The sequence below is a fragment of the Protopterus annectens genome, chromosome 9.part0 (genome assembly GCF_019279795.1).
Source record: "Protopterus annectens isolate FY-2018-M chromosome 9.part0, PAN1.0, whole genome shotgun sequence".
Lineage (NCBI taxonomy): Eukaryota > Metazoa > Chordata > Ceratodontiformes > Protopteridae > Protopterus > Protopterus annectens.
Genome location: NC_056743.1, coordinates 318,375,902 through 318,664,259, shown reverse-complemented (window position 1 = coordinate 318,664,259; position 288,358 = coordinate 318,375,902). Strand labels below are relative to the sequence as shown.

At 38.6% G+C, this 288,358-nt stretch overlaps 2 protein-coding genes across 3 annotated transcripts in view; one reads left to right on the top strand and one right to left on the bottom strand.

Annotated features, from left to right (window-relative positions):
* The first annotated feature begins 67,168 nt into the window (after positions 1-67,168).
* Positions 67,169-177,488, top strand: LOC122811213 (neuferricin). Of its 2 annotated transcripts, XM_044082901.1 has the most exons (4): positions 67,172-67,792; positions 113,220-113,360; positions 149,259-149,445; positions 174,517-177,488. In XM_044082901.1, exons 1-4 carry the CDS (start codon positions 67,498-67,500, stop codon positions 174,734-174,736), a joined length of 843 nt encoding a protein of 280 aa, XP_043938836.1. In that variant the 5' UTR covers positions 67,172-67,497; the 3' UTR covers positions 174,737-177,488. The 2 variants fall into 2 exon arrangements, with proteins under 2 accessions (XP_043938837.1, XP_043938836.1); XM_044082902.1 differs by lacking the exon at positions 113,220-113,360 and having other exon boundaries at positions 67,169-67,792.
* A 103,450-nt stretch (positions 177,489-280,938) lies between these two features.
* The window catches only part of ANKFY1 (ankyrin repeat and FYVE domain containing 1), a 1,799,901-nt gene continuing 1,792,481 nt past the window's right edge, over positions 280,939-288,358 (bottom strand). The window contains exon 28 of the mRNA XM_044082101.1: positions 280,939-283,379. Coding sequence (XP_043938036.1) covers positions 283,247-283,379 — 133 coding nt within the window. The 3' untranslated portion in view covers positions 280,939-283,246. The remainder of the gene's footprint in view (positions 283,380-288,358) is intronic.

Here is a 288,358-nt window from a genome sequence, read left to right as displayed (position 1 = left end):
TTCAGCTAGACCATATTTTTCACGTAGACAAGGTGCTTGCAGTAGGAAAAAGTATAAGGAGGTAAATTTCATTAGACCTGTTATCACATTCACCAGTGATGTGAAGAAGGGTCTATATTAGATAACAGAAAGTTTTTTTAAGTGAACACTCACATGAGCATAAACGCTGGAAATCGAACTTCGTATTGTGGGGGGCTGCACCCCCCACACCCACACCCCCGCTAACTATATATTCCAACTCCGAGATTGTACTACAGTGAGGAAAGGGCAAATATCCCACTCCTCACTGTACCACGACCCCACAAACACCCTTTCAATTCCCAACATTTTCTAATATAGACCCAAATAATATATGTGATGTGATTTGGAAGAACTAACCAATACTTACCTCTGATGATTTTTGCTTTAAAAGTGGTATGTCTTTAAAAAGACAGCTTTGCTATGGTAGGAAGAAAGATGTTGTATCTTTATCTAATAGGAAAGGTACTTTTACTTGCAGAAATTGTGCAGCATGTCAGTTTATTTCTACCTCTAAGGAATTTCATCATCCTGTCACTAGTTTTGTATTTAAGCCTATATTTTATGCAGATTGCTCCACTAGAAATCTGGTTTATCTTGCTTTATGTAATAAATGTACCAGTTTCTATGTGGGGAAAAGTTGTAGAACTTTAAGAGAGTGTCTACTTGAACACTTGGGCTATATTAGACATAGAGATCCCAAAAGTGCCTTATTTAAACATGTTCATTATAATGTTGATCATTCTTTTAGTTTTTTAGTTTTACAACATTTTAATGGTAATGATAGAGGAGGGAATCTGAATAATATTGTTGAGAGAGCAGAGAATAAATGGACAGTGCTATTGCAAGCACATAAGTGCCCTGGGTTAAATGGGTATGTTCCTTTAAAGCCTTTGCTTAGGGAACGTAAATTGCTTCATTGAATAATTGATTGCATTATAGAAATCTGTTGTGGATTTTTTGTACTTTGTCTGAAGAAGTGCCTAGTATTTGGGCATGAAAGCGCTAACCTTCTACTCTTATTAAAATTTGTGGATTTTAACGCTGTGTTTGTTCCAGGGTCATCTGTTTTTCTTCTTTGGATTGATTTTGAACACTGGAACTTAACTGTTCCTGATACTTTGTTTATTGTTATTGATTAGGGGTATAATATATATCAGCCCCGGAGGAGTTGGTTGACAGTCCTAACTGCTTTGCCAGAGATGGCTGCATCTATCCCCCTACAGCTTTTGTATATTATCAAAAACCTTATCCAACCATACAGTATTGTTTTTAGGCAATATCAGTATTTAAAAGCTTCCAACAAAATATATTTCTTTTAACATTAAAGTGTTATTGTGGAATGCAAGAAGTCTTAAAAAAAACATTCACTCCCTAAGTCCTAACCCTGGAATGCATCGACATTTGGTTTGAGACTGTTGACAGCATCTCATCTGTTTACAGCTTCCACCCCTACCATGAATTCAGGCCCATCACTCTAGAAAAAAGCACTAAAGATGGCAGTATCTGTATTTATAAAACAGAGTTTCTTTTCCAGACTTGTTAGTAGGATTATGACCTGTAACTCCTCCACATCCAGCTTACCATTAACAAAACCCCATATCACAGCATAGCTACTGGTAGGACCCCCTCTATGCACCCGGCCCATATCTCCTACCTGACTGGTATGGAATTTGTAAGCATTCAACCAAGCACCATTCTACTATGGGATTTCAACTACCCCTCCATCAACTGGGAGACTTATACATCCTCCAACACGTGTGCCCAGAGATTTCTGGACTTCATAAGTATAAACCTCATGGACCTGTTAATCCATACCACAACTAGGGAAGTGAAAATCCTGGACTTGGTTCTCACTAGCAGGTTCCTTACTAGTTGAAACCTCTTCCACTGTCATATTGGACCATAAATCAGTCACATTCACTATAAGACTGAAGCTGGAAGCATCCTCCAATAACTCAGTATGCAGAAACCATGCTAAAGCTAATCTACTATAACTGAATGAAGACATGACTAAATTCAACATTCTCTTCCACATTGATGACCCCTTTGCAAATGCAGAATTCTTCACCTCCAAGTTCTATACACATGTAAATACCTGCATAGATGCATCTATCCCCATTCAAAAGTAGATCCAATGACAAATTCAAAAATGAACCCCTATTGTAGAACCCAAATATAAACAGTCTCTACAATAAAAAGAAAAAAAAATGTTCATTGCCTATAAACAAAAATATAACTCTACAAATGCTAAAAATGTTCCAGTCCCTGATCAACTCAACCAAAGCCAGATATGAGATAAGAACAGACCCCAAGGGAAAACACAATCATATAGCATTCTTCAACTATGTTAGAAACTTCAGAAACAATGCTCAAAACTGTACAGAGCTAATAGTAAATAATATCACATAATCTGGCTCAGATAACATAGCCAGTCTACTACCAGATAAATTTAGCTCTAACTTCACCTCCCATCTTCCCCCAGCAACAGTTTCAAAACCCAAACACACCCTCCCCTCAAATCTCCTTGGAACAAATCCTCAAAGAACTTTCCAAGGCCAAGGACACTACTTTTATGGGGTCAGACTACATAACAAGCTACTTATTGGTCAGCACTTTGAGAAAGTTACTGAACCAAAGGATGAGGGAAGATTTGTACAAGCCACATATAAAGACCTTGCAAAAAATGTTCAGTACCATCCCACACTCTGGTAAAGTTGATAAACTCACCTAGCTAAATGCAAATCTCTATGTAACTCATTGGATAGCAAACTGTCTCACAAACAGAACCCTTAAAATTAGAGTGGGGGACTCTGCTTCCTTCAAAGCATATGTCACTAGCCTCTGGGTTTAGTCCTTGGGTCACTCATCTTTGGGATTTACTTCTCAGAGGTAAATGCTAGTGTTAAGGGCTTATGGTTGATCAAGAATGCAGATGACTACAAACTTGGTACCTCCGTAAACTCTACAGAAGATACCAAGATCTTTCAGAAGGTCCTTTCCCAAACAAATAGTTGGTGTCAAAACCATGGCTTAAAACTAAACACCAAAAATGTATAATAGTTTCCCTCTGCTACCATAACATCTGCAACAATCATATCAACAACACAGCCTGAAAGTTGACCCACTAGTTAGGGACCTGGGAATCCATGTAGACAATGAGCTGTCCTTCGATCACTATGTTTTCATTACTGTAAAGTATTGTTTCATTGCACAGGGTATTTTCTTCAAGTCAAGAGATGTGATCATTCCACTGGATTCTGCACTTAATAGGCTACTCATTGAGTATATTGTCTCCTTTCGTATGTACCTGTCCAAACACCTGACACAGCTTGAATGACCACAATGCCTTCTCACCAAGAAAATAAATGACCTATATCACAAAAACCACGAAGACATTCTCAAAACCTTGTATATCTTCTCAGTATTGTACAAACTACAGAGGGGTGATCTGTATCTCACTTACAGTGCCTCTACCAACCTCATCCATTCAGATCTACTGCACATTCACAAGTTCAATACAGGTAGAAACACCTGCTCAAGAGATTTTAAGCACTTCAGCAACTTAAATAGAACATGCTGGATGAATATATACATTTCACAGCAAATACCACTTCTCTGAAATAATTTTTCTCTCTAGAATGGATAGGAAACCATAAGTTCACGCCTGGTTAAGCACCCTTGTCCCTTATGGATAGGGGTAACATGTAAATGTCTGCCCAGCTCTGTTTTTTTTATATTTCAAATTCAAAGGGTTCTGGGTTAATAACACTTAAAATGCTAGAACTAATAAACGTATTGGGAATGCATGTCTAGGCTTCTGAAGATCCTCATGGATCAATAGCCCTATGAACTTATTATTACATTAAATTCTCTTTTTTCCCCCTAAGTTTTTCCAGTAATGAATGTGTGGAATATTGTGGAAAATAATGTCTTTGAGCACAGCTTCACAATTCTGTTAAGCATATCATTTGTAAGAATAAGTCTGTTTCAAAATTCTGTACATAGTGAGTGATGAAGGCCTTTACAAAGGGGGCGATAAGTTGTCCTAGTGACATCCAGGTGACCTCAGATACTGGAATAGAATTAGATTATATTGAAAAAGAACTGTGCGAACTGGATCCAAGAAAAGCACAGGGAGGAGACGAAATTAGTAGTAATGACATGAGAACTCTTCGGTAAGAACTTACAGTACCATTATATCTATTATTTACTAGGTCAATAAATATGGGGAGATTCCTCAAGATTGGAGACATCACTTATTAAACCTGTTTTTAAGGGAAAGGGGAGTAGGACAAACCCAGAGTTTTATAGACACTTAAGTCTAATTTCATGTTGTAGAAAAATAATGGAGTTGGCACATTTTGAAAATAGATCTATTACACATGATGTTCTATAACAATATAATCATATCAGTGAATGAAAATTTGTGCTGTGATGTAATTTATATAGATTTAACTTCAGCATTTGACAGGTCATGCACAAAACACTGACCAATAAATAAGAACAACTAGGTATCGATATACTCTTACAGATATCCCCCCAAACCCATCTAACTCCCCCTGATTGTAAAAAACTCTCTCCAAAAAACACAGCATCCATGGGACCTGATCTGTGCCGCCTCGGTGTGCTCCAAATTAAACATAAAACCCAGGACTAGATGCCAAACCCATACTCTCACCTCCTCTAGATGGAGCACCTCACCCAGGGTGTGCGACCAAGACTCAGGAGTGGTCCCACTAGTGCAGTGCAGTGACCGACAGTGAAATTGGAAATTACCGCCCATTAGCTTGACAAGAAAAACCATGGAGGATCATAAAGAGGATCATAAAGATCTCATATAGGGATGCAGACTTTGGAATTTGCAGTTGATCCAACAAGTTTTTCTTTTTGAGCTTTTTAAACTGGCTTTTTTTTAACTGGTTGACTTTTTACAAAACAGTCACCAAAGCAGTCCATACACAATAAGTCAAGAGCTGGAAAGAGGATAAGCAGCCATATAACACCCATACAATACCCAAAAATAATCTCTTTTAACCTATTAAAAAAATCATCACAAGATGGGCTGTAAACTGCTGGCTGCACTAGTTGACAGAACCCACAGGCTGGCTCAGCCATTGTCAACTCCGGTCAGAGGACAAAAGTGTCACAAGTGGTGTTGTCTCAGGTATTCAGTCCTGGCTGGCTCTTGTTTCACTACTTCTCCACAAGCAAACACAGGACAGGACAAAGTGACAAGTTTGCAGATGAAAACAACTGCTCAAGCCGGACCGTGACACACAACACACTTCAGAATCCTCTCACCACAGAAAATGGAAAATGGATACTGGTGCCAGCCATGTAAAAAAGTTAAATGCCAATGCATAGTCATACGCCCTTCGAAAAAACAAGGTTACCCTACCTACTCATAGGGTGGCAATCCACTGAGCAAGAAGAAGTTATTAGGGGGGGGGGGGACCCAGGTTGACAGCCTGTCATCATTCACACCCCATGTAGCTAAGTAGTTAGGAAGACCTTCTACATTGCCCACCTTATCATGATTCAGGGAGAGAGGAGTTACTCTGTACTATCTCATCTCTCATCAGACTGATGATTGACAATGCCTATCTATAAATGCCTGATCTGACGACACTTGCAGCAGCTAGAGAGAAGAGCCAGTTCCTCACCAAAAGTTAAAAGGGTCTCAAAATCTGTCCTATGCTGCTACTGAAAAAGAACTTCTCTATTCTATCTTTACACAGCTGCGCATGGCAAGGGTGACCCTGTGTGACCGACATACCATGTACAAAGCCCATTTGATGATCCAGATTTGATTCTCAATAAAGTAAGGTCAGATCCGTCAGGAAGGGAGGAGGCTAGAAACCTAAACCACATTTATTAATAGGCTGTGCTGGAGGGATAGATTCATCACCCAAAGACTATGCTGGCTTGAGAACAAAATCCCGGTATATGTGAGGGCAGAGCACTGCTGGTCTTTGTTCAAGAGAAATCTTGACCAATGGATGGGAGATCGCAGATATATCCAGGGATTACCCTCAGTGTCAGCAGTTCGACAGCAAAACAAAAAAAATAGTTCATAGTTCATACTAAAGGGGTGGAAGCCAAAAAAAAACTGGGGGCTAGGCTTGTAAATGCCCTCGGGCAGATAGCCTAGTATAAACCTATGAACCTATGAACCTATAAGATGGATAGGTTCATGGCTTACAAGTAGAACATGACAAGTATCATACAACAATTGGAAGGTGAAATTCTTGGTTACAGTCAGAGTGTCCCACAGGCTCTGTCCTAGGCCCTTATTTGTTTCTTTTATCTTTCAGACCTAACTTTTTTTTATCTGAGGCGTTCTACAATTTATATGCAGATGACCTGAAATTGGGTAAATTGATTATATGTGTTACAGATAAGGCATGTCTGCAAAATAGCTTGACTAAATTGACCATTTGGACGCAGGAGAATAATATGGTGATAAATACATGAAAAAACAAGCGTATGAGATTTGGGAGACATAAATTGAAAGGTGAATATGTAATACAGCACACAGTGATTTAAACTGTAGTTTCATTTAAGGACCTGTGCATATGGGTAGATCCAGCTTTGAGTTTTTCTGATTATATCAACCAATTGGTTAATAATAGTTATAGAACTATAGGTTGTATAAAAAGAGTTATAAAGTCTAGGAAATCAGAAATTATGACATCCTTGTTTGTTAGTTACAGTGGACCCAAACTTGAGTATGGAATAACACTATGGAAACCTTATAAGAAAACAAGCATGAGTAAACTGGAAAGAGTAGAGTGAAAATATACTAAGGGCATCCATGGATGTGAAAATTTAAGTTATTATGAAAGACTAAAATATCTGAACTTATACAGTGTCTCCTAGAGGATATCTTATTCTGGTATTCAGGGCATTTAGTGATAACTATCTCTGGGAATGTTCGGGGTTATCAAAAAGTGCTAGAGAGTCATCAGACAACCTATGTAGAAGATTCTGTAGGAATGTGAAGTGTACTAATTGGTTCTCTGAGAGAGAGCAGCTGATGCATGGAACAGACTACCACATTAAATTAATGCAAGTACTAGTGTAGATATTTTTAAGAACAGCCTGGACACTTATAGTAACAGGTGTTTTGGTATATTGGCAGGCTAGAAGAGCATTAATGCCTGTACTTGAAATATCTGTATGTATGTATTTACATTAGCCCAAGACAATACAAATAACTAATGAAGGTGTGAGTGAACGAAGCCCTGTAGTCTAAGTATGTGACAATGTTTTTGCTAGGCCTCATTTAAATGCCATCCTATAGCTTTCCTCCTTCCTCTCCTTTCCCTGTCCCACCAACTATGAACCCCACTTATGATTTACACTTTACTGCTGCCTCAAAACAGTGAATTAGATACACACACATCCTTACTACTGTAATGTGAGGTACATTTTCACAAGTCAAACTTGAAATGTCTTCCTTACAGCTCCCACCCATGTCCTTGTCTCTCCCTTTTATCTTTCAAGTTCACTTGTTAAACCCAAACAACAGACTTTGATTAGACTTTTCATTTTTGTGTTCTAATTCAGTCATACCCATATTTCTGAGCTTTTGATTATACTTCAGCCATGCCATACCCATCACTGTGGTCATAACTCTTCTATGTGCTTTTTATTAATTTCTCTTTGTTTGTATAGTCTTCTCCTGAACCATAAACAGTTCTCCAAATGTGGTCTAGACAGAACTATATACAGAAGAAAGGACATTCCACTCATCTATTTAACTACTTCTTGAATTGTGCACCTTAACATCTTAGTGGCTATTGCAAATTAATTTCATATTGCATTGCAGCAAGTTTCTGCTCGGGGTCAAATGGATCCCTTCAGACTGCACTATCTTGCATTTTTAAATATTTCAGCTGAAACACCTGGTACCCTTAACATCCAACACAGAGCTGTCTGAAGACTGAGTCAGTCTGTAACTATGGCACCCATCTTTGCATCTTCAACATACAAGATAATCTTGCTCTCCAAACCCAATTTGACTTGTAGCATAAATATCCCAGTACTGAAAACTTTAGCAGTCTGCTCCTTATTCAGTTTTATCCTAACAGATTCCATCTAACAATCATCTTCCTCTGATCAGACTTCTAGTTTCTGATCTACATCATTGTCATACTCTAATCTTCATGTTGCTGTTCTATTGAGGCAGAATATCCAGAGCCTTACTGAAGTTCAGATAAACCACATTCAGGGTTTCTGTTGTCCACTTCACTGGTGACCCATATTCACATAACTGAATTACAATGAACTGGCAAACTATCTGCTGACTGAAGCATTGCTAACTACTATTTGCCAGAAAATCGTGTTTGGGAATTTCACCACACTGTGATGCAGATTTTTTTTCCCTCATTAACTTTCTTGGAATGCTAATTAGATAAAATACCTGCAATTATCTGGATTCCTCCTAAGCCCAAATATATGAAAAGGAGCCCTTAGAGCTAACCAGCAGTACTGTGGCACTGCTTTGATTACTAAGGCAACACTATTATGTTTTCTCAGTGGCTCTGCTTTGATTACTAAGGCAACACTATTATGTTTTCTCAGTGACTCACGGAGTACAGGAGGCAACACCTTTAACAATTCAGGAGATAGCTCATCTATATCCTGTGTGTTAACTCCTAGAAAGTGCTCAGTCTCCTTCTCCATGTCTTCCCTAATCACCCTTCCATCTGACCCTTTGTACCTGTCTATACTTGCTCTGCTTTCCTAAGTTGACCATCTGTCTTGTTATTCCTGTATAAATAAATGAGTATTTCATTCAGTAATTCTGCCTTATGCACAGCATTTTCAAACTTGCATTCTTTTCATCCCAATAAAGTAATATGTAGAACCGTCATATATTCTGAAACATTTATTTTTCCCACCTCTCATCCCCCAGCCTGCCCCTCAATAAGGGCTGCCTTGGTCTGCTGAATGAACATTTTGTCTTACTAATATTATATCCTCCTAGTCCTTTTTATCAATCTGTTCCCCAGTTTTCATCCTTCTAAAGGCCTCCTTCTTGTCATTGATAACTTGCCTTACCTCTCCCACTACCTACATCCTTTTTTTCCAGATACATGATTTCATTAGACACATGATTTCATTAAATATATGATTTAATTAGTCTTTATTTTTTGTCTGCTTTCCTATGTGGAAATCTGTAGATATGTAGATCTTACTGCTGCTCCTTTGCTGTAAAAGTTATGATACACTAGACCAACTACTACCGTTTCTGGTCTTATTCAGTACTACTTTTTGGAAATTTACTGCAAAGGTTTTTTTCTCAGCTGCTGTTCTGAGACTGCTCTGTTTGTAAGCATTTCACCACTGTCGCTAACCTTTTTCAGCAGACTGTGCTAACTAAAGGCTAAGCTTGTATAGACAGGTGACATTGTGCTGTCTTATTTGTTGTTAATGCACTGCAAATGTTTTTTTCTCAATTGTTGTCTCTGTGACTGCCCTGTTTGAAAGCATTTTGCCACTGTCGCTAATTGTAATCTACTCAATGTACTAACTAAAGGCTTAGCGCCGTTTTCCAGGCTGTGTCTTTTGTATCTGCATTGTTTACCAAAACATAGTCGCTACTGTCCTACAAGTAAATTACAGCACACGACTTATGATTTGCAACTTTCCTTCTCTTCTACATCTTATCTGCCCCTTTTTTGCATTGTTTTATCTACTTTCATTTGACCCCCTTTGGGACCGTTGGCCTGCTATGCCTTGTCCCTGCCATACCTTGTTGCATATACTGAAATGCTTATGCTAAGCAGGAAAGGTTTTTACCACTGCTAGCTGAATACCCACTTTTTTTGACTTAAGGAAGCTGTACATTCATTATTTACAACTTAATTACACTAAATATACTATTTTTCTCCACTACTGTATGTGTTTTTTCTCCCTACATCTAGCATTTTGTCATTGTCACCAACCATTTTAGTATGTCTAATCTTTTAGTTACTTTAATTAGTTTCCACTACTGGCTGGATATTATGTATTTGCTTATTTTTAAGCCCTAACTCCCTGTCGCTAATGCTTAGCCAAGTGTTATCAGACCATGGCCTGGTCCCTGTAGTCATACCTTCAAGTAGTTGGTTATCGACCCTTGTTTTTTATGCTAGGAGTTTAATGACTCCCTTGTAGACCTTTTCGGTGCGTCGTTTTACCACGTGCTGGTCTGCCTCCCCCTGTCCCTCCCTCATAGTGTTTCTCTCACATTGACCAGTCCCTGCTATTCCTTTAGCTACCACCATTTTCTTTAATTTTTAACCACAAATCCTATCTTTAATTACTGCTTTATCTGCCCAATCTGAGCTGCATGCTCATTTGTTTACTAGAATATATTTAAACATATACATATGCACAATATTACTGTTCTGCAATATAAAGGTCGTTTTAGAGATATAATACCCGATGCTCTGGTGCATTACCTTGACTTAATATCTGCTGTCTGTGCTTTGACTACGTGCTACCCTAAATGTATTACTGTTACTCATGGCAAACCATCTGTTGTTTTAAATGAGGAATAACTGAATCTCTGTGACTTGGTCCATCTCCTGCAATGTTTTAACATATTCTGTTAGCTGCATATTTTGTCTCACTGCCTTTGTGTCCTCACTGCCCCTCCACACTAATTTCACACCTCTACCCCCTACCACCACTTCTACTGTCCCACTACTCAGTTACTCTTCTAATCCCTATTCCCACTGCCTCTTGCAACTCACTTGTCTTATTTTTATGTTTTTCAGGTTTACCTAATTGCTACCTGTGTTTTCCTGACTCTACTACAGGCCAAACTCACTGGAAAACCACCTTCTGCCAAACATCTGCTGTTTGTTCCTTCCTTAGCTGAATTTTACCTAAGTACGTACTGCTCACCTGAAGATTATATTTGATGCCTATAATCTCTGGCCTACCCTGTGTTGGCTGCAGTACACCTGCTGACTTCTCCCCTCTCATCTACCTCTTCCTCCAACTCTTACCTTAACATCCCTCAATCTTCCTACCACTCTCTCTGCCCTACTCCTCTCCACTGTTAATCCTTACCTCCTTTCTGAACTATTCATTTCTCCATACCCATTTCTCTTCTTATCTGCCTGCTCACTGTCCACTATAACTCATACCTCCTTTCTGAACTATTCTTTTGCTCTTTACCCTCTCCTCCTTTAACCTGCTTGTTCTCCTATCTACTACAGTAAGATATTCTAATAACTCCCTATACCTGTCCTACCCAGCTCTTCCTTATATCTCTAGACTTGTGCCTTGCTTCCTACCTCATGCTGTCCTAATCTCAGGCCCACTATCTCTGCTTTTGCTAGAACCCTACACACTTTCCTCTCCCTTTCTTTCTCATTTCACTGATTGTTTTTCCTTAAGACTTTCCTTTTGGGTGTAGCCCCACTCCGTTCACCCTCGCTACGCTCGGGCTTACTTCACTCCCCTACCCTACCCCCATTCCCACCCACCCCTATACAGTTTCTTTTATACTTAACCATCCCTCCCCTTCCTGCCCAGCCATCCATTACAAATTCACTTCCTGTCTAGTACCACTCCCACAATCCAACAACCAATCACACTTAACATAATCACCTATTCTTCCCTTCCCTTTCCTGCCCAGCCATCTACTACAAATCCACACCCTGTCTATTACCACTCCCACAATCCAACACCCAATCAAACTCAGCATACTCACCTACTTTATAGTATTTCTTACAATTACCCCCTTCCCTCCTTAACCAAACCTCTCATTATGCTGCATCTATTTAAATCTGCAACATTACTCACTATACTCTCTCTTACTACCTCCTATCACTCTTACATCTCAAATCCATTCTTTTGTTCCCCTACCTCGCACTCACACGACAACTTTCCAACTTCACTTTCTTTTTCCATCTCTTCAGACCTATTTAACTCTATCACCATAACTCTGCACAAAAGACACATACTTCAAATTCTCAAACCATCCAATAGGATTAAATACAGACCTCCCAAATACTATCTACTTTTTACATCAGGCACTTTTCTCTATAAACATTTACTCTCCTCTGGAGACATCGATCCCAACCCTGGCCCCTCTTCACCTTGCACCTCTCTCTCCCCCCTTCATCCACCTTAACTACCTCCTGCTCTCAACCCTCTTCCAACAACCAATCAGATATACAACCACGGTCCCAATACCCAAAACCTCACAAACACCTAACCTTTTATTCACTAAACATTCAAAGCCTAGCAAATAAAATTACTGATCTACACTCTTGGATAGCTTACAACACCCCTCATATCCTATCCCTATCAGAAACAAGGCTCAAGCCTCATATCTCAAACAGTGAAATACTCCCCCTTGGTTACAACATCTACTGCTCTGATAGAACATCAAAGAAAGGAGGTGGTGTAGCCATCCTCTACTCTAACAGCCTTAACCTTTCACCTTACCCCACACCTATTCCTAGCTTCCATCCTGCTGAACTCCTCATTCTTAACCTCCATCTAAATCCTCACAAAAAACTTTCTGTAGCTTCCATCTATATTCCTCCTGGCAACAATATACCCATTCTCGAAAACATACTTTCCTGGTTCTATCTCAATATACCTTATGAAACACTCATCCTTGGGGATGTCAATATAGACGGGTCTAAACTTTCTACTGACTTTCCTTCACTCAGTATTCACCTTCATGGTTTCCACAAAAACTCTACCTCTAGCTCCACTATAGACTGGATTCTTACTAACTCCCCTCAACATTACCACCAGCCAAAAACCCTACCAGACTCCCTCAGTGACCATCTCCCTACCTCTATCCTAAGATATGACCCTCACACTCCTAAACCCCACCTCTTTAAAGATTGTTGGAAACTATCCTCATTTAACTCTTCTCAATTTAACTCACTACTGCAAAACATTGACTGGTCCATCCTTAAACAACTTTCTCTGAATTATGCCGTTGACACTTTTAATAGCATCTTCCTAAATACCCTGGACTCCCTTGCTCCCTCTAGAATGATGAGAGTGAAATCTAATCATGCCTCCTGGCTTTCAAAACAAACTAAGACCATCATGAAACAAAGAGACAGCGCCTGGAAAGCCTGGATCAAAACTAAACAAATACCTCATCTTCTCAAATACAGACAACTACGTAATCTTGCCAAAAAACAGACAATGAAAGACAAAAAATCATTTTATAGCTCAGGCCAGCATAAACATAGATCTAACCCCCATAAATTCTGGTCTACACTAAATAGCATCCTTTACCCAGGCTCTCCCTCTAACCCTTCCCCCTACCCAAACTACTGCTCAAACTCAAACCCTGCTCTCTCTCTCTACTGATAAATTACCCCCCACCTTCCTCAAACTTGCAGCTGACTCTATTGCCTACCCTGTGACTATATTAATTAATAGATCCATGCTAGAATCTACTGTTCCTACTCTGGAAATCTTTCTACACCACCCCTCTCCATAAGGGAGGCAACTCTACTGATCCTACCAACTATCGACCTATTGTTATTCTATCCCCCCTATCTAAGATCCTAGAAAAATGTATCCATACTCAGCTTCTAAACCACCTTCTCAATCACAACTTACTCACCCCTACTCAACATGGTTTCCACCCCTATCATAGCACTACTACTGCTCTACTCTCCTTCACCCACACCATTGCAGAATCCCTGGACAATAATAAACCTACTTCCTGTCTTTTTCTAGACCTCTCCAAAGCTTTTGATACTGTATCCCATCCTTTACTTCTATCTAAACCTGCAAACTTTCACCTATCCTCCTCCACCCTCAGCTGGTTCACTAGCTATCTATCTGGACGCCAACAATCTGTCAAATGGCTCTCCTCATATTCTCCTTTCCTGCCTATCTCTACTGGGGTTCCACAAGGTTCCATCTTAGGCCCCCTTTTATTCAATATCTTCACTAATGACCTCTTCACCTCTTGCAATAATTCATCACTCATTCAATACGCTGATGACTCCACTATTATTTCTATAGCTGACAACATCTCTGACCTACACACTCTAACCAAAAAGCTCTACTCTCCACAGAACAATGGCTTTCAAAAAACATACTAATCCTAAATCCCAAAAAAAAAAAAAACTCTTGCTCTTCCTCCCCCATTCTCTTGCTCAACATAGACCTTCCTTTGTCATTAAATCTTGTGATCATACAGCCATTCATCCTGACACCCACACTAAACTCTTAGGAGTTATCATTGATGATGAACTAAAATTCAATCATCATATACAGCAATGCATAAAGAAAACCCATCAAAAACTTGGTCTCCTATATCGGAACAGAAAATACCTCACTCCTGAGTCTAGACTCACCCTTGGACAAGCACTTCTCCTCCCCTCTCTCCTCAATGCTGCCCCAGTTCTCAAAAATATTCAAACTACTACCCTGAACAAACTTCAACAAACCTACCACAAAATAGCCAGATTCATTACTAACAGCCCAAACAACACACACCACTGTATTGCCTTAAAGTCTCTACAATGCTTGGAACTCCCACAATTACTTCATCTCTACCAAATTCACATGCTGCACTCTATGCTGTTTAAACCCTCCTGCTGTCCTTCCCTATCTCTGCTTGTTTCCATCTATACCCCTTCTCGATCTCTCCGCACCTCAAATCAGCAATTGCTTGATGTCTACCACCCTAACAAGTCTGTTGGTAAGCAACTCTACAAGCACTCTGTGGCCCAAGCTTGGAATAAACTTTCCCTTGATATACGCTCTATCTCTCATACTCCACTATTTAAAAAAGAACTGAAGACACATTTACTCAATTCCAGAACCTGTCCCTGCTATGACCCTACTTATCTCTCCCCTCCTCCCACACTCATATCTCTCTCATTACATCCTACTATCATTCTTGACTTTCCCCATCTGTTTAGCAACTAAGAATTTAATTTTTTCAAAGAAACAAAAAATGTGTTTTTTTATTTCTACACAGGTAGATGTTTATTTCCATTGTTTGCTATTATTGTTTGTAATACTTGTTTTTTCTTGTTCTGTGATCATATATTGTATTGGCTTTTCTCCTCGGGTCTCCACTGAAAATGGGACAATAACCCAGATGAACTAACCCGGTTAACAAATGTCAATAAATAAAATAAATAAATAAATAAATTCATTTTCTTCCTCACCTCTTCCTTAATGCAGTCTGGCAGCTTCTCCATTATTCTCTCTTCCTTCTAAACTTCTGTATTAGTTACTTTTTTTGATTCTGAAATAATTGAAGATTACTTTTCAATTAGTTATTGCTTGTGTTGTTACGGTATCATTATCCCATAAATCATAAACTATAAAGTATCATGATCACAGCTGTTCTGTAGCTGTCTCATTTCAACCACTGACAACCTATCTGCATTTGTCAGGTCTGACTTAAGGACATTCCACTTCCTGACTGTGGTCCTCACCCTCTGCCTGAGACCATATTCCACCAAAGAATCCACTATTTCACTGTATTATTTCTCTGCTTCTCCTCACCTAAAGTGTGGATGCTTCACAGTTCAGTGCTGGAAAATTCAGTTACCCATAAATCTGGTCTTCTTCTGTTAGCCTAGCTGTTAATTATTCTTTTGAGGCTGTAATCATTCTTGTCTCTCCTTATACTGGTGATATATGCACAGTGTATCTACCCACCAGGACCCTGTCTCCTTCTCTCTCTAGCTTTAAAGCCATTATGCATATTTTCCCCTTCTTTTTCCAGAAGGAAGTCAGTTTTAAGATTCGGAAAAAGTTGACAGGAATGTCAAAGAACAGAAAACTGAAGAGGTATTTTGGGTAGTATAATTTTTAGTTCCGATGGTTTGGGTAGGGACCTTTTGCAATATTATGAGTGACCAAAATTTAGATAGGATAGTTAATGCATGTGCAGCACATTGGCAGTAACATTAAGACTGTAGGTGAAGATTTAATTTTTTTGGAAGGCTTTGGTGTTTGGCTCAAAGAATAACTTAAGTTAAACTACTATTGTATAGAACAAGGATTCACTGAAATGATTAGTGGATTTACAAATGAGTAGTCGATCCTGACAATATGATTGAAGTAGTCTGGAGGAGTGAAATGTTGCACAGTGTTTGTGACTGCGGGACATTGTGAGGTTTGTAAAGGATATTGTAAATAACCTTTAATTGATTAAAATAATATCATCTTGTTTTGTAATTCAAGCCAACCTGCTAGGGTGAGTGCCGCTCAGTGAGTTGGCAGCAACCTCTCTTTTGACCACCATGTTGCCACTGTGGTCAGAAAGTCCTTCTATGTGGCACATCTCATTACTAAGGGTTTTGCATCCAGGAAGAAAAAGGTCATTGTCTCCTTCTACTCTTCCCTCATTAGGCCAATCATTGAGTACAATGCCCCATTTGGCATGTACCTCAATAGACGCCTGCAACAACTGGAGAGGCCGCAAAAGTACCTCACAAAGAGGATCCTAGGCCTTAAACACTTGTCTTATATGGACAGACTCAAAAAACTCCAACTATTCTGTGTCTCATATCACCTACTTAGAGGCGATCTCTGCTTGACTTACAAAGCCATGTCTGACCCAGCTCTGTTAAAAATGCTACATCTAAAGAAATCACAATCCCTCCGCACCACACGCTCCAGAGAATTCAACCTCATTACCACAATCAACAGAACATGCTGGAGGGACAGGTTCATAACCCAGAGACTGCCCATGCTATGGAATAGACTTCCCATACATGTCAAGCAGAGCACCTCACTGGCCCTTCAAGAGAAATCTTGATGAGTGGATGGGAAATAGAAAATTCACCCCGGGGATCACTCCAGTGGCTCTACTCAACAGAGACACTAGGAACTAAGGTCAGGTGGCACGATGCCAGGGTAATCCTATGGGCTAGGCTTGTAAAGGCTCCAGGGTCATTAGCTTAGTACACACCTATGAACCTTTACAGTGGTGAGTATAAATGGGTTTTGTCAGCAGCAAATTTAGCAATTTTATTATAAATGGCTTCCAGTTTATTGAGTAGGTATGTTACTAAGAATAGAGGAGTGTTATTAAGATAGTTGGGAGTAGGAGTGTTTGAGCAGTAAAAACTAAGAACAAAAAACAGGGAAACAAAATATACTTGTAACTAAAAAGAAAGGATACAGGAATGAACTGGAAAAAACTAATTCTTCATTAATAAACTTTAGTGCTTTCATCCTGGTAGTAATTAAAATATTAATTTATCTACTAAGTTACAGTAAAATGTTATAAAAACACCCCAGCACAACATGAATTGCTTGCAATGGTTATAACTGAGTCCAAATAAAAATTAAACTTAAAAAACGTAGAACATCCAACAGGTAAACTAAGCATGTTACAGGAATAAGGATACTTTTAGATGAAGTATACTACTAATCGATACCATATGCAAACCTCAGTCATTAATGGAATTGGTTCTCAGTTGCCACCTGAGCTCCTTTTGCTTAAGTAAATCATCAGTTGGACCACATCTACTAAAACACTGTGATTTAACCCATCATCATAGTTGTTTGTGAAAAAGGGAGGGACATTCTTTGGTATAAATATTTACTTGTGGTGTATGTCTCAATTCATTCTGATGAAATCCAAGTACAACGATGGAAGCGCCATGGTTTATTAATATACAGTGAGGTTGTTTCCAGTTTGCTCCCACATCCTTTCTTTTTAGAGCTTTAGAAACTAATGACAAATCAGTAAGGTATTGGTTTGGCTTTGTAAAGCACACCTAGCTTCTTAGTATTTTGTAGTCTGCATAATTCACACCATGGTCAAATTTCAGGTGGTGCTCTATTATTATTCCAAGAAGTTTTGGTATGGGTTGCATATTTTATGGGTGTATTATAAGGTGATTTTAGAAATATTGTAGATTATGTATTCTGGCTATTAAGATAAAAAGGGTTAGTCAGCTTGTTTTAATAGCATTTAGTAGAAGATGGAATTATTTAGCCATTTTGTATTGAGCTGAAAGATTCCCATATGACTAGTGGCAGTGTGGCAGTGTCTGTGGAAGATATCAGAGTTGAGTTTTCAGCATGCTGTACTAATACAGAGTTGCCAATGTTTGGTACATGTCACTGACAAATATGTTGAGTAGAAGTGGACCTAGAATAGATGTCTGTGGTACACTTACTGTTATAGGTAGGTAAGTAGAGTAGGTATCCTGCCAATATACACATAATTATCGATGACATCGGTAGACTTTGTATGGTAGCTAGTGCAGAGGACTAAAGCTCTGACTTATTAATGAGTTGTTTTCTGTGTCAGGAGTACATGGCTTGAATATTTCCACCTTCATTTGTCTACTGTATGACCATAAGTCACAAGTCATAAGAGCTAGGCTGCTTAATTGTCTCCAAGAATACATGCCTAGTAACTACCTAAGAATCTATGAACCTTTTGAATGATTTAAGAGTTTCTGTACCCATGGGACATTTTGCTAATCTGTTGCCTAATACTGTTTGTAAGACATTACATTCTGGAAAGTGAAGTTAACTGGACCCAAGAATGCCTTTCTAATAAGGCTGCAGGAAATGATGGAATTCCAGTTGCATTGTTTAAAATCCTGCAAAGTGATGTTGTTATAGTGTTACTCATAATTTACCAAATAGAAACATAAAAGTGACTGTTGGATTGGAAAGTACAGTTTATATTCCAATCTCAAAGATGGACAGAGTAAAAGAGTATTCAAGTAATGAAATATTTGTTGTTGTTTCACATGTTAACAAAGTAATACTCAAGATTCAGTAAACCAGACTCCATCAATATACAGATAAAACGTGCCAAATATACAAGCTGGTTTTAGAAGGGAAGAAACATCAAATTGCTAACATCCACTGGATAATATAGAAAGTATCAGAGTTCCAGACAAAATATTTACTTCTGCCGTATCAAATACTTTCAAGCCTTTAACTAAGTGGACCATAACTGGTGATATATGCACAGTGTAAGTCTCCTATCTGACTCCTGAGGAATTCATATGAGACAAGGGAATATATTGTCAATCTGCTTATTTAATTTATATACTTAATATATTATGCAAAATGCTGGCTTTAAATCACTCAGATGATGGAAACAAAATTGCCAGGAGAAAAACTTAACCTCAGACATACAGATTGTGAATACATGTGGGAAGGAGCTGAGGAACCTGTTGATGAAGGTGAAAGTAGAAAGTACAAAAGCTGGCTTTTTGCTCCAGATCAGAAAAAATAAAGTTATGCTGTCTCCCATGCGTTTTTTTTTTTTTTAATTTCTTGGGCTCAAGAATCTCTGCAGATGGTGACCGGAGCTATGAAATTAAAAGGCACTTAATTCTTGGGAGGAAAGCTATGGCAAATCTGGATAAGATTTTAAAAAATAAAAGCATTTTGTTATCAACAAGGGTCAAAAAAGTTATATGGTATTCCCAGCAGTAACAAATGGCTATGAATCTGAATTATTGGTAAGCCTGTGCATTACAAAATCAATGGTTTGAACTGTTCTGTTGGATAAAATGGTTGAGAATGCTTTGGATTACAGTAACATCAAATCTATAATACGCAAGAAAATAAATACAGATTGTTGACTGGAAGGTCTGATTGTAACTCTGAGAAGATAGTAATACTGAGAAAGATCAAAGCACGATAAAAAAAGAGGTGGAAGAAACTAAGATGGCTAGCCAGCTTTTCTGATGTAATGAATATAAATTTTCAAGAGCTTAAAGAAGCATTTGTTGTCAGACAGGCCAAGCGGGCTAAAGATTGTGAGATCACAAAGAGTTGAACTTGACTAAATAATTAGACAGCAAAAATAACAACAACACGGTCCTGTGTATTGTTTCTTAATGTCATTTGTTACTTTTCCATCTTGGTCCTTCTCAGTTTCATACTTAAGTTTTGTATTCTGTGTTCAAAGAAACAGACTTCTTTTTTCTTTCTTTTTGTACCCCAACCACTTTGTTACTTTAAAGTCTACAAATTACTTTCAGAAGCACCTTTGTTTTACAATTAATGTAATTTCCCATTACACTCCTGTTAAAGTTGCAAGTGAAAAAAAAATGAAGATTGTAGTATGCTTTTTGATTTTTTTTTAAATCTCACTGTTTACTTATTTATTTGTCCATCACAACACCCACAAAGTGATATTAGTTATTCGCATACAGCTGGAAATGATTATGGGTACACAAACAGAATTTACTTCTTTTGGGGAGCAGCTTTGGTGCTCCAAAGAACTAACTGACTACTTGTCTTTCTAGGAATTAAGAAACTACTACTGATGCATTTTGCATGGAAATACAGTAGACCATACATTAATTTAAAATAATGAGGCATTGTAGGTTCAGTCTTTTATGATGTCACAGCAGGGATTTTCTGCTGTGAGAGAAAAATTCAGGGGGGGCATCTTATCAACTAAATAAAAGTGCAAAAACAATACACTTTCATCACAAAGTATATAATGTATTAATGTATATTGTAAGAAGATTATATCCAACTCCAAAGGTTTGTTACACTTGCTTCAAAACATGACTAATACACTTTAAATGTAAAAATACTTTCCTCAAAAGTCCTATTATGCCCCTGATATCTTATTACTCCTTCTGTTACTTGTATACTTTTTTTTACCTGTAAATATTGTGAACTCTAAATCCTCAATATCACTTACTTTCCTTGCATCCTTTTTAAATAATGCTGTTAAGTCAGCCTTAAAATGTTTGCGCTCTCTCTCTCTCTCTATATATATATATATATATATATATATATATATATATTATATATGTTTACTGTTATACAACTCCTATTTTGCCTTTCTGTTTCAAATAATTTTGACTACTTTTTCCCATGCTTCACTGGTTGCTGATATTTGACTGTTAAACTTCTAATAAGCTTTTCCCATTTTACTAACCCCATTTAACTTTACAATATCAATTACCAGCCTGTAGTCTCTCTTCTTAAATACCCTGGGTACTTTTACTTTTGTAATTGGAGTAGGAGAATTTCATTCAGTGCCTTCTGCTATGTGCACTTACATATCTGCAATTGACAAAAGCTTTCGCATTGTTATAAATAAGTCTTTCATTTCTGATGAATTTTCTAACATCATATCTTAAATCATTATGTGAAAATCCCTTTGAAAGCATTCTGTAAAGTTCTATTTTCTATATGAAATATTTTATTTCTAGCAACTTATTTACACTCAGCAAAAATCTGTGTAGGTTCCATCCATATAATACACAGTATAGTTCTCAGTACTTCCAGTGTGTTCTCACTGCCCACAATATATATATATATATATATATATATATATATATATATATATATAGATCTACTTTAGAATTTCGACACTTCAGAAGATCGACACTCAGAACGACGAGACCAGAACAACGACAGCTTACATAAACGAAACCTCACATAACCGACGTTTCAGAACAATGACAATAGACAAGGGAAAAGTCAGTGTAAAGTGTTCAAATGAGATACATATGTGCAACACCTCTACTTATAGTGTTAAACAGGGATTCTTGTGTGAACATGTTTTGTAATCGCTTAACATAACAAATGACTCTACACTTTAAGAAGTCTAGCCACGGCTTTCACAAATTCTACAGCCGTATAGTCATTTCTGTTAGTTAACACAGTCTGAAACTTGTTATGCCTCTCTGAGTTTCCTCTTTTTAGGGGAAGGGACATAACCAGTGGAATACCTGACACGTAGCTCATCTACTCAGTTTTGCTCGCGAGTAAGACAGAATAGTATTAAATACAAATTGGTACCTCTTTCCCCAACGAGACAGTTTAGTCTCCTATGCCACGCCTCAACTGTGTTCTGCATGTGCGGTAAGAACAATTCGTTTAGCTCACTAATGTTCCAGAATGTAATAGGGAACAATGGTGGGAAATGTAGTTTAGAGGAAGTCCTTGTATTAAATTTCCATGCCCTGCCATGAACATACCAATCTGAAAAGTATTTCAAGACATCTAGCCCTTCCTGTGGAAAACCCTGTTTCAATGCATCAAATGTTGACTCCACCTCATCCGCTTCCAAAAATGAGAGAGCTACTAGGCTCTTAACTGCCAGTTGGAATGCCTGTGATGTATTATACTGATGGGTCAAACCTAACCCTTGAATTATCCGCCAAACATTCTGGAAGAAGTGGAAGAGGCAGCCCTTAGATTTAGTGTTGGGGATATTTGCTCATATACTCTTAACAGCCGCTATTTCAAAATCACATAAAACAAATCGCACAGCCACTTCTAGGTTTTGTTCTGACAATAGATGAAACACACAGTGCCACAAATAATTGTAGCATTTTAAAGACTTCTTGGATAGGAATGCATATAGTAAAGGAATGGACTTACTGTGGCTGCCATATTTCACGAAACCGTGAATTGAGTACAGCTGTCTAATGTTTACACCTTTACCAAAGAATTTACCATCCATCATCCAGATAGTGGCACAGCTCAAGTCCCATAGATTAACTGTACTAAATACTATCACTTTAGTATCTGTACTGCTATCAGAAATTTCCTTATTAACAAATGAGCCTTCCTTTAATGGGAATTTGGAGAAATCAATGTTGTCTATGGTCAGTTCCTCGCCTCCATTATATGGAATCTGTTTACGGTGAACATGCCCAACCTATTCCAGCAGAGCTTTTCTAGGGGGAACATAACAAACTGTGTCTAGGGACATAGAATCTACAGCCTTCTCAAGAATTAGACACGGGGTATCCCGACTAAACTGTGCTTGTGTTTTCACCTCATGGCATGCCTTGTATCTATCTACTACTCCTGGCTTAGTGGTATGATTGTGAGGTACTGATTTCTGTAGAATATCACCAGTAGGCATTAATAAGGTTGTCACCCTGACTCTACAATCTTCGGTGATTTTATACCTACAACCCCAGTATCTTCTATTTTCCCTGCATCTTTCTAGGTAGTGTATGTAATGATCTACTACCAGTAACTCTTTTCCTTTCTGGGATGTAATAGTGTTATACGCACTACAAACTACTCCTGGAGCTTCCATGTGTACAGCTAGTCTAACTGAAATGGTGCATAGCACAGCGGTAGTATGCTTAGCTGCTTTATTTATACTTCATTATGGCGCGCTTGCGTCTTATTTTTAAAACTTTTTCACAATGATTGCAATGTGTACACGGGACATCAGAGTAATACTTAGGTGTGTTTATCAGCTATTTCACTTTATGATATTGTCTATTGTCATTCTGACTCGTCGGTTATGTGTAGTTTCATTTATGTAAGCTGTCGTTGTTCTGGTCTCGTTGTTCTGAGTGTCGATCTTCTGAAGTGTCGAAATTCTAAAGTAGATCTCTCTCTCTCTATATATATATATAAATATATATATATATATATAAATTTAACAATGTTACATGCATTCAGATGCTCAGTGTCTCCACATAAAAAGGTTTTCTGTTGACCTGCATAAAATAAATGATCTTTTGTTTTTGCCTGTAATAAATTTAGTTAGCAACTGTTGTGTGGTGCTCTTTTACTGCATCCAGTAGGTTTTTATCTAGTCATCCCCCAGATATCCAACTTTTCTCTTTCCTCCCTAGATGGCACCACTATCTCCCCTGCCTCACACACCAAGCTCCTTGGGGTAGTAATTGATGACCGACTAAAATTTGACTTGTACATACAACAGGCCATCAAAAAACCCCACCAAAAACTTGGACTACTTTACAGGAACAAAAAAAAAAGTCCTCACTACTGCCACTAAATGCACTCTTTCGCAGACATTTCTCTTACCTAGTCTTCTATATGCTTCCCCCATCCTTACCAATATCCAAACTACCTCAATGCAGAAACTGGAACAAACATACAACAAAATTGCCAGATTTATTCTAAACCAACCACTCTCATCGCATCACTGCCTCTCACTAAACAAAGTTCAGTGGCTGGAATTTCTGCACCTTCTCCTACAATCGCAACTCCACACTACCTTTTCCATACTCAATAACCCCTCTGCCTGCCCTGCTCTCGCTTCCCATGTTACTCTACCCCCCCCCCCCAGCCTCTCTGGAGTGCTGATCAGCATCTTCTCTCAGTTTATAAACCTAAAAGGAATATTGGCAAACTAATTTACAAACACTCTGTCTTACTAAATTGGAACACACTCCCTCTCCATATTAAATCCAACCTTTCCTTTCCCTGTTTTAAAAAAAGCTTAAATCGCACCTACTAAACTTGAAATTATGCCTTTGCCTTGACCACACATAGTCTTGGTCTGTCCTATTGTATAACCTGTTGCATCTCCTAACTTTCTTTATCTCTTAGTAACTTCTGAGTAAACGAATCTCCTAAACCCTCAGCTCTACTATTATAGTCCTGCTATAGTCTCCTCTTTTCTCTCCCCCCAAACTATTTATGTTTTCCCCCACTTCCTATCAATGTCTGTACATTTTCCTTCTTTTGAACAACGATTATCCTTTTGTTTTTACTCTTATATGTAGTAAATTTAGACCATTGCTATCAGTGCAACCCTTAATGTTCATATTTCTTTCTTTTGTTTTTCTCTCTATAATTAATTTCGTATTTGCATTATTTTTAATAGTTTTTGTCCTGCATGTTTATCTTTGCTTATGTTTGCTGGGGCTCTTTCCCCTTGGGTCTCCACTGAAAATGGATTGCTTTCTATCAGTACAATGCAAATATTTAATAACCTTTTTCTTCTTTACAATTATTTTGTATTGTGATTGTTATTTAATATTTGTATATTGTCATTTTATCTTTATTTATGTTTGATGGGGCTTTTCCCCTCGGGTTTCCACTGAAAATGGGTTTGTTTTCAAACTCAGTTGGACTAACCTGGTTAACATATGTGAAATAAAATAAATAAATAAATATCTTCTTAATCTGGAAAAAAGATTACAGGTCTTCCAACACTGTCTATTTATTTATTCTGTGGCAAAGTCATAATGCCTTTCTTTAACAGCTATGTTGAATAAAATGTCACAAATTATATCTTCAAAGTCTTTAAACAGCATATTTGATGATTTATATTTCACATAAAGTGTTCTTTTCTACCACATCAAACATTGTATCATGTTGTACCTGGAAAAGATTGCACATATCTCTAAAAAACAAAAACCTGCAGTGGAAGTACAACTACATCTGCAAATGGGTCTTTCTCAGGTGCTTTGCCTGTCCTGTTTTATAAATTTCAACATGTGATCCTGCCTGCTACTTGGTTCAGTCAGAAATAGTTAACTTTTATACTCTGTTTTCTTGAAGAAGGTCCAAAGGATATTCCAGGACTCATAGCTCTCATTAGCATTGACTTCCTCATTCACTGCAACATTAGACAAAGCTCCTTAGCATCATATACTTTTCCTCATTTTCCCTTTGTTTCACTTCTTCACCTAGTAAAAATAAACTATTTTGGAGTTTTCCCTATCAAAACAGTCCTCAGTGGACCAGATTCCCAGAAAATTGAAGCAGCATGGCAGAACCCATCCACTAAGATAATTTTGCTGTCCCAGACCTTGTTCCTAGCTATACCTGTGCCTTAGTCTGTATGAAGTGAGAGAAGACTCCAATTACATTGTAAAACAGCATCCTTGATCACTTCCAAATCCAGATCTGCTGCTGCTTCTGCTCGATAATAGGATGTCAAAACATTCTGTATTAATGACATATATTGGCTAAGCATGCTAGACAGCGAGGAGCAGTGAAAATGATCTGGAAGCATCCAAAAATACTCTTCGTTCATGAAAGTGGATAAGAATGCAAGAAGCTGGCAGTTGGAGGTATAGAAATGAATGCAATAGGATTTGCATCACTGTGGTAGCGTAGCAGGTAGTAGTCAGAACTGGATATGCCTTGTTTGTTCCTTGGGACATTATATATATGTGTTACAGACTACCTACTGCATTTCAGCAAATTACCAGTTACATAAATAATGATGTTCCTGAGGAGAGTGGCAAGATATATATTCAGTAAACCATTTCAAACTGTTGAGGATGGGGCAGACAGGGGATGGACCACACTAACATATGTAACTATATGCTGAAACATATGGACAATCAGGGTATGTTGTGCTGCATACAGACAAATAAAAATCTTTCAACATGAAGGGTTACCCACAGACATTTGTCTCTGTGCAGCATTTTGAACTGCAATGATTTTCATCTGGATTGCTATTCATTACACCGATATTCAGTTCCCAGGATTATATTCAAGTCTTGAGCTAAGGCTATATTCAAGCTATATGAGGCTACACTGAAGTCCTGAAATGAGGTGTTTGTAACAGAGCATGTTGTCTTGCCATGGTGTGCTACACCTATTTATAACTGTCCAGCAGATTGAAATAGTGAGGCAACGCTGCTTCTTAGAATTAGGCTTTTCTGCAGAACCAAACAAAATACTTTATGTACTTCTTCATTTGTATACTTCACCAATACTCCACAAACACATATTTTTCCAATAGCAAAAGTTTCCAAACTGGTTGCCTCAGTTTTCACAATATCTAATCCTTATCATATCAAATAAAAAAAATAATAGTATTAAACCCATTTTCACATATTTGAGCTCTGGTTGTGGCAAAAGTAAACATTTCACCAGTGCTATACCCAATTATTTTTTGCAAACCCAGTTCACTATGCTGTTTTGCTTTTCACAATGCTCCATCAATGTTTTATTCTACTTGTATTCCATAACTCCATAAAGTCTTATATTTCACTTCCTAGCCTGATTTATCATGAACCTTGCTGCCTTACAGACTCCATAGCTGCCTTTTGGTTGAAAAACAATTCCACTGTTTCCATGAAATTAACTTCATTTACACTTTATACATTCCACACAAGTTCTAAAACTCAGTCTGTATAACTCCCAGACTATTTTCAACTTTGGCCACATTAGTCTCAACATCTTTTTTAAGTTCTCTAATTGCAGGCCGCATAACATTGTGGCTACCCTTCTGTGTCTCTTGACTGACTTCTTGCTTGTAATACTCAAATCCCAGTACACAATTCACTTTTTTCACCCTCAGCAAAAGAAAAAAAAAAAAGTTAAGCATCTGTTTTAATGTATACAGAACGTGAGATTGAAATTTGAATTTTATTTCACTTTTTTAATAATTTTAATCTCTCGGCATATGGAGTGAGTCGAGAGGGAAAGTAAGTTCAGCATCACATATGTTTAACAGTTGCTCCTACCACCCTCTGTTACCTTTTTTGCTTCTGACCTTGTACTCTACCTTCTTCACCTCCCCACTCTGTCCTTTCTACCTCTTCTTTTCAAAACCTTTTGCCATAATTGCTAGTTCGGTGCAAGAGAGCTCACTAATTACCATATTATGACAACAATAAGAAGAGGTATGTATATAATAAAACAAGAAAGGAGGTGGATAAAGTAAGTACATATATTCATTCATACCATAACAGTCTCAAGATAACTATTTGAAATGTCAGGACCCAGTACAGCTTTTTCCGAAACACAGATTGAATGGCTGAAAAAACAAACTTACATGTACTAAGTCTGTGATGGTTATTTCCCAGAATATTCCCTTTTCTCTGAGGTATAGAAATATCAGAGTTAATATATGTAAGTTTGGGGGCAGGGGGCTTGCCCCTTTGCAAAAAAGAAGTTTAAAGGATAAGCGCCATGTTTGAGATTCACTCTTCACCTGGAGTCTTGACCTTTTTTTTTTTCAGGCTGTCGGCACTCACAAACTAAGTATCAAAGACACTGAACAGAGTCTTTAAATGGAAAAACAGAACAATAAAATCATATTAAACATAGAATATTAACCAATTAAAAACAGGCAGTGAAAAACAGAAATAAACACTATTTTAAAAAAGAAACCTCAAATTGCACACTATATATCTTAACTCCCTCTATGCCTAATCTTGGCTTTGATTTGATCCAAAACAAACACTAGTAAACAAACAATATCCCCCCTCATGAAAATGTCTGGGGCAGAGTCCTTTAGTAGAGAAATAAAATAATAAAATCTCATTAAATACATAATAAGAACACATTTTGTGATAATGCTGCTGTTAACAATTAACGATATCAATTGAATAACAATGAGTTGTGTGTCATCTTTGGACTAGAAATTTATTCCAGCCATTCTACTCAGTTGCACCAAATGAAAATTCTTTAATTTGTTTAGGAAGCTATACATTTATGTCATGTTCATGATTCTGATAATAAAACTGTCACTACTAATTATTTTAACAACAGTAATAGTTCTACGCATTATACAGAGTCCAGGGATACTTTTTTACTTCGTGTCTTGCTGATGATGATCCAACTAATATATATAGTTTACTGGACACAACATCTGAAAAAGTAGAATAATTTTATCTTCTCATTTCACAAAAAAATTGTGTTAAAAGCTTCCCTTGCATAACACATTTTAAATTAGATTTAATATTTAAGGAATAGATTAAGGAGAATAACAAGGTGAGTTTTAGTTTAACAAAGCATGAATGGTAAGTTTTGAATCAAATGGCTAACTGTAAGAAATTAATCCTTACAGTGACTGGTAAAGGGTAAAATATTGCTGTGTTAAATATTCCTCAGTATCTTAATATGTACTGTGAACATTTTATTGATGGCATAACATACATGAAAACTGACTTTAAAGTTTATGAAAAAACAAAATATGAATGTCTAAACTTATTAAGAAAGGGTAAACATGGAGGATGTTAGAATACTTAAACAACTGAAAAATAATGGTTAAGAAAAGACTGTAAAATTCCAACCTTCTGTTGTCTTTCTAAGGTACATAAAATTGTACCAATTACTCAAGGTCAAATATATCTAAAGGTAACAATTTCCTTTATAACATTGGTGTAGTTATTCATTATTGTTTGTTACTTCTTTATTAAACACGTTTCATATAGTAGGGCTTCTTCTCATTTTCTCCAGAAAATTGTTACATTAAGATGGGCTTATGAAATGTATTGCCATCTATTAGATACCAATTTGTATGCCACATTTAAACATAATCATGTTGCTGAGGCTTGTTGTCACCTTCTAGGTGACCCTTCTTAGATATCTGATTATATACCTTAATTAATGTTGTTCTGCTTGAAAAATATTTTTGTCTTCTTTTTGATCAGACCGTGTACAAACAAATTATACGTAGTGTCATGGATGCCCCATTTGCACCCTGTTGTGCCAAAGGGCTCATGTCTTTTTTTTTTTCAAAGAGGGCATACATATAGGGATTCAGAAATGCAGCATCTGTGACATGAGCCCAGAGGCTCATTATGAATACATACAGCCAGGCCAGTGTGCATGATGAACAGCACCTCATTGTGGCCATAGTGGGGACCCATTGAAAAATCATGTTAGACCAGCCCACGCCCAAAGTAAAATACAAGTAGCTGTTGTAAACATTGACCACCCATAAGCATCTAGTGTAGGTAGGGAGGAACCACACATATATGGTAATACAAAGGTGATGAATTATTGCTGTGCCTCAAGACAAAAGGTACGTAGAAAAATATCTTATGGACCGAAGTAAGACTATGATTACTAAGGGGTGAGTGTAGAGGTGGTAGTAGGGCAAAAAAAAAAGAAAAGAAATACAGAGAATGACAGAAGACTACAAAAGGAGTTGGTGAACAGAGGGATGTAATACACAATGGAGAAGAGGATATGACACATATTTATTTATTTTACATTTGTTAACCGGGCTAGTCCAGCTGGATATATTTCCATTTTCAGTGGAGGCCCGGAGAGAAAAGCCCCAGTAGTAACAACAGAGATAGTATAACACTTAAATATATCAAGTACAAATTATACAAAGAAAGGATGTTAAAAATACTTAGTAATGAGTATTACTGAGAGGAAAAACTGACATTAATGTCCTATAGTCATACAGAATAAGGTAGTCACTGTGCAGAAAGGATATCTGAGGTAAGCTACAGTACATTCAGAAGAATTACATTAATAACATAAGTAGTTTAATTTACTAGAGATAAATACTACTTCTGGAGGGGTGAAGTAATAATGAATGGTATGAGGAGGCAGTACAGAGATAGCAGTAGAGAGAGCAGAGGAATTAGTCAGGGTTGCAACAGGGACATAACCAGTGAGTTTTAAGATGTTTCTTGAGCCTTTGTTTAAAGAGCTGCAGGGAGGGTTGTAAAGTTAGATCTGGTGGCAGAAGATTCCAATTTTTTCCTGCAGTATTGCAGAACAAGGAGTCCCTTGCCAAGTTGTTAGGCTTGCTTGTGCTAGCAAGAAGTTTGCTAGAGGATCGTAAGGAGTTGAGATTCCTAAAGGGAGTAATAAGGTCGGAAAGTATAGGGGTGTTGTTTGGTTGGTAAAATATCTTATGAACAATGGTAAGTTGGGATAGTATCAAAATGTTGTTTAATTCTAACCAGTCTAGTTGCTGTAGGTTCTGACAATGGTGTGTTCTAAAAGGGTTTCCAGTGGCAAATCTGGCTATATTATTAAAGGAGTTAGCTAGTTTGACAAGATTACTTTTTTCAGGTTAGTATATATGGGTGAAGCATATAGAAGAGTTGAGATTAAATGGGAGTGGGCAATTGTAGTTCAGGATGCTGGAGTTAAGAAGGATTTTATTCTATACAAGGAGCCCATCTTTCTATTTACTGTTTTAATAGTGTTTTTAATATGGTTATCGAAGGTGAAGTTGTTATGAATTGCGATACCTAGCAGTTTGGTGGTAGAGTCTGGGGCTATAAGGGTGCCATTGTTGGATTTAATTGTAAAGTTTATGGGGGAGGACTTACTGGAAGGTGTAAAGAGTAAGAGTTTGGTCTTTTTGGCATTCCAAAGGAGACAACGTTTCAAGAACCAAGTCTCTACTGTGCTGAATACTTTTTGGGTTAGGGAATGTAGTTCAGATGTGGAGTTGGCAGAGCAGATGAGTGTAGAATCTTCTGCATATTGTATGCAGGTGACTTGAGGGATTGCTGAATGGAGGTCATTGATGAACAAAGAGAAAAGAAGAGGTCCTAGAATAGAGCCCTGAGGGACCCCAAGGGAGATGGGCAGGTGAGAAGATAGCTTATTTTCCCAGAGAACTGCTTGTTGCCTGTTGTTAAGGTAAGACTTGAATCAGCGGATAGCCTTGGTGTGTAGAGAGAGGGATTCAAGGGTCTTTATGAGTAAGGGGTGGTTTACTATGTCAAAAGCTTTTGATAGGTCAATAAAGAGTGTTGAAGTGAGGCAATTGTTATTACGGTTGCGGTTGATAGAGTTGGTGAACGAAAGGACAGCTGTGGTGGTACTATGAAATGGTCTAAAACCATGTTGGCAGTTAGCTAAAAATGTTGTGTTTGGTTAAGTGGTTTATTAGCCGATGGTGAAAGCATTTTTCCATAACCTTTGCTAAGGGAGATAAGAGAGCCATGGGCCTGTAATTTGAAAAATCATTAGAGTTACCACCTTTATGTAAGGGGATTATGTGGGAGATTTTCCAGATGTCTGGGATGGGTTGTAGTTGGAAGGTTGATAGAGTACCGGGTAAGGAGATAGGTAGACTAAAACTGTCTGTCGATAGTTGACGGGCTAGGGATTGTATGGTGTCAGTGAAGAAGGAATTGAGGACAGTGGCAATTTCCTGGGGAGTATTATTATCAGCTCCTTGTGGAGTTGGTGTGCTAGAGTGCCCAGAGTGAAGGAGTGTATTAATCTCTGACCAAAACATTTGAGGATTGTTATGGTGAGTTTGCTGGAGTTTACAATAGTAGTTATTTTTATCTGTGAGTATGGCTTTATTTGTGATATTTCTCAGCTTTCTAAAGTTTTCTTGCTCATGGATGGTCCTGGTAGCTTTCCATTTAGCCCAAGATTTGTTCCTAAGCAATATATTTTTCCTAGTGTCTTTTGACAGCCAGGGGGCTGTTTTAGACTTCATTCTAATAGACCGTTTGGGTGCATGTTCATCTAGGATTGTTAAGAATTTTGAGTTAAAATATTTAACAGCCTCTTCAAGTGGGAGAGAATTTAGAGGGTTCCAGTTACAGGCATTAAGTTCAGTTTGGAAGTGTTCAGAGTTAAAGTGTTTATTTGACCATGAGATCCTGTACCTGGGGGAGTTGGGAATGTCATTCTTTTGTCTTATAATGTAAGTTAAAGTATGGTCACTTACAGCATCAGGCAAAGTTCCTACTTTATAAGTTTGTTGTTGTCTGTTAATAAGTATCCAATCTAAGATACTCTCTTTTTTGTTAGGTTTGATAATTCTTGTAGTGGTGGTAATAGTTTGACTGAATCCATGAAGATTAATATGTGAGGAAGGGTTGTCAGTATTGACACACTTCCAGTCTGTACTGAAGTCACCTAGTATCATTGTTTCTTGTGGGAGATTAGTAGATACCCAGCTAAGAATATCCTCTGTTGTGGTGGTATTATTACCAGGAGGTAGGTAGATGCAGATGATGTTTAGGGATTTACTAGTATTGAGTTGAAGCCTAGAGATAAGGACTTCTGCTTTACTATCTTGAGGGGGGACAAAGGATAAAGAGGAAATCTGTAATCCAGTTTTAAATAGGAGGGCTACACCTCCACCCTTATGTTTTGTGCGGTCAAGTCTCAATATGTTATAACCTGGGGGAATTATTTCAATGTACTTAGTTCCCGGGTTTAACCAAGTTTCCATAAGACAGAAGATATCAAAGGAATGAATATCAAGAAGGGCATGGAGATGGGCAACTTTGTTGTTGATACTGCGGATATTAAGATGTCCTATTACTAAGGAGTTGGAGAGACATGTCAAGGTACGTAGGCTGCCAGGAGTGTTGCTGTGAGATGTTTCTGTGGAAACATTGGTTGGGCCTGGGTTGGGGTGGATGTCACCATCTTTTAAGGTTGGAGCTTTTAGCCTAAAAACTGGGTTATAAATATATCAAGTTGGGTACTTTAATTTCCTTACAATAGAGTTATGGAATTTGATATGTGTGAGGTGATGGTATTTGGATAGCAGGCAGCAGGGAGTAGAAGTGATATATAATTGAAAGTGTGAAAGGGTAGAAATATGAATAGCTGTTTGTTTTGGAGAGTAGTTGAAATGGAAGTATTTCATCTTTTCAAAGGAGGTGAGTAGATAGGCGGAAGTGAGGACTGGTAAAAGTGTAACTATGAGTAGTAACTTAGCTTGGATAGTTGTATTTGTTGTAGGCATATTGCTATGATTACTTGTACAGATGCAACAAGGTTTATATAGGGTGTTCTTAGAGCAGGAAGGGTGCACCCGAGGACGCAGGCTGCAACAAAAGTAGAGAAATACAAAAATCAGTTATTGCAGGACTGAATGATGGAGAAATAGCACAGAGGAAGAGTAGGGTAGAGAGTAAAGGGATAGGGGTTAAGGAGGCTGTTGCTCTAGGGTGAGCAGTAGGTAAAGGTAGGCTAGGGCAAATAGGAATGAAGCAGTGAAATGAGAGGGGGAGGGAGGAGGTAAGAGTGAAGCAAAGAGATAGGAAAAATACAGTAACATATAAAGAGAAAGATAAATGTGCTAGCTGGTATGGGGTATGGAGTATGCAGTAATAGCTAGCAATTGTTACAACACAGGCGAGAGCAGCTCATCAGTAACAAAGTCACCAAGTAGAAGCATGTATTATACTGTCCTAGATTCAGCTACAGTAGCAGACAATTCACTCTACACAACAGTTAGAATGTGTTATACAGAACTAGAATCATAAAAAGTAATAGTAGGTGCTAGAAAATGCTGTTACATATAAAAGTACCATAAAGCACGGAGACAACCTAGTGTGGCAGAATATATGATAAAATAACAAAGCTCACCAAGCTATATATAATTACAGCATGAGAATAATGCTATACAACATTTTAGGCAGTACATTAAATAACATTTTAACTAGTAGAATATGCTAAGCATAATGGCGGGAAACACTAAGAATAACGCTCACTTAGGTATTGATATATTGAGTGAAAAACAAATGCGAAATACAGCATTGTTGGCAATAACAAAAGGGATAAAAATGCTGAATGCTGTAACTAATAAAATATGGTAAGCAGTTTGGTAGAATATAGGCTTATATAGCGCTCGCTGCGTTATCAAGTTTTATAGTGTTCCATAAAGTAAAACAGCACAGAGGGCAATAGAACTATGCAACGCTTTAGCTTAAACTATATGCTTAATAGTTAAGTTAGCATTCCCACATCAAGGGGTTAAAAGCGCAATATAAAGGCAAAGCTTATATAGCTCACGCTGGGCTATCAAGTTTTATAGTGTACCATAAAGTAAAACAGCACTGTAGGCAGTAGAACAATGCAACTTTTAACGAGACTAAATGCTTCCTAGTTAAGATAACATCCCCACATCGTGAGGGAGAAAGCTCAATACAAAAGACTAAGTAGATATATTAAGAGCCGTGATTTAAACTGAATGCTGACAAAATACGCTTCATATGTTTAATAATGCAGCAATCACTGGGTCGTGGGGGTAAATGACACAAAACAAGAAGCAAGCAAAGAGTAAATAAATCATGCTAACAAATGCTAGAGCTACACAGATATCCATCTGAAATACCTGAATGAAGACAGTATGAAACCCAGACAGTATAGGAGGAGGCTGCAATAAAGAAACATAACTCCTGACATCATGACAGTTTTATTTTATTGGTGTACTTATACTACAATGTAACTGTAATGAAAAACAAAATATCATCCTGATGGGGTTTGAACCCCTTACTATGTTAATTGATATATTTTTTTAAACACAGAATATGAGCTATTGAAGGAGCCTTACTGAAGTGGTGAGGGAGACACATATCACAGGGATGTACAAGAACAGACTGGAAGCAGAATTCAAAAGACAGGCCTCAAGTTAAATGAACCCAAGACTTTCTTCAGTCATATACTCTTACATATAGAATTAACAAGCTGAGCCACTACAGAATTCATACTGAAGGAGTCAGGGAAACACATATCAGGGAATGTTACACAAGAACAAACTTGGGGCAGAAAACTAAAATAAAACATATAACCGTAAGAAGACTGGAACACCCCACTCTGCACATTGACAGTCTACAAAGCAGGCCATTAGCAAGTTGAACCACAACAGCAGCCAGAATAATTGCAATATGTTTTACTCAATTTCATATTGGATAGAAAGTGGGTAATGGTACTCAGCCCATTTGCATGATCAGTAGCAATATCTGCAGAACATGGCACCAATAGGGCTTTATTTTTGCTATACAACAAGAAGTGTCATTTCTCATTGTTACATATGAGCAATGAGTAGGCTCTCCTAAACCTGTCAAACACCATATTACCACAAAAGATAATTTTTTAATAAGCCCTTTTTGGGCATATGTGTGCATGGTCTGTTTATGTTTTTTTTTTGATCAGACTAAAGGTTGGAAATGGAAGTATATGATAAAAACATAAAGGGAAGCAAGCACAGGGTAGAACAGAAAGGGAGAAAAAAGGAATGAGCAGGGTGGAAGAGGGGTAGGAGGAATAAACTTTATTGTGGGACAAGTGACCTTTTATTTTTTTTTAAGAGAATGGAAGCTTAGGAAAGGAAAGCAAGTAAGAGGAAGATAAGAGGGGTAAGTTAGGTAGCAGGTAAAGAAGGACAAGGCTAAGGGGAAATGGGGTAACAGTGGAGGGCACAACGTTGAAATAGATATCAGACAAATGGAAGACAATGGTGAAGGGATGATTGTTAAAACTAACATGGGTGATTTGGGTACAAAAAGGAGGAAAATACTAGATTGGGGGACAGAAATGGGTATTTGCAAATGTAGTCCCTGGCAGCTAAGTCACAGTGAGAGATTACTGATCACCCTGGGTACTGTCACCACTAAGTCATGACTCAGAATGTGGAGCCAGTGATGGGCAGGGATGCAACTCAACAAGTCACCGAAGCATGAGGTCCATGTGGCCAATATGGGCATCCAAACTCCCATCAGTGATATCCTCCACAATGCCTGCCAGCTGTTGATGGGTGACAAAGGTGTCACTGCCATACCACTGTACCACCCTCCAGTGTAGAGCTATCTAGTGCAAACAGTGCAGGAAGCAGCTGTGGCAGGCTAGGACCACGATGTGCTGGAAGCTTCAGCTGGAGATAGTGGCGGTGGCGCTGCTGTTACCACCTGTTGGGGGCTGGTGGGCCTTGCCAGTGGACCAGTTGTAGGTTGCTGTGCTAATGTATATAACAGTAATCCACATAGAGACAAATAAAGCAAAAAATGTACATAAGAGAAAGGATAATGGTAAAGAAGATGGAGGAAAGAAATACAAACATAATGAAAGCTGCATTCTAACTATTGTAGATAATGATACAGTCACACTGTGTATACTTTGTAAAGCATTAAACAATCATGAATGTCAGAAGTCTATATATATATATATATATATATATATATATATATATACACACACACACACACACACACACACACACACACACACACACACACACACACACACACACACACACACACACGTGTGTATGTATTTGTACAATGGAAGCTTTTGGTTTGCTATTTACTCTAAGGCCTATAATGGATGTCAGTTTTCAGTACTTGTAAATGTGTTTTTTTCTTCTTCTTCTTTCAGCTTTTCCCATTTAGGGGTCACCACAGCGGATCACCTGTCAGCTCATGATTGGTAGTGAAGTTTTTATGGTGTCGAGTTGCCAGCTCGGTGCTCAACCTTCCACAGAAGAGACACACACACACACACACACACACACATACTCATGCCTAGGCCAATTTAGAGTATCCAGTCAACTTACAGCATGTCTCTGGGATGTGGGAGGAAACCCACGTGACCACAGGGAAGACATGCAAACTTCGCACAGAAGGCAATCCAGCTGAGGACAGAACCGGAGAACCTCTTGCTGTGAGGTGGCAATGCTAACCACTGCACAACCGTGGCTGCCCTTGTAAATGTGTGTTTTTGTTTTAAACACCTTTAATAAATTATAATTAAATTATAACTTAAGAAACAGGCACACTTATGTTAATAGAAAAGAAAACAAACCATATTAACATTTTCCCATTGATATACATTATATATTACATAAGTTTTCTTTCTTTCTAACAATTGTCTTTCAGTTCAACATTACATAAATTCCTTCATTTCTGCCTTCCCTTAAATATCACGGATTGTCCTGAACATTATTCTGCATGTATTGTTCCCAAAAAATTCCATGTCTTTCTATATAATTTGCTCCTTCCCTTTTCCAAAGATCCCTCTTCCAGTTCATTTAACTCTCTTAGAATAGTCAATAATTCAAATACAACAGGTTTAGATTTTAATTTCCATTTTTCTATTAATTGCATTTTTTGGCAACTAACAGAATTAAACTTAATAAGGCTTTACTATATATAGCCAATAATCATTTCATTAAAATCCAGTATTTCTGACAGAATACTCTGTAGTTTTTTTTTTAATCTGCCAACGTATTTATTTATTTAACATTTGTTAACTGGGAAAGTCCGACTTGGAACAAAGCCAATTTTCAGTGGAGGCCTAACAACAAACAATCCAGATGGATTTTTTTGTAATACACTTTCACAAAACATGTTCCCGTTTTCCTCTTTCTTCCCCATCACACCTCCAATATTTGCTATCTACCAGAGGAAATTTTTTTGAATTTTGCTTGGGATATAGAAATACCTAAGCAAATAATTCCAAGCAAAAATCCTAAACCTTATGGACTTTGTTGCATACATGGGAGCCATACATATGTCCTCCCATTGATGTTCATCGTGCATACAGCTGCAGTCATTACAGATGGGTTATCCTGCCGTCAGGCGGGTCCTCGGTCGGCCGAATTCCAAAGTCTAGGTCTGGCGTCGGTTGTTGTCGCTTCTTCCCTGATGTCAGTGCGGCAGGGGTATAAAAGAGGCAGCCGACGCCATCTTCTTCAGTCTTTCTTGCCGCGCGATGTCCGAAGCAGAAGCAGTTCGCAAGTGCCGGTCGGCCAGCTCCTGAGATTTACAAAAATATTTCAGCTGAAGTCTTCTTGAAAGCTAAGTACCCCGTTGGGGAAACTTTTCTTGCCTCAGACCGATGTCAGACAAAGGTAATAATTGCATTTCATGTGGGAAGCAAATACCGCATAAGGATTTCCACTCTTTCTGTATACCTTACTTAGACCCAGACCACAACGTCTCGGCCTGCCGTTTTTGTGCTAGATTCAACAAGAGCACTATTAAGCACTGGGCGGAGTTCGCCCTTCACTATTTTGGTAAAAAATTTAATTATATTATGTCGTCGGATACTCCGACTCCAGTTTTAAGTAAAAGACGCAAAGATAAGGACCGACATACAAGGTCCGCACCGACTACTGACACCACGCTAAGGCCGACTACCGGTTCTCCGGTTCTCAGCGAGGTGCCTACACAGCCCCTGAGTACCGATGACACAACATTACCGGTGTCTTCAGTACCCGAGGTCGCAGGCTCCTCGGTCCCCATTCCTACTACAGATACCGACGCCACTCTTGGCGGGGAAACTCAGAGTTTAGACAGGCCTGCCATTTCTCAAGGTGTCTTCAGGCCTTCCTCCTTCTCTATTAAAGCTTTCACTAAATCTAAAGCAGCCATGAAAACCAAAAAACAGGGACCTCAGACTCCCTCTCAAGGCCCCATGCCTAAAAAACAGATGCTCAAAATGGCCGAGGATTTGATTACTCTTATCAGGGGTTCTCAACCCCCCTCTGACAAAAGGCCCAGATTAGAGGAAGACTACCCTTCCTCAGATCAAGCGTATTACCTCTGAACATTCTGAGGACCAGGATTATGCCTACTCTCCTTTTGAAGACTCTGATGCAGAGGAGTCTATTCCCTCGGTCTCCCCCTCTGAGGACTACTCTTTTGGGGAAACCCTACATACATTGAGGGAACACTTTCACTGGGAAGGCCAAGATTACTCAGATTCCAAGAAAAGGCTCAGGGATTTTCTTTTGCTCCCCCAGCATAAGCCCCTGGCTATCCCTCCTGTTTTAGATATATTGGATGATGTGTACACAAAAGCCAGCCTAAATCCAGATTCTTTGCCTCCGGCTCCTGTTAAACCAGACAGGTATTACCGGGTTCCTGATTCACACCAGTTCCTATACAAAAGCCATACTGCTGACCCAGAAACTATTTCACAGGGTCCCAAGGGAATTAAGGCCTCTACTGCTAAAAACCCATTACCTTCAGAGAGAAATTACAGACCTTTAGAAAGGTGGGGGAAAAAGGTGTACACCTCAGCCACTTTAACCATGAGGGCATTAAACTGTCAGTTCCATATGTTAAAGTATCAACAGTTTTTGTTATCTCAGTTGAAAAGCAAAATGACACAACCAGAACAACCAGATTTAAAAGAGTTGCAGGATTTGTTGCATGGTGCAGAGCAAGTGGGCAAACATACCTTGCAGTGTGGTTTTGATGCTTTAGAGGCCTCATGTAGAGCTGCTGTTATGGGGTCTGTTGTACGTAGACATGCTTGGCTCAAAGAGCAAGCCTTACCAGATCATGTCAAAGCTAAATTATTAGATGCACCTCTTCAAAAAGATGTATTGTTTGGTGTTAAAGCTGAGGAGGTACTAAAGAAAATGGAGGAAAAAGCAAAATCAATGCAAACAGTGAAAGATTTCCTGCAGGTACAACCTCCGCGTTTCAGCAGAAACTGGCCTTCAAAAAATTGGTCCTTTCTAGCCATGGACAGACCTCAAAGGGGCAGATACAGACGCCCAAGGGGTAGAGGGCAACCTCAAGGATCTTTCAGAGCCAGGCAGTGGCAAGCACGAACCCCAAGAGGTGAAGAAGATAGATCACAGTCATTTAGAAAACAGACACAATGACTTCCCCCTTTACCTGCCAAGCAAAGCTTTAATGGCAGCACCTTTGGGCGGAAAACTGGCATTATTCTCAAAAAAATTGGCATATTGTTACAAAAGACAAATGGATTCTATACATTATAGACAGAGGCTACAGGTTCCACTTTCACACCCTTCCAAAAATGAGAGGCATGCCAAACCTGCCACAAAATCAAAGGGCAGAGGCACAAAAACAAATTTCAGCTCTCATGGACATGAAAGCAATTCAAGAGGTACCTGCAAAAGAACAAGGTCAAGGGTTTTATTCCAGACTATTCCTGGTACCAAGGAAAGACAAAGATTGGAGACCTATTTTAGACCTATCCATCCTAAATACATATTTACAGGTACCAAAATTCAAGATGCTCACATTACAGCAGCTTCTTCCCATGCTGGGCAAGGAGTCTTGGCTGGTAACATTGGACCTCAAGGAGGCATACCTGCATGTCCCTATCAGACAATATTGCAGAAGATACCTCAGATTTCTTGCAGGTTCAACCCATTATCAATTCTCTGCATTGCCCTTTGGCTTATCTACTGCCCCCAGAGTGTTTACGAAATGCCTGGCATCAGTAATCACCTTCTGCAGACTACAAGAAATACAAATCTACCCATAGCTGGACGACTGCCTGATCCAAGCGGACAGCAAGGACATACTTCTGAAACACCTGGCGTTTGTAATAAAACTGTTGAACTTTCTGGGATACACAGTCAAAAAAAGAAATCAAAACTAATACCCTCTCAACAAATAATTTTCCTGGGTGCCAGCTTAAATACAACCACCCAGATGGCCTACCTCACGCCAGACAAACAAGGGCAACTGTCTCAATACTTCAGCAAAATGGCAACCTTCACCAGGCTGACTGCAAGGAAAGCCTGCAGGCTCTGGGATTCATGGCATCTTGCATCCTACTAATCCCATGTGCAAAGCTGCATATGAGGAAACTTCAATGGCACCTAAAAAACTTATGGTCTCAACACAGCCACAGCCTGGAAACAATTATACCACTCATTCCATGCCTTCAAAAGGAATTTCTGTGGTGGGCTCAAGCATGCCAAAGAAACATAGGTCTCCCTTTCTGTGTACCTCAAGCAACTCAAATCATCACAACAGATGCCTCAAACTACGCCTGGGAGGCACACATGACAGATCAGTGCATTCAGGGAAAATGGTCCCAAAAAGAGAAGCACCTACACATCAACCAAAAGGAAATGCTATTTTGGCCTTCAAAGACCTACTGCATCCAGGCCAGCTATTGATAAGGACAGACAACACCACAGTGATGTGATACATAAACAAACAGGGGGGAACTCATTCATACCCCCTGTGCAGACAAGCCATGACCCTATGGAACACAGCACTGGAATTGCAAATTCAACTACAGGCACAATTCCTGCCAGGGAAGGAAAACACACTGGCAGACAGCCTAAGCAGAAATATGACAGATCCACATGAATGGAAGTTGCATCCTCAAGTTTTCACAAAGATAACTCAGGCATGGGGACAGCCAGACATAGATCTCTTTGCTACCCACAGAAATTACCAGTTGAAAAAATTTTGTTCAAGGACCTATCATCCACAGGCCTGGAAAGTGGACACACTTTCTTTCAATTGGACAACATTGACAGTCTATGCCTTTCCGCCTCTGCTGCCCAAAGTTCTATTAAAAGCCAGAGCAGAGAGGCCGAAAATGATTCTCATTGCTCCAGACTGGCCAAGACAACACTGGTATCAGCTCCTGAAGAGCCTGACAGATTCCCCACCATGGATCCTACCTCTAGTCCCTCTTCTGTTGTCCCAGCACAACTACAAGACTCTTCACAGCCAGCTCAAAACCCTAAATCTAGCTGCATGGAGAATTTCTTGATTTCCCAACAGACCCTCCTCTCCAAGGAGGTGCAGGATGTCATCTTGGAGGCCAGAAGACCTTCTACTAGAAAAGCCTATTCCGCCAAATGGAAACGATTTTGTGCCTGGAATCAAGAAAAGGGCCAGAATCATTGGGTAATAAATTTATCTCAAATTTTACAGTACCTAGCTGAGATGTTAAACAGTGGACTTTCCTTCTCCTCCATCAAAATCCACGCTTCAGCCATTTCTGCACAATACAACACAGATCCTCCTTTATTCTCTCATCCTCTCTTAAGACAGTTCCTCAGAGGGGCAAAGAATATAAAACCCCCAAGGAAACCACCAGTCCCTGCTTGGGACCTCAACTTCGTATTGGAAAAGCTGACCCTTCCTCCCTTCGAGCCAGCTGCTTCAACAGAACTACAATACTTGTCATGGAAAACAGCCTTCTTTCTTTCTATCACCTCAGCACGCAGGGTTTTGGAGCTACAGGCCCTCATGGCTGTGCAACCTTTCATCATTTTCCATCAGGACAGAGTTTCCTTATGAACCAACCCTACCTTTATGCCAAAGGTAGTATCCAGTGTAGCTTTAAATCAGACTATCCACTTACCTACCTTTTATCCAAATCCACAAAACAAGGGGGAAAGACTACTACATTCCTTGGACATTCACAGACAACTTCATTATTACTTGGACAGGACAAAGCCATTCAGGAAATCCAAGCAACTCTTTGTGTCCTATGCTACAGGTGCTCAAGGAAAGGCTATCTCCAAACAGACAATCTCAAAATGGATAGCCCACTGCATACGCTTTTGTTACTCATTTCATGGAAAAACTGTGCCTACAAGCATCAGATCCCACTCCACCAGGGCCACAGCTACCTCTGCAGCTTTCCTCAGGGGGGTTCCTACCAAGGACATTTTGGAAGCAGCCACTTGGAGTTCAGTGCACACTTTCTCCAAACACTATCACCTTCCACTATACTCTAAATCTAGAGCGGGATTTGCCACAGCAGTCTTGCAGGGCATCCTTGCTCCTCCTAGTTCCACTTAGTGCCTGTCACCCCTACTTAGCTTTGGGATTCTTCCCATCTGTAATGACTGCAGCTGTATGTACGATGAACATAGTACAGTTTTGTACCTACCATAAATGTAGATGTTCGAGTGCTCATACAGCTGAAGTTCAGGTTACCCCCCCTCCGTCCCCTCTTAGGACAGGCCTTATGACAAACACCTTCTCATACAACCTATTTGGGGTATTCTTTTATGGTTTATTTGCTTGCAACTACTGTTTTTTGATTATTCTATATTGCATGATTACATAAATTTATGTTTTGCCTTCCTTCTGGGGGCACCTGACATCTGGGGCAAGAAAAACTGAAGAAGATGGCGTCGGCTGCCTCTTTTATACCCCTGCCACACTGATGTCAGGGAAGAAGTGATGACAACCGACGCCAGACCTAGACTTTGGAATTCGGCCGACTGAGGACCTGCCTGACTGCAGGATAACCCATCTGTAATGACTGCAGCTGTATGAGCACTCAAACCTCTATATTTATGGTAGGTACAAAACTGTACTTTCCTTTGTAACTTGCTTTTCCATTCTCTTCTCCCAACCTTTTCTAATCTCTTCTGAATGGTTCTCATAGTTATCATGCAATATTTTACATTCCCTACTAATTATCCCCCTTTTAACAAGAGCTTCTGTTCTAGATTAGATTAAAAACTCTACCAGTGCTGGTCTTACACGTAAAATTCCCATATCTCTTTCTGTTTGCCTGTACTCTGATATTAATCCCTGATAGGGAAGTCAGTCTCTAACCTGCAGTCCAAACCTCTTCATGGCCTCATCCCACTTGAAAGTAGTGATAAGAGTGTAGTATACTGGATTTAACTGGAAACAACTGAAATAAGACTGGAATGAAAGTCTTTATTTGTTAATTACCCAAACCTGTGCTGAACAGGTGCCAGTCTCTTCTTTATGGGCCAAGTCTTTTCAGAGTGAATTCTGCAAACACTGTAGTTCAGTTAATAAGGCTTTATTAGATGTTAACAATATTCAAATATCCAAATACTGTTTTCAATGACAGTCTTTAGAAATTCTGTAATGCTGGTTAACAACAAAGGTGCTGATAAATATATCCAAAGTTTCTGCAGATATATTCTGATTCTCCTGAATAATATCAACTGAAACGATGTTTTCCTCCTGAATAGTATGAATATGCGACCTGATTTCTGTACTCAGGGTCAAGTGTTTGTACTGCAAAAGACCCTTTTGAATATCAGTCCAAAAGCTTACTTACTTTCTGAAATGCTGGATATTTAATCTTTTCAGTATGTCATTCCAAACTAATTGACTTCACTGACTGTGTCTGAAGCATATTTTCATAATACCAAAAACCCTGTAATGTTTTACATGCCTCTTTAGCCTTGGCTTAATAAGCCTTGCCCTGGATGTGCCTTATCTAGCATTCTATTGCAAGTGCATCTTTCCCTTGAGAAAGGAACATTCTGTATTTCTGCACATCTCATGCTTTATATTTCCTTTCTAATGAATTGCATTTCCCTGAAACTAAATGCATATATTAAAACACAAGTCTGACTCTATATTTTCAGGCCTATTATTCTACATTAATGTTGTTGTTCTTTCGGCTTTTCCCGGTTAGGGGTCACCACAGCGGAACTCTGGTCCACTAATGATTGGCAGTAGATTTTTATGGTGCCAAGGTGCCAGCTCGATGCCCAACCTTTAACAAAGGCATGTACATTTACGCATGTCTTTCGAATGCCACTTGACCATGGGGAGGACATGCAGACTCCGCACAGAAGGCACTCCAGCCGAGAATCGAACAAGAGAACCTCTTGCTGTGAGGTGAGAATGTTACCACTGCACCACTACGGCTTCTAATTATTCTACCTTAATGTACTATAGTGAATTCACTAAGAATACCCTCACTCTAAGACCACTCTATTTCCCTGTCTAGTTATTTCCTCTCAGTTCCTTGGTTCCTTTGTCAATTTTCTCCAGTAAATTCCAGCGCCCTCTTGCCTATTTTCTGCATGCTACTTGATATCATCCCTATTGGCAAAATCTTCTTTCTCTTTTCACGTGTTGGCTTAGTTCTTAGAATACTTTCTACAACTTTATGAATTTAATATTATGTATGGTAGTTATTATTTTCCTTAATGATCTGCTTCCAAAATCCCATTCTTTCCTTATTTTTTGAACTCAACCTGCTTCATCATCACCATCCCTTCCTACTTTGAATTATAACATTCTGCCTGCCTTATGTATATCAGTGTGATGACTCACCACAGGAATAGTAATCAAGGAGCCTCAGTCCTCACCACTGGCATCAGTGGGGGATGTACACTGGGAGGATGACAAGTGCACACAGTATTTCCTGATGCAGCTCTCTGCATCAAGTGCAATTTCCCTTGAGACCACATAGAGACCACAGTCAGTCTGGGGCTGGTTTCTCCCCCTTTCTCCAGATTCCCAGTAAGACTTCCCACTGGCACAACTATAGAGTTGACATCTCAGCTGAGTGGCCAAGCCAAGACCTCCAATACACTCTATGTCCAACCAGTGCTACATGTCCCTTCCCAAGTAGCTGACACACACACTCTTTGAGGTTTGATTTACACACACATAGGCACACCTGGGAAAGGCTGGCACAGGTTTACTAGCTATGCCCCCTTTTGCCCAAACTATAAGGTAGTTATCACTGCCACCAGCCAACTCCTTATCAGCTACGTTAAGGCCCTTAACAAAGGGTGTCCAATCTTACTGTGTAATATTAATATTAGTACAAATGGTAGTTTGACCAAGAGCAAGGCTATTAGGAGTGGTCCACACAGTGTCACCAAATAAATATGCAAGTACTCTCAAAACTTAAATATCTCTAGACAGATCAGCCACAATGAAAGGTTTAAATATATTTAATAATAAATAATAAAAGAACAAGAAACTATTCAGTATATAATCACTGTGACATCATAGTTCAAAATCACAGAAAATATTTAAAACAACATTGCAGGGCAGTCTCAAATAAATAAAGAAAATAGCTAAACTAAGCTTTGCTATATCCCCTGACTATATCTAAGAGAATTATACTATCACTAGAAACTTACATCATTAGAGCAAGGAGGATATGTGGTGAATGTTTCCTGTTGTTGTCAGATCCAAGACAGAATATAAAATGCACTGTCTCACTAAGAGACTCCTCAAATTCTCAAATATTACTGCTGGGATAGCTTGCAGAATGACATAATTTCTTGTCATATGACTCTGTTCCAGGTGAAACCCCCACTACTGGAATCTGACAGTATTTAGCATCTCCCTGTGAAAATACATAGACCTCAGATCTTTGGCAGATGATGGAAGTCATAAAACAATTGCATTCCTTCACATTTCCAAAGTAAAATATCCAAGAATCAAGTCGTATAGCAGTAACACAGTGAGAAAGCTTTATTAAAATGATAAAATAAATAAAAACAGGACAAGCACTTTTGGCTTTGGCCTTCTTCAGATACATATATACTCTTTCATCGTTTGATCTTAAATAAGAGGTGTTGCCAGTCAGAATTGCCTCCTAAGGTAACGTCTTCTCAAAATCAGCTTAAGGGGAAATACCTCACTTAATCCTGGTGTTTTAATGGCTCTCAAATCTGCTATCCACTTAGTCTCTTCATATTCAGTCAATTCTGGTAGATAACCTCTCCTGGAACTGGAATATATTATTTGTAGAACCATAAAATGGGAACTGTGATTGGTATTTTGTATTACATGTTTGCTCAAAACATTAGTTAAGACCTTATTTTTTATTTCCCTTAAGTGTGCTTGCATCCTGACTCTAAACTGGCAGTTGGTCTTGCCAACATAAAATGATGGACAGTATCTGCAGACTGCTACATAAACAATGTTCTTAGTTCCACAATCAGCAAACCCCTTTAGACTATAATTCCTGTGTGTTATTGGGTGTTGAAAATACCCATTCTGCAGTATATAAGGACAAGCAGTAAAATGACTACATTTAAATGTGCCACGTCTCTGTGTTTGTATAATCCTTTGTTCTGTAGATCTTTCTCTACACATTAACTGCTTTAAATTCTTTTTGTTTTTGTAGCAAATTCTTGGAGTATCTCCTACTATTTGTTTTATAGATTCATCAGCCATCAGAATCTTCCAATTTCTTTGCACTATATCACATATTTGTTTTGAATCCTGGCTATAAGTGAGGGCGCATCTCATACTTGTTTGTCCATATCTTCATGTATTTTCACTATTACCTTCATCTATCTTATGAAAATACAGCTGTCCTTTTTGTCTTCTCTATTGTTTGATTTCTTGTCCTATATCATTTACTTATTTCTCTTTATATAGCCTCTCACTTAGTTCATTCTTAATATTCAAAATGTCTCTCTCATATAGAATTTAAAGCAATTAATGTGTAGAGAAAGCTCTACAGAACAAAGGATTATACAAACACAGAGTTGTGGCACATTTAAATGTGGTCATTGTACTGTTTGTCCTTATATACTGCAGAATGGTTGTACACCCAGTAATACACAGGAATTATAGTCTAAAATGGTTTGCTGATTGTCGAACTAAGAATGCTGTTTATGTAGCAGTCTGCACAAGGTATCCATCATTTTATGTTGGCAAGACCAACTGCCAGTTTAGAGTCAGGATGCAAGCTCACTTTAGGACCATAAAAAATAAGGTCTTAACTAATGCTTTGAGCAAACATGTAATACAAAATACCAATCACAATTTCCATTTTATGGTTCTACAAATAATATATCCCAGTTCCAGGAGAGGTAATCTAAAAGAATTGATTGAATATGAAGAGAATAAATAGATAGCAGATTTAAGAGCCGATAAAACACCAGGATTAAATGAGGTACTTCCCCTTAAGCCGATTTTGAGAAGATGTCACCTTAGGAGGCAATTTTGATTGGCCACACCTCTTATTTAAGATCAAATGATGAAAGAGTATATATGTATCTGAAGAAGGCTGACGTGAAAGTGCTTGTCCTATTTTTATTTATTTTATCATTTTAATAAAGCTTTCCCACTGTCTTACTTCTTTCCAACTTGATTCTTGGATATTTTGGTTGGATTTGGAAAGCAGTTTTTCTGGTTTACTTGTCTTCATGTTAACATTTCAAAACTAGTAATTAGTTCACTCTGAAGTCAATACAGAAAGCTTTTCAGCACAGACTCTGTGTGTAGCTGCATTGAAAACTAAAATATACCATCCTTTTATTGTGTAGCCATGAAGTAATTTAATTTCAGCTATTTTTTCTGAAGTTAACCTCCTGTATTCCAGTTTCCACTGTTAAAATATATACATTTAAACAGTTACAATAATGCATGTACATTTCTGTTCTCTTCCAGTAGGGCACACTGTGGATCCATTTTAAACACAAGCTTTTTGCAAATACCCTTTTCAACACCCGTCTGTACAAGCAGTTTGATATACACATGACATACAGTTCTAATACATTTCTAACATAAGCATCTTACACAAATCATTATGATATTCATAAATAACATATAATTATTTCCAGATAGCTGTGCTGGCATTATCTCCTTTCGTTGCAATCAGTGTTAACTGTGTAACTGTGAAATATTCCTTCAAATCTCATTCTATTGGGAGGATTAACTTATCCCACTTAACTCTTGCCCTTTTTCCATTACTAATACATTTTTTCAACCCTTTATTAACTATTGTCCATAACTGGTTGATAAAAATGTCTCACTTGTACATAAAACTAAAAGGAATAAAAAAAAATTCTGGTTGTATCACACTACACAGATCCATAAATAAGAGTTTCCTGTTTCTCATTTTTTTACATTATCTCTTGTTTAACCTCTCTCCGCATATTCTTATAGGTTCATAGGTAAGTACTAGGCTATTTATACCCTTGTGGACCATTTAAGCCTAGCTAATTTCCCTTCCAAAAACAAGAATCAAACCCTGTAACTTATGTCTGTGAGGTAAACACCTTAACCATTATACCAGACTCCAACTTAGCTGCCCTAAAAGAAGCCTTTTTAATCTATACTCCTTAGGTACTTCATCTTATCACATCCACATAAATACGGGTATTGCTGAACCAAGTCAAATGTTGATATATACTTTATGACTATAGCCTTTGTTTTATCTTCATTAATTTTATATCCTGAAAAGACTTAAAACCATCTCAAAATGTTCTACAAGATGAGATGTCCTTTTCTGGATTTATAAAGTACAAAATAATATCATCTGCAAATAAAGCCAACTTTTCTTGATTACAATACAAATAATATCCTTGAATTTCAATGTCCTTTATTTTCTTTGTCAATGGCTCTAAATATAAAGCAAATAAAGGGGAAAGAGGATACCCCTTCCTGGTTTCTCCATTCAAACACCGTTCAGTGAGGAATCCTCCCAGTTTAATTCTTGTCTCAGAGCCTTCATATATTCTCCTAATTAACCTATTTATTGTATCAGGGAATGCAAATTATTCCTTTGCCCTACTCATAAAATCCCAGATTACTCTGTCAAATGGTTTCTCTGCATCAAGACACACCAACAGAATCAACATTTTCTTATATTCTGCTCCCCTCTGGATCATCATTGTTCTATTAATGTTGTTAAATGTTTGACTCCCTCCTATGAAATCACACTGATCTGTACCTAGCAATTTTGGCAACACCTTTACCTTTCTTTTATCTAGTATAGACATAAACACTTTATAATAATAGTTTAAAATTTAAATTAGTCTATATGAGGCTGGGTCATGTGGATCTTTGCCCTCTTTGGGTAATATAGCCACCACAGCTTTCTTCCATGATGGTGGTGCTTTCCCTTATTTTAAAATACTATTAAACAAAATCTTCCAGATCTTTGACACTTTCTGGGCTCTTAACTTCCAAACTTCTGCAGGAATACAGTCTGTTTCTGGTGACTCTCCTGCATATTAGTTATATATCACCATTTGTCTCATCCCCTCCTATCTTAACTACTACTTGTTGAGGCTCATCTTCCTCTAATCTTAGCCTTATTAACTCTTTATAAATATTTCCATTTGCGCTCTTTCCTGGTTTCAAAATTCCTCTACTATATATAAATTTTCATAACATTTCTGAAATATCTCTAACATCTGTATAGGATCTCTGGTTATTTTTTCTTGTCATAGGCTCCCTAAGGATAGCAACAACCCTTTATACTTTCTGTTGCCCAATTTGTTGTGATAAAAGTTTTTGTGCTGTGGAGATGGTATCAAAATAGATGCTTCAAAGCAATCTTTTTAAACTGTAGAAAAACAGATAACGAAGTAGGCAGCCAACAATACCACAGATCCAGATAAAAGGAAAACTCTTCTTTATACAATTAAGTGGTTCGTCAGACTCCACTGACTTCATCAGAATGCAAATACAAAGTGAAAAACACTGATTAAATAACCAATCCCAACCTACAACTTAGTTACATCATTTCCCCCAGGAAATTAACAATGAATGACATGACAAGGTAAAACACATTTTAAAGGAACCACAACACAAAACCACTCATTGTTAGTTGGTAATCACTCATAAAAAATACAAAGACTTCAGTTTCAGTAGAGCCATGATACTGACCCTGTCATTAAGCCCATTTTTTTTTACTGGCATTAAGTTTAATTTGCCACTTTAATTCAAGAAGTTCCAAAAACTCTTCCAACAGTCCACCCCTTGGACTGTTAATACTTTTCTCTTCTGCTACAGTTTTGTCAGGATCAATTCTTTCTGCTGGTATGATTGCATATTTACTAGAATAGGTCTTGGCTGCTTTCTCAAGGCCAGGTTTAGAGCTTACATACAGTGTAGTATTTATTTGTATGTAACTAACAAATCCTTCCATGGAATACCACTTCAGTTGCTTATTTGTGGTTTCATAAAATTAATACAGTCTGTTTAATAAAGTTTTTCCTAGTACAGCAGAGAATGTCAGTTTTTCTTCCCTTGCTATGTCTTCTAATGCTACATTTTTTAAATAGCTCTTTTTGAGAAGCCTCATACTCAGACATCCTTTTCTTCATGTTATCCTCTGATATTTGCAGTTTTATCAGTTCATTTGAATAACTAGTTAAAACTGTTTGTATTTTGAATTAATTTATTCCTTCAGAGTTTTATTTATTTTATCACCTCTGAGTACATTTGATTAATTTTCCCCCTAAATTACTGTAAGTCATATTTTGAACCAAAGCAGAAGTTTGAACTGCTTTTTGCTGAACAGATGTAGAATTCTCTCCAGACAGTGTTTTCTCATTGAAACATCTGTGATAGGGAATAAACACCTCAGGAATGGAAGCACATATGTTTGACCCCCCCCCCAGGCAGTCTACTAAAGCCAGGAAGTTCATAATTTTTGGATGGAAATGTCTCCATGGATATTTTTATACACTTGAAGGAATAAGGAAAATGTTTCCTATAAAAGATGGGAATGTAATATAGAGAAAGTTGTGTGTGACACGGGTACACATTTTTTTTGGGAATGTTCAGGTTGCAAGAGTTTGAACAAGGGCTACAAGAATGTATTAAACAACTAACGGGAGGAAGAACAATTAACTAAAGAAATTCTGTTATTAAATTGGTGAGACACTTTATTCATATTAGAGAGTTAGTATCTCTGTTAATGATCACAGCTAAGAAAGGGATAACTCAGAAGTGGAAAACCAAAGAAATACCCAGTGTGGCACAGATAAACTCAATAATGGGTCTAACAGAGTAAAATGAACTGAAGATGACACATCTTTATAAAGTTGGCAGAAAACTTAAAAATAAGTAGAATGCTTGGTCCAAAGTTAAGGAAGGTCAGAGGGAGGAACAGATGGAAATGGAGGTGGAAAGTGATCATATAATAACATCGCTTTGTGTCACACCAATGGAGAACTGCAGCAGTCACTCTACACAAGGGCAGGTCAACTACAGACACAGGTAATTAAAAACTCATAAATCAGACTAGTTTCATATGTGAAGTAATGGAAATTTTTTTTATGGAGATGATTAACAATGACACAGGAAATATTAATACACTGGAACCAACCCAGTTTGGTTTAATCAAGGGAAGATCATGCCTACTCAGCCTGATAGACTTTTTCAAGAAGGTCAACAAAGCAATGAATGAGGGCAAAATGGCACATACTGCTTACCTCGACCTGTCCAAAGCATTTGATACAAATCCCTACTCAGGCATTGTAGACAAACTTATGGAATGAGGTATAAATCTCTATATCACCCCCTGGATAGCTAGGTTGCTCTCAAATAGGACCCAATAAGTTAGGATAGGGGAGTCCACCTCCATAAAGAGGCCAGTTACTACTCGAGTCCCTCAGCACTCTCTACTAGGCCCACTCCTTTTTGCCATCCAATGATAAGGTCCTCTGGCTGACCAAGTTTGCAGATGACTGCAAATTAGGTGCAGTCATAGAATCCTCCCAAGACACTAGTATTTATTTATTTATTGCTTTTGTTTACCTGGAAAGGTATGACTGGGCCCAAGTTCCATTTTCACCTGAGGCCTGGGAAGAAATACTCCATTTTACATAATGAGTAAAAGGCAGTTATACAAGATTTACATAATAAATGCACATAAATATGTATACTAGTAATGATATGACAGTTAATCCAAAAGTAATAATAAATGTACATACATAGAATAGTAAATGAATATACATAGAACTGTAATGATATGACACTTAATGAAAGCATGACAGTTAAATGAAGAATACAGTAAATTATTAGCTAATATCACGCTATAAGAGTCTAGTTGCTTTCAAATTGAATCAGCTGAAAATAGATATTGAGCAGGAGACAGTGAAGTAATTATAGGATGGAGATGTTTATAAATTATGAAGTAGTATTGAGAAGGTAAAGGTAAAAGGTAGATAGAGGTAGTAGTGGAGAGGGTAGATGATAGCTTGTAAGAGATTGTGAAGAAGTATCTGTATTATGGCCAGTTACATAAAAGAGTGGTGACAGTTAGTAAGGGTTTGGAGATTGTCCAGGAACATCACATGCACAGAGATGGTAGCTGTGTAGGTAGGACTTTTAAATGATTTTAGGGAATATTCTTGTTGTATCATCCAAGAAGGGGTGACTTAGACAAATAACTGCTAGCAGAGCCACAATCTAAAACTCAATGGCAGGAAATATATAACATTATCCTTTGGGAAGTTGGTTAGCCATGGAAATTACCTTACTGACAATACACCCCTAAGAGAAGACTAAGTAGTTAGGGATTTGGTTGCACATGTAGTCAGTAACTTGGCCTTCAACCATCATATGGCTACAGGAGTAAGGAAAATAATTCCATGTTGTGCAACTTATAAGCATGCTGTGGCATTTAGGACCAAGGAAATCATCATTCCACTGTATTCGACCCTTATCAGAGCAGTCATTGAGTACAATGGTCCTTCTGATATGTATCTGACCAGGCACATGCAGCAACTGGAATGTCCCTAGAGGTTCCTCACTAAAAGAATACAGGTTGTAAACAACATGTACCATGTCCTATATAGGTTGATTCAAAGCCCTATACTTGTACTCAGACTCCTACAGACTGTTGAGGAGCAATCTATGCCTTGCACACAATGCATCCTTGGATTCTACTCTAAATGACCTTATGCATATCTGCAAAACAAATAAGCATCAAGTGTCCCATCCGTGGGAAGCAGAGTTCTTCCCTAACCCAATTCAAGTGTAACTTGGACCAGTGGATAGAGCATCAGAACTTCACCCTGGTCTGGCACCTATATAAGTATATCCCTAATGGATAGAGACAGCCTCTAAATGCTTGACCACCCAATCCATAGTCTACATGTACCCCTTATAATAATGATAAGGTTCATAAACTTGTGAGTTACATTTGGGATGGCTGGCTAGCCTTAAAAACTCCCCTGTGGTTGTTAGCCTAGTATACACCTACGAACCTATGGAAAAAAAAAAACAAAGTATAAGGATCATAGTTACAGTGTTTGGAATAATATACTGAAATTCGGATGGTTCTTCTGTATATAGTTTGAGGAGCACAGAGCCTGGGGAATAACTAGCTAAATGAGTTGAATGTTAGTATAAAGTGCTGTTACATTAAATATAGTGAAGTGATTTTGGGGGGTTAGGGGACAATATTAACCAAAAGATTAAACATAACCTGTGACACTGGGCTGGACTAAATACCTGAAGGTTTATAAGATGGGGTTCTTATTAAATGTCATGTATTATTAGACATAGCTTTCAAGATCCAAATAATGTGCAACCCATACAAGATCAGTAAAACATGGATATTTTGTTCATAAGTATTTCAAGATACTTTATACATATTATCTGGTCTGATTTCAAGAAGGATATCACAGCATGGTAAATTAATGCATAGACAATTCTTATCTTTTGAGTTCTAAACAAATGGCTGTAACCTTTAATTCTGGTCTGCTTCTTTTGTATAGTTTCTGAAATAAGTGATTATGAAATTGTGTACTAGAAATAAAAGAAATGGACCAGTCATCATGGAATTCCAAGAATGGGCCATCAGTGAAGTTTGCACAAGAATGTAATGTCATGAAGTTAATATTCTATAAATTAAACTATTTTTGAGATAAAAAACACCTGTTGCTGTCTTAACATTTTAAGTGAATTAGGACTGTATGGCACTTAATGCTCTGAACTGTTAATGTATTGCTTTCTGTAGTCAAAATTACAGTGCTTGAATCTTTTCACCTCTATTTGCCTATTGTTCAACTTTGACCGAGCCACTTAATCTGACAGTGATCCTGGGTTCCCACTGAAAAGGGACATTTTGTACAGGGGCTTACCTGGTTAATAAACAGATAAAAATAAAATCATCTTTAAAAATTTTCTCTCCATTATTTTTGGCTATGTCCAGAATTCCTGAACAAAAAAAATGAGATGTATTTCCGTCTGGTCCTTGTAAAATGTCTGTCTGTCTGACAAAATGTTTGCAATCAATAACTAATGATAGCCATATTAATTTCAGATTTTGCATCCTTCAGAAAATACTTGCCAATGCAAAGCTTGTTATTCTAGAAACTTTCTAAGTATATAAGAGAAACATTTAAAACCTGTTCCTGATTTTAGTTGTTTGTAAGTTATTCTTGAGCTATGAAATTAAAAGGGCAGAGGAGGGGAATTGCAATAGTTTTCACTGTATGGTTATGATAGCAGCTAGCTGAAATACATTTATAGACCATTATTTTTGAATTTATTGATTTATTTGATTTCAACAAGATATCTGAGGTGTACAGTCATAAAAGTGGCTGCAGTTAATGGTTTTGTGTGTGTGTGTACGTGTGTGCAGAGGGCATAGTTCTCAACTGTCACTAATATTGTTTCATATTTGTGGTGTGTGTATCTTTTAAAATTGTGGCATTCTGGTTAAGTATTGTGGATTGTAATATATGCAGTCATACAAGGGGCTGTTATTGATGTCGACATCTGTGAGTGAGTGTGTTTGTATGTGTGTGTGTGTGTGTGTGTGTGTGTGTGTGTGTGTGTGTGTAAATATTTTATGTCTGATTCTCCAGTATAGTTATGGTGTAAAGGAAGGAATTGATTATAGTAAACAGGAGCATCATTGTATAAGCCACATTCTTTTGGTAAGCTCATTGGTTTCCTTGTTTGTTGATTGTTGACAGTGTGTTTATTATTTGGCTGTGAATAAAACTGGACAGCAGGAAGACTACAAGTGTAATATTTTAATTATGAATACATATTTAATTTAGCTTGTTTTTTGCAAGCATGGGTGTGTAAAACAGTTTGTCTGGCATTTAGTGCAGATGAGTAAGGTTAAATGTTGTAAAAGAGCTTCTTCCTGTTGTGAATAATTTATTCCTTAAGCTTTTGTTTGTTTACTGTGTGACTGAGCAAATCACTTCAGGCTGCCCCTGAAAAGGGACATTTGTGTCTAGTAGTCTGTCTCATGCTGCTAGCAAATGGGTTACACATTTGTCTTTTGTATTCCTACGCCCTTCACAGAACAGCTAATTAGTGCTTTATTATATGTTATTTGACTATGAATTCCATCATAATTCTTACAGTCTAACGAATTGCCAGATGCATTTTTAATAAATGTGATTCTCAAGGGAAGAGAAGTTTACTGTTGTCCATACTAATCCTGTTTTTAATGTGAGAGTATCCTGTTTTGTTTAACAATGACCAGAGCTATAGTGGGCTCATCTGGTCCCTGATACTACTCCTTAATCTGGAGAGGAGCTCAAGGTTCATGTAATGTCCTCACATTTACATGAGGAGAAAAAAGAAAAAAAAAGTAGCGTCTCTTCTCCAATCTGGTGCTCATTCATAGCACAGAAGGCAGGAGTGCCATGTCTCTGTCATGGCCTCATGTTAGAAGAGGACCACCCAAATAAATAAATAAATAAAACGATTGCAAGTCATAACCCATAACCTTGCACAAAGGGCAGCTCCCCCCTTTGCTCTATCCTAACTACACTTCTGCAAACGACTTCGTGTTTTGATGCAAAATTTGAAATCAGTTTTTAAATTAAATCCAAATCTCTGTGATTATTGTAAAAATAAAGAAGAAAATAGAATGTATATTATTGGGGAGAAACAAACAAGTAATGGGATATTGGTATGGTTTGAGGGTCCAGTCCATTGCTTATCCTAGATCCTCATTTGACTCATGTGACCACTGACCTCTTCTGTAGACAGAGTGAAAGAGACATCAAAGAGCACATACCTTTCAACCTCCTTATCAAGAATTCTGGATAAAAACTAAATAATGGAGAGAATATTTTTAAATAATACTGTAATTCACTTAAAATTTAATAGAACAACAGCTTTTACATTAACATGCTTTTTCTGAACGATAACAATAATGAGAGCAATAGGAAGTATGAAGTTATAATATCTGGCTTGACTGACTGTAATCCATAGAGATGTACCAGAACATAAACATTTTTGAGGGATAGAGCAAAGATATGAGGCATAATAGGGGATCTTTCTGCAAAATCACAACAGAGAAGAAGCATGGGGGGTTGCAATGTCTTGTACTATACAAATTTGTTTAATTCATTTGATCACAATGATATATCTGAGGTGTATTTGGTCAAGAAAGTGGCTGCTATTTCTGGGCGTGTGTGTGTGTGTGTGTGTGTGTGTGTGTGTGTGTGTGTGTGTGTGTGTGTGATATGCTGTGTTAGTGTGTGCATTACATACTTACATAACTTGTATTTTTAATGTAAAATACTTACTCCAACAACAATTATATATACTCCAGCAACTTTGAAACATTAGGCTGAAAAACTATTTTACATCAAAAATAGAAAATGCATATACTAATAATAAAACAGATATGGAACACTTTAGTAGATAGCTCATTATCTAAGCACAATAATTCCCTTCAAGGTCTGCATTACAGTGGAAATAATGGCCCCTCAATGGGTGGAGAGACCTGATACCACACAACACCGCTGGTCTGTCTATTTCCCCAGCAAGACCCACCCTGTCAGGCAGTATAGCTTGCTATTTTTAGTTATTGCATTAAATGTTTATATTGCCCATCTTTTAACTCCTGCTTCTGTAATTTAGGAAAGTGTACTGCTGTATTTTTATAACAACACCTTATTAAACACATAGTGAAGGATGGCCTACATATGCATTTTTAAGTTATGATTTTTGCTATCTTACTATGTGTAGATATACTGTGCAAAATCCACAAAAAGGATGCTTATTGTTATAAAACAAGTCAAATATTGTCTTAGTGTAATTAATGGCACTATTTATGTGTTAAATGGATAGTGAAGAAAGTTAAGGGCCGGTCTTCAATTGTGTATGGGGACAGTGCAGAAAAAGTTAGATTATAAAGCTTTTGTTTTAAAAAAGTTAAACAGTATGTCAACCAAAGAGCAAAGTTCAATTTAATATTCATGACTGCAATACTGCAGTATGTCAAACAGCCTTGAAAAATTGTACCTGTCAGTGGTGAGGATTGAGGCTGCTTTATTACTGGCCTGGAATAGGGACTGTTACATATTGGTGGCAGAGGTGAGATATTAATTGAACTTTAGTAGCCTGTGGGCAGTTGTCACTGAAGGTGTGTGTACTCTTAGCAGTCACAAGGTACATATACAGAATTTCATTTTTACAACAGTTTTATTTATTTTAATAAGTTTAATTTAGTCAGGGAAAGCAGGCAAATATGTCAGCAGAGGATTATGGCAAGCCGGCAAAGAATCATTTGGCCAATGTGTAGGAAGCCAAAGGACTGATGCATGCCAACCTGCCAACCTGAATAAAGAGGAAATTATTTCAGTCTTAATTGCAGCAGTAGCAGCATGGACCAGCAACCAGGAAGACAACCTGGTGATGGGGATGTGCAGCCTTCAGAAACAGGACAGTTTACCTTTTCCTCAAATGACTTAAAAATCCATCTGAAGTTAAAGAGACTTGAACTGGAGGTCAACATTTGGAATTAGAATCAGCAGAGAGACTGCGGCATTTGTAGGTCAAAGAGAATGAAAATGCAGCATTTGGAGGCTGAAGACAAGGAGAAACAGCACCAACATCAGAGGGAGATGCTGACTTTTCTTCAGGGTCATGGAGGTAATGGGGAAGGGAATAATTGAACCCCAGAACCTATAAAGGTCAGTAAATTTCTTCCAGAGTTTTCAGAGGGTCATAATCTTGATAGTTTTATTCATATACTTGAGTATAATGTCAACCAAGGGCTCTGGGTACAGTTTCTGACCCCCTTACTCCATGGTAAAGCTGTAACTGGTGTTTCTAAATTGCCTGATACTGATTATTTAAACTATGATAAAGTTAAACAATGTTTATTGGAATATTTTAAGTTAACACCTGAAGCTTACAGAAAAAAAAGTTTTGTGGGCATAGACACAAGACAGATGAAAGTGTATGTGATTATATTGCTAAATTAAGCACTTATTTTCATAGATGGGTGAGTGGGTGTCGCGTCACCACTCTTTTGAAAGGCTGGCAGACCTATTGGTGAGGCAGCAAGCCCTAAGCACTTTGCCTGAGGACATGAGAATCTGGTTGGCAGACCAGGAGTGTAACTCTGCAGATAAGCTGGGGAGAAAAGGAGATCTCTACTTAGCAAGCAGGGCACCACTGCAAAAGAAGGGGATACCCAGTGCTGCACATGGATATAAGGGAACCCATGGTGGGCAGCCTAAACCACTCCAACAGAGTCCACCAGTAACAGGGGAAGCTATTAGTTCAGGTACATGGCCAGGATCAAGGGTTAGATGTTTTAAATGTAACCAGAGGGGGCCATAACATCCTATGAACCTATATAGCATACAAATGTCCACTGAAGCAAGGTGAGGAACAAAAAGTGACAGAGACAGCAAGTGGGAATAACAGCATACCAGTGGTAAGTTGTCTGGTGACACCAGAGTACCAAACTATCACTGGAGTTTGTATCCTATCTTAGTAGATGGAAGGCAGGCCACTGCTAAGAGAGAAACACAGGCTCTGACAAAACCATTGTGAAGCCTGCAGTGGTTAAAGAGGCACAGTACTTGCTTGGGCAGTTCACTCCAGTATGAGCTTTAGGAGGGACCTCATTCCAAATACCTTTGCCCAGGGTTCACCTTGGTTGGGAGGGTGGAAAAGGAAGCAAGCAGATAAGTGTGTTTTATGATATCCCTGCAGATGTCTTCATAGGCAATGATTATGATAATGCAGTACCTTGTGTACATGCAGTGACAAGCAGTCAGGCTTGGAGACAGGTATGCAGGTCTGGTAGCCTGGGGGTGACCCAGACAGACCCCACACATGATGCTGAGGCTGGTGATGTGGCTATTTCAGGGAGGGAGCTATCCTATAGCTGTACTCCAGTATGAGCTTTAGGAGGGACCCCATTCCAAATACCTTTGCCCAGGGTTCACCTTGGCTGGGAGGGTGGAAAAGGAAGCAAGTGGATAAGTGTGTTTTAGGATATCCCTGCAGATGTCTTCACAGACAATGATTTTGATAATGCAGTACCTTGTGTGCATTCAGTGACAAATAGTCAGGCTTGGAGACAGGTATGCAGATCTGGTAGCCTGGGAAAGACCCAGACAGACCCCACACCTGGTGCTGGTGATGTGGCTGTTTCAGGGAGGGAGCTACTCTGTAGCTGTGAGCCTGAAAGTGAGCCACAAATGCTGGTAGATACTGATGTTCCTGTGGACAGGGTGACTGCAAGGACACAGGTGAGTGGTAGTACCCAGGCTGACAGTGAGGCACCAATGTCAGGAGATACCAGGCTTCCTGTGGAAAGGGAGCTGAGAAGGATCACAAAGGTAGAGTTGAGCCAGGCTCAGCTTTTGGACCCTACCTTATGAGGCTTGAAGGAGGTAGCTGAGAAGGCACCTGATTCTCAAGGAAAAGAGGAGTTTATTTACTGGAGCAAAGGGTTTCTGTATAGAGAGTGGACCCCTGAGGGAGGGCTAGAAGGTGCAATAATAGAGCAGTTGGTATGCCCAGTGCCTACCATCTGGCACTTCTAGCCATAGTACATAACACTCTCTTCATATGGACATAAAGCACGCCAAGAAATGTATTATGTAGAGCTTTTATTGGCCTGGGATTGTAAGGGATGTAACAGGGTACTGCAGGACCTGTGAGCAGTGATAAAAGTTAGGCAAGGCAGGAGACAAGGTCAAAGCTCCTTTGATGCCTTTGCCTGTAACTGAAGAGCCATTTCAGAGGGTAGCTGTATATATTGTGGGGCCTCTGAGTACTCAAGTTCCACAGGAGAGAAGTATATCCTGGTGGTATTAGATTTTGCTACTAGATACACTAAAGCAGTGGCTCTGTCTTCCATTGAGGCAAAGAAAGTAGCAAATGCTGTTAGAGATTTTCAGCAGGGTAGGCTTCCCAAGGGAAATACTGACTGACAGAGGTGCCAATTTCATGTCAGACCTGCTGGCTTGTCTTTGGAAGTGCTGTGGGATGAAGCACATAAAGATCACCCCAAGCACCCACAGACTAATGGTCTTGTGGAGAGGTTAAATTCTACACTAAAGACCATGCTATGGGCATTTCAGACCAGTTTAAGAGAGACTAGGACAAATATTTCCCACATCTGCTGTTTGCATACAGAGAGGAACCCCAGGAATCCACAGTTTTTCACCCTTTGAGTTGCTGTATGGGCATAGAGTGAGGGGGCCTTTCAATTTGATTGATGATGAGTGGGAGGGTGAGTGTGAATCCCACAGGGAATGTGTTGTGCATATGTCCTAAACCTCAGGACAAGGCTTAGAGAGCTCATGGGCTTGGTGCAGGAAAACTTGTCAGGACCCCAACAGCAGACAAAGGTCTGGCATGACAGGAGTGCTCAAGCCCAAGAGTATGTTGTGGGAAAGCAGGTTATGGTGCTCATTCCTGTCCTGTCAGACACAATAAGCTGAAGGCATTTCAAAAGCTTAAAGGGGCTTTGGGAGGACCCTTCTTGTTAGCAAGTCCAGATTACAGCAAATAATTTGTTGTGCAGGTGGATGCTTCAACCATGAGGTGGGGGGCTGTACTCAGAGGGCGAAGAGCACCCAGTTGTATATCTCAGCCATAGACTACATCCCAGGGAGGAATGTTATGCAGCTGTAGAAAATGAATGTCTAGCCATAGTATGAGAACTGCAGAAACTTCATCCCTATCTATATGGAAGAAAATTCACTTTGGTTACAGACCACAATCCCTTAATATGGCTATGTCGTGCCAGCCAGCAAAATGCTAAGTTATTAAGGTGAAGCCTAGGGTTGCAGGCATATGACATGACAATGCAACACCATAGTGGGGTTAGCAATGCCAATGCAGATGAGCTCTCAAGAAAGGGTATAAGTTAACATGTCCCCAGACAGGCCCATTTCTCTCAAGCAACATTTTTTCAGGGTCACTTGAAAAACTAGTTTGAGTCTTGAAATGGGGGAAGAGATGTGATGACAGCAGGTAGTGCCATCTGTGCCAGGGAGAGTAGGGTAGTGCATGTGTAACATACCAGCATAGCTAACTGGAGTTTTGTAAAGAATTTTATCTCATTTGACTATCACACTGATTTAATCAAACACAAACGGGTGAACCAAAACAGCGCAACGGTAACTTGCAATAAAATAACTTTAATAAATCCTATATAAGCACTTTCACAGTTCTTTAACAACTGCTTCTTCAGAAAAAAAGTAATTGAACATATTCTAAGTTTCATAACATTACCAATTACTGGCTAACCAATCTCTCTTATTCATTATGCCTGAGCAATTAACTTATTAAAGCAGTTTAAAGTTACATGCATACTTATTTAAAATCAACATTTCTCAAAAACATATATACAATAGCTAGATAAAAAACATCTGTTTAGACAATGTCAATAAAATTATAACACATGACAAACACAAAGTACTAGAAAAAATCTCTAAAAAGCATAAACATAATACTATAAATATGTTTCATCTGCATAAATTCCTGGCTTTTAGAATGGGTTTCATAGGGACTTTATCATTTAGATCTATCCCTACAGCTGCCCTTAAACTAACTATCCATCTAGTTTCGGATATCTCCATTAAATTCTCTATATCACCGCACAATTCATTCAACCTAACTACTTATTTAACCAGGAATTTAAATCTATGTCTGTCACCATATTGCATCACGTTTAGCAAGTGCATTGCTGGATATCTCATTTTTAATATTATATAAATGCTCTCTAATCATATCCTTAAATTTCCTGTTCACTTTCCTGACATAATATGATGAGCATATAATAAAATATGCTAAGCAGATAATACCCAAAGTCTTGCAATCTGCTCTGACCCAAAATAAAAACTCTTTTCCTGTATCGGGATGTGAGAATCTTCCTGAGGTATCAATATATGTACAAAAATTACATTTCTTACAGGGAAACATCCCTATATCATTCTTTATCACAGTCTCATGTTCTACATTATTTGGGTAACACAGCAGTCTCTTAAGAGACTTCTTGTTTTTAAATAAAAACTTTGGCTTCTCTCTCACTATTTGTGCCATCTGCACAAACTTGCATAAAGGGGGTCCCTCAACCTATCCCAGGAACTATAAAACCATAAGCCTAACCACCCTTATCGGCAAGGTCATGGAGAGAATCATAATTGATCTCATCAACAAGGAAATAGGTGACCTTCAAACTCTTGACCTGACCCAGTTTGGCTTTGTTAAGGGCAGATCTTGCCTACTAAAGCTAGTGGACTTCTTTGAGAATGTCACCAAGGCTCTGGATGAAGGCAAAACAATTCACATTGCCTATCTCAGCCTAGCCAAGCCCTTTGACACAATCCCTCACTCAGGCATCATTGAGAAACTCAGCTAGCTGGGGATTAACCCTTATGTCACTAGATGGGTTGCCAACTGCCTCACAAACAGAATACATACAGTCAAAACTGGGGATGCCAACTCTACTAGCAGACCTGTTACCAGTGGTGTTCCACAGGGATCTGTGCTATGCTCCCTACTGTTTGGTATCTATTTTTCAGAAGTCCAGGTGAAAATAGATGGCTTATGGCTTACAAAGTTTGCAAATGACTGCAGACTGGGTGCAATCATCGAATCCCTCAAAGATGCCAACATACTACAAAATGGGCTTACACAGACAGATGATTGGTGTCAAAACCACAGACTTAAACTAAACATAAAAAATGCATCATCAACCCCTTCAGCAAAGGATAAACCCCTGCTAATTACAAGAGTAATAGTAGCCCCCTAAATTCAAATTCAGTGGTGAGAGATTTAGGAATGCAAGTTAATAGCAGGCTTAATTTTGATTATGAGGTGTCCACAGTAATAATCAAGGCCTTCTACATCGCACACCTCATAAGCAAAGGTATAGCATCCAAAGCTAAGGAGGTTATAAGTTTCCTGTACTCTGCTCTCATCAGACCAATAATAGAGTACAGTGCTCCCTTCTGTGTGTACCTTACCAGACATCTGCAGCAACTGGAGAAACCTCAGAGGTTTCTCACCGAGAATATTCAGGGCCTAGAAAACATGACCTACATGGACAGACTGAAGACCCTATCACTTTACTCAGTATTGTATAGACTGCTTAGAGGTGATTTGTGCCTGGCCTACAGAGCAGTCTCAGACCTTGCCTTGATGAAGCTGCTGCATATCTGCAAATCCAATGGGACAAGATTCACTTGCTGTAGGGATCTTAACCTAGCCTGCGATATTAACTGGATATATTGGAGAGACAGAGATGTCTCCCAGAGGTTGCCAGTCCTCTGGAACAAACTCCCAATTCATGTAAAACAGAGCTCCTCTATAACCCTATTTAGGTGTAATCTGGGCAATTGGATGGGAAACCATAAATTTATACCAGGGGTTTCACCTATGTTCCTCTTAGACAGGGGCAGCCAGTGCTGATCTTAGATACGTATGCAAACATAGACTATATATCTTGGTCCATAAGGGAACAAGGGTATAACATGGCTAGGCTTGTAGAGGCCTTATGGCCAATAGCCTACTAACCTCCTATGATTGATCTCTCTGTGTCATATACCCCACTATTATAGCACTCCCCCTTGTTTCATTATGATCCTTGTACCTGATTTCTGAACATCTACTACTATTATTCATGAACTACTACAGTATCTGCCATTACTGCATAGTGCAAATGCTATATTGTCAGTAATATGCTATTGTAATGTAAGTTTCTTGCTTCAAGTTCTGTGCACCACTATTATAAATGTGAAATTATATATTGTTACCACATGCTTATTATAATAATACATGTATTATGTAGTTCTGTAATGTATGCATTATGTACTTCTTGTATGGAGCTTATTTTTCTGGACCTTTGCTAAAAATAGGTCAAGCTCAGTAGGACAATCCCAGTTACCAAACCTACTAAATAAATAATAACTATGTTAGCAGTAAACAGCTGCACCAGAAGAACCTTCTACTGTGCTGCTCTTAGTGGAGAACTCAGCTTATTTTATGCAAGGCATGGTAAATCACACATATCACTAGCATACATCGAAAACTTATTCTTAAAGAGTTGAACTACTTTAGCTAAAATCTGATTAACCAGGTGCTTTAAGATTCAATATATTGCAAAATGATAATAAAGAGTAGACAAACTGCAGTTACTGGTAAACTTCCAACCTTGCTACACTTATGTGTGTACTCTTTGTCACTTGATCCTTTGTTTAGCTGTCAAAATCTTGTAGAACATTTTCATCTGTGACTGTACTCTGGCATGTTATTTACTGTCTGTCTGTTATGACTGTTAAACGCATACCTTGCAATGATGTCTGTGTACTGTAAAGGCTCATACCCAAAAATGCTGACAGATTGGCTAGTGTAGTTACCTGGTTAACATAAATGAATATGTACATGAAGTAAGGGCATAACTTTACTTATTGTTTTTTTAAATTTTACATGAATTGGTCTTTTCAGACCCAGCATAGACCACAAGGAGAATGGCAAGGGACATATGCATGGGTGGCTTAGCACAGTAGTCCGACCAGCATGTCTTTGAGAGAGAACAAAAGTCCCCAGAGGAAACCTACTGGGACCTGGGAAGAACCTACACATTCCACAAGGGCAATTACCAGAGGTTAGGCTCAAACCCTTGATGTAATGGCAGCAGAACTAAATAATATACCACTGTGCATTGACATCCAGTAATTTGACAGCATTTCTGTCTTCCTCTGTGCCCATTTTCTTTGCTTGAGCCACTGTAACATGCTTAGCGCAGCATTCCTAGATATTCATTTATACACACCCAGCAATGTTTGTCTGAGGTGTGTCAATAGCAAACTGTAATGTATCCATTATATACTTTTGTGGTTTATGATTAACTCATTCCCTCCAGTACTGCTCTTTTGAGTCTGTACCTTTAACTCACAGTGTGTGGCTTGAGCCTTTAAAAAAATGAAATTATCATCCTACAGTTCAAATATTCATATCTCTGGAACCATAAGTGTTAAAAGAAAACTGTAAATGGCAAACTATTCAGGCTAAATTAATCTTTACGTTAGTGGCATCCATTCAGTTCAATACTTTAATTAGATTTTGTAAGCCAAAGTAAAGGCAGTGAATATTAATTTTGTTGTGTATAAACAGATCATGATATCAAAGTAACCATTCAAGCAAGACACGTTCTGCCAGCATGATTTTCTTCATACAGCTGTGAACTTTTATATGAGGTTATACAGTTCTGTCTGTTACCTGAATCTTGAGATGTTTAGAGAAATATGAAAATTATTACAAAACAAATAAACCTTTTTACAAATAATATCTCTTTAACTGCATTAGACAGAAATCAAATATTAATACAACTGTGTTTGCTATCATGTATGCTTCAAGATGAAATCTTTTGATACCTTGTATGTGGCATGGTTTTGGAATTATTAATGAACAAGCAATATTTGATGCCTAGAAGCGTAGCAGGAGTTAACTGCTGAAACACCTGGAGGTGCACTCGACTGTAATGAGTTAAGAGATTTATGTTCAAAAGAAAACAATTTGCTTCCAGAACCTTTTCTGTTAAATATTGTTTATATCACACATAGCTAGACTCTGGTGCAATAAAACAACTTTCCACTTCTGTCGTATTATAAAATATAATTTCCATGGCATCTTGGTATTATTTAACACTCCCACCCTCAGCTTTACAGCATGGAAACCTATGATGCTAGCTGTAATTTCTCCTCATATTATGTAGGCATTTGAAAGTGGGAGACATAACCTGCAAATTGAAAGCAGTCATTTCTTACATTCCTAGTCTCACATTTCTACATCGTTAATGGCAAACTCCTACACATACAGGAAATACACTAGAAATAACAGCTCTCCCTCCCTCCCTCCCTCTCTCCCTCCCTGGAGCAAATCACACTACTATTACAGGCATGTACTTTCCATCCAGCCCAGCCCAGCCCACAGATGATGCTAACAAACTGCATTTGAAGGGAGCTTACTACACAATTCTGTTATTGTTCTATCTTTGCTGAAGAAGGAAAAAAAAACAACATAATCCAGTCCTGAAACGATTTAATAATAATGACAGAGAATGAATGGTTGCTTATTACATCAGTGATTGTGTTTAATGGCCATAAGCCATAGTAAATTCTGATACTCGGCTCATGATTTTACTTTACATCTCTAACAGTTGCAGAAAATGCAGTGTATTGCACTGCAGTAGTACCAGTATTTTTAGTAACGGGTGACATTATGGAAATTAATGAATACATCATAACATACTAAACCAAGAAGCTCCTGAATTCATATAAATGTCATTGTCTCAAACAGAAATAACGTCTATCTGAAACTTAATTGTCTGCTTTGCTCTGCACAATGGCTGTAGTGTTTTATGAATTCACTACTAGTTAATGCAGGGTTTTCATGTACATAAAAAAATTGATAGCACTGGTTATCCACTGATCCTCCTTCTCAGTTTCTTGTGACTGCATTTAAGAGCCAATCACATCCTGCCTTTCATAGACTGTATGATACATACTTTTTTTTAGCAGACGTTAATATTTACTGAATGATCCATATTTTTTTTTTTGTAACAGAAGTTGGTATTTACTGGTTGCTGTCTTTTTTCAGTAACGCCCTTAAAATTACCAAATGATTTAGAGTACTTTAGGTCAGCCCTTTCAGGGGAACCAGGAAGTACAACAAGGAAGTGGAAAGAAATAAACCCTGTACATGCTTTCACAGTATGTAAACAAGAAAGCTTTTGGTCAGAAGAATTATTTTTTTACTATTATAACTATCATGAAAAAAATACTTTTTGACCTGACTGTTATGTAAGAATCCCATCCATATTTTTATTTTATTGTTTGCGATGCTTCGATGGGTATTTGCATTAATATGTGTTGTTGTTGGAATCTATTTTTCCTCCAACCCCTACTTTATTAGTAATATCTCAAAATATGTAGCCCACCAGTTTTCTTTATGGACAGCTTTCCAGGATCCAGTACAGTCAGGAACACTGAGGTTGCTGATGAAGGAGGAACTAGCTCAATACACTGGGAACAAAGACAGTCCTGGCCTGTACCTTGCTATCCTAGGACAGGTGTACAATATAGAGAAAGGATGGAAGCATTATGGACCAGGAGGGTCATACAGTTTTTTTGCAGGTAAGTTGAAAGTATGCACTCTATGGCAATCAAAATATTTTTTTGTATTTTAAAGACCCATTCATATTTTCAGTATTTTAGTGGTGACAAATTATGTAATTTCATTACTTTATCACTCAGGGTTGGGGGAACAGTACCCAGAGTGGTAAGGAGACATTTATTCACACAAAAAGTGATGCTTCAAGACAGGTCTGTGCAAGAAGATACTCCACACTCTTAAGACAGTGAAAAATTCAAGCAGGGATGGAATATTGCAGAAGAAAATGTAAGCTTGAGGTAGCAGTGGGTGGGACATTTAGCATATGTAATGCTCCTGTATATCTGGCCATATGCATGCTGAATCACATTCCCTTCTGTCAGAGGCAATGTAATGTACAGGGGAGGTACAGTGCTGGAGCAGCATTGCTGCCTTACAGCAAGAGGTTCTCCAGTTCTATTTGTGACAAGGATGCCTCCTCTGTGAGATCAGTATGTCCTCCCTGTGTCTGGTGTATTTTCTCCAAACTGCACCAGTTTCTTCCCAAAAAGCTGAAGCAGGTTGATTGGCGATATTCCAGATTTCCTACAGGTGTTAATGAGCTGGTGTGTGTGCATGCGCCTGTGTGTATGCAATGTTCTGCATTAAACTAAAATCTTGCTCAGAATGAGCTTCAAAGTCTTGCGCTCATTGTCTACCTGGATAGGCTCTGGCCTCCCTGTGACCCTGTAATAGAAGTTAGATATATGAAAATGGATGGATTGTAATATGTAAGCTTGCAGTAAATAGACATTTCAAACCTTTCAATGCATCCTGGTGTTATTTGCCTAACATTAAACTGTGTTAATTGCAAAGGTATGGGCATAATAATTGACAGTGACATCAGCCTATGTGTCCAGGATTACTTTCAGGATTACCAGCAGCACATATTAATGAGAGACACATAAAACAATATTGCCAACTCAGTGGCATAGAAGGATAATGTTCTTATTATGACCCAGGTGACCCAAGTTCGATTATCAATTCCAGTATCTGACAGTGCTGGCATAAAGCATGGGCACACCTGCCTTGTAGGGAGGAGGGACTGTGACTGTCATTTCCCTAGTGCAGGTCTGACAGAGGCTGGACATCACAGAGATGATGTTGAGCTGGGAGGGGCAGGAAAACAGACCAAGATGTGGCCATCCTGTGGGCCAATGGATGGGGCATGTTTATGAAGTTACTCTCCACTGCCTGCCCAGCTTGACACTGTCATCAGCATGGTGGGGTGGTTGGGCTTATAAGAAAGGGGAAAAAAACAGCCACAAATACAGAAGTCTGTTGTGTGAGTAAATATAAAATATGAATATGAAATTAAGGATATAAAAAATGTATCAAGCATACAAAGAAAAAAATCTATGCATTGCAGTTTGTGGCATAAAAAGATTGCTGTAAAGCAATAACAAGTTATTTTCCCATAACAGGAAGCTATTTATTAATATACATTGCACAAAACATTTACTTAAAAGCAAAATAAGATTAATATATTAAAGAAATAATTTAAGTATTAAGTAAAGTGATTTATATAAAGAAATACAGAGTGATTTTCACTGAATAAAGGGTTATTTACTAACCACCCAAGGAAGTTATTTATAAAGAGTGCTTTACACATGTATTTTTTCTGTTAATTAATTTAACATTAATGCTGGATTTAAAACAGATGCAATTAACAAACACATTAATTCGAGGTACTTTGCAGTATGAAGAATACATTCAAGTACTGACATAATATATGACTGTTTTTTTAGTAAATATGAAAGTTATTTTAAACAGATCTAGCTAACATGATTTGCAATATGATGAGCTATTTCTTATTCAAGGAGTACCAGGAGAGTATAGAAAAGAAATAATACAAGGTGATTTTTTTCAAAATGTAAGTGTATTTGCTGATTATTTGATAAACAGTTTATAAGGTGGGAATATTAGTATGAATGTGATTACACAGAGTAACTGGTGGACATTGGTATTACTGTCTAGTGAAATGAATCTTTTACTGGGTTTATAAGGAAATAATCTATGCAGTATGAATCCAAGATGAGTGGATGACCAAAAGAAAAACCTCCAACGGGGTGGATGACTACTGCAATGCCACTTTACTTCCTAGTACCTCTGTCGAGTAGAGCCAGTGGAGTGATCCCCAGGGTGAATTTTCTATTTCCCATTCACTCATCAAGATTTCTGTTGAAGAGGGCCAGTGAGGTGCTCTACTTGACATGTATGGGAAGTCTATTCCATAGCATGGGCAGTCTCTGGGTTATGAACTTGTCCCTCCAGCCTGTTCTGTTGATTGTGGTAGTGACGCTGAGGTCTCTGGAGCATGTGGTGTGGAGGGATTGTGATTTCTTTAGATGTAGCATTTCTAACAGAGCTGGGTCAGACATGGCTTTGTAAGTCAAGTAGAGATCACCTCTAAGTAGGCGATATGAGACAAAGAATAGTTGGAGTTTTTTGAGTCTGTCCATATAGGACAAATGTTTAAGGCCTAGGATCCTCTTTGTGAGGTACTTTTGCAGCCTCTCCAGTTCCTGCAGGTGTCTAGTGAGGTACATGCCAAATGGGGCATTGTACTTGATGAGTGGCCTAATAAGGGAAGAGTAGAGGGAGACAGACTTCCTCCTTCTAAACCACCTCTCTGACCTCAACCTGAGCCAGAAAGCTCTTTGCTGGTTCTCTAGCTACCTTTCAAACAGGTCCTAAGCTGTGAAATGGGGCCAAACAACGTCTACCTTCCTTCCTACCCCTAGCGGAGTACCTCAGGGTTCCATTCTTGGCCCATTACTATTCAATATCTTTATTAACAACTTTCATAAAGACATCCCCAATGCCACAATTGTGCAATATGCTGATGATTCCACTCTGATCTGCCAAGCCCCTAATCTAACAGAGCTCCAAGCACTAACACAAACAGCATTTTCAACCACTGAAAACTGGATATTCCAAAACCACCTCTCCCTAAATGACAACAAAACCAAGATCCTGCTGTTCTCCCCCTCCAAATCCTCATCTCTTGATAAAAACTCTTTCCAAATAACCAGCCTTAACAACTCCACAACTGAAATAACAACCTCCACTAAACTTCTTGGTGTTACAATTGATGACCAGCTCAAATTCAATACTCATATTCAACTAAACATCAAAAAAACACATATAAAACTTGGCCTACTGTATAGAAACATCCACTTTCTGTCCCCTTCCACTAGACTAACCCTTGCCTCTACTTACCTCCTTCCATCTCTACTATATGGCGCTCCTCTGCTCACTAACCTATCATCTACCCTTACCTCCAAATTGGAACAATGCTACAATAAAATCTCCAAATTTGCCACTAAATCCAAATCCTCCTCTCATCACTGTACCTTCCTTCACTCTCTAAACTGGCTTGAACTCCCAAATCATCTTAACTTTCTCCAACTCACCACAGCCCATAAACTAGTGTTCCATCCTACTAACTGTCCTGCACTTTCCAATATTCTTCAACCCTATACTTCCCTCAGACCCCTTAGATCTTCTCACCAAAACCGGATCATAGTACAAAAACCAAACTGTCCAGCAGGCCAACTTCTCTTATCCTTTACCCTTGCTAAAAAAATGGAATGCCCTACCGACCTCCCTGAGAACCTGTAACAACCTAGCCAACTTCAAAACCCAACTTTATTCTCACCTTTATCTAAATAGGATATGCAACTGTACCCTTCAACCTACACCAGTCCAATTATCCTTCCCTTTCTCTCCAGGCTAACCTCTACACTTTCCTAATCCTCCTCTAAGCTCACTTAAAATTCTAAATGTAGTAGCTACTAAAGCATTTTTGCACTATATGCTTAAGCTACCCAGGCAAACCTCCTTACCTTCCTCTCCTCTTCTAAAATACTAATTGCATAAGCTTCTAAACATTAAAGTTTTTAATTATTTAATTTGTCTTCCTTGCTTTTTCTTTGCTTTTTATACACATGGCAATAGTTTTCTCACTGAACTTAACTGAAATTGTTAATACTTTTTGCTTATTGAGCAATCTGATATCGGTATTGTAGACTATGTTTGTAGCAACCTGTTAATTGTAATGTTATCTGTGTCTGAACTCTTTCTTGTAATTAAAAATTGTTGTTTATGCGGAGCTTGTCTCCCCGGGCCTCCACTGAAAACGGGCCCCCAAGCCCAGTGGACCTCCCCGGTAATCAAACTGAAATAAATAAATAAATGATCTCTTTCTTCCTGAATGCAAAACCTTTAGTAATGAGATGTGCCATATAGAAGGACTTTCTGACCACAGTGGCAATGTGGTGGTCAAAAGAGAGGTTGCTGTCAACCTGTATTCCCAGATCTCTTATAATGCCTTCTGTGTTTAGTGGACTACCATCAATGTGGTAATTCAAGGGAACCGGGTTTTTCCCAAAGGGGATGAAGACACATTTTTTGGCACTGAGCTTAAGGCCATGGTTCTGACACCAGTCATTGGTCTTATTGAGGCCTTTCTGTAGGATGCCAGCATCACTTGGGGAGTTAATAATAGCTCCCAACTTGCAATCATCTGCAAACTTTGTCAGCCAGAGTCCCTTTGTGTTGGCCTGGACTTCAGAGAAGTAGATACCAAACAGGAGAGGACCCAGGACCGAACCCTGTGGGACTCCACTTGTGACTGGTCAGCAGTCTGACTTGGAGTCAGCTACTTTCACACTGTGGGTTCTATCTGTGAGCCAGTTTGCAACCTGTCTAGTGATATAGGGGTTGATGCCTAGCTTAGTAAGTTTTTCTATGATTCCTGAGTGGGGAATGGTATCAAAGGCCTTGGCCAGGTCAAGGTAGGCTGTATGAACGACCTTACCTTCATCCACAGCTCTGGTGACTGACTCAAAGAAGTCAACCAAGTTGAGCAGGCATGATCTACCCTTCACAAAACCAAGCTGTGTAGGATCCAGAGTTTGGAGATTCCCTATATCCTTGTTTATTAGGTCCATGATGATGCGTTCCATAGCTTTACTTATCAGACTCGTCAGGCTAATGGGGCGATAATTCCTGGGGTCCGTAGTCACTCTCCTTTGTGGAGAGTTGTCCTACATTTCTTACCAGAAGACTTTTAGTTGTTATGAAACCACCATGGTAATGACTCATTGATCTTTTCAGTGCAAATTTAGTAAAAATGGCCATTAACGTGACATTCCTTTTTGTATTCTATGCTCTCAGCTAGCATCACATGGCATTTTTAAATATTTTTCCTGTAATATTTATGGATATATATTTTTATTGATTAGATTTCCCTACTGGGCAGAGCTCATCTACAGACAAGACACAGGGAGAAAACTTGCAACAAAAAACAGGCAAAATTCAGACAGTATTAATTAATCTATCCATCCAGAACTCCTTTTTTCCATTTTTGCTCATGAGTTCAGGGTGTCACATCAACAGTAACAATCATCTTGAGCCAATGTCAATACCACTGGATGGCTAGCCCTGCCATGGTTGTTCTTCCATAACTAACTAACTAACTAACTAACTAACTAACTAACTAACTAACTGACTGACTAACTGATTGACTAACTGATTGACTAACTAACTAACTAAACTAACTAACTAATTAACTAACGCACACACACACACACACACACACACACACACACACACACACACACACACACACACACACACACACGTAGATGCACTCATACCGACAATATTAATGATAAGACAAAAAGAACAAAACAAATAGCAAAAGTAGGAAAAGGAATCCATCCAGCCATCCATTTTCTAAATTGCCTGTCTTAGGGAGGGTCGCAGTGATACCAAACTAAGCAGGACAGACAAGACTTTTCTGTCCCAACAAACAGCTTCCAACTCATCATGGAGATCCCCAAGTGTGTTCCTAGATCACGAGACTTATAATCACTACAACATGTCCTGCGTCATACCTGAGGCCTTCCACCAGTGGATTTTTTACTAAGTATACCTCCTGCAGGAGGCATATTTACTGGGTCCTCAGACAACCTCAACTGGCACTGTTAGTTCAGAAGGATATGAGGCACTACTCTGAGATACTTCCAGACTGCCAAACCTCTCATTAAGTCATTTACAGTGAGCCAAGCAACCCTTTGAAGAATCCAAATTTCTGCTGCCTTTATTCAGTCATTATCCAAAGTTCATCACCATAGCTGAGTATGAAGACATGGAATGATCAGAAATTTGAGAGCTTCATCCAAAGTCTCATTTTCAGCTTTACTACTCCAATCCAGTACAGTTACCTGCAGTTGTATCACAACTATACCTGTTTGCTGGTCCACTTGTCAATATCCTCTACACTCGTGAACATACTGAAACACCTCCACCTAAGGTAACTGCCCTCCCCATCTGTAGGGAAACATGATCTGTGGTTTGGGGTACTGAGTCTCATTCAAAATCAGTTCACATCCTGCAGTGAACCACTTCAATATGTACTGGATATCATAGTCACTTGTGGCCAAGAGGACATTATCTGCAAACAATGGAGATGGTACCTTTATGTCCCTGAAATGCATACTCTCCAAACCTTGGTTGCACTGTGATACCCTGCTCCTGAATATCATAAACAGGAAGGGAAATATGATTTACCCTCAATGGGATCTTGCACTTACAGTGAATGTATTCAACTTAACACCAGGAATGAGGGAAAATACAGTGACCAAATGACAAGTACCTCTAGTCCTGGAACCACAAATTGACTTCCCACAAATCATCTCTGGATATGCAGTTATATTTGTTCTCCATGCTTTGCTAGTGCTTTTAATACAGAGAATGAAACCTCTTACACAGGTACAGACCATTTGGGACATTTTTGGTTAATCATCATTTTTTTTCAATATTAGTAGAGTTTTCAGGACCTGGCCAGATCATTAGGAAAAACATCCTGTTGAGTAGAAAGGCAGAGAGAAACTAAATGACAGAATAGTAAGCACCCTTTTCAACATTAAAATCAGGATTTCAGGAAGGTCCACAAATGATAAATCTGTCAGATTACACCATGGCACAAGTACAACAATCTGTTATATTTAGAGAATTTAAATTCATACCAACAGCACCACTAAGTTTATGCAAGCTTTCTGTGGAGCTCATGAGACTGGTAAGGAAAATTAAATTATTTATCTATCTACCTTGCTTTTCTGATAATTCAACTACTGGTTTTAAGATACATCTGCAGTTTAACAGACATTCAGTTAGATAGTTGGGAGATACTACTGTTGAAAATGCAGATGATTTGTTGTTTCATACTGCGTATGAAATACTCTCTGAATAGGACACATTTTTTGATATAGGTGATGTTTCCTGTCGTATTATTCAAATAATCACAATGTGGTTGTTCAGCTGGGAATAACATTAAACAAATAATTGTTGAAAGTATAAATTCTATTTTTCCTTATGTATTTAATAGGATGAGATACACTTTTGAATAGCTGGAACCGAAAAATTTGTTTCAAAAAACTATTCCAGTTGGCTATAACTTAAACAGAGGGGGTGGCTGGCTTTAAAGAATTTGGAAAAAGCATGCAGGAACAATAAACTGATATTAAAAGAAGTTGCTAAAGGGATACCACCATACTTCTTTTTGTAAAACACAATTCTGACATCTGTGTGCAGTTATTGAAGTACAAAAATTAATATACTCTCTCATAATCAAATGGAGGAATTTAAAAATTAATATGCTATAGTCTTAGAAAATGTTTCAGTAGGGGGCGTAGTACATACAAAACAATTTGAATATTTACAGCCTTGTAATGTTATGGTCCCACTGTATTATAGTTTGCTAAGAGTTTGTAAGTCCTTGACAGATTTAACTAAAAGACCCATAGTGTCTTTATGTGGTATGCTTTGGAACAAACTAGGTGATCTTTACTTGAATTACTGCACTCATTTGCACAGTCTTCCCTTTCCTATATTAAAAATATCTATCACATTTGTTACAAAGATAAAAAGGAATATTTTAGTGCTCAGATTATTTCACAGATATTTCATGATGCAAATCATATATATATATATATATATATATATATTAGTAATAATATTTATTTGCAAGTACTCTAAAAAAGTATGATCATTCACTTACTAGAGTTCATATTTTATTTTATTTTGTATTATTATTGCACCCATATCTGCCAACCATCCGATCTCTCCTCAATCAGTATCACATCCGAAGGGGTGCACCATCCAGGCAGCCATAAAGATGCTTTGTGCCCTTGTTGGCCAGCATCCCAATGACAATAGCTTTTCTTTACCCCCCCCCCCATGGTGATCTGAGCACTTATATCACCACACGAGCTACCTATGCCCCTTTGGGGGTGCATGCATGCTATCCTACATGTACCAACATGGACTACCATCACCCATCATACTGACTTGAGGAGCCACACCAAGGCCTTTTCTGGCATGAGTTTCCCGTGATACAACAGGCGTCTGCTCTCCAGGTGAGGTCCTGTCATTACAGCAGAAGCATTAACTGGGAGGGAAATACCATCTTTCCTCCCTAAGTTGGCCACCCCACTGCCTGAAATATCACACATCCAAGCCAGTAGTCAAACTTGGGTCACCTGGGCTGTAGTCAAGGATTTATTCCTCTATGCCATTAGTGCAGGTTATAATTATTTGATTTTTGATGGTAAAGTTTACTTACAAAACTGCAGTACATCTACAGAAGCATCTTTTGATCCCACATATGCTAGCAGTTATAAATGAATAAACTGGAGCAGAAATATATTTATTCTTAGAAATATAGCATGAATATTATTTTCTTTTCCCGTTATATAGACACTTTACTATTTGCTTTTTAGGGTAAGCCTAACAGTATTGTTGAAGAATTTTCACATCTAAATTAACAGATTTGGGATTAAGATTTTAGGCACTTGTTTAGCATATATGGTGGCACAGAGGTATAAAGCCTGACCACAGCTCAGGTGACCCAGTTTTGATTAGTGGGTCAGGTACTTGATGGATCTGGCAGGGAAGATGGGTGTTATGGCTGTGGATAGTAGCCCTCCTTCGAAGAAAGGTAGCAAGCCTGTCACTTGGTGATATGCGTGTGGTTTATCAGTATCTTTTATTCAGTGACTGCAATGAAATGAGCACTTGCATAGGCAAAGGCACTGTGGCTTTGATGTGAGTTGCATGTCCTTCTGCCCATTGTGAGGGGTTGGGTTAAGTAAAAAGTCCTCATTGCAGGGAGGCTTGATGATTGGCAGAGTGAGGCAAAAAGCAGACAGAAAAAAGTTTTAAGGGCCTTTTTTATAGTCAGATTTTTTCTTTATATTTTCTATCACTAAATTCTGATGGACAGGTGTGAATGACTATGCACAATTAACCCTTCTAGTTCCAACAGACTGCTGCATGATCATCCTAAACATTTGATTTCTTCTCTTTCCAAATAGGAAGTTTTGAGGGCAACTAGATTATACAACAAACATCAAATCTTTCTGGAAACAGCTAGGCTTATTACACTCACATTTTTAGAGAGAAATGATGTTATGCAAGCTCTTCAGGAAGTTGTGGTAGAGTATAATAATAACAGGGTGGCTAAACTATTGTTTATAGAAAAAAGACAATATGTACTAAGTATAAAATAAAATCTAGCCAGTATGTTTTGTTTTAAAGCATACACAGGTTGCACATGAAAGTCCAAAGCATTAAACATTGGAAAATATTACTGGACATTGTACTTGTGAAAATACTGCCAAATAATCCTTTTACTTTTCTTTTCATGTGGGTGTTAACTTGAAAGATAAGTTCCTTTCAAACTGTGACAGCCCTAACAAATTTGACCTTTAAGGATTCCTTTTCATGTAGTCATTGTAGGATGCATTGTAGTATGCATCTACTATAATAAATTTGATAATTACTGGGGATAGATTTAATATTTTTAAACCCATTTATTAAATTATCACTTAAGACATAGGCAAATATACATTAACAGAAAAGAAAACAAATCATATTATTTTTCCCTTAACATATAGTATAAATTACATATTTTATTCTTTTTTGTAACTATCATCAGTCCAACATTAAATAAATTGCTGAATTACTCTGAATTACTGCCTTCTCTTAAACCTCATGCCTTCTGCTCCTCCTGAACATTATTATTCATCTATTGTTCCCACAATTTCCATTTATTTGTATATAACGTGCCCCTTCCCTTTTCTAAAGATTCCTCTTCCATTTCTTTTATCCATTTTATAATATTCAGTACTTCAAATACAGTTGGTTTAGACTTTGGTTTCCATTTCCTAGTAATTGCTTTTTTTGGCAGCCAGCAGAATTAAATTAATAAGGCCTTACCATGTCTATGTCTAGACAATTGAGATTCTGTGTCCCACCTCAAAATAATTATTTTCTTAGCTGTAGCCATTTGCTCACCAGGTATTTCCAACAGAGTACTCTGCAGGGGATTTTTAAAATATGGCAACTCATTACAATCCCAAAACATATGTTCTCAATTATTCCTTTTTTCCCCATCAAACCTCCAACATTTGATATCTACCTGAGGAAAAAATATTTAAAGTCTGCTTGGGGTACAGAAAATATGTAACCAATTCAAAACAAACATCCCAAACCTTTTGGATTTTAATGCACACTTTTATATACATATATATATACTATATATATATATATATATATATATATATATATATATATATATATATATATATATATATGTCCTCTCATTGTTCTCATCTAAATTGCATTTCCATTCTCTCTCCCCAATCTTTTCCAACCTCTTTTGATTGATTCTTACACTTATCATGCAATATTTTATATGCCCTACTAATTATCCATTTTAATAGTTGCTTCTATTCTACACTCAACTAAAAACTCTACCAGAGTAAGTCATTCACTTAAGATTCCCCTATCCCTTTCTCTTTGCCTATATTTTGATATCATGCATCCCTGGTAGGGAAGGGCATTTTCTAGCCTGCAGTCCAAATGTTCTCTTGGCTTTATCCTACTCCCCTACTTTTCTCTGTCTAGTTATTTGCTCCCAGTACCTTTGTTCCTATGCCAGATTTCTCCAGAAAATTCCAGCCTCCTCTTACCTATTTTCTGTATGCATACTTACAGTTATCCCTATTGGCAAAATCTCATTTCTCTAATCTCATGTTGGTTTAGTTCTTAGAATACTTTCTGCTACTTTACGAATATAATATTCTGTATCATTATTGTTATTCTCCTTAAAGGTCTACATCCAAACTCCCACTGTCTCTTCATTTCTTGAACCTTCTCCACTTCATCATCATCCCTCTCCATTTTGAATTATAACCTTCTGCTTGTGTTATATACACCAGCCTTAACTGGGTAGCTGTAAAATATCCCTTCATATCAGGTAATCTTATACCACCTTGTTCTAATAGAAGGATCAGCTTTATCCCACTTAAATCTTGCCCACTTCCCCTCCCAGATAAATATCTTCAAAAACTCTTTACTACTTATTGTCCACAGTTTCTCCTCTGGTTGATAACAGTATGCCTGCCCCTGATATTGTGGTTTTAAGAGAAAGCGTGTAAATGAAAAAGAATATTGAATATTATAAGGCATTTGTCTAGCAAATATATGTATGTTTAGTAGCAGTTTTGTATCTCGTTCTCTTGTCTCCATGGAAGCAATCAGATAAAGAGAAACTGGTTAGGAGATAATGTTCCCTGAAAGAATTTAAGTGTTTTCCCAGCTGGGAAAGCTATAAAGATAAGAGAAAACCAAATAGCACTTAGTCGAAGCACAGGATATACCATGCGTCTTAGCATGGATAACCTTTATTTTAAGTTAATTCAAGTTTGTGAGTGTGGCTGTCAGTTTGGGACATTTGTTCCTATTAGGAGGGTAAAACGTCAATATTTGAAGATGTACATAGTTTTTGTATGTTAGTATTAAACTAATAGGTTTTAGGATGTATTGGGGGTGTTTTTTTTTTTTTTTTTTTTTTTTTAGGACTTTCAATAAAACAAAAAGTTTTGTAAGCTGTGACAAAGGCTCAAGTAGATAAGATAAGAAACAACTGTATAAAAGTGCAGCATGCCAAACAATGTATGCATGTAACACAAAAGCTGGAGCTAGACATTTAACAAAAAAGCTGCTATATATTAAAGGTGGGAATAATAACATTTTAATACAATGTTGTTTTCTGTAATGGCATTAAATGTCAATGGTCTCACAGATAACTACGAAAAAAGAAAGAGTAGTGAACTATAATATGCAATATAGAATGCAAATAGCTATGTTACAGAAGACACACTTGGAAAGAACATGCAAATTTGATAAAGAAAGGTTTTCAGGGTGGTTATTCAGTGGAATACCTGGGACAAAGGAAAAGAGGAGCACTTATATTAATTGCAAGCGGAGCTCCAGTAGTGATAGAAGAGGATAAAAAAAGATAACAATGGTAGATTTGTAGTATTAAGGGACTACTAGCAAGGGAGGACTATACTGGCATGTATTTATATTTCACCTAAACTGCTATAATGGAGCTTAATACAATTCTGGGAGAAATTATCAGCTTTCAGCAAGGAATATTACTTATAGGTGAGGACTGGAATTTGATTTTCAGCAGTGAAGATGTTCCTGGGGGCCCAGAAGAGAAAGTATAACAAAGGAGGGTATATTTTTTAATACGTTTTTGAAAATATTTAGCATGGAAGATGTGAATTTAGTACTAAGAGTTTGGAGTGAATTTACATATTATTCTCCAAGATATAAAAAACTGAGCTAGGCTAGACAAAATTTACATTTCACAGGGACATGTGTATTTAATTGAAGGTCTTGATACGCACCCAATAACTATTTTAGATCATTTACCAATAACAACTAAAATAATAACATAGGGTAATGAAATAAAAATAACACACTGGCGCTTTCCCACCTACTTGTTGAAAAGAGAGGAATTTAAGGAATGGGTAGTGGAAATTATTTAGGAGCTATTAGAGAATATATACATTTCTTCTGAAAATATAGCTAGGGAGTGGGATAAAATTAAAGTGAAGTTTAAAATAGGGTAGAAATAAAAGAAAGGGAGATATGGTTAAGAAGTACCAAGAATTATTTAAAGGGACTGACAAATGTTAAAGTATTGCAGAATAGGGGGAATCTCAGAGAACAAGAAGAGGAGCAACTGCAGAATGTTAAACAGAAAATAATGGACTGCCTCAATAATATGCATGAGTTTAGAAAGATTGCTGTTAAACAGCTGTTTTTGATAATAACTCTAGAGCACAAAAACTTTTAGCACAATGACTTGGGCAAAAGAAAGGAGAAAGGGCTATCTACAAGCTTAAGTAGCCTATAATAAGGAAGATAACAAGAGATCTTGAATAGGTATTATAAATACTTTGGAAATTCTATGAAAATCTGTATAAAGCAAAGAACTATGGAAATAAAGAAAAGGTTCAAATGGAAATCTTTATGGAAGTATTAAATATGCCAAGGTTAGAGGTAGATAAGGCTTAACTACTAACAGGACAGGAGGAGTAGAGATAAAAATGGTGATGTATTACCAATCTACAGGAAAGACACCAGGAATAGATGATATTCCTGTGGAAGTCTGAAAGCTAGGAGGGAAAAAATGACAAAGATTTGAAAGGTTTTGTTTAATAATATTTTAAGGGGAAGAGAAGTACCAACATCCTGTAAGAAAGTGATGGTAGCTGTAATACCTAAAGAGGGTAAACTTCACCAGTTCCAGCTTCATACAGGCCCATTTCAATACTAAACCATGATTATAAAGTGTTTATGTCTATAATGGCTACAATAATGGCAAAAGTGATACAAAATAGAGCGATATGGATCAATGTAGTTTTGTGGAGGGGAGACAAACATTCAACAACATTAACAGAACATTGATGATCCAGATGGAAAAAGAATGTAAAAAAATACCACTGTTGTTGGTGGGTCTTGATACAGAGAAAGCATTTGGTAGAGTAAGCTGGGACTTTATGAGCACAGCAATGGAAGTGTTTGTATTCCCTGATAAAAACATAAGGTTGATTAGGAGGATATATGAGGGATCAGAGGGAAAATTAAAGTGGGTGGGTACCTCTCTGATAAATTCTGATTGAACAGAGGAACCTGGCAGGGATGTCCTTTTTCCCTTTGTTATTTGCATTAAACAAGACTCAGAAATTCAAGGATATAGTTGGTATGGTAGTCAAGAAAAGCTGGCTCTATTTGCAGATGATATTATTTTATGCCTAATAAAACTAGAAAATGACATTACAGTGTTGGGGAACATTTTGAGACAGTTTCAAATATTTTTGGGATACAAAATTAATGAAGCTAAAAAAAGGCAATAACGGTAAACTATGTACCCACACTTGAATTGGTTCAGCAATATTCATATTTATGGGGATATGATAAAATTAAATATTTAGGAGTATGGATTAAAAATGATTCCAGTGTGTGGATATCTGGGAAGAGACTAAACAAAAAGAATACAAAAACTGAGAAATTGGAAGCTCTGTTATATGGATATGGATAGTACAATGCAAGCAGTTAAAATGTTTCAGCCTCTTTAGTCTTATACACGTCAGGTATATTTTTATCAACAGAGGAGAAGTTGTGGATAGCAATTAATAAAGAACTGAAGGATTTTATCTGGGAGGGTAAGATGGCAAGAGTCAAATGGGATGAGCTGATTCTTCCAATAGAACAAGGCGGATTGGGATTACCCGATTTGAAGTGGTATTTCAGAGCTACACAGTTAAGGATCCTATGCATAGCACAAGCAGAAACATATAATTCAAAGTGGAAAGGGAAAGGGATGATGATGAAACTGGGGGCAAGTTCAAGAAACAAGGAGAGACTGGGATTTTGATTGTAGACCTCTAAGGAGAACAACCATAATCATACAGAATCTTATATTCATAAAGTAGAAGAAAGTATTCTAAGAACTAAGCCAACACAGGAATGGAGAAAGGAGAGTCTACTGATAGGGATGACTGTAATTAGGTGTACAGACAAAAGGCAAGAGGGGGCTGGAATTTATTGGAGAAAACTGGAAAAGGGAATCAAGGTGTTGGGAGCAAATAACTAGAGAGGGAAGTTAATAGAATGGGAAGATGCCAAGAATTTATTTGGACTGCAGGTTAGATATTGCCTTCCCTATTAAGGATTGATATCAGAGTATAAACAAAGAGAAAGAAATAGGGTGGGTCCTAAACAAAAAACCAGCACTGGTAGAGTTTTTAGTATAATCTAGAACAGAAGCTGCTGTTAAAAAAGGAATAAAAGAAAATAGCTAGGAGTCCGACCGTAAAAGCTTTTGAATCCACAAGATTCTTTCTGAATGCAACATAAAATCAACATTGTAAAATCAACAATGTTAGTCAGTTTAAATATAAAATGATTCGTAGATATTTTCTTTTATTGGACTGACTTTTGCTTGTTGGGGTTCGTTTGACTGCCTGCTAGAGTTTTGGGTCTGGTTAAAAAAGGAATAATTAGTAGAGCATATAAAATATTACATGATAACTATAAGAATCAATCAGAACACATTAGAAAGGATTGGGAAGAGAGATTGGATAAGCAAATGACAAAGAAATAATGGGGGATATATGTATGTTTCCCAAATATGCAACAAAATCTAGATGATTCAGGATTTTTGCTTGGAAATGTTTACATAGATATTTTTATACTCCAAGTAGACTCCAGAGAATTTTTCCTCATGTAGACAGCAAATGTTGGAGGTGTGATGTGGAAGAAAGAGGTAACTGGAACATATTTTCTGGTAGTGTAATGAGTTGGCATACTTTAAGGATTCGCTGAAGACTGCTCTGTCAGAGCTACTGGGTGAGCAAGTTGATGTTAACTAGAGAAATTATTTTTCTGAGCTATGGCACAGAATCAGAACTGCCTAGACACAGTAAGGCCTTGCTAAGTCTAGTTATGGTACCTGCCAAAAAGTAATTACTAGAAAATGGAAATCTGTGTCTAAACCAGCTGTACTAGAAGTAGTGAATACAGTAACAGAGATAAAACAACTGGAATTGGGATCATTAGAAAAGGGTAGGAGCAAATTAGATAGGAAAAACAGGAATTGTGGGAACAGTACATACAGTGGAGAATGAGGATTAAAATAAATCATGATTTGAATGAGCTATGTAATATTTGACTGACAATGATTGGGTAGATTATAAGTGATGTATAATGTCTGCAGCTGGAATTATGTCAGTATGGTTTGTGATGTAAAATGCTTGCAGATGAGATGTGTCAATGTGGTTTGCTTTCATTTATATAAATGTATGATTGCCTATGTCATAAGTGATAATTTAATAAAAATGTTTCTTGTTTAAAAAAAATAGCAATCTTGCCCCAGTACATACTAAAAGGGTCAAATCCAATCCTGCACCATGGCTAACACAAGAAACTATGAAATTAATGCTACAGCATGACAAATCCTGGAAAGAGTGGTTCAGAAAAAGAACACAAAATAAATTTTAACTTTTCAGGTAACTAGGGAATAGAAGGAATAGGATAAAATACAGAAGAAAACATGACAAGTAAACTTATGACAGCATCCTCCAAAATAAATATCAAAACAACCCAAAGCTCTTCCAGACAACCATAAACAAACTTTTACTTACAGACCAAATTACCACCCCCACCACTACATCCAACAATAATACTGATTCAATTCCTACACAATTTAACTGTTTTATACAGACTATATCATCTCTCACTAATATGAATACCTCCACTATCCTTTCAATGCCTGCAGCCTCTGCTAAATATTCTTAGCTATTTGACTTCAGCCCAGTAACTACCACCACCATTAAAAACTCCTACATAACCTAAAAGTACATGCAGCCTCTGCTAAATATCCTCAGCTATTTGACTTCAGCCCAGTACCTACTTCTACCATTAAAAAAACTCCTACATAAGCTAAAACCAGCCACACTAGCTGCTGACCAACTCCCCTCAGACTACTTAAAAATGGCTGCTGATGCAATTGCTTTTCCATGATAGAGAATTGGTTCACAGATGCTTTAAGAACTGAATTCCCAACTGAATCTAAAAAACTAAAGTGGATTCCCTGAAAAAGAATTCTGGTATTTAAAACTAAGAATAAAGACTGCAAAGGCCTGAAACAACTTGCTAATAAAGGGAAAATAAACCACACTTACTGAGAACAGGACAAGCCAGTATTTAATTACTAGAACACAAACTTTAAAAGATCATTAAAAGAGAGAAATGAAAGGAAGAAAAAAGGGAAACGAGAGAGACAGCACTATGACTCTAGCAGTCATATAAAGGAAAACAATAAAATGTTTTAAGTACACAAAATAGGGAACTGCAAGAAAAAGGATGAACTTCTGTTATAAAATAAATGGTACAACTGAAAAGGAAATGACATTGTCATTTACCCAATGTTTTTGTTTTTACTTCTGTCACAAACCTTAAATCTAATACTTCAGTCAGACATCGCTCTCCATCCCTAAGCCATCTGAAAGTGCTGATACATTACCACATTTGGGATGGCTCAAAGGATAATAAAGACTGTGGTCTAGGTGTTTTACTCAACAAGCAGTTTAAATTACTGCAAAATGAATTGCTGCTCATTCTGCAATGCTATTTAAGAGAAGCTTACATGAGGGAGTATTTTCTGGATTTCATTAAGGCATTTGACAACAGTGTGTACTGCCATATTTTGCTGTTTATAGGAGGTTACTAGGCTAATGGCCCTAGAGCCTTTATAAACCTATGTATGTTAATACCGGGTTGCCACAATTGCCCTTGGTTAGATAGATGTACTTTACAGATCAGCACTGACTACCCCTGTCAATGAGGGACACGGGCACCACCCTAGTGGTGAATTTGTGGTCACCCATCCATTTGTCCAGGCTGCACTTGGATGGGGTCATTGAGGAGCTCTGCTTCACATGAACTGGAAGTATATTCCACAGCAGTGGCAATCTCTGGGAGACATACCTGTCTTTCCAGTATGTTCTGTTAATGCACTGGTAAGGTTGAGATCCATAGAGTGAGTGGCTCTTGTGACATTTGATTTGCTAATGTGTAGCATTTCCATCAGGTTGGGGTCAGAGACTGCCCAGTAGGCCAGGCATAAGTTACCTGTCAGTAGCTTATAAGATACAGAGTACAGTGACAGAGTTTTCAGCCTATCCACATAGGTCATGCTTTAGAAGCCCTATATCTTCTTAATGAGAAACCTCTGTGGTCTCTCCAGTTGCTGCAGGTGTCTGGTGAGATACATGCAGAAGGAAACATTGTACTCTATTAATAGCCTGATTAGTGTCGAGTAAAGTGGGGTTATAACATCCTTAGACCTGGATGCGATGCCTTTACTTATGAGATGCGCAGTGTAGAAGACTCTCCTTACCCCTGTGGGAACCTGGTGGTCAAAATTCAGGTTGTTGTCAACCTGTGTTCCCAGATCTCACACCACTGGGTTCAGACTTAGAGGGGTGCTATCAATATTGCAATTAGTGGGGAATCCCACTTTGCCAAATGGGATAATAGTGCACTTTTTTGCATTTAGTTTTAGACCATGACTTTGGCACCAGTTAATTGTTTGTGTTAGCCCCTCCTGTAATATGTTAATGTCATTGGGGGACTCAATGACTACACCTAGTTTACAATCATCAGTGAACTTAGTAAGCCAAAGGCCGTCTACTTTAGCCTAGACTTCCAAGAAATAGAGTCCAAATAGTAAAGGGCCCAGTACAGATCCTTGTAGTATGCCACTGGTGATGGGTCTACTGGTAGAGGTGGAGTCACAAACTTTGACAGTATATGTTTTGTTGGTGAGTCAGTTTACTACCTGTCTAATGATGTAAGGGTTAACACCTAGCTGGGAGACTTTTTCAATGATACCCAAGTGGGGGATTGCGTCAAAGGCTTTGGCTAGGTCCAGATAGGCAGTATGCACTGTCTTACCTTCATCCAGGACTTTGGTGACTTTCTCGAAGAAGTTTACCAGATTCAGTAGGCATACAGTACCTTTAATGAAGCCAAACTGGGTTGGGTCTAGATTTTGAAGGTTGCCTATGTTCTTGTTGATAAGGTCCATGCTGATCCTTTCCATGGCCTTGCAGATAAGGCTGGTTAGACTTATGGGTCTATAGTTCCCAGAGTCAGTTGATGTCCCCCCCCCCCCTTTATGCAAGGGGATTACTGTTTCTGTTCTCCATTCTACTGGTACAAAGCCAGCTCTCAGGCTATGGTTAAAGAGAACTGTGAGTGGGTCAGCTAGGTCCTGTTTTAGATTGCTTAATAAGCAACCTGGGGATATTTTCAGGTCCCATTGAGGCTGGGTTTTTGGCTTTGGGAGTGCAGATATGACTTGATCTCTAGAGATACTAGGTAGAGAACTGGTATCAGGTATGCTTTGGAGTATGGCTGCTGGGTGACGATTGCACCAAATCTGTCAGCTAGCAGGTTGGCAGTTTCCTCTGGTATAGTGTGAGTTGTACCATCTACTACCAAATGGGCACTGCCTTTTAGATGTTGGATGTAGTTAAAGAATGCCTTATGATTGTCCTTGGCTAGGGATGCTATTTTAGCTATATAATTAGCTTTAGTGGACTTTACAAGCCTTCTGTTTTGCTCGTTTAATCTGTGCAGGAAATTCCTCCTCTGCAGAGGCAGTTGCCTCTTGTTCTTGGACATCAGTTTCCTCCTTTTGTTATACAATCTGTTTAACTAGATGTCCACCAAGGAGGCCTTTCTTTTTTATTGGAAGGGCCGGGTTTTAATCTGGTCAGGTACAGCTGAGTCTATACTATCGCTAAGATGATTATAGAGGCATTTGTGTTCATCTCTGCATAGGAGTCATTATTGCCTGTGATTACAGGGGGTATAAAACCTTTTATATCATCACTTAGTAGGCTGTAATTTGTTTTGGAGAAGTTCCTTAGTTTTTTTGTTCCTTTAGGGGTATGGGGGCCAATAGTTACTTTGAACGAGACTGATTTATGGTCTGACCTTACAAAGGAGGGCATCACACAATGAACAGTGCAGTGGCCACCCATATTGGTGAGTACTATGTCAAGGACATTAGAGCCCCTTGTGGGGGAACAAACTGTCTGTTCCAGAGTATCTGCATTGACAAAGTCCAGGAACCTCTGGGCAAGCATGTTTGAGCTCATGTATGTTACCTAGTCAATGAAGGGATAATTAAAATCTCCCATGATTAAGATGTTGGGCTGTATGATGAGTGACTGCAGCAAGTCTTGGAAGGCACTGTGTTTTTCTTGATTCATGGAGGGGGGCCTATAGCTAGCAATGATGTGGTAGGGTGTTTTGCTTGTAGTTAATTGGGCATGGAATAGTTTAAGAGAGTCGTACTGTTTGACCATTCTCGAAGTGTACATGGCTTTAATGAAGATGGATACACCTCCACCTTTAGTTCTTTCATGCTCATTCTGAGGTCTGAATGTGTGGAAGGCATTGTAGCCTTGCACAGCTAGGGTGCTGCCCATGGCCTTGAACCATGTTTTAGTGACTGCACAGATGTTAGCATCTTCCAAGGTGAAGGGTGCAGTTTCATGTTTAGACTCCTAGCATTAAGCAGCAGAACCTTGAGTTTGTCTCAAGTGGAGTTTGCTATGTTGGAAATGTTGTCATTTTGACATTGCCTAAAAAAGGTGCTATGAGGGAGACAAGCACCTTAGCCAGTATCCAAAAGCCTGGGGGAGACAGGTGCAGACCATTTCTGTAAAGCAGCATGGCCTATTGACCATGTCTTCCCAGGCTGACAAATACTGGATCCCCCTGGACTGACACCAGAAGTTAATCCAATTGTTGATGTCAATCATTTTGTTTATATTGTGGCATCATCCTGGGAGAAGGTAGAATGTTGCTTAGGGCTAGGGTTGTACCTGCCTGGGACACATAATCTGAGAGTTCAGTCATGTCTGTCTTCATCTTGCCCAGGAAGGAATCATTCATCCCAACATGGACTATGACAGAGCTATAATGGTACTTGTTGAGTGACCTGAGTGCATGCATGATCTGACGGATCCTTGCACCTGATAGGCAGCTGAACGTGACCTACTCCTTGTCCAGCCTGGTGAGGGGGACATCTGTGTGTCTCACTGTGGAGTCTGCTATGACTAGTACATTAGGTTTTGAGGTGTTTTGCCTTAGGGGCTTATTTGGTGAGACACTGATATGTGTGTGTTGTTATGTGCAGTGGTTTCTATACATGTTGAGGTGTGTACAGATAATTTGTGCTTGGGAGGTCTCTGATCTTTTGGTAGGCTTCTACTGAGAACCTCCACATATGTGGGTTTATGTGTTGTGTCCTGAACTTGTGTTAGAGGTGAAGTTGTGTGAGCTGACAACCTGTTTGATGTCTTGTTTTTTGTTATGTGAGAGGATTGTTTCCAAATATATAGTGTAATTGCATCCCTCACATACAGTATTTCAAAATCCAAGATACAAAAAACTAAAAAATTAAAACATAAACAACTGGCAACTTCACTGAAGACTGAATCCAAAAAGTTTAATGAAGCGCTTTTCTTCCAAATACTTATTTGAACTTCATCAGATACTAACATTTACAAAAATCAAGTTTAAATAGTCATGTTTAACCAAGATTAAAATCAGCTGGTCTCTCCATCTTAAAATTTAAAGGAACAGTAGTTAAAATAGCATTGTGAACATAATATGCATTTTCCTGTTCTTTAAAACTGCCTTTTTGAACAAGCAAATGAATACATTTATCGCAGCAGCAATATGGTGAAAATCATATACCAAAATTCTATAAAAATGTAAAGAGTCTCCTCATTTATCTAACCTTACATTATAAACATTTTCAAGTAAAAAATTAATAAGTAAAACAATTTCTATAATGTTGTTACTACAGTATTGCATCTCATTAAGCTTTTCAGTTTTAAACAGCATGTGATAGAACACATGTCGTTCAGTCCTGGAAAGTTATAAGCATTGAGACGAATTTGCCAGAGCAATTCCAACTTTTCTAATAATAAGGTGAATGTACCCCCTCTTGGATTACTGTCCAATTGATCAAGTGTCCAGAATTTAAATGCATGTTCTGGATATTGTTCTATACACTTTGCTAAAGCATTGTCCAGTTTGTGTTTATTAATACAATATATATGTTTGTATATGCAGTCCCTCATTCTACGCTCGGTTTTACCTACGTAGAATGAATCACGATTTTGACATTTAGCCACATATACGTTCATTTTGGAATTGCAATTAACTTTTCTTCTGTTACTCAAATGTGTGTTGTTTATGTGCAGTGATGCACCTACATGAATGTATTTGCAATAGGGGCAACTACCATAGTGTTTCATCCCTATTGCATATGATTGGATCCTGCACTCACCTTCAAATATATTCTTGAGTGTTCTACCCTTCTTAGTAACGAATCTTTGTTCTGTACCCAATTTGTCCACTATTAGTTTGTCCTCTAATGGAATATTCCAGTTATTTATCAGTATGTATTTTATGTGACGATAATCAAGGTTAAACGTTAATATAGCTCATTGTGAAATCAGTTTGGTTCGTAACTGTCCCAATGATTGTGTCCTGGACCTGATTTTCCATATCAACCTATCATTCATAGAATAATCATTAAACTCAGTAGGGTGTTGTATACTCAGAATGGGTATGTACACACCATTAATTCTTTTCTCCACAACTTCTTCTATTAGTTTGTCAAAGTACTCGGGTATTCCCTTTTTGTGAATAATTTCTTCAAGAACTGGCACTCACTATGGAAGTTCTCATCTGTAGACACCATTCTGGCAGCCCTTACTAACTGGCCCTTTACCACCGATCTTTTTTGGTGGCAAGGGTGTGTACTTGTATAGTGCAAGAATGTGTTGGAATACGATGGTTTCTTGTAAATTTTTGCTTGGTATCTCTTTTCAACATAATTTTTGGTAAGTTGGACATCTAAGAATGCTATTTCATTTGGGTCAAAATTATATGTAAACACTAAGAAGTCTGTAGTCTCATTAAAATAATCAATGAAATTTTTTTCCTCTTCATGTTTCCCTTTTATTAGTAAAAAGATGTCATCCAAATAGCATGTAAAATAAATTATTTTTGAGGCTATTCCTTCTTTATTGAGTACAAATTGATGTTCCCATTAACTCATAACCAAATTTGCAAAGCTAGAGCCACAGGGGGAACCCATGGCTACTTCGCTTTTTTGCAGGTAATAGTTTCCTTTAAAATAAATGTAATTGTGGGATAGAACTATGTCTAGAAGTTCTTCCACTAGACTGATGTCATTCTGGGGAGCCCCTTTCTTCCTTAGTAATTGACTAACCACTCTATGCCCAATGCTTGTGGTATTTTCGTATAAAAGTCCATTATGTCGACTGTAAGGAAGTTGTACTGTTCGTCATACTTCAATTCATTAATTTTTTGCAGGAATGACCATGAATCTTTACATTTTACTTCTTCTGTTGTTACATATTTTTTAAGTTTATAGTCTATCACTTTAGCACATGCATATGTAGCAGAATTTGTAAATATTAGTATCTGATGAAGTTCAAAGAAGTATTTGAACGAAAAGCGCTTCATTAAATTTTGTGGATTCAGTCTTCAGTGAAGTTGCCAGTTGTTTTTGTTTTAATCACATACCGTATTTGTTTGATTCAGGACTAAGTGGTTGTTAGTATACATGAGGCAATTACTACATTGTCACAGGATGCCCAAGTGAATCAGGCTAGCCGAAGAAATGACAGGAAAGTGACCACCCATAATGATAGGTTTATACCATAGTACTGTTGGGGAGCGGAAAAGTTAGGTCAGTTTATGATGTATTAATAAAAGAGGGGCTTATTTTGTTGACGGTTTAGGGTGAAGAGCTGTGGCAATGCTGCTTAGTGTGCAGTTGAGTTGCCTGCAGCATAACAGGGGACTTGGGAGAGTTCTACCGGCAGACATGTAGGGAAAATTTAAGTTTCTAGGCATTTGCATCTATACAGGGCAGTGCTAATCCCTGTTGCACAATGTGTAGCTATAAGCAAACATGAGGCTTAAATACAGGCAAAATGCAACAGTTTTAAGACAAACTACCAAAGGGAAAGCCCCCAAACTGAGCCTTTCTCCAGCAATCCCCAACTCAGATGGAACCTGAGCTAAACACTTCTGCCACAACGGTGCAGGAAGGCCCTCTTAATGTAAGATGGCTGGTTTAGAGCACAGTGATGTCAAATAGTCTAGATTCAGTAGGTCTGAATCTAGCATATGCTAAATAAGGCAGTAGTACAGAATTTCAAAGTGCAAAAAAAAATGCAGACACAATCAGCAAAAATAAAGCAGCAATTCAAATAAATACAGTTAAAGTGCAATACCGGCTTTAAATATACTTATTTTTCAGTTGTTTGCAGTGGATGTCTTGGATTTCAGTTCAGATGCACTCCACATCTCTGTCTAAAGTTACCAAACTCTGAGCAGCTCCAGTTTACTGAGACCTTATAAATTAGTAACAGGCTAACTGCCCTTATGGGCCATTCCAATCCCAGCCAGTTACCACATGTGAGAATCAAACCCTGCACCTTGTGTCTTTAAAGTGAACACTTTAACCACTATGCCAACCTCCTTTCCTTGTTGATGAAACTTGAGAGAACTAAGATAACTTTAATTATGCTAGAAGAGATCTGCTGTGCATGGCTACAGGAAAGAATATGGAGGATAAAGTTAAAAGAGCAGATGGGTCTTTATAGATATGAGTTATGCTGTGCAAAAGAGATTTTGAGTATGTCCTAGTTTAAGTTATATATTAGTGGCATGCATTTGACACATATTTGCTATATAAAATATGCTGATGATATCAAATTGAGGGTGAAAGTGATAAAAATAAATTGTAATGAGAACATGCAGTGGGTACCAAATTACTTTGCTTTTGGGGGAGACAAAATATTAAAATTCAAAAATTATTTGAAATCATCTTATGAACAACAAGCTACAAAAGGAATGCATATGTTAGAAACAGCATTGATATTTGTAGTAATTTAGGTGCTACTGTGGATGCAAAACTTGCATTTTTGCTATATAGAGATTTTATTTGTATAGCTGTAAACAGGCAGATAGATGGGATTTGTTAAAAGCAAAACTGCATCAGTTTTACTGTCATTATAAGAAGAAAGTTTGAATTTTGAGCCCATATCTCATACCCCACTGAGAGAAGTCAAGCAAGACTGAAAACATACAGAGATGAGTAACAAAGATGGTACTGGGATTAGCTGTCCCTACACAAGATCTGATTAAGGCAAGTAAACCTATTCTCCTTAAGTGATACAGTCATTAGAAGAGACCTAATGACAGTACACAGAGTTTTAAAGAACCACTACTGATTCAGTAGTCCTTGACTATAAAAAAGTCCATACGCAAACAATCTGAGGGGTACAGACAAAAAAATAAACAAATAATGAGAGTTGAAATGGAACTACAAAAGGATGACATCATTTTGTTAAAGGATGATCCCTTTTGGAGGGAGTGCCTTAATTCATAATAAACACTGCCAGTTTGGATAATGTTTAATGGTCTTTCAAATATTCCCAGGGCAAATAGTACATAACCAAAGGTCATTCCTTACTCTACAGAACCTTTAGTTCCCTGACCTACTATTATATAAATAAATATATGTACTGGCCAAACACTCCCAGTTTTTTAGTCATACGTTAGAACTATCTAACCTCCAACTGATTTCCCTCACCAGTAAAATAGGGCTACATATTTGAAGTATTTTTCAATTTCTACCATATATTACACCCTTCTAGTGTACCTTTTATCAAGAAGGATGAAACCACATATGCATCATGTAAGCCATAAGCCATAAATGAATTTTGAGTGGCACAACATTTATTTATTTAACATTTGTTTACTGGGAAAGTCCGATTGGGTCAGGGACCCATTTTCAGCAGACTGGGGAGAAAAGCTCCAAATGATACATGAAAGTTAAGACAATTTACATGAACAAAATAAAAAAAACAAGTATTAAAGCACATATTAATAATAATTGAATACTAAATAAGTACAGAGAGGTAGATGCAATAATAAATACAAAATAAGTACAGAGAGGTAGATACTATAATAAAACATGTACTACATTAAAATAAAGTGGTAGACTGCAAATTTTTTTTTATATACATCAGGTAGGAGTAAGGTAAAGAGTGAGGATCAAAACATTAGATGCAAGTAGATGCTTAGAAGGATGGGAAAGTTAAGGGTGTAGAAATATGTAAAGTCTCTTAGTCCAATATGCTAGTGGTTAGTAGATGAAATTCCTGTTTTATGGAGAGAAAGGAAAGCCCCTAGAGAATGAATGGAGTTCACCTGTTAGGGAAAGAGCAGGGACAGGTCTGATGACATAAAAAATGTTTTTTTTTCGGGTGTGTTTGAAGTTTTTAAAGCTCTTAATGGTAGTAGTGTCTGTTGGTAGAGAGTTTCAGAGCTTGGCAGTGGCATGAGTATAGGCACTGTCCAGCTCTTTTGTTTGAAATGTAGATGGTTAGGAGTTGTTTGTTTTCAGAGCAGAGAGCTCTTGTAGGTATGTAGGGTTTTAGGACAGATTTGAGGGCTGGGCAGCTATCGGGTGTATATACCATTTTATGTGCAGAAGACAGCTGTACTAGGCTTAGGTGATGTGTGAATTCGAGCCAATTTAGTTCTTTTAGAGCTAGGCAGTGGTGGGAATGGTAGGGTAACCTGTGGCAAATTTGGCAATTTTATGGTAGCAGGATTAGAGCTTGTTTTTAAGGGAAGATTGTAAATTGTTGTATGGAGGTTGCATATAAGATTGAGGGAAGCAATCAGGTGCTGGTGAGGGGTTTTCTGGTGGAGCTATCCAAGAATTTTTTTTGTCTGTAGAGAGTTCCTAGCTTGATGTGTGTGTTTGTTTAATGCTATTGCAGATGTGGTGTTTGAAAATTAGTTTATCTATGGTTACACCTAGAAGCTTAGCTGCGGGAACTGTTTCAATTTCTGTGTTATCCTGTGAGAATATTTTAAAGTCAGATGAAATTGGTTTTGTCGAGAAAAGCAGGAGGTTTGTTTTTTAAGATTTAAAAGTAGCTGGGCTTCTCTCAGCCATGCCTCTATTGAGGTACAGGTGGCTTGGGTGAGTTACTGGAGTTGTATGTTACTGGAGGAGGTAATTATGGTAGTGTCATCTATTGGATAATGGAGCTAAGGGGTGTTGAGGTGTGAAGGTTTTGATGAAAGCATTGAAAAGTAAGGGTCCAAGTATGGACCCTTGTGGTACCCTAGTAATGTTGGTTTGATATTGGGATAATTATTTTGCCATTTGAAGCACTGCTAGCGCTTGGATAGTGTCACTCGTCTGTTCAAGATAAAACAAACATTTGTGGATTCAGTTCAAGCAACTTTATTACATAAAGACACATTAGAAATGAGGCTTTGTAACTTAAACTTATAAACGGACTGACTACCACACTTATACATGTTAACACTCTGGCTGTTCTCTCAAAATGGCACTGCAGTCCTCACTTGCTCAGTATTTATATGCACGTGCTACATCTGGAAATGTTTCTTAAAGGTACATACACGCACTCTGATCTACATCCTCCCTGTTTGAGAAATAGTCCATATACGAAATAACAGTATTCAGTGACATGCAATTCACAGAAATGATCTTTTGGCATGCAGTTGTTACACAGGACTAATTATTTTACATGCAGTCATACAAAATTAGACACACAGAAAACAATCATGTCCAAGTTGCTGTGTATTTTACACTAGGTCTAGAAATATGGCCTGATCATATAACATAAAAGTCAGAATTGGATCTAGCAATGGGGACTGTCTTCAAGGAATGTTCAACTTTGGGGACAACTGGGACATCATCAAGAATGGGAATGGATACTGCGGCATGTTCTTTGGTAGGAACATTGTCAGGGTTGCTCTGAGATCTAGAGTCTGTATCACAGGTACAATGCTACAATATCATTTCTGATACAGGAAGATGTTTGCGGTTTCTCTTGTACTCTATACCCCCAAATTCCACCAAGTAGGATCTCAGCTCAGTATACATACCTCTCACCTGACCAATTCAATCAAAGCCTTTCGCTGTTTGCATCCTCACTGTCTCTCCTTCTTTTAATGGATGAAGAAATCTGCTTGTTTTATCACAGCTGGACTTCTGAGAAGAATGCTTCTTAAAAAGTTGGTCTTTGATTGCTCTGTTGTTTTTAGCAATAGGCACCAAATAACTAGAACTGATGGGCAAGGTTGTTCTGGTTTGTCTAGACAGACGTCTCTGAGCAGGCGAGCCAAGTAGGTTGTCACAGGGTATATTTCTGGGACTGAGTAAATTCGAGAAGATATCAGTATTGTCACGCTTTGACCTCTCCAGTAATTGCTTTCACTCTGTACAGCACGTTCAGCAAGGCTGTTTGACTGTTAATATTTAGGACTGCTAGTAACATGGATAAAGTCCCACTCTTTTGCAAATCGCTGAAACAATTGACTGTTAAACTGAGAACCATTGTCAGAAATAACTTTGTGGGGACTACCATGAATAACTTTGTGTGGACTACTATGGACTGAGAAATGATGTTTCATCTTAGTAATAACAGCACTGGATGTTAGGTTAGGTGGCAAATTAATCTCAAACCAGTTTGAATAAGAGTCTACCAACACTAAGCAATGTTGACTGTTCCACTCAAATATGTCAGTTGCTACTGTTGACCAAGGCAGTTCAGGAATTTGGCTTAGATGAAGTCTCTTTTTACAAATGCGGCTTAGTACTGTTGCACACTGAACGAGAAGAAAGCACTTTATTCATGTCTTTTGCTAGAGAAGGCCAAAATACTAGTCCTCTTGCCCTCCTTTTGGGTAGAATCAGAACCTGGGTGGTCACAATGTAAAATCTGAATGTATTCATGTTGTAAGGAAGTAGGGACAATAATCTTTGAAAATTATACCCTCTAACATCAGCATCTCATCTCTGTATGGAAAGTAAGGTTGTATTTCTGGCAGTACACTGGATTGCTTTGATGACCATCCTACATTGATGAAGTGGCTGAGCTTTTGTAAAATTGAATCAGTCTTTGTATGATCTCTCAGCTCATCAAGTCCCGTGGCAGAAAAATTATAGACTTCCACGATAAAGTCAGAGCTCTCAACAAGCTGTTCCACAGTATTTCTGTGCGATCTGGAAAAGGTATCTGCCAGGTAAAGAAGTTTACCCTTTGTATAGATCATTTTGAAATTATACTTTTACAATTTGAGCATCATTCTTTGTAGTCTTGTTGGAGTGGAATGCATACGCTTCTTTAAAATAGTGACTAGAGGTTGATGGTCAGTTTCTATCTGGATTGTTTGGCCATAAATATAATCATGGAACTTCGAAGATGCGAACACAATTGCCAAAAGTTCCTTCTCAATTTGAGCATACTGCATCTTAGTTTGGGTAAGAGTTCTAGATGCGTAGGTAACAGGTCTGCCCTCTTAAAGAATAACTACACCAAGACCGAACATTGAAGCATCACAGGAAATAACTACTGGTTTGTATACATCAGTGGTCCCTAACCTTTTTTGACTTGCATACCCCTTGGCAGTCCATTTCCCTAAAATTGTACTCCCTCAAATTTTTATAATTCATATAGTTCCTTTCATGTCCAACATATGTGTTGTAACTTTAATAAATAATAAAAAAAATCTAATATTAAAGTGAACAAAGAGTGTATATATATATATATATATATATATATATATATATATATATATATATATAGATAGATATATATATTAATTTCCAAAACTCAAAAGATAAATATAAGTAAGCTATAAAGTTATCATAAATGCATCTGCCCAGTGGCTGATTTAGTTTAACTTTGGTCTGCTTTCAAATCATAAGCCCCTTGCTCAGATTTTTAGGACCATGCAAAAGTTCTTTGATTCACTTTCCTGATTGTATTCAAATATAATTATAATAATATAATAATTAAATTATATCCCTTGTATAATATGGCAACATTTGTTATAGCGTGTTTAAATTTATAGTTTTGAACATTTCAGTAAGCCAAGCAATGAAACAAAACATATGAACCAATAATGACAAAAGAGTCCAATTCAGAATATTTCGATCATAAAAGCCCCCTCAAACTTTTGGCATTACAATCTACCAATATTAGTCAATATGCACAATCTCTGCAGAAGTAAAAGTCTTCTAAATAATTCCACATTAAAGAGATCTGTAACTAATGAAGATGTTGCTGCTAACAAACAACTTTATATTTCAGTGTTTCATTTACAAATTCAGTGCCTGATGCCCTTGAAGCGACTACCTTCTGGATTTAAGTATCTTTGCTTTTTTTTCACTTGAAATAGCTTCTGTAGCTTACCTTGAACTAGCCTGAACTGTTTTTTAACTGATTGCTGCATTATTTTAAAATCTGCACTTAAAGTTACATTTTAGTCGAATTTGATCGAAAGTTTACTTGTCTGTTTGTTTAATTTAACTGTGGAGGCTGCCCACTAAAGTGTGCTAGCCTGTGTAACTAATTTATCACTGTTTCTGCATTTTCTGTGTGTTTCTATCAAAAAAACAAAAAAATAATCCTTGTTTTCCCGCCTTCCTCGACTAGTTTAGACCAGTTTACAGGCATTGCTGTACTCTGGGCTGTGGTGTAGTTCCTGTGTTGTCCATTACCTTACTTGGATAGAAGGAAGTTTCTTTGCTCACCAGTGGGAGTGGGGAGCCTTGAGCAGCCTACCTGTCCTTGGGGGAAGTGACCTCAGCACAAGAAGCTGTAGTAATTGGTTGTTTGGGACCATTTCTAGCTCTTTTGTAGTTCATTGTTTAAAATCCGCCTCTGGGCGTTTTTTTCTGGCTATACTGCCCAGACAAGCTCCACGTGGGTTTACAGAGTGGTCCTAGCAGCAGGGAACTCAGAAAAGCGACTACCTTCTGGATTTACGTATCTTTGCTTTTTTTTCACTTGAAATAGCTTCTGTAGCTTACCTTGAACTAGCCTGAACTGTTTTTTAACTGATTGCTGCATTATTTTAAAATCTGCACTTAAAGTTAAATTTTAGTCGAATTTGATTGAAAGTTTGCTTGTTTGTTTGTTTAATTTAACTGTGGAGGCTGCCCACTAAAGTGTGCTAGCCTGTGTAACTAATTTATCACTGTTTCTGCATTTTCTGTGTGTTTCTACCAAAAACAAAAATAATCCTTGTTTTCCCGCCTTCCTCGACTAGTTTAGACCAGTTTACAGGCATTGCTGTACTCTGGGCTGTGGTGTAGTTCCTGTGTTGTCCATTAACTTACTTGGATAGAAGGAAGTTTCTTTGCTCACCAGTGGGAGTGGGGAGCCTTGAGCAGCCTACCTGTCCTTGGGGGAAGTGACCTCAGCACAATAAGCTGTAGTAATTGGTTGTTTGGGACCATTTCTAGCTCTTTTGTAGTTCACTATTTAAAATCCGCGTTTGTACAGCTTTGCGCGGTCGTGCGCATAGTGCAGCGCCGGTTAAACAAGGTTAAACTTTTTCTGGCTCCGCCAAGTCTGCTCTTCAAATTTTCCCTTTAGGAAGCTCTACTCTTAGTATAACCAGACTACTCACTGTATTATAAGCCTAGCACTTGTTCTCAATACTTCTCTACTAAGTAAGCACTCTCGTACTAAGTAAAGCACTACATCTACTTACCACCCCTGTGAATACCCACTTCCCTTAAAGGTATACCACTCCCTTATACTGTTCTAGCATGTTGAGTGGTAGATTACTGGCGTCGTCTCCAGTTCAGCTGGTCAATCTGGGCATCTTGAGACAATGCTACAATTGTCTCATGTACACAGACAACCCTCTCCTCCTCCCAACAAACACAAATACATGTGAGAGATGCAACTATATAGCCAAACTGGAGGCTGAACTCTCTCAACTCAGGGCTGGCATGACCAGACAGGAGGAGATGGCAACCACACACACAACAATCCCAGTCCCACATAGACCTACCACAACTGCAAACCAAACACATAAAAACACAAAGACATACTCGGAGGCTCTAATAAAAAACTTACCAAAACAACAGAGGCTCCCAAAGCAGACATCCAAAAATACACCACCTCAAAACAAAACACATGCAACACATACTTCAATAAATCAGTGTGTCGACCAATCGCAGCCCTTAAGGCCAAACACCTTGCCTGATACACTAGTAATAGGTGACTCCATAGTCAGACACACTGATGTCCCACTGACCAGGCTGAACAAGGAGAAGGTGACTGTGAGCTGTCTATCGGGATCTAGGATCCGCCACATAACACACACACTCAGGTCACTCCAAAGCAAGTACAAATATGACTCCGTCATTGTCCATGCTGGTGTGAATGACCTGAGACATACCTCCCTGGACTACATGAAAAGAGACATAGAGGAGCTCTCCGATTATGTAGCCCAGGCTGGTATGACCCTGACCCTGAGCAGCATCTTGCCCTCACCAAGAATGATACCACAATACAAAGACAAGATGATCAGCTTTAACAATTGGCTCAAGTACTGGTGTCATTCTAAGGGGATCCAATGTCTGTCTGCCTGGGATGATATGTTGGACAAGCCACGCTGCTTCGCAAGGGATGGCTTACACCTGTCACCACTGGGCTTCCGGATATTGGCTAAGGCTCTTGCCACCCCATAGTGCCTTTTTAGGCAAGGCTCAAAAGACAAACCCACCTCCTTAGAAAATAAAAATGGAAAAAAACTAAGGGTAATGCTGCTCAATGCCAGAAGTTTAAATCTCAAGATGCAGGCACTTGATGCACTCCTCAGCATGGAGAACATCTTCGTCTGTGCTGTAACTGAAACCTGGTTCAAGGCTCCTGAGAGCACCCCAGCTACCAGGCTATACCTCGTATCATGCTTTTCGCCCCAAAACCCAGGCCGAACCACAAAGGGAGGGAGTGTCCATATTCATAAAGGACACCCACACCTCCAGGTTAGTAGCAACACATGAAGCATCAGAGACCATACAGGTGCAACTAACCATAGGCAAAACTGCTATACAACTGGTAGCATGTTACAGACCACCCTCCCAATCTCAAGAACCCCACTCAGCCTTCCTGAAGACATTGAAGGATATGAATGTATCACAAAATACCATCATACTGGGAGACTTCAACTACCCAAACATAGATTGGGTACATTATTCTAGCCCTAATACCCTAGCCCAAAGGTTCCTGGAATTCATAAATTCAAATGCACTGGAACAACTAGTCACCTCTCCCACTAGGGAGATAATATACTAGACCTGATCATCACAAACATGGGGACAAAATGCTCCACACCGAAGTATACCCCTCACTAGTGAGATCTGACCACAAACTAATCACCCTGGATATACATATCCCACCCCCACCCCAGCACAAAAGACCACAGTGAAAAACTTCTCAAAAGCAGACTTCACTCTTCTTAAGACTGAGATGGTATCCTTTAAGCCCACTGTGCCAGTGGATACCACATCCCACAATGCCGAATCCTTCACAAATGCTTTCTATGGACATCTCCAAGAATGCATGGATCATGCAATCCCAAACAAATCCAAGTCCCTCTCCACCAAATGTAAGCGTCCTGTCTGGTGGACCTCAGCCATAAACAAATTGTATAACAAAAGAAGGAAGCTACTGCACGTCAGAGCAAAATCCCATGAAGGGAAGACATCTCTGATCAACATTAGCAGAAAACTACGTTCTCTCATAAAACATCCAAGGCAAACTTTGAGAGAAAAATCGCTAAGGACACTAAAGATAACCACAAAGACTTCTTCAGCTATGTTAGAAACCTGGGCGGAAACCCTCAGATATGCTCAGAGTTGGTTCACAACAACAAAAAATACACTGAACCCACAGATATTGCTAACATTCTGGCTGACAGGTTCAGTGCAAATTTCGCCTCCTTCACCCCCAAAAGAAGAAATACTTATCCCAGCTGAATGTAATCTCCCTGTCATCTCAGATGTCCAAGTGAAAACCGCCCTAAACAAAGCAAAAAACACAGCATCAATGGGACCTGACGGTATCCTGGGGTGCGTGTTACGTGAACTCCAAGAGGAGCTAAACCCACACATAAAAATGCTATTTAACCTTAGCCTTACTTCGGGATATGTACCTGAACACTGGCGTACAGCAACAGTGGTCCCACTCCACAAGGGGGGTGCCTCTACAGACCCTGGAAACTACCGCCCCATAAGCTTACCTAGCCTGGTCTGCAAAGCTATGGAAAGAATCATTATGGAACTCATAAACAGAGACATAGGGGACCTACAGACAATTGACCCCACCCAGTTCGGCTTTGTAAAGGGCAGATCCTGCCTTTTAAACCTGGTTGACTTTTTCGAAACAGTCACTATAGCCATTGATGAGGGCAAAGCAGTCCATACAGCATACCTGGACTTGGCTAAGGCCTTCGACACAATACCCCACTCAGGCATCATAGATAAGCTAAACAGCTTAAAAGTAAACCCTTATGATGTCACTAGATGGGTTGCAAACTGGCTAAAGGACAGAACCCATAAAGTTAAAATCGCTGGAGCAATGTCAGAATCAAAGCCAGTCACAAGTGGTGTCCCACAGGGATCTGTCCTGGGACCACTCTTGTTCGGCATTTATTTCTCAGATGTTAAAGCAAACATGGGAGGGCTGTGGCTGACAAAGTTCGCAGATGACTGCAAACTAGGTGCCATAGTCGATACACCAGCAGACACACATATCCTACAAAAAGGCCTCACTGAAACGGACAACTGGTGCCGTAGTCACGGCCTTAAACTAAATGCCAAAAAATGTATAGTCATCCCTTTTGGAAAAAACAAAGTACCCACAAATTATCACATAGACAGCAACCCACTGAGTACGGAAAAAGTAATCAGAGACCTAGGGATCCAAGTAGACAGCGACCTCTCATTTGACACCCACGTCGCCAAAGTGGTTAGAAAAACATTCTACCTTGCACACCTCATCATGAAGGGATTCACATCCAGATCCAAGGATGTCATTGTACCCCTATATTCCTCCCTCATCAGACCCATGATTGAGTACAATGCCCCATTTGGTATGTACCTCACCCGGCACTTGCAACAGCTGGAGAGACCACAAAAGTACCTCACCAGAAGGATCAAGGGTCTCCAACATATGTCTTATTCCGCCAGACTAAAGAAACTTCAGCTCTGTTCAGTAGCATACCGCCTGCTCACAGGTGATCTCTGCCTGACGTACAAGGCCATGTCCAATCAGGATCTGATGGACATGCTCCACCTCAAAAAATCCAAATCCATCAGGACCACGAGAGCTAAAGAATTAAACCTCGGCACAAGTATGAATAGGACATGCTGGATGGATAGATTAATAACCCAGAGGCTTCCCATGCTTTGGAACAGGATCCCAGTTCGTATTAGGCAGAGCCCCTCACTGACTCTCTTCAAGAGAAATCTTGATGAGTGGATGGGAGATCGTAAGTTTACCCCAGGGGTCACATCTGTGTCACTGCTAGACAGGGGCACAGTAAACTAATTCTATTATATAAGGGGACCTTCATTGTGTCACTACTAGACAGAGGCACAGTATTCTAGATTTATTCTGTACATTTTTGTACCATTTCATGGGGTGGCAAAAGCCACATCACTATGGCTAGGCTTACAAATGCCCCAGGGCAGATAGCCTAGTACTATACTATGAATAAATTGTTTATGTTACATGTCACTATAATGACAATAAATTTGATATGTAAAACACAAAGTCTGACAAAACAGTGTTGCTGACTATTGCAAAACTTCTATACTGAAGCAAGGCAAGAGTCTTGGTTCAACTGATTTGATATTAAAACAAAGAAAAACACAGAAAGTCGAGAAATATGAGTCAAGAAGCTGTGGGATATAAAGCAAAAGGTGAAGGGTGAGGGGAGGGAAGAGTAGGACATAAGAATTATGAAGAACTTTATTAACAAAAAAAGGGATGGGAAGACTGAGGGGATATGAAGTGACTGAAAAGAGGAAAGATGTCCAGGATGGCAAATAAGTGGATATAACAAACAGAGAAGGGCACAAAAGAGTTGATAGAAAGTGGATAGTTAAATAGAAAGTGAGATACCCTGACATGGGCATTACAGAAAAGGTTGTGACTATTAAGCTACTTGAAGTAGTTTAAGTCAGTTCTCCTGTTTTTATTTGATACTTTAGTTTTCATTAACAGACATTAAAGTAGAAGTTAATCACAGGACAATTAACTTTCATTTGAAGCTAACAAAACTATGCATTGCAACTTTGTGTCTATCATCCAAAGAAGCCTCACATTAGGCGATATCATACCCCAACTTGCTGCACATTATCTACTCCTGTATAATATTTCAAGCACGTCTGTTTTGCACGGTACTAAGCTAGCCATAGTACTTTACTTCAAGGAGTGGAGAATAATTAAAAAAATAAGAGGGACAAAGATCAGGGAAAGTTTTTTTTTTAATTTTGCTCTGATTTAGTTAGAAAATTAATAGGATAACTGGTGGTCAATTAACATGAGCAATAATAATTATTATGAAGAGTAAGTCTTAAAACTGTACTGTGGCTTTACTCAATGAACATAATCCTCAAATGTTTGCCAGAAAGTCATACGTTTTGAGACGGGCCAGAAAATAAGGGAAACAATAAGGACATTCTACAAAAACAGGGAAGATTGAGAGCCTCAGTGCTAGCTGTCAGTTGCTAAGATCAGGATGCACTACTGTCTAATCGTTGGACTAACGGTTACCGGGAAAGTCTGTCTGGGACAGAGCCCATTTTCAACACAGGCCCAGGGTGAAAAGCTCCACTCTTGTCCCTGTGTCATGATGCTGAAGTAACTTATAGGGGTGAGTATCATACTCCTTTCTCCACCAGGTTTAATGCAGACTGTAGTCTCCTCAAACACTGCTGCTGGCTGGTAAATGTCAGCATGTTGCATTTTATAACTTTAAATTATTCGAGTTATCGGCAACATGTAAGACATGTTTTAACTAAATATTTGTCTTGCTCTTTATCATACTGTGACAAGACTGTGGCTAAAAAGGAGCCATTGTACAACTATCTTACCTTTCTTTTCCATTTCTTCTTTTTCCTGTATAACTCTCCTAAATACAGTAGTAGGCTTTCATGCAAAGTTCCCACACACAGCACAGAGACACACAGCCTTCTTTTTCTGAATACATTATGCACTTTCACTTGACTAGACTTTGCTGCACTCACCAGAAAATACATTTTTTCCGCCATTATTAATTTTTTTCCTACATACCCCTAAACGACCAAGTGTGTACCCCTAGGGGCACTCATAGTCCAGGTTGGGAAAGTAGGTGGGTTAGCAATTTGCTATTTGAGGTTATCAAATGCTCGCTGGTGTTGTTCTAACCATGACCATGCAACAGTTTTGCATGTCAGCTCTCTTAAAGGCACTGATATCTCACTAAAGTCAGGGATAAATTTGCCTAAATAGTTAACCATTTCAGGAAAACGCTCTAGAGCTTGGACATAGTCTGGAGCTGGCATGTCAAGAATGGCTGCTTGCTTAGAAGGATCTGATCATAAGCCTGTACTGGTAAATAAATGACCAACATAAGTAACTTCTGGTAATCTGAATTTGCACTTCAGAGGATTGAGCTTTAAATTCACTTCACTCACTCTGTCCAGAACTTTCCTGAGGTTTATGTCTCGCTCTGTTTCACCATTACCTCCAACCAGTAAACCATCAACTATTATTGCACATGGGTAGCCTGAAAAAACTTGTCCATCGCATGCCAAAAGACTTCACTGGCAGAATTTATTCCAAAAGGCATCCTGAGGAATCTGTATCTACCAAATGGGGTACTGAATGTAGTCAGTAGTGAATATTTATGATCGAGCATTACTTGTCAAAATGAACTATTTGCATCTAAGACAGAAAAACAGTGGCATTTTGCATTAGGGTTGCAATTTCCTTGACTGTACGCACAGGATAATGAGATCTTTTTAATGCCTTGTTCAAGTCTCTTGGGTCAATGCATATTCTGATTTCATCTGAATTTTTCTTATGAGCAGCTACCATGGAAGACACCATCTCAGTTGGTTCTGTAACTTGATAAATCACACCTTGTTCCACCATTTTGTTTGACTGGATCTTGACTTTGTCCTGCGTAACTATTGGAGGTCTCCTTGGTGGTCTGACCTCTGTGTCTACTTTCATGGAGTACATAACTGGAAGCATGCTTAGCTTGTTGTCGAACACATCAGCATACTCTGAGAAAATAGCATCAGTAAAGCTGGAACTGTGACATGTACTCACGTGATTGACTTCTTTGTTAAAAGAAAGTAGTTTCATTTTCAAACTGTCTTTGAGACCTATTAATGACTGCACAGGTCTTCAGACTACATAAAATTGCAAGCTGTAACTGTTCCCAAACGAATAGCATGAAAGCACTACTTAGCCTTCATTTGAATCTCTTCACCTCCATAAACAACAAGTATCGCACAATTGACTAAATTAAGTTAATCACCAGCCCTCACTTTAGCAAATGTTTCGGCTAACATTACATTACACTTTGAACTAGTATCTACTTTGAGCTCTGTGGGTTTACCATTGATCAGAACAATACAAAATGCTTTGTTCTTTGCCAACAAATCTACTGCATTTACCTTTTCACTGACCACTGATACACCATCTACATAGAAAGTAGAGTCGCAGCTCTCTGTATGGTCAACTTGCTTTTTTGTGACCTTTCTTAATAACTGAATAAGGCTTGCTTGATTTACAAAACTTCTGAAAATGGTTAAATTTTTTTAAACTTGTGGCACTGCTGACCAAATGCTAAGCACTTCTCTCTTTTAGACTCATGGTTAGCACCACAATTATAACAGTTAACAATAAGACTTGAACTAGGTTTTGCTGACTCACTCTTATACTATACTGAGCATGCCCTTTTTACTGAGCTAGTCTTGGAACTTGCTAAAAAGCTATGAAGTTTCCCTGTCAGACCTGCAGGGGTTGCTCCTGCCATGTGCTTAGGCCTGTTTCTGCTTGCCATGTGTTGCATGATGTCTACATTTGCTCTAGACGCTGTTGAAACCATGCTCTTTTCACTTGTAAGCATACTTGTGGGCCTTTCTGTGAGCTCATGGATTTGACAAATCTCTATGTCTTTGCTTAATGTTAAATCACTGTCACAGAGCAAAATCTTTCTCACTGCAGCACTAACACCACACACAAATCTGTCCTTTATTAAATCATCATTCAAGTCACCAAATCTGCACATTTTGGCCATATTTCTCAAGTCAGTGATATAAGCTGCAAAAGTTTCACCTGACTTTTGGTCTCTTGTATAAAATAAGTGCCTCTCTAATGTAACATTTGTCTGGGGGTTGCACATTTCTCTAAATTTACATTTTAAGCACTCAGGGTCCTCCCTGGATACAGCCAGTACCCCAGTATGGTGGTTTTCCCCCTCTCCTGCATATATTTCTGGTGCATACACAAATAAACACTCTCTTTCAATCACTTCTGACCCAGCTAAGTTAAGCAAAATGAATGCCCTTGTACGTGCATCTTTGTCAGGAAAAGCTATAAATAAAATATATTACTGCTTGAATACTGCCCGATTCTCTGCTATATTATGATCAAACACAAGTGGACTTGATCTGCGAAATGCCTCTGCCATATCAACACACAGTAGTGAAGGTGCTTGAATTTATAAATTATGCACAAACATATACATATATATATATATATATATATATATATATATATATATATATATAGATTCATTTTATAAGCTCGAACTTCTGAAATCTCAAATTACAGAATCTCAAGCCTATAAAGTAGAAAATTCAAATACACGAAACTACACAATCAAGAAGCCCTAAATCCCAAAACCACAGAACTGCAAAATTCAAACTCCCAACACTTTCAAAAACCATTACAACACACACGCACACAACTAAATAAGCACACACACCTACCCTTATGATATGCAGGGGCGCAAGCCCCCTGCACTCCCCCACACACCCCTACTTAAATATTCTAACTCCAAGGACACACTACATACACACAGACACAAAACACCACCACACAAACTACATTCATCTCACACACACACACATTACAGTACTAACACACACTACAGCCCCTACCCAACAACCTTAAACATAAACACTTACCTGAATCCACGAACACAACGTAACACCAGAACCGCTAATTCAAAATCTCCTGCATTCGAGATTTTGAATTTCACACTCTGGGGTTGTGATCTTCTGATCCTTCCACTTTATGAACTCAAGATACTGAATTTCAAGATTTCAGTATTTCAAGTTTATAAAGTGCTCATATATATATATATATATATATATATATATATATATATATATATATATATATATATATATATATATATATATATGCCAGAACTTTATGCCAGTACTTGTAATTATGCCCAATAGCACAACTAACTCTTTGAAATAACTGCACTTTGGTAAATAAGTCTGCATAGCATAAGAACATTTTGAAATCACTGTACTTTGTGAAACCACTCCTTAGTGTAAGAGATACTTCAACATGACTGTACTTTGAAAATAAACTGTACACAGAAGCAGAAGCTCAGAGTAAGAAACACTTCAAGATGAATACACTTTGGAAATAAACTGTACGCAGCACAACAACCTTTTAAAATGGATGTACTTTGCGAAATAACTCTTCACAGTGCAAAAAACACTCTGAAATGATGGCACTCTACGAATAAATGCACAAAGCACAAGAAACTTTTCGAAATGGCTGTACCTTGACTGCACTTTGCAATATAACTGTACTTTGCACTCAGCAAATTCTTTTATACAATTGCACAGTAATAAAGTACAAACACTGCAAACATTTTGCACACTCTGAGATACTTCAAACAACTCTAGTTATGCTTTGAATGGCTTTGGTCAATGCAAAATAGTAGTTAGTGTCCAAACACAGTCTTTTACTAAAAAACATGCAGTCGCCTTGCTCTTTAAGCTTAATTTGCCCTTTTTATTGCACTGATTATGCCCTTTTAATCTTTTATCATGCTCATTATACTTTTCTTGTGCCTGTTTTACTTTAAGCTTGCTCGTTATGCAAACCAAAGGTAATTCTGAGCCCCATATGAATATCTCTGCTAGTTTTATCAAATATCATGGTTTCAAACATTTTGTTTAATGAATAATGTGGTTTGTGCATTTTGTTTGCTTAATAATATGTTTGTGTGCTACTAGTTTGATTAATAATGCATTGTGTGCCTTATAAATGTGCCGTTTAACTTTCTTTGCCAAATAAATCATTTGTGCAGTTTTCTTTACCTTTAGCCCTTTTTCATTTGTCTGAGCTCCATTTCACTCAACCAGCTTAATCTGCCTTCACTTTCAACTCTGCATCTCATGGAGAAGTTGTTCTTTTAATCCCACTTCTGACACCATGTCACTCGCCTGGTCATGATAAAACAGACACACATTTGTTTGTTCAATTTAAGCAGCTTTATTACACATAAACACATCAGAAATGAGGCTTTGTAACTTAAACTTAAACTTATAAAAGGACTGACTACCACATTCATACATGTTAACACCCTGGCTATTCTCTCAAAATGGCAGTGCTGCCTGCATGCGCTCAGTATTTATATGCACGTGCTACATCAAGAAATGCTTCTTAAAGGTAAATATACACAGTCTGATCTACAGATAGGTAGCTTGCAAACCATTGGTGGGATGGTGGGGTGCAGGCTATAATGGATAGCTGATAAAGTTTGTTGTAGGACAGTGTGTCAAATGCCTTTTATAGGTCTAGTAGTAAGAAAGAAGTGATATTACCAGAGTCAATGGATTTGGACACAGTGTCCATGAAGGAGATTAGGGCAGTGATGGTGCTGTGTGATAGGCGAAAACCATGTTGGTTAGGGGTAATTAGTTTGTTTTGGATGAGGTGGTACAAAAGTTGCTTATGTATGCATTTTTCCAGGAGTTTGGAAAGAGGAGAGAGGATAGAGATTGGTCAATAATTGTATAGTTCAATGGAATTGCCCCTTTATGTATATGGGGTGATGATAGACTTTTTCCAGAGGTTAGGAACAATGGACTATGCTGTAGAGTGATTTATAAGGACACTGACAGGATATGCTATGGCTTCTGCAGCAAGTTTTAAGTATTCAAGGAGGAAGTTGTCAGAGAAGAGGGATCATGATTTTAGTTTTTGAAAGTTTTTGAATGAGAGAGGTAGGGACAGGCTTAAGAGAGAATGGGGTGTAGAAGATGTAGTACTGGTTTGTTGGGTAGGCAAAGGTTTTTTTTTTGATTGTACAGGAGTCTTGAGATAAGGGTAGAGGGGGATCAGAGATAGGGTTTGAGGTAGCTGTGGAGGTGGGATTTGTTAACAGTTTGCTGTTGCTGTTTATAAAGAGAGAGTTAAACCAGTTGGCTATCTCTGACAGGGTTTTGTCAGGGTATGGTGATGGAGTTTGTTTAGAGCCCTGAGTAAGCAGGTTTGAGATGTGTTTCCAAAATTGTTTTGGGTTATTTTTGTGGTTTACCAATTGATTGGAAAAGTGTACTTTTTATCTAAGTTCACTAGTTTTTTTGCTTTATTTTGTAGCTGTTTACATTTGATTAGGTTGGCATCAGATTTGCTATTGTGCCATTCCTTCCATGCTTTATCTCTATCTTGTAGAAGTTTGGTATTTTTGTTAGCCAGGGAGCATGGGTAGTTTTTATTCTTTTGGTGCAGAGGGAGCTTGGCTGTTGAGGGTGTTTAGAAATATATTTTCACCTCATACCCCCTACTACACCCCCTCCGACACCTTCACACATCTGACAAATACCTCCTTGACATCTACAAACCTAAAAAGAGCACTGGAAAATCCCTTTATAAGTGCTCAGTAGCACATGTCTGGAACTCACTCCCCCTTAATATAAGCAATATTCTTCAAAAGTACCTGTTTAACCAGGATCTAAAACACTACAAAAAACTTGGTCCTGCCCTTGCCAAGCCCCTACATGACAACTTTTTCACTTACTCAACTTATACTCTATTTTTGATCTTAGACTTATTTCTGTCTTTTTTTCTTGCTGGCATGTAATTTCATCCTTCCTTTTGAACTCCTGTATTAAAAAATACACAAAAAATATTCTTAGGCCTATATATCTTTTGATTTGAATACTGAGTGTTCCTATTATACACTGTATATTTTTGTAATGGTATCTTCTTTGTATGGCACAGTGCTGTGTTTTGAATTGTATTTTATATTATCTTTATACTATGTGCTTGTACATTAGACTACTATGTATGTGTATTATCTTTGCATGACTGTAAATTGTCAGGAGCTTTTCTCCTCAGTCAGGTCCCCAATGAAAATAGGCCTGTGGCTCAGTTGGACTAACCTGGTTAACAAATGTCAAATAAATAAACAAATAAATAAAATAGTGTTGAAATATTCAAGGACATCTTCTAGTGATAGTGTTTTAAATAGGTTCCAGTTAGTGTGTTTTAGGATTTTGTTAAACTTTTGCTGGTCAGAGTTTCTAATATTTCTGTTAGTTTTGTATGTGTGGGTTCTTGTAGTTTGTGGTATGTATCTATATAAGAATATGGGTAGGTGGTCACTAAGAGTATTGGGTAGAGTGTGGGGAGTAGAGTATTTGTCTGGATTAGAAACAAGTATCCAGTCAAGAGTTGCACCTAGGGTATTGCTATTAGGCATACGGGTGGCACGTAATGAGATGGGTATAACCATAGAGGTTTATGCTATTAGTAGGGAAGTCAATCATCAGACCCTGCCAGTTAATGTTGATATCTTCCATAATTATAGTCTTGTTACTGATGTTTTCTGATATCCAAGAGAAGATATCTTCCATAGCTTGGTTATTTTGCCCAGGGGTTATATATAAACCAACATTGCATAATTGTTTTGTTTTGTAAATTTGTAGGGTTCCAGTTAGAATTTCAGCATTGTCAAAAGTTGGTATTTCTTTAGGGAAAGGTGAGATTGTGATGGTGTTGGGATAGATTAAAGCTACCCATCCATCTTTTTTATTGGTTATGTCTTTTTTGAGTATATTATAGCCTGGAGGTGTTATTTCAGTATCATGGATATGGGGTTTTAGCCAAGTTTTGGTGATTACTAAGATATCTGGGGTGTATTGACTTAACCAAGCATGAAATTATGTAGTTTTGTTACAGGTACTACATGTTTTAGGGTTGCTAGAAGAATATTTTAGTGTTTAGACTTTTAGCAGAAGAAGCTGTAGTTGGGGTCCCTGGGTTGAGGTGGGTGTCCCCAGAAAAAGTGTGTCGTTTGGAGTGGTAATGTTTGCGGTATTGGATAGATTTATTGTTGCTGATTATTATGTAGAAGGTAGGTTTACTAGTGATTGTGTCTGGAAGGATTTTCAGTTTTGAGAGATATATAAAGTGATATTGAATTAGGCTGGCTGATGTGTTACTAAAACTTTTTGTGGGGTTGTCATGATGTAGAGGAAGAGTAGAGTGTGTAACTGTTATAGGGGTTGGGAAATAGTTTGGGGAGGTGATGTAGATTAGGAAACTGATATATAATGCTAGAAGCATGTTAGAGAGAAGGTGGCACAATTTTAGTGACATGGTGTAGTTTAAGTTCTAGAAGGTAGGGGTAGAGGACTGGGCAGTAGAGTGCAGATTGTGAAGCTTTAAGGTGGAACTAGTATAATAATGGGTGGGGTTGTGGTGTTGATTAGATGTATGGAAGTGGGGGTGTTTGTAATTGGACAACAGGCTTTAGGGGTGGTGTAATGGTGGCTATTAATCTAGGGACGTCAGGGGTGGATGGGAATGGGGCTAGGGTAGGGGAGCAGAGTGAGCCCGAGCAAAGCGAGGGCAAACAGGTTTGAGCCAAGGCCAGAGGTAAGCACAGTCCAGAAACACTCAGTAAAAACCCTTTGACAGAAAAAGCTTTATACTGTTAATAGTAAGAGAGAGAGGAGTTTTTGTTGTGTAGTACTATGAGGTAAGAAACATTTTCACAGCACAATAATACCAAAATTATACTGGCTTTAAACACATAGATGAAATTAAAAGAGAACAAATGAGACAGGAAAGAGTCCAGAGTGATACATGCTTGGTATATTAGTAGCTAGCCAATGTAACATATGTTTATTTCTGTATGTAGGATATAAACCACAGATGAAGGTGCAGTTATAGGGATGTAAATGCACAGGAGTTTGATGTACAAGTCAGACATTTATGGATACTTCATTGCTTATCATCTAATTGTTTTGCTTGAATTGATTTGCCCTTTTGTATAAATTGGCATGCACAGCAGGTCTTTAATAAACTCTGTACAATCTAATTTGCTGATCTTCATTTCATAGTCACAGCATCAAGACTTCTCACTAGGAACCTGCTATACCTGAAAATTTGTCTTTGTCAAACCTTGTTTTCTTGTATTTTTGAAACAACCAGTTAACAGTTAATTGTATCAATGCAGGACGAGATGCTTCTAGAGCTTTTGTAACTGGGGATTTCACAGAAAATGGCCTCGTGGATGATGTTTCTGGACTATCTCCCAAAGAAATGATGACCCTGCATGGATGGCTTGAATTATACAAAAAGGAGTATAGCTTTGTAGGTATGTAAAATTGAATTGTACAGTCATTTATGTATGTATGTATGTATTTATTTTCATTTGTTAACCAGGGTAGAACAATGATCCATCTGGGCCATTTTCAGGTACAGCTTGGAATAGTACAGATAACTATCGCAATGAACAAGATAACAGGCAACATAGTCAAACATAACAGCACAGTAATACAATAGGTTATGCATTACTCATAAGTCAAGCATAACAGCACAATAATAGAACAGGTTATACGTTACTTATGCTACAAAAATGATAAGTATTAGTTGCCTTGCAAATCAGTAATAATGCTAGATTGTTAAGTAATGTGTCTTAGTTTTTCAATAATATACAGTCTCTACAGCAATAATATGGACAGACAAAAAAGAGTGGTATGAGGGGAATTGAAGGGAGGGGGTTGGGTGGAGAGAGATGAGAATGAAAGCTGAATTGGAAGGGTAGAAATGAGGGGGAATAGAAAGTTGAAATCTTAGCAGATGGAATTTAAAGAGTGGTTAAGTGTATTATATTAAGTGGGATGCGGTAAAGTGAAGTGTTGGATCCTTTTATTTGAAGCCAAGGGACTAAGACTGAGAAGCTATTGTCTGTGCTGTGCTGCACGATTCATTTTTGGGACTTAATAGGGAAATAACGTAGACTGTGATCTTAGGTTGTAAGCAAAGATTCTTTTCATTGGTTTACAAAAGAAGTGGGGAAAGAGAAAAGGGGAGTCACTTGCTAGTTTTAGTGTTTAGACTTCAATTAATTGATATGGGAAGCTGAATTTCAGTGTCCAAACCTAGGATGTCAAGAGCAGAAGCTAGCTATTAAAATGTGCAGTGTTAATCAAAGGTTTTAACATCTATTTTTACAAAGTAAAGATAAAAGTAATAGTACATAAATTATTTCCTTTTATGTAGAACAGACTTGTTTTAGGTAGCTTAGTTCTACAGGAGAGGGAGAAGGAAGGTGACTTAAAAATGACATGTTCAGAGGTTTGACAAGAAAATACATAGTAATGGACTTCAATGAAAAAATAAAAAACTTCATAAGGAAATACACTAAGAACAAACTAACCATGGATCAGATTAATATTATAGATAAACCTATTTCAATTTCTGAACTAAAGTCTCAAATCAAAAAGTTAAAAATAAATAAATCTCCCGATAATGATGGTATTCTCCCAGAATTCTATAAATTAATGACGAGAGCCTCTAAATATATTAATAAATGTTTTTAATATGGTTAAAAATCTAGAAGCAGTCCCTTCTTCCTGAAGGTATTCTGTCATAACCCCAATACTAAAAACAAATAAAGATCCAATGAAATGCTTGTCATACACACCAATCTCACTGCTAAATGTAGACTATAAATAATTTATGGCTATACATATGGACAGAATAAAACAGTTTCTTCCTCTCCTAATTGATAATGATCAAACTGGTTTCATATTGAACAGGAATGCATCTAATATTAAAAGATAATGTCCATAATTGATCTGGCCAACAAAACGAAAGTAAGTTTAACAATAGTAAGTCTTGATATTAACTGTGCTTTTAATTCTGTAAATTGGAAGTATCTTTCAGTAGTTCTAGAAGAAAGTAAAATTTCTCACAAATTTATACATCTCATTATCCTCTTATATATCAATTCCCAAGCATAAATTAAAATAGGCCCATTTACATCAGAGTCAATAAAAATTACAAAAGGTACTAAACACAGATGCCCTCTTTCATCTTTATTATTTACTTTAGCTATTGAACCACTTGCTAACCTTATAAGACCACATAATGACATTAAGGGAGTTTTAAAAAGTAAAGATTTAATGGTTAAGACTCAGTTATTTGCTGATGATATTTTACTAACTTTAAAAGATCATAATAAATCTCTCATAACTCTTTTTATCCTAATAGGGGATTTTCAGAGAAAATCAGAACTCATTTTTAATGAAAATAAGACAAAAAGTTTACCCATAAACTTTAGTAGTAAAGATATATGAGAAGAGTTCAGAAAGTATTTAGCAAAAGAGTGCCAATTAAAGTATTTAGGAATAGTTATTGCTGAAAATATTAAAGAGATAACAGATATTAATTATGAATCTAGTATACAAAATTGTGAACGTCTTATGAATAAATGGAATAAATACTTCTTCACTATGGATGAAAGACTATCTATTATCAAAATGATTATTTTCTCAAATATTCTATATGTAATACAATCCCTTTTTTTTGCCCCCACCCAAAAACATTATAAAGAAATTTAACCAATTAACCCAAAAATGTTTATGGTTTCCCAATAAACCTAGAAGAGCATTAAATAATCATATTAGATATTGGTCAAATGGAGGTATTAGCTTACCAGACTTGTAACTATATTCTATTGCTTCAATCACCAAAACAATAATTTTATGGTCAAACCTTTATTACATGGCCAAGTGGAAAGACATATATGGATATTTTTTAATGCAAACCACTTTCTTGAATCATTCCAATAATTTCCTATCATTCCAAAACTTCATGTACTGGTTATTAAAAGAGGAATTTATAAATAACTCTATTACTAAAATTAATCCTGACATTATTAATCTAATAAGAACAACATTGAGATCTCTGTTTCTCAAAAAATCCATCATATAAAGTGAGGCTATTTCTTATTTTTCCAATAGCTTATACACAAAATAATATCACATCTTCTACGTGATATTCATGAAAAATTTCAAAGAAAACAATCTTGTTTATTGGTCCCAACTGTTGCATAAAGAAAATGCTTTATCAACTCAATAAATATTAGATAAATTTAATTTAAGCAAATAACTATGGTTACAAATTTTAAACTGTAAACATTATGTGGAAAAGAGAATAGAGATAGTGCAACCAACAGTTAAAAATGTATCCCAAAACTCATTGATTTTTTAATGATTCAAATGTGACAAAAATTAGAAAGAAACATCTTATCTAAAATATATAAAATAATAACAATAGAAGTACGATATGTAAAAGAATCTTACTGGAGTTATTTTAAAAATATAAATAATAAGTTCCCAAGTGAAGAAGACAGTTAATTTTAAAATAGTCTAAATTAACTATATCATCAATTGAATGGAAATTGTTCTCACAGAAATGTATACATAGGTCATTCTACACACCACATAAAATGGGAATCATAACCAAGACTAAATGTACTTGTTGGAGATGCAAATTCGAAGGGAAAGCTGATTGGGAACATATATTTTTGAATGTGTTGAAATTAAATCATAGTGGCATAAAATTAATAATTTCTTACAGGCTTTATTTTCTGATAAATTTACATTATCTAAATCCTTGGTTCTTTTTAACACTCCAATTCCTGAGAGTGTAGCAAAGGTAAAATATATAATTATGTTGAGCTTTCTGTCAGTTGCAAGGAAAGTAATAACAAGAAACTGGAAAAGTAACAAGATCCCATCCTTTAATGAATTTAGAAACATCACTTCTGAAGTTAGTCATTTGGAGATTATTACAATAAGAACAAGAACCACAAGAATCAATTCCTCATACAATTCTTGGAAAGGACTAAGTGAGCTTTTAAACAAACAATGATTGTTTAATGGAAATATCTGTAAAAAAGCTTACATATTTATTTGTACATCAGCAGACACCCTTTGTAAATAGTTGTTTATTAGTTGCTTATAAGCTTTTTCTTCTTTGTTAACAAGAAAGTTAATTCATGTTCTATTTTATCTGATATTAATATAGTTACTTCATTGTTACTGAGTTTCTTTTACTGTTATTAAATTTGAAATTCTAATAACAATTATCAAGAAAAAAAGTGCAGAAGCTAACAAAGAGGGAGATGTACAATCCAAATGGATAACCTTCCCCAGAAGTAAAAGTTGCAAAATACCAGCTGGTGGTGTGTGCAACATTTCTGGTGTGAGGGACCATGTGAAAATAGAGGTAACTATTACAGTATAAGAAGATACTTATGCTTCAGTAGATGATGAACACTGAACATTTGAAGAACTGTATTAGTGGTTTTGTCAGACAAATAACATATCGTGTGATTAGTGTTTAGAAATTAGAAGAAACTAGTTAGGGCAGAAAAGTTTAATATTGTAGTAAAGAGGTGGGATGTAAAGCAAGTTTGGAGACTATGTATATGTGGCTATCTTAAGTTTTATAGCAAAAGTACAGAGGTGGGGGTGAGTAGTGTCAAAAATAATGCATATAGCTGGGAGATGCTAGTAAATTTCTTCAGGTCTGAATGAATAGAAATGATTTGATATTGCAAGCTGAAGACAACAGTGGCATTTATCCTGGAGATGTATAGGAACAGGTCCATTAACTTGACAGTTAAAGTTTTAGTTGTGTTTTAAATGAGTTTGCATTCTGATTGGATTTCAGTGGTAGTGTGATTTTTTCCACAGCTTAGCTATGCTATTTGAATACAGAGAGTCACTTGCAGTATTAGAAGATTTGGTTATAGTGATTAGTGACTTTTCTTTAGAGCATAAACGTCACCTGGGAGATAGTATTGTATTAAGTTGTAAGGGGCTGGGCAATTTTTTGGCTTATAGAGATGCCTGCATTGCAGTCAACTGAGAAAGAGCTAGGTGAGGTGGTAGTTTTAACCAGTGTAATTCTCTGAGGGCTAAGCAGTCATGTCTTCTATTGTTAGAGTTTACTGCAAATCTAGCTACTTTATTATAATATTGCTCAAGTCTGGACAGTTACGAAAAATTAAGTTTATTAAAGATTGGGGCAGGATAGAGGAGAGATGATAGTAAGAAAGTAGAGGCTATATGCATTCTGGTTGTGTCAGTGAGGTAGGTTTTTACTGTGTATAATGTACCCAGTTAATGAGTTTTTTTAACCCTGTATGTTACATGATGGTTGAATTTCAAATGGTCATTTACATGATAACACCCAGTAATTGTGTGTGGTTTACTTGTTCTGTCATGGTGTTGTTGGCAGAGACAATAATCAATAGTGTTGTTTTGGTGGAAATGTGTTTTTGGATGAAGAGCAGTAACTTATATTTTTGCAGTAGTTGTGGATTGTTTACCCATGTTTTACCCAATGAGAAGGATTTCTTTGTAAGGTCTTAGAGTTTAGAGAGAGAGATTTGCCACAGAAAATTAGGATCAAATAATCAGTATATTGAACTAGGGTAGAATTTTTGTAGCAGTGTAGAGATCACTGATGAACATATTGAAAAGTATGGGGCCTTGTACAGATCCTTGTGGGACACCAATACTTACTGGCAAGAAGATGGAGAAATCAATTTTCCATTTCACTGCTTTTGCTTTGTTTGCAAGGTACCTATGGAACCACTGCAGTGATGAGTTGGCAGGCTCTAAGGTTGAGAATTTATGTATGTGTTTCTAGTGAGAAACAGTATCAAATGTTTTTGATAAGTCTAGGAAGATGGTGCAGACTAAGCTTACAGCATTTTTAAGGTTGTTGACAGTATTAACAAAATTCAACCAAGCAGTAGTTGTGCTGTGAGGACAGAAGCCATGTTTGTTGAAGACCGAAGCTGGCTATCTAGTAGATAGTTAATAAGTTGCTTATGAATACATTTTTTTCTGATATTTTTATAGGGGAGATAAAATGGCAATTGGCCTGTGGTTTGAATCATCTGTATTCATTCCACCATGGTGCATTGGGATAATGAATGATATTTTTCACAGAGAAAGGACTCTATTTTCAGATATGGATCAACTCCTATTTTAAGATATTCACCAGGTAGATTGTCGGGGAAGTTGTAGTAGGCTTTATTTTTTGAGGGTTTTTTTTTATGGCATCTGTGGGAACTGACTAGAGAAAGAAATGCTGAAGGAGGTAATTTGATTGAGTAGGGACCGCAAAAGCTTGCTCAGTCACCTAGTTAGCTGACTGTATTGCCTGTATAAAGTGGGTATTGACTTGGGTGGCTATGGATTAATTTTGTTTCTGTGTTTGGTGTTGGCTTTGTAACTTAGCCTGGATTTAACAGTTTATTCATTGAGGCCCAGAACAGTTTTGGATAATTAGTGTGTATTTTTTTGATTGGTTGAGTAGTATTTTCTTTTTATCTTTGATGATGAGTTGTTTTGTTTGGATTCTTAGCTGTCTATGTGCTAGTAAAGTAGAAGCTGTTTTATTTTTTTGTTTAGATCTTCCGTTCTTTGTGTCTTTGTTTCACGAGTTGTTTAGTTGCTAAGGACTGCAATGAGGCTGGGTTGGCTTTGACTGTTTTTATTCTGAGGAGGGGCTGGTGTGTTCAGAATACCTAGAAAGATTTTGTTGAACTCAGAGATAGCGTCATCTATAGGGAGAGTCTTTAGTGGCTCCCAGTTAAGGAAATGCAGTGCATTAATAGAAGTGTCTTCATGAAAAGTAGCAAGTTTTCTTACCGAGCTATAATAATGCGTTTTGGAGAAGTTGCTTTGGTACCTTATGGTGTAGATAAGTGGTAAGTGATAACTTAGCCTGTCTCACAGAGTTCCATGGGATAACATTTTATTTGGAGGGGATATTAAGATTCATTCGAGGGTTGACTGTCAGGCTGTGGCTTTGTTATATCTAGTTGGTGCTGTTATAAGTCGGAAGAACTTGTACAGATGTATATTATTGGTTAGATTTTCAGATTGTATAGTTTGTCAGTCTTTATTATCACCCTAATATGGTTTCATGAGGTTTTTGAGGAGGCCCAGCAGAGAATATCTTCCAGTGCTTTAGCATTCTTCTCTGGGGGTCTGTATATACCCATAACAGTGATTGTCTTGTTAGTGTTTAGTTTTAGCATGGCTAGTAGGATTTCTGAGTTAGAGAAAGCAGGTGGGACGTGGTGGAAAAGGGAAATATCTACTATGTAATGTAGAAAATAGTGACACCACCAGCATTTTCATTGGCTCTGTCTAATCTGATAATATTATAGCCTGGCAGGGCAAATTCTTCATTTATTTCATGGCAGAGCTGGTTTTCTATGGCAGCTAAGATGTCTGGAGTATGTAGTGCTATCCAAGCATTTATTTCAGGGAGTTTGTTAAAAGTACTTTGTAAGCTGGTATGGTATATATTAAATCCAGGCTGGGGCTGTGGGTGAGGTAGTAATGATAAAAGAGCTGATGGGGATATGCTGTCTGGTGCCTATATATGCTGAGTTGGGCCTGAGTTTGGGTGGATGTCACCACTATGTTTTATGGTTATGGAGGCATGATGGTACAGGAAGAGGCATTTTGCTTGATTTTATGTGTAATATCCAGTTTGTGAGTAAAGGGTTGTTCCTTTGGATGACTGCATTTAAATAGCTGGATATATGAGTGGTGATAAAAACAGTGTGATTGGGAGGTGAGATTCAAAAATATTTTGCTTGGAGGACACAATGTAAGAGTTTTGTTGGAATGGTGAGGGTAATGGATGTTGGTAGGATGTTAAGTGTGCAACTAGGAGAAAAGGTACTACTATTAGGAATTGTAGGAGAACTATGTTTATGAAATGTAAGAAGCAGAGGAGTTTAAAAGGGTATACGAAGAGGATTATTTAAGATAGGAAGACAGGGTTTATTTGGGAAAAGTAAAGTATAAAGTGTAGAATAATACACTTAGAGGTACTATTGGGAATGGGTATGCGTAGGAATGGATATAGTGCAAAGCACTATGGGAGGGAGGGAGGCTATTGGATGCTAAATGATGGATGGATGTTGGGAAACAGCAGTAAAGTTGTTTGGGTAGGTTTAAGGAAATGTATGTCATGGCTGAAAGGTGTATGTGGGAAGTATAATGGCAGAGTAAGCTAGTGTGGGTGGGAGTTGGGGGTAGGGGAGCTGAGGATAATTATTACGGAAAGCAATCTGTTTTATAGCTGTTGCTAAACAATTAGCAATGAGGCACAAAGAAGAACAGGTTATCTCAAAATCTAGGGAGAGAATGTAACTCGCATATAGAGTGTAATCTAAAGTCAAGAGAAAAAACAGTGGCCAGCTTGGTTAGTAGTCCTTAGAGTACTGTGGGCCAGATCATTAAACTGCTTAAAGTAAAAATGACTCTATATGCCCCACTAATCTTGGTGCAAAAAAGAATAACAGACTACATTGCAGTCATATTTGCTCCTACTAAAAATGCATCACAACAGGAAAATATTTCTTTTTTTAATCATCTATACAGAATTATCATTTTTGGCATAGGCAATCATACATTTACATAAATGAAAACAAACCATACTGACATATTTTCCATTACAAACATTATTCATCACATTATAATCTTCAGTCCAGCATTACACAGCTCACTCAGTTCCTGCCTTCCCATAAATCTCATTCCCCCTCCAAAACATTATTCTGCATGTATTGTTCCCACAATTTCCATTTTTTCTATGTAATTTGCTCCTACCTTTTTCTAAAGATCCCACTACCAGTTCTTTTATCTCAGTTACTATACTCACTACTTCAAATATGCTTGGTTTAGACACTGATTTCCATTTTCTAGTAACTGCTTTTTTGGCAGCCACAAATTAAACTTAGCAAGGCCCTATGTCTAGGCAATTTAAATCCTGTATCCCAGCTCAAAAATGAATTTCTATAGTTACAACAATTTGGTCACCCAGTATTTCTGACATAGTAGTCTTTAAATAATTTTTAAAGGCTGTCAACTCATTACACTCCCAAAAAATATGTTCCCAAGTATCCATTTTTCCCTGTCACATCTCCAACATTTGCAGTCTACCGGTGGAAAAATTATTTGGAGTCTGCTTGGGTATAAAAATACCTATACAAACACTTCCAAGCAAAAATACTAAATCTTCAAGACTTTGTTGCATATTTGGGAGCCACATATACATCCGGTCATTGTTTCTTTGTGAAATGCTTATCCAGTCTCTCTTCCCAATCCTTTCTCACCTCCTCTGATTGATTCTTATAGTTATGCAGTATTTTATATGGCCTACTGATTATCCCTTTTTAACAGCAGTTTCTGATCTAGAGTCAACTAAAAACTCCATCTTTCCCATAGGATTCCCCCATCCCTTTTTCTTTGCCTATACTGTGATGTCAGTCCTTGATAGGGAAGGGACTCTCTAGCCTGCAGTCCAAATGTATCGGCCTTGTCCCATTCTAGTACCTTTCCCTCTTTAATTATTTGCTCCCAGTACCCTGGTTCCTTTGCCAGTTTTCAACCAAAAATTCCTGCCGCCACTGCCTATTCTATAGAACTGAAGAAGTGCTTTCTGGTGAAATAAAGAACAAAAGCACTTAACATTAAATTATTCCACTTCTCAGTTTTTCTTTGAGTGTTTTTAGTTTTATATATTCTTAAACTACTATATTATACTATTTATTAATTTCAGATCAATATTAAGGAGTGCAATAGGTCTACAATTAGATATATCACTTCTACATTCTTTCTTCTGTAACAGTGTCTGCTTTCAGTCTAGACATATAGCACTGGAAGTTTCTAAAGTAACCTGCAACACATCACCTAATCATGTAGAAAAATGAATATGCTATGCTTTCACTTTTAGGTGTGCTTAATTTTCAAGCTATGTGCATAGTTTGCTCAATTTGCAAAGTTTAAAATGATTATTACCTCAGATGACCATTCAAGGACATTTTGTAAGTCAGTACAAAAAAACCTCCAAGCAACACATCACACTCTTAAAATACCATAATAAAAATAAAAAAGCTGACATTACCTGTGATTTACTGTCAATGGTTAAGGCGTCATCTCCAGTCATACTCAGCAAAGCCTCCATAAAACCCCCTCTTCCTGCCACTTCTGTATTGCAAAAAAGACTAATTTCTCAATAGCTCTAGGTGCCCAATTCTGTTTGCAAATTCTTTAACCTATAAGCAGCAATTTCTTAATACTAATTTTACACCATTTGTAGAACCTACTGACCACTGATCCAAGTGTCAGAAGCAATCCTACTGTGTGACCAAAGTCCTCAATCTAATGTTGTCATCCCTATTTTATGTTCAACCAGCCAAAAAGTAACTGATTTCAACTTGATGCTAAACACCCATAGTTCACCATTCTTTCAAAGAAAAATACTTAAATTGTATGTCAGCATTAGCCTCCGTAACAATGAAACTTTTTTTTGTTCTTCGTTTGGGTTTTTCTGGTTAGGGGACGCCACAGCGGAACTCCGGTCCGCTAATGAGTGGCAGTAGATTTTTACGGTGCCGGAGTGCCAACTCGACACCCAACCTTCAACGAAGGCATGCCCATTCATGCATGTCTTTCAACTGCGGGGAGGACATGCAGACTCCACACAGAAGGCGCTCCAGCCGAGAATCGAACGGGATGAAACTACCTTGCATTATTTTTAAGTACTGCAAAAATGTCCTTCATTTCTTGTGTCTTGGAACTATCAACATTCTAGAACATGATCCTAAAACTCACAGAGATTAATTCTCCTGAGTAAAGTTATAACAGCAGTGGTTGCGTTTAGCCATATAACAAACAAACACCACTGGCAGCATGGAGTCTAAGGGGTAGTATCATTGTTTTACAGTTTCAGGGTCTATTTTTTATTTGCCTCTTTTCTGGGGTGATCTGGGAGCACTATCCAGGTTACGTGACCTGCTCAGAGTCACACAGTAGGCAAACTGAGGCTTTGGGAATAAATTCCTGGACTATAGGAAGCAGCTTATTAACAGCTCATAGCCCTAATCCTCTGTGTTAAATGCCAGAGTTCAGTCCTGATCTATAATCACTGTCTTTGTGAAGTATGCATGTTCCTCTGTGTACGCTGCTGATTTTCTACCAGCCAAAAAAAAAAAACCTTTTGGTTGATTGGTTATTCTAAAGTGTGTGTGTGTGTCTCTCTCTGTATAGGTATATATATATATATATATATATATATATATATATACATACATACACACACACACACACACACACACATATGTATATGTGTGTGTGTGTGTGTGTATATATATATATATATATATATATATATATATATATATATATATATGCACACACACACAATTACCCTTGTCCTTGTGGCTGAAATTATGATGGAAAAGAGTCTAAGATGGGCCATTTCACTTACTCATTTAAATATAAAAGCAAAATAAAATAAACCTTTTGTCACTTCTTTCTATTTAAAATCAGCTTGTCTCAATTCTCAGAATTCTTTCATATGTCTGGAACACCAAACACCACAATGTAGTAAAAACTCTATTTATTACAAGAAATAACGAGCGCTTTCGCATACACCAAGTATGCTTCTTCAGGTTACAATTCACAATAAAAAATCATACATTCTTATAGGGACCTTAATTGCATAATGAGAGCCTTGTACAAACAATAAAAGGAGTACCAAACCACGAACGGAGCCAAAAGAACTGCAGGCAGCAATGTGTGATAAAATCAGTAGTTTATTTCATCCAACAAGGTAAGCACTTTTGCGTAGGAAAACCTACGCTTCATCAGACAATAATTAGAGCCTTCAAATTGTTTAATTTCCCGCTCTTTTCAAATAATTAAATTTCAATTAGTAAATAAAATAAACATACTTTAAAAACACATTTAAAAATGAAATATTCAGATAAATTCATTTCTGCTCATTCAACATTATTCAACATATACTTATATAAAAATATATAGTAGGGAACCAATAAAAAGCATGAATATAAAAATATTCATGCTTATCTATTCAGTATTATCAAAATATATAAAAAAACTGAATCAATAGTTCAATATGATGGCAGTATAAATGTCTAAAAAATTATTTTCTACAGGAATCACATAATTTCTGTTTTATATCATGAACTGAGAAAAATGGAAAGAAATGATGTATACTTCCTACTTTAATTCTGAATATATGCTAGAAACAGACCATTTAGGGAATCTAAAAACACATTATTATCGTAAAAAATATATAATCAAAAATGTCTATATAAATATATATGTTTGCAATAGATATTTCCATATACTTATAATAAATAAACATATATAATACTAAAAACAATAATGTATAACAACAGATAAATAAATACATGTCATAATCTATAATTTAATAAACATGTATGATATGTATATAAAAAATAAAATTCTTTCATATGTACAATACCTCATCTACCCCATGCTAACTTAAAAAAAGACAATTTTCATCTAGGGAAGCTATCACTATTGGGTAAAAAAAAACTCTTATAACTTTCTTTCTCTCAAGGTTATGTTCCACTTTAAGATTCTTAACAGTATACTGAATGGATTCTTTTGTTTGGCTACTGTAAGCACCACAAAACTCATGAACTAATGATCAAAACACTACTATAATAGTCTAACAGCAGCAACCGACTCCCCCCTTACCTACCATTTTTAACATTTCCAACATTTAGCAATCATTTACTGCATTTTGAAGCAACTTTATCAATCTGGTTTTAAAACTTTCATCACTATCCTAGAGTCTGTGGATGGTATTCATAAACACAAGTGTGCAACTTCATAGGGGTAGTACATGGTACAAGCCTCATATCAGGGCCTCGCCCCATTCAAGAAAGCACTCAACCATCCTGGAGTAGCAATTAACACTACAGCTTAACTGGAGGGGTCCAGGTGTGCAGTAGATATGCAAATTTCAGTTAGCAACATTTTATGTGATTTTTAGACATCTGAACAGTAATGCATGCTGTGTTCAACAGCCAAACCATTGTATGAGAAGAGCCATTGTCTGCCAGATGTAAAGTAATAAACAGCAGCCCAAATGTCCCTAAACTAATATATAATGCTCAGCAGAAAAGTACTGAGCAACAGTGTTAGTGTTAAATCAGAGTACAATGCACATTTTAGTGAAGAAATACATTCTTATACTTGGACCATGTATTGGAATGAAATGCATCCTAGCCATATCAACATAGCATGACAACCTAATATCATGACCATCTCACTGAGTGACCAAAGGATCGTCGGACACTGGGGACCACCACAGCAACAATGCACTAATCCACATATTATGCAAATAACTCCTAGTCCAGTGTCATGGCAAAACATGGCTGACCTTTCATGAATTGCCATCTACCTAACAGCAGAACTGGGCTACCTTTCAGTATATTGCCTTCCCTATGAACCATACCAGCAAGCAACAGTGGAACAGAATTATACAAAGGTATGGCAGTGTTATGTTCACCGTGAACAGCTGCTGTGGCAAAATGTGCAAGTGTACATGCAGGTAAGACTGCAGAAGCAGTTGTGGCCTGTTGCTGCAACATACATGTCACACCAGGCATACTTATTTATTCATTTACTTACTAACTATTTGATAAATACATAACTGGGTTGGTCATAGAAAGCTTTTCAGCCAAGAATTGGCTTAACGAACAAAGCAAAACATGCAATAATTTGAACAGCTGGTCACTGAGAAAAACAAATGTGCAAAGTAACATATAATAAATTGAAGAGGTCTGCAATTAGAAATGTGAAAGAGCAATGCCAGTAAGTCATAAGTGAGCAACATAGCCTAAATATATTTAGGAATACAAACCCAGACACTTGTATTACAGAACACACACTCAAAAGTCCTGATGTAGAAAAAGTGAAATATCGCAAGTTAACAACTGTGTATGTAAAAAAATCCATGCTTTTTTAATGTGATTTTGAATCTATTCAGTCATACTCATGCATTTATGGTCTGTGTAAGTTTGATGTTAGGTTTGCATTAATGGCACATTGCTATGAAGTTACCATAGTAAAACATGCAGACAATTCATGTTACTAAATAAACAAACACTCCCTTACATAATCCAAAATGGCTTTTCCATTGCAAACTCATCCACTCCATGTACGTATCCCTTTATCTTTGCTGTAGCTCACAGATGTTGATGTATCTCTAGCTCTTGATAATAGCACCCAAGTCCTGACTGCTTCCTGCTTCATGGCAAAACCTATTACCATAGCTTGACAAATCAAATGGGGTAACAGTACCATGACTGGCATCTGGGGAGGGGGCAAAATGATCTTACAAGATCTAGTCTGCAGAGTGAATGCATCATAACAGCAGATATCACTAGGAATGACTCTTGTAAGTCCAAATGTGGTGATAACCTTTAAGAGCAAAGTAATAGATAAAAGCTTACACACATCTGGTGAATACAGTAGAAATAGCTCCATATGGATACTAGCACACGTAATGATGTCCTACCCACTGACCTCAAACCCCAGTCCATCCAATCACAAACTTAGTAATATACAGTACAGATGGTAAAGATCCATAATATTGTATGAGGAAAACCCACATACCTCAACATTTTTTTTTGGGGGGGGGGTCTGCTTCTGTGCCTCCAATTCTTCAACATTGAGGGCAACATCTTATCTGTCATCCTAAAGATAAGAAACTATATATCTGGCAAACAGATGTAAAGTGAGACAGTGAGGAGAGGGCTTGCATAAGACTGACTGGCAATAAACAAATTGCCCAACTACTCTGTATAGTACAACTGTATACCTCAGGCTTAGGATATAACTGTACTGGTTGATTACATTCTTTAGTGCAATTCACTAGAGCACATCATAGTTCAGTTGCCAGGTATGGGTGCTGTATTAAAGCAGCATGATTATATTTTATTAATCCCATTATTTTACAGATTGAGTAGAGACATATTGTGTAAGTCTCATTTATGAGGCTGTACACAATATTTGTGATTTTTTGGCCAATTAAAAAGAGAAGTAGGTCTCCAATTTCATAAGTATATATGTCCCATTTTTAAGAAAAACAAAAATTCATTTGTTGAGTCTGCAGGATCGACCCAGTAGCTCTTCTTTCAGGACTTAAATTACCCATTCAGTCCTCTGTCAGGGCAAGAGCTTTCCAGTCCATTCATTTCCTAGTGCGAATGAGAGGTCTCAAGGAGTGGGCCAGACTGCAGATTCTGTGGACTGTCCTATCGCACAATCCCTGAGCAGCTTGCATGCCCCTACTACAGCTGCTCTTCAGGAGGTACATGCACTCTGCCACACATGTACAACTTCCTGGCTGGTAGAAGGCTCAGCACTGTGCAGCATGGGCATGCTAAGCGCCTTGCTGCAAGTGATGCACCTACACTCCTGTAGGTGTTGCCAATGTAGACAGCCTGTCTGTCCCCTTCTCCCGAGATGGGGTAGCTGATGTCAGCTGCCCTCCCATACTCCCCTGCTCGGTCCCTAGAATATCCATGCTGCTAGCTGAAGACATGTCATCTAGAGTCAGAGCTGTACATATCTGTGCCACAGGGCTGCTACACAAAAAGTCATTTTAAAATTAGAATTGTTACATGTTAGCACATAAAATTACATTTCAACAAACTTTATCTTCATAAGTTTTCATAACATCTTGGATATTTCACAGGGCAGACCATCTATTCCTGAAACCTTCTCAGCATCTACTTTTTTAAATTACCCTGCTTCTTTTATCATTTTTTTTTAATTTTTCCTGCAGTAATTTTATCTCTAAATCTTTACTACATCATCCTACCCTATCACTATTGTTATCTACTGCCCATCCTAATAATTCTTTCAAATATTCTATAGCCACATTTACTATTTCTGTGAAATAACACTAAACTGTTTCTCTTAACCTTAGCCTCTTTTTTTGTTTCCACAATAAGCATGCTGTACTCAGAAGGGGAAACCTTCTGATTTCCCATCAACCCTTCTCTTCACTGACTTAACATTTTCAAGCTTTTGTGTTTCTTCTAAATATTCTTTTATTTACAGTCATAAGTATCTCCAGTCTTTCTTATCCACCAAAATCCATTTCTTTTTCTCTTCTAATCAGAGTATGATTTGCATCACCATTCTAAAAAATTTTCATATTCCTTCATTATATACTCTCACCGATAATTATCTGTTGGTCTGATAATAGAATCAGCTCCTTACTTTTGTTGGGTTCTTCTGGATGGATACAAAAATGTGGTCAACAAAAGTACCCTTTCATACATAGCTACCTCTTCTTTCCACATAGACACATCGTCACATCTCTTTACCAGTTCACTTTTTATGCACACTCTTTCCATTTCTTATTAATTATCTCAGATATATCATATTCTTCAAAAATCTCCTTAAACTGCTTTAAAATATTTCCACCATACAGAAGTTTAATTTACAAGACTTGCAGACAGCTAATTTCTCTTGTAGGAATGTTTCAAATGCAATATGCTCTCTCCTCTTGAAACAAGCTCACATTAGCTTATAGTACACTTCTATCCCAATCTTTCACATCTCTTTAATGAAATCTCACCAATAATTATCTGGTGGTCTGATAATACAATCAGCTCCTTACTTCTGTTGGGTTCTTCTGGATGGATACAAAACTGCAGTCAACAAAAGTACCCTTTCATACATAGCTACCTCTTCTTTCCACACAGAATGTATATCACATCTCTTTACCTGTTCACTTTTTTATGCACACTTTTTTATGCACACTTTTTCCATCTCTTATTAACTATCTCAGAGTTAAAAGCATCATGTAAGGCATAGACATGATTGCATGCCAGTGTTAGGTTCATAGGCAAGTACTAGGCTATCTGCCTGAGGGCATCTATAAGCCTAGCCAGAATGTGTTGGCTTTTGCCGCCCCCTTACATTAGTTCCCTGTGCCTCTGTCCAGCAGAGCCATTAGTTCCCTATGCCTCTGTCCAGCAGAGCCACTGCAGTGATCCATGGGGTAAATTTTCTGTTTCCCATCCACTCGTCAAGGTTTTTCTTGAAGAGTGTTAGTGAGGTGCTCTGTCTAATGTAGATTGGAATCCTGTTCCAAAGCATGGGGAGTCTCTGGGACAGAAATCTATCCCTCCAGCACGTCCTATTTATCGTTGTGGTGAGGTTTAGATCCCTAGAGCATGTGGCTCTCAGGGATTTGTTTTTTTTTTTTAGGTGGAGCATGTCCATCAATTCTGGGTTGGACATGGCCTTGTGTGTCAGGCAGATATCACCTCTGAGTAAGCGGTATGCAACCGATACAACTGGAGTTTCTTCACTTGGGTTGCATAGGGCATCTGTTTGAAGCCAGTAATCCTCTTGGTGAGGTACTTCTTTGGTCTTTCCAGCTGTTGCAGGTGTCTTGTAAGGTACATTCTAAATGGGGCGTTGTACTCTATGATGAGTCTGATGAGTGACGAGTAGAAGGGCACAGTAACCTCTTTTGTTCTAGATGTGAACCCTTTTGTGATTTGGTGGGCCACATAGAAGGATTTTCTAACCACCTTGGCAATATGATGATCAAAGACGAGATTACTATCTACTTGGGTCCCAGATCCCTTATTACATTTTCTGTATTTAAGGGACTACCACGTATGTGGTAGGGTCCAATGTTTGCAGGTTCCCAATGTCTCTGTTAATGAGTTCCATGATGATGCACTCCATAGCCTTGCAGATCAGGCTAGTCAGGCTTATAGGGCAATAGTTCCTGGGGTCTGTTGTGGCTCCACCTTTGTGGAGCGGGATAACTGTTGCTGTGCGCCACTCTATGGGTATGTAGCCTGTAGAGAGGCTGAGTTTGAACAGTGTGTTTAGGTGAGGGGTTACTTCATTTTGGAGCTCGTGTAAGACACAGCCTGGAACACCATCCGGTCCCATTGAAGCTGTGTTCTTGGCTTTGGATAGGGCTTTTTTAACCTGTGTATCAGTGATTGCTGGGGCTCCACATTCTTCTGGTATGATTATGGGCCCTTTAGGGGGTGAAGTTTGCACTAAACCTGTCTGCCAGAATGTTGGCAGTATCAGTCGGTTCAATGTATTTTGTGCCATTCTACACTAACTCAGAGCAGATCTGAGAGTTTCTACTTAGGTTCTTGACATAGCTAAAGAACGCTTTGTGGTTATCTTTGGAGTCCTTGGCAATTTTTCTTTCGAAGCTAGCCTTGGATGATTTTTATGAGGGATCGTAGTTTCTTGCTGATACTGATCAGGGATGTCTTTCCTTCTTGTGATTTTACTCTTTTCTGTACTAGTTTCCTCCTTCTATCGTATAGCTTGTTTATGGCAGGGGTCCACCAGACTGGTTTCCTTTTCTTGGAGGAGTGAGTCTTGGTTTTTCTTGGGACAGCAAGATCCATGCATTCTTGCAGGTGCTCATAGAGTGCCTTTGTAAGGGATTCAGCAGCTTGGACAGCGTTGTCCTATAGCATGGGGGCTGTGAACCTTTCCACCTCAGTCTTAAGTAATGTGAAGTTTGCTTTTGAAAAGTTTTTCACGGTGGTTTCCTTGATTGGGGGTGGGGGTGGAATGTGGATCTCCAGAGTGATTAGTCTATGGTCTGATCTAACCAGCGAGGGGTTGACCTCCGGTGTGGAACACTGGTCCCCCATGTTGGTGATGACCAGGTCCAATATGTTGTCACCTCTGGTGGGGGTGTTGACCAGTCGATCCGGGGCATTCGAGTTTATAAATTCTAGGAAGCATTGGGCAAGGGAGTTAGTACTTGAGCAGTTCTCCCAGTTAATGTTTGGGTAATTAAAATCACCCAATATTAGAGCATTTGGTAGGACCTTCATATTTTCCATTGTCTCCAGAAATGCGGAATGGGGGTCCTGGGTCATGGTGGGTGATCTGTAACAAGCTACAATTTGAATTGCAGTTTTGCCCATTGTTAGTTGCACATGGATGATCTCTGAGGCATCGTGCTATGCCACTAACCTGGAGGTGTGGGTATCTTTGATGAATATGGATACACCCCCGCCTTTTGTGTTTCGGTCTGGGTTCTGTGTCCGAAAAGTATGGTATGAGTTGTAGCCTAGTAGTGCTGGGGTGCTCTCTGGAGCCTTAAACCAGGTTTCTGTTACTGCACAGATATCTATGTTTTCCATACTGAGGAGTGCCTCGAATGCATGCATTTTGAGGTTTAGACTTCTGGCTTTGAGTAGCATTACCCTCAGTTTTTGTTACTTGTGCTATTTACAGTGGTGGGTTTGTCTTTTAAGCCTTACCTACAAAAGACACTATGGGGGCGGCAAAAACCTTGGCCAGTATTCAAAAGCTTAAGGATGACAGGTGCAAGCCATCTCTTGTGAAGCAACGTGGCTTGTAGAGCATGTCATCCCAAATGGACAGATACTTGATCCCCTTTGAATGACACCCGAAACTTAGCCAATTGTTGAAATTGATCATTTTTTCTTTATACTGTGGCATCATTCTTGGTGAGGGCAGGATGCTACTCAGGGTTGGGGTCATACCAGCCTGGGCTACGTGATCAGAGAGCTCTTTCATGTCTCTTTTCATGTAGTCCAGGGAGGTATGTCTCAAGTCATTCACACCAACGTGGACAATGACAGAGTCGTATTTGTACTTATTCTGGAGCGACCTGAGTGCTTGTGTTATGTGGTGGATCCTGGCGCTCGACAGGCAGCTAACTGTAACCTTCTCCTTGTCCAGCCTGGTTAGTGGGACATCAGTGTGCCTGACTATAGAGTCACCTATTACTAGTGTGTTGGGTATGTTATTTTGCCTTAAGGACTGTGATTGCGTGGCATACTGATTATGTGAAGTATGTGTTTCATGGTTTGTGATGGGGTGTGGAGGTTGCTTGGGTGTCTGTTTTGGAGCTCTCTGTTGCTTTTGCAGATTTTTATTTAGAGCCTCTGAGTACGCTTTTGTGTATATATGTGTGTTATTTGCCGGTGTTGGTTTAGTAGGTCTATGTGAGACTGGTGGTGTGTTGCAAGTACTTCCCTTCTCCTCTTGACTGTCAGTGCCAGTCTTGGGTTGAGAGAGCTTTGCCTCCAGTCCTCCAGTTTGGCTGTGTAATTGCATCTCTCGCATATATTAGTGTTTGGTGGTAGGAGGGGAGGGTTGTCTGTGTACATGAGGCAGTTGTAACATTGCTTCAAAATGCCCAGATTCACCAGTTGGACTGGAGAGTACACCTGAAACTGCCCTTTGGACATGCCTGAATAGGTAAAGTCAGCTGTTTTACTGATTGGCTGGTAGGGACGAAGAGAGAGCCTTGTCCTTCTGGACAGTATAGGGGCATCTAGTGCTAGGGTTAATTAGTGCTTGCTATGAGTTTTGAGCAACTGCTGGGCTGTGAAATGAATGGTTTGAGTGCTTTAGTTGAAAGTTTGTCTAGTTCCAAGGGAAAAAATTGAAGAGTAGACTCATGGAGCTGGGGATAGTTTAACCCTAGCAGGGAAATGAAAGAGATAGAAATTAGCCTAAAATGGCCAATAAACTACTAATGTCTGGGCTGAAACCACTCCTCCAGGGACAGATAGGCTGCTCAAAGCTCCCCTCTCTCACAGGTGAACAGAGAAACTTCCTTCTGTTCAAGTTAGGTATGGGCAACACAGAAACTTGTAACACAGCCCTGAATTCAGCAATAATCTGAAAACTGGACTATACTAGTTCAGAAAGGTGGGAAACAAGTATATATATATTTTTTTTTTGTTTGTTTGTTTTTTTCTGTTTTTTTTTTCAGAAAATAAAGCAGATACAATTAAAAAAAAACACTTTATCTAAATGCACAGAAATGGCTATCGCACTTTAGTGTGTGGCCTAGAACAGTTAAACAGATTATTTAAACACAAAAAATGACTTTGTTCAAGTGCAGGCAGCAAATAAGTACAATATGTAGCAGAAACAAGCTTTTTAAAATCAGAGAAATGCTAAAAATCGGCGTTTTAGGTGGAATTAGTTAAAGACAGCAAGAAAATGCAGAAAATGTTTAAGTAACTTCTCCATTAAAACTTGTATGTGGAATATATACGCTGTGATAGCTTTAACTGTATTGTCTTATAGTAGACTAAAGCTGTGCTTATAGAACTAACTTTAATGTGCATTTTTAAGGCAAGTAAATGAAGATACAGAGACTTCAGCTTTTAGAACTTAAACCGTTTACTAGAAAACTGCCATCTCAAAATTTGGCTCCACATGGCCCTTGACCATAAAGCAGTCTTATATTTTTATTTTCCCACGGAACATAAAAGTTTACATGCAGGTTCTGTCCTGCTCGTAAAGATGACTAGTTCTGAAACATATAAGCCAAGTAACTTTGCTGTTTATATGCTCAGCAGTGAGTCATGATACCAGCTTCTGCTTCCTTTTCTCTCTCTCTCTCTTTCAGCTTGTTTTGAAACAATGCTTTCCAGACAGTTGTGTTCCTCTGACAGTGCTTTCTTGGTTACCACTTGCCAGGACACAAGATGCAGACTTGCCTGTCTTCTGTTTCTTCTAAGCTTTTCCAGAAATGTGTACTTTAGCTTTTTGGACCACTGTTTATCCAGACTCAGCATGAAAGCTACTTTTTTCACTATTCAGAGTGTACTGTTGCACTGTTGTCTGGCCTCAACAGTTCCCTTTCTCTCTGACAAATGGCATACTTGTTGTAATTCTTATTTGCCTAAAACAAACTTCACTGTGTTCCTTTAGGAGCTCTTAAAGTGGCCAGTCACCCACTTTCCATCTTTCAGACACTTTGTCACATACTCCATCCCACTCAGACTTGGGTTGAACAACACAGTGCTGTATCAAGGGAGTGGTGAATGGGATTCTTCCATGGGTACTAATTTGAAGGAGGCATCAAATACTAAAAAATAAATGGTTGACAGCTAATAAGCTGTTGTTTTAGAGATTGTGATGCAAGCAGCAATGCTTGACAAGGTGTGTGTTACTGGAGAAATAACTCCTGCACAGAAGTGTTGTGAGGCTCAATGCTGCAGCACTGTTTAACAAGCATAAAAATGACAGCTGTTTGCTTTTTTCTGTCCAAACTTCATGGCAACGTAATATGCTGCTTTGAAGCTGCAGACTTGTTTTTTTACTGGGCGTCACTTGTACCTTAACACCCTGATGGAGAATGTTCACTTTCCAACCAGGATGAAGATGTACAGGTTGTTCATTCTCCAAGCAAGCAATAATGCCCAACAGGGTATGTGTTAATGTGTATAAATAATGCCCGCCCAATGGTGTTAAAGGGCCTGTACACCCCTGGAAAGGCATTATTTACACAGTAACACATACCCTGGAGGGCATTATTGCTTGCTTAGGGAATGGGCTGTCTGTAAAATTGTTGTGTTTTACTTACTTATTTGTTTTTTATTACTGTATTAATTATTGTATGTATTTTGATGTAAAATAGTTCCTCCTCCTCCTCCTAATATTTCAAACTTGTTGTAGTACATGTAAATGGTGATGGAGGAAGCATTTTACATGCAAAATAAAACATTTGCCAAAAATATCAAGATATTTACTTTATTTTTTGGTCCCTGACATCTAAAATGTGTAGTTAGTTATCAGTCATTGGAGATTGAAGTCACTAAATAATGACACATATTTGAGTTTCAGACTTTATTTCCTTCAGAAAATTCCTGCTAACACAAATCCTGTTATTTAGGCAACTTTGTAATTTTATATGAGCAATATTTAAATTGTTTCCTATTTTTGAGCCGTTGTTCCCCCTTTGCTTTAGAATTTATCCAGATTTCTTGAGCTAAGTGGTCAAGAGGTATGCAAACCTCTTTACTGCTACTCCCAGTGGTCGATTGATCTCTTTCTCACTCATACTCACACACATGCGGTTCAGAAAATGCACGCTAACAGAAATCCTACTATTCAAGCAACTTTCTGATTTTTATTACAGCAATATTTAAAATATGTTCTTATTTTGAGCTTTTTTGTTCCCCCTTTATTTTAGGCTTTATCCAGATATCTTGAGCTAAGAGGTCAAGAGATACACACACCTCCTAACTTCTGCTGCCAGAGCTTGATTGCTGTCACTCTCTCTCTCATTCACACACATACACACACACACACACACACACACACACACACACACACACACACACACAATTCCACTTTAATGCATGCAAGCACCCATATACTCAAACACACACACACAAACACACACTTTTTTTCTGTTTTATTTTTTATACTCGCTAAACAGCAAAAGTGCTGCTTAGCAAGTGTAAAATAAAGTCTTGATCGATCTCACTCTCATGCGCGCATAAACTCACACACAGATGTAAATGCATACATATTTTTTTTGTAATTTTCTTTTTTTTTTCTTATTTAACACTTGCTAAACAGCAAACGTGCTGCTTAGCAAGCATAAAATAATGGCAGCTATTAGGTTACTTTCAGTCTGAGCTCCAGGGCAGCTTGCTATGCTGACGTGAAGCAGCGGACTCATTTTTCAGCAGGCATTACCTGTAGATTAACACCCTGCTGGAGAACATTTGATGTTAAGTTGTCTCTCTCGCCTTCATTCTTGCTGGTTGGGTTCGGAGCTGACCCTCGGGTCTGACTCGGCCATTTTCTAAAGCTCAAGAGCTACTTACTGGCTCAAGGCCTCCCTATATCCCACAATGCCTGGCACTAGACCCCCAGATCTCGTTTGCCACTTCAGCTACGAGGTTGCACTTCACTGGCTCAGGTCGTATTAATCTTTTGTATTTTTAGTAGTTAAACTGTTAGTGTATATTTTTCAAAGCTTTTGTTAATTCAGAGTAGTACTGTAGACTAGTCTTAGTTTCCCTGTGTTTTCTGACCCTTAGGAAACTCGTTTTTACTTAGAGAGTCCCCCCCCACATCTCCCTAAGTAGGCCGTTTAAGTTAGAGGCTATCCCCTTCCCTTTTATATTGTTTTTTCAGTAGGAAGCAGTGTTTAGCCTTTGTAGTCTAAGATTATAGACTCTTAGTTTTTGTTAGTATAGTTACCTAAAATTTTTTGTGTGAAGTGTGGGACTAGTGTGTGTGTGTGTTTTTTTTTTTTGCACTAGTCAAAAATGTTATCCATCGGTATTCCTTTTATTTATAACATGTCAAAGGATACCAAGGTATCAAGGTTCAAGAAGTGTGACTCGTGCTGTCTGAAAATGTTTCTGACAGATGGTCACACTTCTTGTGTTTATTGTTTGGGTTCCCTACACCTGCAGGACTCTTGCTCAGTATGTCATGCCTTTAGTCCGAGAGTCCTGCAGGAGCGTAGTTACAAGTTAATCCTGAGGGGTTTACTAAAACCCAAGGGGTCTCCGGCAAAGTCTCAGCCAGCTGAAATCCCTAAGCCCACCAAGCCGTCAGCTGCCAGTACGGAGCCATCGCCAGGTGGAGCGTCTGCTTCAATTTTGGTTCCGGCCGGGACTGAAGTATCAAAATCTCTCTTGGCTCCAACCTTGGTGTCGGAGCCGTCAGGGAGCCGTAAGTGATCCAGATCGCCATCCCTGGAGTCAATTCGCTCAGCTCCAGGATCACCTTTGCTACAATCTGAACGGAGCCATAGGTCCCACTCTTCTCGGTCCTCGAGGCTGTCCGATCATGACTTGGAGAGAGTGGTTAGTAGACTCCTCAAAACGCAGGCCCTGGCTAAAATGTTAACTAGCCCTCCTCATCAGGCTGTGGCTGCTCCCTTTTCTGAAGTAGTTCCTCCTCAGACTCCTCCTATCAGTTCGGAGCTGGAGCTTGTTGGGGCTCGGATCCTGGAAACGTCGGTGCCGATGCTTCCCCTTTTGACTCCTTCGTCATCTCCAATTTCTTCAATGGTTCCGTCCTTGGAGGGATCTGGGTGCCGAGACTCCCTCGTCAGCTCTGAGGGGGCGAGTGGCATCGGACTCTTGTCCGACCCCGTTCTCCCTCTCGGAGCTTTGGCGCAGGTAAGCTCGGCTCCTACATCGGCCTCGGAGCCGTCCCTTTCGGTGCCGGAGAGGATTCCTGTCTCCTCGGAGTGGGGACCTTCTTCTGTGCCGGACAGGGGCACCTTCGAGGTCATGAGGAGCATGCTGACTTCTGAGTCTGCACCTCGATTAGCCCCTTCAGCTCCTCCCCCCAGGGTGCCTGCTTCGGTCTCTGCCCCTCCTCCAGACCCCAAGCGAGGGGATCAAATGCTCCAGGTCACTCCACTGGGTGTATCTTCCTCTTCCGAGGCCTCCCCTGAGATTTCAGAGGAGCCCCCTCGAAAGAGGAAATATAAGAGGAAACATGTTGACTCCCCAGAGTCGGTCACGTCAGATACTGACTTGGAGGATTCGGAAGGGTCCCCAAGATCCCCCTCTGAAGATGTCTCTTTCTCAGACATTCTTGAGATCCTTAAGCAGAGGGGGAACTGGTCTGCCCTTAACCCTTCTGAGGATGAGTCGGTATACTTGGATGCGTTTGGTTCTCACCCCTCCACCTCCTGGGTGTCTCCGCCTTATGATCCATTAATGGAAGTGGTGGCTTGGAAGGCGTGGTCAGCTCCGGACACACTGGAACCAACCCCTCGCAGGCCCACTAAATTTATCATGGCCCCCCAAGATAAACAGTTTCTGACAAAGGGTATCCCCGTTGATGCCATGGTGGTAGCAGCTGCCATGAAAAAGGAGTTGGCTGACACTTCTGTACCTGTCCATCCCCCTAATAAAGAATCTTGGGCAATGGATAGATACGGGAAGCGGATGTTTTCCTCAGCGACCTTCTCCATGCAGTCGCTGAATTATTTGTGCCACTTCACCCATCTTCAGAGGGATCTCATCAAGGAGCTACCCTGCAAGATCCATCAGCTGTGGGGCCTCAAGACAAGATAAACTCCCAGCTGATGACTCTTAATTCCATCGTTAACTCCTCCATGCGGCTCATTTCGTATGCAGCAGATGGGGCGAGTACAGCTGCAGACACAGGCGTGGCTTTGAGAAGGCATGCCTGGATGCGGTTATGTAACTTCACTGATCCCTTCAAGGCATCTTTCACCAACACCCCTTTTGATGGTTTGGCTCTGTTTGGACCTCAGGTGAAAGATACACTTACCAGGTATGAGCAGGAAGGCAAGACTCTCAATGCCGTTGGAGTCCGTTTTTCCACTCCCTCTAGACCATACCCTAAGGGTCAGAAGAGTGGGAAGATGTGGTTCCGGAAACCCCAGGGAGCCATGCCTGACATACGTGGCAAATTGCCCTCCAGAGGCAGAGGAGGAAACAACAATAGATGCCGCCCACGGGGCAGAGGGGGTTCGCAGAATCAGGGCAGCAGAGAATCTTTCTGTGACAAGCCCTTCCAGCACCCCTGAGGGGCTGCCCGGCTGTCCGCCTTCGGAGGCAGTCGGGGGAAGGTTGTCTATGTACCCAAAAGCCTGGCATCTCATCACTCGAGACAGATGGGTACAGTCTATCATATCCGGAGATTACAAAATCCCGTTTGTCCACACTCCCTTAAAATCAAACAACCCCATCCCAGATGTTCCACCCAGTCTAAGGGAACAAGCAGTACAAGAAATTTCAAGACTGCTAAAAAAAGGGCCATCCAACAATTCCCAGCAGACCAGCAAGGATCCAGAATTTACTCAAAGTTCTTTTTGGTACCAAAGAAGACAGGGGACTGGAGACCCATTTTGGATCTCAGCAGACTAAACAAGTCTGTTCAAAGAACGAAGTTCCGGATGGTCACGCTTCAGTCCATTCTACCCTTTTTGGGTCAGGACAATTGGATGTGCTCCATAGGTCTTCAGGATGCATACTACCACATCAAAATGGACAGGCATTCCAGAAGGTTTCTCCACTTCCGGCTGGGAGCCAGTCATTACCAGTTCAGAGCCCTGCCCTTTGGTCTCACCACACCCCCCAGGGTGTTCACCAAATGCATGGCAGTGGTTACTGCTCACCTGAGACGGCAAGGATTCCAGGTGTTTCCATATCTAGATGACTGGCTCCTTACTGCTACCACCAGACATCAATTGCTAAGAGCCAGGGATTATACCATCCAAACATGCTCCAACCTAGGTATCTCAATAAATTTCGAAAAGTCTGCATTGTCGCCTTGTCAGTCCTTAACATTTATAGGTGCAAGATTAAATATGAAAGATCTGTCTGCAAGGCTTCCAGTAGACAGAGTGGCAGACATTCGCCGACACGTACAGGTTTTATTAGGATGCAGAAAGATTCAGGCCAGATTCGTCCTAAAAACCTTAGGTCTCATGGCAGCAGTGATCATATTAGTTCCCCTGGCTTGTTTTTACATGAGGATTCTCCAGTGGATGCTTTTCACCCAATGGTCCTTTCAACAACTTCCTTTGTCTCACAAGATAATAATCACACAGTCATGCAAAGACCACTTGGCTTTGTGGACGGTCTCTCCATCAGTACCCCAGGGCAGACCATTTGTCCTTCCTCCTCCAGTTGCCACGGTGACCACAGATGCCTCCCTGATCGGGTGGGGGGCATTTTCAGGGCAGGACTGTCCAGATCACCTGGCAACCCCACGAGTACCACTTGCACATAAACGTCTTGGAGATGAGGGTGGTGCTTTTAGCGTTGCAAGCACTTCATAACTCTCTACCCACTGGGATCACAATTCAGACAGACAATATGTCTGTAGTGTGGTAAATCAACAAGCAGGGCGGAACCAAGTCATATCCCTTATGTCGAGAAGCACTCAGACTATGGCAGTGGACGATCTCCTCTCAACGGTTTCTGACGGCAACGCACATCCCTGGGAAGTCCAACGTCATAGCGGACAGGCTAAGCAGAGCTATTTTCATGCCTCACGAGTGGTCTCTCAACCGGACAGTAGCAGACAGAATCTTCCGCAAATGGGGTCAGCCTTGCTGCGACCTTTTCGCAACTCCTCTCAACAGCAAGTGCGACAATTTCTTCACTCTCTTCCCTCTTCCCGGACACTCCCCCAGAGACGTTCTAGTTCACAATTGGCCCCAGGGACTTCTGTATGCATTCCCACCCTTTCCGCTAATTTCTAAACTAATTCAGAAAGCTACCGTGCTGGGTTGCAGGATGATCCTCATTGCCCCCTACTGGCCTCAACAAATCTGGTTCCCATTCCTGCATCGTCACCTTCTAGAGAAGCCTTGGAATCTGGACCCAGTTCCAGACCTCCTGATCCATCAGTCGGGCAGGCTGCATCAGTCTCTTCAGTCTCTCAACCTAACTGCTTAGTTGCTCCACTTCCAACCTTAGCCAGGCTTCCCAGTATTTCCAATTCAGTGCATGAGATTATCCTTTCCTCGCACAAACCTACAACCAGGAAAACTTATGCTAGTAAGTGGAAACGTTTCTCTTTCTGGGCAGAAGCTAGAAATATAGATCCCTTCACGGCCCCTGTCCATAACGTTCTGGACTTCTTAGCAGAACATTTTCAAGCGGGCTCCTCATTGGCCACCATTAGAGTTCAATTAGCGGCAATCTCTAATTTCCATACGGGTCTGTCAGAAACCAGCATCATGTCCCATAAGCTTTGCAAAGCCTTTCTGAAAGGAACAATCTTGCTCAGGCCTCCAGTGAAAGATCCTCCGCCTCCGTGGGACTTAAATTTGATCCTAGCTTCCTTGATACTTCCTCCCTTTGAACCAGCAGCTTCCTGTTCCTTGAAATTGCTTACTTGGAAAACCCTCTTTTTGGTGGCCATTACTTCAGCAAGGAGAGTTTCTGAACTTCAAGCCCTTTGTGTTCGTCCTCCTTATCTAGTTTTCCATAAGGATAGAGTTTCACTCAGGACTAATCCTTCGTTCCTTCCTAAGGTCCCCTCCGAGAACAATTTGAATCAATCCATCGATCTGCCAGTCTTTTTTCCAAATTATTCCAACAAAGCTGAACACAAATTACACCAGTTGGACATTCATAGGCAATTACGTTTCTATTTGCATAGGACTGAGCAAATAAGGAAATCAGACTAACTCTTCCTGTCCTATGCAGAGGGTAAGCAGGGTCAACCAGTGTCTAAAGTAACCTTATCCAGGTGGTTGCCCTCTCTTATTACCCTTATTTATCAGTTGAGGCATAAAGAACTCCCTGCTAAACCTAAAGGCCACTCTACTAGGGCTTTAACTACGTTGGTAGCCTTTCAAGCAAGACTACCAATGGAAGCCATTTCTGCAGTGGCCACATGGGCCACCCCTCATACCTTCATTTCACATTATAAATTGGATGTGGCCTCTAGGAGTAGAGCTGATTTTGGTTCCACTGTGCTCAAGAGTCTGTTCTGATGAGCCACCCAGGACTAAGGTGCTAGGGATGCTGTCCCAACCAGCAAGAATGAAGGCGAGAGAGACAACTTAACATTAAGAAGTTATGTACCTACCATAACGTTCCATGTTAGTTGTCTTCTTCTTCTCGTCTTCTTTCTTGTGTCCCACCCTCCATCCCCCTAGCCTAGATTGACTGAGAAGAGGCTTCCTATGAGTCTTGTCACTGGCCGAGTCTTTACCGTTTTATGTCCTCTACCTTTTTCTTCAGCCCTCTAGCTGAAGTCTTGCTTTTGGGACAGTTGTCCTCTTGTATTATTTTGGTGTTAGGTCTTCCAAACGAGATCTGGGGATATCTAGCGCCAGGCATTGTGGGAAATAGGGAGGCCTCGAGCTTTAGAAAATGGCCGAGTCAGAGCCGAGGGTTGGCTCCGAACTTAACCAGCAAGCAAGAAGGCGAGAAGAAGACAATTAACATGGAACGTTATGGTAGGTACATAACTTCTTATTCTCCAATCAGGGTGTCAGTCTACGGGTCACCCATTCTCTAAGATATCTTAACAGATAACTTCCAAGCTAACTGTCAAGACTGTCCTGTTTTTTTAAAGATAGTTAAATATTTAAATAAAACAGAATGGAAAAAATGACAGTTTACACTCTTTCTTTGCAACTGCTTAATGACAACATGTAAACTCTTAAACTTAATTAAAAACATCAGAGAGCATAGAAGCTGGCATTAAGTGATTACCTGTGGGATCACTTATGGACAATGTGAAGGCACTAAATGGCTGGGCTACCCAGGGAGCTAGATTCCCTCCCTACAGTTCTGAAGCAGCACATAGATGTTGAGGGGATAACAGCAGCAAGAAAGCTAAAATATAGGCTTGGTATAGCATCACCAAAGTTTATAAAAAAATCACAGCTTTCTGTAATTCTCTTATAAGAATTCTCTTATAATTTCCTTATAAGACATGTATCAGTTGACCTTGTACAGTGCTAGGCTGCATGTTTCAGGCAGAACATTGATCTTACAAGCATCAGTGCTGCACATTGCACTTCCTGGCTCTCCTCATCTGGTGCTGGTCACCTTCCCTGTGCCGAGACAAAAACAGACTCATACTGTTCATATACTTCGGGATAATATCTTCCTGCATCTCTGTGCCTTGAGAAAGTATTCCTTCTATTACTCAAATTATTGCAGTCTGTAGCATGGCCCTGTGGCACATAAGGATACTGCCTTGACTGCAACCCAGGTGATCAGGATTTAATTAGCAGCACCTCTCACAGGGGCACATGAAGCAGTGCAAGTTCCCTATTGAAGGCCAGGGAAACAGTGGTCATGCTTCTTGGGGAAAGGCAGAGCTGTTTGGAGAAATCTCCTAGTAGAAGTGAAGGAATATCTCCACAGCCTGTCCTTTGCACATTCCCTCCCTGGTCCTTTGCTGGGTGCATTGGGGGGGGGGGGGGGCTTGGAACAAAAAAGAAAAATAATGCTCAAACAGCCCTTAATGTTTGTCTAAATGATGGCTCCTTAAGGTCAACCCCTGCTCTAATTATGTGTAATGAATGGGTCAAGTGGCCAGGAAAATGTTGATGATTGACAGGCTGTGAAGGTAAAAAAAAAGTACCAAAAATAAAGTTAGTGCAGTCTGTATTGTTCACCCTCATTTCATCTTTTGCAGTCCCCTTAAATTTGTATAATGGTAGTTTTTTTTCTATTTTTGGAGATTATCAACACAGCTTTCGGGTTTCACTTCAATAATGGCAACAATTTGGTCTTGGAGCTTGCTTGCTAGTTCCTTCTGGAACAAATCACCATTTTTAGTTAGAATTTCAAAAGCAGCAGTATTCTAGTTTTGTATCTTCTGTGACTATTCCTGTGGGGACAAATCACCACTGTTTTCTGTCCTTTGTGTAACAGCAGCAGCATTCTCTTTATGCACCTTGAATACAAACTCAGTTTCTTCTCCTTGCAGCTGTTGTGTGTATTCAGTAGTTTTCCAGGTTTCCACAGTTCTGTGCACCTACTCATTGGCTGCATTTATTTTTGCATCTTTAATGGTCTTAACTTCTCCATTTTCACGTACCTCCCAAAGACATGATACTTACTGGGATTCCAACTCAAATTCAGTTTCTTTTGATGCACAAGCTGAGCCAATGTATCTTGTTCTTGTTTCAAAAATGCTGTTCAGTAAGAAGGTACAAGTAGGTGTTTTTTTGGACTTTGTATTGGGCATAACAGACTGCTTCCACCTACTATCAGGCACAGACTTGGGGGTATTTAATGTTTCATTTTTATCTTAGCCATGTAATCAGTCCGCTGGTAATACAGGCAGCATCCATATTCAAGTAGTATGCAAGTTATATGTAATACAAACCTTAATAAACCATTATCCACTTTGCTTAAATTGCAAACTATACAACTAGCATCTGCAAACAGCATCAGCATATTTTATATATCTTCAGTAAAAGGCTACTTTTAGAACATGTAAGACATAACTCTATATCATTATAGCATCATACATGCAATGTACCAGTAAACCTCAGTTTTTTAGTGAAACAAGAAACATCTTTATTAAATTATCACTCATAACATAGGCAATCATACATTTGCATAAGTGAAAAGTAACTATATTGATATAATCGTAGCTGCAAACATTACACATTACTTATAATCTGTCCAGTCACTGTTTGTCAATATTACATTGGTCATTCAAATCCTGTTTTCTTTTATACCTCATTCCTCCTCTGCATATTTTGTTCCCACAATTCCCATTTTTTGCTATGTAATTTGTTCCTACCCTTTTCTAAAGATCCCATTTCCAGTTGTTTTATCTGTGTTACTAAATTCACTGCTTCTAGTACTGTTGGTTTATATTTTCATTTCCATTTTCTAGTAATTGTTTTTTGGCAGTCACCAAAATTAGACTCAGGGAGGCATTACTATGTCTAGGCAATTCTGATTCTGTATACAGTTCAAATAATTTCCTTAGTCATACCAATTTGCTTGGCCAGTATTTCTAATAGAGTAGTCTGCAGGGAATTATTAAAGTCTGCCAACTCTTTTCACTTCCAGCAAATATGTTCCCAATAATCTCTTTCTTCCCCATCAAACCTCCAACATAGTAAACCTAAGTTTTGCTAAGATATGTCTTATGCAATTAGAAATGCCCAACAGGGTGGGCACTATCAGGGAAATAATGCATGCATAGGGGTGCTTGTGAGGCATGCCAGGAAGAGTGTTAATTCTCTGTAAGGCTCACCCTATGGGGCATTATTGCAGTTAGAAAACTGGCTGTTAAATGATTTTGCATTTTTTATTATACATATGTATATATGTGTGTGTATATATATATATATATATATATATATATATATATATATATATATTTTTTTATTTAAAAGCAGCTCTCTGCTTAATGTTTGAAACTAGCTATAGAATATGTAATTGTTGCTGGAGGAAGTATTTTATTTTACATCCAAAGTTGGGAGGGTGGCCTAATGGTTAAGGTGTTTGTCTTACAAACACAAGGTGTAGGGTTTGAGTCTCACAAGGGATAATTTGCTAGGCTTAAAATGGCTCACAAGGGCAGTTAGCTTAGTACTAATCTATGAACCAGCATAAGTTATGTAAGTATTTAAAGTCAGCAGACACACATTCAGAGAGGGAGAGAGAGCCAAACGCAAACACACATATATAGCTCTGTGTGTGTGTGTGTGTGTGTGTGTGTGTGTGTATGTATATATATATATATATATATATATATATATATATATATATACAGACACACAATCAGCAGTTACAGCCACTTTGCTGAGTGCATTACTCCTCAGATGTCCTACTGTGAACAAATGAAAAATAAAACATACAATGTAAAGCACTAAAGCCCCCCCCCCCCATGCCTCTTACCTGACCTTGATTTTGTGGCATAGTTCTGCTCTGCCCTTCTTATGATGTTTGATTTGGTGGTAAATCACTGAGGATTAAGGTCAGTTAATAATGCCAAAAAGTACTTTTTCATACTTATATTACTTATGGAATTCATTTTTTTTCTATGTAATTTGCTCCTACTCTTTTAAAGATCCCATTTCCATTTGTTTTATTTCTCTTACTATATGCACTACTTTTAGTAAAGTTGGTTTAGATTCTGATTTCCATTTTCTAATGATTGCTTTTTTGGCAGCCACTATAATTAGACTCTGCAAGACCTTACTATGTATAGGCAATTCCAATTCTGTATCATAGCTCAAAAAATAATTTCCTTAGTCATACCAATTTGTTCACCTGGTATTTCTGATAAAGTACTCTGTAGGGAATTTTTAAAGTCTGCCAACTCATTACACTCCCAGAAAATATGTTCCCAATTTCATCTTACTTCCCCATCACACCTCCAGTGTTTGATATCTTCCTGGGGAAAAATTCTTTGGAGTCTACTTGGGGTTTAAAAATACCTATGTGAACACTTCCAAGCAAAGATCCCAAATCTTCTATACCTTGTTGCATATTTAGGAGACATAGATATATTCCCCCATTGTTTCTTTGTGAATTGCTTTTCCAGTCTCTCTTTCCAATCCTTTCTAACTTCCTCTGATTGATTCTTATATCTATCATGCAATATTTTATAATGTGTACTATTTATTCATTTTTTAACAGCAGCTTCTGTGCTAGATTCTACTAAAAACTCTACCAGTGCTGGTCTTTTACTGAGGATCCCCCTATTTATTTTTCTTCGCCTATACTCTGACATCAATCCTTGATAGAGAAGGCAAGCTCTAGTCTGCAATCCAAATAAATTCTTGTTCTCTTCCCATTCTGTTACCTTTCTCTCTCTAATTATTTGCTCATGATACCTTGGTTCTTTTGCCAGTTTTATCCAATAAACTCCAGCTCCTTCTTGCCTAATGTCTGTATCCCTAATTGCAGTCATCACTATCACCAGAATCTCCTTTCTCTATTCCTGTGTTGGTTTATTTCTTAGAATACTTTCTGCTACTTTATGAAAATAATATTCTGTATTATTATTACTGTTCTCCTTTAGGATCTGCATCCAAACTCCCAGTCTCTCCTTGTTTCTTGAGCCCCCCCCCCCCTTTTGTCAACCTCCCTTTCAATTTTGAATTATAGGTTTCTGCTTGTGCTGTTATAGGAGCCTTAACTGTGTAGCTCTGAAATACCCCTCAAATTGGGTAATTCCAGACGCCTTGTTCTACTGAAAGAATTAGGTTATCCCACTTGACTCTTGCCCTCTTTCCCTCCCAGACAAAATCCTTCAGCTCTTTATTAATTGCTATCCACAACTTCTCCTCTGGTTGATAATTTGCCATCTAAAGATGTTGGTATTGATATTTTCTGTCTCTGTCTCTCTCGTTGACTCTTTCTCTGTCTTTCCGTCTCTCATATATATATATATATATATATATATATATATATATATATATATATATATACACACACACACACACACACACACACGCGTATATATAAACACACACAAATACACACGTTTCTTTTCCCTTTATTTGCTTATTTTTTAATTTTACACTTGCTAAACAGCATTTTTTTGTCCAAGCTTCATGGTAACTTACTATGCAGTCATGAAGCAGCTGACTTGTTTTTTTTTTTTACAGGTCATTACCAGTAAATTAACACCCTGCTGGTGAATGTTTGTTCTCCAGTCAGGGTGAAGATGTACAGGTTACCCATTCTCTACATACCTCTCAACCTCTCAGTGCAAGAAATCCAGATAAAGGCATAAGTAATGGCATGACAAAGGCCCAAAAATAGGGACAATTTTTAAATATTGCCATTATAAACTTAGGAAATTGATGTAGTAACACGTTTTGCATTAGCATGAATTTTCTGAAGGATATGAAGTCTGAAATTGAAATGTTTATCATTATTTTCTGATTTCAGTCCTCAATGATTTGCCCAAAATCCAAAAATTTTATGAGAAACACACCAAAAATTTGAGGCAAAAATCTGGACATTTGAGAGGTATGATTCTCTAAAGAAGTTTATTGTACATTTTTGCTTGAAGCCATGGATTTCAGTCTCATAAATGATAAATATGGTAGTAGACAACTGTATAGTGAAGACCAGTAAAGCTAATATGGCCATTAATCTGACTCAAGTTATGGAACAGAGTTGCAGGGAAGGTGTGTATGCGTGATAATAATGGTTGTGTCTAAATTGCACAAAATGTGTCTGTTCAGTATACAGTTGCTTGAAAAGTGGAAAAAAACTCAAGAAGCCATTCCTCAGGGCTTTCCCATTTCCTCTGTTATATATTACAGATCCCAAAGCCATTGCATCTTAGTGCAAACGTACCTACCACTTTCACACCTAAGCCTTTTTTGGAAAAAAAATTGCATGTCAGACTATTGCATTTTGTCATTTCTGATTTTATTTGTATTTTGTGACAACTTTCCTCCCAATGGATGATGAAGGCATGGGGTAAAAGACTCTCAGAAAAACAGTGGGGTAGTAGGCTCCATTTTTGAACAGTAGAACAAGGATGTCACATTAATGTCAGAACAAATACCATGAAGTGCTCCAGTTTCCTGCTACATTCCAAAGACATGCAATAGGTGGACTGGACACTCTAAATTGGCCATAGGTGGTCATGTGAGTGTGTGGCTAGCCACCCAGTGGTGTAAACCTTAGCTCTAGATAATTGTCACTGTTGAAGTGACATCCCAACCCCATGTGCAAAAATGGGAAAAGAGGATGAGGACGAATGAATGGAAATACCATGAAATAACCAAGCAAGTGTGAAAATGATGCAGTTCTCTCCAGCAGCACTGATAAGATGCTTAATGACCACCTCCACAGACTCTTAAAGAATTCAGTTTGTATTATGACTGCCTAGAAGCCATTTATAAATGACAATGAGGCATCACTCTTTGGGTAATAAATCCACTTATTGGCAGGGTTAGGGTGGGGTACTGTGATCAACAAGAAACCACTATTTTTCAGTATGTACCAGAAGACACTAAAGTAGTATGTAAGGCAGCTCCATGCTTTGATAATTAGAGAGGGCAAGGGCACTGAGGCATATAAATAACAAATGGCAACAGTATTGTTTTCTTAAATTTAAAGGGAAGCTAATAGGGAGATTCTACAGTGAGAAAGGAGAAGCAACTGAAGCCCTGAAGAAAGCTGAAGCTGCAATCTCTGAGGGTTGGAGAATGAAGAAACAGTCAGAAGAAGAAAATAAGCAGTTCCCACCCTGCAATTCTGAATGGACCTCTGGGAGTGGCATCAGATACTGGTGCTCTAAGCTAAGGTAATGTTGACATCAGATACTGGTGCTCTAAGCTAAGGTAATGTCGATTTCTATTTATCACACACAAAGCTCACAACCTGTCATTGTCTGTGCTTATTAGCATTTGCACTAGATCAAATTTAAAATGGATGTTGTGTTATGTTAACTTTACTGGCATATCAATCAAGGAGAAACGTGGAAAAATAGTAAAACAGTAAGCAAAAAGAATGGAAGTGAGGTTACACAGTCCTTATTTTCTTTATACTGTGAAGGTTTACTGTGCTAGTTACATTATTATAGCATGCAGGACTATTGCTGCTCAGAAAGCATTTGATCTGGTACTGGGCAGCATTGCTGGTTAGGTTAGCTGCAGATTACACTAAGTATGCAGCCTTCCCTCATCCAGTTACAAAGACCCTCCACTCCTATCCTTTTAAGTACACATTAGGACCTGCAACCATAGATGGGCACTTTTATGCTGTGTTTGCATCCAGCTTGATGGACATGGGTATCTTGAGACAATGTAACAACTGCCTACACTGACAACCACTTAATTCTCAAACAGACAGATATAGTATAAGAGATATAGTTACACATTGACACTGGAAGCTAGACTCTCACATACAGACATAAAAAGCAACAAACAGAAGCTGTCAGTGACTCATACACATCACTCACTGCACCTGCAAAGGATCAAACGCATAGACCCACATATGCGGAGGTGCTCACATGTAACTTACCCAAACTTCAAAGGCCTCTCAGACGCAGTCCTCAGAAACTCCACATGTACACAAACAAGACAATTCCCAACACACAAAGCCACATCTCATTGTGTGTCAACTACAAAGCGCATAATGTGAAACACTCCACATCCCAATATTCTGGTCATAGGAGAAGCCATAGTGAGACACACTGATGTCCCTCTTACCAGGCTGGATAAGGGGAAAGTTACAGTTAGTTGCCTGTCAGGGGCCAGGATTTGCCAGGTCATGCAAGCATTCAGGTCACTTACCTCTAAGTACTAGTATTATTCAGTCATAGTCATTATGGATGTGAATGACCTGAGATGTACCTCCTAAGGCTATGTGAAAAGAGACATGATTAAGCTCTCAGAATGTGTGTCACAGGCAGGTATTAGCCTAGCAATGAGCATTATTCTATCATCTCCAAGGATGATGCCACAGTACCAGGAGAAAATGATTAACTTTAACAATGGGCTTAGCTACTGCTGTCATTTCAGAGGGGTCTGATACCAATCAGCTTGGGAGGACATAGTTGACAGATCATGCTGCTTTGCCAGGGCTGGTCTTCACCTGTCACCTCTAGGCTTTCTGATACTGGCCAAAACATTATCCACCCCTATAGTGCCTTTTTTTAGGCATTGCCAAATAGACATAACTTCCAACATAACAAAAGCTACTCAGAACAAGCTAAAGGTGTTACTGTTCAATGCTAGGATCCTCAACAAGAAACTACACTCCCTGGAAGCTCTCCTTACTCTGGGGGATGCTGTTGTCTGTGCAGTTACTGAAACATGGTTCAAAGCCACATAAAGCACTGCAGCAGTGCATGCTGTAATGCCTTTCATACATTCTGACCACCCACTGAACATGAAAGAGCAAAATGCTGAGGTGTATCTATCTATATAAAGGATAAGCACACCTCAAAGCTGGTCAGACAACATGACATGCTTGAGCTATTCCATGTCCAACTAACCATGGGAATAAATCCATTACCATATTCTTGCTAGCTACAGGTCACCCTCCATAAACCAGGAAACCCATACATCATACCTAAAGTTACTAGAATCACCAACCATCCAGCCCAGTACTGTACTTATGGGCGATTTTTAACTACCCCTCCATTAATTGTAAAGCATGCATGACCACTAACATATAGGCCCAAAGATCTCTTGCCTTTGTAAATTTAAATGCTCTGGAGCAGCTAGTTTGCACTCCCACTAAGAGAACAAATATCCTGGATCTGGTACTCACAAATATGGGAGAGTGCTGCACCCCTCGGTATGTTGTCCTCACTGGTAAGATCAGATCACAAAGCAGTCTCCCTTGAAATAAAAGTAAAACTAGTTACCCCACCTAACTCCAAACGCAAGAACTTCTATAAAATAAATTATTAAGTTACAGCATAGCTAGTTTCCAAAATCCCCAAATCTGGAAAACACAGAAAACCTATGCAGATGTGTATATAATAGCCCTGTACAACCATATAAACAAATGCATAGGAATGGCAGTAGCAGACCAAAATAAACCCAGGTCAAACTGCAAAAACAAGCCACCCTGGTGGACCCCTGGTATTAATAGGCTGTACAATTAAAGAACAAAAATCCTGTCGAGAAGTAAAAGGGAATGTGCACAACAGAGCAACACATCCCTCATTAGTCTAAACAAGTGAATCAGGGAACAAGTCAAGTCTCCAAAGGCAGACTTAGAGGTAAAAATAGCCTCCAAAGCGAAGGATAACCATAAGGCATTTTTCAGTTATGTCCACAGTCTTAAAGTCAACACCCAACAATGTGCAGAATTAGTTGTAGATGGCATCGTCTATACTCAGCTGGAAGATGGAGCAAATCTGCTGGCCAACAAATTCAGTTCAGATTTCACTTTCCCATCACCCCCAGTTCTCCCTCAAGAAATACCCCCCACCACACCACTGCCAATTATCACCAAAGAACAGGTTGCCACTGCGGTGTCTAAAGCTAAAAACCCAGCTTTGATGGGGCCTGATGTTATACCAAGTTGCCTTTTAAACAGTTTAAATTATTTCAGGCCCCTTAGGTTCTCTGTTTAACCACAGCCTTGGGACTGGCTTTCTCCCAGTAGAGCAGAGGACAGCAACAGTTATCCTTCTGCATAAATGGGGGACCATCTATTGACCCAGGAAATTACAAACCCATAAGCTTGACTAGTCTTATATGTAAGGCCATGGAAAGAAAAAACATGGACCTGATAAATAATGACATAGGAAACCTCAAAACACTAGACCTGACCCAATTCAGCTTTGTCAAGGGCATGTCATGCCTACTGAATCTCGTGGATTTCTTTGAGAAAATTACTAAGGTCATGGATGATGGTAAAACAGTACATACCACCTACCTTGACTTGGCTAAGTCATTTGACACAGTTCCCTACTCAGGTATTATAAATAAATTCTCAAATCTGGGCATAAATCCCTATGTCACCAGATGGATAGCCAGTTGGCTCACCAACAGGACACATATGGTTAAAGTGGGTGACTGTAGATCCAGCAAGAGGCCAGTTAGTTCAGTGCTGGGACCACTTCTGATCAGAATATACTTATCTGAAGTCAAGGCTAATGTGGAAGGCCTTGAGATGACAAAGTTTGCTGAGAACTGCAAGCTAGTGGCAATCAATGAATCTCCCAATGATGTAAATATCCTTCAGGAAGGTCTAGATCAGACATATGATTAGTGCCAGAAAGATAACCTAAAACTAAATGTGAAAAAATGCATTATCATACCCTTTGGGAAGTCAAATATCTATGCAAATTATAACATCAATAGCACACTCCTAAGAGTAGAATCAGAGGTGAGAGATCTAAGTACACAGATCTACAGTGGTGAGGAAGTCCTTTTATGTGGCACAACTTATAAGCAAAGTTATGTCATCCAGATCCAAGGAAAGTATAGTCCTGCTGTACTCAGCCCTCATCAGACCAATAACTGAGTACAGTGAGCCATTTGGCATATGCTTGACTAGGCACTTAAACCAGCTGGACTGACCCCAGAGGTTCCTCATAAAGAAAATACAGGGTGTAGGTAAGATGAATTATGTGGATAGAATAAAATACCTATCCCTTTATTCTGTCTCCTATCCACAAGTCAAATAGCACACTCGATCTGGGGATCTAAATTTAGTCAGCATCTCAAACAAAACATGCTGGAGAACTAGATATGTGTCCCAGAGATTGTCCCTTCTTTGCAACAGGGTTCCTAGTCACATTAAGCAGTCCCTCTTCAAATGCAGTTTGGAACAATGGATGGTGAATTGCAAATTCACACCTGGTGTAGTGCCTATGTCCCTTATGGACAGGGGCAATCTGTAAGACACTTAATGCACAGGCACAAATCCATGCCATCCTATTGCCCCTAGGGCTCTATATTGGGTAAAATCAGGTCATATTGGCTAAGCTTGTAAGGGCCCTTACGCCATTAGCCTAGTAATCTTCTATGAACCTATGAACCTATAAATGCATGTATGCAGAGTGTTATAGAAGGATCGATATGTTTAGGGTACATGGAGGAAGTTTAGAATTTGCAAGAATCTAATAAAGTCTTCCAAAAGGAATGATGGGATAGCTCATCACTAATATGATTTAGTACGCAAGACAAGACATAATACCTTAGGGAAAAAGGACATGAGAAAAGATGAAAGATCTGCCAAAATACCACAGGCAGCCTAGAATGGCCTGAGTAGACCTCTTAGCTTTATCATCTCTCTCTCTCTCTCTCTCTCTATATATATATATATATATATATATATATATATATATCTACAGTTCCCAGCAGCAACACGTGCATGGACCGAACCAACGGTGCTCAGTTCAACAAATAAATTCATAACTTCACCAAAGAAAACCAGCACTCACTAAATATTTCAAAATTTAAATGTAGGTTTATTAACTTTCACCTCAGAAAAATAGCCAAGAGAGGTGCATTAAAACAGCAATTTCAGCCCAGAGGGTTAATACACACAAATATAACAATGGGTTTTATTAAACACACTGAAAACCCTTAAAGCAAAGCAAAATACACATAACAGTATTCTTGCAGGAGGAAGCACCTCCCCCACACCCCAGATAAATTAAATATGCTGAGTTTAGGACCGCACAACATTGGAAAAAGAAGAAATTCCCTTACCCTGCTGTCAGCTGTACATATGTACTGATGAAATATGTTAACCTTCACTTAGCATTTGAAGAAAAATTCTTTGTTATAATGCTGCAAACTAAAATTCAACTGACATTGAATCAATGTAATTAATGTCAGTGTGTGTGTGTGTGTGTGTGTGTGTGTGTGTGTGTGTGTATATATATATATATATATATATATATATATATATATATATATATATATATACATGGATCTACTTTACATGGTCGACATTTCACAAAGCCGAGACCATATGATCGACTTTTGAAATGTCGATCATGTAAAAAAAAAAGAAAAAACACAACAATAACTAATCTAAACATTGCTAGCGGGGGGGGCAAGACCCCCTGCACCCCCCCTCGAAACTTAAACATACAAACTCTGAGATTGCACTACAGTGCAGAAGATGGAAATCTTTCCATTCTGCACTGTACGGAGATGCCCGTTCCGCATGGTCGACATTTCAAAAGTCGATCATATGGTCTCGGCCATATGGTCATCGGCTTTCTGAAATGTTGACCATGTCAAGGGGACATTTTATATATGTATATGTATATATATATATATATATATATATATATATATATACACATATACACATACACGTGTGCGCGTGTGTGTGTGTGTGTGTGTGTGTGTGTGTGTGTGTGTGCATAAAATATTATATTATGTGTAAAATGCACCCTGGTAACACCCTTCATTATTTAATTTACAGATTTTTATTGTAGTCATTATACCACACGTATGCTATTAAGTGAGTGAACGTCAACAGAAATAATGCAAAATGTTGTGCACTAGTTCCTGTATAATCTTTTATAAACAGGAATGATGGCAGAATGCGAAAGCATAAAATCACATCAACAAGGCATTACAGCACTTAGTTCAGACGTGCAGTAATACAAAGCACCACTTCTTCAGCTCTGTGAAATTTACATTAATACTTGCTGTACTGAGATGGAACAACTAAGGCATTCTGTATGCTTCTTGAAGTTTGATATTTTCAGGGTCTGTTTAAAATATATTAGTAGAGAATGGTTCCATGCTATAAAGTTGCACCTCCTCCAGCTATGATGTAGATGAAAGTAATACATTAAGCTCTTATGTTCTAGAACAATGTTGTTGTGTAATTTTTGTCTATAGAAGATGTTTCTCAGATGTGTAAAACATGTTACTGCAAATTAGTATTCCAAAACACTCCTAAGTCCAAGGAATACAAAGACTATACTACTACTACTATTAGTCATTGTTGGCAGTTACCCTGTAATTTATTTGTATATGAAATGTTTCTAAGAGATATAAAACTTGTTATTTATTTTATTGTATTTTTATTTTGCTTTTGTTTACAGGGTTTGACTGGGTTTAGTCAAAAATCACTTTTCAGTGGAGGCCCAGAGAGAAAAGCTCCAATATATTGCAAACACTTTTAAACAGACATTCGGTAATCTACATGAACAGACATTATATAATATACATTAACAATTACACATTTATTTACTAACTAGATTACATTCATATGAAAGCAGAGGCCTTATAGTGAAAACAGTAGAGGTTATGATGAAAATAGCATTAGTAAAGTACCACAGTTCACCTTTGCCAGTAAACTGATAGGCCATATTATAGTGCCGCATGCACTGCATCCCTTGAGTGCCATGCAGATCAAGTATCTACATGCATTAGTATGAAACACATTACAGTGAATGGGAGAAGAGCAGTGTATTTGAGTAAAATACTCTATGTTTGTCACAAAAGTGGCAGGAATGGTCATGATGTGGAAGCTAATTAATATATCCCAAATCAAAAATGTCATGACTGCATCTTATACATTTTTTAATAACAAGCAGTTTTATTGCTGTCATAGAAACAATCAACATCAAACATATATAGAGGGGGCGTACCCAAGATGGCTAACTGAGAACAGCATGGTGAAAACTCTGTGACTAAAATCTTTTCCCTGACAAAAAATATAATCAAAAAAATAAAAATTTGGATACTTGTTAGCTAATTTTATTCACTAATAGTCAGAGAAAATATTTATTTATTTATTTTGACATTTGTTAACCAGGTAAGTCTGACTGAGTGATAGCCCATTTTCAGCAGAGGCCCAAGGGAAAAGCCCTGTACAAATAAATTGCAAAATAGTTACAAAAGAGTTACAAACAAAGGATAGCAGCAATTAAAGGCGATTATTAAATACATAGAATACACCTTACCAGTCTGATTAAATACATAACAAAAGTCATTTGTGCTATCTAGTATGAGGTAGTTCTCAGTAGGCAGTAAAGTAGATGCCAATGGTAATAAAGGGGGTTACAAGACAAACAAATATAAGGTAGAGAAGAAAGTGTAGAGAAATGTGGGTCTGATTACAATTTATAGCTTCAAGTTTTTCAAAAGGTGTAATTTTCCTGCTAGAATTTCAATTGCTTGGTTAAGAGAGAATAGACTTCAACATGAGTCATTCAAAAAATGTACTCAGGATTCATTCTTGTGTTAAAAAAGACATACAGTCATTAATATCTAGTATACAAGATGCATTACTTAAAAAAGACAAACTGGATACCAAACTAGAATGATTCAAAGAGACCAGAAAGAAGATGGGACATTTAGAAATTCTTATGAAAAAACAAACTGCACAAATCAGCAGTATGGAAGAAGCTTTAAATGATCCTGTAGGCAGAATAACTGAATGTTATTCTCAGACTGAATTTTTCTTAAAACAAAATAACTGTCTCATAGAAAAAGTTGATGATTTAGAAAATACACTGAGACAAAACAACATTAGAACTCATGGTATACCTGAAAAGTATGACAGAGACAATATAATAAGCTTCTTAACAACCTGGTTACATTTTATTTAATTTCGTTTGTTGACGAAGCCCATTTTCAGTGGAGACCCGGGGAGAAAAGCTCCAAGGAAGATTACAATAGTATTTACAATTTACATAAGCCAGTTACAGCAAATGAGATAGACAGTAATACAACTGCAAGGTTCATACTTAGAAATAACACAGTTAGGTATGTTAAAGAAATATTACACAATATTTATTTTATTATTATTTTATTTTACATTTGTTAACCAGGGTGTCTGACTGAGCCAAAAAGGCCCTTTTTCAGCAGAGGCCCAGGGAGAAAAGCTCCACATAGAAAAATTAGATACATTTAGTTATTTAGATATGATCAGTATACACAAATATTATACATTTGTCAAAGTATTCCAAAGAACATAATCTATTTTTCACACAATTAAGAAGTTTTTTTTTTCATAAAATGAGTGGTGTAAGAAGGATTCAAAAGTTAGGATACAGAGAGAAAGTATTGTAAAAAGGATACACCAGCCAGGAGATATTGAGAAGGATAGTGCAGAGGAAAGATTGGTTGTTTATTGAAGTATTTAGTCAGGGTGAGAACAGGAGCAAAGCGTATGTTAGAGAAATATTCTTTTAGACTCTTCTGTTTAAATGTGTGTGTATCAGTGATGGTGAGAATGTGCTGTGGAAGGGAGCTCCATAGTTTGGTAATGGTAGGAGAGAAAAGGGAGGTGCCATAGGTGTTTTGGGCTTTATTAACTTTTAGCAATATTTTATCAGTTGACCTAAGGGATGTTAGGTTTCCATAGAGCTGGACTAGACCTGATAGTGATGGGCAGTTGTCAGGTTTGTATACAACTGTATGAGTGGTTAGAAGATAATTCAGGTTAAGACGAAGAGGGAGCTCAAGCCATTTTAGCTGAATTAATTTTGTACAATGATAAGATCTATGAGACTGATTTGTAGCAGATTTAGCAATCTTGTTGTAGTATGATTCAAGGCTATTTAGGTCAGTTTTTTGAAGATTGGTGAATATTTGAGAGCAGTAAAGAAGGGAAGATAGTAGGTGGGTTCGAGCTATTGTGAGTCTGGCTTGGTCAATGAGAAATGTTTTTGCCCTGTACAGTGAGCCCAGTTTGGCATGCACCTTTTTAATGGTAAGAGCAAGGTGTCTGTCAAACTTGAGTCCGCTATCAATTGTAACACCGAGAAGTTTTGTATGATCAACTGGCTCTATAACAGTACCATTGAAAGAGGAGATATAGATAGGAGGTGGATTATTAGTTGTTGGGTTGTGGTAGAAGACCATTAGTTTGGTCTTCTGGGGGTTAAGTATAAGTTGATGGTAAGTTAGATAGTCTTCTATATTATGGAGGGCTGCTTGGGTTTTTTCTTGGAGTTCATTGATGGAGGGGGTGGAGCAGATTAGGGAGGCATAATCTGCATATTGTACAATAGTGGCTGGGTCAGCTGCAATATAAAAGTCATCAGTAAAGATAGTGAACAGAAGTGGTCCAAGGATTGAGCCTTATGGGACTCCAACCCTTATAGGGAGCTGGGGCGAGAGCTTATTGTCCCATAAAGTGGCTTGTTTTCTTTCAAACACGTAACTATGAAACCATTTTAAGGTTTCAAGGCTGGAGTGGTAGGCGGCTAGTTTGTTAAAAGTATTTGATGTACTATAGCATTTAATGCTTTCAACTATATAGTATCTTAAAAGATATTTAACACAAGTTATCAAACATACTTGTCTTGTCACTTGGAACTAAAATGAAACATTATACAAATGAACTGTACTATATAAAACAAGCAGCTTTCACTTATACTCACTGATTTCTGCTTTGCAGATACCAACTATTTAACATAAATTATTAGGCGTACTTGCTTTGGCATTTGGAACTAATGCCTAATATAAATAAACCATAACATAAAAAGGCACACAGTCTTCACAGTCATCTGTTTACATTCACTTGTACTTACTGATTAGTGTTGGTTTTCTTGTACATAACAATCCACAAAATAACCCTGTCCAGGCCTCAAACAGAATTCAGCAATCTATCCAGGCATCTTGCTCCTGGGGTAGCTTGTTTACTTAAACATCTTTTTTTCCTTCTGACCTCATCTTTGTCTCCTATTTGACTTATAACTTCCGAGTCATCTGCTTCATTTAATCCAGCAGTCTCTTTATCCTTCTGTTTGACTAGTGGCTGTTTTATGTTCTTCAGTAACTATTTTCTAAATGTCAACACTTTCTGACAAAAAACTTCAATATAGCAAGAACTGACTGTTTAAATTCTAGTTACATTCATCAGAAAAATCATGCTCCACAAGCAAGGCCTGCTTTCCACAAACAAAGCTCTCCCCAGCTGCCACAGCATTTTTTTCATGACAAATTAAAAAGTCAAAAACAGGGTATATTTCTGAAGAAATGTATGAAAATATTTGGTATGGAAGATGTGAATTCAGCTGTAGAAACAGAGAGAATTTACATATTATTTCCCCAAGGTACAATAACTGGGCTCAACTAGTTAGAAATTATACTTCACAGGAATATGTGCATTTAATTGAAAGCGTTGACACATATCCAAAAATTATTTCAGATCATGCACTGATAAAAAAACTAAGATAAAAATGCAGTGTAATGAAGTACAAATGGACACTAGCACTTTTCCTCCTACCTGCTAAAAATAGGCATTTACGGAATGGGTAGTGGAAAATATTCAAGAGTTATTAGGGAAGACAGAGATTTCTTCAGAAGTTATAGCTAATGAGTGGGATAAATGGAGTTTAAAACTAGGGTTAAAATAAAAGAGAATGAGATATGGGTAAGAACTAATAGAAGTTACTTACAGCAGCTGACAAAGGTTAAATTATTGCAGAATAAGGGGAATCTCAAGGAACAAAGGAGGAAATGCATAGTGCTAAAGAGAAAACAAGGGAGGTTCTGGATAATATGCATGAGTTTAGAAAGACTGCAGTTAAGAAACTATTTTTGATAACAACTCCAGCACACAAAAAACTTTTAGCACAATGACTTAGGCAACAGAACAGTGAAATAGTTGTTGACAAACTTGGGGAACCTATAACAAGGAAAATAACCAGAGATCCTGTAGACGTTTTAGAGATATATTGGAAATATTGTGACCATTTGTATAAAGCAGAAAAATGTGGAAATCAAGAAAGATTATACATGGAAATATTTATGGAAGACTTAATTATGCCAAGGTTAGGGCTCAACAACTAACAGTTAAGACACAAGATGATGAGATAAAAACAGTGATGTGCTCTCTATCTTCAGGAAAGTCTCCAGGATCAGATGGTAGTCCTATGGAAGATTGGAAATTAGAAGGGAAGAAAGTGATAAATATCTGGAAAATGTTGTTTAACAGTATTTTAAAAGGCGGGGAAGCATCAACATCTTGGAAGAAAGCTGTGGTGACCTTGTTAGCTAAAGGTGGCAAAGACCCTTCTAAACTAGCTTCATATAGACCCATTTCAATTTTAAACCATGATTATAAAATGTTTATGTCTGTATTAGCTAAAAAAGTGGCATAAGTGTTGCCAAAATTGATAGACGTAAATCAGTGTGGTTTTGTGGAGGGGAGCCAAACATGTGACAACATTAATAGAACAGTGATGATCCAGAAGGAAGCAGAGCATAAAAAATACCTCTGTTGTTGGTGTACACCACGTCTTGATGCAGAGAAAGCATTTGAGAAAGTAAGCTGGGATTTTATGAGTAGGGCATTGGAAGCATTTTCATTCCCTGATACAATACTAAGGTTAATTAGAGGAGTATATGAAGCAAGAATTAAAGTGGGAGGGTTCCTCTCAGATAAGCAAGGGTGTCCTCTTTTCCCTTTATTTGCTTTATATTTAGATAACTGGGAAATAAAATAAGGGACTCAGAAATGCAAGGATATAATTGTTATGGTACTCAAGAAAAGTTGGCTTTATTCACAGATGATATTATTTTGTACCTGATGTAGCCAGAAAAGGACATCTCAGTGTTTTGGAACATTTTGAGGCAGTTTCAAGTATTTTCAGGGTTTAAAATTAATGAAGATAAAACAAAAGCTATAGCCATAAATTATGTACCCACACTTGAAATGTTTCAGCAATACCCATATTTATGGGGACATGATAAAATGAAATATTAAGGAATATGGATTTAAAAAAGATTCTGTTATTGCAGCTAAGGTATACAAAAGATAATACATAAACTGAGAAAATGGAAATTTGTATTTATGAGTATGGATAGTAAGATACAAGAAGTAAAAATGGTTTTAAGTCCCTTTAGTCTAGTATATATGTCAGACATACTTCTGTCAACCCAAGGAGAAGTTATGGACAATAATTAATAAAGAATTAAAGGAATTTTTCAGGGAGAGAAAGAAGGCAAGAGTTAAGTGGGATAATTTGATCCTTCCAATAGAACAAGGTGGTTTAAGTTTACCTGATTCGAAGAGATATTTTAGAGCTTCTCATTTAGGGCTCATATACATGACACAAACATAAGGTTATCATTCAAAGTGGAAAAGGTGGGTGTAATTCAAGAAGTGGGGAAAGAGCAGTATTTTGGATGCAGATCATTGAGAATAATAACAACCATACAAGAATATTATACTCATAAAGTAGCAGAAAGTAATCTAAGAACTAAGCCAGTACAGGAATGGAGAAAGGAGATTTTGCCAATAGGGAACACTGCAAGTAGGGATACAAAAAATAGGCAAGAGGGGACTGGAATTTACTGGAGAAACCTGGCACAGGAACCAATACATTTGGTTCAAGTAGCTCAAGCAGGAAAACTAATAAAGTGTGATGGGGCCAACAAGCCATTTGGGTTGCAGGCTAGAGACTGCCTTCCAGGGCTTGATCTCAGTATACATGCAAAGAGAAAAGGATAGGGGAGTTTCAAGTGAAATACCTGCTCTGGTAGAGTTTTTAGTCAAATATAGAACAGAAGCAGCTTTTAAAAAGGGAAAATTAGTAGGGCATATAACATAGTGCATGATAACTATAAGAATCAATCAGAGGTTAGAAAAGATTGGGAAAAGAGACTGGAAAAGCAATTTACAAAAAAACAATGGGAAGACATATGTGTGGCTTACAAGTATGCAGCCAAATCCAGAAGGTTTAGGATCTTTGCTTGGAAATGTTTGCATAGGCATTTTTATATCTCAAGCAGACTTCAAAGAACTTTTTCTCAGATAGATAGCAAATGTTGAAGGAATGATGGAGAAGAAACATATCTTTTGGGAGTATGAGTTGGCAGATTTTAACCCCCCCCCCCCCCGAGTACTGTATCAGAAATATTGGGTAAGCAAATGGCTGTAGTAAGAAAGTGATTTGTTTGAGCTGGGCTACAGGATCTGAATTGCCCAGACATAGTAAGGCTTTATTAAGTTTAATTTTGTTGGCTCTCAAAAAAGCAATTACTAGAAAATGGAAATCAAAGTCTACACTGACTGTATTTGAGATATTGAATATTATAAAAGAGATAAAATATCTGGTAGTCTTTAGAAAAGGAAAGACTAAATTACATAGAAGTAAAATGGACATTCTGGAAACAATGCATGGCATGATAATGCTTAGGAGGAGGAGTAAGGTTTAAGGAAAGGCATGAATTTAGCAATTTTTTGTAATATTGGACTGATGATAGCAAATATCAAATAGCAAATTCCCACCTTATCTCCACCCTACTTTATGCCTCTCCAATATATACCAACCTAAGGCAATGCGATCTAAACAAGCTAGAGACCTGCTACAATAAAATCACCAAATTCGCCACAGGGGCATCCTACCGTAGTCACCACTGTCTCTCACTTGCTGAAATGGGCTGGCTTGAACTCCCTCACCTCCTTCAATGGTATCAACTCTCACTCGCCCACAAACTAGTAAACCATCCACTAAATGTCCCATCCCTCCAGAATCTACTCCAACCCTATCGCACCACCAGACCACTAAGATCCAGCAACAAAAATCACTTGCAGATCACTAAAGCCAATAACTCTGCTGGTGAAGCACTATTTTCTTGCACCATAGCCAAATTATACAACTCCCTCCCACCCACAATTACCTCCATACCATCATGCACCCACTTCAAAACTTTACTAAAAGTGCACTAAAAACATGCTGGCTATGCCCTTGCAATTCCCACTCTAAAATCACCCACCCCATCCAACCACTACCTTTCTTTCCACTCCACTAACTACCTTGATTATAGTAAGCTCAGATGCTCATAAGTCTAGTACTTATTATACAGCAGGAACTTATTGTAACATTTGTTAATGTCTGTTATGTACTTCACAAATAAAGATTCTAGTTGTCTACTGATGTACTATGTTCTTAATCTGTAAATATGTTGTAAGTAATTGCTATGTAAATTGTTAATAGCTATGTAATCCAATGTAACTAATGTCTGTTTATTTTAACTGTGGAGCTTTTCTCCCGGGCCTCCACTGAAAATGGACCTACGTCCAGTCGGGCACTCCCAGTCAACAAATATAAATAAATAAATAAATGATAATAAAGAAAATATATGTGATATATATTGTATTTAAATGGAAAAATATTAAAATGGTTTGTTTTCTTTTCTGTTAATATATGTTTGCCTATGTCTTAAGTCATAATTTTATAAAAGTGTTTAAAAATCATTAATAGAACATGATGATCCAGAAGGAAGCAGCATATAAGGAAATACTGTTGTTGGTTAGTCTAGATGTAAAGAAAGCATTTGACAGAGTAAGCTGGGATTTTATGAGTAGGGCAGTGGAAGCATTTGCATTCCCTGATGTAACATGGTTAACTAGGAAGATATATGAGGGATCAGAGGCAAAAATGGAAAGGTTCCTGTCTGATAGGTTGTGTTTGAAGAGACAAATCAGGCAGGATTGTCCTCTTTTCTCTTTATTTGCTTTGTATTTACAACCAGTGGCAAAGAAAATAAGTGACTCAGAAATTCAGTATATAATTTGTATGGTAATCAAGAAAAGTCAGCTTTATTTGCAGATTATATTAATTTGTACTCAATAAATACAGAAAAGAATATCTCAGTGTTGTGGAACATTTTGAGACAGTTTCAAGTCTTTTGGGGATATAAAAGTGATGAAGATAAAACAAAACTATACCTATAAGTTATGGCCCAGCACACAAATTAGTTCAGCAAAACCCTTATTTATGGTGACACAATAAGACAAAGTATTTAGGAGTATGGATTAAAAAGGCTACTGTAATGGCAGAAAAGGATATGTGGGAAGAGATTAAACAAAAGATAATACAAAAACTGAGAAATTGGAAGTTCTTATTTATGGATACAGATAAGATACAAGAATTAAAAATGTTTTAGTCCCTTTAGTTTTATACACAAGTCAGGCATATTTTATCAACAAGAGGAGAAGTTGTGGATAATAATTAATAAAGAGTTGAAGAATTTTATCTGAGAGGGGAAGAGTTACAGGATAAGCTGATCCTTCCAATAGAAAAAGGTGGCTTACAATTGCCAGATCTGAAGGAATATTTTAGAGTCACACAGATGAGGCTCATACATAACACAAGCCAAAAGCTACAATTCAAAGTGGAAATGGATGATGATGAAGTGAGGAGAAATTCAAGAAATAAGGAGAGAGTAGGATGTTGGATGCAGATCCTTAAGGAAAATAACAACAGTCATACAAAAGATCATATTCATAAAGTAGCAGAAAGTATTCAAAGAACTAAGCAACATGGGAATGGAAAAATGAGATTCTGCCGATAGGGATGACTGCAATTAGAGGTCTAGAGAATAGATAAAAGGAGGCTGGAATTTACTGGAGGAAACTGGCAAAGGAACCAAGGTATTGGGAACAAATAATTAGAGAGGGAAAGGTAATAGAATGGGGAGAGGCCAAAAAAAATTTGGACTGCAAGCTAGAGATTGCCTTCCCTATCAGGGACTGATATCAGAGTATAGGCATAGAGATGGGAGTACAGGGATTCCAAGTGAAAGACCTGCACTACTGCAGTTTTTAGTTAAATATAGAAGAGAAACTGCTGTTAAAAGGGGATAATTAGTAGGGCATATAAAATATTGCACAGTAACTATAGGAATCAATATGAGGAGGTTAGAAAAGATTGGGAAGAGAAATTAGATAATAATTCACAAAAAAAAAATGGGAAAACATAAGTATGGCTCACAAATATGCAACAAATTATGGAAGATGTAGAATTTTTGCTTGCAGTTGTTTGCAATAGGTGCTTTTATACTCCATGAAGATTCCAGATAAAGTTTCCTCAGGTAGATAGCAAATGTTGGAGGTATGATGGGGAAGAAAGATCTAACTGGGGACATATGTATTGGGAGTGTAATAAGTTACAAATAATACCACAGGTGCAGTGCATAAAAGCGACACATAACCAAAAAAACAAATAACACACCAAAATAAGGGCCCCAAAGGCTAAAATCCACTCTCCATTAAAATATAAACAATAAAAATGTGTAAATATTGAGTGCTTGATCCCAACTAAAGAGGGGACTTCATCAGAATACAAAATAACACTTTCCAAGCTACACTTAAATACCTACTTCAATGCTAATTATTAAAACAAATTAGTTTGTTAAAGTTGAACAAGGTGCATTGTATTCAATTAAACCAAAACATTAAATATTTAACCCTATGTCTTCCATACGTTACTTTGCCTTGTTTCACCCTACAAATGCAAAGCTATTACATGTTATTGAAAACAATAAAACAATTATATATATATATATATATATATATATATATATATATATATATATATATGTGTGTGTATATAAATGCCTAAAACTGTTTCTTCTTCAAGTGTAATTCTTATTAATTGCTCAAGCCATCATTTCCCTTTACTTTTTCTATATCTATATCTGTAGTTTACCAGCCTTTATTTTTAAAACTGCTACAATAGCTATAGAATCATTTAAACCAGGGGAAAACATTGCAGCTAACATAAGCGCCAATTGACATTCTTTGTCACTTAATAAGTTCTTCCAGTCAGCCCCCCCGGATCGATCAATGTTAATCTGACTGATTATTCCGAACACAAATTTTCTAAAGTTACCACACTCAAGAAAACGTTTGTACAGTGTATTGTTTTCCTTTTTGTTATAAATGTCATATACATCTTCATAAATTTGTGTTTTTAATACACGTTCAGTTTTTCCAATGTAGTAACTTGAACAGCTTTCACATTTAGCTAAATATACTATTGTGATAGTGGTGCAATGATCTTTCAGAAAAAAATTCTGTTTTTCATTAAGTTGTCTAAAATTATTTATTTTTCTTTAATAATGAAGGAACATTGACCACAACAACCACAGGCAACAGCACCCCTATTATTCTTCGCATAATTAGTGAGTTTATTCTCAAAATTTTTCCTAAAATTATCATCTGTTTTGGTAATAAACAGGGGTTCAGTTCCTACCATTTTATAAATATCTGGGTTTGCCTTAAAATGTTCCAATTCTTTCTAATAGCATTTTTCATCTGATTAGAGTATTGGTTATACTGAATAATGTAGGCTTTCTCATATTTTAATGACCAAGAAACACCTTTATTTCAATTTAAACCAATAACTAAAAGTAGCTTATATCTACCACCACACTCTTTGTAAACTTCTTCAATGATGCCATCTGCCAGATTAGCAGGGTAAGGCCTAGCACAAAACATATTTATTAAAGCTGCAAGTTCATCACAGACATTCTTATAATGTGAGGTCATCCTTGCCCATCAAATTGCTTGCCCCTTAACCAAACTTCTTTTCTGTGTCATAGGGTGGCTACTTGAATAATGCAAGTAGGAATTGCAAAGAATATCTTTATGATAAACATTTGACTTAAAACTATCCATAAAATGAGAAATAAGTGTATCAAAGTAACTAATTTTAAATGCATGACATACATAAGTAAACATTAAATATTCTGTGGTATTATTTAATTATCTCACAAATTGGTCAACTTCTCTACCAGTACCCTTCCACAGAATGAAAATGTCATCCAGGAAATGTAAATATAAATGAAGATTCTTCAGAAATATACTATGAAAAACATATTTACATTCTCAATCAAGTAGTACAAGGTTGGTGGATACAGTGGCACACGCCACACCCATGGCTATACCTTTTATCTGTTGAACATACTCCCCTTCGAAAAATACAAAATTATTTTCTAATATTAGAGCCATAAGCTGAACAATTAACTTTATTCAGTCATGGAAAAGGGAACAAGAAAATAAAATTTCTTCAAACAATTCCAAACCTTCATCTTTGGGAATAACCAAAAAAGATCTTTAACATCCACAGTCACAAATAAAAGATCTTTCTCCCATATCTCATTTTTAAGGTGTCCTATGAATTCCCAAGAATCTTTAATTAAGTGGGGAGTATGATCTACCACATGCATCACCCATTTATCCACCAAAATAGCTAGTGGATGGGTCTTTGAACCACCTGCAGAGACTATTGGTCTGACCAGTGGATTTACAGCATCTTTATGAATTTTGGGAGTTCCAAAAATTGAAGGGATGACTGGTTTTGGGTTAAACAAAAACTTATAAGTCTCTGAAGTATTCTGTTGATTTTATATATATATATATATATATATATATATATATATATATATATATATATATACACACATATATATATATATATATATATATATATACACATATACACATATATATATATATATATATATATATATATATACATATATATAAATAAGAGTCTTTTCTATTATACACTATATTTATCCAGTTTTTAGATATCTGAACGTATGTATTCTCATCAAATAAGTGCATGGCATTAGAATAGTCTTCTACATTAAAAATTACTACCACTCCCCCTTTATCAGGTTTCATAGTACGAATTGTATTACCTAACCTCAACTGTTTAAACAAATTAGTATCTTCCCTGGAAAGGTCGGTAACAAACTTATGCTTACCAGAACAAATTTTATAAATATCCTCCATTACTGCTTTCTCATAAACATTTAATAAAGGGTGGTGGGGAGGGGTGGAAGTACTTTTTCACTTAAGGGATATATCAGCAATAATCCTACCCTTTTGCTCACAAATATCTTCACCCAAAAACAAAACATTAAAATTCAACTTCCTCGTAAATAATTTTAATTCAACTAAACTATCTGGTATATCCACACCTCTTTTAGGCACAAATTTAAATCCTTTCAAAAATAGGAGAAAGTGTTCTTTGGTTGTAATTCTATCTGTATAATAGTAAATGTTAAAACCTTCAAATGTATTAACAATATGACCATCCATGGGTATTATTTCCTGTTATTTCTCCTCCGTCAATTCAAGTAACCTCACTGAGTAAAATTCGGGTAGGAGTTCTTTCTCTGAAAATTTCTGCTTGCTAGTCTTTCCGAGCATCTGGGAATCTGAAAATTCTTTTCATAATGCTCATAAACCACATCCCTATGATCTATGGACTTGTCTACCCTGTCATCCCCATAACTGTTACCCCCTACCCCATTAGAATAATTTTTATCATTACTATCATTATGGGAGAGTAACAAATGGGAAACTGGGTACATTGTTTTTTTTTCATATACTGTTTAAGCTCATTTTCCAACTTCATTTTCTTCTTTAAAAAACACTATTACATCTCTTATCAATTTAACTAAAATCTTGTCATACAACCCTTTATATTCATTGCGAGGTAATGAGGTATTGCCAGCACATCTAGGTGGAATTTTATAAATAATTATATGCTATTTGTGAATATCAAACTAATTTATGTAAGATGCTTGTGTTACAAATGTATTAGAACTGTATGTCATGTGTATATTAAACTGCTCTGTAGAGATGTTTGTGTTGAAAAGGTATTTGTAAAATGGTGTTTAAAATGTATCCACATTGTGTCCTTCTGGAAGAGAACAGAAATGTACATGCTCTATTTTAACTGTTTAAATCTATATATTTTAACAGTGGAAACTGGAATTCAGGAGGTTAACGTCAGTCCAGCAAACGTTAGAAAAATATCTGAAATTAAATTACTTTATAGCCTACACCATAAAGATGTTTCAGTGCAGCTAGAGACACAAAGTCTGTACTAGGAAGTTTACTGTATTGTCTTTAGGGTGAACTAATTGCTACTTTGTAAGCATGAAGGAATGTAATTGTTTTATGACTTCCAGCATCTGTCAAAGATATGAGCAAAAGCCCTTGTATGAGTATTTTTACAGGTAGATGCTAAATACTGCCACTTTGGCAATGTGGGTTTGCATGAGAACTAGAAGTCAGATGACCAGAAATAATGTCATTCTGCATACTATATCAGCAGTAATAATTTAGATATTAATTTGAGAAGTCTCTTAGTGAGATGCAGCATTCTGCATTCTGCCTTGGACCTGACAAGAAGAAGCACCATTAACCACATTTTCCTTGCTCTAATGAAGTAAGTTTCTAGGGAAAAGTGTAACTCTCTCATCAGGAATATAGCAAAGCTTAGTTTAGACTGTGTTATTCTTTATTTGTGTGAGCCTGTACTGCAATGTTATATTAAATATTTCCTGTGATTTTGAACTCTGATGTAACTGTGAATATATATTTAGTATTGTTTTGTTCTTTTATTATTTATTAAATATATTTCTTCATAGCTGATCTGTGCAGAGATATTTAAGTTTTGAGAGTACTTGCATATTTATTTGGTGACACTGTATGGGCCACTCCTAATTGTCTTGCTCTTGGTCAAACTACCATTTGTGTTAAGATTACACAGTAAGATTGGACATCCTTTAAGGGCCTTAAGGTAGATGGCAGGGGTGACTGGTGGCAGTGAAAACTACCTTACAGTCTGGGCAGAAGGCAGCATGGCTAGTAAACCTGTGACCGCCTTTCCCAAGTGTGTGTGTGTATGTGTGTGTGCGCGCGTAAATCAAACCTCAAAGAGTGTGTGTGTCAGCTACTTGGGCAGGGACATGAAGCACTGGTTGGACAGAGAAGGTGCTGGAGGTCTTGGCTTGGTCACTCAGTTGAGATCTCAACTCTATAGCTGTGCGAGTAGGGAATCTTATTTGGGATCTGGAGGAAGAGTGAGAAACCAGCCCCAGACTGACTGTGGTCTCTGTGTGTGCTTAAGGAAAATTGCACTTGATGCAGAGAGCTGCATCTGGAAATACTGTGTGTGTACCTGTTATCCTCCCACAGATGCCAGTGGTGAGGATTAAGGCTCCTTGATTATGGGTCCAGTAGAGGGTCATCACATTCATTAAAAAGCAAATCAGTTAAACATTTCTTATGAATATTTTCTATCTCTTGGCATAGGGCATCTTTGTATTTTTCATTATAAGACATCACTTTCTTTAAAAGCTCAATGCCACACTTATAAAAAAAACCCCAATAAAATCATTAGTCATTTCATGATCATATATCAAGCCAAAAGGAATTTTAAACATTTGTAACCCTTGTGGTACAATTTGAAATGTAATACTTTCATTTAGGTATAAAATCTCAATTTGTAGACTTAAATTTCACCAGTCATTTCTCAAAGAAAAATATCATATCCTTTAATGAAGGAAAATTATTGTCATTACCATGAGGATTGTTGTCCATTCAGATCTTTCTTTTAAATTAAATTGATAGTTCTTTTCGACAATATTTTTAAAAACCAAACCAATCTCTCTATTACATTTATCGAAAATTACCCCACAACTTGAATTAAAGTGATTAGGAGGCTGAGTTCCAGACCATGTAAAAATATGTAATCTAACATCCAGACCCAGATTTAACCCAATACCTGTAACTTCATTGTAAGCTCATCTCTGTTTGCTACTTTCAAGCTCTATTTCAAAAGCTCTATGACTTTTACTATTACTATTCCTTCCCCTGGAATCATCTGTACCACCATTGCCACACTTCTCTTCACTTGTTGCTTCCTTTTCTTCTCCAGGGTTTGTTATCATGCTTGTGGAACAGCCATCTTACTTCCTGATTAACAGTAGCCACAGAGAAACCAAAAATATTATCTCCTTCACAGTTCATTGTGGAAAAAGAATCACCATGTTTGCTTTTGGCCCCTTCACCATCCGTTTGCAAGAATAATTCAATAAGCCTGATTAAATCACCTTTCAAGGAGGCGACATCTTCCTTCAACTGAACAATTTCATTAGTGTAAATTGGAGTGGAAAATGGACTGAACTGGTCCAAGGTATACATATTTACCCTCTCCACAAAAAGAAGACACAAATAATGCCACAGGTACAGTGTGTTAAAAGCTACACATAAAAAAAAGTAATAACGCTCCAAAATGAGGGTCCCAAAGGCTAAAATCCACTCTTTATTAAAACATAATAAAAACATGTAATTATTGAGCACTTTCATCCCATCTAAACAGGGGACTTCATCAGAATACAAAATACCACTATCCAAACTACACTTAAATACCTCCTTCCACACTCATTATTAAAACAAATTAGTTTGTTAAAGTCAAACAAGGTGCACTGTATTCAGTTAAGCCAAAACATTAAATATTTAACCCTATGGCTTCCATAAGTTATCTTGCCTTAATTGTTTCACCCTACATCTGCAAAGTTATTATGTATTATTGAAAACAAACAATTTTTATATATATTTAAAAATGCCTAAAACTGTTTCTCATTCAAATGTAATTCTTATTAATTATTCAAGCCATCATTTCCCTTTACTTTTTCAATATCCATATCTATAATTTACCAGCCTTTATTTTTAAAACTGGTACAGTAGATATAGAATCATTTACACCAGGTGGAAACATTGGAACCAACCTCAGCTGCCACGAAAGTTCTTTATTACTTAAGTTCTTCTAGTCACCTCCCCTCAAGGATCAACGTTGATCTGGTTGAGTATTCCAAACACAAATTTTCTAAAATTACCACACTCAAGAGAATGTTTGTACAGTGTATTGTTTTCCTTTTTGCTATAAATGTCATATACATGTTCATAAACTCGTATTTTTAATGCACGTTCAGTTTTTCCAATGTAGTAACAGGTCTATATCAGATAATCAAACTTTCAAAAGTTTGACTGTCATATGGTCAACACCATATGATTGAATTTTTGAAATTTCAAACGTTTTAACAGAGATCTCCGTACATTGCATAATGGGAAGATTTCCCTTTTCTGCACTGTAGTGTGATCTCGGACTTGGTATATTTAAAGAGTGGGGGGAGGGGGGTGCAGGGGTGCTTGTCCCCCACCTTAAAATGTTCAGGTAGGTTATTTGTGTAGTTTATTTTTTTTTATTAGATATTCAAACTTTTAAAAGTTCAATCATATGGTGTCGACCATATGAAAGTTGAACTTTTGAAAGTTTGATTATCTAATATAGACCTGTAGTAACTTGTACAGCTTTCACATTTAGCTAAATGCTGGTGATGCAATTACCTTTCAGAAAAATAATTCTGTTTTTCATTACGTTGTCTAAAATAATTTATTTTTCTTTAATAATGAAGGAACACTGACTGCAACAACCACGGGCAAGAGTACCTCTATTATTCTTCACAAAATTAGTGAGTTTATTCTCAAAAAGTTTCTTAAAATTAGCAGCTGTTTTGGTAATAAACAAGGATTCACTTCCTACCATTTTATAAATATCTGGCTTTGCCTTAAAAATGTTCCAATTCTTTCTAATAGCATTTTTAATCTCTTTAGACTATGGGTTATACTGAATAACATAGGGTTTCTCATATTGGAATGACCCAGAAAAACCTGTATCACAATCTAAACTGTTAAATATAAATATATGTGTGTGTGTGTGTGTATATATATATATATATATATATATATATATATATATATATATGTGTGTGTGTGTGTGTATATATATTTTTGTTTATTAGATTATATGTGTAGTAAATATAACAGTGCATGTACACTTCTGTTTGTTAGATTCGTGTACACTTCTGTTTGCTAGAATATATGTAGGAAAAGTATTCTGTTTGCTAGCATATATACATTAAAAGGTTAAACTGCTCTTGGCTAAAAAGCAAGTAAAAAGGCATCCAGCTGTATGTAATATAAATGTTCAGTGTTTATGCGTATATTAACAAATCAAAGCTTAAGATTTATGACGCATGTTTTTTCCAAACAACAAGGCTGCAGTGCCTTTGCAATAAAATCCACAGACATTGTCAATAATTAATGTAGGATTTTCATTAAAATCATTCATAAATAAAAGCAAATAGTAAATTTAGCAATTGCAAGGTACAGCTCATAACTGGTAAGACATTTTTACAAAATGGTCTTCAAAAGGAAAAAGGTTGTTAAACTAAATCATTCATTCAATTCTAGTAGTAATGGCTGTTATCATTGTGCTGACAATATAAAACTGTGTTTTAACTTACTGTATCAAAAGAAAACTAAAGGTTTTGTTTCCTAATGTGTTTTCCGTAAATCATAATACCAAAGAATGCATATCAATGTAAACAGTTTTGTGTGTTTTAAAACAAAAAGGGAGAACTATTTTATATATATATAAAATCAAGTTCAGTGTTTGTTACAACCTCAAGGAAAAATGCTGATAAGGATAACTCCTTAATTCCTGAGACCCAGGTCCAAGAAATAAACAACTCCCTACTAGGTTGGAGACAAAGACAACTCCTAGACTGCCACATAATTCACTTTGAAACAGAATACAAAGTAACTTAACAACAGAGTGCATGAAATCAGAAGAATTCCAAAGGAATTAACAATAACAGACTGTTCTCATGGACAGGATCTGAATTGCACAAGAAAAAGTGTATATAAGGACAGTAAAATTAAATGGTGTCGGATCTAATTTCTTGTTAGATCTGTGTACTGGAGAACATCCATGCTGTCTGAAAAGCTTAATCTGAGACATTAAAGCTGTAAACTGTGTAGTATTGTACATGTCATCTGTTACATTGACAAGTTATTTTATTAGTACTGCTCAAAGTTATTATAGTGCTGAAGAGATTAATAGTCTATAAAGTTCAATGCATTAATCAGACTTCTATTTTAACAACCTTTATATTTCCCTGTCACTATAAATTAACTAACTTCAGTATGAAATAAAAGTGGACTGAGAAAATCTAAGCATCTCTAGCAGAGTGAGTTAGTCTTTGGCTACAAGAAAATATTATTCTAACCATAATTTTCTTAGGGTGAACTATTCATTTAATGGAAGAAACAAATGTAACCATTATTTAAAGTGTAAGAGCAAGTGCAACAGTCATTTAGAAGTGTCCCATGGAGGTAATGGGGCTCGAATGGCTTCAGTTGAACAAAAAGATAAGCACAGTGCGTCTTTTATAATGTCTTAAGAATCTACCAATCTGTGTTAGCTTCTCTAGACTGGAAGTATATATACATATTTTTACATATATTGTCTTTCTTCTTGCAGTGGTGGTGTAGAGAGAACTTGGGTTGGAGTCCCAAGGAAACTATACAAACCTGGCTCCAGTGGTTACCGCTGTGCATGTGTTCGCAGCACTGGACCTCCCACTGGTCAAGCAGATTCCATCAGCCATCCCAATCGAGGTGACTTAGATGACCCAGCCTTACAACAGTACGAAGGATGCCATCCACTTTCTGAGTCATGTTCCATGAAAACTGAACAATAGGAAATATCACAAGCATTTTAATAAGGGCAGGTATCTTAGAGTTGGCTGTGCAAACAGGAAAAAGTGACTTTATCTCCTCCAAGCAAAATAATAAGTTATTATTTCTAGTGCAATTTTTCATTTTACTAAATAAATATAATAGTTTTACATAAGAAAGTATCTGCATGATTTTATCTCCCCTAAATGAAATAATAAGTTATTACTTCCAATGAAATTCTTCATTTTAAAAAATAAATGTAACAGTTTTACATATGAAAGTATCTGCCTGACTTAACTGTACTTACACATTAACACACACCCTGGAGGGCATTATTCGTCTTAGTGAATAGGCTCTCTGTAAAATTGGTGTGTTTTACTTGCTTATTTATTTTTTAACTACTATATTATTTTTTTCTATATTTTTAATGTAAAATACTTCCTCCACCAAATAATTCAAACTTGCTATAGTATATGTTAATGGTGCTGAAGGAAGCATTTTACATCAAACATATATAAAAATAATATACTGCTTAAAAATAAGTAAGTAAAACACAATTTTACAGAGCCCATTCTATCTCCCATACACACATACACAGTCTCTTCTGCTTTCACACACACACATATACACACACACAATCTCCTTTGCTTTCATACACACATTCATTCACACAAGTTCGGTGTCACTCTCAATCTCTCACAAAGTGTCTCCACTGCTTTCATACACACATTCACTCACACAAGATCACTCTCACTCTCTCTCTCTCTGTCTCGCTCTCACACTCACAGTCTCCTCTGCTTTCCTACAGGCATTCAGACACACATCACTCTCGCTGCCTCTCTCTCTCATGCATGTACACACACGTGCAGTCTTTTTTTTTTTTTTTTACATTTTATGCTCACTAAACAGCAGAACCACTGCTTAATGAACATAAAAATAATGGCAGCCATTAGTTTTTTTTTCTTCAGTCCAAGCTCCATGACAGCTTGATATGCTGCTTCAAAAGCGGCAGACTCGTTTGTCAGCGGGCATTACTTGTACAGTAATACCTTGCTGGAGAACGTTCATTCTCCAATCAGGCTGTTGATGTACAGTTTGCCCATTCTCTAAAATTTGTTAAGTATCAGATGTCCTTCCTTGGAAAGACAGGAGCCATTCAGTAAAAGAGCCATGACATTGTTCACCAACATCATGCAGTGTCCCAAAAAGGGAATCAAATTATGGAGATGTAGATATGGGACCCTAAAGTCCAAGGTGATTTGCAATAAAGTGATTCAAAAATAAATAAATAATTGTGAGAGAAGACTGAAACAGAGGAAGGCTGATCATTTGCTGAAAGCAAAGGTACTTAATCTGAGTGAGAGACTAAGGCAGACAATCACTGCAGTGGCTGAAAGAGGAAGCCATCAAAAGATGGGACATATACAAGTGTCTTTTATGTATCCTTCTTTATTTAAATGAAGGTAATTTGTAGTTTAAACACTGAAGCTATTCCAGTGGCATAGAGTGAAAAAGCCCTGACTACAGCCCAAGCAACCTGGGTGGAGTTACCATGCCAGGGTTGTGTGGGCGGGTCATGGGCACTTAATGTGATAAACAATGAAGGAGGTTGGGGATAGCATAATGTAGGCATGCCTACCAGAAGGGTTTAAGGATGTAGACATGGCTGAGCTGCTGCGGAGGTATGGCAAAATGCTGCACATCTCCACAGCAAATGGCAGGGGGATTGAAAGGGGTTGGGCATAAAGTAACTCCTCTCCCAGACAGATGTAGAGGTGAGCCAAGCTCCCGGATGCCATGTTCCATGACTGTCTCCAGCAAGACACCAGATTAAGGCCAGGGTGGTGGAAGTCAGTAGCTCGCAGACCCAGCACAGACAGGTGCCAGGGTGCCAGAGGGAGCAAAACAAATTTTTTTATTTTAAGGTCTGGCTTAAGTAAGCAAGTGTATGTTGCAATAAAGTCACCATGGTTATTTGAAAGATCCTGGATACAATATTTTCAATGCTCTAGAGGGTGGAGCATGCCAGTCTTACAATGGGAAATGCCACAAGTATTTTGACTGGGCACTCTTTAAACTGTTTCCTGACAAGTGGGGTATAGTTGTAGCATGTGTTTTTTATCATGTTTCCTCATATTGATCAGTATTTTGATGGCAGATCAATAAATGAGGCTGCAGCTCAGACAGAGACTGTACTTAATGTATTATGAAAACAGTGTGAAAGCAAAATAAAACAAATTAATACAGCTTAATTGAACAGGTGTTGGAGTCAGAGAGTGTAAGGCAAATGTTCAGATTCCTATCAGGGTATGTATATGAATCATTACTTTTCCTAAGAATTGTATGCTAAATGTGATAAGAGACTTGTCAGTATATACACTTAGAAAATTTATCACAGACTCGATAAGAAATGCATAGCAACCACTTCAGTTGGAGCAGTACTAGATAATGTTGAAAATGTGTATGCAAATGCAGTAAAAAAATTTAGAGCTCTCCCTGGATATGGTCTATAACATACTAACTTATTGTTTAAAAGGTAAAAGTGCCAATGAAGTGTAAAATATTGGTAAAATTAAAATGGAATAGTTCAGAAGATGAAATGCACATTTTCATTTTGTAACTTTTTTAAAGGATTAGGTTCCATAAATTAATTACCTGATCAGCTGATGACACCATTTTCTGTGTACAGCAAATGCATTTTTGTTTAACATATATGAAGTGCTTTTTGTTTGAACTACTCCATTATTAAATAAAAAGCAAGACTTAAGTCATAAATGTAGGGCTTTGATTTGGAGTTTGACTTACAGTGTTAAACTGTGATCATTCTGTAGTGAAATATTGATATTAATAAAATACTAGGCAAGAAACAAACCGTTAAATATACACTTGAATTGTACTTAATGCAAACAAAAACATTTTCTGTAAATGATGTATAGTTTGACACCTTATTGTGATTAGCAAACCAATCGATGAACAGTTCATCAAAAAAAATAACAGAGTAGAGTTGATATAACAACCAAATGAGCACACACACACACCACAACCTAAAAAGCAAATATGCATATTTCTAATGTGTGGGGCAAGCCCTGTAACAAGGTATATAACCAATTTTGAGATAGCCGTTACACCTTGCTATAAGTGCTGCCTGAGACATAAAAATGCAAAAGAACACCTATTCCACACAGCATCTGTCTTTTTCTCTCTCTCACAGCTTTCACACAGTGCATAAAAAACATACCCAACATACATGTTCACCACAGCATTCTTTTTACCATTCACTCTAGCATATACTTTTGAACATACAGTATATTCCCCAGTTTTACACTCATTGCATTCTGCTTGACAATCAATCATTCACTCCAACATATACTTTCATGCACATTGCACCCACTATCTGTACACACAAACTGCACAACTTTGAACAGGCACTCCAAAAGACATATTCAAACAACCCTATCCTTGCTCAAAATACTGCCATTACACACACACACACACACACACACACACACATGCACATGCACATGCACCACAGTCTTTCGACCAGTCACACCAACCAAAATCATAAAGAACCTTAGACCCAAACTCCAAATACTACCTGCACAATACTGACACCACTAGCCCCAGTTCACACAGTGGGAAAAACTCAATGGGACACTCTTACACACACCTCTTTGGTAGACCTAGTACCTCTTTTACAGTAAGAAATACTTGCTACATAAGAAAAAAGCAAGACCTACGACAGCTGTGTTGCAACCATGCGCATTCTTTACAACTCTACATGCATACACACACACACACACACGCTATATATATATATATATATATATATATATATATATATATATATATATATATACTTCATTGGTATTTATAGTGAACAGGAGTGCCACTTCAATGGATTGGACTTGGCTAAAAATATGACAGCTTGGGATAAATAGGCAACCATCTGTTTTTGGTCTGTGGTGCTGGAGGTGGTTGTAAGATAAACAACTTAGCTCTATTAATATATTAATATTGTCTGTATTTCATTTTAGCACTTAGTTTTTAGTGCAATGTGCATATAAAAATATAAATACATTTGGAAAAACAGCATTTTAAGGACACCCTTAGAGTGTGGACAACTCTGAGTTATTACATTTCATGGTAGGAAGTAACAGCATGTGACCTAATGCTGGTCCCAACTCATCATTTCCTTTTTTTCTTTGGAGTAAAAGGAAAATTATTTTTTAAATACTTGCTTGCTGAATATTGATGCCCTGACCATTTATAAACTACATGGAGCTTCATATAAGTGGATCTTTAAAACTGCATTGTATATACTGGTTGTATATTGCTACACACCAACCAAGTCTTATCCAATGCACACTTACCCTTACCAATATCCTTCTGTCCATCCTGCACTTCAGTTACCTGCTTTTATTCTTTCATGTCATACTATTCATCATTATTACTCTTTTAAATAGACCATATTTAAATCATACTCTGTCAATAACAATAGGGTTTATTGCCTTCTGAATTTGGTCAAAGCAGCCTTTATCTTAATAGAATGTTCTCTCACTAAATGTGCCTATGTCTTATTTCAAAACCTATTGACTTCCTCTTATCTTTATTACTACTTTCTGGATATATAGAACATAATGCAGGCCCTAGCAAGTACCTTGTTACACCCTCCCCTCCATCAGTTACACTTAACACTTGCACTTTAATGACTGACTTCCAAGATGGCTGCACACTGAGTAACAACTTAATTTCAGCTCTCCCAATGTGAAAGCAGAAACTCAGAAAACAGAACCAGTGAATTTGTCTGTTTGAGTAAATGTCAGTTACTGGCTAGTAAGTGCAGTATCTGGGTGCCAGCAAAGAAGTTGTTTAGAGAACCTGAAAGAAAATCAACTACAAAAGGTGAGAAAAAAATCACTGACTGGGAAGAATCCTGCAGCTGTTCAGAATTCAAGCATCATCTTTGGTGCAAAACATGACTTCCAGTAATCTAGAGAGGAAAAAAGTCAAATGTGCTCAGAGTTGATTAAAATAAATGAAACACTGAAAGAGTATATCAACTCAAATAAGAAAAGGCTGCAAAAATGGAAGAAGCTTTAAACAGATATTCAGATGAGTTAAAACTGCAAAAATCAGAGGTCGAAATGAAGAAAAGGCTGGCTGAGTATGAGATTGCTCAAGCAGAGATGTTTCAAAAAAATGGTAGAATCAGAGGGCAACGTATGTAGGCAAAACCTGAGTTTTTCTGCTATTCCAGATAAATTGGAAGGAACAGATTGTACTCATTTTATGAAAGCACAAATAAGCAACTGGACTGGTATTCTACATCAGGAATTGTTAACTGAAAGGGTACATAGTGTGTATGCTCCAAACTTCACCACGAGAAAGCAGCCAAGACCTTTAATAGTAAAGATGCAATCCTACCAAAAGAATGAGTTGATTGTGACAAAACTATGGCAGAAGGACAAAGTACTAAAAGCTGTAGGACTTCCAAGATGGCTGCATATTGGGTAATAGCTTAATTCTAGCCCTACCAGTGTGAAAACAGAAACCTAGCAGAGAAAACCAGTGTACTTATATTTCTAGTTATAGTTCAGCAACTGGCTACTAAGTGCACTGCCTGGATTCAGGCACCTAGGTGGTGCAACACCCACCTGTGAGACAGCTGGATGTGGACACATGGCAGGATGACAAATTAACTGCAGTGACAAAGGACTGTGGACAATTCCCTGTCAGAATTGAGGGAACCCCTACACCCTAACCACAGGAGGCACATACAAACTCCCACAGTGATACACTGTGCACCCCCTTAGAAGCCACCATGTGCAACTGTTAGTGGAAAATCTGGCTGGCATAGCATGCCACATGGGCAGGAAAGTGGTACCATGGAACCTGTGTGCTATTGGCAAAGCCTTTATTAATTGAATATGCAATGTGATGTGTGCTGTGCCTGGTGTATACGAAACTCAAACAGTATCATAATTTGTAGAAATGTGCCACAGCATGGAGGAAATCCTGCACATCAGTTAGTCACACTTATGTTGTAAGATGCGCTTTAGGCAACGCTCCCTTACTACAATAGCCTTCCTACGCGGTGTTACAGGCATCCCCTTCAGAAGAGATTCACGTCGGGTATCTGTCAAGTTCTGCTCCTGCTGCAGAACACACAGAAGGTCGGCTAGCTGTGCAGTAGGGCGACCCAGTAATACCTTCAGCAAACGATGCTACACCTCCACCTGGTTGTTAGTACATGGGAAGTCCATCTCAGAGACATCAGACACATTCCAAAACCGCAAAGGGTATGACGATGGTATTCATGTCTGTACTGAACAGCGGGATGCATACTTGCGTGGTCGGCCTCGGACATAATGATGGTCTAGAAATACGCCAATTGGCTGAGCACATTCCAGTAAGGAAGCCACAATGTCCAGAAATGCAGGGACAACATCATCCAATGGTAGGAATGCCAACGCTATTAGCTTGCGGATGGCAATGGAGAAAGCAGTGTCCATGCCATAGAGGGTGACAAGGTGGTGATGCTGGATCTGGTGCCAGATGATCTGTGCAAAATGGAATAGGCATCCCTTCAGAATACTCCTAGGGAATGCCTTCCGGCTGGCACGAATTGCTGCCTTCTCAAAATCAGTCATAATATACTGTGGAGACAAGGTGCATCCCTGTTCAGCAGCCGTACCCTTCAGCACCTCCCACAAAGTGGTGTATGCAGACTCCGACTTCCGTGTCATGAGACAGTACACCAGGGGTATGATCCTCGTTGAGGTGGGGGGTGCCAATACAGCCATGTAATGTATATAGCTGGCGACATATATCAGCTCGTGTGGGAAAGGTGCAATCACCAAGAACAATGTTGGACCTGCACAGGTCAGTCAGGTTCTGTGTTGTAGTAAGTAGTACCAAGGAAGCAGTACCATCCATATCCGACCTTCTACAAAGGATGAAGCTGCCACTACGGAGTGGATACTGGCTGACATCAATATCTGCAAGTGTTGCTGGAGGTGTAGCCATGGATGCCCATGCCTGCTGCCGTACCCTGGTAATGCATCTTCGAAGGGTTGCACGAAAAGGCATCTCCTGCAGTACATTGTCATCTGCTGTGCCTAGAACACTCTGCATTACCAAGCTTGGCAATTCATTACCAGTTACTGCCCTCTGCCACAGTTCTGCTCGCAGTGTAGCCACTTGGGCCATTGTTGCATCCGGGCCGTGCTGGTGTGGCAGTGATTTCAGCAATTCCTCACCCTGTTCCTAGTGAACAGTGATGGCACATCGTCTGCATGCCTTTACTCTCCGCTCAATACATGCCCAGTACCGTTTCGGTGGTGCCTCACGTTCCAAATGGTAAAGGTACCCCTCCACCACCAGCATTGGTTTGCCACGTTGGCTGGGCACTGTGCTGTATCTGTTGCCAATCAGACCGGGGCTATACAGATACATATATTCCAGCATGGTAGCAGCACTTGTAGACGGTCTCTCAGAATCCATCACAGCAGGTCTAGCTTGGTATGGGATATACTACCACACTTGGAGCAAGTCCCTTCTGGACAGTAGGTTACTCGCTTTACACCTCCTTGTCTTGTACTGTGTGTATTAGCTCTGTCTGTCACAGTGGCCCTGTACAGCTTTGTGCACTCCACCCGTCTCTGACTGCCTCTTCGCTATGGTTTCAATGTCTGCAGTTAACACAGCCCTGGGGTTGCCATATGCTTGTACTCTGTTAGGTGTCCACAAAGCCTAATTTCAGCACAGGTTCTGTGTGTACTGCTCCAGCCCCCTTTAACTCCCAGTTGTTGCTGCTGGCCAATCAAGATATAGGGCCCGGTTTCAGTTTAAGTGGCAAATGTTACATAGGGAGGTACCTCTGTGTTGCACCCTTGTCTGCCTACATGGGACTGTACTTGTCTATACTCCTGTTACAGGGACAACTGGACGGGTTTAGCAAAACCTGCATGTCTTACACTAATGTGGATTGGGAGATGGGTTACTGCTACTATATCTCCTGCTACTGGGTTGGTATTTCCTGCTTTACCAGGTTGGCATGTTCACACCTAACACTGCACTCAGGGGCTCTAACAGGATAGGTACTGTTTGTTGCAGGCATGCCTCTTATTTGGGTTTGCCCTATACTGCAGCCCCCCTGCTGTGACATGCTTCCTACTAGTGCACAAACTGGTGTTTCCCTAGGTTGTAGTGTGTGTGGACTATTGACTCTGACACTACATTGTCTGTACCTTTAAGGGTTTAGCCTAACACATGACCTGCTATTCTATGCAGCATTTCTCAGGGTAAGGTGTGCTGTGTATTACTCTACGTGATGTGGATTTTACTTCCTGCTTCTCGGGGACTGTTTGCTGTGTTAGCGAGGACAACAGGGGCTGTAACAGTAAGTACTTGTTTAATGTATGCTTTTGCATCACTTTTGTAGCACTACCGTTGTGCCGTTTGTCGCCCCGATCAGTGTGTGTTTGCCGGCTGTGTACACTATGTGTTGACAGCCTGCGTGTTTGCTTTAGGGGTCATCTGCTTTTGTGTGTTTTCCTACCGCTGTAGCTATCCTCATCATATCTGCCTTTCGGCAGCACCGCTCTATGGTTTAGCGGTGCTGCGGCCTTCTGGTTTCGGCGATGTAGCTCACGGGCATTTGTCTCGCGATCTGCACGCCGGAACCCGCACTGCCTGGATGCCAGCAAAAAAGAAATAGAAAGGACCTGAAAGAAAATCAGCAATAAAAGGTGAGAAAACACTGACTGGGAAAAGTACTGCAGCTAATCAGCAAAAAGCAGTGAAAGCTTCAGACATGACTTCCAGTAACCTAGAGGAAAGTATAAGACAAAAGTGTAAGACAACTGTACACAGAGCTCATTAAAATAAACGAAACACTGATGAAGTATATTAACTCAAACAACAAAAGGCTGGAGAAAATGGAAGAAACTTTAAAAAGATATTGAGATGAGGTGATAAAACTGCAAAAATCAGAGGTCAAAATGAAGAAAAGGCTGGCTGAATATGACTGCGAAAGAAGAGATTTTTCAAAAAATAACAGAATTAGAGTACAGAGCACATAGGGAAAGCCTGAGATTTTCTGCTGTACCAGAAAAGTTGGAAGGAACAGACTGTATTAATTTTATGAAGGCACAAATAAGCAACTGGAATGGTATTCCATAGCAGGACTTGTTAATTGAAAGGGCACATTGTATGTATGCTCCAACCCTGGCTATGAGAAAGCAAGATAGACCTTTAATGGTAAAGATGCAATCCTACCAGGAAAAGGAGTTGCTTCTGACAAAACTGTGGCAGAAAGACTAAGTACTAAAAGTTGAAGACAACAGAGTGTTCGTGGAGAATGATTTTCATTGTACATCAGGCAGAAAAGGAATACATTTATTCATCTATTCAGGGAATGTCGAGAAGCAAGCATGAGATTCAAACTGCTGTACCCAGATATCTTCAAATTAGTCTTTCCAGGGGCTCCAATATCCTAGACCTGGTCATTACCAACATGGGAAATCAATGCTCCATACCTATGGTCACCCCTCGTTAGTCAGGTCTGACCATAAGCTAATCACCCTTAACATCCACATCCCACCCCCACCCCCCAGTAAAGAAACCACCATAAAAAACTTCTCCAAAGCCAACTTCATGCTACTCAAGTCAGAAGTGACAAACTTCATGACACCCATGCAGACGGGAACTGAAAGTTCAACTGCTGAATCCTACACTAAGGCACTGTACGAGCACATCCACTCATGCATGAGTCGTGCCATCCCAAATAGAACCAAAATGCTCTCATCCAAAAAGGAAGCCAATCTGGTGGTCCCCTGCCATAAACAAACTTTACAACAAAAGGAAGAAACTTTTGCAGAAAAGAGGAAAATCCCAGGATGCAAAAAAACTCCCTTACTAGCCTCAGTAAGAAACTGAGATGCCTCATAAAATCCTCCAAAGCTAGTTACGAAAATAAAATTGCCAAAGATACCAAAGACAACCACAAAGCATTCTATAACTATGTCAAGAATCTAAATGGCAATGCTCAGATCTGCTCTGAGCTAAAACAGAATGGCATTAAATATACTGATCTGAAGGATATTGCCAATATCCTGGCAGATCGATTCAGTGCCAACTTCACCCCCCTCTCACCCCCTAAATGGCCCATCTCAATACCGGAAGATTGCCAAATTCCAGTAATAACGGCCACACAGGTACAAAACGCACTCTCTAAAGCCAAGAATACAGCATCCATGGGACCAGATGACATCCCGGGCTGTGTACTACATGAACTACAATATGAACTGGCACCTCACCTAAGTGTCATGTTTAATCATAGCCTCACCTCAGGTTTCGTGCCCACTGAGTGGCGCAGAGCTACAGTTATCCCAATCCACAAGGGGGGATTCAAACTACCGTCCCATCAGTCTGACAAGCCTTATCTGCAAGGCCATGGAACGTATTATCATGGAACTTATAAACAAAGACATTGGCAACCTTCAAACACTGGACCCCACCCAGTTTGGGTTTGTGAAGGGCCGATCCTGTCTCCTGAACCTGATTGACTTTTTTGAATCAATCTCCAGAGCCATGGACAAGGGTAAGGTGGTCCACACAGCCTATCTAGACCTTGCCAAGGCCTTTGACACCATCCCCCACTCTGGAATCATAGATAAACTTACTAAGTTGGGCATTAATCCCTATATCACCCAATGGGTTGCTAAATGGCTTACTGATAGAACCCACACTGTAAAAGTAGCCGATTCCAAATCCAGCTCCAGACAAGTGACAAGTGGAGTACCTCAGGGTTCAGTCCTGGGGCCGCTCTTGTTTGGCATCTACTTCTCTGAAGTACAGGTCAACACTAAGGGACTCTGGCTAACAAAGTTTGCAGATGACTGCAAACTGGGAGCCATTATTGAATCCCCAAATGATGTGGATACTCTACAAAAGGGCCTTACAGAAACAGATGCTTGGTGCCAGAGCCATGGGCTCAAGCTCAATGCCAAGAAATGTATTGTTATCCCCTTTGGGAAAAAACATGAATTACCATATAGGTGGCAGTACACTAAACACAGAAAGTGTGATAAGAGACTTAGGGACACAGGTGGACAGTGGTCTCACCTTCGATAACCACATCGCCACAACAGTCAGGAAATCCTTCTATGTGGCACACCTCATCACGAAGGGCTTTTCATCCAGAAAAAAGAAGGTCATTGTCCCACTGTACTCATCCCTCATTAGACCCATTATATAATACAATGCCCCATTTGGTATGTACCTCTCAAGACATCTGCAACAACTGGAAAGGTCTCAGAAATACCTCACTAAAAGAATCACAGGCCTAAAGCAGATGCCCTATGCTAACCGCTTTAAAAAACTCCAGCTATACTCTGTCGCATATCGTCTACTCAGAGGCGATATCTGCTTAACATACAAGGCCATGTCAAACCCAGAGCTGTTGGACATGCTACACTTAAAGAAATCCCAACCCCTCAGAGCTACACACTCCAGGGATCTAAACCTTGTCATCACAATAAACAAAGCATGCTGGAGGGATAGGTTCCTGACCCAGAGACTCCCCAGACTCTGGAATAGATTACCCATACATGTCAAGCAGAGTGCCTCTTTGGACCTCTTCAAGAGGAACCTTGACGATTGGATGGGAGAAAGGAAATTCACCCCAGGGATCACGTCAGTCGCCCTGCTAGACAGGGGTCCAGGAAAGTAAATAATGTGGGAAGAAATAGCCAGGGAATTGTTATGGCTAGGCTTGTATAGGCCCTAGGGCTGATAGCCTAGTACCAGCCTATGAACCTATGAACCTATGGACAAAATCTTTTTTGATGAAGTACATGCTAAGGAGGAAATACAAAAGCCTGTCCAAGAAAAAATGAGCTGTGAAGCATAAGGAGATTCTGCTTCTTGTTCTTCTGGTAATAAAGAGCACAGGGAGACTGTGCCAGTGAAGCCTTTTCCAATGTTTCAATGGAAAATGCTTGCCAGAAGGGACAAAAAAGTGCAAGGGTCAACTAGAAGAATTGAGAATATGTTGTTAATGAAGCAGAGACAGGATTTGGGAGATGGAGGTGAACAGGAATAAAACCAATAACTTGGAAATTGAAAACGTGGGATTACAAAGCAATACTTATATTTGTGAAAAAAATGACAGAACAAGAAAATCTGGAAATATTGAACTCTTCTGGACTTTGTTAAACATGTAGGGGACTCTAAAGCATATGGCCTACTTCATGTCATTAATGTTCAGAAAAATACTTAGGAAAGGGGAAGAGGAGGGAGAAAGTAAACTGTAAGCAAAATATATTTTTTTCTTAATGGTACTGTTTTCTGTTATTTTTAAGTGTAATGGGGATACAAATGTAAACAGGTACTCTTTTTTTCCCCTTCTTCTCTCTCTCCTTGTTCAGTTTTAGGAAATGTAGGTACTGCACTGTAAAAACAGTCTGTTTAAAAGAGCATGAGAAAACAAAATTAATGTGCTCTTTCCCATTCTTGCATAGTGGAATGACTGGATTAAGTCCCTTAGCTTGATCTAGTAACATGTTTTAAGAGAAAGCAAGTAAATGAAAAAAATACTGAATATTATAAGTATGTTTTCTAGCAAATAAATGTATGCTTAGGAGCAATTCTGTATCTGGTCCTCATATGTCTAGGAGACAATCTGATGAAGTGAAAGGGCTAGGAGATAATGTTCTCTGAAAGCATTCAAGTGTTTACTCAGCTGGGAGAGCTATAAAGATAAGCAAAAAACAGACAGCACTTAGTTGAAGCAAAGGCTGCACCATCCATCATAGCATGGATAAACTTTCTTTTAGGTTAACTCAAGTCTGTGAGTATGGCTGTCAGTTTGGTATATTTGTTCCTATTAGGTGGTGTAAAACTTCAGTATTTGAAGATGTACATAGTTTTGTGTTATTATTAAGTTAATAGGTTTTAGGGGGCATTTGTATCTGTGTTTTTGTTTAAGGACTTTCAATGAAACAAAAAAGTTTTGCAAGATGTGACACAGGCCCAAATAGATATGACAAGAAACAGCTGTATAAAAGATTAACCTACCAAACAGTATATACATGTAACACAAAAGCTAGAACTAGACATTTAACAAAGAAGCTGTTATACATAAAATATAGGAATAATAACTTTTTAATACAATGACATTTTCTGTAATGTCTTTAAATGTCAGTGGTCTCAGATAAATACAAAAAAAGAAAGAATAGTGAACTATATTAAAAATGTAGAGTGCAAATAGCTATACTACAGGAGACACACTTGGAAAGAACTGAACATGTGAATTTGATAAAGAAAGGTTTTTCAGGATGATTATTTAGCAAAATACCCAGGACAAAGGAAAAGGGTGCTTATATTAAATGCAAGAGGAGCTCCAATGTTGATAGAATAAGATAAAAAATAATAATGGTAGATTTGTAGTACTAAGAGGCTACTGGCAAGGGAGGAGGGTTACAGTGGCATGTATTTATATTCCACCTAAAACTGGTATAATGGAGCTTAAGAAAATTCTGGGAGAAATAATCAACTTTCAGCAAAGAATATTACTTATAGGTGGGGACTGCAATTTGATTTGCAACAGTGAAGATGTGTTGCTGGGCCCAGAAGGGAAAATATGGCAAAGGAGGGTAGACCTTTGAAGACATTTATGAACATATTTGGCAGGAAAGATGTGAATTCAGTACTGTAGTGTTTGAAGTGAATTTACATGTTATTCTCTAAGACACAAAAACTGGGCTAGGCTAAACAGAGTTTACATTTTACAGGAACATGTGCATTTAATTGAAGGTCATTAATATGCACCCAATAACTATTTCAGATCATTCCCCAATAACTAAAAGAAAAACATAAGGTAATGAAATAAAAATGAGACACTGGCACTTTCCCATCTATCTGTTGAAAAGAGAGAAATTTAAAGAATGTATAGTGAAAGTTATTCAGGATCTTCTGAAAATATAGCTAGGGAGGGGGGATAAAATTAAAGTGGAGTTTAAAAATAGGGTGGAAATAAAAGAAAGGGAGATATGGTTAAGAAGTAACAAAAGTAAGAATTATTTAGAAGTGACAAATGTTAAAGTATTGCAAAATAGTGGGATTCTCACAAAACAAGATGACAAGCAACTTCAAAATGCTAAACCAAAAATAAGACTGACTCGATAATATGCATAAGTTTAGAAAGATTGCTGCTAAGCAACAGTTTTTTTGATACTAACTCTATAGTATGAAAACCTTTAGCAACAATGACTCGGGCAACAGAAAGTAGAAAGGGCTGTCACTAAGCTTAGGGAGCATATAACAAAGAAGATAACAAGAGATCCTGTAGAAGTACTGGAAATATTTTGGAAATTCTATAAAAGTCTGTATAAAGTAGAGAAATAGGAAAATCAAGAAAAGGTGCAAATGGAAATGTTTATGGAACAATTAAATATGCCAAGGTTAGAGGTAAATAAGGGTCAATTACTAACAGGATATGGGATAAAAATGGTGATGTATAATCAATCTACAGGAAAGCCCCTAGGAATAGATGGCATTCCTGTAGAAGTTTGGAAGCTAGGAGGGAAAATAACAAAGATTTAGAAGAGTTGGTTTAACAGTATGTTAGGAAGAGGAGAAGTACCAACATCCTGGAAGAAAGCAGTGATAGCTGTAATACCTAAAGAGGGTAAAGATCCATCAGACCCAGCTTCATACAATCCCATTTCAATACTAAATCATGATTATAAAGTGTTTATGTCTACACTGGCTAAAAGAATGACAAAAGTGATGCTAAACCAATAGATATGGATCAATGTGGTTTTGTGGAAAGGAGGCAAACATTCAACAACATTAACAGAACTTTGATGATCAAGAGGGAAGCAGAATGTAAGCAAATACCACTGTTGGTCTTGGGTTTTGATGCAGGGAAAATATTTAACAGAGTAAGCTGGGACTATATGAGCAGAGCTATGGAAGCATTTGCATTCCCTGATAATTATAAGGCTGATTAGGAGGATATATGAGGGATCAGAGGTGAAAATTAAAGTGGGTGGGTTCCTCTCTGATAATTTCTGTTTGAGCAGAGGAACCAGACAGGGGTTTCCTCCTTCCCCTTTGTTATCCACATTATATTTAGAACCACTGGCAAAGAAAATAAGGGACTCAGAAATTCAAAGATATAATTGGTATAGTAGTCAAGAAAAGCTTACTCTGTTTGCAGATATTATTTTATACCTGATAAAACCAGAAAAGGACATTACAGTGTCATGGAACATTTTGAGACAGTTTTATATCTTTTTGGGATACAAAATTAATGAAGATAAAACAAAGGCAATAGTGGTAAATTATGTACCCAAGCACAAATTGGTTCAACAATATTCATACGTATGGTGACATGATAGACTGAAGTATTTAGGAGTATGGATTAAAATGATTATGGTGTGGGATGAGACTAAAATGATAATACAAAAACTGAGAAATTGGAAGCTCGGTTACATGGATACGGAGAGTAAGATTTAAACAGTTAAAATGTTTTTGGTCCCTTTAATCTTATACAGATATCAGAATATTTTTATCAACCAAAGGAGAAGTTGTGGATAGCAATTAATAAAGAGCTGAAGGATTTTATCTGGGAGGGGAAGACAGCAAGAGTCAAGTGGGATAAGTTCATTCTTGCAATAGAGGAAGGCAGCTTGGGATTACCCGATTTGAAGGGTTATTTCAGAGCTACACAGTTAAGGCTCCTATACATACCACAAGCAGAAACCTATAATTCAAAGTGAAAAGTGATGGTGATGAGACAGAGGGGAAGCTCAATAAACAATGAGAGACTGGGATTTTGGATGCAGACCTTTAAGGAGAATAACAATAATCATACAGAATATTATATTCATAAAGTAGCAGAAAGTATTCTAAGAAACAAGCCAATACGGTAACAGAGAAAGGGGATTCTGATGATAGCAATAACTTCAGTTAAGGACACAGACACTAGGCAAGAGGGGTGTGGAATTTATTGGAGAAAACTGACAAAGGAACCAAGGAATTAAGAGCAAATAAATAGAGAGGGGAAGTTAATAGAATGGGAATATGCCAATAATTTATTTGAACTGCAGGTTAGAATTTGCCTTCCCTATCAAGGATTAACACTAGGGTATAGGCAAAGAGAAAAAAATAGGGGGGGGGTCCTAAACAAAAGACCAGCACTGGTAAAGTTTTTAGTTGAATCTAGAACAGAAGCTGCTGTTAGAAAAGGAATAATTAATAGAGTATATAAAATATTGTATGATAACTATAAGAATCAACCAGAGGAGGTTAGAAAGGATTGGAATGAGAGACTGGCTATGCAATTCAGAAAGAAACAATGAGGTGATATATGTATGTCTCCCAAATATGTAACATAGTCTAGAAGATTTTGGAACTTTGCTTGGAAATGTTTACACAGATATTTTTATACCCCAAGTAGATGCCAGATAATTTTTCTCAGGTCAACAGCAAATGTTGGAGGTGTGATGGGAAAGAAAGAGGTAATTTGGAACATATTTTCTGAGAATGTAATGAGTTGGCAGACTTTAAAGATTCTCTGCAGGCAACTGTATCAGAGATACTGGATGAGCAAATTGGTGTAATTAGGGAAATGATTAATCTGAGCTAAGATTCAGAATTGGAATTGCCTACACATACTAAGGCCTTGCTGAGTCTAATTGTGGTGGCTGTCAAAAAAGCAATTACTAGAAAATGGAAATCAAAGTTTAAACCAACTGTACTAGAAGTAATGAAAATAACAGCAGATATAAAACAATTGGAACTGGGATCTTTAGAAAAATAGGAATTGTGGCAACAATGCTTAAAGGGGAGGAATGAGGTTTAAAATAAGGCAGGATTTGAATGAGCTATGTAATGTTTGACTGACAATGATTGGGTAGATTATAAGTGATGTATACTATTTGCAACTAAAATTATATCAATATGCTTTGTTTTCATTTATATAAATGTATGATTGCCTATATCATAAGTGAGAATTTAATAAAGATGTTTCTTGTTTAAAAAAAATGTATTAAAGGTTGTAGACAGTAGAGGGTTTCTGGAACATGATTACTCACTCTATACTAGGCAGAAGAGGAGTACATTTATTCCAGTAATTAGGAAATGGTGAGAGGCAGTAAAAGATTCAAGCAGCTAACTTCAGAATATTTTTCCTGGATGGTCAAAGTAATTTTTTTATGCAGAACATGCTAAAGAGGAAATGCAAAAGTTTATCAATCAAAAAGGGAGCTATCAAACAGAAGGGGGCCATGCTTATTATTCTTCTGATAATAAAACTCATAGAGTTTCCCAGTGAAACCTTTTCAAATGTTCCAAAGAAAAACATGTTTGCTAGAGAAAAGCACAAGAGTTGACTAGAAGAACCATGAGTACATTGGAAATTAACCAGAGACTAGAGCTGGGAAATGGAAATCAACAGAAAGAAAACCAGCAACTCAGAAATTAAAGAATAAGTGTGGGTTACAAAGCATCAATCACATTTGTGAAATATGGCTGAATCAGAAAAACTAGAAATATTGGACTTTTTGACTTTGTTGAACTTGTAAGGGACTCCAAAGCATATATCCTACTCCATGCCATTAATGTTTGGAAGCACATTAAGGAGAGGGGAAGAGGAAGGAAAGAAGTTACTGTAAGTAAAACAATGTTTTCTTAATATTTTTCTAAAAGATGACAATATACTGCATGTTATATATTAAAGCATTTTCAGTGCCCCCTTTTTTATTTTTCTTCTTTCCTAATGCCTAGTTTTAAGAAATGTATGCACTGCAATGTAAAAAGTAAAGAAAGTTTGGACAAAAGCATGTTTAAGATAATAGGCTGTAATCTTGGATTGGTGAGGAACAATTTGCAAAAGTATACAGATCATGATATAAATAAATTTGATATGTTTTTCTTACATTTGCATGGAGGAATGACTGGATTAAGATCCTTGACTTGATCTAACAAGTTTTAAATGGAAGCAAGTAAATAAGAGAATACCAAATATAAGGAAAAGTTTTCCTTTAGCAAATAAATGTTTACAGTGCCCCATGAGACGCTTGTAGCTGAAGATAACTGTGTATCTGGATCTCATGTTCCTATGGAGATAAGCTGATAAGAGGGCAATAAAAGCAGAATACTTTTTACTTTCAATTGCTAAAATATAATGTTTTTCTGAAAGCATTCATGTTGTTTTCAATGTCTGGAAGAGGAATAAAGATAAGATAAAAACAGACAGCACTTAGTGAAAAGTAGAAGCACCAGCCATGCCGTGCATCTTAGCATGGATAACCTTCATTATAGGTCAATTAATGCATGTGAGTGTAGCTGTCTAGGTGGACAACTGTTACTATTAGGTTTGAAGACATACATAGTTTTATGTGTTTGTATTAAGTTAATAGGTTACAGGGGTGTAGTAAGGGTGTATTTGTTTTTTGGTTTGTGGGTTTTCATTAAACCAAAAAGTCTTGTAAGATGTGAGATAGGTTTAAATGTATATGTCAAGAAAGAACTGTATAAAAGATCAGCCTGTCAAACATTAGTGTATGCATATAACAAAAAAGATGATACTAGACATTTAAACAAAAAACTATTATAAATAACAGGTGGGAATAATAACTTTTTGTCATAATGGCAACACTTTCCATATTATCTTTGAATGTGAATAGTCTTGCAGATATATACAAAAAAGAAGTGAACTATGTTAAGAAATGCATGGTACACATATCTATGATATAGGGGATACATTTGGAAAGAAATGAGCATGTGAATTTGATAAGGAAAGGATTTCAGGATAGTTATTCTGTGGAATATCTGGGACAAAGGAAAAGGAAAGTACTTACATTAATGGCTAGATGTGCTCCAGTAGTGATAAAAGTGGAAAAAAGATAATAGTGGTAAATTTGTAGTAGTAAATGGGTACTGGCAAAGGAGGAGGATTACATTGGCATGCATTTATATTCCACCTAAAACAGCTACAATAGAGCGTAAGATATTTTTGGGAGAAATAATATAGCTTTCAGCAGGAATATTATTTATAGGTGGGGACTGGAATTTGATTTGCAACAGTGAGGATGTATTTTGGGGGGGGGGGCTAGAAGGGAAATATAATAAATAACAGATTTTTGAAGACATTTATGAAAATATTTGACATGAAAGATGTGAATTCAGTAGTAGGATCTCAGAAAGAATCTGCATGCCATTCTTCAAGGTACAAAAAACTGGGCTTAGCTAGCCAGAAATTATATTTCACAGGAATATGTGCATTTAATTGAAAGTGTTGATACCCATCCAATAACCATTTCAGATCAAGTGACAATAACTAAAATAAAAATGCAGGGTAATGAAATGAAAATGAGACACTGGCACTTCCCCAATTATTTGTTAAACAGAGAAGAATTTCAGAAATAGGCAGTGGAAATTATTTGGGAGTTATTAGGGAAGATAGAAATTTCTTCAGAAATTATAGCTAGGAAGTAGGATAACATGAAAGTGGTGTTTAAAAAAAAAGGGAATTGTTAAGAATTAGAAGTTATGTACCTACCATAACGTTCCATGTTAGTTGTCTTCTCTCGCCTTCTTTCTTGCTGGATGGGTTCGGAGCCGATCCTCGGCCCCAACTCGGCACTTGCTTTAGCTTGAGAACTCCTTTTACCAGCTCGAGGCAACCCTATATCCCATGATGCAAGGCAGAACTACCTCAGATCTCGTTTGGTAGCTAACCTACCCTGCTAAGGACTAACCTAACATATTTAGGAAACCCAAGTTCATAATAAAGAGTCCTCTAATGAAGGCTCAGGAGGAAACAACCTGATAGGAACTCTTCAAGATCTGTCCAGGCCAGGGGGAAGGAGGGAGGGACGCAAGAAAGAAGGCGAGAAGACAACTAACATGGAACGTTATGGTAGGTACATAACTTCTAAATGTTAAGTTGTCAATCTCGCCTTCATTCTTGCTGGATGGGACCGCGTCCCTAGCACCTGTATCCTGGGTGGCTCAATGGAACAGACTCTTGAGAACTGTGGAACCAAAACTGGCCCTGTCTCTGGAGGTCAAGTCTAACTTGTAATGAGAGACAAAGGTATGAGGAGTGGCCCAAGTAGCTGCTGCACAAATGGTATCAATGGGTAGTCTATCCTGAAAGACTGCAGAAGTGGATAGACTCCTGGTTGAGTGTGCTTTCGGTTTAGAAGGTAGTTGCTTGCCTCTGAGAGAGTACACATAGGAAATGGTGGAAGACAACCATCTGGATAAGGTCACTTTAGACACTGGGAGACCTATCCTGTTTTCTGCATAGGAGACAAATAATTGGTCCGATTTCCTGAATTGTTTCGTTCTATGCAAATAGTACCTGAGCTGACGATGGACATCCAAAAAATGAAGCTTTTGTTCAGCTCTGTCAGAATAGTTTGGGAAAAAGACTGGTAGATCTATGGATTGATTAATATTGGTTTGAGACACAACTTTGGGGAGAAAGGACGGGTTCATTCTTAAGGATACCCTGTCCTTATGAAAAACCAAGTAAGGGGAATGGATGCAGAGAGCTTGAATCTCGGAAACCCTTCTTGCTGAAGTGACAGCCAGTAAAAATATAGTTTTCCAGGTCAATAATTTCAAAGAACATGAAGCAGACGGTTCGAAGGGAGGTAACATCAAGGATGCAAACATTAAATTTAGATCCCATTGCGGAGGAGGATGCTTTATCGGCGGCTTTAGGAGAAAAACTCCTCTCAGAAAGGCCTTGCATAATCTATAAGACATAATGTTATTATCGTGCAAGCCAACATGATACTTGGAAATAGCAGCCAGTTGAACTTTAACTGTAGATGAAGAAGATCCTGACTGAAAAACCTCAGCCAGGAAATCTAAAACAGAATGCACAGGAGCAGTAAAGGGATCAATATTCCTGGAATTTGCCCAAATAGAAAAATGTCGCCACTTGCTAGCATAAACAGTTCTGGTGGACGACTTTAAAGAAGACACTAAGATGTCTCTGACTGAATCAGAGATCATCGGAAGCCTGGCTAGGGAAGGAAGTGGAGCAACCAAGCAGTGAGGTTGAGAGAATGAATGGCCCGGTGCTGTTGACCCGACTGGTGGATCAAGAGATCCGGAACTGGGTCCAGATGCCAGGGCTGCACCAGGAGGTGACGATGCAGAGACGGAAACCAAATTTGTCGAGGCCAGTAAGGGGCAATGAGAATCAACTTGGCCCTCAAAACGGTGGCTTTCTGAATGACTTGTGGAATCAAGGGAAAGGGAGGAAAAGCGTACAGAAGTCCCCGGGGCCAATCCTGGGTTAGAGAGTCTCTCAGGGGTTGGCCTGGTAGGGGAAAGAGTGTGAAAAAATCAGGGCACTTGTTGTTTTGGGGTGTAGCAAAAAGATCGCAACAAGGTGTGCCCCACTTCAGAAAAATCTGGTCCACTACAGATTGACTGAGAGACCACCCGTGAGGCATGAGAATGGATCTGCTCAGCCTGTCCGCCAAGAGGTTGGACCTGCCGGGGATGTGCATTGCTATCAGAAACCGATGAGAGGAGATTGCCCATTGCCAAAGTCTGAGAGCTTCTCGACACAACGGATAGGACCTGGTCCCGCCCTGCTTGTTGATGTACCAGACCACGGACATGTTGTCCGTTTGTACTGCAATAGTCCCCGTGGGAAGAAAGTCGTTGAGGGCTTGCAACGTTAAAAGCACCGCTCTCATCTCCAGGACATTTATGTGCAGATGGTATTCTATGGGTTGCCACGTCCCGTGGACCATCCTGCCCTGATAATGCCCCCCCCACCCGATCAGAGAGGCATCCGTAGTAACTGTGGCAACCGGAGGAGGGGAACAAAAGGTCGGCCCTGATGAAGAAGAGGGGAAGATATCCACCAATTCAGATGAGTCCTGCACGATTGTGTAACTAAGATTTCGTGCCTCATCGGAAGACTGTGGAACGACCACTGAGTGAATAACATCCACTGCAGAAGACGCATGTGGAAGCGAGCTAGTGGTAGAAGAACAATGGCCGCAGCCATAAGACCTAGAACCTTTAGTATCAGCCTGGCTTTGACTTTGCTGCTCTGCAATAAAATCCGAACGTATTTTTGGATGTCCAGAATTCTTTGATCTGTTAGTCTGGCTAACATTTTGACGGTGTTTAATTCTGCGCCTATAAAGGTGATAGATTGGCAAGGCCGCAGAGAAGATTTTTCGAAATTCACTGAAATTCCCAAACTCCTGCATAGCTGCAGAGTGTAGTCCCTGGTCTGAAGATGTTGACACCTGGTGGTGGTGGAGAGGAGCCAGTCGTCTAAATAAGGAAACTCCTGGAATCCTTGATGTCTCAGATGAGCTGTGACCACTGCCATACATTTGGTAAACACTCTGGGGGCTGAAGTGAGGCCAAAGGGCAGGGCTCTGAATTGGTAATGACTGGTCCCTAGCCGAAAGCGAAGAAACCTTCTGGAGCGCCTGTGAATCTTTATGTGATAGTACGCGTCCTGAAGGTCTATAGAGCACATCCAGTTGTCCTTGCCCAGAAAGGGCAGAATGGACTGAAGCGTGACCATCCGGAATCTTGCCTTCTTGACAAATCTGTTTAGACTGCTCAGGTCTAATATTGGTCTCCAATCTCCCGTCCTTTTGGGGACCAAAAGAATCTCAGTAGACGCCGGATCCTACTTGGTCTGGCGGAACAGTCTGGACGGCTCTTTTTCCTAGGAGCTTTGAAACCTCCTGTTCTGCCAAATCCCTTTGACCGGGTGAGATGTCTGGAAGGGATTGTTGAGGTCGGGATACCTTCGAAGGGATTTTGTAACCCTCGGATATGATCGACTGTACCCACATATCTTGTGAAAGGGAATGCCAGGCTACTGGGTACAGCGAAATCCTTCCCGACTGCCTCCAAGGGTGGACAGTCGGGCAACACCTCAGGGGTGCTGAAAGGGCTTCTCAGGAAGAGACTCCCTGTTGCCCTGGTTCTGAGGACCCCCCCTGCCTCTAGGGCGGCATCTATTATTGTTACCCCCTCTGCCTCTGGGGGTAAACTGACCACGTGTGTCCGGTGTAGCTTCTTGGGCTTTTCGGAACCACATCTTCCCTCCCTTCTGACCCTTGGGATATGGTCTAGAAGGGGTGGAAAAATGGACTCCAATGGCAGAAAGAGTTTTACCGTCCTGCTCACACCTGGTCAAGGTATCCTTCACCTGAGGTCCGAACAAAGCCGAACCATCAAAGGGGGTATTGGTGAAGGACGCCTTAAAGGGGTCTGCAAAATTACAAAGCCGCATCCAGGCTTGACGTCTAAGAGCCACTCCTGTGCCTGCGGCCCTGCTCGCTCCATCGGCCGCATAGGATATGAGCTGCATGGAGGAGTTGGATAAGGAATTCAGGATTGCTAGCTGTGAGGCAATCTTTTCTTGAGCCCCAGCAGCAGAAGGATCCTGGACCACTTCACCTAGTTCCTTAAGAATATCTCTTTGAAGCCTGGTGAAGTGACAAAGGTAGTTCAGCGAACGCATAGCAAAGGTCGCTGAAGAAAACATTCGCTTTCCATACCTGTCCATGGTCCTAGAATCCTTGTTAGGAGGATGGACAGGTACTGAAGGATCCGCAAGTTCCTTCTTAGTGGCGGCCGCCACCACCATAGCATCCACAGAGACGCCCTTGGAAAGAAACTGTTTGTCCATAGGGGCTGTAATAAACTTGGATGGCCTCCTGGGGACAGGCTCCACAGAATCTGGAGCTGCCCACGCCTTTCGAGCCACTACCTGCATAAGTGGGTCGAAAGGCGGAGACACCCAGGAGGTGGAGGGTCGGGATCCAAAAGCCTCCAGGTATACCGACTCATCCTCGGAGGGATCAATGGATGGCCAATTCCCCCTCTGTTTGAGGAGCTCAAGGATGTCTGAAAAGGAGACATCCTCAGAGGGGGATCGTGGGGAACCCTCCGACTCATCTAAGTCGGTATCAGATGTAGTAGACTCAGGGGAGTCTGTGTGTTTCCTCTTACACGTCCTCTTCTGAGGGGGTTCACCTGCAGGATCAGGAGAAACTTCGGAAGAGGAGGAAATTCCCAATGGGGAAACCTGGGGTGATGGATCCCTGGGCCTGAGAGCAAGAGGCTGGCAAGAGGCGTCTACAGGCACCGAAGAGGGAGGAGCTAGAGGGATGGACCGTTGACCTGGCTCAGGAGCCAGGACACTCCTCATCACCTCAAAGGCTCCCCTCCCTGGGAGACCGGAATATCCCCGTTCCGAGGAAACATGAATTCCCGGCTCCACTGAGAGGGAAGGCTCCGAGGCCGATGTCGGTGCCGAGCTTACCAAAGCCAAAGCCCCGAGAGGGAGAGCGGGGTCGGACAAGGGTCCGATGCCACTAGCCCCCTCGGAGCCGACCAGGGAAACTCGACGACCGGATCCCTCCAAGGAAGGTCTCAAGGAGGAGATCGGAGCCGAAGACGACGGAGCCGAAGGATGTATCGGCTCCGGCGCCGAAACAGTCGCTGTCCCGAGAAGCTCAGGCTCCGAACTCTGGTGGGGAGTCGGAGGAGGAAGTTCAAGGGGTGAAGCAATAGCCGAAGTCTGCTGAGACGGGCTATGGAGCATTTGGGCCAGTGCCTGCGACTTTAACAGCCTGCTTACCACCCTCTCTAAATCGTGGTCAGACAGCCTGGAAGATCTCGAAGATCGGCTCCGATGACTCCGCTCCGACAAAAGAGGAGACCCCGGAGCCGAGTGGATCGATTCCAAAGACGGGGACCGAGATCTCTTCTTGGAGGAAGTCATCGGAGCCGACGTCCTATGGGTTCCAGATGGAGCCGAAGGCTTCTCGGCTCCGATACTGGATACTGCGTCGGCTCCAGCCGGAGCCGACAAGGCAACAGCAGATTGGGTGTCGGAACCGATCGGAACCGACCCTAGCTTAGAAGGAGAAAGATCGGCTCCGGACGGAGCCGATCTCGACTCCGAAGGAGTCGGAGCCACCGGGGGAGGCTTGGAAGCTGTAGCCTGACCCCTGGATGGCTTGGAAGGCTTACTGGACCCAGTTTTAGTGGGTGAACCTTCCGGCTTTAGCAAGCCATGGAGGATTAGCTTGTTCCTCCTTTCCTGCAGGACTCGCTGGCTAAAAGAGTGACACAAAGCACAGGAGTCCTGAAGGTGTAAAGGCCCCAGGCAGTAAACACAAGAAGTGTGACCGTCTGTCAGAGACATTTTCTGACAGCACGAGTCACACTTCTTGAAGCCCGAGACCTTTACCTCTTTAGACATAGTCTAATGAGAAAAGAGTAATAAATACTCACACAGACACACACACACAAAAACAGTCACACAAATTAATCCCCAAACACAGACACACAGATAGGGATTAATAAGGAAGGCCTAGGCCTAACTGAAAAATTTTTAAAACTTTTTATAAAGTATAAAATTTTTCTAAAAGGGGAATAGGGTGGTTAAATGTGACACTAAACACTAAGAAATAGGAAAAAAGGGGAGATAACCCTGACTAAAGCTGTTTGAAACTCACTTACCTCAGCTGGCAAAAAAGGAGACCTCTTCGCAAAGCGGCAAACGAGATCTGGGGTAGTTCTGCCTTGCATCATGGGATATAGGGTTGCCTCGAGCTGGTAAAAGGAGTTCTCAAGCTAAAGCAAGTGCCGAGTCGGAGCCGAGGATCGGCTCCGAACCCATCCAGCAAGAATGAAGGCGAGATTGACAACTTAACATGTAACAATAAATATTTAGAGGGAATGATGAAGGTTAAAGTACCGCAGAATAATTGGAATCTCACAGAACAAGAAGCAGCACAACTGCAGAGTACTAAAGAGAAATTAAGGGACTACCTGGATAATATGCATGACTGTAGAAATATTGCTGCCAACTCACTACACTTCTAAAACATATGTTCCCAGTTAACTCTTTCTTCTCCACCATACTTCCAACATTTGCTATCTACCAGAGGAAAACATATTTGAAGTCTAATTGGTTATTTTTCTTGTTGTGGGCTGCTTAAGTTTGGTGACAACCCTTTCTTCTTTCTGTTGCCCAAGTTAATGTAATAAAAGTTTTTGTGCTCTGGAGTTATTAAAAATAGTTGTTAAGCAGTAATCTTTCTAAACTCATGCATATTATCCAGATACTTCATTAGTTTCTCTTCAGCACTCTGCATTTGCATCTCTTCTTTTTTATGAGATTCCTATTATTCTGCAACACTTTAACACTTGTCAACCCCTCTAAGAAATTCCTATTACTTTAACTATATCTCTTTCTCTTTTATTTAGACCCTATTTTTAAGCTCCATTTTCATTTTATCCCAGGCACTAGCTATAACTTCTGAAGATATTTATATCTTCCCTAATAACTCTTGAATAATTTCCACTACACATTTCTTAAATTCTTCTCTTTTTAACAGGTACATGGGAAATGCCAGGTCTTATTTTTACTTCATTGCCCTGCATTTGTAGCTTTGTTTTTTTATTGGTGCATGCTCAGAAATAGTTATTGGATTTGTGTTAAAGCTTTCAATTAAATGCACGTTTCTGTGAAATATAATTTTTATCTAGTCTAGCCCAGTTATTTTACCTTTCATACCAAATATTTTCATAAATTTCTTCAGAAATCTAACATCTTTTTTATATTTTCCTTTCTAGGTCCCCTAGTACATCCTCACTATTGCAAATCAAATTCCAGTCCTCACCTATAAATAATATTCCCTGCTGTAAGTTGAATATTTCTCCCCAAAATTTCTTAAGCTCCATAATAACTTTTAATTGAATATAAATACATGCCATTGTAATCCTCCTTCCTTGCCAATAGCCCATTACCATACATTCTACCATTTTTGTCTCTCCCTTCTATCATTATTGGAGCCCCTCTAGCAATTAGTATAATTACTCCCCTTTTCCTGTGTCCCTGGTATTCTGCTGAATATCCATTCTGAAATCCTATCTTTGTCAAATTCACATGCTCATTTCTTTCCAAATGTATCTCCTGCAGATTTGCTATCTGTACTCTGAATTTCTTAATATAATTCAATATGCTTTCCTTTTTATCTATACCTGTAAGGCCATTTATGTTCCAGGATAATACAGACAGTATAGCCATCACAATAAAAAGCTATTGTTCTTAATCCTATTTATTTTACATGGCAGTTTTTTTTAACCATGTATTTCCAGCTTGTGTGTTACATGCATATACTAATGTTTGGTGGGCTGGTATTTTCTATGGTTGTTTCTTTTCATCTCCATTTGAACCTATGTCACATTTTCAAGACATTTTAAAATGAAAACCTTCTAAAAAAATACAAAACACCCCATCTCCTATTAACTTAGAACAAACACAAAACTGTGTACATCTGCAAAACATGAAGTTTAACCTTCCAGAAGGGAGCAATTGTCTCAGTTGTCAGTTGCACCTACAGGCATTATCTAACCTAAAATTAGTATTATCCATACTAAGGCACATGCTACAGCCTATGCTTCCACTTACACTGAATGTTTTCTGTTCACTTTTTATCTCTGTTCCCCAACCAGATGTGTATGCTTTCAGAAAACATTAACTTTTAGCCCTAAGAAAAAGTGCACTGGTTCGCATTAAATAAAACTAAATTGCACACTATTCTGTTAATCTCATTAAAGTATTAAGGCTGCTAGGGTGGGTTTTGCCTCTTACTCATTTCCCATAATTTCAAACTTAATTTTTTCCACTGAGCTGCTTGCCAATGTACCTTTACATTTTGCATTTCCCTTGGCAAAGAATATTCAGAATAATCAAGATTAACTGTCCCACCTACAGACAGCTTACCTCCATGGAAAAGTAATCAACAATGAGTATTTTGTAAATTTCACTCAGAAAGAATGCACAGCTGCCCTCAGCTGCAGAAATCTTGACTCCACTGAGCATTTAACAGTGGAAAATGAACAAGCTAAAATATCTTTGTAGTTGTAAGAAACTTAGCATCTTCATGGCTTTCATTTTGTCTTATTTTTAAAGCCTGCATGCTTACAAAACACCTGTTTACAGTATAACCAAAAGGTTATAATATAGACTGTCAACCTTGTATAATAAAAAGAAAAAATATCCTAATTCTACATATAATATAATCAGTGCACTTTTATACCCCACCATCACCCCAGCTGCCCAAGATCGCAGCATATGAACATTAAACTTGCTTTTTTCCAGCCACTTTTCTCATTATACAGAAAAGTTATGTTAAATACTTGTTTACTTTAATATCTTTAATGCATACAACAGTCACTGAAAAGACTCTCCCACATTTAAAATACCCCTGACTAAACACTACACAAACCGTTTACTGTATATAACATGCAGTTTATATCAAGAATAAATTTATACAAATGCTTATAACAACAAAAATGGTTTTACTTACAGCTAATTTTCCTCATTTTAGTTTCCTTCTAAAAATTAATGATATAAAGTGGGGTACATGCTTTAAAGTCCACCATCAAATTGTAAAAACGCAGCAAAGGTCCAGTGTTTTTCAGCCACTTTTTCTTCCAAAATCAAATTTCACAAATGTGATAAGATGCTTTACAGTCTTCAATATATTTATTAATTTCAGATTTGCTGGTCTTCTTCCTGTACATCTTCATCTGCTAACATCAGACTATGGTAAAAGTCCAAGGTACTGCTGATTCTTCTAGTCAACTTATGTGCTTTTTTCTGTCTCTCAAGCTTCTTCCTTTAGAACATTGGAAATGGTTGCACTGGCAAAGTCTCTCCATGAACCTTACTGTCAGAAAAACGAGAAGCAGCATCCCCTTCTACTTGCTAACTCACTTGTTATTGGGTAAACTTTTTTTTTTATTTATGTCCTCCTTAGGCTGTTCTGCATAAAAATGACTTTAATCTTCAGGGGAAAATACTTTGAAGACAGCTGGATACAGCCACAGCTTGAATCCCACACCTGCCACTTGACATTCCCTGCTTGCTGGGATAAATTTGTTTCTCTTTTGCCTGGTGTACAGTGAATAATCATTTTCTACAAATACTCTGTTGCCTCCAATTTTTAATACCTTGCCCTTCTGCTACAATTTTGTCAAGATCAACTCTTTATACTGGTATGATTGCAGCTTAAAAACTCTACCCATACTGGTCTTTTGCTTAGGATCCCCATATGTCTTTCTCTTTGCCTATACTCTGATATCAATCACTGATAGGGAAGGCAATCTCTAGTCTGCAGTCCAAATGAATTATTGGCCTGTTTCCATTCTGTTACCTTTCTCTGCCTAATTATTTGCTCCCAACACCTTGGTTTCTTTGCCAGTTTTCTTAATTCCAGTCCGACTCTTGCCTATTCTCTGTATCCCAATTGCAGTCATCCCCATTGGCAAAATCTCCTTTCTCCATCCTTGTTTTGGCTTAGTTCTTAGAATACTTCTGCCACCTTATGAATGCAATATTCTGTATGAATATTGTTATACTCATTAAGGATCTGCATCAAAAATCCCAGTCTCGCCTTGTTTCTTGCACTTCCCCACTTTTTCATCATCACCCTTTTCCACTTTGAATAATAGCTTTCTGCTTGTGCTATGTATAGGAGCCTTAACGGTGTAGCTCTGAAATTCCCATTCAAATCAAGCAATCCCAAACCACCTTATGCTTTTGGAAGAATCAGCTTAGCCCATTTGAGTCATCCTCTTCCCCGCCCAGAAAAAAAATCCACCAACTCTTTATAAATTGCTACTGACAACTTCTCTTCTGGCTGATAAAAATATGCCTGATTTGTATATAAAACTAAACTGACTAAAAGCATTTTCCTTGCTTGTGTCTTCCTATCCATATCCATAAAACAGAGTTTCCAGTTTCCCAGTTTTTGTATCATCTTTTATTTAGTCTCTCTTCACATATCCTTAGGTACCATAAAATAATTATTTTTTAATCCATAATCCTAAATACTTCATTTTATCATGTCCCCATAAATATGGGCATTCCTGAACCAATTCATGTGTGGGTATATAGTTTACAGCTATTTCCTTTGTTTCATCTTCATTCATTTTGGATCCTGAAAAGACCTGAAACTGTCTTGGAATGTTCAAAAGCACTGAAACATCCTTTTCTGGTTTTATCAGGTATAAGTATATAACATGGGCGCCAGAACAAGTGAGCGAGGGGGGAGGGACACCCCCCACTTTTGCAGCATTTGCAACCATCCCAACTCGTCATCACACAATGATTGTGCACCTGTTTGAATGGATTTGATTTCTCATTTAAGTGCAGTTCTGCTGCAGAGTTTTCTTTTAACTGCAGTCTCAGATTTGGATTTCTTTTATTGCAGACCTGTTTGAATGGATTTCTTTAGTTTTGCAGACCTGTTTAAACGGAATTCTTTAGTTTTGCTGTTTGGGCTGATTTCTTTTAACTGCAGCATCTGAGGTTTCCTTTTAGGATAATGGCTGTTCAGGCAGACATTCAGCCACAGCTTAACTGCTTCTTCAGGATTACTGCAGAGCTAAGGTACTGTCTTCAGTGTCTGTGTGTGTGAAAATGCCCCCAACAGGATACATCCCGGTGGCTAGATGTACACAGGCTCAAACCCTATACCTTGGGTGCTGGTAAAAAGAGCCTAAAGTCCTTAGCCACCATCACTTATGTATTTATGCCTCACAATTTTGCTCTGTTCCTCATTAAATCTCTATTTTTTCAGCAGCAGTAAAACAAAACCTTTTAACCTAGCAATTTTCTAAGTTTATAAGATCAGTATTTGAAATGTGTGCTAAGAGGTTGAGAGCTATGGTGATAACTGAGAACTGAATTCACTAAATTATAGCCATTTAAGTTTGTCTTCCTGTCTTTCAGGAAACTGATTTAGTTTAGTGGTATGTTGCTCTGACTGTAGTGCACAGGGTTCTGGGTTCAAGACTTTGCAGTGAAATGTACAGTGGTAACACAACATTTTATGCAAGCAACTTTCCAAAATTATACAAGCAATGTTTAAAGTGTGTTCCTGGTGTTTGGCCTTTTGCCCCCCCCCCCCGCCCAAATTAAAAATAAGTGCAAGAAGCTGTGCAACATGCCTATGGCTTACACTACTGTGATTCTGTATTTATTTATATATATATATATATGTGTGTGTGTGTTTGTGTGTAGAAGTAGACTGTTACCATGGAAATGTTCTGAATAGGGCAGTTTTGTCATTATTGGTGCATGCATTTTGCTTCATTGCCTACTGGAAAAATGTTCAAACAATACATTTAAAATGCGCTCTAACTTATGTCTAACAAGTGTGCTTTATTATACAAGGAATATAATTTGATAAAGTCAGGAAGGTGCATCAAAGAACACTTGTTTTGTGTGCAAGGGGCCTCTGATTTGAAAATAGCCCAAAGGTAATCTTTATCCACCACTGGCCAGATGCATTTTCTTTGGATGTGGTGTGAGTTTTAATGCTGTTTCAATGAATGTGAGTTTCAAGGGCAGAGAAGTTTTAATGTCAAGTCTATTTTCATTGTGAGACAGTATTGCTTTGTTTAGCAGATATGCTAGTGTTTGTGCATTGTGCTATAAAATGCAAAAAAAAAAACAAAATCCAAATAATCATAAATCAGTATGCACACATTAGTGTTTATGGTAAATGGGGTGAAATAGCAAGGTGATGGGGCATTGGAATAGCTGAAGGGGGACTCCGGTGCTATATTTTGGTTCCGTTCTTCAGTTTGCATTTGAAAGTTAGTATCCCACAATTCCTTTGGAATGGGTGGGGTTGTGTAATTATGTATGCAAATTTTGCATTAATCAGCGTACAGAGTTGTACCTATTTTTTCACGGGCCTGAATGTTGTGGAGAGATGGATATATACCAGAGGCTACCACTGTTTCAGAACAAACTATCCATAAAAATAAAACAAAGCTCATCCGTCCATATTCAAATGCAACTTGGATTTAGGGATGGGCAATAGAAAATGTACTCCACGATTGCTCATCATGCCACAAATGGATAGAAGCAGTTCCTAAATGCTGCATCCCTTATATAGGTCCCCTCAAATTGTCTATGGAATGATCACAGTTATTCTCACTAGGGCTAATATACATTTATCAGCCATGGGGTAGGTAAGACCAATCAGAAAATGTTAATTCAAGAATCAAGCACCAAAAGGGAATTGGCTAAGCTTAAAAAGTCCTCCATGTGAACCTATGTTATATTAGTAAATAGTTATAAAAAATTGCCCTTTTTAGAACACTAAGTTCCCCTCTCACCCTCCACTCCCATCAGTCTTCAACAGCTTCTGGCGCCTCTGGTATACAAGTAATATCATCTGCAAATAAAACCAAATTTTCTTGACTACCATATCAGTTATATCCTTGAACTTCTGAGTCCCTTATTTTGTTTGCCAGTGATTCTAAATATAATGCAAATAGCAACAGGGAAAGAGGATACCCCTGTCTGGTTCATTTACTCAAACAAAACTTTTCAGACAGGAATCCCCCCACACGCATACACTTCAGTTTTCTCCTCCTAGCCTTCATATATCTTCTAAACAACCTTATCATTTTATTAGGGAATGCAAATGCTTCAATTGACCTACTCATAAAATCCTTAGTCTGACAAATGCTTTCTCTGACCCACTGACAACAGTGGTATTTTCTTACTTTCTGCTTCCCTCTGGATCATCATCGTTCTCTTAATGTTGTCAAATGTTTGCCTCCCCTGCACAAAACCACACTGATATATATATATATATATATATATATATATAATTACCAGTTTTAGCAATGCCTTTGCCATTCTTTTAGCCATTATAGACAAACACTTTATAATCTTGGTTTACAGTCAAATGGGCCTACACAAAGATGGATCTGATGGGTCTTTACCATCTTTAGGTATTACAGCCACCACCACTTTCTTTCCCTACTTTAAAATACTGTTATACAAAACCTTCCAGTTCTCTATCACTTCCTTGCCTCCTTCCTTCAAACTTCCACAGGCATACCATCTATTCCTGGGGGCTTTCTTGTAGACTGGTTATACATTAACATTTTATACCATCTCCCCCTATCCTAACTGTTGGCAATTGAGCCTCATCTACCTCTAACCTTGGCATATTTAATTTTTCCATAAACATTTCCAGTTGTACTTTTTCTTGATTCCCATTGTTAGTTCTCTGATTTATACAATTTCTGAAATATTTATAATACCTTTACAGGATCTCTGATTATTTTTCTTGTTACAGGCTCCCTAACACTGGCAACAACTCCTTCTATTATGTGTGCCACTGTGATAAAGCTTTTGAGCTCTAGAATTATTATCAAAAACAGTTGCTTAACAGCAATCTTTCTCAACTCATGCATTTCATTGAGGTAGTTCCTTATTTTCTCTTTAGCACTCTGCAATTGTGCCTCTGCTTGTTCTGTGAAATTCCTCCATTTTGCAAAACTTTAGCCTTTGTCAGTCCATCTAAATAATTTTTGTTACCTCTTAAACCATATCGCTTTTCCTTTTATTTCCACCTCATTTTTAAACTCCACTTTAATTTTATACCACTCCCTAGCTGTATTTTCAGAAGAAATGTCTGTCTTCTCTAACTCCTGAATAATTTCCACTACCCAATCCATAAATTCATTGCTTTTTAACAGATATGTGGTGAAATACTAGTGTCTCATCTTTATTAGATTACCCTGTATCTTTATTTTAGTTATTTAGTTATTATTGGAGTATGATAAGAAGTTATTATTTTCACCTGTTAGGTACAATACTTTTTTAAGTATCTAGGTTTAGCTTTTGTGTTACATGTATACACTATTGTCTGGCAGGTTTATCTTTTATATGGTTGTTTCTTGTCATAGCCATTTAAACCTATGTCACATCTTACAAGACTTTTTTGTTTTAATGAAAACCCTCAAATAAAGAAAGAAGCAAACCCACAGAACCTATTAACTTAATACTAACACACAAAAATATGTATATCTTCACATAATGAAGTTTACCATCCTAATAGGAACAATTGTCCTAGATTGACAGTCATATATATGGGCTTAAATTAACCTGTAATGAAGGTTATCCACGCTAGGATAAATGGTACAGCCTGTGCTTCTATTTCCGCTAAGTGCTGTCGGTTTCTGTCTTATCTTTATTCATCTCCCAGATGGAGAAGAAAACTTGAATGCTTTCAGAAAGCATCATCTCCTAGCCATTGAAAGAAAGAAGTATTGTATTTTTATTGTCCTCTCATTAGATTGTCTACATTAAAACAGGACCAGGTACACAGTTGCCTTTCACTACAAGCTTTTCATATTGCTCTGTGAAATTTTGTGTGCTAGAGGAATTTTTTTTTATTTATTTGCTTCCACTTAAAACTTATTAGCTCAAGCCAAGGGCCTTACTCCAGTCATTCCCCTGTGCAAAAGTAAAAAAAAAGCATATCATTTTTTTACCCCATGCTCTTTTGCCCAGGCTTTCTTCTCCTTTTACTTTGCAGTGCGTACATTTCTTAAAATTGAACTAGAAGAAAGAAGGAAAATTGTAGGAGAACCTGTTTGCTTTAGTATCCCTATTTCACACAGAAATAACCAAAAATGCTTTACTTTATAGCATACAGTATATGTATTATAAAATACTACTAAGAATAACATTTTGTTTTACTTAACAGTGAACTCTTTCCTTCCTCTTCCCCTCTCTTAAATCCTTCCAGACATTAATGACACAAACTAGAACATATGCTTTGGAGTCCCATACAAGTTTAAGAAAATTAGAAAAGTCCAATATTTCCAGGTTTTCTTTTGCTGTCATATATCACAAATGTAATTCTTTGTAATACCACATTTATTCATCAATTTCTGATTTGATGGTTTTCTACCTGTTGATCCCCATTCTGGTTTCTGGTTCATTTCCAGTGTTCTCCTGGTTCTTCTAGTCAACTCTTGTGCTTACATCTCTCAAGCATTTTCTTTTGGAACACTGGAAAAGGTTTCACTGGCATAGTTTCTCTGTGGGCTTTATTATCAGTAGATTAAGAAGCTGAATCCCCTTCTGTTTGATAGCTCACTTTTTGTTGGACAGACTTTTGTATTTCCTCCTTAGCATGTCCTACATCAAAAAATGATTTTGACCCACAAGGAAAAAAAATCTAAAAATAGCTGGATACAGCAACTTGAATATCAGATCTGCTTCTCAACATTCCTTGATTGCTGGAATAAATTTAATCATCTTCTGCCTGGTGTACAGTGAGTAATCATTTTCCACAAACACTCTACTATTTCCATGTTTAGTACTTTGTCCTTCTGCCACAGTTTTGTCAGAATCAACTCTTTCTGCTGGTAGGATTGCATCTTTACTATTAAAGGTCTGGGCTGCTTTCTTGTGGCTAGGTTTGGAGCATACACATATAATGTACCCTTTCAATCAACAATTCCTGCTGTGGAATACCAGTCCAGTTCATTATCTGTGCTTTCATAAAATTCATAAGTCTGTTCCTTCCAGTTTCTTTGAAACAGCAGAAAATCTCAGGTTTTACATATGTGCTCTGTCCTATAAATATGCCATTTCTGAAACATCTCTTGAGCAGTCTCACACTCAGCCAGCCTTTTCTTCATTTCCACCTTTAATGTTTGCATTTTTATCACCTCATCAGAATTTTTGTTTAAAGTTTCTTCCATTTTCTCAGCCTTTTTGGTATCTGAGTTGATATACTCCTTCACTATTTCATTGATTTTAATCAACTATGAACACATTTGACTTATTTTTTTTCCTCTAGATTACTGGTAGTCATGTTTTGCACCAACTCTTGCACTTGAACTGCTTTTTGCTGAACAGCTGCAGGATTCTTTCCAGCCAGTGTTTTCTTCTCACTTTTTGTGATTGATTTTCTTTCAAGTTCTCTGAATTTATTTTTGCTGGCATCCAGGCAGTGCAGTTACTTGCCAGTTACTGAAATTTGCCCAAAAAGACAAACTGACTGTCCCTCTTTTTTGAGTTTCTGTTTTCAGACTGGGAGAGCTAAAATTAAGCTGTCACTGATTGTGTGGCCATCTTGGATGCCTCCCAATTTCCTTTTTAAAGTAACAGATATGTCCTCACATAAGGACAACTTACACCCCAAACTCCTTAACAAAGCTTCATCTTAGGTCTCCAAACCTGTATTGCATATTTTAACCCTCCACTGCATACCAGCACAATCCCATCTAATTAGGAAAACAACCAATGATATATCACTCCAAAAGATCAGTAACCCCTCATTTCCTGATCAGTACTGACTTATAGTTCTCAGTGCATCCACTTCCAGAATTCTTGTAAACATAATGTAAACCAATTGTCTTACCTAACTGACCAAAGTATCCTTAACAAATCCCAACACTGATTTCATCCCATCTTTAATCCCCCTGTTGCTCATTTAAAGCCAAGGAGTATCTAGTTTGAAATGTGGATGAAGGGTCACTTACTGGAGTTCAATTCAGTGACTTCAAAAGGGTCTTTGACCAAGTCAGACATGCTCTCCTACTTGAAAAACTTAAAAGTCTATCCTTTTCTGGTAACTTTATTATGATTATTTGGTTTAATGCCTCTCTCTCTCTCTCTCTCTTTATCTCCTCAATCACTTAATTTAAAAACAATTTGGGAATTTATTTTCCTCATCTATCTCCCTTAGCTTTGGGGGCTCCCAAACAGCCATACTGAGACCTGTATTGTCTTCATGCTACAAAAGTGATCTCTTCATTAGATGTCACACTTTATGTCAACAATCTTCTGGTTTTAATGGTGAATGTCCTGGTAATCTTATATACAAACTGCACTCCTGAGTGACCAAGATAGCCTGTTTTCCTGGTTTTCCACCAATGATTATGGTAATACGTCCAAATCTAATGCTAAGCTTTTTTGTACTCCCACAAAGTGCCTGCTGTATTATCCCTTTCTGTCAATGAACCTTAAAAAATACCAATTACACAAGTCAGTACATACAGCTATCTCAGCCTCTGCCTTGATTCATCTTTGGACTTCAGCAATCATGTCTTACCATATTCAAAGTCTTAACTCAAAAATTACACATTTTTAATTTAGTCATCAGAAATTATGCATTTGCACAAACCTTTTTTCACTAATATTGAATATAGTGCTGAAAGAGCTTTTCAGCTTTCTGAAGTTCATAGATTCATATGTAAGTACTGTGCTGGATGTATTTATAGACCATTTTAAGCCTATCTATTTTCCCTCAAAAATGAGAAACAAACCTTGTACCTTGTACATGTGAGGCAAACACATGAACCATTTTGCCAGCCCCCAACTCCTTCAAATACCAAGAAAAGCTGTCACATTTTTGTTCAGCTGAACTCCTACAAAAAATGTATTAGTTCCCTGACTACTATGTTCATATAATGCTGTATTACTCTAAATACGTTGTTCATATATTAGTGTAATACATTTAATAAATACTGCACCTACAAAGGATTTCTTAATGTTTCTACAGTGTGTTCCATATTATATACAGTATTGCTCCAGTGCCCTTTACCTTGGCTTTCCAGAAATGGACCCTGACTGATTCCAAAATATTATTCAAGACTTCTATGCCAGAACCCTGACAGTTTCACTCCCTTTTGAGAGCATATCACTCTTATGTTACAAAGGCTACAATGGCTTGAATAATGATTTATACAGTATTATAGTTAACATACTTAACTCTTCATGCTTCTTGTTCTACCTCACTAAATCAGACAATGATATCATCCTAGCAGCTATTTTGTTTTCATTTGGCTGGGAGGGGATGCTATTCATAGAAGTCATACAAACCATTGAAAATACAAGGCAACTGGGCCATGTGGCCATTTACACCTTGCCAGGACAAAACTTTAGACCTTACCTTTTTTTCAAGGAGTGATGGCTTGTCATGCTGGGGAAGATTTATTAATACCCAGACAACTGTAAACCTCTTTTTGAAAGGACGGTAGTAAGTCACATTGCTTGATCTGGAGGGACATTTTTTCCAGTGAAAGGATAGCCAGTGTATGACAAATCTCTTTCCACCATGACTTATATGCTGAAGCAAGTTCAGATGTCTGGTCCTAGTGTTCACTGGACTATTTGATTTGTGGAGAAATAAAAGGTCTTAGACTGCCAGATCCGTATTGGCCCAGAAGGTGAGGCACAGTCTACAGGACACAGGACAAAGCCTCCAGCTTCTCTTGGTAGGCCCATCATCTTTTTTGTCAGGTTCATTTGGGGTCTCTATAACTGCTTGATATATCTAGTAAGTTACCTCATAAAGGGGGAATTGTATTCAATCATGGTCCTGATCCATGCAGAATACAGAATGATAAGAACTCTGGATCTAGAGAAGACACCTGTTGTGCCAGACTGAAGGATTTTCTAACCATTTTTGTGACAGACTAAAGAAGAGAGAGTTATCTACCCATGTTCCAAGGTCACTCACAACAGCTTCATTTTGTAATGGGGGGAGGGTTTGTTAAAATAAATGCAACAATATTGCATTTTTTTAGCATTTAGATTTATTCCATTTTCTAAGCATCAGCTATTAATATTTGTAAGTTTACTATCTTCTGTATATCAGCAGGATGGATTTGAGTATGACACCCAGTTTATAATCCTCTATAAATACAGTGAATTGGAGATAAGAGTAGTGTATGCCAAATAGCAGAGGTCTTAGCATGGATCCCTGAGGACCACGAATGTTACTTTCATGCTCTCTAGAGATTCATCTGCTATCTTTACTATGTGGGTTCTATCCTTCATCCAAAATATTTATCTAACTACATAGGGATCAGGGATCATTTTGTTGAACATTTAGCTTATTAATTATGTTAGCATGTGGTATGGCATCAAATGCCTTGACAAGGTCATGATGTGCTGTAATGGACAGCATGACCACAGTTCACAGCTTGTGTTACCTTCTCAAACAAACAGATTCATTAGATAGAATCTAGCCTTAAAGCCAAGCTACTAGCAGTCAAGTCTTATAAGATTTTTAATATCATGGTTTATTAGGTCAGTTATGACTAGTTCCATGGCCTTGCAGATGAGGCTGATCAGGCTGGTGGGCCTGTAATTTCCAGGGTCCATGGTATGGACATCCTTGTGAAGCAGCATTACAACCACTGTGCGCCATACCTCAGGGACAAAGCTTATGAATGTGATCAAGATATATAGCTGAAGAAGCCTTTCTCAATATGTTGTAGCAGTTCTCAAAATACACTTGGAATCTTCAGGTCATCAATCCTTCGCTTGCTATCCTCTCCTTGTAGAGCTTACTACTTCATTAGTTGTTGAGGTGCATTTCAGTGGTTGGGTTTAAGATAAGCTGTAAGACCTTTATTTTAGAAATTATTTCTTAGTTATTGATTTTACAATTTTAATCTTTTATGTAGCTTTTTACATTTTAATTCTGCTGTTTTACCTTTTCACTTTAATGTTAAATGCCTAGGTTCAGGAACTGAAATAAAATTTGAGTGTTAATTATACCAGATGTTTGATAAAAGATTATGAAGTGTATTAGAAACTGGATCAAAACAAAGACATAGGTAATCAAGAAAAGTTGGCTTTATTTGTGGGCAATATTATTTTGTGACCGATAAAACCAGGAAAGGACACCTTAGTATTGTGGAACATCTTGAGACAGCTTCATGTCTTTTTGGGATATAAAATTAATGCAGATAAAACAAAGACTATAGCAGCAATACACGTATTTATGTGGACACAACAAAATAAAGTATTTTGGAATATGGATTAAAAGGATTCTGTTATGGCTGCTAAGGATATGTGGGAAAAGACTAAAAAGATAATACAAAAACTGAGAAACTGGAAGATATTGTTTATGGATATGGAAAGCAAGATGTAAGCAATGTAAATGCTTTAGTCCCTTTACTTCTATATACAGGGCAGGCATATTTTTGTCAACAAGAGGAGAAATCGTGTATTGTCATTTATAAAGAAATTAAGGATTTTATCTGGAAGGGGAAAAAGGCAAGGTCAAATGGGATAAGTTGATCCTTCCAAAAAAACAAGGTAAATTAGAATTACCTGATTTGATGGGTTATTTTAGAGCTTCACAACTAAGACTCATATACAAAAGACAAGCAGAAAGCTACAATTCAAAGTGGAAAGTGATAATTATGAAGCGAGGGAAATAAGGAGAGAGTGGGATTTTGGATGCAGATCCTTAAAAAGAATAACAATAGTCACACAGAATATTATATTCATAATGTAAAGTGTTCTAAGAACTAAGCCAACATGAGAATGGGGAAGGGAGATTTTGCAGATACGGAAGACTGCAAATAGGGGTACACAGAAAAGGCAAGAGGGGCTGGAATTTACATGAGAACACTGGCAAATAATGAAGGTACTGGGAGCAAATATCTACACAGGTAACAGAATGGGAAGTAGCCAAGAAGACATTCGGACTGCAGGTTAGAGATTACATTCCCTATTAGAAAATGATATCAGAGTATAGGCAAAGACAAAGGGATAGGGGAATCTTAAGTGAAGACCTGCTCTAGTACAGTTTTTAATTGAATCTGGAGCAGAAGCTGCTGTTTTAAAAAAATGATAATAATGAGGGTATATAAAATACTACACAATTATAGGAATCAATCAGAGGAGGTTAGAAAAGATTGGAAAAAATATTTGATAAGTAATTCACAAGGAAACAATGGGAGAATGTGTGTATTGTTTCCAAATATGAAACAAAGTGTAGAAGATTTAGGACTTCTTGCTTGGAAGTTTCTGAATAGGTATTTTTATAACCCAAGCAGACGCCAAAAAATTTTTCCAAAGGAAGATGGCAAATGTTGGACATGTGAAAGGGAAGAAAGATGCAAGTGGGAACATATGTTCTGAGAGTGTAATAAGTCAGCAGACTTTCAAATTTTCTACAGAGTATTCTATCAGAAATATTGGGTGAGCAAATGGGTGTAACTAAAGATGACTTTTTAAGGTGGGATACAGGATTGGCATTGCCTAGACATAGTAAGACCTTGTTAACCTCAATTCTGATGGCTGCCAAAAAAGGAATTACTAGAAAATGTAAATCACAGTTTAGTCTAAACCAACCACATTTGAAGTAATAAATATTGTAACAATGACAAAAGAACTGGAAGTGGTTGGAGCAACCTATATAGAAAAAAACGGAAGTCGTGGGAACAATACATGCAGAATAATGTTTTGGAGGAGGAGTGAGGTTTATGGGAAGGCAGGAATTGATCAGTTTATGTAATGCTGAATTGATGATAAATATACAAAAGAATATATGGAATGTACAATGTTTGCAACTGGGAATTTGTTAATATGGTTTTCTTTCTTTTATACATGTATGTTTGCCTGTGTCTTAATTGATAATTCAATAAACATGTTAAAATAAAAACAAAGACAGAGGGTTGTGATACAAAGCCCTTAATCTATCAAATGGAGGTAAGTGATATGCATAGTTATTTATTTGTTTTGGCCATTTCTGTTTACTTTATTAAAAAGCTTTGTATGTTCCTTGCAGACTGCATGAATCTATACTTCAGAGTGCATAGTCCCAGAGGCTGAAAAGCAGAAGAGGATCTTAGTAAATTACAAGAATGACTAAGAATGCAGATACTAAAATTCAGTGTAAAAAGGTGCAATATCATGAAGTCTGGGGTGCAATTGCAAGTAGACAGGTGTGTATTTGTCTGTAGTAGAGTAAATCATGAGAGAGATGATCCTAAAAGTTGCAAAATAAGAGAGAGTCTTAATATAATCATATATAACAACACAAATTACAAAGAATGCACAACAAGGTGAAAAAAGCTAGGCTGCACAGAGGAATTATATGCAAACCTGAGTGTGAGAGTACCATAAAGGCTACACCTCATTTGTGATATGACTGGCAATGCAGAAAGTTCTAAAATAGCAACAAGTCTGTTTCAGGCAAAAGTCACAAGAGAAAATTCTGAGTGACCACAGTATGTGTAACATGGTGGAGAGTAAACACACGAGAGATATAACAGAAATCTTACTATGTTATTATGAAATGGTATGTGATGGCAGCATCAAATGAGAAAAGAATCCAGGGTACAGCTAGGCGTGCACCATGTAAGCCATTATGTACAAACTCATCTCTTTAGGAGAAACATTGTGAGCAACTGAAACACAGTTAAGTTCCCTAAAACAAACAAAAAAATGAGCACAAGTGAGTCAGTAATGAAGGCAAATATGTCAACAAGGATGCATGCTTGCCATATTACTAGCTGTCCAATTAAAGGGTTCTGGTATAAGAATTTTAGTATATATGCTGCATCTTTACACATTTAAGATGTATACAATACAACAAAGGGCAGTTATTTTAGGAGGAGCTACAGCATGGTAACTTGTACAAATCTGAAACTTCTGGTTACATCCATGAAGAAAGCAATAACAATTGTGTGGACTTCAAAAGAGGTTGGAATATATTATTCTATCAGTGTGAAGAAGCTTGTTTGCACAGAGTTAAGGTGATGTGATACAATAAACATGATTCTCAGAAGGGACAGGTGGCTGGAGAGAACAGTGTGAGTGACTTAAAATGCATTGGATAGGTACAGGTTCAGCTTAGTAGAAGGAACAACAAGATGAAACCATAGATAGTTAAGGAATGGTGCATTTTGGGTGAGGTAGAAAATAGGCAAATTGGTTATATCAGTGGATCTTAGCTATTTTCAGATTTTACCTGCTTTCCTTTGGCCCTCTGGAACACTTCCTATTCAAAGAGTTGTTAAAATAAGATTGAGTTACAGCCAAACATTTCTTCAGCATCTCCTGTTTCCAAAAGTATAGCTTGTTTGTATCAGTAGTTATATGGATGATCTACCAGAATGCTCAGCTGATTAAATATGCTGTAACACTCACCAATAGGAGCCACCATCTGCAGCTCATCAGAAGACATGACAATGTCTTCCAGACATTTAACATCTACAAGACTGTTTACTATTACACTGAGCAAGTACCATAACAAAGAGATCTTCCAGAAATGAATTAGAGTTCACTTTCTGTCCCTCACAGTTGCTACAACGTTGTATATATTTTGTATTTAGTGGTAAACCATATGGAATACCTCACAGATTAGTAGGTGTCACATCATGTTGCTGTGGCAACGACTGCAGAGGGATGAGGAGCTGGAATGGGTCTAGGCTATTTTTCTTCATGTTTCTTACAATAAATGTCGCTGTAATGAAAGATTTTAAAGTATCTGCAGCTCTGAAAATCCTTCCCTTTCTTTCCTTTCCACTGTTCCTAATTTGGATGTACAAGTTAAAAAGAAACAATGTCCTATACAAGGGGCACTGCAGCAGAGGCAAATAGTTTTCCATGTGTAACCTGTGAGACACATTAGGCACTTAGATATCAGTGGTAGTAAAGTTTGTATATTCAACTGAAGGTTACCTAGATTACTAATTTATAAACAGCAAAAAACACATTTTGTTTGCTTGAGCTTAGAGTTTATTCATTGTTGCTACATTTGTTAAAGTCACATAATAATCAAAAAATATGCTACTGCATTTATTTTGTATTTAACATCTTACTTCCAATAGATAAATTATAGGAGCCTTGTTTTACAGAAAGCCATGAGGTGCTATTAATGCAGATTATATCATTATCTTCTCCGTCCTATTCTGTGTAAAACATTTGCATCACAAAAATGCCTAAAATAACCATAGCCAGAAGACAGAATTTACAGCTAAGGCAAGTGTTTAAGGAGAAGCAGTCTGTACTAACACATTCATGGTAAAACGTGGGTCTGATCCCAGAGTGCTTTATCTCTGTCATTTGGATGTGCAGATTAACATAACCGCTCACATGGTATAACCTACTCACCTCCAGTTTTAAGATCAGGCAGGAGCCATCTGGGCAGCTAGAGAATCATTTCATGAAATGCTTCCAAAATTTTTAAAACACTCCTGTGGGCAGTTAAAATGGCTTACCACTCCTCCTTACTCATGTGCTAACCCTAAACATGCACATTATCCTATGAAAAACCCTTTCTTTGACAGTATCATTATAGAAGACACTTGGATGCTGGCAAACATAATACCAAACGTGTACAGCACTAAACCTATCCACTTTTCTAGCCCTTACTCTGGCCCTAACCTGCAAACACACACACATGCACTGTCACCTCCACTTACTGCTAACTCATATTTCTATTTAAATCTAGCCCCTTCCCCAGCCATTAGTATAACCCTAACCTGTGAACACACACTCACCCCAATTTACTGCTGCTAAATGTACAGTTCCTCACAAAAACAATGTTTGATGTTACACATTTGACAACTCCTGCATGATCACCAGTGTATGCAGCCATCTGTGACAGCAAAACTAGCTCTCCACATTCTGTCTCTTTGAACAAGATAATGAAAAGTGTGTGTGTGTTCATGCATGTGTCTGCCAGGCAATATATTAAGAAATGCTGACATGTTAAGCAAAGGGTAACATGCTTTTAGCTTATTTTATTTTCTGATTATTATAATCCATGTTCATTATCAAGCATAGGAATGTTGGAACCCTTTAATTTTTTTGGCTGTGAAGAATGGAGATAACAGTGTGTGTGATCTGTTACCAGCCCAAATGTATTTTGCATAGCACAACTTATTTTACATAGAGCAAGCAAATAATAATCTAGGCTGCTGTATATGTAAGACACCACAATTTGCTTATAAAATGTGAAAATTAGTCAGCAGCCTACTGACAAGAGTTTGCTCATGCATATTTGTGTAGACAATATTAATGAAGTGCACCTGCATTTTAAAAATCAAGTAAACTGATTAATGAGATCAAAGTATGTAATTCATTCTCAGGAGCACTACTGGTAACAGAATGAAAATGCCAGGCACACCTTCTGAGAGCAGAAATGTTTGTATAAAACTATTCATATAAAAAAGTATATGTAAAACCAGTTCTGAATGATAAAAACTTTTGTGATGCTGGAGGCAAACCCTCAGCAGTTCTTCACTTTTGTCAAACTTCTGTTGGGGCCCTCCTGAAACTGTACTTTTCTTGTTTAAAACAATAATGCTCAAAGCACAGTGATGCTGTGGCATGTGTGCTGGAAGTTGCCAGCTGTCAGAGAAAACCAATGAGCACAAACTGTAGACATGCCAGATTGTAGTGAAACACATCTTATATGTTGTTTTGGTAGCTCAGTCAATGAATGTTAAGTTTTTTTCCCTGCAAATGACACAGCATCAGATATACTAGTATCAGTCTTTGTCACCACTGTAAAGTTGTGTTTTGGAGGTGGTGTGAGGGTTAAGTATGGCTGCATCACAGTTTAGTGATAAGGTAAACAGATGAACTACCAGTCAGCAAAGATGATGAGATACACACAGGCTGGAGACACAATTTGTCATTCATTATGAGGTGTGACATGCTTTTCAGGGCATCTGTTATATCCAGAAGTGCTTATTTAATATGAGTCACGATTTAACCATTTAACAGATAGTTACTCAAGGCTGTGCTTCCAACTGTATGAAGTATTGTGTAGTGACATACATCCTATTAAACATTAAATAAATGTTGCTTATGATGCCATCTAGATTGGTTTGAATTACAAATATTGTAATCTGCATATTATAGCCCTTCAGCTGGGGTTTTTGAAAGGTGGGAGGGTTAGCATAATGGTTAGTTAAAATGTTTACCTCACGGACACAGAGTACAAGGTTTAATTCTCACGTTTGAGGGACATTTGCTAAACTTAAAATTATTCACAAAGGCAGCTAACCTATTACATACCCAAGACGTTTTATTTTATGCAATGTTACATAATTCATTTTAAAATATATCAGCACAATAAAACAATGGAGAACTATGCAGTCCCTTTTCAAATAAAATACAATTCATATCTAAAATGCTTCATTAAACTTAAAGGCAACTAAAAAGCCTAATTTCTAAGGGAAAGGCAAGGGAGCCTTTTATTTTAAATGCTCCATTATGTTTAGCACACAAGATAATTTGCTTTAATTAGCTTACATTCTGAACATAGCAAGTGATCAATCTCTCAAAGCCTAAATCTATTTATTATTTGCTAAATACCAGACACCTTAAGAACCTTTACATACTTGTGGTGCCTCTCCTTTGTGCATGCACAGCATGGGCCTGTGAAGATATTCAGATACTTAAAATAATAAATAAATGCCTACAGCCATTGTGACCCTATCCAAATTACTGCAGCTTTTGTTGGTTGTCACCCAATGATACATTAGGATGTCAGTAACCAGAAAGTCCATGTATATTAAAAAGTATGTCTAGATAGCTGTGGGTGTTAGATGATTTTGGTAGGTTGAAGTAACTGGAGATAAGTAAAGATTTTTTAACACACTGACAGACAACTACATTTTTCTAGGGGGCAAGCTGTGCTGTGGATGAAAGTAACTTATCCTCCTTCTTTGCTCAGTTTAAAGCCTGGTATTAAGGGCTGATATGCATTTGTATTAAATTAATTAGAATATTTGGTCCTTTTTTAATATGCTTCTAGGCACCCAGATTTAGTGAGGGTTGCTATCTATGCTATGAATAAAATCAACTTTCTCTCATTTGCTCTATTTACAGTCTGGCTTCACAGGGCTAGTGTGCATTCATATGTAATATATGGAATACTTATTCTTCATGCGGTTTGAATGAAACCAAGTTGAAACTGTTCCTCATTTTGCAGAATTATCACTGATTTTTCATCATATTCTTGATATGTATCTCATAAAATTTGTGGTTTTCTGGTAAATCATTAAGGACTGCTGTCCCTACATTGGGGAGCTAGCTGTGGATAAAAGCAACTTAACCTCATTTGGTTAGCTTACATTCTTGCTTTACAGGACTAATGTGAATTTGTATGAAATAAGATTTGGGTACTTCTGAGAAGCCAAGTCAAAAACTGCCCCTTATTTTTGAGAATGTGTCCAACTTTGCCACCTCATTTTGATCTGCTCCTCAGAAAATGTGTAGCTTTCTGGCAAATCACCAAGGACTATAGTCATTAAATAAACTTTGAGGATTTTCTTATCCTTCCTGCATCATCCTATGGTTTGCTATGCACTGCCCCATGTCCTTCACCAGATCTACCAGCCACCTTCTTAATCTTCTGGATAAGCTCCATAGAGCTGGGACCAATGCAGGACTTAAGGATGTCCTGGGGATCTGGCCAGTCACATCTGCCATGGGGTTCCTTTTTATGCCTTACTGCAGTGGTGGTGCTGCGGTAGCGTTGTTGCCTCACAGTTAGACGTTGCCCGTTCGATTCTTAGTTAGAGCGTCTTCTTTGTGGCGACATGCGTGAACAGGCATTCCTTCATTGAAGGTTGTGCATTAGGCCCGGCAAGCCAGCACATAAAACTCTACTGCCAATCATTAGTGGACCGGAGTTCCGCTGTGGTGACCCCTAACCGGGAAAAGCCGAAAGACACAAACAAACACCTGTAACTTACTCCCTCCCTTTGGTCTCTTGTGATATGTCCAAGGGGTGGGCATGCAATGGGGACATGTAGTGTATAGCTCTGCCTCTATAGCAGTTCATTTATTCCCCCTTTTTACATGCTTCCTAGTGTAACATCTCCAGCCTCCACCAGGTATCATAACACGAGATGCCCACAGAACTACCCATCCCTACCTCTGCTTCATCAGACTCACCAGGTCACCTGTGAATTAAGTCAGGACTTCATCCCTTTACTCCCCTGAAGTCACCAAATAATAAGACACATTTCAATGTTAGACTTTATATCCTTCAGAAAATACATGTCAATGTAAGCATTGTTATAGCAGCAACATTCTGAGTATATAAGAGCGATACTTAAAATCTTTCTTTGATTTGGGGCCTTTGTCCCTCATTGCTATTTGGCTTTGTCTCTGATTCTTGAGATAAAGGTCAAGGGGACTTTTTTTATCATGATCAGATGAGGTGTACACAACAAATTGGCTATAACTGCTGGGTGCAGGGTGTGGATTATTTGTGAATGAAAATAACTTCTTTTCTTTATGTTTGCTGAGGTAACCATCTGATTTCATGTGACCAATGTGCATTTATGTGATGTAAGTTGAAATGTGTGTTCTGGCTAATATTGCTTTGAAACAGAGTTGGAATCCTGTAGCTCTCATCTGTCCCCAGTTTTGCTCATATTTTTGGATTGTTCTTCATGAAATGTATGCTTTCCTGGCAAATTGTTGAGGATTGCACTCATTATTAAAAAATGACAAACATTTGAGTTTCAAACTTTGCTTTCTAAAGAAAATGTATGCTAATGTAAAAACTATTACTCCAGCAATTTTAAGCATTTAACAACAATATTTAAAAGCTGTCTCCAATTCTGGGTCTTTGTCTCATTATTTTTATTTTATTCTGATTCTTGTCTCATTACTTTTGGTTTTGTCCTGATTTTTGGTCGAAGAGACTGAGAGGTATTATTTTCTCACAACAATCGGATGAGATTTACAATTAAACATGTCTATAATTGCTGGATGGATGTGGGAGTGTCTGTGGATGTCGTGTTTGATCCATTTAAATAGTTTGGATTTGCAAGTCTAATAGCGGTTTATGTGAAATAAATGGGAATACTTGGACTACTATATGTTTGTGTGAAACAAACCTTAAAATACATTAGTATGACCATAATTATTATTTTTATGATTATCAGACATTTGAAGTATACACAGACAATAACGGGGTTATGACTCCTGAGTATGAGAGTTATCTTTGTTCTACTGATGAGAATGGCTTACCCTGCTAACATGATCAGTTAAACTGTCATTAGCCTGGCTTTGTAGATCTAGTGTGTATTTGTGCAAAGCAGGTAGAAATATTTTACTGTGGCTATTTTTATACAAGTTGGAAATTTGATGTGTACACAGTCAAGTGGCTGTAATTGATTAATTTGAACATTGGTTGATTATATTGACAGCAGTTTGAATAGTCTTAAGTCAGGAATATAGATACAAAAGAACATGAGCAACTGTGTATCCCCCCCCCAAAAAAAAGGTGTGGGGGTGGTCAGGTTTCATGACCTGAAAATCAACCAAGGCACAAAGTACTATTAATCCACCACTGCATCTAAGAGTAGATCCCCACTGGTACCATGAACCCTTCTGAGACTGTAGCAATGGTATTTTGCTGTCCAGTGCCTAGTGCTTCTCATATTTCATAATATGTGGGCAAAGCTACCACGTAGTACAATAAAATTAGATATTAAAAAGAGTAACTAAATTATAATGCACACTAGCTTATTCTTAATGTGTAGTAACTCTCCTGCAGTGGGTCAAAGAATGAAACAGGGACCCAGCTCCATGGTACAGAATGATTAAGACCCAACTACAACACATGTGACTTGAGTTCAAATAGTGGCTTAGTGCTGGAGTTGCCAGGCAGGGATGGGTAGGAAAGAAATGTATAACTGTGATCCTTAAATAATGTAAATGCAAGTATAAATATGAGAAGAAATATGCTAGACAAAACCTGCAGTGTCTTGGAGTATTCCTGTAACTGTAAGATATATTGGTTTTGGAATTAGTACAAAAAGTAGCATGGGTATAACCCTCCAGAAACCCTTAAAAGAAGTAACAATGAGTTTTAGAATTTACTGTTTTTAATCACAGTTTATGTTCTGAATAGTCAGAACTTCATAGTATTGCTTCTAAAGAGAGGAGTGGGAGGTATAGAGGCAATTTTTAGATGTGAATAATGTTACATGTGACCAACAGCAGCTCATTAGTGGATTTCCAAGACAGCTCCACATTGAGTAAAAGAGTAGAGGACTCTAAATCATATCCTCTACTTCATGTCATTAATGTTCAGAAAAATACTCAGAAGAGGAGGGAGAAAGTTAACTGAGTAAAACAAATTTTTTTCTTAATAGTACTATTTTAATAGTGCATGATTTTCTTTGCACTGCATGCTGTAAAGTTTTTCCCCCAGTTATTTTTAAGTGTAATGGGGATACTACTGTAAATATTTGCTCCTATTTTTTTTCTTTTTTTTCCTTTCTCCGTTCTTCTCTCTTTCACCTTGCTCAGTTTTAAGAAATATAAGCACTGCAATGTAAAAAAAATTCTGGTTAAAAGAGCTAGACAAAGGAAAAGTTAGTGTGCTTTTTCTCATTCTTGCATAGGATAATGACTGAATTGTCAGTTAGCTTAATCTAGTAAGTTTTAAGACAAAGCATTTAAATGAAAAAGAATGAAATATTATAAGGCTTTTTTCTAGTAAACAGTTTTGTGTCTGGTTCTCATATCTCTAGCAGACAATCTGATAAAGAGAAATGACTTGGAAAAAATGTTTTCTGAAAGCATTCAAGTGTTTTCCCAGCTGAGAGAGCCATAAAGATAAGACAAAGCCAGAAGACACTTAATAGAACCACAGGTTGTGATGGAGAACATTTCTTTTAGATTATCTTAAGTCTGTATCTGTGGCTCTCAGTTTGGAACAGTTGTTCCTATTAGGAAGGTGTACATAGTTTTGTGTGTTATTAAATGAAAGGTTTTAGAGGTATTGAGGTGTGTTTGTATTTTTGTTTGAGGGTTTTCAATAAACCAAAAATGTTCTGTAAAATGTGACAGAGGTTCAAATGGAAATGACAAGAAACAACTGTATAAAAGATTAGCCTGCTAAACAGTCAATGCATGTAAAACAAAAGCTGGAACTAGTCATTTAACAAAAGAGCTGTTATACATCAAAGGTGGGAATAATAATTTTTCAAGAATATGATGCTTTCTGCAATGTCTTTAAACATTAATAGTCTCAGACAAATACAAAAAAGAAATAGTAGTGAACTATATTAAAATTGTAGAGTGCAAATAGCTATGCTCCAGGAAACACGTTTGGAAAGAACTGAACATGTGAATTTGATAAAGCAAGGTTATTGAGGATGGTTATTCAGTGGAATACCTGGGCAAAGAAAGACAGTGATACTTATATTAATTGCAACAGTATCTCCAGTAGTGATAGAAGAATATAAAAAAGACAATAATGGTAGATTTTTAATACTAAAGGGCTACTGGAAAGGGAATTGGATTACTCTAGTTTGCATTGATATTCCACCAAAAACTAATGGAGCTTAAGAAAATTCTGGGAGAAATAATCAGCTTTCAGCAATGAATATTACTTATAGGTAGGGACTGGAATTTGATTTGCAACAGTGAAGATGTATCTGGAAGGCCCAGAAGGGAAAATATAACAAAAGAGGGTAGATTTTTAAAGAAATTTATTCCCCAAGATACAAAAACGAGGCTAGGTTAGACAGACTTTACATTTCACATGAATATGTGCATTTAATACACACCCAATAAGTATTTCAGATCATGCACCAATAATAACTCAAATATTAACACATGGTAATGAAATAAAATGAGATGCCAGTGCTTTCTTACCCATCTGTTGAAAAGAGAGGAATTTAAGGAATGGGTAGTGGAAATTATTCAGGAGCTATTAGAAAAACTAGAAATTTATTCTGAAAATATAGCTAGGGATTGAGATAAAATTTAAGTGGCATTTAAAAATAGGGTGGAAATAAAACAAAGGGAGATATGGTTAAGAAGCAACAAGAATTATTTAGAGGGGCTAAAAAATGTTAAAGTATTACAAACTGGGGGGAATATCACAGAACAAGAGGAGGAACAACTGCAGAATGCCAAACAGAAAATAAGGGATTGCCTTGATATTATGCAAGTGTTTTGAAAGACTGCTGTTTGATAGTAACACCAGAGCACAAAATCTTTTAGCATAACAACTCAGGCAACAGAAAGAAGAAAGGGATGTCACCCAGATTAGGACTCTATAGCAAGGAAGATAACATGGGATCTTGTAGAAGTATTAGAAATATTTTGGGAATTCTATGAACGTCTGTATACAGCAGAGAAATATGGAAATCAAGAAAAGGTACAAATGGAAATGTTTATAAAAGAATTAAATATGCCCAGGTTAGAGATAGAAGAGGCTTAATTACCAACAGGATAGGAGGAGATGAGATAAAAATGGTGATGTATAACCAATCTGCAGGAAAGTCCCCATGAATAGATGCTATACCTGTAGAAGTTTAGAAGCTAGGAGAGAAAAACTGATAAAGATCTGGAAGGTTTTAACAGCATTTTAAGAGGAGGAGAAGTAGCTGTGATACCTAGAGAGGTTAAAGATCCATCAGATCCAGCTTCATACAGGCTCATTTCAATACTAGGGTAAAGACTCATCAGATCTAGCTTTGTATAGGTGTATTTCAATACTAAACAATGATTATAAAGTGTATATGTATATAATGACTAAAAGAATGGCAACAGTTATGCCAAAACTGATAGATATGGATCAATGTGGTTTTCTGGAGGGGAGGGAAACATTTAACAAAATTTACAGATCACTGACGATCCAGAGGGAAGAAGAATGTAATAAAATACCACTGTTGTTAGTGGGTCTTGATGTAGAGAAAACATTTGACAAAGTAAGATGGGACTTTATGAGCACAGCAATGGATGCATTTGCATTCCCTGATAAAATTATAAGATTGATTAGGAGGGAATATGAGAGATTGGAGGTGAAAATTAAAGTGGGTGGGGTCCTCTCTGATAATTTCTGATTGAGCAGACAAACCAGGCAGGGTTGTCCTCTATCCCCTTTGTTATTGGCATTACATTTAGAACCACTGGCAAAGAAAATAATTCTACCAATAGAAAAAGGCAGATTAAGATTAGTAGATTTGAAGAGGTATTGCAGAGCAACATAGTTAAGTCATCTATATATAGCACAAGCATAAAACTATAATTCAAAGTGGAAAGAGATAATGATGAAACAGGGGGAAGCTCAAGTAACAAGGAGAGACTGGGATTTTGGATGCAAACCTTTAAGAAGAATAACAATAATCATACAGAATATTATATTCATAAAGTAGCAGAAAGTATTCTAAGAACTAAGCTAATATGGGAAAGGAGATTCTGCCCTTTAAATAAGTTACCTCTTTCTTCCCCATCACACCTCCAACATTTACTGTCTACCTTGAGGAAGAATTCTACTTTGGGTATAAAAATACCTATGTAAACGCTTCCAAGTAAAAATCTCAAATCTTCTAGACCTTGTTGCATATTTGAGAAACCTGTGTGTGTGTGTGTGTGTGTGTGTGTGTGTGTGTGTGTGTATATATATATATATATATATATATCTATATCACCACTGTTTCTTTGTGAATTGCTTACCCAATCTCTCTTCCCCATCCCTTTATAACCTCCTCTGATTGATTCGTATAGTTATGCAATATTTTATATTCTCTACTAATTATTCCTTTCTTAACAGCAACTTCTGTTCTAGATTCTACTAAAAACTCTACCAGTGCTGGTCTTTCATTTAGGAACCCCCCCCCCCATTTTTTTCTCTTTGCCTATACTCTTGTCAATCCCTGATAGGATAGACAATCTCTAACCTGCAGTCCAAATAAGTTCTTGGCATCTTCCCATTCTATTACCCCTCTCTATCTAGTTATTTGCTTCCAATACCTTGGTTCCTTTGCCAGTTTTCTCCAATAAATTCCAGTTCCCTCTTGCCTATTACCTGTACCACTAATTGCAGTCATCCCTATTGGCAAAAATCTCCTTTCTCCATTCTTGTGTGGCTTTCCCCATTTCATTACCATCCCTTTCCATTTTGAAGTATAGTTTTCTCCTTGTGCTATGTATAGGAACCTTAAATATATAGCTCTAAAATACCCCTTCAAATAAGGTAATCCCTATCTGCCTTGTTCTATTGGAAGAATGAGCTTATCCCACTTGACTTTTGCCATCTTTCCCTCCCAGATAAAATCCTTCAGCACTCTATTAACTGCCAGCCACAACTGCTCAACAAGTGATGTGCAGTATACGTCCACTGACGAATGGATACTGGTTCCTTGGTTATTTTATACCGCATATATTAAAACGCCTTAGCATTTTTTAAAGTTTCTTTTATTGCTTACATTCAGTATCATACAAGCACTGTTCAGGTAAGAGGAGCTATCCAAGTGATCTTAGTGCAGCGATCAGGGATACAATCTTTCTTAGGCTGAATATGGTCTGCAACAGCAGATGAACTGTAAATGGTGCAAACCTTCTTCTGTACAGGTATTGGCTGAATTTCCTTACTCACCAGGTAAAAGAGTGGGCATTGTTACCCTTCTACTATGTTCAGAGACTGTGAAGAGAATGCAGGGACCCACCCCATACAATCCTGAAGTGTGTTACAGAACTCCATCGGCTCTATAAATAGCATCACATGCTAACAATCATCTGGATGGAGCAACATTGGAAAGCACTTCATACAAAGCATTTCTTTTCTTTATTTCCTCAAATGCATGTCTGTCAGTTCTCTGTCTGTTAACATAGGGGTGCATCTTTATTTCCTCAAATGCATGTCTGTTGGTTCTCCGTCTGTTAACATAGGGGTGCATTTGATAGATTTAGCACCACTGAGACAGTTAGTAAAAATGTGAGAGTGGTTTACCAGTCTTAAGTATGACCTCATTGGAGACACATTCTGATGCTTGCATACATTTAACACTACATCCATTTTAACTTGTGATCTGTGTCATGCATTCTACATAGGGGTGCCAACTTTTCATGTAAGAAATTCTGGACATGTACATGACAGCAAAATGCAGTACCCCCCCTACACGCAGCCATTCCAGTGTCCCATTACTTGGCTATCTCTCCATTTCTCTCCAGTTGCCATAAATAATGTTCAAAACTCTGTGTGCATACTGTTTTCTGCTTTACTTCTACAATGATTACAGATACTTGGATTTAATGTAAAATGTTTATTTTGAATTTTACAGCACAAACACTAATAGACATTTGCTAAACAAGCAATATAGACTCTCATAAACAGGCATAGCTTTAATTCTTCTTTGCCTTTAAAACTCACATTCACTGAAACAGCATTGAAACCTACATTCAAAGACAATGCATCTGGCCAGTGGTGGATTACTTTTACCTTTGAGTATTTTCAAATCATAGGCCCCTTGCACACATTTTTAAAGCCAAGCAAAAGTTCTTTGATTCACCTTCCTGACTGTATTAAATTTTAATACATAATAACAGCTAGCAGACATGAATTAGCCATCACAACTTTAAGACTGGTACGCTCATGCTCATGTAGAATCTCTAATGAAACAAAACTGGCATATTACTGATATACTTAAATAGCAGAATTGCTCTAATCATAATAATGTCAAGTTATATGGAACTGCCCCAGTGTAAAGAAGGAGTTAATATGAGTGCCAGAAGCTGCTGAAGGGTGGGAAGGGAGAGAGGGGCAAGAGGAGCACTACTTATTTAAAAAGCGTAGCATTTTTAAGCTATTTGCTACCATAACAGAATCCTATAACTGATAGAAGCTGTATAGTGTCAGTACGAGATGAATTAACAATGACAGGAGCATAGAAATGTCATGCAAAAATGCAAGTAACGGTAGCGCTGAACCTGGTTGTTGTATTATCCAGTAGCACCAGTGATGAGATTAGCACAGCATGGCATTTGAAACCATCCATTGCTTTAGCCTATATCATGGTCTGTTGCTGAAAGAGGTTTATGAAGCCTTCCTCAGTAAGTTGTGGGTTTGAGTAAGCCAATAATATCATCATTTACAATTTGGAATAAGGCAATTAATACAGGCATAAATGTTTAATACAGAGTGCATCTTCGCAAAAACTAACTAAAATTCCCAGAAGCACACAACTCAGAGACCTGAATAAGCTGTAGCCTAGTGATGGAGGTATGCTAAAAATTTCAGGCTGTAATATTATCATAGATATTAAAAAGCACTTTTTTGTTAGGCTACCCTCACCTGAACCATTACATACTTGGTAGAAATGACTTGCAGCAAAAACACTGTACTGTGCAGATCTATATTCCTCTTATTAAGTCTGTAAACAACCAGTGCCAAACTGTAGCAGAACAAGCTTTCTGAAACATTGGATTTACTAGTAAAAGTGACAATATACTCTTGGATGATATATAAATTTACTCCTGGAATAATAAGAACTTTTTGCAAATATATTTTTAACATTAGTCTCACATGGCTTTGTGCACAGTTGTTAAATACTCACAGACAGAAAACGGATACTGTGACCTTCTGACAGGTCTTCTAAAGAAGTTTACAATAAAAAAAAAAAATCAGGGAATTCAGATAGAATTTTGGGGAGACACACTTATTAATGCCATTCCAACTCCAAGTATTTGAATGCACTTCAGTTCTAAAGTACATGTCAGAACAATGTTTGCATTGGTAGAGTGTCCAGTGCTCTCATACACACCCTGTATGCAGTAACAGAAATGTTGTCTTGAATGGTGAAAGAAAATTATTTTTTACTTCTGGTCTAATAAGAACTTAGTGCACATATACATTATGAATATGACTTTTGTTACTGCTGTGCGAGTAAAAACTGGGTATATTGCCAGGCTGTGGCAACACGATCCTCTAAAATGTTGGATATGTTAACCGTATGAAAATGGCCTTATGTTAGTTCCCTTAAACCAATTCACACTAAAAATCCAGAGAGTTCTAATAGGGTACTTGAGTACAAAACACCACATACATACTGTCCCAGATGACTATGCATGCCCCCTTTAGAGAGGGTACATCAGATGTGACAGTGAAGTCTTCACATAAATAAGATAGCCATATTGCTCTTTGACAGACACCGCTGTCCAACAAGCCTCATCAGTAATCAGGCAGAAGTAATGCTATAGGTGCTCTTTTCATACATCAACTTCCCCTCAAAAATGGTAGATACTTTTCTGTACACTTCTGATTTCTCATTGATAAGCGAATGAAAAACATATGGCTAACTTTCAACTTGCAGCTTTTAGACACACACACAAACACATTGCTCTCAACAAGTATTATTTTTGACTGTGATGATGTGATGACAGTAACAGAACCACTTGTTAGACTGTATGTTAAATTTATAGTTGTAAACATTTTGCCAATAAGCATTGAAACAAAACACATGAACCAATAATGACAAAACTGCCCATTCAGAAAATTTCAACCATAAATGGCCACTCATACTTCTGTCATTAAAATCCACCAATATCAGTCAATATGCACAATCTCTGCAGAAGTAAATCATCATCATAATTCTGCATTAAAGAGATCTGCAACTAATGAAAAGTTGTTGCTAGCAAACAATTTTATATTTCAGTGTTTCATCTACAAATCAATGCATGCTGCCCTTGAAGAATTGATTGCCTATGTTACGTTAAAAAATGGTAAGCTGGTAATATTGCAATAGGAAATGGATGGCAAACTGAAAACAGGTTCATAGCTATTAGGCATCATAGGAGAACATACTTGGGACTGCAGCACTCTGCCACATTAAAATACAACACAGTATGAGCTTGAGCAATCCATCTATATGCTGTGGGAGTAGAACCCACAGCCTTCTAGATCAATATACAAGTATGCTTTGAACAGAGGAGTCTTACCTCAGTTAAAGGTTAAAGCTGAGGGAAAACAAAAAAAAAAAAAAAACAGAACTTGCATGTGCTGCAGTTGGATTAGAGAAAACTCACAGCAAACACCAGACGGACTCATACTTTGCCTGGGGCTTTTCAGCATACAGTTCAAACGTCTTCTTTATAATTCAAATTCCGTGCACGCGGAAGACAGTAGACAGACGTAAACAGTCACAAAGACACTGTTTTCGTCTTCTGCACCCGGACGCAAAGGGCGTTCTTAAAGAAGAATGCCCCTAAAAAAAAAAATAATTTTTTTAAACTAAAAGAAAATGTGCACAGTGCACCATTTTTTCCAGACAACACAGGCATTTTCTGTTCTTCCGGACAGTGTCCCTTAATTCTGGACAGTCCGGAAGAATTCTGGATAGTTGGCAACCCTAATTCTACAAGACAAGGAGAGAAGAAAGTCATATCTTGTATGATGTATTTTGCATTACTTTATTCACAGCAATTAATCAGTTTCATTTCTCTTTTCTAGTGTTCACTCATAATGGGTAAAAAAGTAAGCAGCACAAGCTATCTGAAGACCAGCACAAAAAAGTTCTCATCTGATGAATAACTGCTTTTATAAATACACATACTATGTGACTGTCTTGAAGTGGTAGAGAATGCTCTACTGTGGACTACTTCAACTTTATCACTAGCATCCTCATGTAGTCATTAATCAGCAGGTGATTCTTTCCAATTGTTTTGTGCCTCAGAGCATCTATTATATATTTATCTGAAGCTTGTTTAGTGGGTAGATCTACTAAGTCCACAGTTTATGATCAGGGAAGAAAGTGGAGTTAAGATCCCCATAAACAAGTAGCACATACAGATGCATGTACCTGCAAAAGAACCTTCATCACCATTAGGACATAAACAGGAAGTTATACAGTAAATTAAGATCTTGGGTAATCACATACTGCCTTGGAGGGCACACAAATTAGCATGCAGAATAGAGCATGATATATTAGCTCCTGTGGGTAGGTACTTTACTGGTTGTCGTTCTGCACACCTGTTTGTTTATAAGAGGTGAGCTAAAAAAAAAAAAAAAAAAGTTTTGACTCTGCAGATGGCACTGAGTTTGCCTGAACAAGGAATTCCATAACATGGATATTATATATGGCAAGTTGTAGTCCCCAGATGTACAGGTAGGTGGTGGTGGGGGGGTGAAGATGAGAATTTTTGGAAGAAACTACAGTTGTGAAAGAACTTAACATAACAGTAGACACTTTACTAATCACAGTTGCAGTACTTCAAATTGATGGGTAATTCTGCCAAGGTTACCTGATGTCCATCTGGTGTTGCAAAGCCAAAACCTTCTGGATGCTCCATACAGCCGACACATGACCTCAACCCTTGGGTGTAGGGTACATAAGTGGACATATGAGCATAAGCTTCTCAGATTTTTTTAAAGCAAGGAAACCCTAGAAGAGTCTGAGGTCCCTCAATAATTAGTGCAGCTAAGAGAGAAAGAATAGACGTGATTCTCCCCTCAGTCCAGGTCCACAAGCTGAAGAGGGTCAAAAAAGGAAGGCAGTACACTACAAAAAACAGGGAGGAAAGCAAACTGTGCTCAGTAGGTCATCTCCTGCTATGGCAAGTTCTTACACAACTGTACTATGTCATTCCTTTGATTACTGCTGCAGCATTCTGAAATGAAGGGTGATTCCGAAAGATAGAGATCGTTAAGGAATGGATCAGAGACAGGTAAGCTGTCTACCAGACCCAGTACTACAAATCTAGGAAAAGAGGCTCTAGGTTAAGAAAATGCATCCACTCTGTAGTGTTTAACAAAGGTAGAAACTAAGGACTAGATGGCTGCCTCGAGAATGGATCTGAAGTCATTACCTTTGAAGAAGGTTCCCAGTAAGGTGGCAGCTCTGGAGGAATAAACTTTCATGGGTGAAGGCAGGGATTTGTCATGTGAGGAGTTACAAAAACAGATGGCTTTGGAAATCCAGTTGGCTTATCATCTGTTTGGAGACGAGTTTACCCAGCTTAACCTCCTGAAAGGAGTCAAAAAGCTAATATGTTTTCCTGAAATCTTTTGTCATACCCAAGTAGAATCTCAGCTGTATGTGCACATCTAAGTAGCAGAGGAATCCTTCACTCCTATTTTGTGGATTAGAGAAGAAAGTAGGAAAATGGATGGTCTGGTTGACAGACAGTTCATTTACTACCTTAGGCATAAAAGAAAGCTTAATCCTTAATGAAACACATCTGTGAAAGATTGTGGGGGGTGAATGACCATAAGGGCTTAAAGCTTAGAAACTTTTCTTTCAGAGGCAAAAGCAAAGAATAAGGCCATTTTCCAGGTTCAGGAATTTTAATGGGACTGTGGCGTCTGGTTAAAAAAGAGGCAAAGTAAAATTTTCAGGACAAAATTCAGATCCCATTGGGGTGGAACAGCTCTTCAGGGAGGGTTTATTTCTTGGATTCCTTTTAAAAAGTGTTAGACTTCTACCCTACGAAGTAAAGGAGGGTCTAAAGGCATGCAGGCAGAAATAGCAGATACGCGTACTTTGATGGAATATTAGGCTTGTCAATTTTTAAGTTGTCTTTTCAGGTGAGGAAGGGCCTTGGAGAGAGTAGTGAGGAAGGAAGGGGGCTTTAAGGATAAGATGGCGTTACATAGGCCTTGTAATAATTTCCACCATTCCTTTCCTTGAGATATTTGTGAAGGAGAAATATGCTTGGCTTTCTGTTTCTTTTTCTGATGCATGACGTCTACTGTAACAAAACAGTGTGGATCAGAACCCTGATGTACCTCAATGTGTCAGGAACTTCTTCCCTAGCAAGGACCTGAGATATGCCCTGTGGTCCTTCAGAAATAATTACCCTAGGTTCCCCCCTCTTTACTGTCACAGTAGACTCAGTCTCTTCAGACATGCTGGTAACAGACACCATACCACAGGATGTCTATGAAGCAGTCAGAGATTCTACAGATTATTCTTGCTACATCTCAGCAGGAATATCCAAATTAGACTAGGCAGCTAAAGTTTCAGGCCTAGCTTTCTTGAACTCTTTTGGTGCAACTGGGATTTTGGGTCTCTTATGTAGGTATTTAAAAAGAAAAGGCTCATTCACAGGACTTTAGAAATGAATGACTGGCAGATTTTTACAATTTTTGAAATCATATTCAGCCCCTTGACAAAACAAACAGTGGAGTGGAGGACTTTATAAGGGATCTACCTATCGCAATCATACTTCACCCTATTAGCTGACATTAACAATTATTTTGAATTTAAAGCAAGAAAAAAGGTTACCCAATGGGTACTTTAGCTAAGTAAGACTAGGCAATGGTGGCAGCAGCAAGAATGAACAGGGAAGCACTTTAGGCACTGCAAGGATGATCTGAGCTGGTGATACTAGATTTGTTGCACATATGAGAAGTAGTGGTCAGGGAACAATAACCAGAGATGAAATGTTAAGTATACATTTCTACATTTTTGTATCACTTTGTCTGACTGATGCTTCCCTCACCTGTGCAGTGATACTTATGTGCTTGCTTTGTTTGACAGCTCAGGCAGACATGAGGTTTAATTGTGTGAGGGTGTCAAAGGAGGCAGAAGCATCTCTCAACAATGCAAATTGAGTGTATCCCCATTGTGCTGTGCAATGTACAGTAATTTGAATACAATTTGCAGTGTTATCTACTGATCATAACACTTCACATTGTTTGTCCACAGGTCTGCAGGAGGAGGAGGGGGGAAGAGTACTTCCCACACAAACTGTGGTTAGGGAGGGATATGACACTGTCTCGAGGGAAATAAACTCCTCACTGGACAGCAGACATACATCTTTCATGGTCACAACAGGCAGCTAGCAGCCTTAGTGAACACAATGCTGGATCAAATGGTCTTTGTCTGGCTGAACAGGATGAAGACTGACTTACTTGTTTAGCTATTTAACATTTGTTTACTGGGAAAGTATGACTAGGGCGGAGCCTATTTTCAGCAAAGGCCTGGGGAGAAATGCTCTAGATTCATGTCTTTGGAATGTGGGAAGAAACCAGAGTACCCACATGAAAGCAGGGAGGACATGCAGAGACCGCAGAGAAGGCACACCAGCTGAGAATCGAACCAGAGAACCTCATGCTGTGAGGCAACAATATTAACCACTGAGCCACCCAATTGCATTTCCTTGAGTAGATTGTGAACTTTCTCTACTTGAGAGCCTGGAATTCATGCCACCAGTTGAACAGCCTGTCCAGGACAATGTCCAACTAAGGCCATCAAATTAGAATGGCTCTGGGTAATTTGTTCTCTGGCCTTTTGCAGTTTTCCACCCTATCCCTTGCATGATGTGTTCCATCATAGTGTCTCGTACCCATTCCCTGTGCTGATTCCAACTCATCCTATCACTATTTATCTACAATCTGACAGTCTCTGTCCTTTGTCTCCTCCCAGTGTATACACTCCCATCTCTGTTTGCCTGTCTGCCTTTGCAGTCATACCTACACTCCCTTCCTTGCTGACTTTATATATCACACCTTCATTTATTCTCTCTTTATATAAAAAGAGGTCTGTAGTAAAAATAAATTAAATACCCTACCTTCCCAACAACTTGCCTTTCATTGCTCTGTATGTTCCCCCTTCTGTTTTCTCTTTGGTTTGCTCTCATTTACTTTTCCACCTTATTTTAGTGAACAAATTTGTGGCCACCTGTATTAGGGGACTACCTCATGTTTCCAAAGCAAATTGCATTTCCACAAAATACAAATCCTAGTGCCACTTGCTGCCTGTCAAGCACAATCCTGTGCTACCCTGTCATATAGTGCCATGAGATGAGATGTCACAGGGATGCTACTATTAATACATTTGATTCAGGGAGTCATTCTCATTGCTCTTTGCTACACTACAAACAGCCAGGAAGCTGAGTGCTTCGACAGCCATAAGGAGCTGTGGTCTTGCTTGGCAATGCACAATACAGCAGATTGTTATTCTCTGCCATCCAATGTGTGAGCAATATACAGTTAATAAGCTCCCTCTAATGAGGTTTATCATTGCTTTCACTGCATAGTGGTGCAGAGGATGTTTATAAAACCAGACCACTCTCGCACAGATGCTTTCAGCACGAGTTTTTACTTAATGATATTGCAGATTAAGCCTTATATTTTACATCTTCAAATACCAGCACAATATATGATGTTAGAAACCCAGTCATTCACTACATTTCAAACAATGGGCAAGACACCCATCCAAGTTACAGCCAGCTATAGACCCCCATCCATGACTTGGGACACCCACTCTTCTTACTTGGATCTACTTGACTCCATCAAGGTACCCCCTAACACTCTGATCCTTGGTGACTTCAACTACCCCCCACCATAGACTGGGTGAACTATTCCTGCACTAATGTATTCACTCAACGATTCTTTGACTTCATAAATTCTAATGCACTAGACCAGCTCATCTCATCCCCCACAAGGAGAGAGTACATTCTGGACTTGGCTCTCATCAACATGCACCACTCCCACAGTATGTTCTTCCTTGGTGAGATCAGATTATCAGACTGTCTCGTTCAAAGTTTCTATACCACCCAACCCCCCCAGCCATAATCAAGCTAAAAAGCTGACTACAACCTCTTAAGGGAGGGTATCTGTAGCTTTACAACACTGCCCCCCTCAGAGGATGCATACAACTATGCTGAACAGTATGCCAATGCAGTATACAAGCACCTGTACAACTGCATGGACTCAGCCATACCCAACAGAACTAAAACCTGCTCCTCACAGAAACACAAACCTGTTTGGTGGACATCCTCTATCAAACGGCTTTAACAATAAAAGGAAGAAACTGTTGTCCAAGGGCAAAAAGGAACAAATTCCAAATTGGAAAAACTCATTCCTTAGCCTCAACAAGCAAATTAGATCACTAGTGAAAACCTCCAAAGCCAATTATGAATCAAAACTAGCCTCCGAAACAAAGGGAAACCACAAAGCCTTCTTCAGTTACATCAGGAACATTCATTGCAAAGCACAAGTTTGTTCTGAATTAGTACTTAACAGCATCACTTATACTAATCCTGTTGACTTAGGCTCAGTGCAAACTTCACCCCCCTGTCCCCCCAAAGGCCCTTTCAACATCCTGATACTTGTCCTGCACCTCACATCTCCATAGATCATGTGTTAAAGGCCTTATCCAAGGCAAAGAACACAGCTTCCATGGGACCTGATAGTATCCCAGCCTGTATTCTGCACTATCTCCGGCAAGAACTGGCTTCACCATTGAGCACTCTGTTCAACCACAGCCTAAGTACAGGCTTCATCCCAACAGAGTGGAAAACTGCCATTGTCATCCCCTTGCACAAAGGTGGTACCACTACTGACCCTTGAAACTTTCTCCCCCATTAGCTTGACAAGTCTGATCTGTAAAGCGATGGAACATATTATTATGGATCTCATAAACAAGGACATCAATAAGAACCAGTATGTCAGCAAAGCTCCAAACGCCAACACATACGCTGTCTACTCACAAGAAAAAGTCCAACAATAAATGATGCCACGGAATGTAGAGTAATAAAATAGATTTAATCCAAAACAAGTTAAGCGCTTTCACCCACGGCCCGTGGGCTTCATCAGAACTAACAAATAACTGTTCAACAACATTTAAATATACTGCTTTGGCGCCAATTTTACTTCGGCTTCTAAAAGCTGTAGTACATCATTTCCCTATGTTGTATAATCTAAAAACTTCCTTAATATAAGAAAAAGCAGAATTAAATACTTCTAATCAGCGTCATGCAGACTGCAATAAAATCTTTAAAAACATTCAAATATAAAACGTATATACAATAATGCACCAATAAATAATATATCGCTTCCTTAATTCTAATATAGATTTTACAGAGGTGTATTCATTTAAACCTGGTGGTGTTGTGGCGTCTGTTAACTGCCACCACAATTCCCTATAAGCTAAGATGTTGTTACCACCTCTTGGATTAACTGATAAACTTTCTAGGATAGCAAATTTAAAATAGTGGTTTTCACCCCTACTATTTATGTGTTTATACAAGGCGTTTTTAGTATCTTTTGTTCTAATGCTATAAAGGTGAGAATATATTCTTTTTTTAAACTTCCTCTCAGTCTTTCCTATGTAGTAAGAGGGACATGTCATGCATTTCGCCTAATATACTGGTATTGCAGTTACCATACTTGAATGTTAGTTTTGTTCTATTAATATTTTCCAAAATTAATCCCTTGTCTTCATTAATAGCAAAACATTGGTGACATGCACCACATTTCGATGTATGTGCTAAATCCCTATTCTTCCTTGTTTTCGTACCATGTTCTAATAATTTTTTCAAATTGTTTCCCATTTTGTATACAAAAGTTGGACTGGATCCCAATATGTCAATCTTCTCATGGTCCGTCAGTAAAATGTGCCAATTCCTAGTTAATATCTCCTTCACTTGATTGCTATAGGGTCCAAATTCAATAATACATACTCTATTGTATGTGTTGTTGCATTTACTCCTACTACTTGTAATGTTCCCAACTATCTCATTAGTCAATTTTATATTCATACCTAATAAAGGTGTATATTTCTTCCCCCATTCACTAATAACATATTTATTTACATCATGCATCATATCTATTGTATACCCTCTTTCTTTGAATAAATTGTAAATGTAATTCATTTCTTCTAACATATCCCCGTAGCATGAAGTCATTCTGAGGGCCCTGATGCATTGCCCTTTGTAAATGTTGTACTTTAGTTTCCTGGGATGATTGCTATTATAATCCAAATAGGAGTTTGAAAAAGTTGCCTTCCTATGTATTTTAGACTTAAAGCTCATTCCATCAGTAGTAATAAGTGTGTCTAAATAGGCCACTCCTTTATTGTTGATTTCTGAAGTGAATTTCAAAAACTCACTACTCCCATTGAGATATGCTAGTAACTTATTAAAAGTTTCCTGACTTCCTTTCCATAAAATAGAGATGTCGTCCAAAAAGCGGGAATAATACTTTATATTTTCCATGTACTCACTGTTGAATATAGTACCATAGCACCAAGCAAAAAAGAAACTGCTTTAAAAGAATTTTTTTGACAAACAATGCGTGTTTGACAAATTGAATGAAGCACATGTTAAGGACAAGGACAATTACAGTTTCACGAAAGTTAAAGGAACTTTAAAGGACATGATATATTTGTTAGGTAAAAAATTGAATGCAATAAATGCTGTAAAACTTGACAATGCATATTTATTACACTGCATGACTTTGAAAGCGGTTCCTATGGGTTTACGGTTTCATAAGACACCCATGGGGATAGAATTAACTAAGGATGTGAAACTTGACTTTAATTTACTATTTGATTCATTTGGTATAGAATTTATGAAACTTTTGATCAAATATAATGACATGAAGTTGTGTAAAATTATAAATGAAGTTGAAAAAATGAATGAAATAATTGTACATGATTTGACTTTTGAATATTGGGAAAGGTTATATTTTAAACAATTTGAGCTTGCAGATTCTAGAGCCAAAAAAGCATTTGATAGAAAAAATAAGGAATTACAAAGGGATACTGAACAATACAAAAAAGGAGAAACCTACAATTGGGGGGGGGGGGTCAGTGTGAAAATGACACTGATAATCAATTATTTAATGATCAATTTCATCACACGCCACCCCCATATAAAGAAAATTTTCATCAGGTACACAAGAAGGGGAATTTTCAGCAGGAGTACAAGACAGGAAATTACACCAAGTGGACAAAAGGGGAAAGGTGGAAACAGAAGTAGTACCATTCAAAAGGTGGTAGAAGAAGCAGTAGAGCGTAATATTAACACTGTCACACCCAGTGATAGTATAATTACACAAGAAGGTGTTATAAATCAATTGAAGAATTTTACAATTTTTAACTATAGTAAAATTGAATTAAATGTAGCACATTTTAGTTTACTCTTAAGAGGTATGAAATTTATACCTACTACTCGGTTTCACATGGTTGATTGTGTAAGTGAATTTAAACAATACATTAGGAAGTTAAATTTAGCTCTTATGTTTAAAGGCAGAAATGACAATCCAGGCACATTGAAGAGTACACTTAAAAAGAAGAGTAGTTATATGCCTGTAATGAACCCCAATGTCCAGATGTATGATAAAATGGTTACAAGGGAAATTTATCAATTTAACAAAAAGAACAATAGGAAAAAAGTAAAACCAAACTTAACAGTGCAAGAAGCCAAGGTCTTAGATGAATTAAGAGCTAACAAAAACATAAGAATAATGAAGCCCGACAAGGGTGGAGGGATTGTGATTTATGATTCACTAGAATATAGTTCCACAATACACGACTTATTACATAGATCAGGTAACTATTCTGTAACCTCCATGAATGAAGCCCATATTGCGTATAGAAGAATAGATATGTTCTTAGAAGAATTTTTGTTGGATTGTAGAATAACTGAGGAGTTATATAACTTTTTGAAGGTTGAACACCCATACATGGCAACTATAGTGGGTATACCTAAAGTCCACAAAAACGTCTCTGACCCCCCGTTTAGACCAATAATTTCAGGAAAAAATAAATCAAAGACATTTCCCATTGGAGTGGCAATAGATTCTATGCTTAAATCAATATATGGTGAGATAAATCACTTAGTAAAAGATTCATGGGATTTTTTTTTTAAATTTCCCTGTTAATTTGGAGAACAATGAGTTGTTATTTATCTCAATAGATGTAATAGATCTTTTTACATGTATACCATCGACCCAGGGAATGGAAGCTTTTTCTAACAGCATCCAGAAATATAGTAATCTTGGATGGGATAGAATAAGTTTAATTATTGAAATGATGACAATTGTATTGGAAAACAACTTTATATTTTATGAAGGGGAAATATTTAGATAAACTAAAGGAGTAGCCATGGGGGCAGCGTGTGCCCCCATATATGCAAACTTTATGTTAGATTGGGAAGATGGTACTATATTCAACAGTGAGTACATGGAAAATATAAAGTATTATTCCCGCTTTTTGGACGACATCTCTATTTTATGGAAAGGAAGTCAGGAAACTTTTAATAAGTTACTAGCATATCTCAATGGGAGTAGTGAGTTTTTGAAATTCACTTCAGAAATCAACAATAAAGGAGTGGCCTATTTAGACACACTTATTACTACTGATGGAATGAGCTTTAAGTCTAAAATACATAGGAAGGCAACTTTTTCAAACTCCTATTTGGATTATAATAGCAATCATCCCAGGAAACTAAAGTACAACATTTACAAAGGGCAATGCATCAGGGCCCTCAGAATGACTTCATGCTACGGGGATATGTTAGAAGAAATGAATTACATTTACAATTTATTCAAAGAAAGAGGGTATAAAATAGATATGATGCATGATGTAAATAAATTTATTAGTGAATGGGGGAAGAAATATACACCTTTATTAGATATGAATATAAAATTGACTAATGAGATAGTTGGGAACATTACAAGTAGTAGGAGTAAATGCAACAACACATACAATAGAGTATGTATTATTGAATTTGGACCCTATAGCAATCAAGTGAAGGAGATATTAACTAGGAATTGGCACATTTTACTGACGGACCATGAGAAGATTGACATATTGGGATCCAGTCCAACTTTTTTTATACAAAATGGGAAACAATTTGAAAAAATTATTAGAACACGGTACGAAAACAAGGAAGAATAGGGATTTAGCACATACATCGAAATGTGGTGCATGTCACCAATGTTTTGCTATTAATGAAGACAAGGGATTAATTTTGGAAAATATTAATAGAACAAAACTAACATTCAAGTATGGTAACTGCAATACCAGTATGTTAGTATATTTGGCGAAATGCATGACATATCCCTCTTACCACATAGGAAAGACTGAGAGGAAGTTTAAAAAAAGAATATATTCTCACCTTTATAGCATTAGAACAAAAGATACTAAAAACGCCTTGTATAAACACATAAATAGTAGGGGTGAAAACCACTATTTTAAATTTGCTATCCTAGAAAGTTTATCAGTTAATCCAAGAGGTGGTAACAACATCTTAGCTTATAGGGAATTGTGGTGGCAGTTAACAGACGCCACAACACCACCAGGTTTAAATGAATACACCTCTGTAAAATCTATATTAGAATTAAGGAAGTGATATATTATTTATTGGTGCATTATTGTATATACGTTTTATATTTGAATGTTTTTAAAGATTGTATTGCAATCTGCATGACGCTGATTAGAAGTATTTAATTCTGCTTTTTACTTATATTAAGGAAGTTTTTACATTATACAACATAGGGAAATGATGTACTACAGCTTTTAGAAGCCGAAGTAAAATTGGCACCAAAGCAGTATATTTAAATGTTGTTGAACAGTTATTTGTTAGTTCTGATGAAGCCCACGGGCCGTGGGTGAAAGCGCTTAACTTGTTTTGGATTAAATCTATTTTATTACTCTACATTCCGTGGCATCATTTATTGTTGGACTTTTTCTTGTGAGTAGACAGCATATGTGTTGGCATTTGGAGCTTTGCTGACATACTGGTTCTTATTGTTGTCATGAACGCCCGGTTCTTTAGTTGATAAACAAGGACATAGGCAATCTCCAAGCACTTGACCCCACCCATTTCGGATTCTTCAAGGGTAGATCTTGCCTGTTGAACCTGGTTGACTTGTTTGAGACTGTCACCAATGCCCTGGATGAAGGACAGTCACTATATTCAGCCTACCTTGACTTGGCCAAGGCCTTTGACACAATCCCCCAACTCAGGCATCATTGAAAAGCTAACACAACTTGGCATAACTCCCTGTCTCATCAGGTGAGTGGCCAACTGGCTCAATGACAGGACCCTCAAAGTCAAAATAGTCACCTCCACCTTCAATAGCAGACCTGTCACTAGTGGAATTCACCAGGGATCTGTCCTGGGATCCCTACTATTTGTGATCTACGTCTTGGCGGTCCAGGCAAAGACAAATGGCCTGTGGCTGACCAAGTTTGCAGATGACTGTGAGTTGAGTGCTGTCATTGACTCCACAAATGATGTTAACATACAGCAAGAGGGTCTCACTGCAACTAACGACTGGTGCCAAAGTCATGGCCCCAAGCTAAACACAAAAAATGTATCATCATACCATTCAGCAAAAACATGGCCCCTACTGATTACCACATCAACAGCAACCCCCTAAACATACAACCTGTGGTGAGAGACCTGGGTACTCAGGTTGATAAAAATCTCACATTCGACCATCATGTAGCGGCAGTGGTCAGAAAAGCCTTTTACTTGGTTCATCTCTTAAGTAAAGGGATTGCATCCAGAAAAAGAAAAGGAGGTTATTATCTCTCTATACTCCTCCCTCATTAGACCAGTAATTGAGTATAACACCCCATTTAGAATGTACCTCTCCAAACATCTGCACCAACTGGAAAGGCAGCAAAAACACCTCAGAAAGAGAATCCACGGCCTCCCAACACCTATCCTATGTGGACAGGCTCAAATCACTATCACTCTACTCGGTATCATACAGGTTGCTCAGAGGTGATCTGTGTCTCGTCTACAAGGCAATCTCGGACCCTCCCCTACTAAAGATGCTCCATATCCTTAAGTCTAACTCCTCATGCATTACTTGCTCAAAAGGCCTGAATCTAATAAGCAACATCAACAAAACCTGCTGGACAGACAGGTTTGTCTCCGAGAGGCTGCCCCATCTCTGAAATAGACTTCCCATACACGTCAGAGTACCTCACTGACTATTTTCAAACACAACCTTGATGAGTGGATGGGAAACCACAAATTTGTCCCAGGGGTTCCATCTGTCTCTCACTGGCAGGGGCGACAGATGCTGACTGAGGTTTCTTTTTGGGGATAAACTCTTGGCTAGGCTTGTAAGGGCCTCAGGGCCATTAGCCTAGTAACCTCCTATGATCCTATAAGTTATAGTGAAAATATAATTATTTGAGCTTCTTTTGCTGAAAATACAAAATGAATTACTTGTGGTTTCCCTCCCACAGAAAATGCATTTAGTGATAACACTTAATTGTCAAACCCATTAATATTTCAAAAAGCTAAACCATCTGAACTTATTGCATGTAAATTAAAATCTTGTCAGAATAACACAGGTTTCCTGTAATTAACAGCCTAACATATTAGTAAGAATGATGAAAAGAAGCTTAGAATAAATAACATATAAACATATAATACTTTTGATTAATGGGATAAACATAAAAACTATAGATTTTGTGAAAGGCTGAGGGAAAAGTGTGGGCAAAAACTGCAGGAACAATTTTCCAGTGGTTCTTCTGTTGACTTAGAAATTATTCAGTAGGATAAAGCCTTCAGGAATAGAAAGATTAATGACAAACAAGTGGAGTGAGGTCACAAATGGACACCAGTTATGATAAACCTTGTTCAGCTGACCTCAGGCCTTCATGAAGTCAGACGATAGTCTTATCTCAAAGAAAGTTCATCTCTGATAACAACCCTATCTATTGGGCTCCAGCCTTTTGTTGATGGAAAAATGAATGTTGTTTTGAATGGAATGGACAGAAAATGCTTGCCTCTTCATCAATGGAAAGTCACCTCTGACTAAATATTAGACACCTATGAGCCTGGCTCAGTAAACCAGCAGGTGATCTCAGTGTATTAGCAAAAAAGCTAGCAGACTATGTTTTTGCCTTTCATTCAATTTTTTTCTATATAGTGCAAGGACAATGAAAAAGTGCTCACAATTACATCATGTTGATCATCTAAAAATAATTGAAAACAAAAGAATATTAAACATAAGAAATCTAAATATTGGTGACCAGGCATCAGGAAGGTGAAACAACATGCATATGTTTGTTTTCTATTGTATTAAAGCTTCTTACACAATAAAGTGATCCTACCAAATGATAAAAAAAGAAAATTGGTTAAATTAAATGTTTTGTATTTTTGTCCAGGAAGTGTTTTTCTCTAAAACCCACTACAAAAAGAAAGGTATATGTAGAAGTACTGAAGCCTTAAATAAAAAAATGACTCCAGTACCCTGCAAGAGATATTTCAGCTTTGCCTTCCCGAGGTGAGTGCCTCTAAATCTAGGACATGGCTCCTGTGGGTGGAATTCCAAGGAAATCCACCAACATATTTCTTACACAATAAAGAGCACTTTGAAGGGAAAGTGGTGCATGTTGAAAGGAGGTGCTTAAACCCAAATGTATACAAATGCTGACAGAAGTAATCTGCTAATAGTGCCAGAAGCTTTACTCTCTTTTTAGGTGCAGCACTTAACAGTTTGGGGACTTTATCTTTGGAACCAGGAAAATGAAAATGGTAATGAAAGAAAAGGATCTCTTTCAACTTACACAATCTATCTGCTACTACAAAGGAACACTTCAGTTAGATTGCAGCAGTAACTTATCCATATTTGTGGAATGAATTTAATGGAAACACCAAAATGTAAAGAAACACTAAGCTTATGCTCACTATACGATACCGTAAGAAAACATTTCAATCAGACTATGCAGCAGTAATATTATGATTAATGGTACTGTCGTGGCAGGGAGGTGTGTGACATATAAAAGGGTGTATCATTTGGTGTAAGTTTGAAAATGTGTGCAACATATCAGAGCCAGTAACAGCAAAGCATATATAGCAAATTTTAAGTTTGCAGAGTAAATGGTATACTGCAGGTGCTGGTTGAATTCTCTTTGTTAGAGGATTTCATAAATTTGTCTACTGTTTGATCTTGCTCTTTGATGTCGGACATCAATACTTACTACCATTAGATTCTGCACTGAGAGTATGTAGTACAATGTGTTTACTTTGCCATTCCCCATTGGATGACAGTGAAGCTAGTGTAGTCCGGAGGAACTTCCATTCAGCTGCAAAACTTTTCTTTTTCATACCCTGCATTATTCGGAATTGATGGAAAATCATTCTTGTTTTCTTAATATTAAGTGACATGATGTTCATGTTCTGACATGAATCCATAAACATTTAAAAAGTACAGTTGTATAAGTCAACTTACCTAACAGTAAATGTTGAAATGATCACTCCTGTAGTAGCCTTAGTTATAGAGGTTATATCCTCCTGAGGCATAACAGCCGGTCAAGCTTCAAACGTTTCAGGACACATTCCACATGTCCAAAATGTTACTTAGATTGAGCTGAGGTGAAGAAAAAAAAGTGATTTGGGAGCTGAAACCATCATAGTTTTCTTGTCAACTGAGACAGGGAGGCTAGAGCACTGAAAAGGACAATGCTACGGAATAAAACTATATATCTTTACCTTGGTAACAAAAACATACAAAAATAAGGGGAAGGGAGCAGCCACTGCTGAAGTGATCATTCAAACATCAATGGTTAGAGTACGTTTATTTACACAGCTGTACTATGTTCATCATTTGATCATCGCTGCGGTAGCTTTAGCTATATGGGTAGATTCAGAATCTAACTTGTGGACTTTCAAGGTATGGACCCATCTTTTCTCCCTCTTTTTTCTTAAGGTTCTGGAAAAAGATTTGGAGATGGATAGCTTCATTCAGAGTAAACTCAGATACCACTTTAGGTATTAATGAAGGATTAGCTCTTATGGAAACCATATCTTTGTGGAAAATGAGATAAGGCTGACCCACCAAAAGAGCTTGGAACTTACATGATGATCTTGCAGAAGTCAGAGAAATCAGGACTGTTTTTCCATGCTAAAAGCCTCAAAGATCAGCCTGATGAGCTGGTTCAAATGGAGTAAGAGTTAATTATTCAAAGACAAAATTAAAATCCTAAGGAGGAGCCACCTGTTCTCCAGGAGGCTTAGTATGCAACACCCCTTTCAAAAACATTTTCATGTGAGATTGCATTGAAAGAAGGGGAGCCATGGGCAGACATGCTGAAATGGCTGACAAATAAACAAGACAGGTCAGATGACAGTAATGCACACAAATAATGTAGAACCAGGGAAAACACTAGCCTTAAAAGTGTATTTTTTTTCTTTTGGCAAAAACTAGATAACTTTTTCCATTTGCTAATACATGATTTTCCAGTAGCGGGTTTTCTTTCTTCCTTTAATACCCGCTGCATGTCTTCAGAAAACAGGTGTCTGAACTCTATCATCCAAGCAGTAAGTGCAGTTGTTTGGAGTTGGGATGTACTAGCACCCCCTGTCCTGTGTGAGTAGGTCCACTCAGTGAGGAAGCTTGTGGCAATTGCCCTTGGCCATTTCAAATAAAAGACAGAACCACTGTTACCTGGGCCAGAAGGGAGTCACCTCAATAATTTTTGCAAAGTCTTTCTGAATCTTCAGAATGACCTTGTATATTAGTGGAAATAGTGGAAAAGCAGATAGGAACATTCCAGATTAAGGAAAATAAAAAAAAAAACATGTTTTCCAGATCTTGCATGCAGTCCTGGAGCAGAATTTTGCCAATTGATTGTTGTGGAGGCAAAGATCAATTTTCCATTTGCAGTATTCACCACAGTAATTACTGGAATACCTCAATTCAATTTCCATTTGTGAGTTCTGTGCTGGTCCTACTCGGCTTGTCTGCCACAAATTATTTTGCACTAATTATAAGATTCCTGCAGAATGACATTGTGCTGAAAAGCTACATTCCATACTACCATGGCTAATCTGCACAGGGATAGGATCTGGTTCCTCCCGGTTTCTTTATGTAAAACATCAGGGTGTTGTTGCCTGTAAATATTTGCAACATTTCTGGAGACCATAGATGACTCTGTTATAAGCATTTATAAGTGGTAACAGCTCTCTCATATGCTTTTCCTGTTTTGATCTCTCTTTTCTGTTCTAAAGACCATGCACTTTTATCCCCATACACACTGATTCGCAAGCAAAGTCTGATGAATCTGTTATTACATACACTTGGAGAAGATAAGATAACCCAAAAGGTAATGCAGAGAACTGAAAGTGCCATCTGGAGACACAAAATCTTAAGAAACATTTAACATCCAGACCTATAGGAATGTAATGGTAAACATCTTTTACAACTAGGGTCATCAGAAAACTTAAATAGGTAATAGGTTATGAAGACTTAACTAGTTTAAAAAGGAAAAATTCAAAACTGATCTCCATGAAGCTTATTTCTTTGATGCCAGAAATATTATTGAATAAACACCCCCCCCCCCGAGTCAATTCTGAATGACAGGTGAGAAAAGAGAAGGTTGAGCTGGTGGATAAAGTGGTATCTCATGAAAGGAACAGAGAGGTTCCCCACTGCCATCTGTATGCATGATGAATCACTTTCAGGACCCATTTGTGTGAAACTATCTCCTGCTAAAAAGGGAAATGAAGGTACTGATTTTTGGAAAGATTAAAGGCTTCCCAGGATTGGAAGGAATTGTTAGTGTCATTTATTTGGATGGTTCCTCCTTTTTTGGAACCTCCCTGCCGTTGCATTTTAAAAGTCTGATTACCAACACCTTGCTTAGCCTGTTTAGTTTTTTTTTTTTTTTATTAAAAAAAGTTGTAAAGGTAGCACTAAAGCCCTTAAACTTGGAGAAGGAAGGAAGAAACATCTTGTCAATTTCCCTGTATCAGTTTGCCTATCCCATCACAATTTTTAAGGACCTCTACAGCAGATGGTTCCAATACTGTCAGCCTATGGGAGAAATCAAAATTTCAGCTTTAATATCCTCAAGAAGGTTTTGAATATGCAGCCAAACAAATAAATCACTCCTGTCAAAAGTAACCGAGACAGGATATGACATATGGCTAACATTTTGCTTCTTTTTGACAATTTCTGAAGAAGCAGACCCACTTTTGACAGGCAAAACCTCCCTAGATACAGGTATCTAAGAGGGATTCCCTAACTCCTCCTTGCCAAACTGAAAAGAGTGATTCATCCTTGCCCACCAAGGGCACTCCCATCAGCTACTGAGGACCCCTGGTCCATGGTGACTGTTGGGACTAAATCAAAAGGAGGCAAGGAAAAAGATGAATGGCCTGAGGAACAGAAATGGCCACTGCTGAATCATCTGCAACTGAGGCACTTTAGTAGACTGCTGTATTGAAATAGGGCTGTTTATTAATTTTATTCTTTTTGTACCTGAACGATGACAGAACTCGGTAACTGTAGATTGTTTCATTGAAAAGCTGAAAGATGCCCGATTCTTAGGGAATTTCGGCAAAAGTATTTGGTAAAAAAAGTCACTTTTTCAACCAACAAACACAGTGAAAAGCATTTTTAAACACTTACCTCACCCCCAAAATAAAAACATTTACCAAGGAAATAGTAGTTTTAAATTAGTGTTAAATGTTTTCCACAAAAGCGGAAAGTAACACTCCTGTTTACAATTTACTAAAATTTACATGGCAGTCTATAAAAAGTACAGTTGTGTAAAATCTTACCATAACAGTAGATGTTCTTCTTTTCACTGTTACAGTATAACAAAGCCTTAGGTTTTCAAGGATGTCGTACATCACAAATATGCCTCCCATGCACAGAGTAGGGCATAATGGGGAAATACAGATGTACCTACCTCAGAACAGAATAGCCCCAGTTGGAAAACAGTCCAAGGAGGAATATGGTCATCCAGAAGGAAAAAGGAGAAGAGAAAAGGCGGAGGAAGGAAGGAGCGAATACTGCAACTGTGAAGAGGACATTTACTGTTATGGTAAGATTTTACACAACTGTAAACTGTACTATGTCCTACCATATCACTGTTGCAATATTCCTTACTAGGGGGAGTACAAAATCTCAAGAGGAAACCTGGAAGGAGGAAGTCTCAGCAGAGCCCTCAAGAAACTCATGCAGGATAGCCCTGGCAAAGCCAGCTCTAGCAGTGGAAACAGTTTGTAAAGTTTAGTAAACATATGGACAGAAGTCCAAGAAGCAGGTTCAAGGATGGAACTGGTATCCAATCCTTTGAAAAAAATCAGCAGAGGAAGTCACAGCCCTGGTAGAAAGAGCCTTTACAGAAGCAGTAAGTCTTTTCCTATGAAAGGAGTAACAAAAATAAATGGCCTTAGAGATCCATGAAAAAACGGTTTGCTTAGGAACAGCCAAACCTGGAGATCTGGGATAAAAAGATACAATAAGTCAGATGGATTTGTGAATGGCCTTAGTCTTATCTAAATAATATCTGAGCTGTCTATGCAAATCCAAGGTGTGAAGAACCTTCTCACCGGCAGACTGCGGAGAAGAAGAAGAGTGGGCAAATTAATAGACTGAACCTGACAAAACCAGAAAGAGACATTACAGTGTTGTGGAACATTTTAAGACAGTTTCAAATCTTTTCAGGATACAAAATTAATGAAGCTAAAACAAGGGCAATAGAGGTAAATTGCGTACCCACACACAAATTGGTTCAGCAATATCTGTATTTATGGGGACTTGATAAAATTAAATATTTAGGAGTATGGATTAAAAATTATTCTGGTGTGGCAGCTAAGAATATGTAGAAGAGACTAAACTAAAGATTATGCAAAAACTGAGAAAATGGAAGCTTTGTTATATGGATATGGATAGTGAGATACAAGCAGTCAAAATGTTTTTAATCCCTTTAATCTTATACACAGGTCAGGCATGGTTTTATCAACTGGAGAAGTTGTGGATAGCAATTAATAAAGAGCTGAAGGACTTTATCGGGGAGGGGAAGATGGCAAGAGTCAAGTGGGATAAGTAGATTCTTCCAGTAGAACAGGGCGGATTGGGGTTACCCAATTTGAAGGTGTATTTCAAAGCTACACAGTTAAGACTCTATATACAGCACACACAGAAAACTATAATTCAAAGTGGAAAAGGATGATGTTGAAAAAGGGGGAAGCTCAAAAAACAAAGAGACTGGGATTTTGAATGCAGGCCTTTAAGGAGAACAACAATAATCATACAGAATATTATATCCATAAAGTAGCTAAAAGTATTCAAAGAACTAAGCCAACATGGGAATGGAGAAAGTAGATTCTGCCAATAGGGGCACCCAGATGTTTTGGATGTTCTAAGAAAAGCACCAAGCTTCGTTTTTAAGATGGGTAGAAATTTGAAAACTTTCTTCTAACATCCTGAAACATCAGTGCCGCTTAATTTTAAGGATACCACCTGTTGCGACATGTGCAAACATTGCCCCTTCATTTTAGAGGCTTCCACCATCTCTATTCCAAGGTTACCCTTTACATTTTGGTTTTAAAATGGAAACTGTGGTACCATTGCCATTGTTTATATTGCAATATGTACAAAATGTTAATATTTTTATGTAGGGAAAATGGAGAGCCAACTGAGGAAAACAATCTATGAGCACATTTATGCCATAGTAAAAGAGCATTTGAATAATGCCTTGTTCAAACACAGCCCGACTTGTCAGGGGTTTAAACAATTTAAATTTAGTATTCTTGATATTATTCCTAGGAACCCTAAAGGAGGATGGTGGGAGCTAGAAATAGAAAGACAGGAATTGCAGTGGTAATTAAGATTAAATGCCACAACACAACCAGGCATAAATGAAAATCTATCTATTGCATCCATTTTAAAGTGCAAAGCACACGAATTATAAAACAATAAATTAAAACAAAACCTTTTAAGACTGCTTTTATTTAAGCTCATTATATATTGATATTCTTTACATACTTCTTGCAAGGAGAAATGATTACTGCTAAGTGTTTTAGTAAGTTTTTTCATTATTGATTATATGAATACTTATGACTTGATCCCATACCTTTGGTTTTAAGAATAGAGATGGATGGCAGTTTTATATAGATTTTTTTCCTTATGTATTTATTTACATGAAGATTAATAGAATTTAAAATGAATTTTTTTTTACTTAATTACTTGCATATATCTTTTAATGTGGATCACATGACTTTTGTTAGGTGTATTTAAAATGATAATTTGATCTGATTATTCTGAAGAAGTCCTATATTTAAAGGATGAACGTGCTTGACCTTAATGAAATCGATCTTTTTTATTTCTCTCCCTTGGTGAAGTGTTTTTGTATTTGTCCATAGTGAACAACTAGTAGAGGTGTTGATACAGTGAGTCTTAGGTGTTGTTTTACAATTTTTTTTTTAGCTGGCTTCACTTTTCACTCTGTGAGATCTTCCATACCACATACCTGTACATATGGCCAATTTAGTGTGTCCAATCATGTCTTTGGAATATGGGTGGAAACCCACACAAACACTGGGAGGACATGCTGATTCTGCACAAAAGACACCCCAACCAAGAATTAAACCTCTTGCTGTGAGGCAACAGTGCTATCCCACTGGGCCACTGTGCTGTCCCCCACTCAGGTTACTTTGTCACTCAATGGAAAGGATAATCTAAATTATCAGTCTCTTGAATAGATCACCACATGATTTATTTAAGCTTGTCCTCTTCATGAAACCTCCTCTTGATATAGAGCTGGTCATTTTTCAAAATCAGGAAGTTAAAAGGATAATAAGATTCACTTGCTGCAGTTTACAATACAGAAGTAAGTTGTTCTCTGGGCATTCTTACCCAGTCTTTGTCTGTCGTAAACCTGCTGCAGGCAAAGTGTCATGGTTTGATCAGGAATTCTGTTCATTGCTTTAACTTTGATTGTGGCAGGATCTAAAACTGTAGACAACATGCCCTTCTCAAGGATAATTTTACTCTGCACAAACATTATGCTATTTACTAGGCTGAAATCTCACAGTAGGTGGCAACTTTTCTGCCTAGTGAGATTTTTGCTGCAGTCAATCTAGATGCATTTTTTCAGTGTAGTTGCTAGGTTGTACAGCTAAGCCTGCCTTACCACAGAATTTTTTTTCACAGATTATTGTGAAAGATTTGCATGACTCTGGCAGTAAGATTGCTATGTCATGGCAGCCCCTTGCCATTCATCTGCCTGCTGTGCTCTTCAGTGATCCTTTTTTGAATTATCCTGACTCTTCAGTCGGGCTGAGTTGACCTATGTAAGCTATGAGGAGATCATAAAGACTGTTTCATCTATGCATCTTGGAACCATGCCCCACTAGGCTGATTCTGTCTTGCTTTGTGTTACTAGGTCCAATTACATTTTAGATTAAGAGATACTCTGAGAGCTGTGGTGGAGTGCATACACAGACATATCAATTTCTTATTTTTCATGTCTTCTTAGCCCCTTGTCAGTCCAGCTTTAAACCTAGACATAGTACTGAGATGACTGTTATTCAAGTGTCATTGATCTCCTGATGGCAAGAGGTCAATATTTATATTCAATCTCGGGACATGGGATGTGCAGAGGAAATTAAACCATGACTATGCCCTAAACAACTCGTATTTGATGTGCAGCACTGGAGCTGGAGAGAACAGACAGGAAATGATTAAAGTGAGCCACTGACACTGGCTTGCCCATCAAGGGGGGGGGGCAGATTGTCTCCCTGCATTGGTGACATCTGCAGGAATGGAGATGCTTCACTGCACATGTATGGAAGCATGCACACACCTTCTGAGGGCACAAAGAGCACAGCTCACAATCTGTTGAGTGGTGGGGATAAGACAAATCACAGGATCTGCCAAGTGATCTGCTGCCCAACACCTGCCTCCTGCTTTCACCAGGATTGTATAAGCAGAGGGATCTGTACACTGTTCTGTTCCATAACAGCTGACTCTTGCCTGCATTAGGAAATGAAAGAGTCAGATGGATGTCACCCTGGTGGAGGAATAAATAGGTCAACTGGATGCAGGAAAGGGAGTCACTCAGCTAATCTAGCAGACCAACAACATAATTACATTCAGTCTTTGTCCTACTTGACTTCTCAGCATCTTCTGATACCACAGCCCACAGATTCTGTATTACGTGTTTGACATTATTATTTTAAAGACACCACACCTGAGTAGCACACATTCTCTCTCTCTCAAGCCACTTCCTGAATGTAGCATCTAGAGTTAATAATCCAGATCACTCCCTCTGGATTGCTGGGAATCTCAGGGTTTATTCTGGCTGTCCTTTTTTCATAGGATCATAATTAATTACTAGGCTATTGGCCCTGAGGCCTTTATAAGCCTAGCCAAGAGTTAAGCCCATGTTTAGAAAAGTCAGCACCCAAAGCCCCTGTTCAGCAGGGACACAAGTGGAATCCCAGGGATGTATTTTCTGTTTCCCATCCAATTATCCAGGTTACACTTAAAAAGGGATAATGAGGTATTCTGCATAACATGGAGAAGGAGTCTATTCCACAAATGTGGGAGACTCTGGGACACAAATCAGTCCCGCCAAGTCCTATTGATGTCACAGACCAGGTTGAGGTCACGCAAGTGGGTTACTCAAGTGGAGCTTGACTTGCAGATATACAGCAGTCCCATCAAGATGGGGTCTGAGATTGCTCTGTATCCCAGACAGAGGCCATCTCTGAGGAGTCTGTATGAAACTGAGTAGAGGGACAGGGCTTTTAGCCTATCCAAGTAGGGTAGATATTTGAGGTGCTGGATTCTCCTGGTGAAGAACCTCTGTGGTCTCCCCAGTTGCTGCATGTGCTGTGTGAGATACATGCAGAAGGGGGCATTGTGCTCAATAATTAGCCTTATAAGAGAAGAATAAGGATGTTATGACCTCCCTGTCACTGGATGAGATACACTTACTTATGAGGTGGGCCATATAGTAAGCTTTCTGTGCAATGGAAGCAACATGGTGGTCAAAAGTCAGGTTGCTATCAACCTGGTTGCCCAAATCCCTCATGACTGACTGCATGCTTAGGACGTTGATATTAATGTGATAATATGTGGGGACATCACTCTCCCCAAAAGGGATGACTATGCATTTTTTGGCATTCAGCTTGAGGCCATGTTGCTGGCACCAATCATTTGTTTGGGTGACACCCTCTTGGAGGACGTCCACATCACTTGGCGGATTGATGACTGCGCCCAGCTTGCAGTCATCTGCAAACTCAGTCAGCCATAGCCCACTGGTTTTGGCCTGCATCTCAGATAAGTATATCCCGAATAACAGTGGCCCCAAGACCGATCCCTGGGGTACGTGTTGCTCATTACGGGTCTACTGCTTGAGGTGGTTTTCCCTATTTTGATTAGGTTGGTTCTATCAGTGAGCCAATTTGCTACCCATCTGGTAACATATGGGATTGATGCCTAGTTGAGTGTGTTTATCTATTATGCCTGAGTGGGGAGTAGTGTCAAAGGCTTTGGCCAGGTCAAGGTAGGCAATGTGCATTGTCTTCCCGTTGTCCATGGCTTTGGTGATTGTCTCAACTTCGACCAGATTTAACAGACATGACCTCCCCTTGACAAAGCCAAACTGTGTGTGGTCAAGTGTTTGGAAGTTGCCAACGTCCCTGCTACTGAGGTCCATGATGATCTGTTCCATGGCCTTGCAGATCAAGCTAGTTATGCTGATGGGTCTATAATTACCCAGGTCGGTGGATGCTCCACCTTTGTCTAAAGGGATGACAGTAGCTGTCCTCCACTCAGCTGGGGCAAAGCCGGTACTCAGGCTTTGGTTGAATGTGGTGCCTAATGGTGCTGCAAGTGCATGCCTGAATTCATGTAAGATGTACCCTATGATGTTATCACGGCCCACAGAGACTGTATTTTTTTGCCTTAGAGGGCAGTGATGAAGTGTTCCCTAGAGATAATGGGAGGGGGGCAAGTGCTGGAGATGTCCTGATTTACTGATGGGGGACAGAGGGGTGAAATTTTCGCTAAATCTGTCACCCACTAGGTTGGCTATATCTACAGCATTTGTATATGTGGTGTCCTTGACCACCAGTTCTGAACAGATCTAGGTGCTTCCTTTGAGATTGCGGGCATATGTGAAGAAGGCCTTACAATTGTCTCTAGTAGATGTGGCCAATTTAGACTTGAAGTTGGCTTTAGGGGATTTTACTAGTGCTCTTATTTGCTTGTTCAGGCTAAGGAGAGATTGCTTCCACTTGGGCACTTGCTCCTGCTTGGTCCTGGACAGCAATTTTTTTTTTCCTTCTGGAGGATGACTTTGTTCTATGCATCTATATAAATACTCGTACAGTACTTTGGTGCAGATCTGGACATTGCTGCCAGTTCCTACAGAAGGGGTGGGGGGCAGTGAAGCTGTTCATACCATCCCTCGGGAGGTTGTAATCAGCTTTGGAGAAGTTTTTTTGTTTGACCCTAGTGAGAAGGGTGGCAGGGGAGATGGTGACTTTGAAAATGAACGCTTTATGGTCGGATCTTAGCAGGGAGGATGATACTGTAGGGGTGCAACAGTGGTTACTCATGATGGTTAATACACAGTCCAAGATATTATCACCTCTGTTCCAAGGCATTTGCATTGATAAAATTGAGGAATATCTGGGCATTTGTGTTCTGGCATGAATAGTTTTTCCAATCTAGGTTGGTTGGGTAGTTAAAGTAGCCCAGGAACCGGGTAAAGTGTTGAATCTTGATGGATTCGAAGAGGTCCAGATAGGTGGAGTGGGCATCTTGAATCAAATTTGGGAGCCTGTAGTTAGCTAGCTATTTGTATAGGGGTCTTACTAATGGTTAACTGCACCTGAAGTGTCTCCTGTGTGCTATACTGTTTGACCAGCCTGGAGGTGTGTGCGTCTTTAATATATATTGAAACCCCACCTCCTTTGGCTTTGCTGCCCACAGTTTGGGGTCTGAACGTATGATAGGATGAAAAACCAGGTAAGGCTGGGGTGCTCTCCACAGCTATGAACCAGGTTTCTGTGATTGCACAAATGTCAGCATGGTATACATGCTTTTGTTGAGGAAAGTTATTACGGGGAGAGGTACTTTATCAGTCACATGCTGTGGCTATATCTCTCCTTTTCTCAAGATTCTGTGCCTGACTCTCTGCTTTCTGAAAATGTCTCTCGTGTTGAAAACCTGGGTGTGGTTCATCATATGTCATCAAGACATCTTACTTTCATATGAAAAACATTTTCCAATTCATGCACCTCACATCATCTTCAGACTTGGCAATGCTGGCTCATGCATTGGTTACTTCTTGTTTGCATTACTGCTATGACCTTTACACCCCAGGCACAAGGATGGTGATCTGCCCAACTGCAGTGGCTGAAGAACTCCATAGCTAGACAGCTGAATGGTATTTCTCATACTAGTCATTTTACTCTGGTCTTACACGATCTGCACTGGCTTTCATCTGGCTAGATGTGGCTTTAAAATCTTGACCTTCACTTACCATGCTCTTCACAATCTTGTTCTGCTTATGTTGAGGAGTTCCTGAGACCTTAAGACCTGGCTAGATCTCAAGTCATCTGGAGAAGAGTTACAGGCTGTTTTGTGGACGAGATTACCATCTTTTGTATGCCTTGCCCTTGGTCCTGTGGAGCCACTTAGATTCAGGACAGTATTGCTGAGTACTCCTTTAGGACATCCCTAAAGTTCCATCATTACAAGAGTATCTAGTTAGACATTGGAAGGGCACTTCAACAGTCTTTAAATGTCTAAAGTTTTGATATTTTGAATTTTTTTAAATTTAATTGTTAAAGCATTTAATTATATTCCATACTTCCTGCAGTTTCTAACTCTATGTGCCCCTTTCATTGTCTTGATTCATATTATGTAAGATGCCTATGATTCAGGCATCTAAATATTTTAACACAAAAAAACTAAAATATTTAGCATACATAGGACATACATGAATAGACAGGGCATTTACATACAACGGGAATGTGTCACTCTGTCAAAACCACCTCTTCCAAATCCCATTTCAGTGAAAATATTCTGCTAAAACCACTTTCAGCAATAGTGGAGAATTATCTTCTCCGGTGTTGTGAGACCTTGGAGTAGGTAGATTTAAGTTTGAACTTACAGGGGTGCAGGAAGGCTTGTTTTGAGGTTCAATGAAAATTATTTTGAGAAATATTAATGCTGAAAGAAGATTCAGCAAAACTGTTTTCTAACAATATGAATCCAATACAATTCTGAAGGAAACAATGCCTATACAGGCCAGAAAATAGGTCTACAAAATACTGAAAGTTATCAAGAACAAGAAAATACATACACAAAAACAAATCATAAAGGGAAAGGCGGAACTAAAAGTGAAATGCAAGATAGAGAGTGAGATGGGACATTGTATAGTTAAGAAACATTTAAGAGGTCATTAATTTTTCTGTGGGAGAAGCCTGCTAATTATGTAATACCTTCTTTACAAACTTGCATACCCATATTGAAACAATATGAGACTTACTTAAGTGCTTGAACTGTTTTTAATGATACTTTTCTGATGATTAATTACAGATTATTTCATAGCATTGCAACTGAACACAGAACCACCAAAATTATATTTAGATACTTGCAATTTTAACCACAGCCACCCAGACCAGAAGCTAAGATCAGCTGGCATAGCTCAATAATGACAAATTAGACAGACTACACTTTGAGGGGCATAATCCTGGTACAAAGCTCAGCAAGGTGCAATGGCAAGAGTGTGGTAGATTATTGTGAATGTCTGCATGGACATTAACAGAAACTTTATAGTGTTCACTGTGAATCCCAAGGGCTGGAAAATGTCAGGTATTCCCTTGTTGCTAATAAGGTATCCAAGGTTGGAGCAGGTTGGAGGCAGTCATCCAAGTACAGAAAAATATTTTTGCCTGTCATCCTTGGGTTCACTTTAACATGCACTCTAAACACCCTTGGGGCTATGGTGAGCCAAAAAGTAGCATTCATAATGGATAATGACTGGTTCCTAGTAGGAACTGCAGACATATCCTGGACTTGTGGTGTGTTGACAGGCATTTTGGAGTTCCAAAGAAAATATCCAGTCAAGCAGGGAATAATCAAATGCACCCTAATCATGCAAAATGAAGACTCCCGACCTCTATGATTAAGACTTGGCCAAGGGCCTTAATTTTCTCTGCCACAAAAGTTAATCTTTATTAAATATCTCACCCTTTCTGGTCATGTGGGATCAGTTGAATGGCTTTCTTGACAAAGGATTAGCACCACTTTTCTTGCTGCAGACTTTTGATTGAGTGGGATGTGTGTGAAGGTAAGGGACTGTATCCTGGTGAGGGTTAATTGCTATTGCAACCCCTGGCCATCACTGTCCTTGCCTACTTGTCATATGTGATGGCCACTGACCCCAAATGCCACCAGAAGGGAATAGCCAGGAAAGGTCTGAGAGAGCAGACTGCTGGACTCCAGTAAGGAGACTGCAGTATCCATACCTATTTTGCCAGTTGTTGGTGACTCAGCACTGATGTTTATTCTAGAAAATGCTGGGACAGTGTTTCCATTCGTCTGTTAAATTGCTGCTGGCATTGCCAGAAACAAATCTGACTCTAGCTTTGCTGCATTCATCTGAAAGAGCAATGGGGAGGTTCAGTTCTACCTCCAACAGTGGTGACGGCCTTTCCCCTCTTTTTTTCTGCTAAAGCTTGGCTTTAGCTGATTAACTGAAAAGCAAAGTCCCAACAAAATGGGTATTCATAAAATTGGCCTTGGATATCTTCTGCAAATTGGTTAGATGGAGCCAATGATACCAACATACAACAAAGTCCAGGGCTACATCACAGAACCATCTGCTGTATTATGAGATAAACTCATGGTTATGTTATGGAAAGATGATGGGGCTGACAAACAGAGAATGCAAAGGACAGAAAAATGGATAAATGGGCTTTTTCTAATCTATCCAATGAACAAAACTCCTTATTAGGTGGATGGACAGCTGGAATCTGCAGAGTTTGAGCCTTCGTCACAGCCACAGTCAACTACAAGGGCCACTTGTGGTGTCTGTTAACACAACAGGCCTCTTCATATTAAGGGCAACCAATTCAGGGTTTTGCCATGCAGCCCTAATCTCTAGTCTTACAGACTTATTGACTGTGGGAATCAAACAGGAGGAAGACTTGGAAGAAAAAAATGGTGCCCTTGGGAGACAATGAGGGTTCAGGGGACCATTCTGCCTTTATTCTCATTTCTAACATCTCCTCATATTTGGCGTAATTTACTGGGATGGGGGAATCAGTTTCTACATCCTTATTAGGCATTGGAAATTTATAGGGTGAGTCTATATGCTTCCACTCGGTCTTCTCTCAGGTCTTTAAAGGTGAGCAGCCAAAGAAAGAAAATTACTGCTCTTATCTAGACCTGTAGTCTGCATCCTACTGAGACCAACAGATTCCTCTGCAATGCATAGGGGGATAGTGGAAGGCCAACAGAAGGCACATGTGGCTCTCAGGCTAAGACAAAGATGTGTGGTAGCATCAAGGGAAACAGATGCAGTATGGGCTACACTGCAGATACTGGGATCAATAAAAGTACCAAGATCTGGCCAACAGCACTGACCAAAACTGAATGGCATTTGAGTCAACGGGCTGAACCTCAGATCTAAAGAAAGGACCTCAAGTCTCTCAAATATCTTGATCCTAATGAGGTAAAGATGCCATTCGGCCTCAGGGTCAGTGCCGAGGACATCAATGCTGAAGACAAAGTATGTCTTCATTAAAAGTAAGATCATACCTGATGGGCTAAGGACTGAAGCCAGCCCTGAGAAATTAAATCGCTGTTCTGAAGCTGAAGAACTCCTTCCTCCCAATACCAAATCCAATGATATCAAAAAGGCCCAACAGCAAAGCTGATATAGATGGGGTTGAGGTCAAAAGATGTGGTCCTGACACAAACTACAGCTGCAAGTCAATCAATGGTACCAAAGGGACTGAGATCAGAGTGTAGTCCAAACAGGAGAATCATGGACAATAAGCACCAAAATGTGGCAAAGATGATGCTTTAGTCATCCTGATGTTACTGGCAAAGAAATGGACTAGGACTACATGCTATTTGAACAAAGGCTTGCCACATCTTAGAACAAACTAATTCCACAGAAATGAACCTGTGAAACTTATAAGACCTTAAAGAATAGATGATGTGTTACCAAAAGCTTTGTAAGCTCAGGCTCAGAAGCTACTGAATAAATGTTCTTTGAATGGAGAAGGAAAACAGGGGACCCCTCAGACACAACTAGCCCTGAAATTTTAGCTATGACAGATGAGGATGCAGATGCCACAGAACTGGCTTCTTGTTAACAGGACCAGAAGAAGTGCCCTTGCCTAAATGAGAAACCTTTATTTTAATCTCATTGCTTTTAGGAGGCACAGAAACTTGGTTGGAAGCAAAGTAGGAATACCTACCACAGAGGAAGATGAATGGACAGGGGTTGTACAGCAGACAAGGCCTCCCCCAATTCTTATCTATTCTTTTGATCTTTTCAGATGGAAGGCTTAAGACAGAAACAAACATCACACTGTTTGTTGAAAACTTAAAGACACTGGAACAAAGATGTGATTGTAATACCCTTCATTAGACCAACACACGTTTTGTAATTACTTGAGCATTCAGGCTACCAGGAGTAATTTTTATTTATTTATTTACATTTGTTGACCGGGAGTGTCCGACTGGACATAGGTCCATTTTCAGCAGAGGCCAGGGGAGAAAAGCTCCACAGTTAAAATATACAGACAGTAGTTACATTGGATTTACATAGCGATTAACAATTTGATCAACATAGCAATTAATTACAAACATACAGATGAAGAACATAGTACATCAGTAGACAACTAGAATCTTTATCTGAGAAGTACATAACAGACATTAACAATTGTTACACTAAGAAGTTCCTGCTGTATAATAAGTAGTAGGCTTATGAGCAACCGAGCTTGCTATAATCAAGGTAGTTAGTGGGGTGGAAAGAAAGGTAGTGGTTGGATGGGGTGTGTGATAGAGTGGGAGTTGCAAGGGCACAGCCAGCATGTTTTTAGGTGAGCTTTTTGTAAAGTTTTGAAGTAGGTACATGATGGTACAGAGGTAATTGTGGGTGGGAGGGAGTTCCATAATTTGACTATGGCACAAGAGAATAGTGCTTCACCTGCAGAGTTATTGGCTTTAGTGATCTGCAAGTGATTTTTGTTGCTGGATCTTAGTGGTCTGGTGGTGTGATAGGGTTGGAGTAGATTCTGGAGGGATGGGACATTTAGTGGATGGTTTACTAGTTTGTGGGCGAGTGAGAGTTGATACCATTGAAGGAGGTGAGGGAGTTCAAGCCAGCCCAGTTCAGCAAGTGAGACACAGTGGTGACTACAGTAGGATGCCCCTGTGGCAAATTTGGCGATTTTGTTGTAGCAGGTCTCTAGCTTGTTTAGATTGCATTGCCTTAGGTTGGTATACATTGGAGAGGCATAAAGTAGGGTGGAGATAAGGTGGGATTTTGCTACTGAAATCTTTGCTGCTTTGATGAGAAGTTGCTTATTTCTGTATAATGCTCCTAGTTTTTTGTGGACTTTTTTATGGTCATGGATATGTGAATGTCAAATTAGAGTTTATTGTCTATTTCCACTCCTAGCAATTTGGTGTGTTCTGTTGGGTGTATAGTGGTGCAGTCTTTTGCTGTGATGTTAAAGTGAGAGTTGTTTTGAGTATGTTTAGTGGGTTGGAAGATGAGTAGTTTAGTTTTGTTTGGGTTGAGTATTAATTGGGCATTGGATAACCAAGTATTAACAGAGGAAAAGGATTCCTGTGTGACTTTCTGCAGTTTGGGTAGGGACTGGACTGAGCAGATAATGGTTGAGTCATCTGTGTATTTTATGAGTGTGCCATGTTTGGTGGCAGAGGCTAGATTATTGGGGAAAATAAAGAGTAGGGATCCAAGGATGGATCCTTGGGGAACCCCTACAGAGACAGCTAGTTGGGGAGATATGTCATTCTGCCATACAACGGATTGTTGGCGGTCAGACAGGTAACTCTAAAACCAGTTGGTGACTGACTGAGAGAAGGATAGGTTATTGAAGACAGAGATGAGTTGTTTGTGTGGGACCATGTCTAATGCTTTAGATAGGTCTAGAAAAGTAGCAGAGGAGAGATAGCCATTGTTTTTATGCTGAGGGATAGTGTTAGTAAAGGAGAGTAAGGCAGTGGTGGTGCTATGGTTTGGTCAGAAACCATGCTGAGTACTGGAAAGGAGGTTGTTAGTAAGGAGGTAGTCCGACACCTGAGAGTGAATGCATCTCTCTAGTATTTTGGAGAGTGGAGAGAGAATAGCTATGGGGCAGTAATTGGTTAGTTCTGTGGAGGGGCCGCCTTTGTGGAGGGGAATTATAAGTGATACTTTTCCATAGTGTGGGAACGTAACTTTCTGACAGAGATCGGTTAATCAAGATGGATACTGGGTAGGCTAGAGCATCAGCTGCAATATGTAGGTATTCACTTGGGAGGTTGTCTGCTGCTAATTTGGTGGGCTTAAGTTTAGTTAAGAGTTTTTTTTTTTATGCTGGAGGCAGGTACAGGAGAAAAAGAGAAGGCAGTGGGGAAATTACTAGTTGAAGGTGTGGGTTGGAGGGGAGGGGGGTTGTGTTGCTTAGCTAGTGATAGTATGAGTTAAATGACTCCTGATAGGCTAAAAGCTCAAGTAACTACAAAACCCATTGTTGGCCCAATAAAAGATGATACTGCGTTCACATCTGTTTTTTTCTGTCAGTGCACTGTAATGGCATTTACTTTTTTATATTGTTTCTTGAAGTGCTGCAGCCCTAAATGCTTGTCTTGTTGGCGGATTTTACTCCTGCAGCTATACTTCCCCAACTCCTTAAAATACAAGTTACATACTTACCATAAGGATAGATCCACTTAGTCTGAATTTCATCCTGTTCAACACATTGTCGGATCCGATCAGATCTGACGTCGGCACTACCTCTGAAGCTTTACAAATCCAGGGCTATGACTCTTCCACTACCCATAATTCCCTCCATACCACCTTAGTACCTCAGATTGAGTCTGCCCCACCAATTCAGAAATTAAAGAAATATTAACTTTATGGCTAATTTTTACTGACAGGCAATATTCAAGACTGAAAAACAGTCTGGTATGTTTGTTCACTTTCAAAGTGTAAGTGAAATCTCTGGTCATCAGAAGCCCATAGGCGTTAATTTGGAAGGAGGCTAGAAGGAGCTTGAAATCAATGAATATTGGGCATTATGGTAAGTACATAAGTTTTGTATGCGATGTTGTCAATTTCTGACCGATTCAATACATGAGACGGATTTCTATGCTGTTTTTTACCTGGGTGGTATCAAGGAAGGACTTTTCTGAAGATGGTGCAACTAAAACAGGAACGTCGGCTAGATTCTACATCCAATTTATAATGAGACATAAGGGTGTAAATGGTTGACCAAGTTGCTGCAGCACAAATAACATCAATGGGAAGCCTATTTGTGAAAGCTGTACAAGTGTCTATTGCCCTTGTGGAATAAGCTTTATTTATTTTTTATTTTTATTTAACATTTGTTGACCGGGAATGTCCGACTAGGTTCCACAGAGCCTGTTTTCAGTGGAGGCCCGGGGAGAAACGCTCCAGATGCATGTCTTTGGAATTTAGGTTTTAATTGCAGGGGAAGGCTCTTTAAGTGTAGACAAAAGAAATATAGTCTGATAACCATCTTGAAAGAGCAACCATAGCAACTGCTTTGCCCAACTTAGGTCTTGAAATGGCAAATGAACAACTGGTCAGACTTCCTAAAATGTTTAGTTCTATGAAGGCAGAACCGAAGTTGAAGATGAACATCCAACATATGTAGAATATATTCTTCTTTGTTTGAAAATCTGGGGGAAAAGGCTGGTAATTTGATTTTAATTTGGTTCAGATGAAACCTGAGGAAGAAAGGAAATATTAGTGCTTAAGGAAACTCTGTCTTTGTGGATCATCAGGTAAGAGGGGGAGGTTTACAAGAAAGCACCTGCAACTCAAATATGTCTGGCCAATGTAACGGCCACAAGAAAAATTGTCTTCCAAGTAAAGAACTTAAGATCTACTGATGCTGGTGTTTCAAAAGGAGGTTGAGTTGACACTTGGAGGGCAATAGTAATATCCCATGGAGGTACTGGATCTCTGACTGGCAGTTGGAGGAGAAAAGGTCTTTGCACAAAAAAAAAAAAAAAAAGTTTTAGACACTTTTAGAGATGCTATACTGGGGTCATTCTGACCTATGTGACAATTTGAGATTCCAGCCATTCGTGCTGTGATAGCAGAGAAACTGGAATCGCTGTGGAAAAGGTCAGACAAGAAGAAGGGATAACAGCAGAAAAGATATCTATTCCTTTTGACATAGCCCAGACAGTAAATCTCTTCCATTTGCTATGATAAACTTTTTTATGGATTACTTTTAGAAGGCTGAGAGAATATGAAAAAAATGATACTGGAAGACTGACATCTCTGGCTATAGTCAAAACTGGAGGAAACAAGTGGTTAGTTTCAGGGATTTTTGAATCACAGAGGTAATCCAGTTGGGTGGGTCAACAGATTTTGTACTGATCCAATAACCATAGGAGATGTACTAGAAGAGGCCACAGGAATGGGAACCATGTCTGTTGGGGCCAGAAGACAGCACTAAGGATCACCCTTGGTCTTGTACCTTCTTCCCTTTTGAATACATTTGTTCATTAAGGGAAATGGAGGAATGCATAAAGCAGACTCATGGGTCCAACTGTGGACCAGGGCATCCCTCAGTTACTGTCCCTGTGGAGGGATGGGTCTATATTACAATGTTGAACTCTCAGGAGTTTGAACGTTGTAATATCAAACCGTGAAGTTCGAAACACAATAATAACGAAAACACAGAGCAGCGATTCCCCCCCCTGTTCAGTTACAAAAAAACTTTAAACTTAAAATAATGTGAGGGGCTGTGCCCCCTTCACCCCCCCCCCACTTAAATATACCAACTCTGAGATTGTACCACAGTGGAGGGAAATAGCAAAGCCCTGAAAACATCTCAATTTTTTTTCCCTGGGAAAAATATCGGTGTGCATGGCTTCACTATTTTCATATTTCGGACTTTTAGGTTCGATATTACAATGTTCGAACTCCTGTGAGCTCGATGTAATACAGACCCAGAGGGATCCGGTTTAAGTAACTGCTGGACTTGTTGCCCTGGTAGGAAGCAAAGAGGTCGCAGCAAGGTTGGCCCCAGCGATGAAGATCAAAGCGGTCACTGCTGAATTGAGGGACCACTGGTGAAGCATAAAGACAGTTCTGATCAATTTGTCCGCTAGTATACTGGACATCCCTGGTATGTGCATTTCTATACAAAAACAGTGAGAAGACATCATCTATTGCCATACTTGCATGGTCTCTCAACAAAGGGGGTATGAAAGGGTTCCACCCTATTTGCTGATGTACCAAAAACTGATAGATTGGCTGTATGGAAATCACACTCTTGGAAAGGACATCCTGGAATGCCTGCAATGCTAGGAGGACTGCCCTCATCTTTAAGACACTGATGTGAAGGTTGGCCTCTAGATGTGACCAGGTACCTTGGACCATTTTCCTTTTGAAATGCCCCCCCCACCCTAGAAGGGAGGCATCCATGGTTACTACAGCCAATGGTGGACCCATGTGGAATGAGAGCCCTTCCTTCACTCATGGAAATTTTATGCACCAACTGATGTGTTGCCTGCATATTTCAGTAATGCAAATTTTTGCATGCAATTGATGAATATTTTGAGACCATTGTACTGAAAGGATCCACTGCAGTTTTCTCATGTGGATTCTGGCTAGCGGGATCATTAAAATTGTGGAGACCATCAAATCTAAAAGTCGTAGAATTAGCTTTGTTGGGAGTGAAGAGTGATGAAGTACCAGTGTAGCTGTAGCTGTCAGATGCAGGCAGAGTACTCTGGCGTGGGTAGACTGGCAATTTGTAATGAGTCCAGGTGGCATCCAAAGAATTCTGTCTTTTCTGCCAGGGTTAGGTGGCTCTTGGGTAGATTTATCATAATTCAAAGACTTTGCATTAAGTGGCACAGAAGCTCCAGATGTCAAAGCAGCAGATCTTTGGAGGTAGCAACGAGGAGCCAATTGTCAAAATATGAGAAAACTTTGACACTTAGCAAGTGTAACTTGCTGCAACTGCTGGCATTACCTTGGTAAACACCCTGGAGGCTCTGGAGAGACCAAACAGTAGTGCTCTAAATTGATAATGGTTGGCTCCCAGATGGATATCTCCTGGAGTGTTCCTCTATCTTTACGTGACTGCATGCGTCTTGGAGATCTATGGAGCATATTCAATAATTCTTCCTCAGCAGAGGCAAAATGGAATGAATCATGACCATCCAGAATTTTGTCTGTTTTACAAACTGATTTTGACAACCCACATTTAGAATGGGTCTGAGGTCCCTATATTCTCTTGCACTAAAAAGAACCTTTAGTAGACTCCAGACTCTAACTGGGTCTTGGAGGACTGACTGGATGACTCATTCTAGCAACTTGGAAACCTCTGCTGCTGTAGGTTCCCACTGACTGGATGGAACATCAGGAAGCTTATTTTTTTTCCTTGGGGAAAAGGAAAAGGAAAGTGAATAGCTTTTGGAAATTATGTTTAGCACCTAGGGATCTGGAATGTTTATCAAGGCTTGTAGGTGCATGAACATGCACCCTTGACTGCCTCCAGTGTGTGTGACAGTCACGCAACTTTTCAGGAGCACTGGTAGGGCATGTGGTCATGGTACCACAAAAGCCCTGATTGCATAGTCTGCCTCTAGGGTGACATCCATAAGAGTTACCTCCTCAGTTGCCACAAGGTTGTCTATCCCCAAGACTGCCCTGGTATAAAGACTGATTTGTGGAACCACTTATTCTTTCCACCCCTCTGATCCCTGGTGAAGGTCTTTTGTGGGGTGGAAAAATGGATTCCCACTGCAGAGATAGTTTTATCTTGTTGACTCCTGGTCAATGTTTTCTCTACCTTTGGTTCAAAAAAGAGTGGAACCATCAAACAGAGCTTTAATGAAGGATGTCTTAAAGCCTTTCGAGAAATCACAAAAACACATTCACATGTGATGGGACATGCTGGTGCCTGCTGCCCTAACTGTACCATCAGCTGCATTGGATAGCAGTAGCATAGTTATGTTTGATATAGACTGAAGGGTAGAAAGCTGGAAGGCCATGATCTTCTGAACATCCACAAGCATATTAGCTCAGAGAGACTTGGAAATCTTTTGTCAAGTCTCTCTGGAATTGCGTGACACAAACTAAATAGTTCAGTGCTTGGATGGCAGAAGTCACTAAAGCACATGTCCATTTCCCAAACCTGTCCAAAGACCTAGACTTCCTGCTAGGGGGGATGGGCAGAGGAACTTTCCTCAGAGAATTCCTTCCTGATGGCTGCTGCTACCACCATGGTATCTACTGGTGGGACCTGTACTCCACTGCTTCTTGTCCTTGGGTGCTGTCTACACTGTTTTTTTAAGGAACTGGTTCCACCATGTAGGGGTACTTCCAAGCTCTCTGGGCTTTGAGGTCAATAAGATGATCAATGGGCAATACTACTAAGGATAAGGATGAGCTGGAACTGAAAGATTCCAAGAACACAGTCTTGTCCGGTGAATGTTTCTCTGTGGTCCATACTCCTCGCTGTTTCATCAATTTGAGGATCTCACCAAAGATGATAACTTCAGAGGGGGATCTAGAAGAGCCAAGTAGTAGCACCTTCTCTTTTGGTACAGCCAAGACTCTCTCAAATGCCTTGAAGGCTGATGTCACAATCAGCCCCGAATTAGGTCTCCTCCCGCCTGAAGATGGAGATCTCCCGGCATCAATGAGTCTTGGCCCTGAAGCTAATCTTGGATCCAAGCTGCTGAAGGCTGAGAGAAAGAGATGACTCTGTTAATTTCGGTGTTGACCCATACCCACAAGCCTATGCACCAACACTTGAGCTCAGTCTCTCTACTGGATCCAAGTGCATCAGAATCGAGAGAGAAAGGGATACTGTCAGATTCAAACTAGCATGGGATGTTTGGCTATGAAGGCGCCCGGGAGCAGGTTTGATGTAACAATACAGGATATGCTTTTCAATGACAGCCCTCGCAAAACATGTCTGATCACTTCAGGTGGCAAATGGAATCTTGGGTAACAGGGTGGAGTGGAGGGAATTATGGGTAGGGGAGGAGTCAGAGTCCTGGATCTGTAATGCTTCATAGGTGGTGTTGAGGAGGGATCCAATCGAATCTGACAACCCATGTGTTAAATTGGATGAAAACAGGCTACATAGGATCTCCTTTTATCCATAACAGCTCTAAATAATCAAAGAGCAACACTAACTCTGAAAGTTACATAATCTGTCAAAACACCAACTATAATTACTGAAGAGCAACTGACAATGGCACAGGGAAACAGGAGAGGCACTGAGGCCTTAAGGGGGAAGGATAAACAACTAATATGAAAAAAAATCACCAGAAAAAAAAAGGAATTGCCTGGTCTGAAACTGATGAAACATTGTTTAGGAATTATAAATTAATCAATAAGACAAACATCACCTTTTAAAATTTTGGAAACACTACAAAAAGCAATATGGCAGCCATGACTGTTAATAGATGCAACATCGTTCAATCTTGGCAAAAGACATGTAAAGACTTCCGAGTTCATACATGCAACATCTTCTAATGCTTGGCAAAAGAGAAGTGGAGAAGAGTTCTGATTCATATAACATTATAGATAAGGAGGGGCCTGGCAGTCACGTAAAGTTTTGGATGCTGAGCTGGTTAAGTCCTGCCACCCTTAGTTTTGGAGTGAAGAAGATGGAATTCCCAATGCAAGATTCATTGCATATATACTTAGTGACTTTCAGAATATGTTTATCTGTGATGGGAAGAGAGTATCTAATTTTGAGTAGTACAAATGCATTAAGGGAATCATACTGCTGGTGCACCATGGAATTAGCACCGGTGACACCAACAATATGAAATCCACAAAACTGAGTGGTAATGTTGATTTTGGAATGCAATATCAAGGAGCTTACAACTGGCTGAATAACTGATATTCCAAGTTATTGTGGACATAAAAAATTATCTAATCTAAGGACTGTGAGTGGTTAGATAAGTGGTAGGACTGAACCATTGATACTGCTACAGGTTATAATCAGTCTCCACTAGGAACATGCTCTACATCATCTCACACTGGACTACAGCAATCACTATACTACATGCTCAAGCATGTACTGTAGACCATCTCATTTCACCTAAAAAATAACTCATATGACATACAACTGCAACACCACTACTGCATTAAAAAACATTTCAATAGGTTTTCTTAATTTGCATACAGCCGATGTTTACATTTTATGTATATTTACTATAATGCAGGATTGTACATTTGTTTGCTTTTCAATTTCTGCATTTTACTTTTACTTCTTTGTAATCTGTTGTGACCGTTACATGTATGTTTTTGCTTTCCAGGCTGGGTTGTGGTTAAAAAATGGTCCAAGAACCAGCCCACTCATTCAGTTACCAAACAGTAAATAAACTAAATCAATGGTTAATTTAATGAACCAAAGGCTATTACCACTCACAGCATCTGCATGGTAAAGACAGAGAAGTAAGCAGTTATCCGAGCCCTGTAAGACCCCAGTGGTAGCTTCAACCAGTAAGGATACTTTAAATCCTGGCATTACAAACTTGGTTTTGTTTGAAAGCCTAATGTCAATTCAGCAGAATACGTATTGTTGTCTTTCTCTGACACAAGGACCTTAGGTTATAAGAATCCTCTTCGTGGTGGGGACAGGAGCCCTGCTCTCAGCTATAGGGGATGGGCTCATACAATTCCAGAAACAATACTCAAATGAAAGACAAGTTTCCGGTATTGAGTGATGATGCCCCAGTGCTCGGACAGCATGAGATATTGCCTAATCATAAGATATGTACAAACACTCACAAGCAGAGAGCTGTCCGAAGTTTGAACAGCACATGCACACACTGAGTCCATCCACTGAGGAGTGATCCAATGAGCTTCTTCAGTCCTAGACAGTAAGCCTTCCTTGTTTCAAGGGAAGGACAGAAAGGTACACTTTGCAGTCCCAAGTTGAACTTTACTGGGGATGATTCAAGGGGCTACTCTATCTCATTTAGCCACACGCAATCAAACTGTAGACACTTAAAAATGGCAGCATCAGTACCGACACCCCAGCATGTACAAGACTGTTATCAGGGGTTAAGCATTCCCACGCCTCCATCAGCTCATGACAGGTGAAAGACTTACAACCCACAGCATGAGGCTGCCTTGTGCACATTTCCATTCAAAATCCTTATAAGCCCAAATGACATGACTGAAAATTAAGTCAGCATGTACAATATAATCAAAACAAATATGCTTCTTAAAGATGGCAAGCCCCTCTGCATACCCCCCCTCCCCCAAATTATGGGTGGCCATAACACTGCAACCAGAGTAAAGCCTGACCAGCAAAAATACAGACCTTTCAAAAATTCTTATAACTGATTCAAATCCAGGACAGGCCAAATGTCCCCTGATCTCCTATGGACTAGGAAGCAGCAAAAAGAAAACATTCTCACTATGGCTTATAATTTAGGATGCAAACCTTACACCTCAAGAGATGTAGCTGATTTCAGGAAGAGGGGAACTTATACAGTAGGACTGGAGAAAAATCCCAATGTGTGCTTTTGCTCCAACAGGACCATCTATGTACATTTTATTTCCGTTATTAAATATGCTGGAAATATATCCATTACTATTGTCAATTGTGCATTTGAAGATGGCCAAAATAAAAAGAATTCAAATCCAGGAAAAGGAGGATATCCAGGGCTTTTAATCAATACTAACCACTAACTTAAGACTCGGTGAAAAATCCCAGATGGTATCATGCCACTGGGAAATATAAAGTGTTTTTGCGTGGGGTTTCCCACTGCAACTCACACACCCTCATCTTTATATTTCTTAATATCAAGATTATTGAAACCTGGGTGCAAGAGGAAAAAGTACAGTTTTGTACCTACCATAAATGTAGATGTTCGAGGATTCCATTGCTGCAGTCCTGACTATTGGGTATAGTCCGCGTCCCAGTCGGCCCGAATACCAGAGTATAAGGCTGACGTCGGTCAGGGCGCATTAGACTGACGTCAGTACGTCAGGGTACTAATGCCCATGACCGACGTCATATCCTCAGTCTTTTCTTGCCCCAGATGTCAGAAGACCCAAAAGACAAGTCCCAAAACAACCTGCACCAAAAACATGTATAATATATACAACAATATATATATATATATATATAAAATATAAGCATGTAAACTCACCTACACAACCACCCCTAACACAGAGGGGAAGGAGGGAGATTGGACTGCAGCAATGGAATCCTCGAACATCTACATTTATGGTAGGTACAAAACTGTACTATGTTCTTCGTCTTCCATTGCTGCAGTCCTGACTATTGGGTAGAATCCCAAAGCAGAGGTAAGGGAGGCTGGCAAATTATAAAGTAGTAGGAGCTGACAACATGCCTTGTAAAACAGCTGTGGCAAAACCAGCCCTAGTCTTAGAGTATATAGGAAGGTGATAATGCCTAGAGAAAGTATGCACTGAACTCCAAGTAGCTGCTTCCAGAATATCCTTAGTTGCCACCCCTTAGAAATGCTGTTGAAGTGGCAGTAGCCCTAGTGGAATGAGGCCTAATCCCAGCTGGAATCTCCTTGCCATGATGGGAATAACAAAATGCAATGCAAAAGCCAATCCACCTAGAAATAGTATGTTTTGACACAGGCTTGCCCTGTGAACTCAAAGCAAAAGAAACAAGTAACTGCTGAGACTGCCTAAAATTCTTAGTCCTGCTCAAATAATAACGCAATTGCCTGTGTACATCTAAAGTGTGCAAAATCTTTTCCCCTTTATTTTGAGGATCTGCAAAAAGTAGGCAAATGAATAGTTTGGTTTAAAGCCACACTAGAAACCACCTTAGGCATAAAGGAAGGATTAGTACGTAATGATACCCTGTCCTTATGGAAAATCAAAAAGGCTCTACTGCCATAAGGGCCTGCAACTCAGACACCCTTCTTGCAGAAGTAATAGCCAACAGAAAAGCAGTCTTCCATGACAAATATTTCAATTCAGCAGTAGCTGCAGGCTCAAAAGGTTGTAGAGTAAGTTTTTCCAACACAAAATTGAGATCCCAAGCAGGAGTAGGAGCTCACGTGGGGTCTTATATTCTTTGCCCCTCTAAGAAACTGCTTGAACAAAGGATGCGAAAACAAAGGTGGGTCACAATCATAGTGAGCTGAAATTGCTGCAGCATGAATCTTTATGGAAGAGAAGGACAAACCTTTGTCCAATAATTCAGTAAGATATTGAAGAGCCACACTCAAATTAGGCTCTGAAATCTCCAAATTCTTTGCTGTACTCCAAAATAAAACCTCTTCCATTTTTCTGCGTACACTCTCCTAGTACTAGGCCTTCTAGCTTCCATAATCACATTCAAAACTTGTTGAGGAAGTTGAGACCTGCTGTGTTTCAACACAGAATATGCCAGGCTGTGAGATGAAGAGATTGAAGCTTGACATTGAGCAGATGACCGTCCTTCTGAGATAACAGATGAGGAATCAGAGGTAAAGGCCATGGAGGCTTCTTTACCAGACTCCGTAGAAGTGGGTACCAGTGTTGCCGAGGCCAATCTGGAGCTATCAAAATCATCCTTGGCCTGTCTTGTCTGACCTTTAATAGTACCTTTGGAAGAAGCGGTAGAGGTGGAAAGGCATACACATGAAGGTTTTTCCAACTGAAAGACAGAGCATCCACTTTCCAAGCTGTGTGATGAAACCCCTTTGTGCAATACTTTGGCAGCTGGTGGTTTAGTGGAGAAGCGAACAGATCTATGTCTGGAGTTCCCCATGACACTGTCAGTTTCTGAAATACATGAAGATCCAGTTTCCACTGTGGGGATCCATGATTTGTCTGCTTAACACATCTGCTAAGGAGTTCTGTGCTCCTGGCAGAAACCTTGCCTGAAGAGTTAGTTGCAAGCTTAGCGCAGTCTCCCATAAAATCATTGCTTGCCTGCATAGAGGATAAGAATGTGTTCCCCTTGCTTGTTGATGTACCACATGACAGTTGTGTTGTCTGTTAGAATCAACACCTGCCCTGGAAGAAGTAACTCCTTGAAAGCCATTAATGCAAACTGGACTGCTAACATCTCCTTCATGTTGATATGTAGATGCTGTAGTCTGGCAGGCCACTTGTCTTGTATCCACTTTCCATTTAGATGAGCTCCCCAAGCAATGTCCGAGGCATCTGTCGTTAGAATCTGACTTGCCTCTGGCCGGGTCACAGAGAGTCCCTTGTTTAGGTGACATTCCTGAGCCCACCACAAAAATTCCTTTTGAATGCAAGGTATTATTTGAATGACAGTGTCCAAATCCTGGCAATGCTGTGTCCATACATTTTGAGATACCATTGTAGCTTCCTCATATGCAGTTTGGCATTGGGAAGTACCAGAATACAAGATGCCATGAACCCTAATGCTTGAAGGACTGTCCTTGCAGTCAGCACGGACTGATGAGATAGTTGATGGAAGTAAAGTGACAGACTCTTTTGTTTGTCCGGGGTTAAAAGGCCATCTGGGCTGCTGTATTCAGTCCTACACCCAGAAAGCACATGTCTTGAGAGGGTACTAGACTGGACTTTATTTCGTTCACAGAATACCCTAGGCATCTTAGCACTGCTATAACATATTCCAGATGCTGTAGAAGGTCTTCCTTTTCTTGAGCCAGAATCAGGCAGTCGCCCAAGTAAGGATAGATTTGAATTCCTTGAAGCCTGAAGTAAGCTATCACTGGAGCCAGAACCTTTGTGAATACTCTGGGCAGTAGATGAGCCAAAGGGCAATGCAGAGAACTGATAATGAGAATTTCCAGCTCGAAACCGCAGATACTTTCTGCAACTTAGCCTTATAGGCACATGAAGGTAAGCTTCCTTGAGATCTAAAGTTACCATCCAGTGATCTTTGTCCAGCAGAGGTAAAAGCTGTTGTAACGTCAACATCTTGAACTTGGGAATGTCCAAAAACGTGTTGAGGAGAGATAAATCCAAAATTGGTCTCCACGTGTTCCCCTTCTTTGGTACAAGGAACAGGCGAGAATAAAATCCTAGGCCCCTCTCTGACACAGGGACTGGCTGAATGGCCCCTATGTGGAGTAACTGTAAAACTTGCTTGTGAGCCTCTTTTCTTTGTAGAGGAGGAACGTCTGGCATGCCTTTGAAAGGGGGCATTGTATGGAAATAAAATCTGTAACCGTGGTGAATGATATCCAACACCCATTTGTCTTGAGTAATTAAATCCCAATTTTCTTTGAAAAGAGACAGTCTTCCCCAAAGGAGCTGCCAGCCGTGAATCTGCTGGCAGCTGAAGAAACAGGTCATTGGGTCTGTTTACGAAAGGACTGACCCCTGCCCTCACCAGAAGTCTGAGCAGGTGAACTCCTGTTCTAGGCCTAAAAGAACTTTGAGCCCTGCCCCTACCACGCCTAGACCTACCCCTAGACTGAGAATCATAAGCAGGATATGTCCACCCCTTAGCAGGCCAATTTCTACTAAACTTGGTGGCTGCACCTGCAAAAATCTTTAACAGTTTGCATAGACTTAGCTTTGTCCTCCATTTTCTTTAAAACAGCTTCCACAGGCGAACCAAACAACACATCAGACTGTAAAGGAGCATCCAAAATCCTTGTTTTAACATGCTCAGCCAAATTCTGATCCTTCAACCAGGCATGCCTGAAGAACAGAGCTGGTAGCAGCCACCCTCGAGGAGGCCTGTACAGCATCAAAACCACATTGCAAAGAATGCTTACCCACTTGTTCGGACACATGAACCAAATCCAGCAACTCTTTACACTCAATACCTTCCGCCAAAGCATCCACCTTAGATTTCAATTGTGAAAGAAGGTAATTCTGATATTTTAACATGTGAAACTGACAATTCAAAGCTCTCATGGCTAGAGTGGAAGAAGTATACACTTTCTTTCCCCACCTATCCAAAGCCCTCGCCTCTTTATCAGTGGGGACAGGATTTTTAACCACAGAAGCTTTTACACCCTTAGGCCCCTGGGAAATAGTTTCTGGGTCCGCCCTAGGACTCTTAAACAAATATTTATGAGCTTCGGGCACCCTATAATACCTATCAGGCTTAACAGGAGCAGGAGGCAAAGAGTCAGGGTTCAAGGAAGCCTCTGCAAAACATCTTCCACCACATTCAACACAGGAGGAATAGCTAAAGGCCTATGCTGGGGTAAAACAAGAACTCCCTAAGCCTTTTCCTGGAGTCAGAGTAATCCTGGCCTTCCCATTTAAAGTGCTCCCTCATGGAATGCAAAGTCTCTGAAAATGAAAAATCCTCAGGTGGAGACGCTGTAGGAGTGGAATCATCCACATCAGAATCAGAATAGGTAGGATACTCCTGTAAATCTTCCACAGAAGATTCTGAAGCCTCAGAACACTGTTCAAAACTCTCAAACTCAGATTCCACCCTAGGCCTCTTATCAGGCGGGGCATAGAACCCTAATCATAGTAATCAAATCTTCTGCCATCTTAAGCATATGTTTCTTAGGTACAGAACCTGAAATGGTAGGAGAAGCCCCCACTGAAGCTGAAGTAGGCCTACCTCTCATAGAAGTTTTGGCAACAGAAGGAGAGGCCCTAACTACCTTGGGAAGAGAGGGAAGAACAGTCACCTGAGAAGCCCCTCAGCCTGGCCTACCTCCTGAGAAGGCACATCCTGTAAGAGTATAGTTTCTGCCTGGGACTCCATGGAAACTCCTGGCAAAACCTCCGGCTCCACTGAGCCTTCCAAAGAACCGACGTCCGGGACTGCGGTTCCTCAACCCTAGGCTTCACTGTTTTATCCTTGCGCTTCTTGGAGAAGCGGCCGGAGCATCCGACGGCATTTTGTAATTGCAACGCTTCCCAAACACTAACCTGGCACAGTCTAACCTCCTCTTAATAGTGCGTTTGTTAAACCTAGCACAAGAGCGGCAACCAACAACGCCGTGCTCAGGCCCTAAACAAGGTATACACAAGGTATGATAATCCCTATGAGGTATCTGTTTCCCACAAGAAATACAGTTATTCACTTTTTCTGACATCCGGTAAAATACTGAGGCAAGAAAAACCAAAATGTTCCCCAACGGGGTACTTAGCCAACTCTGTTTCGGTCTGAAACTCCGGTTTCGGAAATATTTCAGTACGCCAACCTGCACTCGCAAAACTGCTTCTGCATCGGACCATGCGGCAAAAAAGACTGAGGATATGACGTCGGTCATGCGCATTAGTACCCTGACGTACTGGCGCCAGTCTACGCGCCCTGACCGACGTCAGCCTTATACTCTGGTATTCGGGCCGACTGGGACGCGGACTATACCCAATAGTCAGGACTGCAGCAATGGAAGACGAAGAACATCTTCCTTATCTCCATACTTCAAGTGATCTCACACTACACATCAGCTATATGTTCGACTATTCAGGGGTTGACCAGATCAGGTTAATGAAATAAGGATCAAGATGACCTTCATCAGTATAAAGTCATTCTCAAAATGCAGGGCCAAGTGTAGCTATCTTCTTTACAGAAAGTAGGGATCATGTCTCTCCCAAGTCAATGCTTCATTCATGAACCTCTGTGCAGAACATTTTTTAGGAATGACAAGTCATGCATGGGCTAAATTTCAGTTCTCTGCTCCCTGAATTCCCCAAATGTTTGTTTGAACATTAGGATAAGGGAATAAGGCCCAGGGAAAGGAGTATTCAACAACTGCTGAAGCTCATGCAGGAGTGAGCAACCCAAGAAGCACTCAGTCACACATGCCCAAGTGTACTACCACAGGCACCAGGTAGGAACTTCCAGGGCATCAATGACAGTCCACGAGCTTGCAGAGTTGGTCACCATGAGACTAATGATAATTTGTGACAGCATAGCACAGACATCCTCAAAAGTATCACTAGTGGCAGGTGTACTGTTCAGAAGCTGGAAGGAGTACCTAGAAATGTGTTCCAATCCATCAAAACATCTTTATTATTAATGGAGAAGGTGAGACAACTGGCTCTAAGTGGAGTAGTCCCCTAGACGCCATATCACAAGGTAGATCACTATTTGTTTTTTTTTATTTTTACATTTTCTACTAAGAGCTGTCAACCAATGCGCCATCTCCCCGAGGGTGTCACTATACAGCAGTCACATGGTTATCTAAAACAGACAAACACCTTTCTTCATGACATTCTATCATATGCACTACCAAAGCAGAAAGTGCAATGCCAGACTGCTGATTCAAGTCTGCTTCCACACTTGCTACAGGGAAAAGCTTTGCTTTGCATACCCATGTTTGCTTAATTCTGTGCTCCTGTTGCAATCTATCTGGCCTCTGCCAGGAGTCACCTGTTCTGTGGATAAAGCTGGCTGCCTCACCCTCACCCCCATGGATAGGACATCCAGTGCTGGCTGCTCATTTCCAACCTTCCCAGCTGGCCCCCTTTCACAATTTCTAGTTGACTTCTGATCATCTGGGTCACAGGACTTTATCTCTATGCACCACAGAGCAAGCCTGGTGCTTTGGTATCTTCTTCAGCTTCTGCATAACTACAACATTGTAAATGTAGCTTAAGGATAGTTCTCCAGGAGACAGCTCTGTGGATTAGCAGGATAAAAACCCTGGATAAACCACTAGTTACACAAATCTGAATAATGGCTTGGCTGATGGAGGAGGACAGCAAGGAGCAGCCACTGCAGGTCCATCCATCCAGGGGTATAGAGGTAGCTCTGGTTTGCTAAATGGATGACACCTAGTTGGAATGCTAGGTGTTCTACCCTATGGAGCTTGATCCTAGTAAGCTTGTGCTGCTGTGTGCAAGTCATCCAATAAGCTGAGAGGAAAATCAGTAAGAAGAAGAGGTGCACTACCCTCAGAAGCCAACACAAACAGGAGCTTGAAAGAACTGCTACAGGAGGGGTGCTTTGCCAGGGCTGAAGGTAGGCCAGCTTTCAGGACCATCAAGTTGGTCCGCTCCCTACCACCTGACTCTCTCTCTCTCTGCTGAGCAGATGATCTCATTGGGATTTACAGGTGGCATGAATTGGCTGTAGGACTCTTACCCAACACAGAGATCAGACTCCAGGCTCCTTCAACCACTGAATGAATGAGCCAAATGGTTGGAGATAGAGAAGCTTGGAGATGAAGAGGGAGCCTATGATATTATGCAAAAGGTATCTGAGGCCTTTAAGTCAGGGAAACAATCAATGAATTCAGGAGATGCTACAGAACTGAACAGTCCTGAAGTGTAGCTAAGGTAGATCTTCTCCAAACTGAAAAATGTCCACACAGCAAGGAAGACTGTCCTGATGATCCTTTCCTAAGGAAGGGTAAAAAGCTGTGGTGGCACTTAAAGATAAAAAAAAAAAAAAAAAAAAAAAGTAGTCTAAGTAAATATTAAAGAACTTTCTTCTGATAGGCTAGAATGGTCTCAAAACTCTTGGTACAAGCCACGGCTTTTAAATCATGGTCTAGGTCCACAGTGAGCAATGATATTGGATGTAAAACTGGTTTGATTTTCCCCCATGTCTGCACTTCCTGAGTGATAGTTGAGAAAGGTTTTTCAAAACCATGATAAAAGATAATAACTATAGAAATTACTTCTCTAACCAGTATCAAAAAATCAAAATCACTTAAACCTGAAGCAATACCTACGGAAGAATGGGACTTCCCAGACATGAATAACAAGTAAGCGAGATGGTTCATCATAACTAAACCTGCTGGAGATTCATGCCTACTGGATCCACTTGGTGGCAGTTGCATTCACTATGAAAACAAAGAGCTGCTGCCTACCCTGCAAAGTGCTAACCTTTGAATGAAATAAACATATCCACAGCTGTAAGATACAGAATATACCACCTATGCAACAGAAAAAGCTTACAGAAAATCTATTACAGCAGCACGTCGCACTGGAATTGGCCATGCATGGATGATAGGCTATACTGAGACATCTCTAACAAAATTTTCAGTTTAAATTAATAATTAAAATACAATTACATCACACAGAAGCAGTGAAATATCACAGTTCACTAATGTAACCAAACTCAAATGTGACAGGTAACTACAAAAGTATTATCATCAAATATCACACACAGTGAATTGCTGAATAAACAAATGGTCAGCATCTACAAGAAGACAATTTAAACTCCTGATTTAATGTACTCTGCCAGCTGTCTGAACCTTCACATGAAGGATCGCATAAAGGATCTACTACTTTAAAACCACTGCTGATCTAATGTCAACACAAAATTAAGCAGACAACATACAATACATTCAGTCATATAAATGTAGCATATAAACTCATCTGCCAGCTGTTAAAGTTGGCTTCGTAACAAACAAATCTGCAACAAGTTAACAGAAAGGTGATTAATGAGATCTGCAAGAATAAGAAAAAAACTGCTGTGGTTAATTATTTTGTAATGAAAGAAATACATACATTTTCACACCCCTTTTTTAAGCAGCAGTTTATTTTAAGAAAGTAGTGTACTATGAATGCACTTTTTGGTTCTAACATCCCTTTCGGTAGTTAGCAAAACAATTAAAGGTCTGCACAATGAAAATGACTACTTTATCTCATCACCAGCATTTTTTATAATGTAGCTGAATCACCTTTTTAACACGTAAAAGACAAAAAAAACAGTTATGCACTGGTTCATTCTGTGTGTGTGTGTTCAGAACAGCTCTAAAGTAGAAATCAGGTAAAGGATAACATACAGAGATGCACATAAGAAGTACGTACAAGTGCTGGAGGGCCAGTAAACATCAGACATGAAATGAAGTCAAACTGGAATTGGAACAGTTGGACTAAGCAGATATTTTCTGTTTGTTTACTGTTAGTGACTGTCTTTCTTGTTTCTATTAGGACATTTTCTATGTTGCCCATATAAAAAGCTACATGTTTGAAATGGCATACTATTTGACAGGCAACACCATTTTACTTCAAAAGCACTGTGGCTGGTCCTCTTGACAGTGACAAAATGCAGCTAAACCAAGACATAAACAGCTCATCCTGAACTCATGTGACATCACAGTGCCAGTGAAAGAATGGAAGGAAAAGGTCTACAACAGACATGTCAAAAGCAAGGCAAAATAATGTCTCACTTACCACTTATCACACCATACTACTGCCAAGTAATCATACTTTACATTAACCTCAAGGGAAACACAAAAAAGCAACTCAAATTTAAAATTAGGCAAGTGTTTAAATGCTTATTTCTTTGGGCAGTGCATTAGTTTTAAACATTATTTTGATCATGATTAAGGTGGACTTGCATACAACAATGTTCACTAACCCTGTAGGTCACTGGTGTCACATATCCTAATTAAGGCGCACACATGAATCTCACATATAGCTAAATATGATGTTTACAGACTACATGGAAGCAATCAAAACAAAGAATGGCACCATGGATTAAAGGGATTTACACAATTCAGTCAATCAGAACACCCTATGATATGAGCTGCCACTTTAATGGAATGAGATAGACTATTTTAAAGCAGGCGTGAATGCCCAGTGATGTTTAGTTCTTCACTGCTACAACCCTTAGCAAAGGACACACAATGCTTATCACTGACCAGTGTTTTGCAACAGTACAGTTCCTGCACAACTTGGATTTTCTTTTAAACTGAATATGCTGATAAACAGCAACACCAGATTTTAGACAGAAGCACTATTTTTCAGGTTTGATAACACAATTTTTGTCTAGCAGTAGCAATTCTTGATCCATGGCTTCCAGTTTCCCCTACCAAGACAGAAAGCATCATTTACTACTTTTTCCCTGTGCTTTCTAACTGTAGGTGTGATGGACCATGAAAGCGCAATTACATGTAGATTATTTTAGTGTTTAATACAAGTAGTGAGAAGGATATATTCTGCCAAAGATACTAGTGGAACTTAAATGTTCTGATAAGTTACTGGAAAGACTCCATAGGTTCACATGAATTCATTAGATTTCACACAGTTACTGAAATTATGTGAAAGAGTAGTGAGACATGATCTGCTGCAAATCTCCTGAAGAATTTTCTTGCTGTATTTCATAGCTCAGGGTTCTCATACAGGCTTTCATATTGCTGTCCCAGCGTGGCATATCTGGTATGTCTTGTGAAAATTATTCAATACCACATTCACAGTATGACACCCTCTTGTATTTAGTTTAGTTCCTTCACCTCACTGATCTTGGAAATGTTGACTCCTTCAATGTTAAGGATCCAGTCAGTGATCTGAAATTGTTCTATTTATCAAAGGGTTAAAAAATCTATTATGTGCTGTTAATAATTTTACAATTATGCAGTTTATTTCCACTGAAACATAGCACGAGGTCCTGAATGAGGTCCTTTTCCTTAGCACAGAAAGCAGGGCTTTTTCAGCCATCCTCATGTCTGCATATAAGGCTCTGCAGTGTGGCCAAGACTTTAAGAATCAAATCGAATTTATGCATAATGCTAGGAAACTCCACCCAAAGTGAGCACATCAAAGCAGATATCACATACACGAACTGGTTTATTGAGGTCAAATTTTATAATAGGAATCTCCTTTGTTGAACATCTATGACAAAGCAGTCGCCCACAGTGCCGGCTGCAAAGTATAAAAAGAAAGTGTAAAAATTACTTTAGCAATACATATCAAAGCAATATATATCAAGTAATACATAATTTAATAAAATTTACATTAAAGATTTTACATTTCCAAAGATCATCATGTGATCTTCCTAACTAAAGATTTTAGGGACAGCCTCAGCCAGGTCCTTAATGATCACTCTGAATAACCCCCCAGTAATCAGAGTGGTCTCTGAGTAGTTCAAAAGCAGTTTAATATGAACAGCCATCCTAGACATATCCTTCTATTTCTGATGAGGGAATACTCTCTAAAAGAGGCTGAAAGTCTGAAGAGGCCTGAATAAGGTTTAGCAAAAAAATAACAAATAAGCAATCTATGAAGCAACAGCCATTCTGCAAACCAGCAAGACATCATTGGGGATGGGTGGATCTGCTGATCAAGATGCTGTAAAGGATTTTGAGTTTTTTTTTTTTTAAGTCTCAACATCCTTTTTGAGGCAATCTCACCTTGTAGGCTTTAATATTCATTCTGAATTACTTACCAGTATTCAAGCACGGAAAAGTGGTGGATTTGTGCTCTTCAAAGACATCTCTGTTAAAGTCACATCTGGCACAGTACTAAATGTTCAGCTTCTAATAGTAATCTTACATGGGCTGGACAAAATAAATGAAGCACTGGCTTTCTTAAAAAACTCCTCTAAAGCAAAAAAGTAACACTGATCCTGCTGTCTCAGCTGGTTAAAACCAATGAAAAGAACTGGGAAAGTACAGCTGTGTAAGAACTTACCATTACAGTAGATGTCCTAAAGATCAGTGCTGCAGTATTCCTAATCAATGGCGTTATCACCACGGACATCCAGCTGCGGTACCAAATCTTTACCTTCCCAGGTTTGTATGTCTGATGTGTGACCTCAGTTTGTATGTGTAGGGATTTACAGACAAGTATATGAGCATAATTCCTCAAACTATCTCTAAGTCAGTTCCTGAAGACCCCTGAGAGAGAGGCTGGTCAGCTAGGTGGGGTGAAACATGAAGGGGCAAGGAAGCTCCCTCAGTTCAAAGATGCTGTTTACAGGACAGGGCAGAGGGAGAAAAGAGAAAGCCAGACAGACAGTAGAAAATGAATGTAGTGGGGAAGACGTGTGGGAAAGAATACTGCAACAGTGATCAGTAGGACATCAATTAAGGCAAGTTTTTACACAACTGTACTATGTTCTGACTGAAATCACTGCAGCGGTATTCCTACCCAAAGGGTGACTTCCAGAGCTGAAGGGAAAGGAATAACCTAGTGAAGGCAGCTCTGGATCTTTAAAAGGCATCAAATCCTCTAGTCTTTAGTGAATGTGTGTATAGAAGACCAGATGGCAGTTTCCAGTATAGCCCTGACATTCACCCTTTCGTAGAAGGCTTCAGAAGATGCCACTGCTCTGGATAGAATGAGCTTGAGGGTATGAGGACAAGGACTTGCCATGTACAAAATAACAAAAAGGGATAACTTTAGAGCTCCAGCTTGCAACTGTTTGTTTAGATACTGGTTGGCCTAGCTTTGAGTACATGAATAAGCCAAACAGTTTTACAGATTTTCAAATGGATATGGTTTTGTCCAAGTACATCTTAGCTGTCTGTGAACATCTAGTGAGTTTAGGAGGCTTTCCTCCTGGTTTTAGGGGTCGTGAAAGACTGCAGGTAGATTTATGGCCTGCTGAGTGACAGCTCATTCACCACATTTAGCAGCTAGTGGCTTACTGACCCAGGGCTTCTGGGCTTTATGGCAGGCACACACTGGCTAGAAGGGGCACAAACACCCCTCCCATTGTTAGCATGGGTCCCTAGGATAGATTGGAGTATGCCAGATCCTCAACCCATTTATCAATGGCAAATACCCATGCCCATTTAGTGACATTAGCCAACATGACCGAATCACCCTGAGACATATTTTACACTAAGTGGCTAACCCTACTACAGGATGCAGTCTGTGGCCCATGTTCTACTATCTTGAGGATACTGTGCCCCACAGTAGATGCCCAAAGCATATGGTCTGTGCAACACTTCTCAATGTAGGGCACCATGTAGAATCTGTGCTGCTGTCCACAGTTCCATTCTTGGTGGGTTTGAGATGGAAACACTCCGCATGTTTTTCAGAAGTGGGAAAAACCCAACAGAAACATAAAGAAAATGGAAACTCTAAACAGGGATTGGCCAGATGTCAGGATAGAACCTTGTACCTTCTGCATGGGAGGCGAAGACCTTAACCATTAACATATTCCCTTTGATGCTGGGCAAGGCAGGAACTGTGACCTCCAGGGTTTGTATGTGTTGGCACCATATATTTGGGAGATGCCACTACAGTTTAATCATGTGAAGCTAGAGGTATCTTCAAGATGCAGGGTGCCATGTAGCCAGGGATCCTGAAGAACTCCTTTGCGTTATCTCTAGCGAATACTGTGTGAAGAAACTGGACAGAAAGAGGACCTTGTGTTTGAGGGAAAAGAAGGTCTATTGTTACTGTGTCCAGTTAAGACCCTAGGGTCACTACTTTCCTTGCAGGGGTCAGATGAGACTTGAGAAAGACCCAGCAGCCTGAAACTTGCTACAGTATACTGCATATCTTTCTGACTTCCTTCTGCTGAGGCCATCTAAATAAGGCAGCCATCCAGGTTAAGATAGCTGTATATGCTGTTGATCAAGCAAAGCACAGTTACTGGAACTAGGTGTTATGTTAAGATGCTGGGGGCAGTATACAAAAGCCAGGGGACACAGGGATGTGCTGGTGGTTTTCTCCCACTGCTTTTGAGTATTAGAAGCTTTCTGTGCACCTGTGCTATAGGGATGTAGAGGACAAGCATCTTGTAGGCATATGAAGACCAAGGCGGCTTGAGGGGGGAGATGCACAAGAAGGCTATGTAGGGTAATCATTCTGAACTTTGTAATTATTAAATACTTATTTACCCTTAAGAGATCCTTTACCATTTGTTCTGAGCAGCAGAAGCAATCTTTTTTTTGACAAGTTTATTCATTACATTAACTTGTAACATTAGTTTTAAAATTTTAAAAACATTTTCTGTTGTCAACTTCATACTTTATACATTTTTCCTTATAACTTCAATGTTAGTCTTTGCCATGCTTTCACATTTTCACTAACCACCCACATCACAAATTTTCTTGACTACTATCAGATATGCACTGATCCCAAACATGCCACTTATTTTTATGCATTTTACTTCCTCCCTCCTTTAAAGATCTCCACCTCCATTTTTTTTAATTTCTGCTCACTAAATCCTCTGAAGTTGGATTAATCTGATTTCCATTTTATTGTTATTGCTTTTTTGGTTGCCAGCAGCATTAAACTTAAGGCCATACTATAACCTGACACTTCTAACCCTAAACCTCAACTCACAAAGACCATCTTACTTGCTGCATTCTGTTCATCCCATCTGTATCAAAGGATTTTGTAAGGAAACTTTAAAAGAAGTCGATGCTGTACATTCCCAAAATACATATTTCCCAATATTTTCACTCCTCTTCACATCTCCAACACTTACTCCCCAGTTGGGGGAGATCTTTTGAAGCCTACTAAATGTATAGAAACACCTATGTAAACATTTCCATGCAGACATCCCGAACTATCTATAGACTTTGTAGGTGCCTCTCAATTCTTTTCCCATTGCTCCTTCAGAATTTCTATTCTCTTTTGTCACTTTTTTCTAATTTTCTACGCTCCTTTGATTGATCCATGTACTTATCATGGAAAATCTTATATGCTGTAGTTCCTATCCCTTTTTGATGACACCATCTGTTGTTGGGTCCACAAGGAACTTCACCAGGGTTCAGCTTTAACTTAATATTCTTCTCTCCCACTCTTTCAGTAATCTAATATAATGTCTGATATAGCAGACAGTCCCTACCCTGCAAGTCACACAGATGCTAAGCTTCCTACCATTCTTTTATTTAATTTTTAGCAGTTTTACAGTCTGCGTCACTTATAACTTTGATTGTGCAATCCGCAGGCATGCTGTACGTTTATCTTTTGCATACGCTGGCATTGTGCCACACGACCTTAGCTCCCAGTGCCTCTGTCAAGTAGAGCCACTGGAGTGATCCCCAGGGTGAATTTTCTATTTCCCATCCACTCATCAAGATTTCTCATGAAGATAGCTAGTGATGTGCTCTGTTTGACATGTATGGGAAGTCTATTCCATAGCATGGGCAGTCTCTGGATTATGAACTTGTCCCTCCAGCTTGGTAAAGAGGTTGAGGTCTCTGGAGCGTAATCCTATGGGCCAGGCTTGTAAAGGCTCCAGGGCCATTAGCCTAGTACACACCTATGAACCTATATATATATATATAGGAATGCTACAGAATCCTGAAAGCCCAAATTCCTGAAGACCAAAATCTGGAAGTTAAAAATACTGAAAACACACCAGATACCAGCACTTACTATATTCCACACTCCCTGCTGTTTAAATTTATCAACTCCGAAACTGCACTTCACTACATTAAGTGCAATCTTGGAGTTGATATATTTAAGTAGCAGGCTGCACCCCCCCCCCACATGGGGGGGGGGGTGCAGGGGGGGGTTGCCCCCCTGCGTATACTTGAAGATCAATATGGTTTGCCTTTTATTTCTATATGTACTTGTGGTGGAATATAGTAAGTTTTGGTATTCTGTGCATTTTCAGTATTTTGAGTTTTCAGTATTTTGAACTTTCGAGATTTTGGTCTCAGGATTCTATAGCGCTTACATATATATATATATATATATATATATATATATATATATATATATATATATATATATATATATATGTCTTATTTTTCAGATTTCATTAACTAAGTCCTGTATCATTTCCCATTTCTAATACTTTGCTGTAAATTGTCAGATGTTTAGATATCATATTTTTTACCAAAGACATAACCAAAAGAGAAATAATGATTTTCCAATTACATTTCACAGGTTCTTCAATGTATCAATAATGTCCTACATTGCCGCCCCCCCCT

Bases quoted from the DNA above. Each gene is read 5' to 3' on its own strand.
- LOC122811213 (XM_044082901.1), top strand. From the start codon at position 67,498: ATGCTTCGATGGGTATTTGCATTAATATGTGTTGTTGTTGGAATCTAT. The intron at 113,361-149,258 runs GTATGTAAAATT...TTAAATTTAAAG, and splicing joins AAAGGAGTATAGCTTTGTAG to GGAAGCTAATAGGGAGATTC. The intron at 149,446-174,516 runs GTAATGTTGACA...TTCTTCTTGCAG, and splicing joins TACTGGTGCTCTAAGCTAAG to TGGTGGTGTAGAGAGAACTT.